Source organism: Scyliorhinus canicula, chromosome 5, assembly GCF_902713615.1.
Source record: "Scyliorhinus canicula chromosome 5, sScyCan1.1, whole genome shotgun sequence".
Taxonomy (NCBI): domain Eukaryota; kingdom Metazoa; phylum Chordata; class Chondrichthyes; order Carcharhiniformes; family Scyliorhinidae; genus Scyliorhinus; species Scyliorhinus canicula.
This window is the reverse complement of record NC_052150.1, coordinates 191,722,122-192,010,479: the sequence shown is the minus strand read 5'-3', so window position 1 is coordinate 192,010,479 and position 288,358 is coordinate 191,722,122. Positions and strand designations below refer to the sequence as shown.

Genomic DNA, 288,358 nt, shown 5'->3' with positions numbered 1-288,358 from the left:
TTGGCATGGAGGTAGTGCCACACAATGTGATGGAGGGTACCCATAATGTGAAGATTGTATTGGATTTGTTTATTGTCACTTATACCTTGTACAGTGAAAAGTATTTTTCTGCGAGTAGCTCAACAGATCATTAAGTACATGAAAAGAAAAGAAAATATATAACAGGGCAACGTAAGTTATACAATGTAACTATATAAACTCCGGCGTCGGGTGAAGCATACAGGGGCGTAGTGTTAATGAGGTCAGTCCGTAAGAGGGTCATTTAGGAGTCTGGTAACAGCGGGGAAGAAGCTGTTTTTGAGTCTGTCCATGCGAGTTCGCAGACTTTTGTATCTCCTGCCCGATGGAAGAAGTTGGAAGAGTGAATAAGCTGGATGGGAGGCGTCTTCGATTATGCTGCCCGCTTTCCCCAAGCAGCAGGAGGTGTAAATGAAATCAATGGATTGGAGGCAGGTTTGTGTGATGGACTGGGCTGTGTTCACTACTCTCTGAAGTTTCTTGCGGTCTTGGGCCGAGCAGTTGCCATACCAGGCTGTGATGCAGCCAGATAGGATGCTTTCTATGGTGCATCTGTAAAATGGGACTTTGCCTGCACATGGACTGGTCAGTGATCATTCCTACCAAAACTACCATGGGCAGATTCATCTGAACAGCTTGATTGCTGACAACGAGGTCAAATAGGTTTAACCCTCATGTTCGTATGTTCGTTCCCTCACCACTTGCAGCTAGCTTGGTCAGTAATGGTGCTATAGAGTGTTTTTGGTGATGGACACTGAAGCATCCCATCCCGAGTACATTCTGTACCCTTTATAAAAATATATTGTTATTAAAGGTTGCATTTTTACACTATAAGAAATGGATGAAACGGTGATAATTTACATGTTGTTTAAGAAGGGAGAGAGGCAGAAGACAGTAAATTATAGGTCGGTTAGCCTGACTTCAGTCATTGGTAAGATTTTAGAGTTTATTACCTCTAAATTTATTAAAGATGAAATCGCGGAGTACTTGCAAGTGCATGATAAAATAGGACTGAGTCAGCACGGCTTTGTCAAACGGAGGTCATGTCTGACAAATCTGTTAGAGTTCTTTGAGGATATAACAAGGAAGTTAGACAAAAGAGAACCAGTGGATGTGATTTATTTCGATTTCCAGAAGGCCTTTGACAAGGTAACGCATAGGAGACTGTTAAATAAGATAAGAGTCCACGGTGTTAAGGGTAAGATTCTGGTATGGATAGAGGATTGGCTGACTGGCAGAAGGCACAGAGTGGGGATAAAGGGGTCTTTTTCAGGATGGCAGCCGGTGACTAGTGGTGTGCCTCAGCAATCTCTGCTGGGACCGCAACTTTTGACAATATACATTAATGATCTGGAAGAAGGAACTGAAGGCACTGTTGCTAAGTTTGCAGATGATACACCGATATGCAGAGGGCAGGTAGTATTGAGGAAGCAGGCGGGCTGCAGAAGGACTTGGACAGGCTAGGAGAGTGGGCACAGAAGTGGCAGATGATGTGTTGCGTATGCTGGGTCCGCGAGGACTACGTTTACCATAGTAGTGAGAGAGACAGGCTTCCAACACTTGGGAGAAATGCAACTCATAGATTATCATAGAATTTACAGTGCAGAAGTGCAGAACCCTATTTTATTGAACTACCAACTGTTAAACATGCTTAGACTGTGGGTTGACACTATGCTGAGTTGACTGGAGACCTGAGGCTAACCTGACCAGACTATCTTACTACCACATGGTGGATGTTCGTGTTGTTGCTCACAGGCTCTGGATGTCTCAGAGGCTGGATCCCGAGAGAACGGGAAAACTAGTGCCCTCTGGCTTTATAGTGGCCGTGTCCTGTCTGGTGATTGGCTGCTGTGTTCTGTGTGTTCATTGGTCATCCTGTGTGTTAATCATTGCCTGTCTGTGCAACATCATATACTTGTGTGTATATTATGACAGCAGATGGAGTACAATGTGGAAAAGTATGAGTTATGCACTTTGGAAGGAGGAATGGAAGCTAGTGTTATGGGCCAAGGCTTAGAAACCTCAAAGTATTATGAAGCTCACCTGACCTATAACTTTTATGTTGAATTTGGCTAGGATGAGCACGAGCCTTCACTTCAGGTGTGATTTATCAGACTTCCTAGGTGCTTTTATCAAAACAAAATTTATTATAAGAATGTAATTAACATATATAAAACTTATTTGTTCTCAATTACAAACATGAAAAAACCACAATTGTGACAGTAATCTATGTATATCATTCTTAATTAATCCACCTTAGCTGTTCCAATTCAATACAAAATCCAATAAAACCAAAACCCCTTTCTAGGCTGTGGCCCAGCACACTGTAATCTCACTTGAATGGGACTGGTCCTTTCTCTGGGATTCTGATCCAGTTTCCAACCAGCAGATTTAAAACTCCTCCAGGAAAGCAACTCTAGCTTTAAGGTTACCAAAGCAATTTGTCAACCCAATGTGCTTTCAGTTCACTGGAACACTTTAAAATAAAACAGAGAAAACAGGGAAACTTCCTGCAGCTTGCACAGTGTTTTCCAACATTGCTTCTTCTTCTGCAGTCCAAATGAACAAACCGAAAATGAAACCAAAAAAACTAAGCCCCCTCTCACCTGACAGCCACAGCCCAACGTCACCCACAAATGACATCACTGAAACCGTGCTACAAGCCATGTGGTAAAACAAAAACTTTCTTTTTTTTTAAATTTAGAGTACCCAAATCATTTTTTCCAATTAAGGGGCAATTTAGCGTGGCCAATCCACCTACCCTGCACATCATTGGGTTGTGGGGGCGAAACCCACGCAGATACGGGAAGAATGTGCAAACTCCACACAGACAGTGACCCAGGGCCGGGATCGAACCTGGGACCTCGGCGCCGTGAGGCAGCAGGGCTAACCCACTGCGCCACCGCGCTGCCCAACAAAAACTTTCTTAAAGGGCCACTCACATGATACCTCCCCCCAAGAAAAATAAATGAACCATCAACTTCAAAGATGGTTTCATTTTTCAAACCTTTTCACTTGCTCATTACTAACACTTTACAATAAACATACATACATTTTATAAAATCAAAACAGGCAAACATTTACAGTAATATAGTCCATTTCAGTTCTTTGTGTTCCACCATCGAACCTTCTTCTCCTTATCACATTCATGAAAAAGCATCGGCCATCACGTTTTCCTGTCCTGCCACATGTATAAATTTTAAATTAAATGGCTGTAATAATAGACTACATGGAAACAGTCTGGCATTTTATTCTTGAATTTCTCCAAAAACATCAACGGATTATGATCAGTATATATAATTGTTTCAGGTGAATTGCTGGTAACATAAATGTTAAAATATTGAAAAGCTAGCACCAAGCTCAAAGTCTCCTTTTCAACTGTTGAATACTTTTTTCGAAAAATACACAATAGACCGCTCTATTCCTTTGTTGTCTTCTTGCAAGAGCACGGCACCTACGCCCACACCACTCACATCGATAGCCACCTTGAATGGCTTTGTGTAATTTGGGATGGCCAACACAGGAGCAGTGGTTAACACAGCCTTCAGGCTGTCAAATGCCTGTTGACACTCTGCCGTCCACTGAAATTTGCTCCGCTTCTTCAGCAAGTCCATCAGTGGAGCAGTCACACTGCTAAAATTTGGCACAAATTTACGGTAAAAACCACTCAGGCCAAAAAATCTCATTATTTCCCTTTGTGTTGCGGGTGTTAAGAACTCCCCAATAACTTTTGTTTTCACATCCCGTGGGACCATTTGTCCATGTCCAATTGTATGGCCAAGGAATGTGACTTGGGCTTTTCCAAACTCACTTTTGGTTTTACCACCAAACCCGTCTCCTGACTAAAAATCACCAGATCATCTATGTAATCACACAACTGAGTAATCGTGAAATGACTTTGTTAGTTAACCATTGAAATGTGGCTGGGGTGTTTTTCATGCCACATGGCATAACTTTGAATTGGTATAAACTATTTGGAGTCACAAAATCTGAAATCTACTTTGCCCTTTCGGATAAAGGTACCTGCCAGTAACCTTTGAGTAAATCCAGTTTGGAGATAAAAGTTGACTGTCCCACCTTCCCAATGCAGTCCTCCAACCGTGGGACAGGATAAGAGTCTGTTTTTGTAACTGCATTAACTTTTCTATAGTCCACACACAATCGTTCAGTCCTATCCGGTTTCGGTACCTTTACAATGGGTGAGCTCCACTCGCTGCTACCCACTTCAATTATGCCAATTTCAAGCATACTTTCAATTTCCTTTTGAACCTGTACCAATTTAAGGGGGTTAAGTCTATATGGATGTTATTTAATTGGAAAGAATTTCCCACATCTACATCATGTATAACCATTTAAAAAAAATAAATTTAGAGTACCCAATTCATTTTTTCCAATTAAGGGGCAATTTAACGTGACCAATCCACCTACCCTGCACTTCTTTGGGTTGTGGGGGCGAAATCTACTCAAACACGGGGAGAATGTGCAAACTGCACACAGACTGTGATCCAGAGCCAGGATCGAACCTGAGAACTCGGCGCCATGAGGCAGCACTGCTAACCACTGCACCACCGTACTGCTTATGCCTAACCATTATCGTATTTCCCAACTTATTTCCACAAGCTTGCCCATGTGAGATTAATAACTCTTTCAGGTCTGTTCATTTTCCCTCTGGAAGGTAACTCAATAATTTATCCCAATTTTTAAGAACATCCTTGTTATCCAATTTAATTTGAGGAATTCAAATTCAGAGTCACCTGGATTTGGTTCTTCACTTTGAGCCATAATCACTAAAACCTCCTCCTTTTGCTGTCCTTCCCTTTCAAAATACTTTTAAAACACATGACACACTCGGTGAGTTTTCCTTCTATCTGCCGTTCTTACCAAATAATTCCTCACTCAATTTCCTTTCAATCTGATCAGGTCCATAAAACCTTGCCTTTAAAGGTTCACCTACCACTGGTAACAATACTAAAACTTTATCTCCACTAGCAAAACTACAATCTTTTGCTTTCTTATCCGCTACCTGTTTCATCACATGCTGTGCAACTTTTAAATGTTGTTCAGCCAATTCACCTGCTCTATTTAATTTAACCATTCCCTAAAATTTGACAGTAATCCAATAATGTAGTTTCAGACTGCTCACTCACTAATTTCTCCTCAATCAATTTAAATGGTCCTCTTACCTCATGACCAAAAACCAGTTCAAAGGGACTGAATTTGGTTGACTCGTTAGGTGCATCCCTAATTGCAAACAGTACGAATGGAATTTCTTTATCCCAATCCTGTGGATAATCTTGACAATAGGCCCTTAACATTGTGTTTGACGTTTTTAATTTTTTAAAAATAAATTTAGAGTACCCAATTTATATATTTTTTCCAATTAAGGGGCAATTTAGCATGGCCAATCACCTAGCCTGCACATCTTTGGGTTGTAGGGGTGAAACTCATCCAAACACAGGGAGAATGTGCAAACTCCACACAGACAGTGACCCAGAGCCGGGATCGAACCTGGGACCTCGGCGCCATGAGGCATCAGGGCTAACCCACTGCGCCACCGTGCTGCCCCGTGTTTAATGTTTGATGCCACCATTCTAATGCTCCCTGCGATTCTGGATGGTAAGCAGTTGATTTAAATTGTTTTACTCCTAAGCTATCTATAACCTCCTTGAATAACTTTGAGGTAAAATTTGTTCCCTGATCCGATTGTATTTCTGTGGGTAGTCCATATCTAGTAAAAAATTTAAGTAACTCCTTCACAATCTTTTTAGCTGTAATATTGCACAATGGAATGGCCTCTGGAAACCTAGTAGACACATCCATTATAGTCAAAAGATATTGATTCCCACTTTTTGTTCCAGGAAGCGATCCTATGCAATCAATTAAGACCCTTGTAAAAGGTTCTTCAAATGCTGTAATGAGTATTAAGGGAATTGTTTTTATCACCATTTGAGGTTTCCCTATCACTTGACATGTGTGACATGATTGACAAAATTTAACTACATCTTTATGTAGTCCAGGCCAATAAAAATGTTTTTGTATTTTAGCTTGAGTTTTACTTACACCCAAATTACCTCCTACTGGCACCTCATGTGCTACTCGCAACACCTCCTTTCTATACACTACCGGAAATACCACTTGATGAACTTCTAACCACTCTTCATCCGCCTGCATATGTAAAGGTCTCCATTTTCTCATTAAGTCGAGATTTTGGAGCTGGCCAAAAGCAGTGCGAGCTTCAACAAGGTGAAGGCGGCCCTCTTTAAGAAGGGGGTGAAGTTTGGTATGCTATACCTGCCGCGCCTATGGGTAACATACAAAGGTCAGGAACTCTACTTAGGGATGCCAGAGGAGGCGATGGAGTTTGTCAGAGACAATGAACTGGCAGGAGAAGGTCATTGAACTCTGGAGGAGATGTTCTTGTTCTGTATTTTTGTGGTTTGTTTGGATCACTTTTGCACTGTGGTTGGAGCCGTTGGTTGTTTTGTTCTGGTTTTTTTTCTTTTTTTAAAATAAATTTAGAGTACCCAATTATTTATTTTTCCAATAAAGAGGCAATTTAGCGTGGCCAATCCACATCTTTGGGTTTGTGGGGGTGAAACACATGCAGACATGGGGTGAATGTACAAACTCCACACGGACAGTGACCCAAGCCGGGAATAGAACCTGGATCCTCCGCGCCGCAGTCCCAGTGCTAACCACTGCACCACCGTGCCGCCCTAGGTTTCTATTCTCGATGGGAGATGGTGGGTTGTACCTTTCTGGATGTTTGGTGGGGGTTGTTATGTTTGCACTGGGAGGATGGTTGTGCGGGGGAGGGGAATGAATGGGGGGTAGGATGCTAGACGTCATGGGCCAGGCTAGCTGGGAGGGCTAGTACACAGACGCACAGTGCGGGGTGAGCAGGTGGTTAGTGTGTTGATGGGGGATGGGGTAGCCATTCTGTGGTGAAGGGAAGGAGGAGAGACTGCTCTCAGGGGAGGGGTTTTTAAAAGGTGTCATGGGGAGGGTCGCTGATAGTGGGCGCCCGAGGGCGGGCCTGAGGAGGTGCAGATACGGCTGAGGCTGGCCCAGAAGGGGTTATGGTTGATCGGCGGGAGGGGGGGGGGGGGCGGGAGGGGGGGTGCCCCCTGACCAGGCTGACCACATGGAGTCTGAGAGGGTTGAAAGGGCCAATAAAGAGGGCCCACATTTTCACGCATTTAAAAAGCTTATAGATGGACACACCTAAGGGTGGCAGATCAGACTAGGCTGAGAAAAAGATGGGGAGGGGGGCAGGTATTCCATTCGGGGCTAGATTCCAAAACAAGGGGTGGGGGGGGGGGGGGGGGGGGGGGGGGTGGCGATTTTGATCAACAAGCGGGTGGCGTTTGAAGTGGGAAATATAGTGGTGGACTCGGGGGAGGTGGGGGGGGGGGGTGTAGGTATGTTATGGTGAGTGTGAAGTTGGAGGGGATGCTGGTAGTTCTGGTGAACATTTATGCACCGAATTGGGATGGTGTAGAGTTCATGAGGAGGGTACTGGGGAGGATCCCTGATCTGGACTCATGTCAACTGGTTAATGGGCGTGGGCGGGGGTGGATTTTAATACAGTTATAGATCCAAGGCTGGATCAGTCGAGCTCAAGGTCGGGATGGGTGTCAATGGCAGCAAAGGTGCTAAAGGGGTTCATGGAACACATGGGGCGGGGGGGGGGGGGATCCATGGAGGTTTCGGCGGCCGAGAGCAAAAGAGTACTCCCATGTGCACAAAATGTACTCCCGAATTGACTTTATTATGGATAGGACATTGCTGGCGAGGGTGGTGGACGTTGAGTACTCGCGATTCTGGTGTCTAATCACGCCCCGCACTTCACGAGCGAATCTGTGAACATCTCACGCAGGTGCGGGGCGAGAGCATGTGCGAATCGTCGGGTTCCAGCGGCTTCCCCGCCTGCATGGAGCGGATGCTCCCAGTTTTATTGGTGTTTCCAGCTCCCCTCACCTATCATCCCCTACAACTGTCCAGTACATCGGGGAACTGTTTCATCCTTGGGTCCTCGTAGGGGTGCTCGGGGGTGTACAGCCCTGGGTAGAAGGCCTCAAATACTTTGTTGACCTTTTTTGGTTCGGCTAACAATCCACCTCTGCACCCTTCATCTGTGCTATTTCTCTCGTGACTGCCTGCTTTCTCCGCTGGTGAGCCAGCAGGTGGCTAGCCTTCTCTCCGTGTTCTTAGAAGGTCCCCCGTGTCTGGCGGAGTTGGTGCACTGCCTTCCAGGTGGATAGCAGGTTAAAGTCCATTTGCAGCTTTTTCCTCTCCCCCAGAAGCTCTGTGGTTGGCACCTCGGAGTATCTCTTGTCAACCTCCAGGATGGAGTTGATCAGTTGCTGTCTCGCCGCCCTCTCCTTCCTGTCTCTACGTGCCTTGTAGGCTATAATCTCTCCCCTAATCATTACCTTCAGTCCTTCCCAGAGCTTGGAAGGTGAGACTTCCCCGTTCCGGTCGTTAGTAATGTATTCGCCTATGGCCTGCGATGTTTTCTGGCAGAAGACCTTATTGGCCCAGAGGGTCATGTCCAACCACCATGTGGGGCATTGGGCATGGCCTTCTCCAACCTCAGATCCATGTAATATGGAGCGTGGTCGGAACTTACGATCGGGCAGTATTCGGCCCCGACTAATTCTGGAAGCACCGATTTCCCCATTGCAAAGAAGTCAAAGACGGTATAGACCTTATGTACTGGTGAGAAGAACAAAAATTCTTTCTCACCTGGGTGCAGGAACCGCCATGGGTCCACAGCCTCCATCTGCTCCATAAGCGTTCCCAGTTCCCTAGCCATGTCTGTCATTTCCCCATTCTGGGGTTTGATCTGTCCATCAGTGTGTCCTATACACAGTTAATGCCCCCCCCCCCCCCCCCCTGCTCCCCCATGATCAGTCAATGCGCATTTATGTTAGGTATTTCCACCATGCTGTTCTTTATGAGTTGGCCGGCATGGTAGCACAGTGATTAGCACTGTTTCTTCACAGCGCCAGGGTCTTGGATTCGATTCCTGGCTTGGGTCACTGTCTGTGTGGAGTCTGCACGTTCTCCCCATGTCTGTGTGGGTTTCTTCTGGGAGCTCCGGTTTCCTCCCACAAGTCCTGAAAGACGTGCAGGTTAGGTGTATTGGACATTCTGAATTCTCCCTCTGTGAACACGAACATGCACCAGAATGTGGCGATTCGGGGATTTTCACAGTAAATTCATTGCAGTGTTAATGTAAGTCTACTTGTGACAGTAATGATTATTATTATTGTCATCCCAGTTGGGAGCGTACACGTTTATTAGGATTCCTGGTGCCCCGTCTAGGACACTGCTGACCATAAAGTACCATCCCATTTAGTCCGTGATCGTCTTTTGTCTCCATGAACACCGTGCTCTTCCTTATCAGTATGGCTACTCCCTAGCTCTTGTCCCATGAGAGGAATGGTAGGTCTGTCCCACCCAGCCCTTCCTTATCCACAGTCTATCCTTCTCCCTACGGTGCATCTCTTGGAGGAAGACTGTCATCTTTCAAACATCTCAGATGGGCGAAAAATTGATCTTTTCATTGGGCCCTTAAATCCCCTAACGTTCCAGGTGACTATCCTGGTAGCGGGTTTCTGTCCCACCCACCCCCCTCCTGTGGGATCAACTAAATTTACCAGGTAAATGTGCCCTTGCACTCTGGAGTTTCCCTTGGGTTAAGGGGCCATCCAAAATGGCCACGGTCACCATTCTCACCATGAGGCCGGGCCCCTGCACGCCAGGGTTTCCCTTTGTTTTGGGACCCCCCCAAAGTTGCTGCTTATGGTGCCATCTTGTTCCATCAACCGGAACTTGGCCTGCTGAAGCCAGTCGAAGACCCTTTCTCTCCTTATCATTATGTTCTCCCCGCTCCCTCCCCGCTGGGAGGTGCGCCACAGCCACCCTCTGTTTCCCACTTCCTAGCGCTAGCTTTCCCCACCTATGAGCTAGTGCGAGGCAGTGCCATCCCGCGAAAAAATTGTCCATGTCTATAACTTTTTTTTTCTCTCCCTCCGTCTTCCTTACCGCTGTTTTATTTGCCTTTTGTCCAGGCCATTCACCCACACAACCTCATCCGCCTCTGCCGGGGTGGGGAAATAGTGGGCGCAATTCTCCGACCCCCACGTCGGGTGGGAGAATCACGGGACTGCCGGGCGATTCACGCCACGCCGCCCTGGCACCCGCACGCGATTCTCCCACCCCCCAAAACGGTGTGTCGCGTTTTGTGACAGGCCGCTCGGAGAAGCAGCGATTCTCCGGCCCGGATGGGCCGAGTGGCCTGCCTAATACGACCGATTCACGCCGGCGCCAACAACATCTGGTCGCTGCCGGAGTGAACAGCGTGCGACCGCTGCGGGTGGGGCCTGTGGGGGGGCGGAGGGAGGATCAAGCACCAGGAGGGTGCTCAGGAGGGGTCTGGCCCATGATCGTTGGGCCGGCGTCTCTGAAAGACGCACTCTTTTCCCTCCGCCGCCCCACAAGACCAATCCTCCATGTCTTGCGGGGCACCGAAGGGGAGGATAGCAACTGCGCATGCGCGAGATTGACGTGCCGCCGCTCCTAGCCCCCTGGGGGTGGGAGAATAGGGGGCGAGGAGCGGCCTCCAACGCCGGAGTGAAACACTCCAGTTTTCACTCCGGCGTCGGCACTTTGTCTCCCTTTGGGAGAATCGCGCCCAGTGTTCTTTATTCTGGAATGTCACCTACAGCCTGGCTGGAATAACATTTCTTTTTAAATTTACTGTACTCAATTCAGGGGCAATTTAGCGTGGCCAATCCACCTACCCTGCACATCTTTGGGTTGTGGGGGTGAAACCCACGCAGACATGGTGATGAGATCTACCATGCAGAATTAGTGAAGTCTTGCGACACTAAAACTCAGTAGAAATTGGAGTTAAACTTCTCGAATGCAAACACGAATCTTTATTGCCTCTATTTGATTACAATTGAGAGAAACTTAAATCTATTCTCAATAAAGTCCGGCGAGCAAAAGGACTTAAAGAGAAGTAACTTATACACAATTTAACTTTCAAAATAATACAGAAATGGTTTCTTGCTTACGGCAAAACAGCTTGAATTTACTTTAAGAGTTAGAGTGGAAAAGTGAAAATATGAAAATAAGGATAGCGAGTAGTTAGATCAAAGTATAGGATGATCCTGGATAATTTGGCCGTACGGACCATCATGTTTAAGGAGAATCTTATCAGACTTTAGGCATTTATCTACACCTCTATGTCATCCTAATTGCTTTGGGTTAGAATCAAATACATTTGATTTGATGGTTAACTGTCAATCCTTAATGTGCAACGTAAGTTCCGAATGTTTCACGTTTGAATATTTGTGTTTGCTATGGAATGCGATTCTGTGTATTTATCAAGCTGGTTTTTACTGGTTTTCTGCTGACTTTGCTTTATCCACATTATGAACAACGGTGCCTTCATGTTGCTATGGTGCTTGCTTCGTCCTTGATCTGATTACTGGTACAGCTCATTTCTTAATGTCAAACAGACTTTGAAAATATGTTCATCAGAACAATAGCTTTTTCATCTTGCTTAGTGAAAATGTTGTTTTTATCTCCAATTAGTTTATGCATGTGTCAGGCTTTGTGTGTCTCTGTTAAAGCTGTGTTTTGTCATGACCTGAGGTTATGAGTGCTGAAATCCTCATTTTAAAATGGGTATTAAAACTGGGTCTTAATATTTACACTAAATAACCTTCTTTTACCTATCAGATTTATCAGGAAATAGTTGATTACTATCACATGGGGAGAATGTGCAAACACTACACAGACAGTCACCCAGGGCCAGGATCGAACCTGGGTCCTCAGCGCAGTAGGCAACAGTGCTAGCCACTGCGTGACCATGCTGCCCTGGCTGGGAATAACATGCCAAATTTTATACCGTTCTTGTACAGGACCGACTTCGCGTGGTTAAACTCTGCCCTGTGCTTTGCCAGGCCTTACTTTTTGTACCCTTGACACTCTCAGCGTTCCCTCCAAGTGTTGCTCAACATAGAAGAGTGCTGATGGGGGAGGGAGGGTAGTTGATGATGGTGTGTTGTGTGTTGGTTCATGGTGTGTGAAAACCAGCAGGGAGGTTCCTTGCCCATGTTTGAACTGACACCATGAGACTTTGTGGGGTCAAGATTCAACGTCAAGGAATCCCAGAGCAACTTCCTCCCAACTGTATACCACTGTGTCGCTACCTCTGTTGGGTCTGCCCTGTCCGTGGAGCAGGACCTATCCAGGAATGGTAATGTTAGTGTAAGGGACATTTGCCTGTAATTACCTCCGATTCTGTGAGTATGACTATGTCAGGCTGTTGCTTGACTCGTCTGTAGGACAGTTCTCCCAATTTTGCCCCATGAACCCAGATGTTAGTGAGGAGGACTTTGCGGGGGTTACAGGGCTGGGTTTACCATTATCATTTCTGCTGCCTAGTCAATGCTGTTAGGTCCATCTGGCTTCACTTTTTAAAATGTCTATTTATTGGGATTTAAAAATTTTTACAGAATATTTGCGTCAAATGACCAAAAGCAGAAAGATAGCTTTAGGTATCAATGTACAGCAGATACAGCACAATACAATAGGCATTACATAACTGGAACAAATAAGACCGGATAATTCAGGGACAGAATCCCAACATGTTCCTTCCACAGACAAATGAACTGCCTGAATCAACATTCTAAACCTACATCTCACCATAGATACAAAACAAAACGACAGAAAAAGAAAACAATATCCCAACAACACCGGTTGCTAAGGGGAAATTGACTCTTACAGCACATTTTAAAAAATATATAAATTTAGAGTACCCAATTCATTTTTTCCAATTAAGGGAAAATTTAGCGTGGCCAATCCACCTAGCCTGCACATCTTTTGGTTGTAGGGGCGAAACCCACGCAAACACAGGAAGAATGTGCAAACTCCACATGGACAGTGACCCGGGATCAAACCTGCGACCTCGGCGCCATAAGGCAGCAGGGCTAACCCACTGCACTACCATGCCTCTTCCAGCACATTTTTAAACACTTCTCCAGATCCAGATTGGAACAAGCAGCCAATTTACACCTTTGTGATGGCAAAATTACAAAAACAAAGAGAGCACTGGGCACAACCAGACCTTAATTCTCAGCCTCGGGTCTTTCAATGAAGAAGTAAAACGAGAGCAAGAACAAGAGTCAAGAGGAAGAATCTAAACTTCCATAATTCCATCTCCCAGCCCTAGATCAAAGGTCAAAACATCACCTAACCACCAGCACCAATAGCGCCCTCAAGAAGACAGCAGGGTATCTCAGGGCCAAGACCCAACAGGAATATAAACAGGTCCCAATTGTAAAACAGGAGGGAAGTCCACTCCAGGATAGGAGGGCCATCAGAGCGACCCCCAGACTGGGGAGCGCCCTGGGAGGGAAGGCCGTTCTTTCCCTCCCAGAACCGCATGACATCCCCTCTCCCCCAGCCAGAACCAGGACCATTCAAAAGAAGAAAGGAAAGGTCATCCAAAAGCCAACGTAGATCTGTATCTGAGTGAACATGACACCAAGGCTCACCATCCAACCCCCCACAACCAGCCCTGACAGGTACCAAAACATACTGAGAGAAGTAGAACCAACAGCCCAAAACCTAACAAAGCCAGAGGAAAATTGAAAATGAAGAAGAACGGGAACTGTCAGAACCAGGTAAGGACGGTAAATTTCCTTCCCTAATGGACAATAGTGAACTAGATGGGTCTTTACAGCAATCGGCAACAATTTTGTTATCACCATTAGACAAACTTTTAATTCCAGTATTAGGCCTTAAAGTCTCAACCAGTAGTGGTGCTAGAACATCACTCGTCGTGATAGACAGTGAAGTCTCCACACCCCCCCCCCCTCCCCCCACCACACACAGAATAAATTTTGTGCCCTTGATATTTGTTGTGTCTCTTTCTAGTGTTCCTCCCTGTTATCAGCTGAAGGAGGGTGAAATCAGCTGGGATTTCCTTGCTCATGATTGACCTAATGCGTTGAGACCTCATGGGGGCTCAATGTTGAGGATTCACAGGACAACTCTATTCCAACTGTACACCACTATGTTGCCACCTCTTGTGGATTTTTCCTCCTGGTGGGACAGCACATACACAGGGATAATGTTTGAAGAATTTGGAAAATTGTCTGTAAGGTATGATTTGGTGACTGTGTAGCTGCTGCTTGACTAGTCTGTGGGACAGGTCTCCCAAATTTGGCTGCTTTACTTAACCCGACTGAAATTTTTAATTTCCCAGATCTCAGTTTGAACCAGTGAGTGAGAGGGAAAAAAAAAAGAAATGCTCACCTACTAATCACTTATCTGTTTTCTTGCAATGTCACATACTATTCTCTTTCCCCTCTGTTTTTCGAACTCTTGATTCAAAAGTTGCTGGTGGTGCCCGTTTTGCATGTAGATGCTAAGCACTCCCACTGTTCCTTGCACTGTTTCTCCTTGTGATCTACATTTAAATGCCCCGCGCTCTCACTGTTATTTACTGCACTGGAAGCAAAGTACTGTACACACCCCTGTCTGCATCAACGGTGGAGATGGTTAACAGCTTCACCAAAACCTGTCCTGGTCTACCCATGTCGATGATACCACCAAGAAAGTACAACAGCGCCTATACTTCCTCGGGAAACTAAGAAAATTCACCATGTCCACACTGACTCTTACCAACTTTTACAGATGCACCATAGAAAACATCTTACCTGGGCAGCATGGTGGCGCAGTGGGTTAGCCCTGTAGCCTCACGACACTGAGGTCCCAGGTTCGATCCCAGCTCTGGGTCACTGTCCGTGTGGAGTTTGCACATTCTCCCCGTGTTTGCGTGGGTTTCGCCCCCACAGCACAAAAATGTGCAGATAGGTGGATTGGCCACGCTAAATTGGCCCTTAATTGGAAAAAAATAATTGGGTACTCTAAATTTATTTAAAAAAAGAAAACATCTTACCTGGCTGCATCACAGCCTGGTACGGCAACTGCTCGGCCAAAGACCGCAAGAAACTTTAGACAGTTGTGAACACAGCCCAGTTCATCACACGAATCTGACTCCCATCCATTGACTCCATCTACACCTACCGCTGCCTGGGAAAGCAGGCAGCATAATCAAAGACCCCTCCCACCCGGCTTACTCACTTTTCCAACTTCTTCCATCGGGCAGGTGATACAAAAATCTGAGAACACGCACGAACAGACTCAAAAACAGCTTCTACCCCGCTGTTACCAGACTCTCTTATGGACTGACCTGATTAATACTACACTCCTGTATGGACCTTGTGTTGGCCTCTTATGTATTTGCTTCTTATTTTCTTTACTTTTCATGTACTATATGATCTGTTTGAGCTGCTCACAGAAAAATGCTATTCACTGTCCCTCGGTACATGTGACAATAAACAAATCCATCCATCCACTGTTCATCAGTTGAGTTTCAGATCAGCCTGATCCAAATGAATGACAGAGCACACTATTGTCGTTGTCAATATTTTTCCCGCTTCTGGACTGTGATAGAAAGATTCAACAACGCTCATTAAGAAAACAAAACAAAGCTTTATTTGCGAATTACAACTGCATGAAGAAATGGCTAAAACTTGGAGTCGGAAAGCAGTCAAATACAAACTGCTGGATCCTTCCCAAGTCTGCACTGTTACAGAGAAATAGGACAATATTTATACATTATATGAATCAAGATTACGTGAATACAGCTTGGTCATGAATTTGATCAGAAGTAAAAACATAAGCAATATGATAAAACTGGCGTCACCTTGCTGACCTCTGAGGACTCGGGGTCTCATATCATTATCTTGTCTTTTGATCGCATGTTTAAGAAACGGAGCAGACTTGTTTAAGTATCGTAAGAGACGAGTTCTGGCCTATCTTGCCATATTTAGACTGCTTTGGGTTCTGACGAGTTAGTTTTATCAAGTTTACAGAGCCAGCCAGTTTTCGGGACAACTTGACCTTTCCTGCTTTCAATGCAGGCTTTAGGTTATGAGAGCTTGGCTTTTCTTACATTGTACCAAAAGTTGACCGGTTTTCCCAGAATGCCATTAGTTACTTCATTCACCATCATATTCCCTCCTTTTGTCATATCATGACAACTAGCTAAATAGGTATATCCATGATTCGATTGAAAATGCATTTACACAAGCAGCCAAGCAATCCTATCCCTAGTAGCATTAGTAGCAGTAGAATGAAGGCCTTAAAGATCCAATCAAATAATCCATGACCCAACCACCCTAGCCAACCCGGCGGGTTATAGTCGTGAAATTCACTGCCAATCTCTTGAATTTGAGCAGCCTGTCTCTTAATATGGTCGGCCAGGTTAGTGATATTTTCAGAGCCATCTGGAATATAAGTACAGCGCTCCTGACCTACGATAGCACACGTTCCTCCCTGCGAGGCTAACAGATAATCCAAATCCAGTCGATTTTGTAATGCCACGGTCCGGACAGCCACTAGTTCAGCTGAGACCTCGGCCAGTGTCTGTCCAGTGTCCCTGGCTTCTGTTGCCGTTACGTTTGCCAGATGTTCCAATGCTGTGGCCACGTTGATCAGTTCGTTGCATGCCTTGCCCGTTCCGTACAAGGGAAAGGCCATCATAAGGAAGTGTTCCGTTTTAAAAATAGTCCTTTTTGCTCGCGAGGGGGAGTGCTTAAGGGTGGGTAGGTGACGCATTTGGGGTACGACATATCCCAAAAAGCAGGATCCTGTCCAATCAATGGGGAGCCATGGATATGCTTTAGTGCCGCATATGAAATAGGTTCCATTATAGGCTGTAAAATCATCAGCTAATATCATCCAGGGGATTGGGGATGTCTGTCCCCATGAACTGTTAGAGGTTATATTCCATACCGTGGACCAATCACAGTTAAACCTGCCCGTGTTGGAAATGCCTGGTACCGGTCTTATCCAGTCAATTGTAAGGTTGCACCTACTTTGCCCCATTAACTTTCCTTTTCCTGATTTATTAAAACATATGGTACCTTGAACATTATACGAGTTGACAGAGAGGGAGGGTGGAGTCAAGGCATGATTATAGGTGGGTTGATACGAAGCTGAAAATGTAGTCATGTCATAGCCAGCAGATCTCCATATTTACATATCCCCCCTATCTCCACTGATCCCTGTTGATTTTGTCGTAAAATCCATTCAACTGTCTCTGCGGTATGAAAGGGGAGGGATTGGAGAGGTATTCCTTCCCTCGAATGGACGGGGATGTGGGTACAAACCCAACACTTGCTTATATTCAATTTTTCGGCATAAAGATATGACATATGTAAATAGGTATTGGAAGGCAGGTCTCGTTTAGTTTGTTTTTTTACTACCAAGTGGCCATTAAGGCTAAATAGTCCAGAGAGTTCAAAAATTATACTGAAGATCTTCATCCTGTGTTCTCGTCTGGGTTGGAGACTATCTTCTTGCAATCGGATAGATGTATCCAACTGGAACGTCCTTCAAACTTGACCGAAGTTGGTATCGTCAGTAGTACGAGGAAGGGTCCGCTCCAACATGGTCCTAGTTTCTTTCTGTCCCAATTTTTCACCAACATGTGGTCTCCAGGTTTGATCACTGGATATCGAGGGACGGCTGTCCCTGTCGTTACTGGGAGATGTGCCTGTTTTACCTGTGAGTGGAGAAACTTCAGAGAAAGTGTTAATTGCTTAAAATAGTTCTGCATTTGTTCCCCCATCACATGGAGGTCTACTCCCTCTAGGTGTTTTTCATGGGCATCCCAGGGAGTCCTCATTGGCCGACCATAGACTATCTCTGCAGCTGACAGTCCAGTCCGCGAATGGGGAGTCACTCGCATGTGAAACAGTGCCAAGGGTAATACTTTTAGCCAATTTAACCCAGTTTCTTCAGTTAATTTAGATAATTTTTCTTTTAAAGTCCCGTTGGCTCTTTCCACAATTCCTGCTGCCTGCGGGTGATACGCACAGTGCAGTTGCTGTTTAATTACGAGTGCTTCGCACAATTCAGCATTGATCCGAGCTACAAAATGTGGTCCATTGTCTGAGCTCACCATTTTGGGTACCCCAAAACGAGGAATGACTTCCGTTAACAACAACTTCACTACCGTATGTGCCGTACAATTAGTAGTGGGGAAGGCTTCAAACCATTTACTAAACACATCGATTATTACTACACAATATTTATAGCACTGTGCTTTTGGCAATTCGATAAAATCAAGCTGTATACAAGCAAAAGGGCCATCTGGCAAGGGAGTGGTTCCTGGAGGGCATTTAATGCCTTTACTCTTATTATGTTTCATGCAAATGACGCATCGATCCAGCCGCGTTTGCACTGCTGTATTCAAATCTGGGTGCCACCAAGTTTTGAGGAATAGCTGTACCATTCCCTCCTTGCCAAGATGGGTACAAGAATGCAAATAATCAACAAGTACCGTCAATAAAGAATTCAGAATACAAACTTGACCAACTGGAGTAAGCCAGAGGTCTCGTGTCAAGGAGTATGAACACCCCATTGACTTCCATAGTGTTCGCTCAGAATCAGAGGCGTCCCTCTGTAAATTTTGAACTTCAGTTACCTCTGGCACGCCCTTTGTCCCTAATGCAGGTACCTGGTTTAGAGCCTGATTAGCCCCACTGGGAACAATTAAAGAGGTTGATGAAGCTGCAGCTTTAGCAGCTGAATCAGCTCGGGCATTTCCTAATTGAACAGGAGTGTCCACCTTCGTGTGCACAACACATTTAATAATTGCCAATTGACGGGGAGGCTGAATAGCATCAAGGAGATTTTTAACCCAAAGAGCATTTTGAATGGGAGTTGCTGCAGTGAGAAAGCCTTGCTGTTGCCAGAGGCGGCCAAAATCGTGGGTCACGCCAAAGGCATACCTAGAATCAGTGTAAACATTAGTACTTTTGTCTGTGGCCAAAATACATGCTCGAGTAAGGGCGAATAGCTCGGCTTTTCGTGCAGAGACAGGGGCCTGGAAGGCTGCTGCTTCCTGCACGTCAGTGTCAGTTACCACAGCATATCCCGACTGTGAGATGCCAGTGAGCGAAATGGAGGAACTGCCATCAACATAAAAAATTAGATCTGGATCATCAATAGGGCGGTCCGTTAAATCCAGGCGAGGCGCGGTAAGGAAGTGATTCCGAAGCAAACAATCGTGTGGCGGGTCCGCAAGGTTATTGGGGGGCTGTTCGAGGAACACAGCAGGATTTAAGGTTGAACAATAATGAAAAGAGAGGTAGGGGTTTTGCAATAGTGAAACCTCATAGTGGCTCAAGCGCGCTTGAGTCAGATGCTGGGTTTGCTGAGACGTTAGAAGAGCCACAATAGAGTGCGAGGTATGCACTTGTACTGGCTGGTGAAGGGTCAGATTAGAGGCTGCCTGTGCTACAAATGGACAGCCGTAAGAATTGGGTGCAGGGAGGTAGACCGCAAGCTACAGGATCTAATTTTGTAGAATAGTAGGTGACCGGGCGACGCCGGTCACTGTGTTCTTGTGTAAGAATACCAGTGGCACATTTATCAAGAACATTAACGTACAGCTGAAAGGTTCTGTCATACATAGGTCGTCCTAGCGCTGGGGCGGTAGCAAGGGCGTTTTTCAGAGTAATGAAAGATTGCTTTGCTGAATCAGGTAGTTCAAACTTAAGAGGAGCATTTTGAGAGGAGTACGGAGTTAATTCTTTAGTATGTACAGTAACATTCGGAATCCATTGTCTGCAAAAGTTCACCAATCCTAAAAAAGCTCGCACCTGCTTGGGCGATGTAGGAAATGGGGTCTGCAGTATAGGAGTAATGCGTTCTTGAGTAAGGGAGCGATCCGTTGCACTTATTAAGACCACTAAAAATTTGACCTGTTGTTGGCCTTGATGAACTTTAGCGGGCGGGATCACATTTCCCCACGAATGGAGACGGATCAGCAGGTAAACGGTGTCACGCTGGTTAGCGATGAAATCAGGGCTGGCAAGGAGTAAGTCATCAACATATTGGATGATGGTGGAGCCACCAGGAGGTGCTAATGTTGCTAACTGGGAGTGCAATGCCTGTGAGAAAAGGGTTGGAGAATGAATGAAGCCCTGTGGGAGCCTAGTCCAAGTGTATTGGTTGCCCTTAAATGTAAAGGCAAACAAATACTGTGATTCAGGGGCGAGGGGTATCGCAAAAAAGGCATGTTGTAAATCAACAAGGGTGAAAATAGTCGCTTCCGGTGGGACATTACTGAGGATTGTCGCCGGGTTTGGGACAATAGGATGTAAGGGTTCCACTATCTGATTAATATGCTGGAGGTCTTGAACCAAACGCCATTCGGATGGTCTTCCTATCTTAGGAACTGGAAGAATTGGGGTGTTACACGGTGATTGGCATGATATCAAAATTCCCTGTTGAAGGAACGATTAAATCATAACCGAGACTCCTTCTTCAGCCTCGGGGCGCAAAGGGTACTGTGAAATCGAGGGCAAGGGCATGTGAGGTTTAACTTTAATAACAACGGGAGGGACATTAGTGAGACCAACTTCGTGTTTGGAGGCCGCCCATAAATCTGCAGGTAGTTCAGGAGTTGTAGATTGGACTGAACAATGGTGGTGCAGTGTGCCAATGAGGACAAATGGGCGTTTAAAATATTCTAAAGTGCCTGCGGGTAGGATTTGACTTCCTTTAAGGAAAGGATCAGCTTGTCCTCGTAGTGCAGCTGCCAGAAATCCCAAGGACTTGGCACTGTAGCCTTCGTTGACAGAAAGGGTCACGTGGGGTGACACAAGTCTCGACTGACGCCATAGGCTGTGGGGTAAATTGACAACAAAGGCAGACTCTTCTTTTCCCTTAGCAAGGCCAACAAAGGAAACGGATTGTAGAGAACTGATGGCATCTTGGTAAATACTCTCCAAATCAGGCGAGCATCCTGTCTGATCGTAGCAAAGAGTGACATGTGGACCGGGAATATCTAAGGAAGGTGAAAAGTGTGAGGGATCAAAATCAATCGACCACCACTGTGGAGTAGTGAATAGGGGGAAGTTCCGGAGCTGGGCTTGTGGGATAGGTGATATAGTAATGCCCTTATCAAGGCAAACTATCTCCACCTGTAAGGGACACAGCAAATCACGTCTGGCCAGGTTGACACCGAGGACGCGAGTAACCGTGAAAGGAATGCAACATTCCCGGCCCTCAAATTGAACTAAGAGTGGCTTCGTAAGTGGGTAAACAGCACCTTCCCCCATGAAACCAGCAAGTTCCACATGCTTATCAGAAAGGGGAAAGCTACGGTTCTGAATTAATGTCCAGTCCAATGTAGAATAAGTAGCACCTGTGTCAATCAAAAAGGAGATGGGCACGCCTTCTATGTAAATCGTTGCTGTGGGCTCGTCAGAGTGGTCTGCTGAAAGGACCGGAAAGTTCGATCGGGCTAGTCAATAGGGGTTGGAGACAGTGAAGGGTGTCTGCCGACGGGGTGGAAATCTACCTTGTCGTCGGGGTGATGGGCAATCCCTAGCGTAGTGGCCTGGCCGTTGGCAGTTGAAGCAAGTGACATTATATTTGGCAGGAGGACGATGCGGAGGAACGCTGTCAAAACCTTCCGTGTGTGGAGTGTAGGTGTAAGGGGCCTGTGAGCGGTAACCAAATTCAGGAGGGTCCGTGGAACGTGGGCGATAGTAACGTGAATCTGTCTGAGAGTTTTGATTCTTAGGAGCTCTTGTTTGAGAGGGACTTTGGATGAATTCGGATTTAATTCTGGGAGAAGTGTCTTTGTAAGAGGTGTCACGGTTGCGGCCATTGCTCCAATAATAAGACACAGCACGTTTCATTTGAGGTTTAGAATTGTCAGACCAGTCCATGTTATTAGTTTTAATACTGGATGCTACGTGGTCAGGTAAAGCCTGCATTAATAGTGCATTAAATTGGGGAGACTGTGTGCCTGCATTGAAAGCAATGTCCCCGGAGTAAAGAGTGTACACGCCACAAAAGCAGTCAAGAAGTTCTGGACCATCTTCCTTAGACGCGGGGGTACATTCAAGAAGTTTGGCGATGTCAACGGGTTTACGGAGAGCCCGTTTTCGTGCAGGGAACATTAAAGTACGCTGATCGTCCTCCGTTTGGTGTGCGGCGCTAAAGGCCGTCCATGTGTCCCCATGAACTCCTAATTCATTTTTCCACCTTTCCCCTAATTCTGGGGGAAGGGATGAATAAATCAGTGAATATTGATCACGTGCGGTAGCCCCGTACATGGTTGCAGTTCTCCTCAAAAACTCAGTGAATCCTTCTGGGTCATTTTTGCAGGAAGGACATTGGGCCATGATCAAACATAGCTCATGGGGTTTAAAAGCCTGCCACACTTCAATGAATGTGTCATCATTATCAGCAGCATGGGAGTTAATAACACTCCTAATGGGATAATTTGCGGGGGGAGGTGGTGGAGGAAAGGTTTCCTCCTCCTTAGGTTGGAGTGATAAATCAAAAAAAGCCTGATTAACAGAGGTAAAGGGTTGTTCCATATTTACGCTTGCGTATGTGACCGAGTGCGTGTCGCTACGGGGGATGCGTCAGCAGGAGTGTCATTGGTAATGGGATCAGAAGGGGGAGTCAGGAGTTGGGACAGTGGAATTGTAGGATCGGGGAGTGCAGGATGAGGGTGGGGTCCAGGGTTCAAATCCTCCTCCTCTTCCGCATCGCCTGAATAGGGAAACATCTGCATGCCAGAGCAACTGGGAGGATACTCCTTTCGTTTAATCTTATGGGCTAGCCCTATTTGCCTGATGAAAGGAGGTTTCTTATTGCCAAATTGTTTTTTATTGTTTTGATATTTCCTATCCCAAAGCTCACATTCCAATTTTAAAGTCTCTCAATTTTTCGCTTTACCATTCACACAATCATCAATATCTCTTTTGCGGGCGTTATCTCTCCAACTCACTAATAGTGATTGTTCTTGCCGATTAGCGGACTGCTTTTTCCATTGTGAAATTAAAAATTTCCATTTGAAACCCGCATTTTTCTGCCAAATTGCTTTTTCTGCAGCAATGCAGTTGTCAAAGTTCCAAGTTCCCCCTAGTGGCCAAATGTCGTTACCCAATTTATTGTTCAGCGCTGCAGACAATCTTCGGAAATTACGTTCTTGAGAAGGGTTTTCGGAACACATGAAAAATAGGGGGAATTGCCCCCGGTTTTGTCTAAACTTTGTCCCATAATGTCAGTAAAATGTGCCCCTGGCTAAAAAACAATGCTCCAAAAAAAATCGCTGGTACCAAATCAAATTGCAGGGTCCGTGACCCAAAACTTACTCACAGGGTCCCTGACCCAAAACTTAAGCCTGTATAAACCTGATCCAGATTAAAAACGATATCAAGAGGTCCCTGACCTAAGGCTAATCACAATCGGGTTCCTGACCCTAAACACTCTACTTACAGCCAAATTTAGATTCGAGCACCATCACCTGTTTAGTTACTTCCATCAGGGATGAGGGGTCAAGCCACCAATCCGAGAGAGAGAGAGAGACCAAGGTTAATCTTACCTTATGCCGCCGTCTGTCTCCTCCCTCCTGCTCGTGGCTCGATCACTTTTTTCAGTCCCCCACGGAAATTCACTCAGGGTATTGGTTTTTTGCTCGCAGCGCCAAATGTCGTTGTCAATATTTTTCCCGCTTCTGGACTGTGATAGAACGATTCAACAATGCTCGTTAAGAAAACAAAACAAAGCTTTATTTGTGAATTACACTGCATGCAGAAATGGATGAAACTTGGAGTCGGAAAGCAGTCAAATACAAACTGCTGGATCCTTCCCAAGTCTGCGCTGTTACAGAGAAATAGGACAATATTTATACATTATATGAATCAAGATTACGTGAATACAGCTTGGTCATGAATTTGATCAGAAGTAAAAACATAAGCAATATCATAAAACTGGCATCACTTTGCTGACCTCTGAGGACTCGGGGTCTCATATCATTATCTTGTCTTTTGATCGCATGTTTAAGAAACGGAGCAGACTTGTTTAAGTATCGTAAGAGACGAGTTCTGGCCTATCTTGTCATATTTAGACTGCTTTGGGTTCTGACGAGTTAGTTTTATCAAGTTTACAGAGCCAGCCAGTTTTCGGGACAACTTGACCTTTCCTGCTTTCAATGCAGGCTTTAGGTTATGAGAGCTTGGCTTTTCTTACATTGTACCAAAAGTTGACCGGTTTTCCCAGAATGCCATTAGTTACTTCATTCACCATCACACTCTTGGTTTACTTATTTCCCTATGGACCAATTGTGTGAGGTGAGGGAAGTTGACATGAAAGCTGTCATAATGGGAGGTCTCAAGAATGGAATGGAAGTGAGAAAATCGGCAAGTAGAGAGAAAAACACAAATAAAAAGGGAAATGCTGCCTACCCATTCAAAGCTTCCACTTGGCCACAAAAGAACTTTGAGTAAATGCAGACAAACGATCAGCTTACAGGCTTTGCAGATTGTCTTAAGATGGCGTTACAATATAATTCCAAGGAAAAAAGCCAACAAAACTTGTACAACTGTCTTCAATGTAAGAACACATATATTTCATTTCAGAATCATCGACCATCTCCACTTTCACTATCACCCCAGGCAATGAGTTTAAGGTCATTACAACTTACTGCATAAAAAAAGTTCTTCCTGGGCGGTATGGTAGCGCAGTGGCTAGCACTGCTGCCTCACGGTGCTGAGGACCCGGGTTCCATCCTGGCCTCGGGACACCATCTGTGTGGAGTTTGCACATTCTCCCTGCATCTGCATGGGTCTCACCCCCACAATCCAAAGAGGTGCAGGGTACATGGTTTGGCCACGCTAAATTGCCTCTTAATTGGAAGATTTTAAAAAGAGAAAGCAAGAATCAAAGCCAATAAATGATTGAAGCAAGAAACTTTTGATTATGAGACAAACTTTGAATACAATTGACCTCCATCAAGGTTCCTTGGGTCAAGTTTGTACAGGTTTGAGTCAACCTGACATGGAACACAGCCAGGTTCAAAACAATGTAGACAGCATTGCCCAGACATCACAGCTGAGGGAGCAGTTGGATGTGGATATGGCATTAGTATAACCAGGTTGTGATATTTCATTGTAACAACACACCTCAGGATTTTGTATTGTAATTTGTGTTGATGAAGCTTGCATTCTGAAGCAAGGATCTGTTGACATGCAGATTGCAGCAACAATGGGCTGGCAGCCCACAGTCAATCCTCGACATGACCTACCTCCTCTCTCTCCCTCATCAGCCACAGCGCCTGTTTCCCAATTTTTAAAACCACAAGTGAAAGTCACCGTCGGAACTTCCCCCAGTGGAGGCAGAACATCGCATAGGCCCCAGAGAATACCAGGCCCGCTAATGATATGCGAATGGCATTTACTATACGTGCGGAGTAAAACACATTGACCCCACCATCGAGGCACCAGAGCATTTTATTCTGCCATGTGCCCAGCGCCCGCAACGATTTTGGCGTCACGACAGATTCGCCACCCAATCAAGTTTTGCAATCTTGGCGTCAGGGGACGGAGAATCCCTCCCACAGTTGTTTTTCCCTTCCAGGAATACACAAGAAAAGGGGTTAAAAGCCAACTGCAACCCTGGTCTCTGTGCTAACATAATGTTCTAGTTATACTCTGCTAGTGTATGCTATGAAGGCCACATTGAAGAACATCCACTAAGCATCCCTGGGTTTACAGATGAAAAAAGTCTCTCTCGCAGATTACTGGAAGCAAATCGGAAGTCAGCAATTCCACAATCAGAAAGGAAACAGGACAATTCCTTTTGGCTACCCTGCCAAGAATCCCCAATCCAACTGCTCAACTGCAAAGTCAGAACTACCGGATTCATCCAACTTAATGACCGCAATCTTTCACCATCTATTCCTCACGGACAAGCCAAAGACTGATTTGTTAATCTTTTAAAAAATTTATTTTTGATCGCCCTTCTCCTTTCTAGTCCATATTGTGTTTTATTACTTTCTTCTCACGTTTTAGGAAGTAAGAAACTCACTCTTTAACTCAAGGAAGCCTGATTAAATTGGCACCTTTTGAAACATAAATACATTTAGACTGCAAAAGGTATCCACGAGGGAAGGGATCCTTTCTAAATTAACCTTGTTTCAAGCAACCGAGGGCAGCCTGTTCATCCCTCCTCACCTGGGAGCATAACAATTTGGTGGTATCTTGCCCAGAACCGTACAAAATTTGGGGACCTTGTCTAAGGACCGGTTGTAATACTATTTTTTAACATTTATTTACCCAATTATTTTTTTCCAATTGTGGGCAATTTACATGTGCCCATCCTCTTGCCCTGCACATCTTTGGATTGTGTGGGTGCGACCCACGCAGACATGAGGAAAATGTGAAAACTCCACAGTGACCGAGGGCTGGGGTCGTACCCGGGTCCTCAGCGCTGTGAAGCAGCGGTGCTAACCACTGCGTCACTGTGCCGCCTAGAGTCGTAACACAATAGGACCATTGAAAAATTACAGCACAGCAGGAAGCCAGCCCGAGGACACCAAGGACTTTTGCTACCTTACTGTAGTGTGTTTGGTGGCACTACTGTATGTAACATGCGTTACTCAATCCAGTTGTGGCAGAGGCTTTCTGCCTCTTGATGAAGAAGGCTCAAAGTTATCCAGAGGTATTGAAAGGTTTATTGAGTAACAGAATTTAACAACTGTGTGAGTTCTTACTTTAAGATCAATACCAGTAGAGGGTTACAACATTTATATACAGTAGCTATGTCTGACCACACTAGTAGCCCTGAGCTAGATCTATGCTCTTGCTCTCGTCACAGTCTAATCACCAAGAGAGGCAGAGAGTCACTTGCATCTGCTTTTATACCCACCAGTGCTGCCCCCTAGTGATCTTTCAATTTCCCATTAACACCTTATGTACATACCCATGTAAAGATCACTACATCCCCCTTTTTTCTTTTTTTGTTTTACATAATTTTAGTGTTATCACTAGAATGGAACAAACATAGTTGGTATTGTGTGCAAATGCATTACAGAAATCAATGATTGCATCAGTCCAATGTTCACAGGTTCAGACAGTTGGGTGTGCGTCTGATTCGAGTTGATCTAAGTGGACATGGAGACACTGAGGTTTTAATGTCCATCTGTTCACCGGCTGATGGTGTCAAGTGTTGTCGAGTGAGTGAGTCCTATAGATTTAACATCGGAAAGACAGGGTCAAGAAGTGGAACCTTTAGCAGGTCTCGTTGATTGCGTCTGAATAGCACACCTTTGTCGGACTTTACAATGTATGATCGTGGCGCTGCTTGTCATAGCACTGTTGCCGCATTGGACCATCCTGCACCTGGGTGTCGCAGTCGAACCATGTTATTGACCACTAATGGTTGCAGCGATTTTGTATGCCAGTCATAGTGCTGTTTTTGTTTGTGACGTTGGTGTCGTATCTTGTCAAGCACTTGTGAGTGATCCGGATTGCTGAAGTGTAATAACGCTGGCAGCGTTGTTCTCACATCTCGATTGAAGAGCATTTGAGCCGGTGATAGCCTTGAGCTCAACGGTGATGATCTGTATGATAGAGCCAAGTGTATGTCGCAATTCGAGTCAGTGGCCTTGCTTATGAGTTGTTTGATAATGTGTACCCCTTTCTCTACTTTGCCGTTGGATTGGGGAAAGTGTGGATTCGATGTCACGTGTTCAAAGTTGTATTTCTTTTGGAGAATTCCGTCGACTCCCAGCTCGCAAAGCAAGGATCATTATCGGACATGACTGTTTGTGGAATACCATGCCTCGAGAATGTTTCCTTGCAGGCTTTGATAACTGATGCGGACGTGAGATCTGTAAGTTTCATTACTTCTGGAAAGTTGGAGTAATCGTCAATGATAAGAGCATAGTTTCGACCCATGGAGTGAAACAAATCTATGCCAACTTTGTTCCACGGTGACGTAGCCATCTCATGCTGCTGGAGTTTCTCCTTGCATTGTGCCGGTTGATGTTTTTGACACATCTCACATGTGAGTATCATGTTTGTAATGTCTTCATTTATCCCAGGCCAGTACACGGATTGCATTGCTCTTCTTTTGCATTTGTCGATTCCGAGATGTCCCTCGTGAATCCTACGGAGCATGTCTGATCTGGGCGTTAGTGGAATGACGATTCTGTCAGCATTAATCCATCCACTACTGACAGTTCAGTTTTGATGTTTTGGAACTGCGGACACCGTCCTTTTGGCCAGCCATGCTGAAGGTTATGCATGACCTGGAGCAAGGTCGCGCATCGTCTCGTGTCGCCAGACAAATTTGTTGCAGCTTCTCGTCAGATGCCGGGAGAGTCTCTCTGCACAACTGTGCTTGAGCCTCTACATCGTCAATGGACACAGGAGGTGAGCTGTCAGTGTCAATGGCTCGGGACAGTGTGTCAGCTATGATGAGGTCCTTCCCAGGAGTGTAGACCAGTGTGAAGGCATCCCTCCTCAGCTTCATCATCATGCGGTGTAGGCGCGGCATCATATCATTGAGGTTTTTTTGCAATTATGTTGACCAGTGGTCTATGATCAATCTCAACTAGGAACGTGGGAAGGCCGTACACATAGTGGTGAAATTTTGTTAAACCTGTGATCAGCCCCAGGCACTACGTCTCTATCTGTGCGTACCTGCACTCGGTAACGGTCATCGCTCTTGACGCGTATGCAACTGGGACCCAGTCCGATTGGTCTTCCTGTTGGAGGAGTACCACACCAATTCCATGTTAATTGGTGTCGGTGGAGATCTGTGTGGGTTTCGTTGACATGAAGAATGTCAGAGTTGGAGCTGCCATCAATTGGTGCTTTAGATCCACCCACTCTCCTTGGTGGCGTGGAGTTCAGTCAAACTCTCCTTCCTTATCACGTTTCATAATGCTGACGTTCTTGTTGATAAGCTCGGTATGAACTTGCTGAGGAAGTTGATGAATTCAAGAAACCTGAGCACAGCTTTCTTGCCTCTTGGCTGCTGCATGTTCTGGATTGCCGCAATCTTTTCATGATCCGGCCTCAACCCTTGCGCTGATATAGTGTCACCCAGTAAGGTCAGAGATGAGCGTGTGAAGATGCACTTGGATTGGTTGAGTTTTAACCCAAATTGGTGAATTCATTTGAAGACTTATCTTAATCGAGCAATGTGGTCTTTTTCTGTCATTGCCCATATGATGAAGTCATCGATGTATACTCTGACACCTTCAATGGCCTTCGTCATCTGCTCCATGACCCAGTGAAAGATTTTGGATGCGGAGATGATCCCAAAAGGCATGCGATTGTAGCAGTATCGTCCAAAAGATATGTTGAGCGTGCACAACAGTGGCTGGAATCGTCGAGTTGCATCTGCCAGAAGCCTTGGGAAGCATCAAGTTTGGTGAAGAAACGATCGTTTGCCATTTCACATGTTATCTCCCCTCACTTGGGGATGGGGTAGTGTTCCCTGCGAATGTTTTTGTTCAGATCTTTGGGATCACAACAGATTCTGAGGTCACCTGATGGCTTCTTGACACACACCAGCAAGCTGACCCAGTCAGTCGGCTGTGTGACCTTTGATATTATGCCTTGAAATTGTAGGCATAGGAGCTCTGATTTTAGCCTGTCCCGCAAGGGAACTGACACCCTCCTAGGTGGATGAATGACAAGTTTTGCATCTTCCTTGAGCAGGATTTTGTATTTGTAAGGTAGCGTACCCATTCCACGAAAGACGTCAGGATACTTGCTGAGCAGCAGCTGGATGTCATCGTCTAGTCGTGATGAGTCATTTGTGTGCATGAATATTCTCTGGACCAGCCGCAAGTCCTTGCAGGCTTGAGCACCTAACAGTGATGTCTTTTTGTCGTTCACAATCTCGAAGCGTAGTCCTTTCATGACCCTCTTATTGATTAGGTGGCATGATCCTCTTGAGGTGATCTGGTTGCCATTTTAGCCTTTTAACTTGCATGTAGCAGGGATCATCTCATGTGTCCTGGGATGGATGCAAGATCTTTGCTTGTCATCAAGTTTGCCGACTCCTGTGTCAAGCTTAATGGGGAAGTTGTTCATTTGCACCGTGACGTTCCATTCACTTTTGGAGTCAATGGCATTAACATTTTGAAGATTCGTGGTTGGCGCTTGAAGTGCCTTTGCCGAATCTATTATTCCGACAAAGTATGTCTTCTCCCTGGAGTGGAAATCTTTGTGGTAGGAAAAGTTTTCTTTGGGTGTTTGGTTTTCCATTGTATCCACTGTGCGAACCTTGAAGTTTGCATGTTTCTGTGTTGGAGAGTGATATTTTGCTCTTGACTTACACTGGGAGGCGAAATGATTCAGTTTGGAGCACTTTAAACATCTGTTCCCTTGTGCAGGACATTTCCCTTTTAAGTGGGCGTTGTCACAGCGATAGCACGTCATGATGTTCGTGACGTCATAGGTTGGAAGCGATTCCGCTTTCGCGAATCACTCCTCTGGCTGAGTTTGGTATTATGCGTAGTGCGCATGCGCAGAACGAGATCTCGCCAAGTCGCGTCTCTCTTGACTGTGTGCATGCGCACACATATTTGAATTGGAGCCGGCGGCCAGAAGAAGATGCCTGTGAGGAGAGGACACCATTTTAACTTCTTCCACCTCGTGGAGGAATTTTACCCCTTTCTTTTCTTTAGGAACTCAAAAGGTACTGCTGTTTCTTTTGTTCTTGCTCTGTGCACTTTGCTATGATGGTTTTTAGAGTTAGATTATTTTGTTGCATTAGTGATTCCCTTAAGTGTTCATCGGAGAGTCCATAGATCTCTGATGATGAAATCTGTTAAATCAGCATAGTTACAGCCTTGTGCTATTAATCTGAGATCTGTGACAAAATTAGAGATTGTCTCGCCGTCTTTTTGGAACCTGTTGCATAGGTTAAATCTTTCCAGTGTTCTTCAAATTTTGAGAGTATCACTTGAAATTTAGTTTTGTCTTCATTTTCAATGTAAGTGAAAGAGTTATAAATGCCTATAGCTTGCTGGCCTGCCCTTGCTAGTAGCAGCAAAATCTTTCTCTCGTTGGAGGCTGTGTTTAAGTCAGTAGCTGCCATGTATATTTGGAAATGTTGTTTTTTCAAAAATAATTTTTATTCAAACTTTTTCACATATTTTGAACAACAAAGAAAACGCCCCCCTTACAAAAATAAGAGAAACAACAAAAAATGCATAAATAAACAGATTATAGCTATACCACACATTCCCCAGACTACATGCCCCCCATTAAACGATAAACAATAATAAATACAATGGTAAACACAAAGTACCCCCCCCCCCCGGGTTGCTGCTGCTGCTGACCATCTCCTAACGCTCCGCTAGAAAGTCTAAGAACGTTTGCCACCGCCTGAAGAACCCTTGCACGGATCCTCTGAAGGCAAATTTTTCCTTCTCTAATTTAATAAACCCTGCCATGTCGCTGATCCAGTCTTCCACCCTTGGGGGCCTCACATCCTTCCACTGCAACAGAATCCTCCGCCGGACTACCAGGGATGCAGAGGCCAGAATACCGACCTCTTTCGCCTCCTGCACTCCCGGCTCATCCGATACCCCAAATATTGTGAGCCCCCAGCTCGGCTTAACCCGGGTGTTCACCACCTTCGACACCGTCCTCGCAACGCCCCTCGAGAACTCATCCAGCGCTGGGCACGCCCAGAACATGTGGGCGTGGTTTGCCAGGCTCCCCGAACACCTCACACACCTGTCCTCAACCCCAAAAAACCGACTCAGCTTTGCCCCAGTCATGTGCGCCCTGTGCAGAAACTTAAATTGTATCAGGCTAAGCCTGGCGCAAGAGGAGGAAGAATTTACCCTACCCAGGGCGTCCGCCCACGTACCCTCGTCTATCTCCTCCCCAAGCTCCTCCTCCCATTTACGTTTTAGCTCCTCCACAGAGGCCTCCTCCTCCTCCTGCATCTCCTGGTAGATCGCCGAGACCTTGCCCTCTCCAACCCACGCCCCCGAGAGCACCCTATCCTGGATCCTGCGTGCTGGCAACAGCGGGAATGCCCTCACCTGCCGTCTTACGAACGCCCTTACCTGCATGTACCTGAAGGCATTTGCAGGGGGGAGCCCAAATTTTTCCTCCACCACCCCAAGGCTCGCGAACGTCCCGTCTATAAACAGGTCCCCCATCCTTCTAATACCTGCCCTGTGCCAACTCAGGAACCCCCCATCCATTCTCCCTGGGACAAACCGATGGTTCTCTCGGATCGGGGACCACACCGAAGCCTCTACCTCCCCACTGTGGTGTCTCCATTGCCCCAAAATTCTGAGGGACGCCGCAGCCACTGGACTTGTGATGTACCTTGTCGGCGGGAGCGGCAGCGGTGCCGTCACCAGCGCCCCCAGGCTCGTGCCCACACAGGACGCCATCTCCATCCTCTTCCAAGCCGCCCCCTCCCCCTACATTACCCACTTGCGTATCAGCGCCACGTTAGCAGCCCAGTAGTACCCACATAGATTAGGCAACGCTAGCCCTCCTATGTCCCTGCTCCGCTCCAGAAACACCCTTCCTACCCTCGGGGTCTTCTTCGCCCCCACGAACCCCATAATGCTCCAGCTGACCCACTTAAAGAAGGCCTTAGGGATCAGGATGGGGAGGCACTGGAATATAAAAGGAACCTCGGGAGCACCGTCAACTTCACCGACTGCACCCTACCCGCCAGTGAGAGCAGCAGCATATCCCACCTTTTAAACTTCTCCTCCATTTGCTCCACCAGCCTCGTCAAGTTGAGCTTGTGTAGGGCCCCCCAGCTCCTGGCCATCTGGATCCCCAGGTACCTAAAACTCCTTTCCGCCCTTTTCAGTGGAAGCTCATCTACCCCCCTTCCCTGGCCCCCTGGGTATACCACGAACAGCTCGCTCTTCCCCATGTTGAGCTTATACCCGGAGAAGTCCCCAAACTCCCTGAGGATCCACATCACCTCCGGCATCCCCCCCACCGGGTCCGCCACATACAATAACAGATCGTCGGCATACAGCGATACCCGGTGTTCCTCCCCCCGCACCACCCCCCTCCAGTTCCTGGACTCCCTCAAAACCATCGCCAAAGGCTTAATTGCCAACGCAAATAGCAGGGGGGATAGGGAGCACCCCTGCCTCGTCCCCCGGTACATCCGAAAGTATTCCGACCTCCTCCGATTCGTGGTCACACTCGCCACCGGGGCTTCGTATAGTAACCTAACCCAACTGACGAACCCCTCCCCGAACCCGAACCACCTCAATACCTCCCAGAGGTACCCCCACTCCACCCTATCAAAGGCCTTCTCCGCATCCATAGCTTCCACTATCTCTGCCTCCCCCTCCACTGTCAGCATCATGATTACATTTAGGAGCCTCCGTACGTTGGTGTTTGGTTGCCTTCCTTTCACGAAACCCGTCTGGACCTCGTGGATGACCCCCGGGACACAGTCCACAATTCTAGTAGCCAACACCTTCGTTAACAGTTTCGCATCCATATTGGCCTATACGACCCACACTGTAAGGGGTCCTTGTCCCGCTTCAAGATCAGTGAGATCAGCGCCCTCATTGGGGGTAGGACCCCCCCCCGCCTAATTGAAAGTCCTCACTAGTAGTGGGCCCAGCAGGTCCATATACCTCCTGGAAAATTCCACCGGGAACCCTTCTGGCCTCGGTGCCTTCCCCGCGTGCATACTCCCCAGCCCCTTAGCCAGTTCCTCCAGCCCTACGGGTACCCCAAGCCCCGCCATCTGTCCCCCCTCTACCCTCGGGAACCTCAGCCGGTCCAGAAACCGGCGCATCCCCCCCCTCCTCCATCAGGGGCTCCAACCTATACAGCCCCTCATAAAAGTTTCTAAATACCCCGTTTATTCCCACCACACTCTGCACCGTGTTCCCCCCTTTAACTCTAACTCCCCCAATCTCCCTCGTTGCCTCCCCCTTCCGAAGCTGGTATGCCAGCATCCGGCTAGCCTACTCCCCGTATTCATACACCGCCTCTCGCGCCTTCCTCCACTGTACCTCCGCCTTCTTGTAGTCAACAGGTCGAACTCGAGGCTTTGTCGCTCCTTAAGTCGTCCCTCCTCGGGGACCTATGCGTACCTCCTATCTACCCTTACCATCTCCCCCACCAGCCTCTCCCTCTCTCTCCTCTCCTTACCCTTCTTGTGGGCCCTAATGGAGATTAGCTCTTCCCTGATCACCGCCTTCATCACCTCCCAGACTACCCCTACCTGCACCTCCCCATTATCGTTGACCTCTAGATATCTTTCTATGCACCCCCAGATCCACCCGCTCGCCTCTTCATCCGCCAACAACCCCACCTCCAGGCACCACAGCGGGCGCTGGTCCCTCTCCTCCCCAAGCTCAAGGTTCACCCAGTGCGGGCATGGTCAGAGATGGCTATGGCAGAATACTCCGTGTCCTCCGCCCTCGGAAACAGCACCCTGCTCATCACGAAAAAGTCAATCCGGGAGTAGGCTCTATGGACGTGGGAAAAGAATGAGAATTCCCTGGCCCCCGGCCTACCAAACCTCCATGGGTCCACTCCTCCCAACTGGTCCATAAACGCCCTCAGCACCTTGGCCGCCGCCGGCCTCCTACCCGTCCTGGACCTAGAGCGGTCCAATGCTGGATCCAATACTGTATTGAAGCCCCCCACATTTTCAAGCTCCCTGCCTCCAGGTCCGGGATCCGGCCCAACATGAGCCGCATAAATCCGGCATCGTCCCAGTTTGGGGCATACACATTCACCAAGACCACCCTGCAGCTTACCACTCACCATCACATACCTACCTCCATTGTCTGCCACAATGCTCAGCGCCTCAAACGACACCCGCTTCCCCACCAAAACCGTGGCCCCTCGATTCTTTGCGTCCAACCCCGAATGGAAGACCTGCCCTACCCACCCCTTTCTCAGCCTAACCTGGTCTGCCACCCTCAGGTGCGTCTCCTGGAGCATGACCACGTCTGCCTTCAGTCCCTTCAGGTGCGCGAACACACGGGCCCTCTTGACCGGCCCGTTCAGGTTCTCACATTCCAAGTTATCAGCCGGATCAGGGGGCTGCCCCCCCCTCCCCCGCCCCCCCCCCCCCCCCCCCGATTAGCCATCACCCTTTCTAGACCAGCCACATGCCCACGCCTCCCGCTCTCTCCGTTCCCCCCAGCGGCAGACCCCCGCCCCGACTCTCTCTACAGACTCCAGCTCCCCCTTGGCCATTGCAGCGGCAACCCAGTCCCCCCCCCCCCCCCCCCCCCCCCCCCCCCGCCCCAGCCAGGTCCCCGCCTACCTGCATTGCTCCCCCCATAGCACTCCCGTAAGTCAGCTGACTCCTCCTGACCCCGGCCGCTCCTGCCACTCCATCGACCCCCCCAGTGGGAGAATCTGCCCTCCCCCCTCCTGTCCATGAGCGGGCGCTCCTCTCCGGCACCACTCCTCCCCCCCCCCGACCCCACCCCCTTCCTCCCCTAGCGCAGGAAAAAGCCCGCGCTTTCCACCAAGCCGGCCCCTCCCCCTCTGGCGCAGCCCCCTTTCACTGCCTGATCCCAGCTCCCCCACCTCGTTCTTCCCCTCTCCCTTCCCCCACAACGGGGACCCCTCTTCCAACCACCGACGCCCACACTCTCACCAAACCGGCACTACAAACCAAAAAAAAAGAGAAAAAGCAGTACCAAACAGAATAGAACATCCCCTCTCGACATCCTCTCGCCACCGACCCTCAATCCGAGTCCAACTTTTCGGCCTGGATAAAAGTCCACACCTCCTCTGGCATCTCGGAGTAGTGGTGGCGGTCCTTGACGGTGACCCACAGTCGCGCCAGCTGCAACATTCCAAATTTCACCCCTTCCAATGCAGCGCCGCCTTAGCCCGATTGTACCCGGCCCTCTTCTTGGCCACCTCCGCGCTCCACACCTGGTATATCCGGACCTCTGCATTCTCCCACCTGCTGCTCCGCTCTTTCTTTGCCCACCTTAGGATACACTCCCTGTCCACGGAGCGGTGGAACCGCACCAGCACCGCCTGCGGCGGCTCGTTGGGCTTGGGCCTCCTCGCCAGGACTCGATGGGCCCCCTCCAGCTCCAGGGGCCCCAGGAAGGCCCCCGCGCCAATCAGCGTGTTCAGCATCGTGACCACGTATGCTCCGACATCCGACCCCTCCACCCCTTCCGGGAGACCCAGGATCCGCAAGTTCTTCCTCATCGACCGATTCTCCATGTCCTCGAACTTCGCCTGCCATTTCTTATGCAGCGCCTCATGCGCCTCTACCTTCACCGCCAGGCCCAAGATCCCGTCCTCGTCCTCCGAGGCCTTTTGCCGCACCTCCCGGATCGCCGCCCCTTGGGCCTTCTGGGTCTCGAGCAGCTTGTCAATCGAAGCCTTCATCGGCTCCAACAGCTCTGCCTTCAGCTCCGTGAAGCAGCGCCGGAGAAACTCCTGCCGCTCCTGCGACCACTTCGCCCACGCTGCCTGGTCTCCACCCGCCGCCATCTTGGTTTTCCTCCCTCGCACTTTTCGCCGTTCCAAATCTACTTTCTTCACTGCTCCACTCCTGGTCCAATCCATACAGTGCCGGGGAAATATTGCTGTCATCTTCCTACTCTGGGAATCGCCGAACAAATGCCGTTGGGGGCCCTAAAAAGAGCCCAAAAGTCCGTTTCTGGCGGGAGCTGTCGAATGTGCGACTTAGCTCCGCATAGCCGCAACCGGAGGTGTTGTGGTTTTTTTAACAAACAATTTTATTGAGGTATTTTAGGCATATAAACAAAGTGACATTGTACAGTACAAAAAAAAGACGTCAAGACACAAATTACAAAATAAACATAGTGCAAACCACGGCTCTGTTCACACTCAATATCCCCCTACTCCACTCTGGAACTGTTGTTTAAACATTTTCCAGTTACTATTTAAGTTACCGGTAGTTTTCAGCTGCCGTGGAGCTTGCACGTGTTCCATCGCATCGGGTGGTTGTCTAGGATCCAAATGCTGTGAAGTCTTCCACAGTCGAGCGGTCGGTACTTTAATTTCTGTTCTTTTAATTTATTTTCTTGAACCTAATCTAGCTAGAATTTGGCGAGAATTCAGCTGTCGGAGTGGGCGGAGCTACAGAGTCGAGCAGTGAGTATTTAAACTAGCTGCTTCGAGGATTCGAGTCTTTTCGGCGGGAATTCAGCTGTTGGAGTGGACAGAGTCGAGCGGTGAGTATTTAAACTAGCTGCTTCGCGGATTCGAGTCTTTTCGGCGGGAATTCAGCTGTTGGAGTGGACAGAGTCGAGCGGCGAGTATTTAAAGTAGCTGCTTCGCGGATTCGAGTCTTTTCGGCAGGAATTCAGCTGTTGGAGTTGGCGGAGCTACAGAGTAGAGCGGCGAGTATTTAAACTAGCTGCTTCGCGGATTTGAGTCTTTTCGGCAGGAATTCAGCTGTTGAAGTTGGCGGAGCTACAGAGTTGAGTGGCGAGTATTTAAACTAGCTGCTTCGCTGCTTAAACAGCGGCCACAGGGTCTTTGGGGATAAATTTGAAGAGTGACATCACAGCAAAGCAGTGACCTGATTGGCTGGTAAGGAAAGTGCTCCAATTCGCAGTAGTTGGGAGAAATTTAACTCTTTGTGTGTTGGTAAGTATTGTGATTGGTAAGTAAAAGCTTTATTCCTTTCACTTATTCATCATTTGATATGATATTTGTAATCAGTTAAGGTAAAGTGTAAAAATGGCAGGATATCCCAGACCCGTGTTATGCTCCTCATGCGCAATGTGGGAGTTCAGGGACGCGGCCGATGCCCCTGACTCCTTCATGTGCGGGAAGTGTGTCCAGCTGCAGCTCCTGTTAGACCGCATGACGGCTCTGGAGCTGCAGCTGGACTCACTTTGGAGCATCCACGATGCTGAGGAGGTCGTGGATAGCACGTTCAGTGAGTTGATCACACCGCTGATTAGGATTGGTGAGGGAGACAGGGAATGGGTGACCAAAAGGCAGAGAAAGAGCAGGAAGGCAGTTCAGGTGTCCCCTGCGGTCATCTCCCTCCAAAACAGGTATATCGTTTTGGATACTGTTGGGGGAGATGACTCACCAGGGGAAGGCTCTGGCACCATGGCTGGCTCTGCTGCACAGAAGGGCGGGAAAAAGACTGGCAGGGCTATAGTCATAGGGGATTCAATCGTAAGGTGAGTAGACAGGTATTTCTGTAGTCGAAAACGAGACTCCCGAATGGCATGTTGCCTCCCGGGTGCACGGGTCAGGGATGTCTCAGATTGGCTGCAGGACATACTGAAGGGGGAGGGTGAACAGCCAGTTGTCGTGGTGCATATAGGCACCAACGATATAGGTAAAAAACGCAATGCGGTCCTACAATCAGAATTTAGGGAGTTAGGAGATGAGTTAAAAAGTAGGACCTCAAAGGTAGTAATCTCAGGATTGCTACCAGTGCCACGAGACAGTCAGAGTAGAAATTCGAGAATAGTCAGAATGAATACATGGCTTGAGAGATGGTGCAGGAGGGAGGGGTTCCGATTTTTGGGACATTGGGACTATTCTGCGGGCAGTGGGACCATTACAAATCGGATTGTCTACACCTGGGCAGGACTGGAACCAATGTTCTAGGGGGTGCTTTTGCTAACACTGTTGGGGGGTTTTAAACTAATGTGGCAGGGGGATGGGAACCAGATTAGGAAGTTAGAGGTCAGTAAAGAGGCAGCAACTAAAGCCAGTCAGGTACTAGATAATAAACTCATTGTGACTAAGGGGAAGAGTAGACAGGGAAGAGATGATGAACGCAATGGGACAGGAGGTCTGAGGTGCATTTGTTTTAATGCTAGAAGTGTAACAGGTAAGGCAGATGAATTTAGGGCTTGGATTAGTACCTGGGAATATGATGTTATTGGTATTACTGAGACTTGGTTGAGGGAAGGGCAAGATTGGCAACTAAATATTCCAGGATATAGATGCTTCAGGAGGGATAGAGAGGGAGGTAAAAGGGGTGGAGGAGTTGCATTACTGGTCAGAGATGATATTACAGCTGTGATTAAGGAGGGCACGATGGAGGATTCGAGCACTGAGGCAATATGGGTAGAGCTAAGAAATAGGAAGGGTGCAGTAACATTGTTGGGACTTCACTACGGGCCTCCCAAAAGTGAGCGTGAAGTAGAGGTACAATATGTAGACAGATTATAGAAAAATGTTGGAGCAAAAGGGTGGTTGTGATGGGAGATTTTAACTTCCCCAACATTGAATGGGACTCATGTAGCGTTGGAGGCATAGATGGAGCAGAATTTGTAAAGAGCATCCAGGAGAGTTTTTTAGAGCAGTATGTAAATAGTCCAACTCGGGAAGGGGCCATACTGGACCTGGTATTGGGGAATGATCCCGGCCAGGTGGTTGAAGTTTCAGTCGGTGATTACTTTGGGAATAGCGATCACAATTCCATAAGTTTTAGAATACTCATGAACAAAGACGAGAGTGGTCCTAAAGGAAGAGTGCTAAATTGGGGAAAGGCCAAGTATAACAAAATTCGGCAGGAGCTAGGGAATGTGGATTGGGAGCAGCTGTTTACGGGTAAATCCACATTTGAAATGTGGGAGTCTTTTAAGGAAAGGTTGATTAGAGTGCAGGACAGATATGTCCCTATGAAAATGAGGGATAGATATGGCAATATTAGGGAACCATGGATGATGGGTGGAATTGTGAGACTAGCTAAGATGAAAAAGGAAGCATACATAAGATCTAGGCGACTTAAAACTGATGAAGCTTTGGAGGAATATTGGGAAAGTAGGACAAATCTCAAACGCACAATAAAGAGGGCTAAAAGGGGTCATGAAATATCTTTCGCAAACAGAGTTAAGGAAAATCCTAAAGCCTTTTATTCATATATAAGGAGCAAGAGGGTAACTAGAGAAAGAATTGGCCCACTCAAAGACAAAAGAGGGAATTTATACTTGGAATCAGAGGAAATGAGTGAGATTCTTAATGAGTACTTTGCATCGGTATTCACCAAGGAGAGGGACATGACGGATGTTGAGGTTAGGGATGGATGTTTAAATACTCTAGGTCACGTTGGCATAAGGAAGAGGGAAGTTTTGGATATTCTAAAAGGAATTAAGGTGGACAAGTCCCCAGGTCTGGATGGGATCTATCCCAGGTTACTGAGGGAAGTGAGGGATGAAATAGCTGGGGCCTTAACAGATATCTTTGCAGCATCCTTGAGCACGAGTGAGGTCCCGGAGGACTGGAGAATTGCTAATGTTGTCCCTTTGTTTAAGAAGGGTAGCAGGGATAATTCAGGGAATTATAGACCTGTGAGCTTGACGTCAGTGGTAGACAAACTGTTGGGGAAGATACTGACGGATAGGATCTATTCATATTTGGAAGAAAATAGACTTATCAGTCTTAGGCAGCATGGTCTTGTGCAAGGAAGGTCATGTCTTAGAAACCTAATAGAATTCTTTGAGGAAGTGACAAAGTTAATTGATGAGGGCTGTAGCTGTCATATACATGGACTTCAGTAAGGCATTTGATAAAGTTTCCCATGGCAGGTTGATGGAAAAAGTGAGGTTGCATGGGGTTCAGGGTGTACTAGCTAGATGGATAAAGAACTGACTGGGCAAAGGAGACAGAGAGCAGTAGTGGAAGGGAGTGTCTCAAAATGGAGAAAGGTGACTAGTGGTGTTCCACAGGGATCCGTGCTCAGACCACTGTTGTTTGTGATATACATAAATGATCTGGACGAAGGTATAGGTGGTCTGATTAGCAAGTTTGCAGATGATACTAAGATTGATGGAGTTGCAGATAGCGAGGGGGACTGTCAGAGAATACAGCAAAATATAGATAGATTGGAGAGTTGGGCAGAGAAATGGCAGATGGAGTTCAATCCAGGCAAATGCAAGGTGGTGCATTTTGGAAGATCCAATTCAAGAGCGGACTATATGGTCAATGGAAGGGTCTTGGGGAAAATTGATGTACAGAAAGATCAGGGAGTTCAAGTCCATTGTACCCTAAAGGTGGCAACGCAGGTCAATAGAGTGGTCAAGAAGGCATACAGCATGCTTGCCTTCATCGGACGGGGTATTGAGTACAAGAGTTGGCAGGTCATGTTACAATTGTATAGGACTTTGGTTAGGTCACATTTGGAATACTGCGTGCAGTTCTGGTCGCCACATTACCAGAAGGATGTAGATGCTTTAGAGAGGGTGCAGAGGAGGTTCACCAGGAAGTTTCCTGGTATGGAGGGTGCTAGCTATGAAGAAAGGTTGAGTAGATTAGGATTGTTTTCGTTGGAAAGACAATGGTTGGGGGGGACCTGATTGAGGTCCACAAAATTATGAGCGGTATGGATAGGGTGGATAGCAACAAGCTTTTCCCAAGAGAATGGGTGTCAATTACAAGGGGTCAAGATTTCAAGGTGAGAGGGGGAACGTTTAAGGGAGATGTGCGTGGAAAGTTTTTTATGCAGAGGGTGGTGGGTGCCTGGAATGCTTTGCTAGCGGAGGTGGTAGAGGCGGGCACGATAGCATCATTTAAGATGCATCTAGACAGATATATGAACGGGCGGGGAACAGAGAGAAGTAGATCCTTGGAAAATAGGCGACAGGTTTAGATAAAGGATCTGGATCGGCGCAGGCTGGGAGGGCCGAAGGGCCTGTTCCTGTGCTGTAATTTTCTTTGTTCTTTTCTCTTTGTTCTAGTATTGTTTGTTTAAAGTCAGCCTGGTACCATCTGTTGTTACCTTACTGTAGTGTGTTTGGTGGCACTACTGTATGTAACATGCGTTACTCAATCCAGTTGTGGCAGAGGCTCTCTGCACCTTGATGAAGAAGGCTCAAAGTTATCCAGAGGTATTGAAAGGTTTATTGAGTAACAGAATTTAACAACTGGGTGAGTTCTTACTTTAAGATCAATACCAGTAGAAAGGTTACAACGTTTATATACAGGAGCTATGTCTGACCACACTAATAGCCCTGAGCTAGATCTATGCTCCTGCTTTCATCACAGTCTAATCACCAAGAGAGGCAAAGAGTCACTTGCGTCTGCTTTTATACCCGCCAGTGCTGCCCCTAGTGACCTTTCAATTTCCCATTAACCCCTTATGCACATACCCATGTAAAGATCATTATACAAGGTGCCCTTTCTAATCCCACCTTCCTGCACCCTGTCCATAGCCCTGGAGCTTACAGCACTTCAGGTGCAGATCCAGGCACTTTAAAAAAGAGTTTAGGGTCTCTGCCTCCACCACCAACTCGGGCACTGAAATCCAGACTCCCAATTCCTTCTGCGTAAATAATATTCTTCCTCATGTCCCCTATACACCTTCTGCCACTTAACTTGAATCTATATCCCCTGGTTCTAGAATTCTCTACCAAGGGAAATAATTTTATCCTGTCCACTCTATCACTTCCCTTCTACACATCAATTAAGTCACTCCTCAACCTTCTTTGTTCCAAAGAAAATAATCCCAACCTATCCAATCTCTCCTCATAGCTACACTTTTCTAGTGCTGGCAACGGTCTTGTAAACCTCTTCTGCACTCTCTCCAGAGCAGTTACGTCCTTCCTGTAACGTGATCAGAACTGCACACAATACTCCACTTGTGGCATCACCAGTGTTTTATACAATTCTAACATTATATCCGTACTTTTATATTCTAGAGCTCTGCCAATGAAGGAGAGCATTCTCTATGCTTTCTTTACGACTTTGTCTACTTGAACTGCTGCCTTTAGGGACCTGTGTACTTGTACACCAAGGTATCTTACTTCATCTACCCGACTTAGTATATTCCCATTTATTGTGGGCGGGATTCTCCGATAATGGGGCTATGTCCCCAAGCCAACGTCAAAACGCGCCCGTTTCACTCTGGAATTTCCTTAAGAAAGATTTTAATTATTCATGAATGTGGTGTTAGTAATAAAAAGCTTTGTTTATAAAACAAACTCTCATGTTCATTGTTCGCATTAGCCCAATCAAAGAACACTACATGGTATATTTGGAGTCAATGTCGAAAGAGAACAGTTAGGGAAAGTTAGATAAGTAAAGAAGACACAAGAGAACTAACGGCTGTTAAACAAAATACCACCAGGATCGTCGAAGCGAGATGGAAGCATTGAAGACTTCTAGCCAACTGCTCACGACTGGGAATGTAGATGCGAACTGGCGTGCTTTCAAGCATCAGTTCACTTTTTACATGCAAGCTCTTGGTCTCCAAGAAGCTTCAGACGGGAGAAAAATATCACTCAAATGACAGTAGCCAGTCCCCAAGCAATTGATCTGTATAATACTTTTCAGTTTGCTTTGGAGGAAGGCAAGAAGAGCTACTCAAAAGTAATCCCTAATCATATTATTCCTATCTAGATGATTATAAATCGTATCTCTTATAATCCTCTCCAAGACTTTACCCACAACAGACGTGAGGCTCACCGGCCTATAGTTACCGGGGTTATCTCTACTCCCCTTCTTGAACAAAGGGACCACATTTGCTATCCTCCAGTCCTCTGGCACCATTCTTGTAGCCAATGATGACCTAAAAATCAAAGCCAAAGGCTCAGCAATCTCTTCCCTGGCTTCCCAGAGAATCCTAGGATAAATCCCATCAGGCCCCGGGGACTTATCTATTTTCACCTTGTCCAGAATTGCCAACACTTCTTCCCAATGCACCTCAATGCCATCTATTCTAATAGCCTGGGTCTCAGCATTCTCCTCCACAACATTATCTTTTTCCTGAGTGAATACTGACAAAAAGTATTCATTTAGTATCTCGCTTATCTCCTCAGCCTCGACACACAACTTCCCACCACTGTCCTTGACTGGCCCTACTCTTACCCTAGTCATTCTTTTATTCCTGACATAGAACATAGAACATAGAACAGTACAGCACAGAACAGGCCCTTCGGCCCTCGATGTTGTGCCGAGCAATGATCACCCTACTTAAACCCACGTAACCCGTATACCCGTAACCCAACAATCCCCCCATTAACCTTACACTACGGGCAATTTAGTATGGCCAATCCACCTAACCCGCACATCTTTGGACTGTACAAAGATATACCTATAGAAAGCTTTTGGGTTTTCCTTGATCCTACCTGCCAAAGACTTCTCATGTCCCCTCCTTGCTCATCTTAGCTCTCTCTTTAGACCCTTCCTCGCTTCCTTGTAACTGTCAAGTGCCCCAACTGAAACTTCACGCCTCATCTTCACATAGGCCTCCTTCTTCCTCTTAACAAGAGATTCCACTTCTTTGGTAAACCACGGTTCCCTCGCTCGGCCCCTCCCTCCCTGCCTGACTGGTACGTACTTATCAAGAACATGCAATAGCTATTCCTTGAACAAGCTCCACATATCCAGTGTGCCCAACCCTTGCAGCCTACTTCTCCAACCTACACATCCTAAGTCATGTCTAATGGCATCATAATTGCCTTTCCCCCAGCTATAACTCTTGCCCTGCGGGGTATACTTGTCCCTTTCCATTACTAACGTAAAGGTCACCGAATTGTGGTCACTGTTTCCAAAGTGCTCACCTACCTCCAGATCTAACACCTGGCCTGGTTCATTACCCAAAACCAAATCCAATGTGGCCTCGCCTCTTGTTGGCCTGTCAACATATTGTGTCAGGAAACCCTCCTGCACACATTGTACAAAGAACGACCCATTTAATGTACTCGAACTATATCTTTTCCAGTCAATATTTGGAAAGTTAAAGTCTCCCATAACAACTACCCTGTTACTTTCGCTCTTTTCCAGAATCATCTTCGCTATCGTTTCCTCTACATCCCTAGAACTATTAGGTGGCCTATAGAAAACTCCCAACAGGGTGACCTCTCCTTTCCTGTTTCTAACCTCAGCCCATACTACCTCGGAAGAAGAGTCCCCCATCTAGCATCCTTTCCGCCACCGTAATACTGTCCTTGACTAGCAGCGCCACACCTCCCCCTCTTTTGCCCCCTTCTCTGAGCTTACTAAACCCCGGAACCTGCAACAACCATTCCTGTCCCTGCTCTATCCATGTCTCTGAAATGGCCACAACATCGAAGTCCCAGGTACCAACCCATGCTGCCAGTTCCCCTACCTTATTTCGTATACTCCTGGCATTGAAGTAGACACACTTCAAACCACCTACCTGAACACTGGCCCCCTCCTGCAAAGTCAAATCTGTGCTCCTGACCTCTATACTCTCAATCTCCCGTACCCCAAAACTACAATCCAGGTTTCCATGCCCCTACTGAATTAGTTTCAACCCCCACAAAGAGCACTAACAAATCTCCCCCCCAGGATATTGGTGCCCCTCAGGTTCAGATGTAGACCATCCTGTCTATAGAGGTCCCACCTTCCCCAGAAAGAGCCCCAGTTATCCAGAAATCTGAATCCCTCCCGCCTGCACCATCCCTGTAGCCACGTGTTTAATTGCTCTCTCTCCCTATTCCTCATCTCACTATCACGTGGCACGGGCAACAACCCAGAGATAACAACTCTGTTTGTTCTCGCTCTGAGCTTCCATCCTAGCTCCCTAAAGGCCTGCCTGACATCCTTGTCCCCTTTCCTACCTATGTCGTTAGTGCCAATGTGGACTACGACTTGGGGCTGCTCCCCCTCCCCCTTAAGGACCCGGAAAAAACGATCCGAGACATCACATACCCTTGCACCTGGGAGGCAACATACCAAACGTGAATCTCTCTCGCTCCCACAAAATCTCCTATCTGTGCCCCTGACTATTGAGTCCCCAATTACTAATGTTCTACTCCTTTCCCCCCTTCCCTTCTGAGCAACAGTGACAGACTCCGTGCCAGAGGCCCGTACCCCATGGCTTACCCCTGGTAAGTCCCCCCCCACACAAGTATCCAAAACGGTATACTTGTTACTCAGGGGAACGACCGCAGGGGGTCCCTGCACTGACTGCTTCTTCCCAGTCCCTCTTACAGTTACCCATCTATCTCCAGTCTTTGGTGTAACTACTTCCCTGAAGCTCCTATCTATGACCCCCTCTGCCTCCCGAATGATCCGAAGTTCATCCAGCTCAAGCTCCAGGTCCCTAACACGGTTTTTGAGGAGCTGGAGTTGGGTGCACTTCCCACAGATGAAATCAGCAGGGACACTGATGGTGTCCCTCACCTCAAACATTCTGCAGGTGGAGCATTGTACTGCCTTCCCTGACATCACCTCTAGATTAAAAAAAAACAAGAAAAATAAAAATAAAGGAAGAGCTTACCTGATATTCCGTCAAACCCTGCTCCCGCTGAAGGTAAGCAAATTTAAAGGCACTCACTCACCTTCACGACAGGCCCCTGCTCCCGCTTCCCAACGACCGTTGGGTGGGGGGGTTTGGTTAGAGGAGGAGGTAGGGTGGGAAACACTGACGAAGTGTTTTGGGTTTAACTGTCACTTGACAACAGCCCCTCCACAAACCACCTTCAAATTAGGCTGACCGCACTGCACGTATGCAAATTTCCCCAGAACAGCTGATCAGTAGCTCTGCTCTGCTGCCCTCTGCTGTATAAATGTGATAAATTACACGAGCGATTGCTGAGGGAAAATGATTTAAAACTAGCAGAGTTAGATGCGATAAAAATATGCAAGGCCAGTGAGATTGCACAAAAGCAAATCACTGAGATCCAAGAAAATGGTGGGAAAAAAGAGGGCGCGACCGACTCCATCTTTGCTGTGTCGCAGCAGGATCAGAAACGTGGTCCAGGCGGTGGCCGTTTTGAGAAATCTTCAGAGAATGCCATTTTCTGCCGGATGTGCGCAGAACACATGGTCCGAGAAAACGCCATGCATTCGGCAAAACCCTGGCAGATGTGCCAGAAAAAGCATTTTGCCCAGCAATGCCTGTCGATTGCAAGAACACAGCAACCGAAGAGCATTAATGTGAAAACCGTGTCATAATATCCACTCATGTATATAATGAGATGCAGACAGGCAGTGATTGACACACAGGATGACCAATGAACACACAACACAGAACAACCAATCACCAGACAGGACACCACCACTATAAAGCCCCCAGGCCATTAAGACTCCCACTCTTTTCGGGACCCAGATACTGAGACAGTCAGAGTGCACAAGTTAGTGGGCACTTTTGCCATGTGGTAGCTCGTAAGTCTGATCGAGCCAGTAAGAGGTCATCAGTAGGATTAGTATAGTGTCAACCCACAGCTGAACACGTACAGCAGTTCATAGTTAAATAAAATAGTGTTCGATCATCTCCGGTGTCAGACGGTTGTTTCTAGCTTCCCTGCATCCAGTTGCAGTCAACCTCGAACCAACCTGCCTAACACATCAAACCGTGGCGAAGAAAATGAGTGATTCGTCGATTATGCAAAGTGCAGCCCTGAACAGGCAAACTGAGTTAATGATGCACCATTTTTTGTGGACATGATCAATGAAGGCGTTGAACAACGAAATATAGAAATAGAAGAAGAAATAGCACTCCAGAAACAGCTTATGGAGGTGAATCGGCAAATGATAAACATGCTCAACACAAAAAACACAGAAGGGTCTGGATCACAGAACATATCCAAAACCTCAGAGGTACTTCTGCTGGAGAAGAACCACTCATTGCAATCTGAAAATGCAACTCTGCGGATCGCCAACAGTGATGTCAGTGATCCATTCCAGCATTAGATCTCGGACAGTAGCTCCATCTCATAGTCCAGGGTATGCAAAATATAGAAACCGAGAATCATAAACTGCGGGACACACTTGAGGAATACAACAAGGAATTTGCAGAAGTCAAGAATCAGGAAGCAACAATAAAAGCACTTAAAGAAACAATAAACAAGTATGAGCAGACTTTGAACAGCAAAGAAGAAAGCCTTGCTCTTGGGAAAGAGCAGACATTATGGAATGAATTCACGAAAAAGGACAGGAAGTTGCAGAAGACTCAAATACTTTTGGCCTCCAAATTTGAGAAGGCTGATCACAATGTCCAATTATTACAGACAGACCTGGAATCAACTCAGAACGAGCCATGTGATTCAAAAGCGAAGTATGAAGCAGAGTCAACTGCCAAAGTGGATGAAGTTGAAGTTGTCAGGACAGATCCGGAAAGGGCCAATCAGAGGGCAGAGGTTCAAAGAGAGACAGAGACCTGACTTGAGCAACTTTTCTTAGCTAACAAATCCCTGCAGCTGACTACCCAGATCCAGAAAGCTCCTGGTGGGGAACAAGCTATTGAAATGTTAACACGATCAAGTCAGAAAGTTGAACTGGCAGCAAAAGACCATCAGATAACACAATTAGTTGAGGATGTACAGAGGTTTCAGGCAAACCTACCCAAATTCCGCTAAACCTCAGCAAGTCGGGTCTCACAATGGGACCAGCTCATGCTCGAGAAAAATATAGATCAAGGTGCGTACAGATACCAAGTCTGTCTTGAGAGAGAAAACAGAAAGGAACAAAGTTCTTTATGCTTCAGCAACAGATCTTTCAAGAAGCAAGATGACGATGGTTCTTCAAAAATAGACCAAAGAAAACAAGAAGTCAACACATATTTCAATACCACAAGCACAGGAAAAGATCACATCAGGCAGCAAAGGCGGTTCAGCAGCAGAATCAGTGAGAAGCCTGATCGATTGAACTGATGAACAGTCACGTTTACATGCATGCATTTTTACATGACCAAAATCAATGTATATGTGTACAGTTTGAATGTACATGCCCATGATTCAAAATCATTTCTAAAGGATGGAGGATGGGATGATAGGTAGATTATTATATGTATATAATATGAGTAGTTCATCATCACTGTAAATTCTAGGATCTATGATCTGCATCTGTATTACAGTATAAGTTATACGTTTTACTTTTGTAGTTCTACTATCCAACCAGCAGGCGGGGCGAGTACGGAGTCCCAGGACCCGGGATGTGCCATGTGTTCATTCAGAAAGTGTTTGTTTGGAGTTGATAGCAGTCACAGATTAGAGCAGCTCCGTTGTATCTTGTAAGTTAGTGTTAGGCATTTATTTCCAACTGTATTCATCTTTGACATTTTAGTTATTCGTTAATGTAGTGTTAGTAATAAATAGCTTTGTTTATAAAACAAAGTCTAAAGTTCTTTGGTCACATCAGCTCAATCAAAGAATATTACAATGCTCACATTTAAGTCATTAATATATAACGCAAACAGTAAGGGCCTCAACACCGAGCCCTGTGGAACACCACTTGAAACAACTTTCGATTTGCAAGGGCAGTCATCGACCATCAGACTTTGTTTCTTGTTACTAAGCCAACGTTTTATCCAGTTTGCCACATTGCTCTGCATACCATGGGCTTTCATTTTCTTGATCAATCTGCCATGTGGGACTTTGTCAAACGCTTTGCTAAAATCTATGTACACCACATCCACTGCACCATCTTCATCAACCCTTCTTGTCACTTCCTCAAAGAATTCAATCGAATTTGTGAGGCAAGACCTTCCTTTAACAAATCCATGCTGACTATCCCTGATTAGTCCATGCCTTTCTATGTGACAATTAATCCTATATCAGGATTGATTTTGCCAACTTGTCCACCACCAACATAAAACTAACTGGCCTATAATTGTTTGGCATTTCCTTCAATCCCTTTTTAGGTCCTCCGGTACCTCCCCTGAGAATTGGAAAATCATCCTCAGAGCATCTGCTATCTCCTGCCTGACCTCCGTCAGTAGCCTCAGAAACAATCCATCTGGTCCTGGCGACTTATCAACTTTCAAGGATTCCAACCCTTCAAGTGCTTCATCTCTCTTTATGATTATCCCATCAAGAATCTCACAGTGTTGCTCCTGGACCTCTGCATCTGCATCATCCATTTCCTTTGTAAACACAGATACAAAATATTCATGTAAAACCCTGCCTACAGCCTCTGCATCTACACAGAACTTCCCTATTTCATCTCTGCTACGTCCCATTTTTTCCTTAACTAACCTTTTATCATGAATATATTGGTAAAACATCTTTGGGTTTTCTTTAACTTTTTCATGGCCTCTGTTTGATTTCTTTATCTTTTTACTTCGTCCCTGCACTTTCCATCCTCGTTGAGGCTATCTGCAGTGCCTATCGTACACTTTCTTTTTCCGTTTGATGTTCTCCAGTATTCCTCGCGACAACCAGGGAGGTCTAGATTTGGCAGTACCAATCTTATTCTTGAAGGGGACATGTCTGGTTGGGCAGCACGGTAGCACAAGTAGCTAGCACTGTGGCTTCACAGCACCAGGGTCCCAGGTTCAAATCCCCGCTGGGTCGCTGTCTGTGCGGAGTCTGCACATTCTCCCCGTGTCCGCGTGGGTTTCCTCCAGGTGACCCCGGCTTCCTCCCACAGTCCAAAGACGTGCAGGTTAGGTGGATTGGCCATGATAAATTGCCCTTAGTGACCAAAAAGGTTAGATGGGGTTATTGGGTTACGGAGATAGGATGGAAGTGAGGGCTTAAATGGGTCGGTGCAGTCTCGATGGGCCGAATGGCCTCCTTCTGCACTGTATGTTCTATGTATACTTTGTACATTTGGAATTTCGCTTTTTAGTGCTTCTCACTGATTTTCCATGGATTTATCCTCTAGCCGGGCTGGCCATTCCACCTCAGCCAAACCCCCTTCTCATTTCTGCAAAAGTTGCCATCTCCCAGTTCAAATTTTTTACCCCAGCTTTATCTCTGTCGTTTCCCATGGTAATACTGTATCTAACTCAATTGTGATCCATATCCCCAATATGGTCGGCAACTCTCACTTCACCCACTTGCCCTTCTTCGTTCCCCAAGTCTAGTCTAGAATTGAATCTCCTCTCATTAGGCTTGTTACTGTTCGGTTGAAATAAATTTCCTGGACACACTGCATGAATTTTTCTCCCTCAGTTCCCCGTATACTGTTTGAATCCCAGTTGATATTGGGATAGTTAAAAAAGTCTCCTACTATTATTGCCCTCTTGTTCTTACAGGCAGAAATGTGCCTACATATTTAATCTTCTATCTCCCTTTCAATATTTGGGAGCAGTAGTGTGACTGAACCTTTTTTATTTCTAAGCTCGACCCATAAAGCCTTGTTTTGTTGAACTGTTTAGTATATTATCCTTTCTCACAACTAGAATTGATTATTTAACCATTAGTGCTACTCCCCTCCTTTTTTTCATCTCCCACTCTACCACGTCTAAAGACTCTATAACCAGGAATGTTGAGTTGCCAATTTTGCCCCTCCTTTAGCCAGGTTTCCGTTATGGTAATGACATTCTGCTGCCATGCGTCTACCTTGTTTTGTTATGCTCTTGATGTAGCATAAGCTGCTTCCTTGATGTGCACTCTGACAAATGAAGGTTCAGACTTGGAGATAGCTTCAACACATTTATTAAACTGTGAGAAGCTTTATTTTCTCTGCATCCGCCACGTCATCTGGGTCTGACGCTACCAGGTAGATCACGAATCTCTGCCCGAACCGACGCCAGTTTTCAATGAGATTGCCTTGGTACCTGAGCTGCTGTGGAACTGGAATCTTGAACATCATCTTGCCTGGCTGCTGTTACTGGTTGTCACTGCTTGCTGAGTTGTAACTATATGGATTTAAACTGGCCACTCCTGGGTACCATGTTTTGTTATGCTCTTGACGTACCATAAGCTGCTTCCTTGATGTGAACTCTGACAAAGGAAGGTTCAGACTTGGAGATAGCTTTAACACATTTATTAAACTGTTAACGATTCTCCTACTTGGATTCGACTCTCCTGTCAATCCTGCTATAGCTACTCAGACTATCTAACCAGTCTGCTACAATCCACGTGGTGAGTGTGATGTGTTTCAAATCAACCCTGTGTACTCACAAAGTGTCTCCACTGGAAAGAGGAAGATCATGTGTGCTGTGTCCTTTATATGGGTTGGTGTAATGCCCTCCTGTGGTGGTGTCACCTCTGTGTGTGCCGTGAATGCTCATTGGTCGTGTCCTATCTTACTGCCCTATTGGTTGAATGTCTGTGTGTTATGATGTCTCTGGTGCTCCCTCTAGTGTCTATCTAGTCCACATGTATTTACATTATCCCCTTGTGTATTTACAGTGATGCATATCACCACATACCTGTGCCCTTAACTCTTGTTAATACTCCCTACATTGAAGTATGAACAGCTTAACCACAATTTTCCATTGCTGGGCACTTTTTAAACTTTGCTTCTCCTGTACTTCCAAGCCTATCACTGCACCTTCTACATCACTGGCTCATGTTTTACCTCCATTTTCCTGATCTGATCCTACTCCTGGGATCCCATCCCCCGCCACACTAGTTTAAATACTCTCCAACAGAATTAGCAAAAGCCCATCAAGGACATTAGTCTCAGCTCTGCCTGGCTGCAACCCGCCCGGTTTGTACAGGTCCCACCTTCCCACGACAACCAGTCGCAATGTATCAAGAATCTATCCCCTTATTCCTGCTCTCTCTTTCTTTTTTATAAATATTTTTATTGAAATTTTACAAAATACAAATATAAACATCTTAACTTTGTTAACATACAACCGCGGTAACCCCCCATGAACAGTACCCCCCCAGCTTCAAGAGCAACTTCAAACAAAAAGAAAGAACAAAAACAAAGAAAAAGAAAGAAGAGAAAACAAAAGAGAAAAAAAAAGAGAGCGATAGCACCCTCCACAAACCCATGTACACAGTTCTCCCTCCCCCCAATCCTTACCCCCCCCCACCCCGGGTTGCTGCTGCTGTCGGCCTATTTCCCTACCGTTCCGCCAAGAAGTCCAGAAAAGGCTGCCACCGCCTGAAAAACCCTTGTACTGATCCCCTCAGGGCAAATTTCACCCTCTCCAATTTAATGAACCCCGCCATATCCGAGATCCAGGCCTCCACGCTTGGGGGCCTCGCATCCTTCCATTGGAGCAAGATCCTCCGCCGGGCTACTAGGGACTCAAAGGCCAGGACCCCGGCCTCTATCGCCTCCTGCACTCCCGACTCCACTGCAACCTCAAAAATTGCGAGTCCCCAGCCTGGCTCGACCCTGGATCCCACCACCCTCGACACCTTCTTTGCTACCCCCTCCCAAAACTCCCCCAACACTGGGCACGCCCAAAACATATGAGCGTGGTTCGCTGGGCTCCCCGAGCACCTAGCACACAGGTCCCTCAACCTCCTAACGCCTGCCCTGTGCCAGCTCAGAAATCCGCCATCAATGCTCCCTGGGACGAACCGATGGTTCCCCCGTATCGGGGCCTCCATCGAGCCCCCCATTTCTCCCCTGTGCGGTCTCCATTGCCCCCAAATTTTGAGGGTAGCCGCCACCACCGGGCTCGTGGTATACCTCGTTGGAGGGAGCGGCAACGGCGCCGTTACTAGCGCTTCCAGGCTCATTCCCACACAAGACGCCACCTCCATCCTCTTCCACGCTGCCCCCTCCTCGTCCGTTACCCACTTACGTACCATCGCTGCGTTGGCCGCCCAGTAGTACCCACAGAGGTTGGGCAACGCCAGCCCCCCCCTATCCCTGCCTCGCTCCAGGAACACTCTTCGAACCCTCGGAGTCCCATGCGCCCACACAAATCCCGTGATACTGCTGTTGACCCTCCTGAAAAAGGCCTTCGGGATAAGGATGGGGAGGCACTGGAACAGGAACAAAAACCTCGGGAGCACCGTCATCTTGACGAACTGCACCCTCCCCGCCAGTGACAGCGGTAACATATCCCATCTCTTAAACTCCTCCTCCATCTGCTCCACCAATCTTGTGAGGTTGAGCCTGTGCAGGGCCCCCCAGCTCCCTGCCACCTGGACTCCTAGGTACCTGAAACTCTTCCCTGCCTGCTTCAATGGGAGCCTACCAATCCCCTCCTCTTGCTCCCCTGGATGCACCACAAACACCTCACTTTTGCCCAGGTTCAGCTTATACCCCGAGAAACCCCCGAATTCCCTAAGAATCCTCATCACCTCCGGCATCCCCCCCACCGGGTCCGCCACATACAGCAACAAGTCGTCCGCGTACAACGACACCCGATGCTCCTCCCCACCCCGCACCAGGCCTCTCCAGTTCCCTGACTCCCTCAGTGACATGGCCAGGGGCTCAATCGCCAACGCGAAGAGCAAGGGGGACAGGGGGCACCCCTGTCTCGTCCCCCGATGCAGCCGGAGGTACTCCGACCTCCTCCTATTCGTGGCTACACTTGCCATCGGGGCCTCGTAGAGCAGCCTCACCCACCGGATAAACCCCTCCCCAAACCCAAACCTCTGCAGCACCTCCCACAAGTACTCCCACTCAACCCTATCGAAGGCCTTCTCCGCGTCTAACGCCACCACTATCTCCGCCTCCCCTTCCACAGCCGGCATCATAATGACATTGAGGAGCCTTCGCACGTTTGTGTTCAGCTGCCTTCCCTTCACAAACCCCGTCTGGTCCTCGTGCATGACCCTAGGCACACAATCCTCTATTCTAGTGGCCAGGATCTTTGCCAGCAGCTTAGCATCGGCGTTCAGCAGCGAAATCGGCCTATATGATCCACACTACAGAGGGTCCTTGTCCCGCTTCAGGATCAAGGAAATCAGCACCCGTGACATAGTTGGGGGCAGAGCCCCCCCCCCCTCCCTTGCCTCGTTAAAGGTCCGGACCAACAGGGGGCCCAACAGGTCCAAATACTTTTTATAGAATTCAGCCGGAAACCCATCCGGCCCCGGCGCCTTCCCCGACTGCATGCTCCCTATCCCTTTGACCACCTCCTCCAGCTCGATCGGCGCCCCTAGTCCCTCCACCTTCTCCTCTTCCACCCTCGGGAATCGCAACTTGTCCAAGAAGCGCCCCATTCCACCCTCCTCCACCGGGGGTTCAGACCGGTACAGTTCCCCATAGAAGTCCCTGAAGACCCCATTGACATCTACCCCCCTCCGCACCACCTTCCCAGCTCTATTCATCACTCCCCCAATCTCCCTGGCCGCGTCTCGCTTCCGGAGCTGGTGCGCCAGCATCCTGCTCGCCTTCTCCCCGTGTTCATACACCGCCCCCTGTGCTTTCCTCCACTGGGCTTCCGCCTTTCTGGTCGTCAGTAGGTCAAATCTGGCCTGAAGGCTACGCCTCTCCCCCAGCAATCCCTCCTCTGGGGCCTCCGCATATCTCCTATCCACCTGCACCATCTCCCCTATCAGTCTTTCCCTTTCCCTCTGCTCCCCCCTCTCCCTATGGGTTCGGATGGAGATCAATTCCCCCCTCATCACCGCCTTCAATGCCTCCCAGACCGTCCCCACCCGAACCTCCCCGTTATCATTGGCCTCGAGGTATCTCTCAATACACCCCCGGACCCTCCCGGCCACCTCATCTGCCAGCAGCCCCACCTCCATGCGCCAGAGCGGACGTTGGTCCCTCTCTTCTCCCAGCCCGAGGTCCATCCAGTGTGGGGCATGATCCGAAATGGCAATGGCGGAGTATTCCACTTCCTCCACCCTCGCCACCAGCCCCCTCAGGACAAAAAAAATCAATCCTCGAGTAGGCCTTGTGTACATGGGAGAAAAACGAGTATTCCCTGGCCCTTGGCCTCGCAAACCTCCAAGGGTCCATCCCCCCCATCTGGTCCATAAATCCCCTCAACACCTTAGCCGCCGCCGACCTCCTACCCGTCCGGGACTTGGATCAATCCAATGGGGGATCCAGTACTGTGTTAAAGTCTCCCCCCATGATCAGGCCTCCAGGTCCGGAATGCGGCCCAACATACGCCGCATGAACCCCGCATCGTCCCAATTTGGGGCATAAACATTCACCCACACTACCCGCTCCCCCTGCAGCTTGCCACTCACCATCACGTACCTCCCGCCACTGTCAGCCACCACCTTCAACGCCTCAAACGACACCTTCTTCCCCACCAGGATCGCCACCCCCTTACTCTTCTCATCCAGCCCTGAGTGGAATACTTGGCCCACCCACCCCTTCCTCAACTGGACCTGGTCCACCACTCTCAGGTGTGTCTCCTGGAGCATGGCCACATCCGCCTTCAGTCCCTTCAGGTGCGCAACTACTCGGGCCCTTTTGACCGGCCCATTCAGCCCCCTCACATTCCAGGTTATCAGCCGGATCCGAGGGCTCCCTGCGCCCTTCCCCTGCCGATTAGCCATACCCCATCCCTTGCCCACCCCCGGCCAGCGTCCCACGCTCTGCCAATTTCCCACGGCGGCAACTCCCCCCCTCCAGCACCCCCTGCGTCTTCCAGCTCCTTCCTGACCGTTTCAGCAGCAACCCGGTACCCCCGCCCCCCTCCCCTCCCCCCCCCAGGCTAGGACCCCTCCTAACCGCGCCCCCCCCCTCTACAGCACTCCCGTGAGCCAGCTATCTTCTGCTGACCCCGGCGGCTCCCGCCCTACTTTCGGCTCCTCCCAACGTGGGATTGCCCCTCCTCCATTGTGCCCGTCAACGAGTCCGCCTTACCCCGCTCCTGCTCCTCGGTAAGGAAATGACAGCTTACCCACAAACCGTGAGAAGCATAATGCTGGATGAGTTACTGGACTCGACAGTCTGGGGAAGGGAAACTGTGGGAACCTGTACGAATGATTCTTAGAAAGGGCGTACTCCCCACTAGAGTCACAGGAAAAATGAGGAAGAGCTAGGGACGGTAATAGGGTTGGCACTCTGGAACGAAGTACTGAGCAGGGCCAACTCCACGTCCTCATGCACAAGGCTAAGCCTCATGAGGCTGAAAGTGTAGCTGACAAGAACCCGAATGCATAGGTTCTTCCCGAAGATGGAGGACAAATGTGAACAATGCCAGGGAGGCGCAGCCAACCACGCTCACGTGTTCTGGGCATGCAACTTCCCTACTACCGACGTTAAGACTACAGCTCCCCGTCTTCTCTCTACCTCCTTTTTTGAATAGCGGGGTTATATTTACTACCCTCTAATCTGTAGGAACCATTCCAGAGTCCAACGAATTTTGGAAAATGACCACCAATGAATCTACTACTTCTTGGGCCACTTCCTTAAGTACTCTGGGATGAAGATTATCAGGCCCTGGAGATTTGTCCACCTTCTATCCCATTCATTTCCCCAAAAGCATTTCTTTACTTTTTTTCTTTTTATAAATTTAGAGTACCCAATTATTTTTTCCAATTAAGGGGCAATTTAGAGTGGCCAATCTACCTATTCTGCACATCTTTGGGTTGTGGGGGTGAAACCCACGCAGACACGGGGAGAATGTGGAAACTCCACACGGACAGTGACCCAGGGCCGGGATTCGAACCCTGGTCCTCAGCGCCGTAGGCAGCAATGCTAACCACTGTGCCACCGTGCTGCCCGCATTTCTTTACTAATACTAATTTCCTTCAGCTCCTCACTAAAACTTTTGTTTCTCAAAACTTCCGGTACATTATTCATGTCTTTCTTTGTGAAGCCAGAAGCAAAGTACGAATTTAGTTCCTCAGCCATTTCTTTGTCCCTGTTATGAATTCCCCTGTCCATTGGTGTTGAGGTTTTGCTTTCATCAGCCAACACAGCCACTTTAAGCCAGCGGTGCGGAGTTGCTTCAGCCAAGGGAACAGTTTTCTGTGGAAAATAAAACACATGGCTGATGACCTGGAGCAATGTTTTCTCCAAGCTACGTATTGTATGGCTCCATAGCAGACCAGAATTTACTGCACAGGGTAATTAATTCGGGCAACAGTAGTCCATTTAAGAAGTGCAACCATGCAAGCAACAATTTTAAAGGGATTACACAGTGCAACAAACAGTAAAGGAATATTGGGAAGAACATTGATCTGGAGCCCAATTTACTTTTAATGAGTGTGCACATGTGCCACCGTAGCCTCATGTCAGAAACATGCAGCTGTATTCTCCATCGGCGTGATGCTCCGTTTCATAGAATCATAGAATTTACAGTTCAGAAGGAGGCAATTCGGCCCATCGAGTCTGCACTGGCACTTGGAAAGAGCACCCTACTTAAGCCCACCCCTTCACCCTAACCCCATAACACAGTAACCCCACCTAACATTTTTTAAGCACTAAGGGCAATATATCATGGCCAATCCACCTAACCTGCACATCTTTGGACTGTGGGAGGAAACCGGAACACCTGGAGGAAACTCACGCAGACACAGGGGGTGAGATTCTCCGCAAATGCGGAGAATCGTAAAGGCCGTGACCCACAGCATCCTTCACGCCCACTTCCGGGGCCGATTCTCCCCCCCCGGGCGGGGCTAGGAGGGCAGCCCCGTGCGTCACGTCAAGCATCACGCCGGCTGACGCGGCCGATGACGTCAGCCGCGCATGCGCAGGTTGGACAACGCCAACCCGCTCATGCGCAGTTGGCGTCTTTTCCCTCAGCCGCCCCGCAAGACGTGGCGGCTTGATCTTGCGGGGCGGCGGAGGGAAAAGAGTGCGTCCGTTACGACCCGCGATCGGTGGGCACCGTGGTACTACCATGCCAATCGGGCCCCCAGATGCCCCAGACGAGCATCTGCCGCCGTTTCACGCCGGCAGCGAGCAGGTGTGTTTGCTGCCGTGTTGAAACGGGCGTGAAGGCCCGGCCGCTTGGCCTCGGAGAATCGCCACTCGCCGTAAGAAACGGCGAGCAGCGATTCGTGGCGTGGGTCGGGTGTGGGAGAATAGCGGGAGGGCGTGAAAACTGTCAGGAGGCCCTCCCGCTATTCTCTCACCTGGCGTGGGGGGCGGAGAATCGCGCCCAGGGAGAAGGTGCAGACTCCACACAGACCCCCAAGCCAGGAATCGAACCTGGAGCTGTGAAGCAACTGTGCTAACCACTATGCTACCGTGCTGCCCTGGCAGCACACGCACACCAGCGGATTTCCCGATGCCATGGGGGTTCTCACAATGGGAAACCTCATTGACTGGATGGCGGGATGGAGGATCCTGCTGCCGGCCGAGGCGCACCAGAAAATAGGTGCGGGGGCAGAGAATCCCGCCCAGGGTCTCATAGTTCATGACTAGTAGTAATTAATATATTCAGTTCAGTTTGTTGTCCTTCTTCCCTTTCATAGGATACCAAGGTTTGTGTTGCAGAGGAAATGTAGTTGCTTGGCATTAGCTAAAACTTTGTTTATCCAGTCAGTCAATGAAAACCATTTTGTTTCAGACACCAGGTTGCACCTTTGTAACTAAAACAAGAGAAATTTATATGAAGGCCTCATAAGTTGACACTTTATCCCTGGGTTTTCAAGCATTTGCAGAATTAACTTTTAGTTCTGTATCCTAAAAAAAGTGGACACTTAGCCAAGTGCTCATAAATTGTATATTCCCTCTCTGGGATAGAAGAGGACAATACTAGACTGAACCCAGAGGGTGAATTTTCAATCTGGGCTGGGGATCCTGACACGTGTTTCTGGGTCCTTACCCCATGCTGACTCTGCATCACAGAATTGTTACAGAGCAGACCATTTGGCTCATTATGTCTGCACCAGCTCTCCAAATGAGCATTTCAGCTAGTGCCAATTTTCTAGCCTTCGCCCCATAAGCCTGCAAATATTTTGACTAGAAATAATCATCTAATGCCCTCTTGAATGCCATGATCGAACCTGACACCACCACACTCTCAAGCAGTGCATTCCAGACCTAACCATTCACTGTGAATTTCTTCTCTCTCACATCACTTTGCTTTTTTGCCAATTGCTGTAAATCTGTGCCCTCTTGTTCTCTATCATTTTAAGAGTGGGAAGTTTCTCCCTCTCTACATTGTCCAGGCCCCTCATGATTTTGGATGCCTCCATAAAATCTCCTCTCGGACTTCTTTTCTCTGAGCTAAAGAGTCCCAACTACTCCAACCTTACTTCATAACAGAAGCTCATCATTCCTAGAAACATTTTCATAACCTCCTTCTGCTCTCTCTCCAAAGTGTCCACATCCTTTTTTAAATAAGGCACCCAGAACTGTACGGTAGCACAGTAGTTAGCACTGTTCCTTCACAGTGCCAGGGACCCTAGTTTGATTCCTAGCTTGGGTCACTGTCTGTGTGGAGTCTGCACGTTCTCCATGTCTGCGTGAGTTTCCTCTGGGTGCTCTGGTTTCCTCCCACAAGTCCCGAAAGACATGCTTGTTAGGTGAATTGGACATTCTGAATTCTCCCTCTGTGTACCCGAACAGACGCTGGAGTGTGATTAGGGGATTTTCACAGTAACTTCATTGCAGTGTTAATGTGACATTATGACACGAATAAAGATTATTATTACTACTCCAGCTGAGGTGTAACTTGTGTCTTATACAAATTCAACATTATGGGTGCAATCGAATGGAAAAGTTTTTTAGTGCCATTTGTGGCAGGTTTTGTTGTGAGTTTCCCGCCAACTCTGTCGGTGAGTTCCACACTGCTAACTAACCACACCATGGGTGTGATTTCACTAAATGAGAACAAAGTCCCATCGCGAACACATTTACCTGCATTTTTCTCAGCGCCGAAACGCAACGCAATTAAATGGAACTCAGGTTAGATAGGGGGCCTCAGCAGGGAATGCGAGACTGGGGCTGCACATAGCCCCGTTTCCTGCACTGAGGAGTTCCGTTCGCCGGAATTCCTCGGTGTAGCGAGAGATCAGGATGCCATTTTTAAATGCCGCCCTGATCTCTGGAGCCCCCTACGCAACACCAGAACCGCCCCCCCCCCCCAACGCCACCTCACTATGTGGGTCCCCGACCCTCTCCACACACCCCAACACCGCGCAGGGCAACCTGGCCCAACCGCCGCCACGTGAAAAATGCCAGCTTGGCACTGTCAGCCTGGCAACCCCTGCCAGTGCGACCTGGGCATCTTGGCACTTCCAATGTGCCAGGGACAGGTGTCCAGGTGGCATAACAGGGCCAGAGTGCCACCCAGCACAGGCGGCAGGCAGCTGTTGAGACGCCCACGAGTACCGTTCCATCTGGTCCCCTATTTGTGGAGATCAATACGTAACAGCGCTTGCTCAAAGCGAAGGGGGATAGATCCCAACACCTTAGGAAACTGCATATTAACGTGAGACCAGCTGGCCCGCTCCAAAGTGCAGATTTGTCAAAAGGTGATCTCGTCCACAATGGGCAGGATACATATCACAATTTCTCACGAGATCGCATTTGATCCCGCGAGGCTTTGCGAGCTGTGTAGATCCCAGAAACAGGGTCTCCCGGTTTCTATCGGCCACGTTGTGCCGGTACGCTGCCTTTCAGACACAACATAGCAGTTCGATTGTGCTCTTAGTCACTTCTTTGGGCCCTGGAGAGTTTCTACACAGTCAAGCCTAGGTGTAGAATTATTTTCATTACTGGGGAGCTCAACTCTTTAGCCAGACTGGCTCGTCAGAGATTGGGCCATCATTTTGAAAGGGTGCCCGATTTCTAATAGGGCTTGCCCATGGGAATGACATCTCCCCCCCCCCCCCGCCACACATGGACACAGCACCACCCCAATATTGGGTCACTGAAGACCCCCTTTTTCAGGACTTCCCCCGCCCCCTTCCAGGAACCCCAACCTTCACCTCCCCAACCTTCCAGAGGCCTCTTCATACTCGCCAAGCTGGCGACTCCCTGGAGAGACTCATAGATGCAGGGAGCCCGATAGATCCCAGGTGAGCACGACTAAGTGGGTTTAAAACCTACTTAGGTGTGTGAGACTTGGTCACGCCCACTGTGGGTGGGATCCTGATCGTGACGCCTCTCGAGATCTGGGTAAATCTCGCGGGACATACTGGCTGCTGGGAAGCCCGTGGGAGGCTTCTCCCCACATCTACTGGCAGTGTCACGTTCCCATTCACCTGTACATAGCCAGTTGATTGCACCCTATTTGCTTTTGTACACTTTGCACTCTTAAAAAAATCTAGGATATGGGTTTTATAAGCTACTCTCTCTACCTTTTAATGACTAATGCACATATAAACCCAGGTCCCCCTGCTCCTGCACCCCATTTATTTTATATTATCTGTCCTATGGGAGTAGGATTGGCAGATCAGGTGCCTTTCATGCAGCGGTGCAGACTCGATGGGCCAAAGGGCCTTTTCTGTACAGTATTTTTCTGTGATTCTATGTTCTTCCTGCCAAAGTGCATCACCTCACATTTTTCTGCAATGGACGTCGTCTGCCACCTATCTGCCCAATCCACCAATTTGTCTATGTCCCTTTGAAGTTCTACACTGGTCTCCTCACAACTTACGATGCTTCCAAATTTGGTATTGTCTGCAAATTTTGAAATTGTTTCATCTGTAAGTCTTGGTCATTAATAAGTTATTAGGAAAGGCAAGGGTCCTGTTGCGAAAAATTGGGAAGATTCTGGGCAGGAGTGTTCGCGGTCTTAGCCAGGATAGTGGAGGAGGAGGTGGACCCGGATCCTTTGGTGGCGATATTTCGGGTTTCAGAGAAGCCAGAGCTCATGGAGAGGAGGAAGGCCGATGTCTTGGCCTTTGCCTCTCTGATTGCATGGCGGCGAATTTTGCTGCAGTGGCGGTCAGCATTGCCACCGGGGGTAGCGGCTTGGTTGGGTGCCCTGTACAACTTCCTGCGATTAGAAAAGATAAAGTATGAGTTAAGAGGCTCTTCAGGGGGGTTTGAGGAAAGATGAGGGATGTTTGTGACCTTGTTTGAGGGGTTGTTCATCGTGGGGAAGGGGGGTGAAAAATCTGTACAGACTGTATTGTTGATTGTTGGGCAGTATGTTTCCCGGGGTGTTTATTGGCTATAACCTGTAATGATACATGGTTGTCATAAAATACATTTTTTTTTAAAGGAAAGGCAAGGATCCTCACACCAACCCCTGGGGAACACCACTACAAGCCTTCCTCCAAACCAAAAAAACATTATGAACCATTACTCTCTGTTTCCTGACACTTAGCCAATTTTGTGCCCAAGGTGCTACTGTCCCATTTATTCCATGAGCTACAACTTCAACATTGCTCTCATCGATCCTCTCCTGCAATACCAGTGACGCACAACATTATTAATTCACCATTATCTTTACACCGAAAGCGCTATCGGAGCCAGAGGCGAGCTCAGCACCAGCGCACTGCCTAGAGGTGGGAACTGGCTCTAGAGGGTGAAATTCAAAGGCAGAAAGCAACCATTACTGAACTTGCTATTGCTTTCCAGATTAGAGCAAGCAGGAAGACAGAGGACTAGCACTATCAGGAATCAAAGAACATGTTCAGTGTGTCATCTTCTTGATCTATTCTGCTCAAGTGATGGTACCTCGGTTAAATTTTACTTTCTTTTCAAACATTAGATCTCAGCAACAATATACACTGTTGTGTGTCTAAAAGCGCAAATGTGACCCATACCTTTCTCTCTCCCCATTCTCGGTTTTTGAGAATTTTCTGTTGTCCCTCTCCAATCCCATTAACAAGCTTGAAAAGGAGCTTAACAAGCAATTAAATCCAGTCCCATACCAAATCTGAAAGTCAGGACACTTTTTAATTTTTTTTTTATTCGTTGATGGGCCGTTACCAGCTGGATCGCATTTGCTACCCATAGCTAACTGAATGGCTTGCTAGGCCATCAGAGGGCATTAAGAGTCAACCATATTGCCGTGGGTCTGAAGTCAAATATAGGCCAGACCAGGGTTCAGATGGCAAAGTTCCTTCCCTAAAGAACATTAGTGAACCAGATAGGTTTTTACAACAACCCACAATGGTGGGGATTCTCTCAGATATAATCAAAGGCCAATATTGGACAGGAAACATGACGTTTCATTGGTGGCTTTCTTCATCATATGGACTGAATGGAAAACATCAAGTGATGGGTGTCACGATGTATCGCTGGCAGGGCGGTCTCTGATTTGCCCGCCAGCAACTTGGAACCAAAAGGACCCGGAGCACCATTTTTAAAGGCTGCCACAGCGCAGAGGGAGCAAACCAGTTCACCTCCCCTATACTAACTGGGCAACACTAGGTACTGCTAGCGTAGTCCCCTGGCATGCGCCTCCGCTCTACAAGAGCTGCACTCACCTGACGTCCCCTGGAGGTCTGCTTGCCAGGTGCATGCCTTTGAAGACCTTTTGGACTTCCTGCAGTTCTGCCATCATGGCCTGACGATAGATGGGGAGGAATGGTTCAGTGCACTGGCCTCATAATGACATGTAAGTGTATTAAATGAGGTTCAAACATGGGGAAATCATGTCATGCATTCACACTGTTCTGCACCTGTCATTGAACCCACCCACCACAAACAGGAGTGGAAAATCCCCAGTCAAAGGCCAGCATTAGATTATTAATTCCAGATTTTTCTTGAATTCAAATTTCACTACTGTGATTGAATTCAAAACTGGGATTCCCAAAGCATACCCTGGGTCTGGATTACGAGTCCAATAACAATACCACTATACCGTCGCCGCCCCCATAAAGTAAATTGGCACTCTCTTCCAGATACATAGTTGACAGGAGTGTAGCAATTAACTAAATAGAAGATACCAGGTAAGACTAATGAATGTTTGATATTGGAATCGCTATTCCCAAATTAAGGTTTAAATCGTAGCAAATATCTTAGGGAAAAAAACAAAAGCATCAAAAGCAATGACTGTTAAGTGCAAATTGATTATTGCCAGAGTTTAAAACTTCAAGAATTTGACATACTATCCAAATTTAAGAAACAGTAGGGTGGCAAGAGCAATTTTAAAAAGCCACTGAAAATAAACAATAATTTCCCTAATGTGTGATACCTATTGAAAGAGAGAAGGAAAATAATGAAGCCTGTGCTTCAGATTGAAGACATGAATGAGAAGAATGGGAGTTGATCTTACTGACACATGTAAGATTCTGATAGAGCTTGAAAGGGTAGATGCTGAGAGTATGTTTCCTCTAGTGGAGGAATCTAAAACTAGGGGTGCGCACAGCTAAAAATATGGGGTGTTCCATTGAAATGAGGAGGAATAGTTTCTCTCAGAAGGTTGTTAATGTTTGGTTGTTAATGGTTACTTCCCCAGCAAGTAATCGAGGCTGGGTAATTGAATATAGTCAAGGCTGAGTTAGGCATTGATTGGTAAGGGAGTAAATTAACGGTTATAGGAAACAGGCAGGAAAGTGGAGTTAAGGATACAATAAGAACTGCCACAGTCTTATTATAGATGGAGCAATGCTCGAGGGGCTGAATGGTTTACTCCTGCTCTGAATTCTTATATTACAAATGTAATCTGATTTTTCAACTGAGAGAATTTCAAGAGACAGTTGAACTTCCTGTAAGTTCATGGAGAGGCGGTGACGTGGTGGTATTGTCACTGGACTGGTAATCCAGAGACCCAGCATACTGCACTGGGGTCCAAGGATCAAATCCCACAGGTGGTAAAATTTGAATTAATTAAAAACAATATGGTGGGGTGGCACCGTGGTTAGCACTGCTGCCTCATGCCGCCGAGGACCCAGGTTCAATCCCGCCCTGGGACACTATCCGTGTGGAGTTTGCACATTCTCCCCATGTCTACGTGGGTCTCACCCCCATTATACAAAGATGTGCAGAATAGGTAGAATGGCCATGCTAAATTGCCCCTTAATTGAAAAAAAAGAATTGGGTAATCTAAATTTAAAAAAAAATAAAATAAAATCTGTTGATGACCATGAAACCATGCCGACTGACGTAAAAACCTATCTGGTTCACTAATGTCCTTCAGGGAAGGAAATCGGCCATCCTTACCTGGTCTGGCCTATATGTGACTCCAGATCCACAGCAATGTGGTTGACTCTTAACTGTCCCTCAAGGGCAATTAGGGATGGGCAATACATTTTGGCACAGCCTGCGATGCCCATGTCCCATGAACAAATAAAAAAAAGTTATTTTGCACATCAAGCATTCTATTATTTTGAAGTTGAATAAAGGATTTTAAATTTTCTATATGTAGGACCATTCTTAAAAAAATGAACTTGGTTTTCTTGATCAAGTATGAAATTTATATTTAGAATCTCTGAACGGTTTTGGATTGTTAAACTTGTACCAAAACAATACTTAAGACTATAAAAGCATACTGAGAAAACACCTGTATTGTGGAAAAAAAAAGAGACATACTGTTGAAGAGTTTTGACTTACACTCAGGACAGTTCGCAAGCATATCAATAGTAAAGGGAACAACAATTTATATTGCATGAGAAGAGTGTGTTTCTTTGGTTGTCAAGTGAACTCTTGTAAAAACATTTGCCATGGAGAATGCAGCAGGTAACAGTTAACATTCATGCTTTTGTTCAAATTCAAACTGGTCAAGCAATGGGGATTTAACCAGGGTGTGGCTGTCCCCCAAGCTTTTGGTTAGTTGAAAAAGGCATAATGTGTACACATGTTCCTTCTGTCTGAAAAGGAAAAGGCCTTGTAAACTAGACTGATAATCTTAAATTGATTTCAGTGTAATTCTTAGCACATTCAGGATCGTTTAGTAAGCAAAAACGAAATACCAAGGATGCTGGAAATGTGAAATAAAAACAAAAAATACTGGATAAACTCAGCAGGTCTGCAGCATCTGTGGAGAAACAGTTCATGTTTCAAGGCCATATGACGCTTCTACAGACCTGAAAGGGATAGAAATATGATTAATTAGATCCTTGGCAAGGGGGTGGGGTAGAATGGAAAGTCAGTGATAGATCGAGTTAAGTGCCATTAGGGACTGAAGAGTGTTAATTTGTGGCAAAGATAGGATAGCAAAACATGTTAATAGGAGAATAGAGGCACGTTTAGTGGGAGCAAATGGAACAACTAGGGACTGTGGCCATGTGGAAGAGGGGTGGGCTGTCCTGGGATAAGGCAGGGAAACTATAATAGAAAACAAAAGGGGGGAGTCAAGATTGAGGGGAAAATTCAGTCTGAAGTTGTTGAATTCAATGTTGAGTCCACAAGGCTGTAACGTGCTTAATCTGAAGATCTTTCAGCTCGTGTTGAGCTTCACTTGAACACTGCAGGGGGCCGAGGCCGGCATGCAGACAGAAGAGCAAGATGCTGAGTTGAAACTGCAAGTGACCGGAAGATTGGGTCATGCTTGTGGATCCCAAAAGTCCCCATTTCATCGACCCCGTTCATCATATTTCTACCGCTTTTCAGTTCTCTAGAAGGGTCATATGGACTTGAAATGTTAACTGTGTTTCACACTCCACAGATGCTGCCAGATCGGAGTTTATCCAGTATTTTCTGTTCTTATTATTTAGCAAATGTTGTCCAACCACCAAATTACATCTAATGTTGCACACTATACTTCGGGTTTTGCAAGCGTGGATTGGTTGAGAATGATCTTTACTTTGCCTGTTGCGAACATCCGCAGAGACGAGCTAATTAATACAATTTTCTAGTTGAAAAAAAATTGTAATATATTCCACAGATTTTGAAATTGCTGTCAATGCATCCAAAAGAAACAGGAAAAAGCAGAAATAAAAGGAAAGTGCAATACATTCAATTTCATTCTTGGCAAGTTACCATTATAACCAACAGTTGCTTCAGAAGGTAATAATTGACGAATCAAGGCAACCATATTTGTACATAATGCGTGTGTTTTCTAAACTCAAGCAACAAACCAGAGGTGTTTTGTAACCAATGTGGTTCTATTAAAATCTATTTGCGATCCTTGAACTACATAAGCATAGACTGAGAGCAGTACAGAGCTATATTTCACAAAATAACATGTAGAAGTGAAAGTCAGAAATTAAGTATAAATTCCAATTGTTTTGCAAGCTATTGAATATAACACTCTCTTTACATAGAATTAACCAATAACATACATTTTAATTTTCTAAATTCCCCCCTTTTAAAGGTAGTTGCATTTTTTAAATAGGGAAATTTTCTTCCAAATTATTTTATTCAATTGCCTTGCATATTTTCTATTTATATATAATAGGGCACTATAATTGGGCACTAAAAGAACAATAAACACCTATAAAAATAATATTACATTGTATTCTTCAGGACAGCATATATTGCGGAACACATAAAAATCTTAAATGCATATACTTAACAAATAGAACAACTTCAGCAAGTACTGCATTACATTGTAACAAGGTACATTATATGTATATACACATTTAACTAATTGTTTTTACAAAAGTTTTTTTGTTCATTTTTTTCACAATTTTAGTTATACAACAAACACTTAACAAAATATATTACTGTGAATAACTTCTGAGAAATGTTACAAGTTAAAGGTTCTGATGTTGTCTACATAGTTTTGCAAAGCAAAATATAAAAAGCAGTCTGAAGCTGCAGAGGCTTCATCTTCAAAGAAAGATGCTGTAGACATCAAACTGGTCAGAACTCATTACAAATACTACTCTGATTTATCACAATAAAGTTCCTTCAAAGTTTTGAGTTCCTCGATTAGCTGCTTGTTTTGGGTTTCCAGCACTGCAACACGACTCTCCAGACACTTTACATATTCCTTTTTTCGACGTCGACATTCTTTGGCAGCCTCCCTGCAAACAGCAGAAGCAAAAAAGGAACGAGAAATACTTGATATGCTATGCAACATCAGGGCTTCTGGAACAATTCCAGTATTATAGGTCAACATGATTCTGCACCCTGCTCACCCCCATTCCCAAACTTGCAACTGAATTCATAGGCTAGATTAAAATACAAAGCAAAATGGAGTACATCATGCTCAAAAGTGTCCCTGTCCCAACTCCACCTGGTAGTCCATGGAACTGCAACATCTCATGCCTGGGTCAGAGTTCAAAAAGTATGAAAGTGGCAGTTTGAAGCTGTTAATCTGTTTTATGGCAGTACAAGTCTTTTAGGGCCTTGAGCTCCTCGATAAGAGTCTTGTTTTGATTTTCAAGCACAGCGACTCGATTTTCAAGACACTTGACATACTCCTTCTTCTTTTTTCGACATTCACGAGCAGCCTCCCTGGAATTAACAGAAGGCACATCATAGCGACAGCCGAAAAAGGGAAGAAACCGACTATTCTGTACACTTTGTCTTTGTTATGCCATCCTTAGAGTGCCACTTGAGGATCCCCAGTCCTTGAGCTACGACCTGCACCAACCGAATCAGAAGCCGCTGGCTTTGCCGAATCCCTCGCAACACTCCAACAATCTAAATCATATTTATAGGATTATTTGCAGCCAACCAGTTATGAATGCCAGGAATGGGATGCAGTTGACTCATCCCCATCGAACGACTTTTGGCAGGTGACATACCACATCAAATTGAAGTATTATATTCAGATGCGAGTTTCTGTCTGGATTGAAGTATATAGTCACAGCAGTGAAACAAGTAATTTGACCACTGTTCCAGGAAGCATTATTAATGTTTTGATTTGTAACACAAAATGTGCATAATTATTTAACAGAATGAAAATAGGCTATTAAAATTTATACGAGTCTAAACATGTTAACTAAGAATTTTTAAAAAGCAACAAGAAATGCTAATTCTTCAAGTTATGAGATAACACAATCAAAAAGTGTCAAAATTTCTATCAACCAATTGAAGAAATTGTTGACTCATTGTTCATTACTGTTCACATGTTCCTCAGTAATGCTTTTATAAATAGATGAAAAAATATGACAAAAATACTAAATACTAAAATGTACTGGGAAAGTGAAAACAAAATATGAAATATTTGAATTTCAATACAATTAAGCTTTTCATATTTTCACCTGTTTTCCAATTATAAGCATAATTAAATGTCCCTATCCCAACCCCATATGACTGCAATGTTTTATGCCTGGGTCAGAGTTTAAAAAGGTAAGAAAATGATTGTTTGAAGCTAATTCTATACTTTTTGAACTTTGACAGAGGTTTAAAGTGATAATACTCATGTACACATTTTCCCAAAGTTAACAAGAGAAAATATAGTGCTTGGTTGGCCACTGAAATCTGAGACAAGATGTTTACAAAATGTAAAGTATCATTGCAATCACATTACAATGCCAGCTGCAATTATAATGCGATCCTTAAGGGAAGTATTTTACATGTTATCTTGGGCTGCATAGGATCACTTTAAACACTTGTGACAAATAAATGCAACATATAAAGTTAAAAACTTAAGTCTATCATCTATATAACCTATATTATGTCAGGCACCCTACTACTTGTTAACAGCAAACAAAATTTTAAGAAAAAAATGTTGAAACATTTTTGAATGTTTCAAAATTTCCTTCAATTTTTCAACTGTAATTTCTCCTTACTGCTGAAAAAAGGAAACAAATACTACAGTAGATATATGATTATCTTTGAATGCTAATATTTCAGGCTATATTTTGTTAACTTAATATTAGTGTAAATATTCTTGTTGCTGAAAAGGGAGATATATTCCTGAAGCTTTTAGTCTTCCACTTTTCAGGACAAATGCTGAATTTCAAACCATCACAATAATTTTGCTTGCTGATTGTTTGGCAAGGTGATTGATTTCTCCATGGGAATGCCTTGGCCAAGTAATGGGAATAGGCTCCCCAAGCTCCCAGGTATCACAATAAAGGGGCACAATACCGTGGGGCAGCACGGTAGCATGGTGGTTAGCATCAATGCTTCACAGCTCCAGGGTCCCAGGTTCGATTCCCGGCTGGGTCACTGTCTGTGCGGAGTCTGCACGTCCTCCCCGTGTGTGCGTGGGTTTCCTCCGGGTGCTCCGGTTTCCTCCCACAGTCCAAAGATGTGCGGGTTAGGTGGATTGGCCAGGCTAAATTGCCCTTAGTGTCCTAAAAAATAAGGTTAATGGGGGTTGTTGGGTTACTGGTATAGGGTGGATACGTGGGCTAGAGTAGGGTGATCATTTCTCGGCACAACATCGAGGGCCGAAGGGCCTGTTCTATGCTGTACTGTTCTAAATTCTAAATATGCAATGCTTGAACATATTGCTTTTCTTTGCAGCAAAGGTGTCCCGCCATTCTTGTGTTTATCCTGACGAATGCAAGGTGAAAAGCTTCGGCAACATATATTTTTTTTAGAAATAAAACTGGAGCATTTCATACTGTGATTACTTATTTATTACAAATCTATCCACTATGGAGAAAATTGGAACTTCATCAAATAGCCTCTTTCAACCACGATTTTGATTTTTTATTAAGTCAAGTTAATTCTGGTTTATATGCAGCAATGGCAAGCTTGACCTTCTCAGCCTCCCTTTCCATTTGTTTTGCGTGTCCAAGCTGTATTTCTTGCATGATGAAGCATCAGTGAAGAGTGTTCAAGCAACAAAATTAAAGTCAGTCCTGAATACAGCTGCATGCAGTTTCCGTGGAAGGCAAGCTCAAGATTTTTTTTCTTGCAAACTGAATGAAGAGCAATGATTTAAGGGATTCAAAATGCCTCTGTCATAATAGAACAGATTGATATAATTACATAATGAAAAATTCATGCGGGAGGAAATAATAGGAGGAAGAACCAGTGACAGGCAGTAAGATAACTTACTGACGCATGAGGATAAAGCAAAACCAGGGACATACCAGGAAGAGGGCATGCTACTGACCCACAACTAGTTAGATTGCACATAGCTAGTGTATGACATGACTAGGACGAGCAGAAATTACTACATTACAATTAGAAACCATTGATCTGTGCATGTAAAACTTCTATTGATGTAACTACTTGCATAATTAATTTTATAAAATACACTGCATGAAAAAATGCGAGTGCTTATAGCAAAATATTTTCATAATAATAACAAATTGCCAAAAGAAAGCAAAGATGCAAAATATCTTTATTTCATGAAACTGAGCACATATTCTGAATTTTATCAAAGCAATAAAATTATACACTACAAAGACAATCTTTAGTTTATTGATGCCTAAAAGGAAAATTAATACACAAACACTTGCCTATGTATATTCATAACATACATGATACACAGTAGTTACCACCCAAAAACATTTTTTTAAATGGAAATTATTCGCAAAATTCAGTCAGAATTTTCAGTAATGATCATGATTACTGTAAACCAGATTAGATTACACAGTGAGAAAGACATATTTCTAAATAGGCATATAAGAATGCTGCTGCAAATGGTGACTAAAGAACTGTAGCTTCAGGTCATTTTGGCAGTCTGTGAATATTTTGGCATAAATCATCAACAGCTTATTTGAAGATACAGCACTTAGATTTGTTCCTTGAATTAGAATGTTAGATGATATAGCAGTTCCCGAGGCTCCTACGTTGTCAAATATCACCTATGCTGCTATCTGAAGTACCAAATGAAGGATATGTATTTTTCTTTAGGAGGCAGTGAAAAATCTCGGGCAGTATCATGTTACAAGCAGAAAGTTCAGAGCTGGAAACTGAAGGAACCTCGTTTGGCCTGGTTTCTTAGACTATGACAGTTAACACTGAAAGAAGGAACTCCAGATTATATAGAGTTACAGTATAAAGTTTAAAAAATCCTTTATTTTGCAGTAACATGGCTTTGGATCTTTCCGACACTTCCTTGCATCAATGGACCTGTATGGATAAACCTGTAGTTACACTGTCATCGACTATAATGCTAATGTATTTTTGCCACAAAACGTTGCAACGGACAGTCGCAAACCGTAGTAAGAGGTGGCAGTTTTCTTGAGAGCAAGTGGCTGAAGCCACTGTTGAAGACATAGGTTATTGAGGACGATTTAAAATAGAGTCAAGTGTAACAAGATAAAGAAACTTGGGAAGCTCCTGAGCATGAGAACCAGTTGGCTGATGGCTCTTCCTCCAATAGTAGAGATATGCTGGGAATCGGAGAGGGCTAAGATATGCAACACGGCTGCAGAAAACTAGTAATACAAGAGTATAGAATTTGAGAGGGGATGTAAAGTTCAGGGAAGTTGCAAGGGAGCAAGGCCATGCTGAAACTTGAAAATGAAGGGCTGGATTCTCCGTTTGGGAGACTATGTTCTCCCGCTGGAGCTGAATTGCACCAGCTTTATGATCTCCTTGGGGTGGTAAAGCAGGATGCAATTCAGTGTTCCATGCCATGCAAATCTATGCATGCCGTGGAATACTAGGGATTCCCAGGAATCCCATTATTGGGCCGTCACCTTGAGCTAGCGGCCCGGTAGCGAGGTTCCGCGACCAGCCATCTCTCTCTCTCTCTCCCCCCCCCCCCCCCCCCCCACCTACAGCGCAGATCAGCCCTGATTCCAAGCATTCCAATCACTCAAGCATGTGATTTTACTGCACTTACCTCTCTTTGATGTAGTCAATGCTTATAAACATTGGGTTTCATCGCTTAGGCCACTGGACCTCACTTGCGCCTCCAGCAGCCGATCGGACTATCGTGTTTGGATCAGCACCCAGTGCTGATCCTGATTTCCCCACCCCTGATTCGCCTTCCCATTAGTGAAAGCATTCCAGGCGTTCCGGAACAGAGAATCCCGCCAGAAGACAAAGGCCAAAATGTGCACCTGCCCCGCTGAGGTCAATATCCTCATTTTAAGTGGGGGGAAAAAATCAGATTTCCTCCCACACACCATTTTCATCTGGTGGTGCAGGGTATTGGAAGCCCATTGAAAGTACGTCATGTTTAAGAAATTATGAAGAAAATGGAAAGCCTGCTGAAGTGTGCAGAACATTCTGAAAGGTAAGTTTTACACTTTTAAAATTCACCTTACAGATTTACAGAATGGTTACACAGCACAGGAGGCCATTCAGCCATCGTGTCTGCACTGGCTCTCCAAAGGAACAATTTACCTAGAAAGAATCACAGAATCATTAAAGAAGGTGATGTATTGTATTGTAAATGTGTTTTTTCGTGCAGTAAGTCATCATAGGGATCTATCTTTTCAAGATATGTTGACCTTTACATTGATCAGCCATGTGTATTTGTTCACATGCATTCTCAGTGTTTGTCCAATGGCGTACGCACCATAATGCAGTGAAAAATATTACAAAACGTCCTGTCAATCTGTACAATCATCTTTTCTAGTGATTTAACTGGCTCTGGCACAGAAAAAACTGATTTTGACGCTTTTGAAAAAATAAAACTTGACAAAAGCCGACCTACCATACACTGTTTAAAGGCACGCTGATTTGAAATTGAAGTTTATCCTTTGGACAGCTGTGGTCATTATTAATACTTGGCTGAGTTTCAAGTGTTAATCATTTTCAGCACAGTAGGTGTCCCATTCATCTGAGAATGAACAACTTTCAAGAAATTGTAAAAAGATAGCCTCTTTAATGTAGTTTCTGATTTGTTGACACAAGCTAATATAATTATGAGTATAAAAAGGTGTTTTACACATGGCAGCATGCATTTGTTTTCTCAAAATCAATGATTTTGGTGGTTTTCAATTTGATGGCAAGAGGTTTCTCCTACCCCAAGGAATGTAAAATAATTTCCATTGATATTGCATGGAGTCTGAGGACTGCATCTAGTGCTTACTGGATTTATGACTATGGAGGATACATGGGGGGGCATAGAGGTGGTATGTGTGATCTGAGAGAACATGGAAAACACATGGTGACATGGGGTTATATCAGGGGGCAGAGAATATATATGAGAGACATAGAGGTGACATAGGCTGGCATGGAGGATGGGTGCGGGCGAGGGTGAGAGAGGGAATTTTGAAGGGAGCTGCAATAATATGTTGGGCAACAGAGGCACACTTTCTGACCAGCCTCCCTCCGCACCACACGCATTCAAGTGCTCTTGCAAGTTGCGCTGCAAACCCGTCCCATATGTGAAAAGGCTAAAACAGTGTGTGAAGTCATTCATAGGTCAAATGTGCAGTTTACGAGTTGCGAAAGTCCGCAGGTCGGGTTTCCCCAAGCCCTGAGGAAGATTCAGCCCCAGGATTTTATATTTGATGCACAGGGGAACACAATGCAGTTTTCACATATTCACTGACAATACCCAATTCTACTTCATCTCCACCGATCTTGATCCCTCTACTGTCTCTAAGTTGTCATCAACTGCCTATCTGACATCCAGTTCTGGGTGAGCAAGAAATTTCTTCCAACTAAATATTGAAAGTGAAGAGTCATTATCTTCCATCCCCATCAAAAGCTCTGTTCCCTTGGCACTGATTCCATCTCCCTTCTTGGCAGTTGTCTGGTGGTACAATGGCACAATGGTTAGCATTGCTGCCTCACAGCACCAGAGACCCAGGTTCAATTCTGGCCTTGGCTAACTGTCTGTGTGGAGTTTCCACCCTTTCCCAATGTCTGTGTGGGTTTTCTTCGGGTTCTTCAGTTTCCTTTCATAGTCCAAAGATGTGCAGGTTAGGTGGATTAGCGCTAAAATTGCTGTTTAGTGCTAAAGATGTGAGGGTGAGGTGGGGCTACGGGGATAGGACAGGGCTTGGGCCTATGTAGGGTGCCCTTTCAAAGGGTTGGTGCAGACGTAGTGGGCCAAATGGCCTCCTTCTGCACTGGAGGGATTCTATGGAACTGGATGTTTGCAACTTTGGTGTTACACTTGACTGAGATGAACTTCCTACCACACATCTGCACCATCAAAGATTATTTCTTCCAATTCCTTCCTTCATCACATCACATGATTTCACCTTTGCCTCAGTTTATCTGCTGCTGAAATCCTCACCCATGCTTTGTTACCTTCAGATTGACGATTCCAATGCACTCTCAGTCAGCCTCCACAAACCTCAAGCCATTCAAAACTCTGCTGTTCATATCCTAACTCGCATCAAGTCCCATTCATGCATCAGCTCTCACATTTTTACACTGGCTCCAAGTTAAACAGTGCCTCAATTCTAATTCTCTTTCTTATTTACAAATTCTTTCATCCAACCAGAAGGCATAGGAGTAGCATTAGGCCACTCACCCCTTCGAGTCTGCTCCGCCATTCAATCATGGCTGATATTTTTCTCATCCCCATTCTCCTGCCTTCTCCATAACCCCTGATCCCCTTATTAATCAATAACCTATCTATCTTTGTCTTAAAGACACTCAGTGAATTGGCCTCCGCAGCCTTCTGCGGCAAAGAGTTCCACAGATTCACCACCCTCTGGCTGAAGAAATTCCTCCTCATCTGTTTTAAAGGATCATCCCTTTAGTCTGAGATTGTGTCCTCTGGTTCTAGTTTTTCCTACAAGTGGAAACATCCTCTCCACGTCCACTCTATCCAGGCCTCGCAGTATCCTGTAAGTTTCAATAGGATCCCCCTCACCCTTCTAAACTCCAATGAGTACAGACCCAGAGTCCTCAACCATTCATCGTATGACAAGCTCTTTATTCCAGGGATCATTCTTGTGAACCTCCTCTGGACCCTATCCAAGGACAGCACATCCTTCCTTAAATACGGGGCCCAAAACTGCTCACAATACTCCAAACAGGATCTGACCAGAGCCTTATATAGTCTCAGAAGTACATCCCTGGTCTTGTATTCTAGCCCTCTCAACATGAATGCTAACATTGCATTTGCCTTCCTAACTACCAACTGAACCTGCAAGTTAACCTGAATCTTCTAATGCCTCATCTCTTCCTATCACCAATTTTCTTAAAGAGCACAACCCCACAATCTCTGTGTCCTGACAATTCTGGCCTCTTAGCATTCCTAATGTTATTCATTCCACCACTGGCAGCTATAAGGTCGTCATGTGGCGCAATGCATAGCATTCCTGCCTCTGAGCAAGGAGCTCTGGGTTTTAGTCCCACCACAGGACTTGATGGCCAAGGGAGGTACATTCATAAAACGGTGAACAGGTTGAGTATCAACCGGCAAAATTCTTTCCACACACCAATAATGGGTGGTAAGAGTGGGAGAGACTCGGGGTCAACCAGACTTGATGTAGAGTGACGCCCCATAAGCTATAAGACTCAGGCTAGCCACCTGTTCAGGAGAAATCCTCACTATAGGAACAGATTAAAGTCTGCCTCGTGAACCACTAGGCGCAGGAAGTGAAACAACAACAATTGGCAGCTATACCTTTAGCTGCCTCGATTCTAAGTAAGGGAATTTCCTCACATATTCTCTGTTTCTCTACCTCCCTTTCCTCGTTCAAGATGTCCTTAAAACTCACCTCTTTGACCAAGCTTTTGGTCATCTCATAACTCCTAATGTGGTTCAGTGTCATTTGGTTTAGAACAGTCCTTTGAAGAACTTTAGATCATTTTCATACATTAAAAGGGCTATATAAATTCAACTTGTCGTTGGAACAGGATGCCAATGGGGTTCTGCAGGAACTGGAATGTCAGCTAAGCAATTGGTTTCACAGGTCGGCGCAACATCGAGGGCCGCAGGGCCTGTACTGCGCTGTAATGTTCTATGTTCTATGTAAGCAGGATTTTCTACAGCTGGGATGGTGATAGTTAAGTTCTAGATGAATCTGTACGAGCTGGAATAAATGGGTACAGCAATAGTATCAATCAATAGCTTGGTTACACAGCTAACAACAACCTGCACTGGATTTACTTGAGATTTCAACGGTGGGGACTTGGGAACCAATATGCAAACATGTAACATTTTTATTTTTAAAAATAAATTTAGAGTACCCAATTCATTTTTTTCCAATTAAGGGGCAATTTAGCATGGCCAATCCACCTAGCCTGCACATCTTTGGGTTGTGGGGGCGAAACCCATGCAGACACGGGAGAATGTGCGAACTCCACACGGACAGTAACCCAGAGCCGGGATCAAACCCGGGACCTCGGTGCCGTGAGGCAGCAGGGATAACCGTCTGCGCCACCGTGCAGCCCGCGAACCTGTAACATAAGAATTAGGAGCAGGAGTAGGCTCTCGGACCTGCTCCGTTATTAAATAGGATAATGACTGATCTGATTGTAACCTCAACTGCATATTCCTCCCTCTCCCCGTTAACCTTTCATCCCCTCATTAATCAAGAATCTAACTAGTGCGGGCAGATTCCTTATGGTAAGGGGCAAACTGGAGGGGAGAAGAGTGGTGCTGGTGAAAATATATACTCCGAACTTGGACAATGTGGACTTTATCAAAAGAGTGCTGGGGAAGATCCCGGACCTAGACTCACGTAGGTTGATAATGGGGGAAGACTTTAATACGGTCCTTGACCCGGGGCTGGACCAGTCGTGTCCCAGAACGGGTAGACTCCCAGCAATGGCAAGGGAGCTCAAAGGGTTCATGGAGCAAATGGGGGCAGTGGACCCATGGAGAGCCAGGCAGCCGACGGGAAGGGGCTACTCATTTTACTCACATGTTCATGAAGTATACTCTAGGATTGATTTCTTTATCTTGTGTAGGGGAGGTAAAGAATACGGAATATTCGGCAATCACTATCTCGGACCATGCCCCGCGCTGGGTGGACCTGCAGGTCGGGGGGGGGGGGGGGGGGGGGGGGGGGGGGGAATACCAACGCCCGCAATGGAGGTTAGATGTAGGATTGTTGTCGGAGGAGGGGATATGTGAGAGACTTCGGAAGTGTATGCAAAACTACTTGCAGGTGAACGATACGGGGGAAGTTTCAGCAGCGACCCTGTGGGAGACGTTGAAGGCAGTAGTGAGGGGGGAGCTGATCTCAATTCGGGCTCACAGGGTCAGGGCAGACAGAGCAGAAATTGACAGATTGTTTAGGGAAATTTATCGGATAGACGAGGAGCATGCAGGGTCCCCGGGGGAGGACCTACTCAGGGAGAGACGGGATTACAGGCGAAACTGGGGTGCTATCCACGAGTAGGGCCGTGGAACAACTCAGGAAGGTAAGGGGAGTGGTGTATGAGCATGGGGAGAAGGCCAGCAGATTGCTAGCGCAACAACTCAGGAATAGGGAGGCGGCCAGGGAAATAGGTAGTGATTGATGGGGAGGGGAGCAGAGTGGAGGACCCGGCAGGACTGAATAAGGTATTCCGGGGCTTCTATTTTTTTTTTAATAAACAATTTTATTGAGGTAGTTTTTGGCTTTATAAACAGTTACAGACATCAACAGAAAGAAAGCAAAAAAGGCAAAAATGTGCAAACATCCACGTACTTTCAATACTTCAATCGTAACATACTGCACAAGCCCGCTCCTCTCCCACCGGTACTACCCGCCATATTTTCCCTCCTACTCCACTCTACCCCCCCCCCCCCCCCCGCTGACGCTCACTCTCCAGCAAATAAGTCAATAAATGGTTGCCACCTCCGGGCGAACCCCTGCACAGATCTCCTCAAGGCGAACTTAATTTTTTCCATACCCGGGAAACTCGACATGTCCGCAAGCCACCACTCAGTCTTCGGAAACTTTGAGTCCCTCCACGCCAATAGTATTCGTCGCCGGGCGATCAGGGAAGCAAAGGCCAAAACACCGGCCTCTTTCTCCCCCTGGACTCCCGGCTCTTCCGAAACCCCAAAAATTGCCACCCCTGGACTCATCACCACCCTTGTTTTTAGCACCCGGGACATGACCCCCGCAAATCCCTCCCAGTACCCCCTCAGCTTAGGGCATGCCGAAAACATGTGAAAGTGGTTCGCTGGTCCTCCCGCGCACCTAGCGCATTTGTCCTCTATCCCAAAGAATTTGCTCAGCCGAGCCACCGTCATATGGGCCCGGTGAACGACCTTAAATTGAATCAGCTCGAGCCTAGCACATGTCGCGGTCGAATTTACCCTACTCAGGGCCTCTGCCCACAGCCCATCCTCCATTTCCCCGCCTAGCTCCTCCTCCCATTTAGGTTTCAGTTCCTCTGTCTGGGACCCTTCCTCCCTCATGAGCACCTTATAAATACCCGAGACTCTACCCTCCCCTTCTTCCCTCCTAGAGACTATTCTGTCTAGGATCCCCATTGGCGGGAGGCGTGGGAAAGATGGGACCTATCTACGAACAAAGTCCCGCAACTGTAGGTACCTAAAATCATTTTCCCCTTACCAACCCAAATTTCTCCTCCAAGCTCCTCAAACTCGCAAAGCTCCCTTCCAGGAACATATCACCCACCCTTCCCGCCCCCGCCCGCCGCCATGCTCGGAACCCCCCATCCATACTCCCGGGGGCAAACCGATGGTTGTCGCAGATTGGCGCCCAGACAGACGCCCCCATCTCCCCTACATGCCTCCTCCACTGGCCCCATATCCGCAGGGTCGCCACCACGACCGGGCTGGTGGTGTACTTGGCCGGCGGTAGCGGTAGAGGAGCTGTGACCAGGGCTGCCAAGCTGGAGCCCCTGCACGAAGCCGCCTCCACCCGCCCCCAAATAGTCCGGGGCTTCTATAGTAAGCTGTAAACTTCAGAACCCCCGGAAGAGCCGGAGGAGATGAAAAGGTTCCTGGACGGGCTAACATTCCCAAAAGTAAGCGGGGGACTAGTGGACGGATTGGGGGCCCCGATTAGAGCGGAGGTTGTATTGGGGGGCCTAAAGGCCATAGAGTCGGGGAAAGCCCCGGGGCCGGATGGATACCCAGTAGAGTTTTACAAGAATTTCTCAGAGATAGTGGGACCGGTCTTGACTAGGGTTTTTAATGAGGCAAGGGACAGAGGGACCCTGCCGCCGACGATGTCGTAAGCCACCATCTCGCTGATATTGAAGCGGGACAAGGACCCGGAATCCTGCGGGTCATACAGGCCAATCTCCCTGATCAATGTGGATGCCAAGCTCCTGGCAAAGGTCCTGGCGACTAGAATTGTGGACTGCATACCAGAGGTGATTGGGGATGATCAGACAGGGTTTGTGAAAGGCAGGCAGCTGACAGCTAACTTGAGAAGATTGCTGAATGTGATCATGATGCCCCCGACGGGCAAGGAGGTGGAGATATTTGTGGCAATGGACGCTGAGAAGGCCTTCGACCGGGTGGAGTGGGGCTATTTGTGGGAGGTGCTCGGACGGTTTGGGTTCGGGGAGGGACTGGTTAATTGTGTCAAACTATTGTACCAGGCCCCAAAAGCTAGGACGAGCAGGGGAATGTCAGATTATTTCAGACTACATCGCGGGACCAGACAGGGATGCCCACTCTCCCTGTTGCTGTTTGCGCTGGCCATAGAGCCGTTGGCGATTGCGTTGAGAGCTGCGAAGGGGTGGAAGGGAATGGCCAGGGGGAGGTGGAACATAGGGTCTCTCTCTATGCGGACGACCTGCTCCTGTACGTGTCGGACCCACTGGCCGGGGTGGAAAATATACTGGAAACATTGAGGAAGTTTGGCTGGTTGTCAGGGTACAAATTAAATATGGCCAAGAGTGAGATGTTTGTGTTGTAGGCAAGGGGCCAGGAGAATAGACTGAAGGAGCTGCCATTTAGGCTGGTTGAGGAAAGTTTCCGGTACTTGGGGATACAGGTGGCATGAGACTGGGGCAGGTTGCACAAGTTAAATTTGACCAGAGTGGTGCAACAAATGAAGACGGAGTTTCGGAGATCGGATGAACTCCCGCTGTCATTGGCGGGGAGGGTGCAGACTGTAAAGATGACAATCCTCCCTAGATTCCTGTTCATCTTCCAGTGCCTCCCGATCTTCATCCCACGGTCCTTCTTCAAAAGGACTGGCAAAATCATCATGAGCTTTGTCTTGGCGGGAAAATCCCCGCGGGTGAAGAAGGTGATGCTTGAAAGGAGCCGCAGCGAGGGAGGGCTGACATTGCCGAGTCTGATCAATTACTACTGGGCGGCTAACATAGCCATGATAAGGAAGTGGATGGTGGGTACGGGCTCTATCAGGGAGCGGTGGAGGCGGCTTTGTGCAGGGGCACCAGTTTTGGCAGCCCTGGTCATGGCTCCCCTACCGCTGTCGCCGGCCAGGTACTCCCCCAGCCCGGTAGTGGGGGCGGCTCTGCGGATATGGGGCCAGTGGAGGAGGCATGTAGGGGAGGTGGTTGCGTCTGTCTGGGCTCCAATATATGATAATCATCGATTTGCCCCCGGGAACATGGATGGAGGGTTTTGAACATGGCGGTGGGCGGGGGTGAGGAGGGTGGGCGATATGTTCCTGGAGGGGAGCTTTGCGTGTTTGAGGGGCTTGGAGGAGAAATTTGGGCTAGTAAGGGGAAAGGACTTTAGGTACTTACAGATGCGGGACTTTGTCCGCAGACAGGTCCCGTCCTTCCCACGCCTCCCGCCAATAGGAATCCAGGACAGAATAGTCTCTAGAGGAGAAGGAGGAGAGGGTAGAGTCTTGGATATTTACAAGGTGCTCATGAAGGGAGAAGAGTCCCAGACGGAGGAACTGAAACGCAAATGGGAGGAGGAGCTTGGCGGGGAGATGGAGGACGGGCTGTGGGCAGAAGCCCTCAGTAGGGGAAACTCAACCGCAACATGTGCCAGGCTCAGCCTGATTCAATTTAAGGTCGTTCACCGGGCCCACATAACGGTAGCTCGGATAAGCAAATTCTTTGGGGTGGAGGATAAGTGCGCTAGATGCGCGGGAGGACCAGCGAACCACGTTCACATGTTTTGGGCATGTCCTAAGCTTAGGGGGTACTGGGAGGGATTTGTGGGATCATGTCCCGGGTGCTAAAAACAAGGGTGGTGATGAGTCCAGGGGTGGCAATTTTCGGGGTTTCAGAAGACCCGGGAGTCCAGGGGGAGAAAGAGGCCGATGTTTTGGCCTTTGCTTCCCTAATAGCCCGGCGGCGAATACTGCTGTCATGGAGGGACTCAAAACCCACGAAGACCGAACTATGGCTTTCGGACATGTCAAGTTTTCTGGGTATGGAAAAAATTAAGTTTGCCTTGAGGGGATCTGTACTGGGGTTCGCCCGAAGGTGGCAACCATTCATCGACTTCTTCGCAGGAGAGTGAACGTCAGTGGGGGGGGGGGAGATCAGAGTAGAGTAGGAGGGATAAATAGGCGGTTAGTGTCCATGGGAGAGGAGCGGGCATGTGCAGTATGGTTTGATTGAAGTATTGATTTTACGTTGATGTTTGCACATTTTTGCTTTTTTTTTTGCTATCTGTAACTGTTTACAATGCCGAAACATACCTCAATAAATTGTTTGTTGAAAAAAGGAATCTAACTGGTGCTGCCGTAAAAATACTGAAAGATTCTGCTCCCTCTGCCCTTTGTGAAACCCAGTTCCAGAGAGTCACGACCCTCAGAGACAAGGGACGGGATTCTCCAAAATCCCTGCCAAGTATTGATGCCGGCGTAAACACCGGAGTGGTATACGCCAGCGCAATGGGTCTCTTGGCCCAGCAATTCACTGGTCTTCAGGGGGCTAGCACGGCGCCAGGGTGCAGCGCACTACTCCGGCGCCGAAAGGTCCGCGCATGCATACAATGGCCATCTCCGCGCCAGGACATGGTTGCCGTCTCCGCGCCGGTACATGCGCGTGGTTGCCGTCTCCGCGCTGGGGCGGCGCAACATGCAAGGGATCTAACAGCGGACTGCGTGGAGGCCCTCTCCAGAACATGGCCACCCGCCAATTGGAAGCCCCCGATCGCGGGCCTGGAGCCCGCGGAGGCCTCCCCCAGAGTCAGATCCACCCGCCCTCCACCAGGACCGCGGGTCCGACTTCCCGTCGGGTGGTAACAGGTTGGAACCACACCAGCGGAACTTGGCGGGGGTTCGGCCTGTTGCCAGCGGAGAATCACCGCGGGGGTTTCCAAGGGCCGGTACAGACTCGATGGGCCGAATGGCACTGTAAATTCTATAATTCTGTGATTGTAATCAATGGCGGAGCGGGCATGAAAGGTTGAATGGCCTACTCCGGTTCTTTTTTCGTATAATCTTTATTTTTAAATTTTAGTGTACCCAATTCTTTTTTTCCCAATTAAGGGTCAATTTAGTGTGGCCAATCCATCTACCCTGCATATCTTTGTGTGGGGGGTTAGACCCACGCAGACACGGGGAGAATATGCAAATCCACACAGACAGTAACCCGGAGCCGGGATTGAAGCCGGGTCTTCAGCGCCATGAGGCAACAGTGCTAACCACTGCACCACCCTGCTGCCCTTTTTTCTTATAATCTTATGATCTAATTTACTGTACCTATAGAACAGCTTTTTATGGTTTATGCACTAGGACACCCAGATCCCTCTGCATCTTAGAGCTCTGCAATCTCTAACCATTTAGAAATAAGATTAATTGGATTGGCCGTACTGAATTACACCCTTAGTGTCCAAAAAGATGTGGAGGTTAGGTGGGCTTACGGGGATGGGATGGGGCAGTGGATTGAGGTAGGGAGCTTTCAGAAGAAGTTAGGTGGCGACTCGATTGGCCGAATGGCCTACTTCTGCACTGTAAAGATTCTATGGATTCTTAGATTATTTTTTATTCTTCCTGTCAAAGTGGATAATTTCACATTTGTCCACATTATGCTCTATTTGCCAGATTTATACCCAATAACTTAACCTACCTATGTCCCTTGTAGCCTCTTTACATACTTTTTACAATTTACTTTCCTACCTACCCTTGCATCGCCAGCAAATACCTTCAATCCCTTCATCCAAGTCATTTATATAAATTGTAAAATGTTGAGGCCCAGTACTGATCACTATGGCACACCGTTCATCACAACCAGCCAACCAGAAAAAGAACCATTTATGCCAACTCTCTGTTTCCTGTAAACTAGCCAATCTTTAATCCATGCCAATAAGTTACCTCCTACATGAAGAGCTTTTATTTTACACAATAACTTTGATGTGGCACCTTATCAAATGTCATGTGGAAATCAAAGTACAATAGTACATCCACCAGTTCCCGTTTACCCCACAGCACGCAAGTCCTTCAAGGACACTAATAATTTGGTTAAACATAATTTCCCTTTCACAAAACCATGCTGACTCTACTGGAGTGCCTTGAATTTTTAAAGTGTCCCATTATAACATTTTTAATAATGGCTTCTAACATTTTCCCTCTGATAGCTGTTAGAATAACTGGCCTGTAGTTTCCCGCGCACTATCTCCCTCCCTTTTGAATAAAGGAGTTGCATTTTCTATCTTTCAATGTAATCAGTTCCTTCTTCCAGATCGTTAATGTATATTGTGAAAAGTTGTGGTCCCAACACTGACCCCTGAGGCACACCACTAGTCACCGGCTGCCATCCTGAAAAAGGCCCCTTCATCCCCACTCTCTGCCTTCTGCCAGTCAGCCAATCCTTTATCCATGCCAATATCTTAACACCATGGGCTCTTAGCTTATTTAACAGCCTTCTCTATGGCACCTCGTCAAAAATTCCTCCATCCCATTTCATGATTTACAGCTATTTCTGGGATGTTACTTGTGTGCTCAACAGTGAAGCCAGATGCAAAATACTTGCCTAATTCATCTGCCATAACCCTGTTTTCCATTATCAATTCCCAGATACACTTTCTATGGGATCAACATTCACCTTGTTAACTCCTTGCTTATATAATTATCTATAGAAACTCTTACTATGCGTTTTTATATTACTAACTACCATACTCTCATACTCTAGTTTTCCCACCTTATCAATCTTTTTATCATTCTTTGATGTTATTTATAATTGCCGCTCGCCGTTTTTTTACAGCGAGCGGGGATTCTCCGCGGCCGATGGGCCGAGCAGCCGGGCCTTTACGCCCGTTTTTTTCACGGCAGCAAACGCACCTGCTTGCTGCCATCGTAAAAAACGGGTGTCCAGAGGCCCGTTTGGGGCGGGGGCACCACCGTTGTGCTCGGGAGGGACAGGCCCGCGATCGGTGCCCACCGATCGTTGGGCCTGCGTCCAAAAGGGACGCACTATTTCCCCTCCGCCGCCCGACAAGATCAAGCCGCCACATCTTGTCGGGCGGCGGTGGAGAAATGCGGAACCGTGCATGCGTGGGTTCCGTCAATGGCGCGATGACGTCACCCGCGCATGTGCGGGTTGGAGCCGGCTTGGCGCGTGGCCTTAACGACGGTCGTTAAGGCCGCGACGTCGTGATTCCCGGGGTCCCGTTCCTAGCCCCGATGGATGGGGGAAGAATCGGGTCCCGGGAACGGGCGTGAAGGCTGCCGTGAAACACGGCCAGTTTCACGGCAGCCTTTACGACTCTCCGCATTTGCGGAGAATCTCGCCCAAATATTGTGTCTTAAAATTTTTTAGTTAACCGCGAAAGACAGGTCATTCCCTTGGGTTCTTTTTCTCATTAGTGTGTATTCTGAAATATCCCTTTAAATATCTGCCACTGAACCTCTATTCAACTATTCCTTCAGCACATTTGCGAGTTTACTCTAGCTAGCACCGCTTTCATGCCCTCATAATTGCCCTTATTAAAGTTTAAAATACTAAATTTGGGTTTTCACGGTCGGAGAACTTGAGATATCTGCAGGTGAGGGACTTTGCAAGGAAAGTCTTCCTGTTGTTTACCATAGTGACGCCAGTCTCATTGTTGGAGAGGGTTCTGTCGCTCGTAGGAATGGAGGAGGGGAGCACCGTGGGAATTTACGGGAGGATAATGGCAGAGGATATTGCATCTCTGGTGGGGACTAAGGCCAAGTGGGCTGGAGGGGGGTGTGGTGGGGTGAACGCTTCTTTGTTGTGCGCGTGACTGGGGCTAAAACAGGTGAAGGTTGTGCACTGGGCACATTTAACTCAGGCTAGGATGAGTCGGCTGTTTGAGGGGGTGGAAGATAAATGTTAGCATTGTGGGAGGAGCTTGGCAAATCATGTGCAAATGTTTTGGGCATGTCCTGAGCTGGAGAGATTTTGGATTTCCTTCTTCAATACCATGTCGATGATTCTACAGATGGAATTGCAGCCCAGTCCAGTGGTGGCAATATTTGGAGTGACAGAACTGCAGATGGGTGTGGGGGTGGATGTCTTAGCCTTCGCCTCGCTGAACCCTTGCAGGTGAGTGCTGTTGGAGTGGAGGTCAGCATCTCTGCCTCGGTACAGATGAGGGATCTTATGGAGTCTTTTCACCTTGAGAAAATTAATTATTCATTGAGGAGCGCAATTGAGGGGTTTTATAAAAGATGGCATCCTTTCATTCTGTTTTATAAAGAGCTAGTCACCATCAGCTGTTGGTGGGGAGTGTGGGTGAGGGAGGGAGGCTGTGGTTTGTCTGAGCGTGTGTTTTGTGTTATTTTATTGTTTTGTTTTCATTAAATTTAAAAAAAAAATTATTTTTAAAAGAGTACCCAAATCTTTTTTTCCAATTAAGGGGTCATTTTAACATGGCCAATTCACCTATCCTGTATGTCTTTGGGTTGTGGGGGTGAGACCCACGCAGACATGGGGAGAATGTGCAAACTCCACACAGGCAGTGACCCGGGGCCGGGATCAAACCCGGGTCCGTGATTGAACCCGGGTCTTGGATGCCTTGAGGCAGCAGTGCTAACCACTACTCCGCCATTCTACTCTGCTGCTACCTAGATTTGCATTCACTTTGAGGGTATCAATTAATCCCATCTCATTTGCGCAATACTGTACTAGGTCTAGTATCGCCTGCCCTCTGGTAGGCTTCAGAACATGCTCTTCTAAGAAACTATCCCGAAAACATTCTATGAACCCCTCATCTACGCAACCTCTGCCCATCTGATTTTTCCAATCTATATGTTGATTAAAATGCCCCATAGCTATTGCCGTACAGTTTTAATAACCCATTATCTCTTTTATACTCTGGGTTGAGATGAGAAACGATAAAAGTAGGAGGTCACTTGTGGGTGTGATATACAGGGCCCCTAATTGTAACTATACGGTAGGACAAACTGTTTTCACATCCTACATATCAACTACTGACTCATTTCTCCTCAGCACTACAAGCATCACTCACAAAATTAAAGAGATTGCTTGGCCAAAGTTTTTCAAATAAAGCCAACTAATGCACAATCATCTCTTTTTCTGATTCAGGGATTGAAACAGGTAATACCAAACTGGATTCAAAGGTTTTGCTCTTTCACGGCAACTGAGATTGGATATGCATCTTGCCTAAACAATGTCAGCACGGATCTAACCAATAGTAAAACACAATGGGAAGTCTAAGAGAATAATGGCAAGGTGATGTTTTGGCAATATAATGAGGAAAGGCATCCATACCAATCCATACCGATTTTGACAGTCGCTAAATTATAGAGGGCAGGTTTGAGCAGGTGTGATTTTCAGAATCAACAATGAATGAAAAAACATGAAACAAAATCTATTGCGGTGGTTATCTATACACAAATGTAAAATCAGTGAATCAAGAATAAAGCTCCAAAATCAAGAATCATTAAAACTGGTTTAATTATTGTTATGAATAAAATACCCCATTTCTCAGTTCAGTACAGTACAGAATGGTTTTTTATATGTGCAAAGCAGCTGGTATTACATATTTTCTGAAATCTTACCTGTTTTTCATTAGCCTGAGCTCCCGTTTCCGTGTAGCCTCTTCTGCAAGCTGTTGCGGACTATGCAATGTTCCTGGTGAGGTCGCCATCACTACTCCCTGAGGTAAAGTGGTAGTTGGGGTTCGAATTTGGTAAGTTGGCATATCTCCTGTGGCAGCTGCAGGACAGAAGTTTAACCTTAATTAGAGAGAGGCCAGGGAGGTAACCAAATTAAATCTTCATTTTATACACATTTATTTACATTATTTTCAAAGATAAATCACCAAACTATTTCTTACCCCTATCTTTCCTCCCCACATGCTCTCATCAGCTAACCAGTTCTCAGAAGGAACCTGCATTTCTACCATGATTCTTTACCATGATTAAAATAGGAAGTTTCACCAGAAGAAAGCTAGGAAAGATGAAAGCTCAGTTAACAAGAGGGGGCCTTTCAAAGGCAGAGAAAGAAGTAACCATGCCCAGAAGATTTAGAGAAGTTCCAAGGAGCATTGGGAAGTAGCTGAAGGTGCTGTGGAGCATTGGTGAGGTTGCTGAAGGTGTTATCACTGAAATGCACAAGACGCCAAAGTCAATGAGCTGAAGGGCACAACCTGCAACCTAGCAAAGGCTAAAAATATCAAATAAAGAGAGGACAGAAAGGTTTTGTATATGGAAACATGGATTTTGAATTAAGTGTATTGGAATATAGAAAACCTGACAATCACCAAAAAAAATGATGGGCAAGCAGGATTTGGTGTGGGTCGCAAAGTTCTGAAACAGGGGCTGGATTCTCCGACCCCCCACTGGGTCGGAGAATCGCCGGGGGTCGGCGTGAATCCCCCCCCCCCCCCCGACGATTCTCCGGCCCGCAATGGGCCGAAGTCCCGCTGCTGTAATGCCGGTCACGTCGGCGTGAATCAAACCACCTCTCTTACCGGCGGGACTGGCGGCGCGGGGCGATCTGGCCCCGGGGGTGCCCCCACGGTGGCCTGGCCCACGATCGGGGCCCACCGATCCGCGGGCGGGCCTGTGCCGTGGGGGCACTCTTTTCCTTCCGCGTTGGCCATAGCCTTCGCGATGGCCGACGCGGAAGTGAACCCCCTCCCCTGCGCATGCGCGGGGATGACGTCAGCAGTCGCTGACGCTCCGGCGCATGCGTGGACTTCCGCCGGCCGGCGTAGCACCAAAGGCCGTTCCCGCCGGCCGGCTGGACGGGAACCACTCTGGCACGGGCCTAGCTCCTCAAGGTGAGGGTTTGGCCCCTAAAGGTGCGGAGAAATCCGCACCTTTGGGGCGGCCCGACGCCAGAGTGGGCTAAATTGCTTGTTGTTGGCGGGTGCGCTTCAGGCTCTCTTAAGTGTCCACCGACTGAAACATTGCACAACTGCGAGATGATGTCAGGACTGGCGCCCGATGTCTTGTTGCATAATTCATTGCGCTTCCGGGTCAGGTACAAGCCCATCTGTGCAACGTAAAATTCTGGCCTTGGGATACTCAATACTGCTGCTACGTCACTAAGGTGCACGGCAACTGATGTTACAGGGCCTTCACCTCCATTTCTTTTATAAATTCTGAAATGAATTTGTTCTATACAATGAGGTCAGGCAATAGTCTACTTAAAATTAAAGTACAATAGATGCGATGTTGGAGGTAGATAGGAGTCATGCAGAAGGTGGGGATCCAGCAAAGTTGGAAAAGATGAAGGAACTAGAGGCAAGCTTTGACAGACTATCTACCAGGAAGGCTGTGCGGTAATTGAGGCGAGCAAGGGGTGCAATTTATGAGCATGGAGAGAAGGGGTGTATGTTAGCGGGTCAGCTTTGGAGAGAGGCGGCGGCATGGGAAATTGTTCAGGTGCGGGACAGGGCAGGGAAGTTGGCGGTGGCTCCGGATCAGATTAATAACGTCTTTATGAGAGGTTGTATGGGTCGGAGCCACCTGGGGAAGACCGGGAGATGCAGGAATTTCTAGATGGGCTGGAGTACCTGAGGATAGGGGAGGGGGGCAGGGCTACATTGGAAGGTGTGATGGTGGAGCAGGAGATAAAAGATGCGATTGGGAGGATGCAGTCGGAGAAGGTGGCAGGACCGGATGAGTTTCTGGTGGAATATTATTAAAAATTCACGGATAAGCTGGCATCGCTGATGCACAAGGACACTCCCCTCTCCCAATTTACAACCATTTAGGTAGTAATCTGCCTTCCTGCTTTTGCTTCCAAAGTTAATAACCTCACACTTATCCAAATTATACTGCATCTTCCATTGATTTGCCCACTCTCCCAACCTTTCCAGATCATGCTGTAGGATCCCTGCAACCTTGTCACAGTGCACCCTCCTGCCCAACTTGGTATCATCTGAAAACTTTGAGATGTTACATTTTGTTCCCTCATCCAAATCATTAATATATATTGTGAATAGCTGGGGTCCCAGCACCTATCCCTGCGGTACCCCACTAGTTACTGCCTGCCAATTTGAAAAGGACCCATTAATCCTGACTCTTTCATTTCCTCTCTGTCAACCAGTTTTCTATCCACCTCAATACAGTCCTCCAATTCCCATGCACTTTAATTTTGCACAACAATCTCTTATGCGGGACTTTGTCAAACACCTTCTGAAAGTCCAAATATTTCCACATTGACTGGCTGCCCCTTGTCAACTGTATGGTTACATCTTTAAAGAATTCCAACAGATTTGTCAAGCATAATTTTCCCTTTCATTAATCCATGCTGACTCTGACTGATCCTAGGGTGGCACGGTGGTCCAGTGGTTAGCACAGCTGAGGACCCGGGTTCGATCCCGGCCCCGGGGTCACTGTGTCGGGTTTGCACATTCTCCCCATGTCTGCGTGGGTTTCACCCCTCTTTGTTCTTTGAACCCAAAGATGTGCAGAGTAGGTGGATTGGCCACACTAAATTGCCCCTTAATTGGAATAAAAAATAATTGGGTACTCTACTCTGACTGATCCTGCCACTGCTTTCCAAATGTTCCGCTATAAAGTCCTTGATAATGTATTCAAGAATTTTCCCCCGCTACCGATGTTAGGCTTACTTGTCTATAATTCCCTGCTTTGTCTCTACCTCCCTTTTTGAATATTGGAGTGATGTGAGCTACCCTCCAATCTGCAGAGACTGTTCCAGAGTCTATAGAATCCCGGAAGATGACCACCAATGCATCCACTATTCCAGAGCCATTTCCTCAAGCACTCTGAGATGCAGATTCTCAGGTCCTGGGGATTTATCTGCCTTCAATCCCATCAATTTTCCCAGCACCATTTCTCTATTAATGTTGATCTCCATCAGTTCTTCCCTCTCACTAAACCTTTCATTTTCCAACATTTCCGGGATCTGATTTATGTCCTCTTTTGTGAAGACAGAACCAAAGTATGTATTAAATTGCTCAGCCATTTCTTTGTCCCTTATATGCATTCCTCTGTTTCTGTCTGTAGGGGACCTAAGTTTCTCTTTACCAATCCTCTTTCTCTTCACATATCTACAGAAACTCTCAGTGTCAGTCTTATGTTTCCTGCAACTTACTTTATCTTGTACTTTCCCCTGTACTGTACTTTCACCTTCTTAATCATAGAATTATTGAATTTACAGTACAGAAGAAGGCATTCGGCCATCGAGTCTGCACCGGCTCTTGGAAAGAGCACCCTACCAGGCTCACATCTCCACCCTATCCCCATAACCCAGTAACCCCACCCAACACTCAGGGTTGGGTAATCAATGCCTTCGTCCATCTTTGCTGAATTCTAATCCTCAGACCTATTATTTTTCTTCGCCAATCTGTATGCTTTTTCCTTGGATCAGATGCTATTACTAATTTCCTTTGTAAGCCATGGATTGGCCCTCTTACCCATTTTGCTTTTGTGCCAGACAGGAATGAACAGTTGCTGTAGTTCCCCCATGCGTTCCTTTAATGTTTGCCATTGTCTATCAACTGTCATCCTTTAAGTAACTCTCCCCAATCTATCAAGGCCAACTCATGTCTCATATCTTCATAGTTCCCTTTATTAAGATTCAGAACCCTAGTCTCCAAATCAACCACTTCACTCTCCATCTTGATAAAAAATTTGATCATGTTATGGTCGCTCATCCCCAAGAGGTCTCGCACAGCCAGATTGGCAATGATTCCCTTCTCATCACACAGTAAGGATGTTAATGAATTTCTCTGGAAAACCGGCTTTTGAGAGTCTTCCATAGCACTCCCGACTGACCGAGTCAAAAGCCTTGTTCAGATCAATGAAGGCCATCTCGAGTGGTTGATGTTGCTCCTGATGTTTCTCTACAAGTTGTCGAGCAGTGAAAATCATGCCCATTGCTCCGCGGTTTGATCGGAAGCCACACAAGGATTTCTTCAGAGACTGGGAGAAGATTCGAATGATGATCTTCTTGGTGGTGGAGAATAGGGAGATTCCTCGGTACTTCCCACTATCTGCTTTGACCCTTTCTTGAAGAATGTGACAATGACAGCATCCCTGAGGTCAGCAGGGATTTCTTTCCTGTCCCAGATTTTCAGGGGCAGATGATGGAGATGACAGGTGATCTCTTCTCCTCCAAGTTTGAAAATATTGCTGGAATCCCACCCACTCCAGCGGCTTTTCCATTATTCATGTGTTTAATAACGGCTTTGCTTTCATCCACATTTGGTGGGAGTTCAATGACTTTAATGAGGAATGGGGCATTGTGGGGAGGGGAGTGGGGGTTGGATTCCTTGAACACATCCTCATCTACGATTGTATCACGGTTTAGGAGTTCTTTGGAGTGTTCTCTCCATCGAAGGCTGATGTTTCTCTGTCTCACAAAGCATTCCATCCGTATTCCACACCGGTTTGGTGCAAACTACTCATTGTGTGTAAATGCTTTTTCTCACATCGCATTTGCTACTTTTGTAGATCAATTTAAATCTGTGTCCTCTTGTTCTTGATCCTTTTACAAGCAGGAACAGTTTCTCCCTATATACTCTATTCCGCAGATCATGGTTTGAAACCTCAATCAAATATCCTCTTAACCTGCCTCGAACAGTCCCAACTTCTCTAATTTATCTTCATACCTGAATTTTCTCATCCCTGGAACTATACTTGTAAACCTCTACTGCACTCTTTTCACATCCTTCCTATAGTGTGGCACCCAGACCTGTGTAATACTACATCTGAGGTCTAACTAGTGCCTGTATAAATTCAGGATAACCTCCTTGCTCTGTACTCTATGCCCTATTAATAAAGCCCAGCATGCTGTATGCTTTATTAACTGCTCTCTCCACCTTTCCTGCCACATTTTTCCATGTGACTACTAATTCAATCCCAAGTAATTGTTTCAAGAAGCTCCCCATCACTGAAGTTAAACTGACTGGTCTGTAATTGCTGGGCTTATCCTTAACAACACTTTATGAAAAAGGGCATATATAGGACGCGATTCTCCAGAAAGATTTCTAAGTGTGGTAGCGAGCAGTAACTACTACGAGCTTCCCGGCGCTCAGCCCGGCGAGGCTGGGAAGCTATTGAACGTTCATTGGTCCACTTAACAAGGCCCCGCGGGCTTCTTGCCGCAAATGAAGGCTCGCCGATGGATTCGCCAGCCCCCCGCTAATAAGGTCGAGCAGCACTTAAACAGCATTCGCACAACCAACCCCATTCAGCTTGCAGCCATGGCGCTGAGAAGACCAGCCCAAGATTTGGAGACGGGAACCTGGGGAGGCTCCTAGATGCAGTGGCGCCCAGGAGGGATGTCCTGTTTTCCCGAGGGCCCTGGAGAGTGAGTCACAGGACAGCCAGTATTGCCTGGGACGAGGTGGCAGCGGCTGTGAGCTCGAAGGCCACCACTGTCGCAAGAAGGTCAATGACCTACATTAGTCAGCATGGGTGAGTTGACACCAATGATCCCCGCCGCCCGGCTCCCGAGACCTTTCTGCACCTATGCGAGCATGCATGTGGCCCCCAACCCTCCCTTCATCTCCCTCCAAAACCCCTCCCCAACCCTTACTTCACACCTCCCCCCACCACTGTGAATCACGTGTGCGGCTAACAATATGCCTCCACAGGAGAAGCTCTCCCACGGCCAGCGAGAGAGGGCCCAGACTGCCTGTTGGTGTCAGACATATGAATCCTTACCACCTTCGAGGAACGGGCCCTGGAAGCTACTGGGGTGGCCGAGGACAGAGCGGTCAACAATGTGGAGTTTGGCAAACGGCGCAGAGGTGAGGATCCACCAGGCCCCACCAGGAGGACCCGTCACACGCGAGTTGTTATTGCCATACTGACTGACCCATCCCTCCCATTAGTGGACAGGCTTCTGAGGCACAATCTGGTGAGCACCAAAGAGCTGCTGATGTACATCATGAGGAGGCAGCAATGCCCGGCGAGACAGCAGTCAGAGGGCTGCTGGATCCCAGGTCCCAGCTGAGTTTCAGCCTGATGCTGAGCCTCTGGAACAAGGTTACCCGGAGCTGATGCAGACGTTAGGGAGCAGCCGGGACATTCAGAGATAGATGTCAGCGACACTCCAGCAGGTCCATAGCCAATTGGAGGAGTCCCAAAGGCTACGGGTGCAGCCGTTACCAACAGAACACCACTCATTCACAGGCCCATAGTAAGGAGTCACAAACCCTGGGCTGTCTTCTTTGATCGTCTGGCTTCTTGCAAGCCTACTTTGTCTCGATTCTGCTCCTTTCAGCTTTTCCCCGTTAATTTGGACCCTTTTCCTATGCTCTTTACTTTAACTTCAAGGCCTTGTTCAGATTTCTGTTCTTATTCCTTGACTTTCTGTTCTTGTTCCTTGACTTAAGTGTATTCCTGTGCCTTTATTTGTTTCCCACTCCCTGGTTTCTGGGACCATCTCCTGTTCTTTTGAGAAATCTGCTTTCTGCAATTCCCTTCCCAATCCAGTTCCTCCTGGCACATTCTTCCAATTGAATAAAAACAACTTTTCTGTTTCTCACTGTTACAGAATCACCAAATTACACAGTGCAGAAGAGGCCCTTTGGCCATCGAGTCTGCACCGACGCATGAAAGACATCCGTCTCCATAGGCCTGCTAATGCTAGGCAATAGCAGTTTTTTCTACTTTGTTTTAACTTCCTTAAGTCACTGGCCCCATTCATAACAGCTCTCTCCACTTCAAGGGTCATAAAACCGAGGTAAAATGCAGGTATAGAAACAAACCCACAGACATACAGGCACTGCTCTAAAGTAAAACCAAAACCTAGGTTTCCCCTTTCTTAACATACAAATACAAAAGATGAATTAAACTGAAAGCTATAGCTTATTCTTAACACCCACAATGCAAATATAACTTTATTAAAAATATCTTAAATAATTCTGCAAATTAACAGCACAAATATATGCTGGGAACTTGAGGCTCCTGCTGTTACTGATCAGATTATGCAATGCTTACTCCATTAAATATCAACTTAATTCTCCATTGAACGCTTCCACATCATCTGCCTTCATTTCCTTCTTGTGTAGTCCAATGCGCATTTTACACAATCTCTTCTTTGAAGTAGTTATATTTAAATTGTATATGTATCCTCCCCATAGTTAAGGTAGCCTTTTCTGTGACAATATTATCAAATAAAATTTTAAAAATAAATTTAGGGTCCCCAATTCATTTTTTACAATTCAGGGGCAATTTAACGTGGCCAATCCATCTATCCTGTTCATCTTTTGGATTGCGGGGGAGGAACCCACGCAAACACGGGGAGAATGTGCAAACTTCACACACATGGACAGTGACCCAGAGATGGGATCAAACCTGGGACCGTGGCGCCGTGAGGCAGCAGTGCTAACTACTGCACCACCTTGCTGCCCATATCAAATATTATTGAGGTTCAATTCACATCTTCCATTAAAAATATTAAATAAATATATCAAATAAATAAGATAACCGTCTTTAAAAATGTGTTTATAATAGAGAAACATAAAATAATTTGGGAAGGAACAACATTTTCTTACGACGGAAGAAAACTACTGCGGATTTTGAAATTCTGAAATAAATACAGCACAAAAGGAAAGGGCAGAAAACAGGAGATTAAATGACACAAGGATGCCTTTCTTTGACATTTTTATGGAGCTTGTTCTAAAATTATACGGGCAAGAGCATGCCAAGAATTGTTTTATTCGATCATAAGAAATAGAAACAACAGTGGGCCATTTGGCCTATCAAGCCTGTTGTGTCATTCTCCTCTTATGTCCTTGTGTGTGCATCTTTTAGGTTCTTCAGCATTGTGACACAGCATAGGGCTGGTTTAGCACAGTGGGCTAAATAGCTGGCTTGTAAATTAGAACAAGGCCAGCAGCGCGGGTTCAATTCCTGTACCAGCCTCCACAAATAGGCGCCGGAATGTGGCGACTAGGGGATTTTCACAGTAACTTCATTTGAAGCCTACTTCTGACAATAAGCGATTTTCATTTCATGTTTGAAGGCAAGAGCTGCCTTCTTGAAAGTGAATCCGCGGAAAGTGATGGGCCTCAACGGAGTCCCTGCGCAGACCAGCTGGTGAGTGTATTCGCAGATATCTTCAACACCTCACTCCTCCGTTCTGAAGTCCCCACCTCTTTCAAGAAGACCAGTACTAAAGAAGAACAAGGTGGCCTGCCTCAACGACTACCGACTGGTGGCCCTGACATCTGTTATCATGAAATGCTTTGAGCGGCTAGTCATGAGACGGTTCAATGCCAGCCTCCCAGATGGTCTCGATCCACTGCAGTTTGCCTATCACCACAACCGGTCCACAGCAGATGCTATCTCCTTGCTCTACAATTGAACACTTCGACATCAAGGACACCTATGTAAGACTGCTGTTCACAGACTACTGCCTTCAACACCATTATTCCGACAAGACTAATAACCAAACTCTGCAATCTTGGACTTGAACCCTCCCTGTGCAGCTGGATCCTTGACTTCCTTGCCAACAGACCACAATCTGTCAGGTTATGCAACAGCACCTCCTCCACAATCGTCCTCAACACCGGAGCCCCGCAAGGATGTGTGCTCAGTCCTCTACTGTACTCCCTATACACACATGACTGTGTGGCAAGATGTAACTCCAACTCAATCTACAAGTTTGCGGATGATACGACTGTGGTGGGCATAAGACAACTACTTCATCACAAGAATCAGGCTAGTGAACTACTTCTGATGAAAGTATCTCTTTCCTTAAAGAGACCAAAATTGTGTGCAGTACTTCAGGTGAGTTTTCACCATTATTCTGTACTGTTGGAGCATGACATTTAGATTTCAAACCCCACCCCTTTGAAGTAAAGGTCAAAATTCCATTTGCCTTCGTAATTACCTGCTGGACTTGCGTGTTAACTTTTGTTAATTTTTTTGTGATTTATGTATAAGAACGCCCAGGTGCTGTGTAAAGCAGCATTCTGCAGTTTCCCTCAATTTAAATAATATTCTGCTTTATTCTTCTTGCTGAAATGGATAATATCATGTTTTCTCACATTAAACTCCATCTGCCAAATCTTTGCCCACTCACTTAACCTATCCATATCTCTTCAAAGACTCTTTGGGTGTAATTCTCTGTTTTTGAGATTAAGTGCAGCGGCGTGGGGCTCCAGCAGCACCTTTCCCATTGGCCAACGGAATGGCGGTATCCCACACCAGATTATACATTTGAAACTTCGCTAATTATGCACACGCAATTTCCTCTCTGAATCTCCTGGCAGGCAGGCAGCTGATTCATCCATCCATTGTCAGCTGGAGTTGAACGATCCCGGAGCCATATTTATTAAGCACCAGTCCAGCGGAATTGAACACTATACTCCAAGTGTGGCCTAACTAAGGTTCCATACAGCTGCAACATGACTTGCCAATTTTTATATTCAATGCCCCAGCCAAGGAAGGCAAGCATGCCATATGCCTTCTTGACTACCTTCTCCACCTGTGTTGCCCCTTTCAGTGACCTGTGGACTCAGAGGTGGAAACCGTACATCAATTTCTTCAAGGAGGATTGAGGGAGGTGTGCTTTTGGGGTGGTAAGGGGGTTAAAAAGGGGAATGCGGGATATGGTTGAGGGTCAGGGTCAGGGGGGTTGGAGGGTTGGGGCTATTTGTTGGGTTGATGTGATGTTCATCTGATGCTCTTTTGTTGTTCTTTTGATATTTTGTCCATTTATATTTTGTTGAAAATTCCTGAATAAAAGTATTTTTTAAAAAGATTAAAAAGACAGCAATAAAAAAGTCAACAACATGACCAACAGGGAGTAACGGTCAGGATTATCAAAAAAAACACAGGATAAATTACAGGTTAAAAACGCCTTCCATGTTGCATGAGAAGGCAGAGGATCAACGTGCACTCTCCAGTATTCCAACGATCGAAGCACGAGACACATGGTCGGGATTCTCCAGTCCACCCGCCTTGTTTTCAGGCGCGGCGCACCCCCATCGGCAGCGGGATTCTCCATTCCCGTAGCCAATGGGGTTCTCCATTGTGGCCACCCACGCTGTTGGGAAACCCATGAGTGCGCTGCCGGCGCAAAGGAGGAGCCAGCCGATGGAGAATTCCACTGCATAGTTTTGCCATGCCATCTCTCCGATGCTCAGGAGGTCCACAGCTTAGGTCCCCGACCTGCTTGGCCACCACCAACCCCGCATGACGAACATTAAGTACCGGACACAATAGGACCAGTGGGCTTTACCGACCCCTGGCTTTGCAGACAGGATACTTTGTGCTCCATTGAATCTGCTGCACCCAGTCTCCAAATCAAGACTACCAAAGTATGGCAGTCAATTTTCTAACTCAATCAGGAATTTATCTTGCAATCTCTCGCCAGTGACTAGTCTCAGGGGGCCTTCACACCCAGCCCCCATCTCCCCAACCCGTCAAGATAAATGGCATACCATGCCTCCACCGCTCTTCTAAAAGTACTCTGCAATGCATGAAGTGAGCTCTAAAGACCCGCACCACAGTGCCTAAATGCGCAGTCAAGGCAACATCTTTGACGGCAGCTATCATCCAATGCACACAGCGTCACCAAAGCAAGAACCCACTCAGCAGCAACTGAGCCACTACCAGTTGGGCCCTACCCCAGCTCATTCCGACCACCACAAACAAACAAGGATTTTAATTTCATCTAGGTTCTTTCTCATAGAAAGACCAATCAGGAACTTCCAGGGACATGATGCAAGCCATTTAGCCCATGAAAAAACAACTATGAAATGTGCATTAGGATGAAACAATGGATTAAAAGACAAGCAGAACCAGAGCTCAGGAAAACGCAACCGCTCCCACTCTCACATCACATGGCACTGTCCCTTCCACCAAAATTTAATTACATGCGGTTTTATCTATATGACATATATATATTCCTGTTCTTGACCAGTGGGATGGTGATCAAGTAAAAGTGCTTAAATATCCTATGGTTCGGATAATCCTTGATTTATCGGGTTTATGAGGAATTAATTACTCAGATGCCTTAAAATGTTTATTTTAATTTTTTGAGAGTAAATTTAATGTACTTCATGTGCTGGATAAATTTTGTTTGTTCAGAATAATTTTTATATCTGTAATTGTAAAATCATGACCTTTCGAGGAATCAAACAAATCCACCGATTTTGACAAGAAGCATCTGGTAAAAAAACGGAACTGTGGAATTCCGGTTTCAAAATGTTATACATCCTATTAGGCATCAGAGGGACAAATAGTGTACACCTTCAGGCGCATGGAAAGAATTGCGACGAGCTGGACTACAATGGCACAGAGGAATTTTGGCTCAGTTTCCTTCATAAGCACTTCTGTTTCATCGCCTGAAAAAAGATCCTGGAAGAAGATCTTGGCAGTCACAATACTGTATGTTCCTCACAATTCCACTAGAGTGCTGGACGGAAAGAGCAGGATATAAGATTGTGTATCAACTTGCAGATTGTGAAAGTTATTCTGTTGGAGGTGAAAAAATTAACATACAGCACCTCTCAGAAATTTAGAAAACACTTCACATCAAACTAATAACATTGAAGTGCAGCCACTGTTATTATGGGTTCTACATGTCCCAAGGCCCACAAACAGCAATGAGATGAATAGATCAGTTTATTTTTAGTATTACCGATTGAGGTAACAATGTTGGCCTGAAACCAAGAAAATTTCTGTCCATCCTTGAATATTGTCATGTGATCTCTAACATCCTTCTAAGCAGACAGACACGTCCATTCATGGTTTAAAACCTCATCTGAATGCTAGCAGCTCTGACAATGTAACACTCCCTCATTGCTACATCCGCCCACATTATGCATTGATGTTCTAAAGGAGCTGAATGCCAGAGGAAAACAATTGCCCTAAAAATCAAGGCAGCAGTTAATTGATATGAAACTAAGGAAACCTAGCAAAATTGAATGCATTCTGTGCCTGGAATCATACCAAACCCCAGGTGGTGCTGGTGCCTGAAATTATACCTGACTCCAGAAGAAGGCGGTCACAGTAGAAAGTCTCATATCTGCCAGAAATGCAGCCCATGACCTGTCTACAGAAAACTTCAACAATATCCAGGTTTGGGCTACAAAATGGTCGGTAACGTCTATGCCATATAACTTCCAAATAATGGGTGCAATTCAGTGGAAATAAATTAAAGTCTGCTTTCGGATGTGTTTGGCGAGGTGTTCCTCAAAGGTTGCAGCGCTGCTATTCACTGGCACTTTGCTGGTTTTTTGGGCCTCGGGTAGGTTCTCCCTGATGAGGCCACACTTCAGCTATTTTTTTGCACTGGCAAGCTGAACTTGCCAGCATGCCCAGCTCTTCGCAGATCGGGGCGCCTTTTTAACCGGCTGACTCAATTTCTACACCCCTCCCTTTCAGCAACTCCCCCTCACCCTCTGTGAGAAAAAGATATGTATGTGAGAGAGAGAGAGACATGGGTGTGCGTGTGTGAGAGAGGGACGTGGGTGTGTGAGAGGGAGACGTGGGTGTGTGAGAGGGAGACGTGGGTGTGTGAGAGGGAGACATGGGTGCATGTGAGAGAGGGAGATGTGCGTGTGTGTAAGATGCCAGTGTGTGTGAAACAGGGAGATGGGGGTGTGTGTGCGAAAGTGTGTGAGAGTGTGAAAGGGAGACGGGGATGTGTGTGTGAATGAGAGGGAGGTATAGGTGTGTGTGTGTAATAAGAGAACTTTTTAGCGTACCCACTCCTACTTCCAGCGCTTAATGTTAAGGGGCTTTGGCTTAGCCAGGAGTTAATGTAAGAGGCCATGTAACTGCCGAATGTATTTGTGGCTGCGTGCCTCTTCCTAATTCCTAATATATGCATAGATATAACTAGAAAGGACTTGTTTACATTTGATTTCTGTGCTCGCAGCTATTCTGAGGCAAAAAAGTGGTGTTGACATTATGGGAATGGTTGGGGTTCCCCGAAGCACTTGGAAGGTCACTTGGGCGGCTCAAAGTTTGGGAAACCCTGATAGAAGGTATTCTAACACCACTAACTTTGGAGTAACTAAGGATGGGCAAAATAGTGATCTTGATAATGTTCCCCACCTCCCACTACAATGGAGTGGGAAAGCCTGATACAGTATGGAGATTGACAGATGATCCAATAATCCTAAACTAAAATAAGATCAAGCCATAATGTCATGCGAATGTCCCTTTAAGAAATGTGCGTTTATCAAATCGCTTGCGTGATGTCATTGTTTAGTTGGAGCTGGGCTGTGGTTCTGTCTTTTACTTTCGTTTTGAGCTGGGAGTTGTTTTACTTTTCTGTGCTTTACTTTTGGTTTAGACAGTTGGGAGCTGCATTCAGACAAAGAAGATTTATTTTGGTCACTCTCTATATATATGTTAAAAGGTGTCCAAACCACTTGATAATTTAAAAGTGATACCTGTTTTCTGTAAAGAATTGTTTTGTGAAAAAGGGATTGTCTAATTTATGGATGATGTTACTTGAGTAAATTAGAAAAAGGGAAGTTATTAAGGGTTAAATATAGAGTACTGTAATGTATACTTATTGTGTGTGTTTATAAAATGTTTTATTGAATTTGTAGAATAAACTTTCTTTTTGATTTAAAGTGCTTAAGGCCTCTGTTGCATAACACCTGAAGAGTAGGCCCTTGTGCTCCTCATAACGAAAATCTACAAACAGTTGTAGGTCAGGTGAACTCCATGATATACTTTGGTGTTCTCTAAACCCTGGCCCATAATATAATGAATCCAGGAAGGAAGATGGATTAGAAGCAGGACGAGCTGTGGTCACTGATTCCATAGCTTAGTGATGAGCAAAAAGGGAGGCACACTGCCATATGCTTGGTGTAGCCTAGAAAATCCTAATTGCTGTATCTGCATAAAAAGTTAAAATATGTTGGCAGGCCTAGATTTTCATCCTCAAAGCAGGTAAGAGAGTCAGGACAATTCCTGCATTGCCCTGCCCGCCTTGGGGGAAAATGCCCACAAAGGCAGCGGGCTGGAGACGGACTAGGTGACCTGGAAAGAAGTGCAGAGGCAGCCACAGAAGCTGGCAGGTTTGGAGGCAGCATGTTTAAAGGTGCTGTGGGATATATCTCAGTGAAATAAAAACAAAGGCCATACAGCCCTCACACACCTTCACCCTCCAAACACTCCCTGGGCGCGATTCTCCCAACGGGAGACTGAGTGCCGACGCCGGAGTGAAACACTCCGGCGTCGGAGGTCGCTCCTCGCCCCCTATTCTCTCTCTCCCCCCCCCCCCCCCCCCCCGGGGGGCTAGGAGCGGCGTTGCACGAATCTCAGGTGCCGGGCCTTGACTATTGCGTCAAAGCGGCGGGCCGAGCATGCGCGGTTGCCGTCTTCCCCTCCGCTGCCCCGCAAGACATGGCGGCTTGATCTTGCGGGGCGGCGGAGGGGAAAGAGTGCATCACTTAGAGACGCCGGCCCGATGATTGGTGGGCACCGATCGCGGGCCAGTCACCTCACGAGCACGCCCGTGGTGCTCGATCCTCTCTCCGCCCCCCACAGGCCCCACACTTACCCGTCGCGCGATGTTCACGCCGGCAGCGACCAGGTGTGTTTGCCGCCGGCGTGAACCGGTCGGGGTCGTCAGGCCGCTCAGCCCATCCGGGCCAGAGAATCGCCGGTCGCCGTGAAAAACTGCGAGCGCCGATTCTCCGAGCGGCGTGTTGTAAAACGCGACATGCCATTTTGGGGGGGGGGGGGGGGGGGGGGGGGGGGGGGGGGGGGGGTGGGAGAATCGCGGGAGGTGCCAGGGCGGAGTGGCGTGATTCGCCTGGCCCTCCCGCGATTCTCCCCCCCGGCGTGAGGAACGGAGAATCGCGGCCCCTATGTCTCGCCATGCTCTTCCGTCCACTCACTATGTCTCCTGACACCCCCTTAACTAATCTCTGCCCTTCAACCCACACCCATGAAACCTCATTCTCCCTATACCAAGCTCTGGCACTTCCACGCCCATTGGCCCACTGTATATTTTCTAGAAATAACAAATAACATAGGTCTGAATTTTCATGATAACAGGGGTCGAGCCTCTGCCATCTGAAGAGTTAGTGGAGACGCGTTCCTGCTGAATCTAGCAGGTCTGATGCCATTTCACATAAACAACTGTAGATTGACAGAAGGCAGGAATTCCACCCGGCATTTTAGGCAGTTGCACTTTGGAGGATTGTCAGCCAATCAAGTTGCTCGGCAGCAGCTCTCCAGTCATTCCAAAAGAGGGGCTGCAACGAGCTGTTTGGAACTAAGTGCCAGGAACTGGGGTAAAGCCAAATGGCAGTGGTCAAGGGCAAGGTAGGGATGGATTTAGATTCCTGAGGCATTGGGTCCAATTCTGGGGAAGTTTGGACCTGAACAAACTAGACAGGTTGCACCCCAACAAGACCAAGACCAGGACCAATATCCTCGCAGGGGTATTTGCTAGTACTGCGAGATGGGTTTAAACTACAGTGGCAGGGGATTGGGAACCTGAGCAGGGAGACATGAGAGGGAAACAAAGATAGAAATGAAAGACAGAAAAGTAGAAAGCAAAAAGTGAAAGGCAGAGGAGCAAATAGGGCCTCAGTACAAAGGTGTGCAAAAATATTAAAATACCAATCTAAAAGCACTGTACTCAAATGCACAGAGCATTTGCAAGAATATAGATGAATTAACAGCGCAAATAGACATAAATTGGTACGAAATGATTGCGTTTATAGTGACAAGGCTACAGGGTAACAAAGTCTGGGAACTGAATATCCAAGGATACTCAATATTTAGGAGAGACAGGAAAAACGAAAAGGGCATGGTGTGGCATTGTTAGATCAGTACAACAGTGAGAGGGTATTGGATCAGAAAACCTTGACATATAATCAGACTGGGTGATGCCAAGAAGCAACAGGGGGTGGAAATCATTCGTTGGAGTTGTCTATAGGCCGCCAAGTAGACATGGGCCTGGATTCTCCATTCTGGAGATGAAATGCTCCCACTGGAGTAGAATCACGCCCGGTCTCCACTGCTGCTAGGAGCGGCACCCAGGAGCGATTCTCTCTTCTTTTCAATGGAAATGTATGCATGGAGTGGAACTTGCAGGATTCTACCTGAATCCGGTATCGGGCCACCATTCTGAGTGGGTGGCCAATACAGAGGTCTGACCACTCCCGCCCCCCCCCCCCCCCCCCCCCCAACCCCCCCACACACACAATGCAAAACCTGCGCCACCAGCCGCCGAGGGTGACCCAATTCCCAGCCACCACCAACAGTCCCACTACACCCCCAGCCACCCCAACAGAGAACCCCAATAGAAAGCCTCATCATCCCAACCCCCCCCCCCCCCCCCCCAAATCAGGGACCCCTGCCTGAAAACTGAAGAGCCGTCCTGGCTGAGTAAGATGAAAACTCACTGCATTTTCACTTACGGTTTCCAAACACGTGCTGCTTCAGACAGAAGTGCTTAAAGCAGCAGCTGTTACATGTGTCTGAGGCTTCCTCAAAAGCTTAAGACACTTCAAAGGGCTTGAAATCCCTTGACAGCCTTTGAAATGCAGAGCTTCCATTCAGCAGCATATTGCATTAGCCAGTGATTGACAGTTTTATTACGCGAGACATTGCTTGATAGTAGGTCAACAGCACAGAAGTGGCCCTTCGGCCCTTTGCGTCTGTCAAAAACAACAACCTAAGTATTCTACTCCCATTTTCCAGCACTTGGCCCATTGCCTTGTATGGTTTAGCATCACAAATATTTCTTAAATCTTATGAGGATCTCTGCCTCCACCACCCTTTCAGGCAGTGAGTTCCAGACTCTCCCACCACCCTCTGGGTGAAAAGGTTTTTCCTTATATCCCCTCTAAACCTCCTGCCCCTTCCCTTAAGTCTATGCCCCTGGTCATTGATTCCTCCATCAAGTGGAAAAGTTTCTTCCTGTTTGCTCTACCAATGCCTTTCATAATGTTATACATCTCAATCATATCCCTGCAAGTCTCCTCTGCTCCAAGGAAAACAACCCCAGTCTATCCAATCTCTCTTCATAGATAAAACTCTCCAGCCCAGGCTACATTCCGGTAAATCACCTCTGCACCCTTTCCAGTGCCATCACATCCTCCTATAATGTGGATTCTAGAACTCCACACAATACTCTAGCTGTGGCCTAACCAGCGTTTTATATGGTCAGCCCTGGAAATTTGTCTACATTTAAGCCTGACAGACCATTCAGTACCACCTTTGTGTTAATTTCTTCAATTTTATTACAGCAATTTCTATACCCACACTGTTTCTCTCACGAGTGAACACCGACAAAGATGATTAATTTAGAACGCTACCTATGTCCTCCGCCTCCGCACACAAATGATCACTGTGGTCCTTAATAAGTCCAATTATTTACTTAGTCATTCTTTTACCCTTAATGTACTTGGAAAACAACTTAGGATTTTCTTTTATTTTACCTACCAGTATCCTTTCATGTCTTCTTTTTTGCTCTCCTAATTTCCTTTTTTAAGTTCTCTCTTGCACATTCTATACGCCTCTAGCACTTCTGCTGTTTTTAGCCCTCGACCTCTGCCACAAGCCTCCCTTTTTCTTTTTATCCAATGCTGTATATCCGTTGATATCCAGGGTTCACTGGATTTGTTGATCCCACCCATTTTCTTGATTGGAACATGTTGGCCCTGTACTCTCCCTATTTCCTTCTTGAATGTGCCCCACTGTTCTGTCACAGATTTACCTAAAAGTGTCCACTCCCAGTGCACTCTGGTCAAATCATATCTGATCTAATTAAAATCGGCCTTTCCCCATTTTTAGAACTTTGATTTCAGGCCCATACTGGTCATTTTCCACAACAATCTTGAATCTAATGGAGTTATAATCGCTGTCTGCAAAATTCTCCCCCATGGATACTTCAACCACTTGCACAGCTTTCCCCCCGAAAATTAAGTGCAGGAGCCCCCCCCCCCCCCCCACTCTCTTGTTGGGCCTTCTATATACTGACTTAAAACAGTTCCCCTGGACGTATTTTAAGAATTCCGCTCCCTCTGAACCTTTCACATTATGACTACCCAGTTAATGTTGGGGAAGTTGAAATCTTCTACTATCACTCCCCTATTATTTTTGTATTGCTTATTAATCTTTCCTATCACACTTGAATGCATCTCCAGTACCCTGCTTTTGATGCTAACCACAATGTTAATAAACACTCTTGCTATGACTGACAGTCCCATACCACATCAAAATCAGCTAAGTGCTTTGATTCAGTGAAAATCCAGGCTCTTGTCTCAGCAGCTTTTAAGGACCATTTTGGGTTGCAACAAAATTCTGTAGCCTGGTCATGAAAACTTTACTCTCACCTGCTTCCAGGACAGGTACGGTAAAGTCGCCATAGTCCCAGATGACCAGAGGCTGCTTTCCCCTTTGAGGGGAAGAGCCGACTGGTAGTGATTTAACCTGAGGATCACCTCACCTCAGGCAATGGGAAAGGTTGGGAAGGCGAGGCCTTCATGAATAACCTGCAGAACAAGGCATGTGTTCAATGCTTTGAATAAAAATCCCAGCTCCAAATATTATTTTTTTATAAATTCCAATGAAGGGGCAATTTAACGTGGCCAATCTACCTACCCTGCACATATTTGGGTTGTGGCAGTTGTCTTGTTATGCTCTTGGCATAGCATAAGCTGCTTCCTTGATGTTCACTCTGACAAAGGAAGGTTCAGACGTGGAGATAACTTCAACACGTTTATTAAACTGTAAACAATTCTCCTACTCGCCACTACTGTTAATCCTTCTATAGCTACTCAGACTGACGAACCAGTCTGCTACAATCCACGTGGTGGGTGTGATGTTGAATCAACCCTGTGTCTGTACTCACTGAGTGTCTCCACTGGAAAGAGGAAAATCATGTGCGCTGTGTCCTTTATATATGGGTTGGTGTAATGCCTCCCTGTGGTAGTGTCACCTCTGTGTGTATCGTGAATGCCCATTGGTCGTGTCCTATCTTACTGACCTATTGGTTGATTGTCTGTGTGTCATGTCTCTGGTGCTCCCTCTAGTGTCTAGCTAGTCTACGTGTACTTACATTAACCACTTGTGTATCTACAGTGATGCATATCACCACAGCGGTGAGACCCATCAGACACGGGGAGAATGTGCAAACTCCACACAGACGGTGACCCGAGGCCGGGATCAACCAGGGTCCTCGGTGCCGTGAGGCAGCAGTGCTAACCACTGCTCCACACTGTGTGGAGTTTGCACATTCTGCTCCAGATATTATGCAAGAACAGGTGATCTGCTGGTAGACAATAAAAATATCAGGCATTCAGTGTGACGCTTCTCACTGAAAAAAACAATGTGGCCAGACACATTCCATTTTGAAGCAGCCATACCGGCATACTTGAGGTAGGACCTGCAATAGTACTGAGTGCAAGACAAATGACAGAAGAGTGTTGCAGATACAAAATCATACCTTATTTTGAATTCCCATCAGAAAATTAATTAAGCGCCAGTTTATTGTTTAGGTGATGGAAGCTTGTGTTGTCAAGCAACTTAATTTCAAACAAAATGCAAATTTCAAAGGAAACTCTGGAATCATGTAGTAATTTTACAATTGCAGACCCCAATTTAAACTATTAAAAGAAAAAAAATACTTTCACACCAATTCTGCATACATGAAATTATAGCAAGATCCATGTTGCCTTAGAAGCTGCAAGGTGAAGTCAAGTATTGAGAGTTCAGAACAACAGCCATAAACGTTCAGGTTTGCAGAATTAGAAAGATAATTTATTTTCCTCAACTAGTGCATAAGTTGTTCGTATAATTCTTAATGCACTTTTAGTTGGCCCCTGGAAAATCAAAGCGCCTTTAAAGAAACAGAAGAACTTCCATGCAACTTACAAAAACCTGTGCTCACAGACAAGAATGGCTGAGGTATTGTTCTGAGAATTGTTCTCTCTCACTCATGGGATCAGCTGTCAAGAGACTGTTGTGTTATATTGACTCCTTCAGGTATAATTTAAAAACAAAACCAAAACTATCAAAGTTCTAGAACCAGGCACACTCAACAATTACAACAGCCTGTATTTTCAAACTTCTTGCAATTCCAAACTGGGATGATTAAGAATTATTTTCAATTGCATGCCTGGCACATTGGCTCGATATTTACAGGGAAGTGCCGAAGAAATGGGCATGTTCATTTGCGACTAGGAAAGCAAAAGTTAGTAGATGCAGCGCCTGCCTGTTGAGCAGGAAAGCTAGTAGTAGAAAACCTCAAGACAGAATGGCTGGGGACGGTCGACAGCAATCTGAAAATATTGGGGCTTAACAGGTTGGGTGCCAATCAAGTTTTGTCCTGGATGGTACAAGACTGCACTCAACCTGGCAAGTGGATCAGGCAGTGATTGGAATCAGTAGATTGTGCAGAGGAGAGGGAGGCCAATCGGAAGAGGGTTAATAGGTCAATAGAGCTTTGGGGCAGGATTTACCGATCACCCCGCTACATGTTATTTCAGCTGAGGTCCCCATCATCACAGATGCCAGACATCAGCCAATTCAAATCACTCCAAGTGATATGAAGAAATGGCTGATGGCACAGAATGTGGCCCTGACAGCATCCTAGCGCACTTCTGAAGACTTGTGGTTCAGACTAGCATCAGAACTAGCCATGATACCCCAAGCAAAGTATAGCTGCAATACTAGCATCTATTGTCCAGGTATGTCTTGCCCACTAAAAGCAGGACAAATCCAATCCAGTCAAATACAACCCTATCAGTTTACTTTTGATCATCAGCAAAGTGATGGAAGGTGTCTTGAACAATGCTATCAACAGGACTTGCACAACAATAATCTACTCACTGATGCTTGGTTCTGACAGGGTCACTTGGCTTCAGGTCTCATTACTGCTGGTGCCTCAAGAGAGTACAGTCAGAGCCAGGCTTGTGGCTCCACAAGTGACCTGACTGTACAGGAGGGGAGGAAGGAAGGAAGGAAGAGCAATAGTACGAGGGTATTCATTAGTTAGGGGAACAGACAGGCGTTTCTGCGGCCACAAATGTGACTCCAAGATGATGTGTTGCCTTCCTGGGGCCAGGGTCAGGGATGTCACTGAACGGCTGTAGAGCATCCAAAAGGGGGATGGTGATAAGTCAGAGGTCGTGGTACATATTGGGACTTATGATATAGGTAAAATGAAGGATGAGGTCTTGTATCAAGAATTCAGGGAGCTTGGCAGCAGATTAAAAAGGACTTCAAAGGTTGCAATCGCTGGATTACACCTGGTGCCACACGGTAGTGAGTACAGAGATAGGGGAATAGCACAGAGGAATGCATTGCTCAAGAGTTGGTGCAGGAAGGTGGCGCAGTGGTTCGCACTGCTGCGTCATGGCACCGAGGTCCCAGGTTCGATCCTGGCTCTGGATCACTGTCGTGTGGAGTTTGGGCATTCTTCCCGTGTTTGTGTGGGTTTCTCCTCCATAACCCAAAAGGTGTGCAGGATAGGTGGATTGGCCATGCTAAATTATCCCTTAATTGGAACAAATGAATTGGGCATTCTTAATTAAGGTAAAAAAGAGTTGGTGCAGAAGGGAGGGTTTTTTTGGGGGGGTGAAAGATGGACATAGAGCGTTAGTACAATAGGGACACTGTATACTATAGTGAAGGAACCAAAACATGGGGTGAGTTCCAAGGGAGTAAGGCAAGTGAGTCAAGGGTATGGATTGTCACGTGGAATTGTGATATTGTTGCCATCACAGAGATGTGATTGAGGAAGGGACAAGACTGACGACTCAACATTCCAGGGAATAGGATGGAATCAATTACTGCAGTAAGGAGGCATGATATCTTGGAAGGCTCTTCAAATGGTGCTTTGTAGGTGGAAATTGGGAATAAAAGGGGGGCAACTCACATTGCTGGGAGTGCATTATAGGCCCCCAAACAGTCAGCGGGCAATAGAGGAGCAGATATGCAGACAGTTCACTGAGGTGAACTGTTGCCACAGTGGTTAGCTACTGTTGCCTCACAACGCCAGGGATCCAGGTTCAATTGCGGCCTTGTGTGGAGTTTGCACTTTCTTCCCGTGTCTACGTGGGTTTCCTCCGGGTGCTCCAGTTTCCTCTCATAATCCAAAGATGTGCAGGTTAGATGGATAGGCCATGCTAAGTTGACCCATAGCGATTCCAGTGATGTGCAGGTTAGGTGGGGTTACGAAGATAGGGCGAGGGAGTGAGCTTAGGTAGAATGCTGTTTCAGAGAGTCAGTGCAGACTCAATGCTGAATGGCCTCCTTCTGCACTATAGGAATTCTATGGTCTAGATGTGTAAAAATAATGATAATAGGATAATTATATTAGAGGATTTCAACCTCCCCAACCTTAAATGCGATAGTCATAGTGCAAAGGATTTAGAGGTGACGGATTCCTTGAAATATATTCATGAGAGCTCTTAATGTCAATATAGGTATGTTGAAAGTCAAACAAGGGATAGCACAGTGCTGGATTTAATTCTGGAGAACGAAGCCAGACAGGATTTTGAGCTGGCAGTGGGGGAGCATTTTAGTAATAGTGACCACAACATAGTACGGTTTAAATTTTATTATGGAAAAAGAAAAAGATGTTCTGAAAAAATTGGTTTTGAATTGGGGTAGGCAGATTTTATTAGCAAAAAGCAGGATCTGGCCAAAGTAGACGAGGAACAGCTTCTTGTGGGAAAATCAATAGCTGAGTAGTGGGCCGGGGCTATCAAAAAGGAAACGTGAAAACGACAGGCCTAACATGTTCCCTTTGGGGTGAAATGTAGGAACAACAAGGCCAGAGAGCCCCGATTGTCCGGAAATATTCAGGGTTGGATAAAAAAGAAAAGAGACTTTTAACAGGTACAAAAGGGAGCAAATCAGCGGAGGCCTCCAAAGTGCAGGGGGGAACTTAAGAAAGCAATTAGGAGAGCAAAGAAGGGCATGAAAAAGCACTTGTGGGTAGAATTAAAAGGAATCCTAAGATATTCTATGAGTATATTAAAGGGAAGAGGATAACCAATGAAATAGTAGGGCCCATTAGGAACAAAGAGGGCAATCTCTATGTGTAGCCGGAAGACATTGGTAGGGTGTTAAACTTCAGATCTGTCTTCATTCGGGAGAAGGAGGATGTAGGTACAGAATTCAGGGAGAGGGACTGTGAGATTCTTGTTTAGTTTGACATAGGGAGTGAGGAAGTATTGTAGATTTTGACAGACTTAAAAGTGGACAAATCCTCAGGTCTGGATGAGTTGTATTCCAGGCTGCTGTGGAAGGCAAGGAGGGAAATTATAGGGGCCCTGATCCAATTTTTTAATTCCTCTCTGGCCACAGGGGAGGTGCTAGAAGATTGGAGGACAGCTAATGTGGTTCCACTTTTTAAGAAGGGTGGTAGAGATAAAGGAGGGAAGCGAGTCTCACATCAGTGGTAAGGAAACTATTGGAGAAAATGAATATCCACTTGGAGAAGCAAGGTTTGATCAGGGATAGCCAGCATGGTTTCGTCAGAGGGAGGTCATGCCTCACAAATTTGGCTCAATTTTTCGAGGAGGTGATTGGGTGTGTAGATGAGGGTATTGCAGTTGATGTAGTTGATGTGGATTTCAAAGCATTGACAAGGTCCCACATTGGAGCCAGATAAAGGTAAAAGTACATGGATACAGAGTAACTTGGCAAGTTGGATCCAAAACAGCCTTAGTTGTACCACAAGGATCAGTGCTATGCTAGGTCCCTTATTGTTTGTGATATATATATATAAACGAGATAGATGTGAATGTGTGTGTGTGGGTGGGGGGGGGGGGGGGGGGGGGGGGAATGATAAGTACGTTTGTGGATGACACAAAGATTGGCAGGGTTGTTGACAGTGAGGAAGATGGTCTGAGGTTGCAGGAGGATCAAATAGCTAGATCAGTGGCAGATAGAATTCAACCCCAAAAAGTGCGCGTTGGAAGGAGTAACAAGACAAGGGAGTACTCAATGAATGGCAGGACACCCAGAAGCTCAGAGGAACAGTAGGATTTTGGAGTGTTGTCCTCAGTTCTTTAAAGGCGGCAGGACGGGTTAATGGAGTAGTTAAGAAGGGATGCAGGACACTTGCCGTTATCAGTCATGTCATAGATTAGAAGAGCAGGGAGTTATATTGTAACTGCAAAACTTTGGTTCGGCCACAGGTGGAGTATTGTGTGTAGATCTGTTGCCTCACTATAGAAAGGACGTGGAGAAGGTGCAGAGGAGATTCACCAGGATATTGCCTCGTATGGAGCATTTGAGCTATGAAGAGAGGCTGGATAGGTTTGTTTTTTTAGAGAGAAGAGAAGGCTGAGGAGATCTAATTGATGTGTATAAGATTATGAGCGTTATGCACAGCGTGGATGGGAAGCAGCTGCTCCCCTTAGTTGAAGGGTCAATAATGAGGGGGCGGGCAGCACGGTGGCACAGTGGTTAGCATTGCTATCTACGGAGCTGAGGACCCGGATTCGAATCCTGACCCTGGGTCACTGTCCGTGTGGAGTTTGCACATTCTCCCCGTGTCTGTGTGGGTTTCACCCCCACAACCCAAAGATGTGCAGGTTAGGTGGATTGGCTGCACTAAATTGCCCCTTAACTGGAAAAAGATAATGGGGTACTCTAAATTTTAAAAAAATAATGAGGGGGCATAATTTTAAGGTATGGGGCAGGAGGTTTAGAGGGGATTTGAGGAAAAAGATTTTTACCCATAGGGTGGTGGGAGTCTTGAATACACTGCCTGAGAGGGTAGTAGAGGCGGCAAACCTCACGACCATTAAAAAGTCCATGGATGAGCACTTGAAATGTCATAACATTCAAGGCTATGGGCCAAGTGCTGGAAAATGGGATTATTGCAGATTTTGTGTAGTTTTATCGGTACACACCAAGTGGGCCAAAGGGCCTCTTCTGTACCGTATGACTCTACCACCACCAGCTAGTTCCCCTCCATTCCACACTCTATCCTGACTTGGAACTACATTACTGTTCCTTCACTGTTAGTGAGTCAAAATCTGGAACACCCTTCCAAACTGCACTAAGGCTTTACCTACACCATGGACTGCAGCTGTCAAGAAGACAGCTCACCATCACCTTTTTGAGGGAAATTAAGAATGAGCAACAAATGCTGCTTTCCCAGTGACAATCTCACCCCAGGAATGCATATTTTAAAAAAGCACCACTAAATTTACCTGCAACTTACAGACCATCTTGACTTGGGCATATTTCCATTGAAATTCATTTCCTAGCACCATTTGGGAACACCACCATCACAAAAATTGAAGCAGTTCCTTCTCAGCGGACAACTAAGGCTAGGTAATGAGTACAGTCCTGCTACTGTAGCCCACACGTTAAGGACAAATAACCTAAAAATTATGGAAGTTTTCAAAAGGGTAAAAAATTAAAAGGTTGTTTCCAATGGTCAGCATATCAGTCGTGAGGGCCACAAACTGAGGATTATTCTTGGAACAAAAAGTGCAGTAATAATTCATTTCCAGTTTAATAAGCAGTGGAACAAGCACTATGAGACAAACGATTTCTTTTTCTTCAATAGTTTTAATGTTTTTAAAATTCACTGCCATAAACAAAATTTGTCACTAACACTACAGTAACATAATATAGCTGTGATTCTATTCAGACGTCGATAAGATTCTCCTTTTCTACTGAATATTTACATTTCCCTGCTGACAACAAATTCCAGGAAATGTAATGACGTCAGCAAGCTGAAGTCAATAGGCTATAGAATCAACAATCTTAAAATACACAGAAAGCAGGGAAAGTACATCAGCAAATTCTTCATTAAAGCAACTGCCAGAAAATTACTGCATATCCAACATTTAACTACCTCACAAGACAGACAAATCATGCTTCCTTGAATGAATTTATACCAAACATTTATAGATGGTTCAATAAGTCTTCTAGAATGTATCGTTCGTTCAGCAGTAGAAAATTGAAATTGGTATAGCAGAAAGCCTCTACAGCAAAATATGAAATTATAAGCTATGAGCTTACTTTGAGAGAACAAACAGCAAATGGACTTTGATACAAAACCAGGCACATTATCTTATGTACTTGCGTCTACTGAAAATACTTTTTGCAACATTAGGAAAATATCAGTAACGCTGCAAAATAGCAAGAACTCCATTTATTACTTTCTCTTATTGCTAATAATCTGCTTTGCAACAAAAAACAATTTTTCAGCAGTTAGAATAAAAAAACTATTTCAACTATGTATTTTGAGAATATTAATATATTAGCAGATATGCAGTGCCAGAACTGGAAACTCAGTATGTAAATGTATCTATTTGCAGATGTATTCATTGACTCCCATCCATTGACTCTATCTATAATTCCCGCTGCCTCAGAAAGGCAGCCAGCCTAATTAAGGACCCCACGCACCTCAGACATACTCTCTCCCACCTTCTTCTGTCAGGAAAAAGATACGAAAGTTTGAGGTCACGTACCAACCAACTCAAGAACAGTTTCTTCCCTACTGCCATCAGAATTTTGAATGGACCTACCTCGTATTAAGTTGATTTTTTCTCTACACATTGCTATAACTGTAACATTATATTCTGTAGTCTCTCCTTCCTTCCCTACAGCATGCAAGAAACAATATTTTTCACTGTATACTAATACATGTGACAATAATAAATCAAACATCAAACAACTATCATTCAAAAGTTAGATGATCCTCCCCTTTATATACAAAAATGGTTTAGTATCTTGCTGTTACTTTACCTGTTTCTGTATCATCTTGTGTCACAGCCATGCCTAACCCTTATTTTGCAGACTGCTTCTCATCTCTGTCTATTCTATGTGAAAGATCCTGAGGCAACATGCTTTTATAGGATTACAATAAGAGACAATGACATCAGAGTGACATCATTGCCTTTCAACAACAGGTTCCTAACTGGATCTTTTTTAAACTGCAAAGGTCAGAAATAACAAGTTGCCATTGTACGTTGTACAATAACTTTCCTTACAACGTTTTCATTATTTACAGTTTATTTGTTTTTTTAAGAAGGTAAACCGCTGAACAAGTTAGTTTTGCAAGATAAATATTGAAGTGATTTTTACTCTCAGACAGAATTGTAACTTTCAATGCAAAGAAAATGCTTTGAAGAAATCTTAACCATAATTAAGCGATGCATTTGTTGGATAATACTGCTTATTTTAAAAAGGTTTCAGCTCAAACTTTAACATTTAAACCTTTCTACATGTTTTCCACAGATATAAGGCAAATGCTCGCCCTACAGCTTGAGTACCAACAGAAAAAATATATTTGTTTTAACTTTGAAGAAACATGATGATTCAGCAACTGTGTTGCGCCTGACGCAGATCCGGGAGCAACGGGTGAATTGGTGAGCCCCAAATCGGCCCATGCGCCGGGCAGGTCGCGAGTCACCCTACATGCTCTGCCCGGCATGACCGGAATCTCTTCTTCGCTGGACAAGATCCAGATTTGCATATTTAAATGCGCCGAATACTCGGAAGCCGGATTCACCAGGCGCCCGGGAATCAACGGTTGCACCTGCAAGACCTCGCCAGTGCGCTGTTTCGTATTGGTCTACACAAACGTGGACCAAGCGTAATGGCAACTCAGCAGGTGGTGTAGGCCATGGGTGGTCGGTGACAGGGCAGGAAATCTCTCGGAGTGTGGCCTCGACGGGGAGAAACTCCCGAAAGCCAAAGAAAACCGGCAAAGTGCCATTGAATAGCGCGGTGATTCTCGGCGCTGCAGCCATTGAGAAACACCCCACCAAATGTGCCCAAAAGTGGATTTAAACTTTTGTCCACTGAATGGCACCTGATATTTCTACCCAGCATAAAATATGTCCCTTTTATTCTCCATCCAATCAGAACAGCTCCATTGATGCTGCTTAATTTCTTTCATTTTGATTTGGTGTAACTTAGTTTGGAAGTCAATCAAGAGCCACCTGGCTTGCGGAAAATACACAACCAGTTGAATATGCAGTAGAGTTTAATATAGTTGTGGCACTCGTCTAGTAGTCCAGAGGTTGAGTTCAAATTTCATCAAGATAAATTAGAACAAAGAAAGGTACAGCACAGGAACAGGCCCTTCGGCACTCCAATTCTGTGCCAACCATGCTGCCCGTCTAACCCAAAACCGTCGACACTTTCAGAGCCGTATCCCGCTATTCCCATCCTATTCATGTAGTTGTCTAGACACCCTTAAAAGTTACTATTGTACGCTTCGACCACCTCCTCCGGCAGCGGGTTCCAAGCACCCGCAACCCTCTATGTAAAAAAAACTTACTTTGCACATCTCTTTTAAACTTTGTCCCTTGCATCTTAAACTTATGTCCCCTAGTAATTGACTCTTGGGAAAAAGCTTCTGACTATCCACTCTGTCCATATCCCTCATAATTTTGTAGGCTTCTATCAGGTCGCCCCTCAACGTCCGTCGCTCCAGTGAGAACAAACCGAGTTTATCAAAACTCTTCTCACAGCTAATGCCCTCCATACCAGGCAACATCCTGATAAACCTCTTCTATACCCTCTCCAAAGCCTCCACAACTTTCTGGTAGTGTGGCAACCAGAATTGAACACTATATTCCAAGTATGGCCTAACTAAGGTAATATACAGCTGCAGCATGACTTGCCAATCTCCCAGCCAATGAAGGTAAGCAAGCCGTAAGCCTTCTTGACAACCTTCTCCACCTGCGTTGCCACTTTCAGTGACCTGTGGATCTGTACACCCAGATCCCTCTGCCTGTCAATACTCCAAAGGGGTCTGCCATTTGCTGTATATTTCCCACCTTCCAAAATGGGTCCTATGTTTTTTTCATGTATGGAACGATCTGTCTGGACTGTACACAGAACTATATTTTTCACTGTACCTCGGTGACAAATCCAATCGAACCTCACATTTGTCTGGATTGAACTTCACCTTCGCCCAAGTCTCTAACCAATCTATGTCCTGCTGTATCCTCTGACAGTCCACATCCCTATCCACAATTCCACCAACCTTTGTGTCGTCTGCAAACTTGCTAATCAGACCAGTTAATTGTGAAATAGAATGGTAATTTGCAGACTAGCAGATGACAAATAATGAAAACTACCAGATTGTGGTAAAATCCCAATTGATTCACGTACGAGCTCCAAAGAGGGAACATGCCACAATCAATCTGGATTTTTACATGACTCCAGTCCACACAGCATGATAGACCCTGTGTTCACAAAATTATCCTGCAGTATTGGACTGCAAAGGCTCTGGGCCCTGAAAATATTCCAGCAATATAATTGGAGGCTTGCCCTCCAGAACTTGCCGCCATTGAGCCAAGCTGTTCCAGTACAGCTACAATATTGACATATACCTCGGCAATGTGTAAATTTTCCCAGTACTGTACACGAAGGTAGGATGGGGAGGCAGTGGCATAGTGGTATTGTCGCTGGATCAGTAATCCAGAGACCCAGGGTAATTCAAATTCAATGTGGTCGAACTTGAATTCTATAAAATATTCAGCATTAAAAGTCTAATGATCAAACATGAAACCATAGATGTAAAAACCCATCTGGTTCACGACTGTTTCATTCTGGGACTAATGTTCTTTATGGAAGGAAATCTGCCGGATTTACCAGGACTGGCCTATATGTGACTCCAGACCCCTAGAAATGAGGTTGACACTTAATTACTCTCTGAAATGTCTAGCAAGCCACTCAGTTGTATCAGACCACTAAAAGGTCTCAAAGAATGAACCAGACAGACGACCTGGCATCGAGCTAAGCACCAGAAATGACAATGGCAAAATCAGCCCTGTTGTCCCTGCAAAGTCCTCCTTACTAACATCTGGGGATTGTGCCAAAATTGGGAGAGTTGTCTCAAGACGAGTCAAGCAACAGCCTAACACAGTCATACTGATGAAATCATACCTTACAGACAAGGTCCCAGACACCACCATCACCATGCGTTGGTATGTCCTGTTCCACTGGCAGGACAACCCCAGCAGAAGTAGTGGCACAGTGGTATATGTTATATTACTCTTTGTCCGACTCCCTTCACAAAAGCATCAGCCGGAGTGGTTCACGCCATGCCGTCCCGCCGGAGTTGCCCGCCCTGCCGATTATGGCAGAATCCCGCCCGAGATATCTTTGGAGACAACCTTCCGTTGTTTTTGAATTCTACTGCCAAAATGCCTGTAAGCATCTAGATCATCAGCGAAGGGACCTGAGTCACGGTAGCTGCCTCTGTCATTTTTTTGACAGACGGGCCTCGAGAGGCTCCTGTGTCGAACAGCGATTATTTAGATGCTGACTTCTTGGAGATAGATCTGCTGGACATTTTTCTCGTGTGGGACCCTTGTCCCACCAAATTCTTCAAGTTTTACCCCAAATATCCCCCAGAAACTGGGCGAAAGGGTTGAAAACAAAATACCCAGGCAGGAGCCACTTCATGTGCGACTATTCCCTGCATGCATCCACCGGACATCATCCACTTGGCACCTCTTGTTGACGATTGTAACAAATAGCTCAGCCTTACCTTTTGCACTGATGTGTTGGGCTCCCCCATCGTTGAGAGTGGGGACTTCCGGTGGCGGCCATGGAGTGAGTGGCCACACACAGGGTGGCTCTTGCTTGAAAGCGTCGGTTTTGGCCCAAAAAGCCTGCGGACATTCCATGTCACACTTCTCAGCGGGAGCCTCTGCCCCCCCCCCCCCCCCCCCCACAACCCCGAGCCCTGCATCATCGGTGGAAAGGTTGTGCGGAGCCTTGGTTCCAATTGTGTGGAGTGTAGAGGGGGATTACCTCTCCCCGGATGGGCATGTCTGTGGGTTACCAAACTCGGAAGACAGTGAGAGCCCTGGTTAAAAAGTTGGAGGAAACTCATGGCGCAACATCAATTGCAAAAATGGCAGAGGAGAGGGGTTTGTCGTCGACCGGAAAGCTGCCAATGGAGCAGTTGACAAGCTTCATTGAGGACGAATTTCGGCAGTAGCGTAAATAAATGAAGAGTGACAGGTTAAAGACAATTGTGGGGCAGTGGCATCTCTTTGAGGGACTTTGGAACGGGTGGAGAAGAGCCTGGAGGTACAGGGACTGACGATCCAAGAGGTGGAGACGATGGTGTCTGACCAGAGTGACCGGATTGTGACTTTGGAAGCAGAGGTGGCGATGCTGGGGGGGGGGGGGGGGGGCATATTTAAGACGCTGCAGGCAAAGGTGGAGGACCAGGAAAACAGGACCAGGCTGAAAAATCTGAGGATCGTGGGCCTACTAGAGGGAGTGGAGGGAACGAGTGCAACGGGCTATGTCTCGAGGATGCTGGCCAGTTGGTGAACAAGAAGATGCTGGACAAGGCCCCAGAGGTGGACCGGACCCATACATCCCTGAGGCAGAAGCCAAGACCAGGGGAGTCGCTGTGGGTGGTGATTGTGCACATGTATAAGTTCTAGGACAAGGTAAAGATTCTGAGGTGGGCCAGGGTGAAGCGGGATTGCGATTGGGAAGGAAATCGAAAGAGGGTAAATTCTTCCTCCTCGTGTGCGCGGCTTAGCCTCATCCAATTCAAGGTGCTGCATAGGGCCCACATGACTGGGACGAGGATGAATAGGTTTTTGGGGGTGAAGATAGGTGTGCCAGGTGCTCGGGGAGTCCAGCGAACCATGCCCATATGTTCTGGGCATGCCCGGCATTGGAGGAGTTCTGGAAGGGGGTGGCGAGGACGGTGTCAAGGGTGGTGGGATCCAGGGTCAAGCCAGGATGGGGACTCGCGATCTTTGGGGTTGGGGTAGAGCCGGGAGTGCAGGAGGCGAAAGAGGCCGGTGTGCTGGCCTTTGCGTCCCTAGTAGCCCGGCGAAGGATTTTGCTACAGTGGAAGGACGCGAGGCCCCCAAGCGTGGAGACCTGGATCAATGACATGGCGGGCTTTATTAAGCTTGAGAAGGTTAAATTCGCCCTGAGAGGATCGGTGCAAGGGTTCTTTAAACGGTGGCAACCTTTCCTCGACTTTCTGGCTCAACGATAGGGTACTGGGACAGTAGCAGCAGCAACCCGGGGGGGGGGGGCGTTGATTATGTTAGCTTATTTATTTAAATTTGATTTATCTAATTTTAATTTATGGTTAAGTTCTCTTGTTTGGGGGGGGGGGGGTGGGGGAATGTGATACATGTGATGTTACGGTATGGGGGGAATTGTGGGTGTTATGGGGCGGTTAGTTGCATATTACTGCTTTTTGCTATACTTTTTGTTATATTTTCTGCAAAAAATTCCAATAAAAAAATTTAAAAAAAAAAAAAAAGGGAAGGAAATCGAATCCGGATTGATCAGGACATTGGTGTGGTGCTGGCCAAGGGACAGATGGGGTTCAATAAGGCCAAGGCAGTGTTGTACCAGCACTAGATTCGGTTTAGGGTACTGTACCCTGCCAGACTTTGAGTCGCTTTCAAGGCACAGGAATATTACGCAGGGACACCTGCGGAAGCAAATGACCTTATTAAGGAACATAAGCTGGGGGAAGGGTGAAGGGGGAATATTACGCAGGGACACCTGCGGAAGCAAATGACCTTATTAAGGAACATAAGCTGGGGGAAGGGTGAAGGGGGACTGTGGGTGAAAATTCTGTCTTTGTTGAATTTTGTTACCTTTTTCTGTTTGCTAGATGGGAAAGGTTGTTATGAGGGTGGTTGCACCCTTCTTTTTTTGAGGGAGGAGGCGACTTGTTGTTATGCAGGTTGTGTTTGATCATGTACGCCCCGTGGGGCGTATCTTGGGTGGGCCCCATTCAGAGTGGGAATAGGGGGGCAGAGCCTACGGATGCTGGATTCGGGGGGGGGGGGGGAGGAGGAGGTGGGTAGCAGAGGGGGGGGGGGAGGAGGTGGGTAGCAGAGGCTTCTGGTGAGAATTGTGACATGGAATGTCCGCGGGCTATATGGGCTGGTTAAGCAGTTCCGGGTGTTTGCGCACTTGCAAAATTTGAGAGCAGAGGTTATTTTCCAGCCTGAGACGCACCTCTAGGTGAAAGATCAGGTGAGGTTGAGGAAGGGATGGGTGGGGCAAGCGTTTGACTCGAAGTCGAAGGTGGTTGCAATACTGTTAAACAAGAAAATGGAGTTTACGGGGGCTAGGGACGGAGGTTTATGATAGTGAATGGGGTGCTAGTGGGGGCTTCAGTGGGTGTTGGTGAATGTGTATGCGCCTAATTGGGATGATGCTGGATCCATGAAGATGCTATTAGTGGCGATCCCAGATTTGGACTCTCACCAGCAGATTATGGGGGCGGATTTTAAATATGTATAGGAGCCGAGAGTGGATAGATCAAGCACTAAGTCGATGGGGAGGTTGAGAATGGTACGAGAGCTGGGAGGGTTTATGGAGAGGATGGGGATGGCGGATCCATGGAAGTTTGGGCACCCTGGAAAAAGGAGTACTCCTTCTCGTATGTGTATCGGTTATATTCCCGGATTGACTTTTTTGTGGTGAGCCGGGTGGTGCTGATGGGGTGGAAGGTGCGGAGTATGTGGGAATAATGATTTCTGACCACGCCCCATTCTATCCAGATGTGAGACTTTGTTCGGGTCAGGCACAGAGGCCAGGTTGGCTTTTGGCCATCAAAGGGTTCTATGGGTAAGTGGCAGTGGCGATTCAGAATTATGTTGAGCTTAATCAGAAGGGGGGGGGGGGGGGGGTATCAGCAGCCACAATTTGGGAAGCCTTGAAGGCGGTGGTCTGGGGGGAAATTATTTTGTTCAAGGCCCATAAAGATAGGATGGGGAGGGAGGGGACAGCACAGTCGTTAGCACTGCTGCCTCACGGCGCCGAGAACCTTGGTTTGATCCCGGCCCTGGGTCACTATCCATGTGGAGTTTGCACATTCTTCCTGCATCTGCATGGGTCTCACCCCCCATAACGCAAAGATGTGCAGGGTAGGTGGGATGGCCATGCTAAATTGCGAGTGCCAGAGGTGATTGTGGCAATCACCTCTGGCAGAGAAGGCCTTTGACCAGGTAGCGTGGGGGTATTTGTTTAAAATCCTGGGGAGATTTGTGTTCGGGCAGAGGTTTGTGGCGTGGTTTTGGTTGCTGTATACATCCCCCATGGCAAGTGTGTGAAGGAATTAGACGAACTTCGGGTATTTTGGGCTGCACAGGGTATGAGGCAGGGGTGTCCACTGTATCGCTATTGTTCACGTTGGCGATTGAGCCCTTGGCGAAAGCACTTCGGCGTTGGCTGAGTGGCGGGGGATTGAGATGGGCGGCAGTTAGCACTGGGTGTCATTGTATGCCAATTAACGGTTGCTATTCGTTATAGACCTGTTAGAAAGCATGGGCAGAGCAGCACGGTGGCGCAGCGGGTTAGCCCTGATGCCTCACGGCACCTAGGCCCCAGGTTCGATCCTGGCTCTGGGTCACTGTCCATGTGAAGTTTGCACATTCTCCCTGTGTTTGTGTGGGTTTCGTCCCCACAATCCAAAAATGTGCAGGCTAGGTGGATTGGACTTGCTAAGTTGCCCCTTAATTGGGGAAAAAAATGAAATGGGTACAGTAAATTTTTTTTTTTTTTAAAAAGAAAGCACGGGCAGAATCATGGAGAGGTTTATGGCCTTTCTGGGCGATAAATTGAATGTAGGGAAAAGAGAGATGCTCCCGGTGAATGCAGTGGGGCTAGGGCCGAACCTGGGGGCACTGCCATTTAAGGTGGCAAGGGAGCGAATCCTGACTCACATCGGGGGATTCAGGTAACGCATGAGTGGACCACAATACATAGGTGGAATTTGATGGGGTTGATGGAGAAGGTTAACCTTTTAAGGTCCCAGGGGACCTTAAAAGGTCGGGTGCGCTGCACCGTACATGGCTATATTTGAGAGGCTGCTTGTCGTGGGGGAGTGGAGAGTAAATGGGGGAAAAATGTACAAACTACTCTGTTGGATTGTATTATTATATTGAATGTGTTTGGAATAAAATATAATTGGAAAAAAAAATCATTGAGGATGGGGATATTTGTGGTGCCTCCTCCTAGTGTGTTGTTTATTTCTCCACTATCATTCAAGGTTGATGTGACAGGACTGCCAAGCTCAGATTTGATCCTTTGGTTGGGGAATTGCTTAGTTCTGTCTGTCACTTGCTGCTTATGTTGTTTGGCACGCAAGTAGTCCTGTGCTGTAGGCTTCACCAGTTTAACTAATTTTTAGGTATGCCTGGTGCTGCTTCTGTCATGCCCCTCTTGCACTCTTAATTGAATCAAGGTTGATCAAGGTTGATCCCCTGGCTTGGTGGTAATGGTACAGCAGGGGATATGCCGGACCATGAAGTTCCAGATTGTGGTTGTATACAATTATGCTGCGGCTGATGGCACATAGTGCTTTAGGGTTAACCAGTCTTGAGTTGCTCGATCTTTTCGTAATCTTTCCAATTGAGCACAGAAACAGGCCCTTCAGCCCAGCTAGTCCATGCCACCCAGTTTCTATCACTAAGATAGTCCCATTTGCCCGCCTTTGGCCCACACCCCTCTATACCCACCCTGCCCTTAATTGTACCCGCCTCTATCACTGCCTCTGGCAGCTCGTTCCAGATGCTCACCACCCTCTGTGAACACATTTCCCCTCTGGTCTCTTTTGTTCATAGAATTTACAGTGCAGAAGGTGGCATTCGGCCCATCGAGTCTGCACCAGCTCTTGGAAAGAGCACCCTACCCAAGCCCACACCCTCACCCTATCCCCATAACCCAGTAACCCCACCCAACAGTAAGGGCAATTTAGCATGGCCAATCCACCTAACCTGCACATCTTTGGACTGTGGGAGTAAACTGGAGCACCCGGAGGAAACCCACGCACACACGGGGAGAACGTGCCGACTCCGCACAGACAGTGACCCAAGCCGGGAATCGAACCTGGGACCCTGGAGATGTGAAGCAAATGTGCTAACCACTATGCTACCGTGCTGCCCTATTTCTCCCCTCTCACCTTAAACCTATGCCCTCTAGTTCTAGACTCCTCTACCATGGGAAAACATGTTGACTATCTAACTTATCTATGCTCCTCATTATTTTATAGACCTCTATAAGATCACCCCTAAGCCTCCATTCCAGGGAAAAAAGTCCCAGCCTATCCTTATAACTCAGACCATCAAGTCTTGGTTCATCTTTATTCTGGGTAGGGACTGCCCTGCTAGCTGAAAAAGTTAGTTCACATGAGCATAGTGGTGGGGGTGCCTGCAGTTCATTATTTCACGGTAGGGTTTAGATGAGCTGAGGGTTTTTGTTTTATTTGGGGTTGGGGGCTTTTGGGGTAGGAGGGGGTTGAGGTTTGTGCTCACCTTTTGGCTGTTAGTTTGTTTTTTTTGGGTGTGGTGATGTTGGGAGGTGGGGGGAGGGCAGGGAAGGCTTTCTAACGGTGACTACAGCTTGTTCTTTGGTTTTTTTTGATGACGGGTTTGGTGGCCATCTTGAGTCGGCTCAATGCCTACGGTTTATAAGGTGCTATTGGAATATCTCTTTTGGTGGAAATGGCCGACCTGAGTAGAGGAGGTAGTGGAAGGCCTCCAATTCGGCTGGTCACTTGGAATGTAAGAGGGTAAAACAGGCCAGTGAAAAGGTCGAAGATATTTGCTCACTTGAAGAGCTTGAAAGCTGATGCGGTGTTTCTGCAGGAGACCCATTTGCGGATCGGGGACCAGACACGGTTACGGAAGGGATGGGTGGGGCAGGAGTCCCACTTGGGGTTTGATGGTAGGACCCAGGAGGTTGCAGCCGTGGTTAATAAAAGAGATTCTTTTACGGCTACTTAAATTATGGCGGTCCCAAACGGGGAACATGTGATTGTCAGTGGGCAGGCACCTCGGTGGTCCAATGAGCGTGTATGCTCCAAATTGGGATGGTACGGCTTTTATTAACAAGCTACTGGCTTCTTTTCTGGATTTAGACTCACACCAGCTAATTTTGGGGGGCAGGGGAAGGACTTTAATTGTATTTTAGTTCCACAAATGGACTGATCTAGGCCTAAGTCTTTGGTTCCATCAGGGGTGGCAAAAGCATTGGAGGCTTTTATGGGGCAGATGTGAGGGAGGCACAAAGATGTGCAGGTTAGGTGGATTGGCCATGCTAAATTGCCCTTACTGTTGGGTGGGGTTACTGGGTTATGGGGATAGGGTGAGGGGACAGACTCATGGCAGTTTTTATATCCAAGGGATAAGGACTTTTCGTTCTTCTCCCATGTGCATCAGGTCTATTCTCACATTTACTTTTTTGTGTTTTTGTCGTCTTCCTGGGGCAGAGTATTCAGCAATTGTTATTTCAAATCATGTTCCACATTTTGTGGATTTAGTGTTTGAGCCGGGTCCTTCTCGACACCTAGTGGAGATTGGACACGGGGCTGTTAGCAGATAAGGGTTTCTGTGAGCGCATGACCTCCACCATTGAGGAGTCCATTACATTCAATAAGGGTGACTCTGTCTCCCCTTCTACGTTTTGGGAGGCCCTCAAGGTGGTCATTAGGGGAGAGATCATTTCTTATAAGTTACACAGGAATAGAACAAGGTGGAGCGGCAGAGGCTCGTGACATCCACCCTAGAGGTGGACCACCACTACTCAATTACTTTTACACTAGAGTTCTTGGCTAGTAAGGAGTAGTTGCGGATAGAATTTGACCTATTCTCATTGGGTAAGACGGTGGGCCAGCTATGACGCTCGAGGTGGACTTTTTATGAGCATGGGGAGAAAGCTATCAAACGGGACTCTTTTGTTTGTCCTCAGTGAGGAATGCCTGGCTGAGTTCGCATTTATCTAATTTCCTGCACTGACAAGCTCAGCTCGCCAGTGCAGGAAGAGATCGGGGCGTCATTTTTAAATGACGTCCTAGTCCCTCGATCCCCACCGCGACCTCTGGACCTGCCAATGCCCCAACTTACCTGTTAGGGGTCTTTGAGCCCCCCCCACCCCCACCCCACATCATAAGGATTCATCCCTGGGCCCGATCCCTGGCAAGAGCAACCGGCATCAGTGCACTGTGCCAGCCTGGCACCTTGGCAGTGCCACTGCCAGCCTGACAGTGCCACCTGGGCACTCTGCTAGTGCCAGAGTGATGCAACAAGGGTGCCTGGGTGGCAGTGCCAGCGGTAGCACCAGGGTACCACCCTGCCCAGGGCCCAACCACCTGGGGGACCTCCGATGCCCTGGGAGACCCTCTTAGGTGCTGTTACGCCTGGTTCACATTTGTGTGGACCAGAGCTAAATGGCACCATAGAGAGATCTTCCAGGCACGGCCATTCGATCGGGCCCTACAGTTTTATGGTGGCATTAAAAGAAAAGTACTAAGGGGCTGCACATATGTGTGAAGGAAAGTTGTACGCCACAGCTGAGCTTGGCGAGGGGGTGGTGTAGTGGTATTGTCACTGGGCTAGTAATCCAGAGACCCCGGGTAATGCTCTGTGAAACCGGGTTCGAATCCTGCCAGGGCAGGTGGCAAAATTTGAATTCAATACAAATCTGGAATTAAAAGTCGAATGATGACCATGAAACCATTGTCATGAGAGGGCATGAGAGAGGAACTGGCGAAAATCGACTGGAAGCAGACCCTAGTGGGAAAGACAGTAGAGCAAAAATGGCAGGAGTTTGTATGCATAATTGAGGACACTGTACAGAGGTTCATCCCCAAGAAAAGAAAGATTATCCGGGGAGGGATTAGACAGCCATGGCTGACAAAGGAGGTCAGGAAATGTATCAAAAAAAAAGAGAGATCCTATAAAGTGGCCAAAAGCACTGGGAAATCAGAAGATTGGGAAGGCTACAAAAACAAACAGAGGTTAACAAAGAGACAAATAAGGAAGGAGAGGATCAAATATGAAGGCAGGCTAGCCAGTAATATAAGAAATGATAGTAAAAGTTTCTTTCAATACATAAGAAACAAACGACAGGCCAAAGTAGACATTGGGCCAATTCAAACTGATTCCGGAAGGCTAGTGATGGGAGACGAGGAAATGGCTGGAGAACTTAATAAGTACTTTGCGTCTGTCTTCACAGTGGAAGACATGAGTAATATCCCAAAAATTACAGAGGGTCAGGGGGCTGAGTTGAGTATGGTTGCCATTACAAAAGAGATGGTGCTAAAAAAGCTAAAAGGTCTTAAAATTGACAAATCTCCTGGCCCCGATGGGCTACACCCTAGAGTTCTAAGCGAGGTGGCTGAAGAAATAGCGGAAGCGTTGGTTGAGATCTTTCAAAAATCACTGGAGTCAGGGAAAGTCCCGGACGATTGGAAGATCGCTGTTGTAACCCCCTTGTTCAAGAAAGGATCAAGACAAAAGATGGAAAATTATAGGCCAATTAGCCTAACCTCAGTTGTTGGTAAAATTCTAGAATCGATCGTTAAGGATGAGATTTCTAAATTCTTGGAAGAGCAGGGTCGGATTAGAATAAGTCAACATGGATTTAGTAAGGGGAGGTCGTGCCTGACGAACCTGTTAGAATTCTTTGAGGAGGTGACAAGTAGGTTAGACCAGGGAAACCCAGTGGATGTGGTCTATCTGGATTTCCAAAAGGCCTTTGATAAGGTGCCACACAGGAGGCTGCTGAGTAAGGTGAGGGCCCATGGTGTTCGAGGTGAGTTACTGGCATGGGTTGAGGATTGGCTGTCTGACAGAAGGCAGAGAGTTGGGATAAAAGGTTCTTTTTCGGAATGGCAGCCGGTGACCAGCGGTGTCCCACAGGGTTCAGTGTTGGGGCCGCAGCTGTTCACCATATATATTAATGATCTGGATGAAGGAACTGGGGGCATTCTAGCGAAGTTTGCCGATGATACGAAGTTAGGTGGTCAGGCAGGTAGTGCTGAGGAAGTGGGGAGGCTGCAGAAGGATCTAGACAGTTTGGGAGAGTGGTGCAGGAAATGGCTGATGCAATTCAACGTGAGAAAATGTGAGGTCTTGCACTTTGGAAAAAAGAATCCAAGCATAGACTACTTTCTAAACGGTGAGAAAATTCATAATGCCAAAGTACAAAGGGATCTGGGAGTGCTAGTCGAGGATTCCCTAAAGGTAAACATGCAGGTTGAATCTGTGATTAAGAAAGCGAATGCAATGTTGTCATTTATCTCAAGAGGGTTGGAATATAAAAGCAGCGATGTGCTACTGAGCCTTTATAAGGCTCTGGTTAGGCCCCATTTGGAGTACTGTGTCCAGTTTTGGGCCCCACATCTCAGGAAGGAGATACTGGCACTGGAGCGTGTCCAGCGGAGATTCACACGGATGATCCCAGGAATGGCGGGTCTAACATATGATGAACGGCTGAGGATCCTGGGATTGTATTCATTGGAGTTTAGAAGGTTAAGGGGAGATCTAATAGAAACTTACAAGATAATACATGGCTTAGAAAGGGTGGACGCAAAGAAACTGTTTCCGTTAGGTGAGGAGACGAGGACCCGTGGGCACAGCCTTAGAATTAGAGGGGGTAAATTCAGAACAGAAATGCGGAGACATTTCTTCAGCCAGAGAGTGGTGGGCCTGTGGAATTCATTGCCGCGGAGTGCAGTGGAGGCCGGGACGCTAAATGGCTTCACGGCAGAGATAGATAAATTCTTGATGTCGCGAGGAATTAAGGGCTACGGGGAGAATGCTGGTAGGTGGAGTTGAAATGCCCATCAGCCATGATTGAATGGCGGAGTGGACTCGATGGGCCGAATGGCCTTACTCCAACTCCTATGTCTTATGGTCTTATGGTCTTAATTGTTGTAAAAACCCACATGATTCACTATTGTCTTTTAGGGAAGGAACTCTATCATCCTTACCTGTGACTCCAAATCCACAGCAATGCCACCTGAAATTAATGTTCAAGGGCAATTGAGGATAAGTAACATGGGAGCAGCTTGGCAAAACCGCCAAGGCTGTGAGGGAGCAAGGCATTGAAGGGCCTTGTCAAATCACGAGGACGAGTTGGGCTCTTTGGAGGCTGAAATGCTACTTATGGCAGACAGAAACAAGGGCCTAAAAGCCAAAGTGGACTATATGGAGGTCAGGTCAAGGTGTATGAACCTCGGCTTGCTGGAGGAAGTAAATTTCTTGCAAATGATCTCTCGGCTGGTAGGTGGAGAGGAAGTGTTCGCTCCACCAGAGTTGAAAAGGGTGCATCAGGCCTTGCAATAGCGGCCAAAGACAAACGAGCCACTGCGCGAGGTGATCATAAGGTTTCACAATTACCAAAAGGGCCAAGAAATGTCAAGAGTATCGGCTGGGATGAAAATATGGTGCGCGTAAACCAGGACATTGGGACTGAATTGGCGAAGTGGAGGGCAGCCTTTAACGGCTTGAAAGCGATGTTGTATAACAATGGTTTTGCGGTTCAGAGTGGTGTATCCAGCGAAGCTGAGAGTTGTTTGGGTTCGGAGGACAATTGTTCCGACTGGCTGGAGCAGGCCAAGGCCTTTGTCGACGAACAAAGACTGGGAGTGGTTTGAGGAGGATTAGTGTGCGGCTTTTTTCTTTCTGTGTAAGTTGAGCTGGGTTCTACTTACACAGAATTACAATATTGCAAAATTGTGGGTTATGATTCTTGCCTTTTTCTAGTTTTTCCAATTAAGGGGCAATTTAGCATGGCCAATTCACCTAACCTGCACATCTTTTTGGGTTGGAAGAGGGAAACCCACGCGGACACAAGGAGAATATGCAAACTCCACACGTATAGTGACCCGGGGCCGGGATCGAACCCTGGTCCTCAGCGCCTAAAGGCAGCAGTGCTAACCACTGCGCCACCGTGCCGCCCTTGTTGTTCGTCTTTGATGACAGTTGGGAGTTTTGGTTTATTTTTTTCTCTTCAGATTAGATCCACTGGGGGGTGGTAGAACAAGGGGCTTTTGGATATGGTAACTGGAGGGAAAGAGAAACAGGTGTTAGGTTAGGGGCTGGAATATGGGAGTAGGTGACATGGGCATAAATTTTTTAAAATATATTTTTATTCTCCTTTTTCACATTTTCATCATATTTACAACAAATAATTAACAATAACAACAAATACAATGGCAATCCCAGCGCCAACAATCCCCTCATCCCACGCACCCTCAGACAGCTCCCAACATTTTGAATACAATCACCAATGAAAAAGAATAATCATTAATTTAAAATTTTCAACCCCCCCCAACGTTCCCCCAATTCATGAAAATGCATGATGAACAAGGCCCGCGAGTTGTAGAACCCTTCCATCCTCCCCCTCAAGTTGTAGATGTCACTCGACTGTTTCAGGGGGATCTTAGTGCATTGGGAATTGGGCTTGTTATTGGCAAATAACATTTAATTTGGAAAAGTGCAGTGTCACGCACATTCATCCAGAAGCGAAAAGCATTAAAGCAAGTTCAAACAAATTCTAATACGTGTATTGTTAAAGATTCATGAGCAATGTTGTGAACCATTAGTTAAAGAGAATAAATGAAGTGTATTTATTAGACAAAAGCGTCTGGTATTTTTCGATCATACTGTGGCATTTTCAACATGTTGAGTAGGATAGACTAAGGATAGATCTAGAAGCCCAAGATCAGGACATCAATAGCCAATGTTAAGTGGTCATAGACCAATAAATCAGAGAAAAGCTCTCCAGTTCAACCACATCCAGTTAAGAATGATAATAGACCAATCAGGCAACTAAATGGAAGGAGCATGCGATGTGAACTTTCCCAACTATAGCAGAGCCCAGCACAAAGAATCTTTTTAGCTCATTGTGCCTGTTGAATGATCCTATTTCCAGCCCTTTTCTCACAAGCCTGGAATTTATTCCCCTTCAAATTTTCATCTAATTTCCTTTTGGGAGTTATTATTGAATCTGATTTCATCATACATTCCATACCATAACACACTGCATAAATAAAAATATTCTCTGACTTTGCCTTTTCTGCCAACTACTTTAAATCTGCTTCCTCTGGTTGCTAGAAACAATTTTACCTTTTCAACTATCAAAACCCTTCATGATTTTGAACATCTCTATTAAATCTTCACTAAATTTTCTCTGTACTAAGGAAAATAATTCATGTTATGTAGCCTCTTCAGATAAGATGCCACATCCCTGGAAACATTCTAGTCAGGCCATTAAAAAAAAACAAGTATGAGATTTTATTTCTATAAGGATAGAGTTGAAAAGTAGGAAAGTTATGCCACACTGCCAAATTTTAAGAATCCTGTGTGGAGTTCTGGTTGCTATAGGATAGAAAGCATATAGAGGCACTGGAGAGGATGCAGAAAGAAATTACAAGAATTATATCAGAAAAACGAGGGTGCATACATATGGAAAGAACAGACAGCCTGGCTCTCTTCTCACTTGAAAAAAACTGGGAAGTGACCTAATACAGGGGCATCACGGTAGCACAGTGGTTAGCATAGTTGCTTCATAGCGCCACGGTCCCAGGTTCGATTCCCGGCTTGGGTCACTGTCTGTGCGGATTCTGCACATTCTCCCCGTGTGTGCGTGGGTTTCCTCCGGGTGCTCCGGTTTCCTCCACAGTCCAAAGTTGTACGGGTTAGGTGGATTGGCCATGCTAAATTGCCCTTAGTGTCCAAAAGGTTAAGTGGGGTTATGGGGATAGGGTGGAATCGTGGGCTTGAGTAGGGTGCTCTTTCCAAGGGCCGGTGCAGACTCGATAGCACGAAAAGCCTCCTTCTGCACTGTTGATTCTGTAATTCTATCAGTCTTTCTCTTTATGTCCATTCTATCAAAATCTTTTATAATTTGGATGTTGCCTCTTGTGGGGAATAGCAAACCCGGAAGCCATCAATATAAGAATGTCACCAAGAAATCCAACAAGGAGTTCAGAAGAAACAGCTTCCTCCAAAGTGGGCTAACGTGGAACTCACTACCACAGGGGTTGTAGAGGTTTGATAGTATAGGCACATTTAAAGGGAAACTAGACAAGCATATAAGGGAGAAGCGAATAAAGGTAATGATAGTAGATTGAGATGATGCAAGGTGGGAGGAGGTACGAATGGGACAAACATCGGTAGGACTGAATGGGCCGAATGGCCAGTTTCTGTGCCATATGTACTATGCAATCTTCTCTGCACTCTCTCTCCAAGATACTTGTGCTTTCATGCCAAACAGTTGGAATTACTTGGCCTTCAACAGAGTTCCCTACCAGCATAAATGCCAGAGATCAGTCAATTCAAATCCCTCCATCTGTCATTAGAAGCAGTGGAAATGCTCCTTCCGCTCTCAGGCAATTTAATATTCCTCTCTGCTAACTTCATATACCTCTCTCCTTCTCTGCTGACTTCATACGTATTGCTCTCGCCATAAATGAGGCACTTATTGCCAGTGCATGCTTAAAAATTGTAGACAGTTACCTCCTATTGACTTCAGAAGAGCAGCAAAGAAAATATTATGAGCATTTGACTGTGAGACAGCGATGTTATCTTTTTGAAAGTTATGGTTAAAACGTGGTACTGTTTACATGATACTAAGCTAAATTTTGATTCTATTCCCAAATACTGACCAATACTAATTTATATTAACGGTGAAATCGTTGAACGAAAAAATGCTTCGCTATTTTTTTCCAAGCAGTCACACAAAGCTTGCTTGCTTGGCGTATGATAGAATTTCTTTGGACCAGCGTTTCCTCCATCCTATTGATACTAACTTGCCCGACTCAATGGGCCGAATGACCTCCATCTGCACTTTAGGGGTTCTATGGATTTTTATGTCATCTGCTATTTTTCTAAATTACAGCAATGAAGAATACTTGTAGTTTTTCTGATAAAGCTAGCCTTTCCTTTTATGTCAGACCGTCAGCTCTCAACACAACCCTTTAGGTTTTCAATACTTTTCTTCTAAACACTACTGCAATATCACCTTGCCAAATAAATCTACTTCGCATACCTTGAACAACGACTTGGCTGCCTGGAACAAAGAACTGTTGTGTCCCATCACTTGACTGTGTAGCATATTGCACAATGGTTGCCCCAGGCTGAGGCGTTCCAGCATTTGTCATTGTAAGTGTCTGTAGTCCCTGTACACCATCAGCTCCTGGATTTGCAATCTGGATAGTTCCACCTTGAGCAATGGCAACTGAAAAGAAAAGATGAAAGTAGGTTAAAATGCCAGACAAGGTATAGAATTTCTTTTTCCAAAAAATATAATCTTGATGACATGGCAGAGAAATTGTGAAGAGAAACTACCTTGACAAACTGGAATACTGAACTACATAGATTTTATGATCATTTTGAAGTTAATCAAATGTTTAAAAAGCATTCATATTGGTTTCCCACTGTTGAATCTGCTGCGGTGCCAATTTTTCATTTTGGCAATGCAAAGTTAATTGCCACAACTTTGCAATTTAGAAATGAAACTAAAAGTTTACAAGGTAAAGATTTAACACTGAAATGGATGTAAAGGTTCAAAGATGCATGGTTACACATGTTAAAAAGTCACCAACGACACCAGGATTATACATATCGTTTTTAAAAATTAGCTGGACTTCCGGTGGCAGCCATGGAGTGAGTGGTCGCATATTCGGCAGCTACTGCTCATGGTGGTCTTTTTGTGGCCTTTACGCCAGTTTGTTGCAGGAATTTTGTAAGAAAAAGGTGCAGAAGAGAGTGCCCCTAGTTTATGGAGCTGCGGTACAGAAGTGCCTGGAAAAAAATGAACTTGTTGGTTGAGGGGAGCGAGAAGCAGACAGCACAAGCGGAGATGGCAGATGTGCAGGGTCTGGCCCCATCGGCTCGGTGGCCAATTGACCAGTTGGTGAGCTTCCTGAATGGGAAGTTCACCCAACTGTGGAAAGAAAGTGAGGAGGACCTGGCCCGGGCGGTGGACTCGATCAACGCAGTGGTTGACCATGTGGAGACGAGACTGGAGGCCCAGGGACAGGCGATCAAGAGGCTGGAAGAGCAGGCGTGGAGCAGGAGGACCAGTCCACCTCGATGGCAGCAGAGATTGGGCTGATGCTTGACCAGCAGAAGCGACTGATGGAGAACGTGGAGCACCTGGAGAATCATTCATGGAGGCAGAACATTCGGATCGTGGGTCTGCCGGAGGGAATTGAAGGATTAGATGCGGGACATACGTCGGGAAGATGCTAGAGAAGCTGCTTGGGGAAGGTGTGTTCGACCGACCTTTGGGAGGTGGATTGGGCCCACAGGGCACTGATGCGCAAATCTCAGGGGTGTGAAGCGCCGAGGGCGATGGTGGTGCAACTGCATCGGTTCCTGGATAAGGAACGTGTAGTGAGGTGGGCTGGGCAGACGAGGCGCTGCACTTGGGAAGATGTTGAGATTTGGGTGTACCAGGACCTGGGGGCAGGGTTGGCGAAGAGGAAGGCGAGCTTTAATAAGGTCAAGTCGGCCCTGTACAAGAAAGGCGTAAAGTTTGCACCCGGCCCGCCTATGGGCGACCTATTTGGGTCGGGAGTTGTACTTTGGTTCGGCGGAGGAGGCAGCGGACTTTATGAAGGAGAATGGACTGGCAAGAGAAGGAGGACCTTGAACTTTGATTGAGATCTGAATTATATTGTGAAAACTTTGGGTTTTGTTATATTACCTTGTGTAATATAGTATATTTGAACTAGCCGAGTTGATGAAATGAACAATAGTCTTCTCGTAAAGATAAACTAATTTATTGAATAATATAAATAATATTTGTGAGTTCTTTTTACTTAATACTCAACTAGTAAATAAATAAAATATAGTAAAGATAACTAACAAACTATACAATGTAATAATGAAATAACTTCTAACTTCTCTCTCTCTCTAGCTATGCTATGTCTTGTCTGTTCACTCTCCTGAAGCACACTCTCCCAGAAAGAGCGGGGAAGTCCTTTTTATGTCACCTGATAGTGAAACATCTAGAGTTGAATTGACTGTACTAGTTTACATACATTGATTATGCATATTGATATACAGAGATCACTACAGGTTTGTGTTGTTTGGAATTTTTTTTCCCATTTTTTTCTCTGTTTTCCGGTTCTGGTTGGAGTTAGGCTGGTATACGGTGCTTTGTTAAGTGATGAGGGGTGGGCCTTTGTGTTCGGACCTTGGGAGGGATTGTTTGTTTGTTTTTACTTCTTGCTTTTGTTTTGACTTTTTCACTAAGAGCGGGGTAGGGGAATCTGTGGGGCGTAGGATGCTAGATGCCATGGGCGGGGGCTGCCATGCTAGCTGGGGGGCGGGGGGGGGGGGCTAGTTCATGGAAGCAAAGTGGGGGGTGAGTTGTAGATCGATGTTGGGGGGGAGGGGGAGTGGAGGGGTTGGACGGGGGAGGGGGGTGGGGACTTTCAAAATGGAGGAGGAGGGGTTGATGACGAGGGCGGGCCAGGGAAGGTGCAGGACATGGGCCGCAGGCTGGCCTAGGAGAGGTTATGGGACGGTGGCGGGCAGCCCCCCCCGACCAGGCTGGTCACGTGGAATGTTCGGGGACTGAATGGGCCAGTCAAAAGGGCCCCTGTGTTCGCGCACTTGAGGGAACTGAAGGCGGACGTGACTATGTTGCAGGAGACACATCTGAAGGTGGGGGACCAGGTTAGGTTAAAGAAGGGATGGGTTGGACAGGTGTTCTATTCGGGGTTAAACTTTAAAACGAGGGGGGTGGCAGGCTTGATTAATAAGCGGGTGGCTTTCGAGGTGGGGAATATAGAAGCGGATCCGGGGGGGTAGATATGTTATGGTTAGTGGGAAGCTGGAGGAAATGGCTGTGGTGTTGGTAAATATATATGCCCCGAACTGGGTTGAGTTTGTTAAGACGGATACTGGGGAAGGTCTCAGACTGAGATTCACATTGACTGATTATGGGGGGAGATTTCAATACGGTCCTGGATGCAAGGTTGGACCGGTCGAGTTCTAGGTGTGGGAAGGTATCAGCTATAGCAAAGGAGCTTTGGGGGTTCGTGGAACCATGGGAGTGTCGATCCATGGCGATCTGGGAGGCCGAGGAGTAAGGAGTTTTCATTCTACTCCCATGTGCTTAAGGTGATTCCCGGATCGACTTCTTTGTGATGGACAAAACGCTGCTGGCTGAGGTGGTAGAAGCTGAATATTCAGCAATAGTGGTGTCAGATCACGCCCCGCATTGGGTGGACTTGCAAGTCAGCAAGGGAAAGGACCAGTGCCCGCAATGGAGGTTGGATGTGGGGCTGCAAGCAGAGGAGGAGATATATGAGCGGGTGAGGGAGGCCATTCGGGGATATGTAGGGATCAATGAAATGGGTGAGGCTTCAATGGAGGTGGTTTGGGAGGCACTGAAGGCAGTTATTAGGGGAGAATTCATCTCAATTTTGGCCCATAAGAAGAAGGCTGAGCGGGCGGAGTTGGACAGGCTGGTAGGCAAAATTTTACAGGTAGACAGGAGATACGCGGGCTTTTGAAGGAACGTCAGAGACTGCAGCTGGAATTGGGCTCCTGTCCACAGATAAGGTGGAGGGATAGCTGAAGAGGGTAAAGGGGTTGGTGTATGAATATGGGGAAAAAGTCAGCAGGATGCTGACGCATCAGCTGAGGAAACAGGAGGCGGCGAAAGAGATTGGGAAAGTGTGAGATACAGGGGGAAGGTGGTTTTTGGATTCGGCGGGGTAAACGATGTGTTTCACAAGTTTTATAGCAAATTGTATAAATCGGAAACCCCAGCCGCGGAGGAGGGAATGAAGTGATTTCTGGGAGGGCTGGAGTTTCCGAGGATAGATGAAGAGTTGGTAGAGGGTTTGGGAACCCCAATTGGGCTTGGGGTGGTTATCGACAGATTGGGGACGATGCAATCGGATTGGGGTGGTGCAATCAGATATAGCCCCAGGACCAGACGGATACCCGGTGGAGTTTTATAAAAAGTTTTCTGGGATCATGGGGCTGCTCTTGGTAAAGGCTTTTAACGAGTCAAAGGAGCTGGGAGTTTCCCCCAACTTTATCGCAGGCATCGATTTCCCTTATTTTGATACGGGATAAGGATCCGTAAAGCTATGGCTCCTATCGGCCAATCTCCCTGCTAAATGTGGATGCGAAATTGCTGGCAAAGATCTTTGCCACACACATAGAAGATTGTGTCCCAGGGGTAATAGGGGAGGACCCGACGGGATTTGTGAAGGGACGACACCTGACATCCAACATTAGGCGGCTCCTAAATGTGATAATGATGCCTGCGGAGCGGTACGAGGTTGAGTTGGTGGTGGCCATGGATGCAGAAAAGGCCTTTGATCGGGTGGAGTGGAGGTACTTGTGGGATGCTTTGAGAAGGTTTGGGTTTGGGCGGGGATTTGTGGAGTGGGTTCAGTTGCTATATCAGGCACCGGTGGCGAATGTAAGGACAAACCGGGATCGATCAGAGTATTTTAGTCTGTGTCGGGGGACAGGACAGGGGGTCCACTCTCCCCACTACTATTTGCCCTGGCCATAGAGCCTTTGGCAATGGCGCCAAATGCTCGGTTCTCAGGTTACAAACTGAATATGGGCAAGAGTGAGGTTTTTGCGATCCAGGCAAGGGGGCAGGAGAGGAGACTGAGGGAGATGCCGTGTAAAGTGGTGGGAGGGAGTTTTAGGTACCTGGGGATTCAAGTGGCAAGGGACTGGGGTCAGCTATGTAAACTAAATTTGGGCAGGGTGATTGAGCAAATGAAAGGGGATTTCCGTAGGTGGGACGTGGTCCCGCTGTCACTGGCGGGGAGGGTACAGACTATGAAAATGACAATGCTCCCGAGATTGCTGTTCGTGCTTCAGTGTCTTCCAATCTTCATCCCCAAGGCATTTTTTAGGAAGATGAATGCGGCGATCTCGGGTTTCATATGGGCCGAGAGAGCCCCAAGGGCAAAGAAGGTCCTTTTTTAATGGGGGCGCGGGGAGCGGGGCTTGACCCTTCTGAACTTTATTAATTACAACTGGGCGGCTAATGTATCGATGGTTAGTAAATGGGTAGTGGGGGAGGGGTCGGTGTGGGAGCGAGTGGAGGCGGCATCTTGCAAGGGCATATGTCTGAAGGCTTTGTTAACGGCACCTATGCCGTTCTCGCTGGCGCGGTACTCCACAAGCCCAGTGGTAGTGGCAGACCTGAGAGTGTGGGAGCAATGGAGGCAGCGCATGAGACTGGAGGGGGCGTCGGCGTGGTCACGGATCTGTGAAAATCACCTGTTTGGGGATCACTTCATTGAGGAGAGTTTCCCAAACTTGGAGGAGCTAGAGGAGGAGTTTGTGTTGCAGGTACGGGATTTTGTTCGGAGGCAGATCCCGAGCTTCCCTCACCTCCCACTAAGGGGACTACAGGATAAGGTGTTGTTTAAAACAGGAGTTGGGATGGGGATATTTGTGCCCGCGATCAAGGAAGCCTCCAAACCGCAGGCAAGAAATTATATTAAGTAACTATTAAGTCACTGATGCGACTTCCGGTTGCGGCTATGACTAGCTAAGCCGCACATTTGGAAGCTCCTGCAACAAAGGTGTTTTTGGGCCAATTGGAGGGCCCCAACGGCGCTGAAAAAACGAATCCCGGTGGGGGAAGGTCCCCTGAGGAGAACTAGACCGATTTTATGGTCGGTACCCGGAGTGGAGCGGCAAGAAAAACGGCAGCAGCTCCCCAAAAAAAGCGGGGGAAGAAAATCAAAATGGCGGCCGGCGGTGCACCGGAGGAGTGGAAGAAATGGGCGGAGGAGCAGCAGGCCGCTCTCCTCCGTTTTTTCACGGAGATGAAAGTGGAACTCTTAGAGTCCATGAACGCGACGGCCACCAGGTTGGTGGGAGCCCAGGCGATCCAAGAGGCGTCGATTAAAGATCTGCAGCAGGAGATGGCCGCGAGGGAGGAGGAGGCCACAGTCATCGGGGCAAAGGTGGAGGCGCACGAGGCACTCCACACGAAGTGGCAGAGCCGCTTCGAGGAGCTGGACACTCGGATGAGGAGGAAAAATTTGAGGATCCTGGGCCTGGAAGAAGGCCTGGAGGGGTCGGATCTCCCGGGATATGTGGCGGAGATGTTGAGCTCCCTGATGGGGGAAGGGGCCGGTCCGGCGCCCCTGGAATTGGAAGAGGCATACCGGGTCATGGCCAGGAGGCCTAGGGCAAACGAGCCCCCGAGGGCGGTGCTGGTGCGGTTCCAGCGGCTAAGTGATCGAGAGAAAGTCCTGAGGTGGGCTAAAAGGGAGAAAAGCAGCAAGTGGCAGAACTCGACGGTAAGGGTGTACCAGGACTGGAGTGCGGAGGTGGCAAAGCGGCGGGCCCGGTACAACCGGACAAAGGCGGTGCTACACGCGAAAAAGATCAAATTTGGAATGTTGCAACCGGCGCGCTTGTGGGTCACCTACAAGGACCAACATCATTATTTCGAGTCCCCAGAGGAGGCCTGGACCTTTGTACAAGAGGAAAAGTTGGACACGAACTAAAACCTGGGAGCACCGGCGGTCGTAGCCGCCGGGGGACTCTTGATTGTGCAAGTGGCCCTTTTCTTTTTCAGGCCAGGTCGGAACTGGGTAACAGTTTCGTGGAGTGTTTGGGGTGTTTTTTCTCGAACGGTTGACTTTTCTGAATATTTTGAAGGTTTCGAGTTGGTGGGTGTTTCTGTATATTTGTACTGTTGAAATCTCTATTGTGGGTCGTTAGCTTCTTATGGGGTGTTTTTTCCCGTTTCCAATTTCCCTTAGTTATTTACCCCTCCTACCCTTTTTCTTTGGGTGCTTGGGGGGGTTTTTTGGTTCCTTTTTTTTCTTTTCGGGTTATGGTTATCTGCGGTTATTTATACTGTTTGATGGAGGGTGATGGTTGGGCACGCGGTTAGTTGATAGTTAGTTAATTATTTTGTTATTTAAGTATGTAGTTAAGTATTTATGTATTTAGTTGCCATTGGGTATTTGTATTTATATCGTTAAGTTGGGGAGACGGGACGGGGGGGAGCGGGTTGATTATGCGGGTCTTTCTCGGGGGTTTTAAGGGGATCTTTCACGGGCGCAGATGGGGTGAACCGGGAGGAGTCGGAATGTGGCAGGAGCAGCCGGGTCAGCGGAGACCAGCTGACTCTCGGGAGTACGATGTGGGGTACATCGCGGCTAGGAGGGGTCCTAGCCAGGGGGGGGGGGGGGGGGGGAAGGGGGGGGGACTGGGGGGGGACACCGGGTTGCTGCTAGAAAGACCAGGGACGAGAAGGGGAGAGCCGGGGGGGGGTGGGGGGGGGGGGGGCCATCGCTATGGGAAGCGGGTCAGAAAAGAAGGGATGACCCGGGGCGAGCAAGGGACAAGACATGGCTAATCGACAGGGAGTAGGGACGGGTCGCTCTGCGACCCGATTGATCACGTGGAACGTAAGGGGGCTGAATGGGCCGGTCAAAAGATCAAGGGTCTTCTCACACCTGAAGGGACTGAAGGCTGATGTAGCAATGCTGCAGGAGACTCATTTGAGGGTAGCAGATCAGGTCCGCCTGAGAAGGGGGTGGGTGGGACAGGTGTTCCACTCAGGCTTGGATATCAAGAACCGGGGGGTGGCGATTTTGGTGGGAAAGAGAGTGTCGTTTGTGGCGGCAGAGGTGGTGGCAGACAAGGAGGGCAGGTACGTGATGGTGAGGGGTAGGCTGCAGGGAGAGAGTGTGGTACTGGTAAATGTGTATGCCCCGAACTGGGACGACGCGGGTTTTATGAGGCGCCTGCTGGGCCTCATCCCGGGACTGGAGGCAGGGGGCCTGATCATGGGAGGGGACTTTAATACGGTGTTAGACCCTGGGCTGGATAGATCGAGTTCCAGGACGAATAGGAGGCCGGCAGCGGCAGAGGTGTTAAGGGGGTTCATGGAGCAGATGGGAGGGGTAGACCCATGGAGATTTGGTAGGCCTAGGGCGAGGGAGTATTCTTTTTTCTCCCACGTCCACAGAGTGTACTCTAGGATCGATTTTTTCGTATTGAACAGGGGGCTGATACCGAGAGTGCAGGACACGGAGTACTCGGCCATTGCGATATCGGACCATGCACCACATTGGGTGGACGTGGACATGGGGGAGGCGCGGGACCAACGCCCGTTGTGGCGCCTGGATGTAGGGCTGTTGGCGGACGAAGAGGTGTGCAGAAGGGTGAGAACGGGCATTGAGAACTATCTGGGTACGAATGACACAGGTGAGGTGCAGGTGGGGACGGTCTGGGAGGCCTTGAAAGCAGTGATTAGAGGAGAGCTGATCTCCATAAGGGCACACAGAGAGAGGAAGGAGAGGCAGGAAAGGGAGAGGCTGGTGGGGGAGCTCCTAGAAGTAGATAGGAAATATGCGGCGGCGCCAGAGGAGGGGCTATTAAGGGAACGGCGTAGCTTGCAGGCCAGGTTCGACCTACTGACCACTAGGAAGGCGGAAATGCAGTGGAGAAGGGCGCAGGGTGCGGCGTATGAGTACGGGGAAAAGGCGAGCAGGATGCTGGCACACCAGCTTCGTAAGCGAGATGCAGCCAGAGAGATTGGGGGAGTGAGAGAGAGGGGTGGGGATGTAGTGCAGAAGGGGCAAGAGGTGAATAGGGTCTTTAGGGACTTCTATAGGGAATTGTATAGGTCTGAACCGCCGAAGAGGAGAGGGGGAATGAAGAACTTTCTCGACAAATTGGGGTTCCCAAAGGTACAGGAGGAGCTGGTGGAAGGGTTGGGGGCGCCGATAGAGCTGCAGGAGCTAATTAAAGGGATAGGCCAGATGCAGGCGGGGAAGGCGCCGGGGCCGGATGGGTTCCCGGTGGAGTTTTACAGGAAATTTGTGGACTTGGTGGGTCCAGTGCTGGTGCGAGCCTTCAATGAGGCGCGCGAGGGGGGGGTTCTGCCTCCAACAATGTCGCAGGCCCTGATCTCCTTGATTTTGAAGCGGGACAAGGACCCGGTCCAGTGCGGGTCCTACAGGCCTATCTCCCTCTTAAATGTAGATGCCAAGCTGTTAGCAAAGGTCCTGGCAACCAGGATAGAGGACTGTGTGCCAGGGGTAGTCCATGAAGACCAGACGGGGTTCGTGAAGGGACGCCAACTTAACACAAATGTTCGGAGATTGTTAAATGTGATTATGATGCCAGCAGTGGAAGGGGAGGCGGAGATAGTGGTAGCGCTGGACGCGGAGAAGGCATTTGACAGGGTGGAGTGGGAATACTTGTGGGAGACGTTGGAAAGGTTTGGGTTTGGGGAGGGATTTATCAAGTGGGTAAAACTGCTCTATTCAGCTCCGATGGCAAGTGTGGTAACAAACGGGAGGAGGTCAGAATATTTTGGGCTCCATCGAGGTACTAGGCAGGGATGTCCCCTATCTCCCTTACTCTTTGCATTAGCGATTGAGCCGTTGGCGATGGCACTGAGGGGTTCAGGGGGGTGGAGAGGACTGACAAGGGGAGGGGAGGAACATCGGGTCTCGCTCTATGCGGATGATTTGTTGTTGTATGTGGCAGACCCGGAGGGGGGAATGCCGGAGGTAATGGGGATACTAGCGGAGTTCGGGGACTTTTCGGGATATAAATTAAATCTGGGGAAAAGTGAGGTCTTTGTAATACACCCGGGAGACCAAGGGGAGGGAATTGGGAGGCTCCCCTTCAAAAGAGCAGTTAAAAGTTTTAGGTATTTGGGGGTGCAGGTGGCAAAGAACTGGGGGACCCTACACAAGTTGAACTTTTCCAGACTGGTGGAGCAGATGGAGGAGGAGTTTAAGAGGTGGGACATGGTGCCGCTGTCGCTAGCAGGGAGGGTGCAGTCAGTTAAAATGACGGTCCTCCCGAGGTTCTTGTTTTTGTTCCAGTGTCTGCCCATCTTCCTCCCCAGGGCCTTTTTCAAGAAGGTAACGAGTAGTATCATGGGGTATGTGTGGGCACATGGCACCCCGAGAGTTAGAAGGGTCTTTTTGGAGCGGAGTAGGGATAGTGGAGGGCTGGCGTTACCCAACCTTTCCGGATATTACTGGGCGGCAAATACATCGATGGTACGAAAGTGGATGATGGAAGGGGAGGGGGCAGCCTGGAAGCGCATGGAGAGGGCGTCCTGCGGCAACATAAGCTTAGGGGCACTGGTAACGGCACCATGGCCGCTCCCTCCCACGAGGTATACCACGAGCCCGGTGGTGGCGGCCACCCTCAAGATCTGGGGGCAGTGGAGGCGACACAGGGGGGAAGTGGGAGGTCTGATAGGGGCACCACTAAGAGGGAACCACAGATTTGCGCCGGGAAACACAGGAGGGGGATTCCAGAGCTGGCAGAGGGCGGGTATTAGACAACTGAGGGACTTGTTTATAGAGGGGAGGTTTGCGAGCCTGGGAGAGCTGGAGGAGAAATTTGGGCTCCCCCCGGGGAACACGTTCAGGTACCTCCAAGTGAAGGCATTTGCCAGACGACAGGTAGCGGGGTTCCCCGCGCTCCCCGACAGGGGGGTGAGTGAGAGGGTGCTATCAGGGGTCTGGGTCGGGGAGGGGAAGATCTCGGACATCTATAAGATTATGCAGGAGGTGGAGGAGGTACCAGTAGAGGAGCTGAAAGATAAGTGGGAGTTAGAGCTGGGGGAACAGATAGAGGACGGGACATGGGCAGACGCCCTGGAGAGGGTTAACTCGTCGTCGTCATGTGCGCGACTAAGTCTCATTCAATTTAAGGTACTGCATAGGGCCCACATGACGGGGACAAGGATGAGTCGGTTTTTCGGGGGTGAAGACAGGTGTATTAGATGTTCGGGAAGCCCTGCGAATCATGCACATATGTTTTGGGCATGTCCGGCACTGGAGGAGTTCTGGAAGGGGGTGGCAGGGACGGTGTCGAGAGTGGTGGGGTCCAGGGTCAAGCCAGGATGGGGACTTGCGATCTTCGGGGTTGGGGTGGAACCGGGGGTACAGGAGGCGAGGGAGGCTGGAATATTAGCCTTTGCGTCCTTGGTGGCTCGGAGGAGGATCCTGATTCAGTGGAGGGACGAAAGGCCTCCGAGTGTTAACACCTGGCTAAACGACATGGCAAACTTTATCCAATTGGAAAGGATCAAATTCGCCCTGAGAGGGTCGGTGCAGGGGTTTTCCAGGCGATGGCAACCCTTCCTAGACCTCTTGGATCAGAGATAGAAACTGAGGCCATGACAGCAGCAACCCGGGAGGGGAGGGGAGGGCGGGAGGGGGGGGAGGGGGGGGGGGGGGGGGGGGAAACGACGAAGGAAGTACGGTAGCGGCGGTGGCATGGGCAAGGCCTGCCCGAGGACGCTGCTAGAAATGATAAGTTGGTCTGACTGTCGGTTCGCCGGCGGGGGGGGGGGGGGGGGGGGGATGCGCGGGTTGGGGGGGGGGGGGGATTCTTTTTCTATTTCTTGTTAAGTAGGGGGGTTTGACTTTGTTTTGTTATAATTTAAATGTAAATGTAGGGGGGGTTAAAATGTTTGTACTTTGAAAAATTCAATAAAAATTATTTTAAAAAAAAAAAAGTCACTGATGCAAACATCAATACATCAATCAAGTTAAAATGATAGTACATACTGTATTGGCCAGTACTCGTCTGGTAGATGGATGTTGGTACTGCCATTGTAGTGATAGCAGCTGTTGCTCCCTCTTCCTCGGATTTTTCTTCATCAATCTTTGGAACACCAGGTGCATCAGAAGATAATTCATTTAGGATTTTTCTGAAATAACATTATCTCAGTTCAGCTAATTGCAATATAAAGAAGAGACAGTTGCAAATGCAATTTTACTACTTTTTATAATCTTAAACCTTGGTTCTTCAACAACATCTTCTAAATGCAATTCCACAGAATGAGAAGCTGTAATTATTCACAAATGCACAATGCCACCAAGTGACTATGGTAAACTCAAGGATTATCAATACTTCATTGGAGGGAACAACTAGGGGTCACACTGAAAAATTAATCATAAAATGTCTTCTTATCCTCTAACTGTTCAGAGGTGAAGAGAATTTTAGTCACAAAATAGAAGTCCTTTCAGCAAACAAGTGCAAGTATAAGTTTCCAGAAACACAACTGTTTTCGCAACTATGCTTGTGACCAGCAACTATGAAATATTTACATAATTAAGTTAACAAGTGCATCGAGCTCGAACCAAATCAGTTAGACTCCGGCATCTATGTGGCTGAAAATCTCAGAAGAGGGCTGTATGAGATTGTCAACGAGCACATTTAGTGATAACATTTCAGCCTCACTGTTGGAATGCAAGTTCTGGCTTCCACCATAATTAAGAATGAGAATGTTCATGGAGTTTCATGATCTCTTCATTGCCCAATTGTCCGCCAGAATCTTAAGTGGCTGTGACATGATTGCAGAGCTTTATTGGGCAAGACTGCTAAAAAAAAAATACATGGCCATGACAACCAGCCCAATTTAATTCGAACAGAAAAATACATAAAATCATGAATTTGATTTCTACGATTGGGGCATACTGCATTTGTTTTTTATAGATAATATTTTAAACAACTTTACACAAACAGAGAAACTATTTTCAACAGATTTTGAATACAAATTACAGATCTAACGCAAAATTCTCACAGACATTATCAATGAAATTCCCTCAATTATTGGATCACAATGCGATGTTCACTGATGATTACATCATGATCATCACCATTTGTGATGCGTTGAATAATCAAGCAGTCCATGCCCGCATGGAGAAAGACCAGGACAACATCCAGGCTTGGACTGATAACAATAAATTCCATTTATATAGGGTCTTTAACATAGTAGAGTATCCCAAAGGCACTTCATAGGACAAACAAAATTTGACACTGGGCCACATTAGAACATAGAACATAGAACAGTACAGCACAGAACAGGCCCTTCAGCCCTCGATGTTGTGCCGAGCCATGATCACCCTACTGAAACCCACGTATCCACCCTATACCAGTAACCCAACAACCCCCCCCCCCCCCCCTTTAACCTTACATTTTTAGGACACTACGGGCAATTTAGCATAGCCAATCCACCTAACCCGCACATCTTTGGACTGTGGGAGGAAACCGGAGCACCCGGAGGAAACCCACGCACACGGGGAGGACGTGCAGACTCCACACAGACAGTGACCCAGCCGGGAATCGAACCTGGGACCCTGGAGCTGTGAAGCATTTATGCTAACCACCATGCTACCGTGCTGCCCATAAGGAAATACCTGAGCAGGTGAAGAAGAGGTTGGTCATACAATGAAGTTTTAAGGAGCTAATTAAAGGTGAACAGGGGGGCAGCATGATGGCGCAGTGGTTAAAACTGCTGCCTCACGGTGCTGAGGACTCGGATTCGAATCCCAGCCCTGGGTCACTGTCCGTGTGGAGTTTGCACATTCTCCCCGTGTCTGCGTGGGTTTCACCCCCACAACACAAAGATGTGTAGGATATGTGGATTGACCACATTAAATTGCCCCTTAATTGGGAAAAAAAAATAATTGGGTACTCTAAATTTATTTTAAAAAGGTGAACAAAGTAGGAACGTTAATGGAGGGAATTCCACATTAGGTTGTTGAAGGCACGGCTGACAATGGTGGAGCTTTGAAAGTCAAAAGGGACACAAGAAAGGCCAGAATTGGAGGAGCGCAAAGGTGCTGGAAGATCTTGCAAGACAGGGAAGGGCGTGGAAGATTTATTAATAAGAATTAAAAAAATTAATTTATGTGTTGCTTAACAAAAGCCATGAGGCTAGAAAGCACAGGGATGATGGGTTAAAGGAACTGTGTGAGTTAGGATAAGGGAAGCAGTGAGGGGTTCAGAAATCTAGATGAGCTTAAGGTTACAGAGGGTGAAAGGTGGGAGGCAGGATGGCAGAACTTCGGTATAGTTTTCACTTGTTCAGCAGCTCATCCACAAATCTAAACTAGTCCATCACCAGTGTACCATAGCTGCAGTATGTAGAATACAGGAGACAAAGCACAACTTGTAAATACTTCTTCGATAGTATTCCCTATTATCTAGATAGACATATATCAGGTGCAATAGGGATAACAATTTCAAACAAAGTACTGTAAAACAAAGGCTGCACTTATACCCTTAATGCTAAAGTACAACTATAAGGTAATCTTTTAAAATTTGTTCTCTCCGGGCTATTCTTGCAGATTAATTATAATTTAAAATATCCATGCAACCTTTCAGTATTACTCAAATACTTGCAAGTGAAGTCCAGCAGGCATCATTTTACAATGACCAGTCATAATTTCTAGATTTGCACATTCATTATCTCCCTATTCTAGAATCCATTCAGAAAACATCACATCAACTGTAGCTTTACACCTCATGTAATGCAGACAAATTTCCTCTGGTCTCGTCTAGTCCTGAAGCATTGCAGACTGACTGTTAAGAATCTCGACTGGGATTCAAATCATCAATTGTTCAGCATCACCACTGTGCACTGAAAGTTATTGTGAGGTCATCGGAGATATTCTTAAATCACAGGTACCACCCACCACATTACTCCCTTTTAGCGTAATTAATGACCCAATGTTCTCTTCCTTGCTGACAGATATTTTTCAATGAGCATGAAGGATAGATTTAAAGATAAAATTAAATATAATCTATTGTGTTCTTCCACATTGTTCATTTATTAAGCTAGAGTTAATAATGGGCTACGGTGGGGTTTTTTCTCAAGGGATATGAGCAATGCTAGCAAGGCATTTATTGCCCTTCCCGAATTGCCCTCGAAAACGTAGGGCATGATTTAATGGGAAAATTCAAATCCCAGCCCTGGGTCACTGTCCATGTGGAGTTTGCACATTCTCGCTGTGTCTGCGTGGGTTTCACCCCCACAACACAAAGATGTGAAGGTTAAGTGGACTGGCCACACTAAATTGCCCCTTAATTGGAAAAAAAAATAATTGGGTACTCTAAATATATTTTTGAAAGGTGAACAAAGTAGGAACGTTAATGGAGGGAATTCCACATTAGGTTGTTGAAGGCACGGCTTTTTGTGCACGATTGGCGGACGTTTCTCAGCAGCCACGTTGGTGAGATCATGGCCCGTATTTAACAGCACTTAATGCCGGAAATGAGCCCCAACGATCTTATGACCATTACTAGCTATCTCGCTGCCTGATTTGCCAGACTGGCATCACAGCATCTTACTGCTAACAAGAGGGAGCTGCTTTTAAACACTCGTTCACTACTCACTCCCGGTCAACACACAAGCATGAAAGTCCGCAGTCCTGCTCCTCGCTTTGAGGATGCCGACTTGATCAGGCTTCGCAACACTGTAGAAGTGAGACGGAACATCCTTGGCTGGATTTTCCGTTTCTCCGGCTAAGAGCCGGCTCGAACAGAGAATCTGCAGGAGGCTCACATTTTAAAAAATCGGCGCTGACCCCTCACCAATTCCGGTACCGGTGAGGGGCTAGCACCAGCGCCGACTGAAACCCCCGCCGCACACACCAAAAACTGCTGAAAATGGCCGGGTCCTTGGCCACACATGCGGACGGCTGATGACCTGCACCAGTCGCGCTGTTCAACATGGCACCGGCCATGCATGGACCCAACCGACCATCCATGAGCCCATAGCCCATCCCTTGGATACCCCCCACCAGTCCCCCCAGCCCTCTCAGAAGCCACCCCGGCCAGCGGCATGGATCCCAGCCGAGAGTGGCGGCCGCTGGACACCGATCGCAGCCGGCACGCTGGGTTCACAATTTGTGAGACCACACGTGGGTGGGCCAGCCAATGCGGTGCCAATGACATTGCGACTGTGCATGTCACAATGACGGCGGTTTGGAGGGGGCCAAGTATCGCAAACCAGTGCCGGCCCCGATTCTGGCGTCGGAATCAATTCTCCATCCGTTCGTCGATTACGATTTTGGCGCGGGCAGCAGAGAATCCTGCGCCCTATTCAGAGGACCAGCAGCAGGGTCACCAATACAACCTGGGAGCCAGTGGCTGAGGCTGTCAGTGCGGGCTGCATGACAAGGAGGACCACCGTACATTGTCGGAAGATGACCAATGACATCCACCGAGCTGCAAGGATAAATTACCACCACTCTTCTAGCATCAGCCTGCCACCGCTCAAACTTCTATACACCCCCATACCTACAAATCATTGGTTGACACCTCGCACCCTCCCCACATCCGACCCACGTGCTTGCTCCTCAGAACTCTGCAACGCACCAACACAACCCCTTCATGTCTAGGTGAGGCTCACAATGTCCACTCTGAACGAACACAGGACATCCTGAAGGAGGAGGGAGAGGTCGTAGTGCACATAGGTACTAATGACTAGACAGGAAGAGTGATCAGGTCCTGCAGAAGGAGTTCAGGGAGTTAGGCAGTAAGCTAAAAAGCAGGACCTCAAGGGTTGTAATCTCAGGATTACTCCCTGTGTCACGTGCCAGTGAGGCTAGAAAAAAAAGGATAGCACAGCTAAAAACATGGCTAAACTGGAGGTGTAGGAGGGAGGGTTTCAGATTTTTGGACCATTTACATCAAACCCAGTGGCGATGGCCTCTCTGAGGACATGGAGACAGTTCATGTCAAGGTTAGCCTCAATCTGCAGAAATCATCTCTTTGTTCTGGCTGTTTTAGACTCATCGTTCGGGTCAAGGGGAGGGAGGTTTGGGGACCTGTTTATAGAGGAGAGATTCGGAAGTTTTGAAGATTGGTTGGGCAAATTCCAACTTCTGAAGACTAATCGGTTTAGATTTTTTCCAAGTGGGTGACTTTTAGCACAAGAAGATTCCTTCCTTCCCCTTGGCACCCTCACCCTCTCTGTTGGATAAGGTCCTTTCGCTTACTGAGGTGTGGGAGGGGAAGATCTCGGATATTTAATAATAATAATAATCTTTATTGTCACAAGTAGGCTTACATTAACACTGCAATGAAGTTACTATGAAAAGCCCCTAGTCGCCACATTCCAGCGCCTGTTCGGGTACAGAGAGGGGGAATTTAGAATGTCCAAATTACCTAACAGCACGTCTTTCGGGATTTGTGGGAGAAAACCGGAGCACCCGGAGGAAACCCACGCAGACACGGGAGAATGTGCAGACTCCGCACAGACAGTGGCCCAAGCTGGGAATCGAACCTGGAACCCTGGTGCTGTGAAGCAATTGTGCTAACCATTGTGCTACCGTGCCAGTGGAGCAAGCTCTGTTGGATGAAAAAAAGGAAGCGAGAGAGGGAGTTGAGTCCAGTTTTTGATGGGGGAAGTGCGAAGTGAAGCTCTTCACAGGGTCAACTCCACCTCCTTATGTGCTAGGCTCAGCTCGATTCAGTTCAAGGTGGTGCACAGGGCACATCTGACCAAGGCACGGATGAGTGGGTTTTTTTGTGAGTGGAGGATCGATGCGAGCGTTGTTCTCTGGGGGCCGGCGTATCATACTCACATGTTTTGGTCATGTCCTAAACTTGTAAGCTGTTGAGTCTCCTTCTTCAACACCATGTCAGGGATTCTTGGGATTGAGCTGGAGCTTATCTGCTGGTAGCTATTCTTGAGGTCTAAGACCCATCAGAGCTGCAGATGGGAGTGAAAGCAGATGCTCTCGCCTTTGCCTCGTTAATAGCCTGGAGAGGAGCTCTGCTTGGGTGGAGAACTCTTGTTCCGCTAAGTGGTCCTGGTTGAGTGGAGTTTTTGCACTTCGAGAAGCTCAAGTACTTCATGAGAGGGTCAGCAGAAGGGTTCTACTTGAGTTGAAAACCTTTAATTTCCCTATTCAGGAAGTTGGTCACTGTCAGATGTTAGTGATGGGGGGAGGGGTCCTGCGAATCATGTACATACATATGTTTTGGTCCTGTCCAAAGCTGGAGAGGTTTTGGGGGATGTTGTTCAGCATAATTTATGGGGTTTTGCATGTGATCATGGAGCCTGGAAGCTTCCCCCAGAAGCCATGTTCGGTGTGTCGGATCGGCCGGAGCTGCAACCGGGGGGTTGATATTTTAGCTTTCGCCTCCCTGATTGCTCGGAGGTGGGTCTTGTTGGGGTGGAGGACGGCTTCTCCACACTATGTCTCGGCTTGGCTGGGGACCTGATGCCGTTTCTGAACTTGGAAACGGTGAAGTTTGCTCTGAGGGGAGCAAGTAATGGGTTCTACAATTGTTGGGATTTGTTCATCGTGCATTTTTGGGAGTTGGTTGCCATTGACTGTTGTGGGGGGTGTGGTTTGGATGGACTGTGGGGTTTTTTGAGGCTGTTTTGTATTGTAAACCTGTTGAAAATTTGTTGAATAAAAACACTGTCAAAAAGAAAAAAAATCAGGTAAGCTCAAAAGGCTAGAACTGGAGAGTGTAGATATCTCAGAGGTTTGCGGAGCTGGAGGAGGCTACTAAGATATCGAGGGTTGAGCCCAAGACAGAAAACTGAAAGAATGAAAAAAAAAACAATACGTTGCTTAAAATCGGTTAGCTGGTACACGGGTGTTGGGTGATGGGAGAGAGTTAGGACTTGGCAGCAGAATTCTGGACAAACTCAAGTTTACAGAGGATAGAATATGGGAGGCAGGCCAGGAATGCACTGGAATAGCCAAGTCAAGACATCACAAATGAATGGTTGAGGGTTTCAGCAGCAGATGAATTGAAGCAGGGGCGAAATTGGGCCATGTTATAATGGTAGAAAGAGGTGTCCTTGGTGACGGCATGGATATTTGGTTGGAACACATCTCATGGTCAGATATGAGACCGGGGCTTGTGAGCAGACAGTTACCAAGTAATGGGGCAGATTCAATGGAGCAGAAACGGAGTTTGTAGTGGGGAACCAAGACAATGGATTTAGTCTTTCAAATATTTAGTTGAAGGAAATTCCTGCTCATCGAGTACCTGGATGTTGGACAGGTGGGCTAACAATTAAATTCAGTGGAGGTTTCGAGAGAGAAGTGGTGATACGGTGAAGTTTGGTGTCATTAGCATGCATGTCCGAACTGATGGTGCTTTTTATGATATTGCAAGTGACAATATGGACATAACAAAATTAGGCATTCACCCAGCAACAGTGAACGAATGGTGATGTATTTCCAAGTTAGGATAGTCGGTGATTTGAAGGGGAATTTCCAGCCAGTGGTATTCTGTGTCTGCTGCCCTTGTCCTTCTAGATGGTTGCAATCATGGGTTAGGTAAGTACTGTTTAAGGAGCTTTGGTTAGTTTGGTGAGATTCTCCGGCCCGCGATGGGCAGAAGCGCACCTTATAGATGGTAGACACAATTGCTTGTTTGCCTTTTGGCTAAGATCGAGAGTGAGATCAGCTGTAATGCCTGGATCTGGGGCGAAATTCTCCGACCCCCCCGCAGGGTCGGAGAATCACCCGGGGCCGCCGAAAATCCCGCCCCCGTCGTGGCAGAAATTCTCCGCCACCCGGGAATTGGCAGGTGCGGGAATCGCGCCATGTCGAGCAGACATTCTCCGGCCCACGATGGGCCGAAGTCCCGCCGCTGGGACGCCTCTCCCGCCGCTGAGGTTTGAACCACCTCTGGTGGTTGCGGGATCGGCGGCGCGAGCGGACCCCCGGGGTCCTGGGAGGGGGCGATCGGGCCCCGGGGGTGCCCCCAGGGTGGCCAGGCCCGCGATCGGGGCCCACCGATCGGCGGGCGGGCCAGTGTCGTGGGGGCACTCTTTCTCTTCCGCCGCCGCCACGCCTACACCATGGCAGAGGCGGAAGAGAATACTCCAGCGTGCATGCGCCGGTGGTGACGTCATCATCATAGATCATCATAGAATTTACAGTGCAGAAGGAGGCCATTCAGCCCATCGAGTCTGCACCGGCTCTTGGAAAGAGCACCCTAACCAAGGTCAACACCTCCACCCTATCCCCATATCCCAGTAACCCCACCCAACACTAAGGGCAATTTTGGACACTAAGGGCAATTTATCATGGCCAATCCACCTAACCTGCACATCTTTGGACTGTGGGAGGAAACCGAAGCACCCGGAGGAAACCCACGCACACACGGGGAGGATGTGCAGACTCCGCACAGACAGTGACTCAAGCCGGAATCGAACCTGGGACCCTGGAGCTGTGAAGCGATTGTGCGATCCACAATGCTACCGTGCTGCCGCTGACGTCACCACCGGTGAATGCGCGAACCGGCGAAGGCCTTTCGGCCAGCCCCGGGCCGCAAAGGCCGCTGGTGTCGGTTTTTGCGCCAGTCGGCGTGGTGCCAACCGCTCCGGCGCGGGCCTAGCCCCCAAAGGTGCGGAGAATTCCGCACCTTTGGCGAGGCCCGACGCCGGAGTGGTTGGTGCCACTCCCCGACGCCGGGACCCCCCGCCCCGCCGGGTAGGGGGGAATTCCGCCCCTGGTATGTCTCTCTTGTGGGGAGCATGAATTGGATCCAGTTTGAATTTGAATTGTTTTTTGGAGCAGGCAAGGAGATGGATTAGAGGTTTGCCCCTGTCAACACTGCGCTTTGGCTTTGTAACTCTGAGAAAGGAATAAAAAAAACAGGCGGGAGTGAATGCTTGTGGATGGGATGCCAGTCAAGCCGGTTGCTTTGGCTGGATGGGTAATCCAGTGACATAGGGTGATGATCTGTGGATTTGGGTTTGAATCCCACCACGACAGATGGTGAAATTTGAATTCAATTTTAAAAACTTGGAATTAAAAGTCATTGAAACATTGTCGAGTGTCACCCGGTTCACTAATGCCCTTCAGGGAAGGAAATGTTTCATCCTTATCTGGTCTGGTCTACATGTGACTCCAGATCCACAGCAATTTGGTTGACACTGCCCTCTGAAATGGCCTTGAAAGCTATTCAATTCAAGGACAATTAGGGATGGGCAATAAATGCTGGTCAAGCCAGTGACACCTATTTTTGAAAAATCATCCAAGCAAGTGGAGAGTATTCGATCACACCCCTGACTTGTGTCCTGACAGGCTTTGCGGAGTCACAAGGCGAGTTACTCGCTGCAGGAGTCCTAGCCTTTGACCTGCTGTTGAAGTCACAATATTTGTATGACTGGTCCAGTTCAGTTTCTGATCAATGTTAACCTTCACGATGTTGACAGTGAGGGATTAGTGAAAATTAACAGAACAGCCATCTTTTGTGATTTTGAACTATATGAAAAAGTACAGTAAGAAGTCTTACACACCAGGTGAAAGTCCAACATGTTTGTTTCAAACACTAGCTTTCGGAGCACTGCTCCTTCCTCAGGTGAATGAAGAAGTGTGTTCCAGAAACATATATATAGACAAATTCAAAGATGCCAGACAATGCTTAGAATGCGAGCATTTGCAGGTAATTGAATCTTTACAGATCCAGGGATAGGGGTAACCCCAGGTTAAAGTGGTGTGAATTGTCTCAAGCCAGGACAGTTGGTAGGATTTTGCAAGCCCAGGCCAGACGATGGGGAAGGAATGTAATGTGACATGAATCCCAGGTCCCGGTTGAGGCCGTACTCGTTATCGTAACTTGGCTATACGTTTCTGTTCGGCGATTCTGCGTTGTCGCGCGTCCTGAAGGCCGCCTTGGAGAACGCTTACCCGGAGATCAGAGGCTGAATGCCCTTGACTGCTGAAGTGTTCCCCAACTGGAAGGGAACATTCCTGCCTGGTGATTGTCGCGCGATGTCCGTTCATGCGTTGTCGCAGCGTCTTCATGGTCTCGCCAATGGACTACGCTTCGGGACATCCTTTCCTGCAGCGTATGAGATAGACAACGTTGGCCGAGTCGCACGAGTATCTACCGCGTACCTGGTGGGTGGTGTTCTCAGGTGTAATGGTAGTACCCATGTCGATGATCTGGCACGTCTTGCAGAGATTGTCATGGCAGGGTTGTGTGGTGTCGTGGTCGCTGTTCTGAAGGCTGGGTAGTTTGCTGCAAACAATGGTTTGTTTGAGGTTGCGCGGTTGTCTGAAGGCAAGTAGTGGGGGTGTGGGGATGACCTTGGCAAGATGTTCATCTTCATCATGACGTGGTGGAGGCTGCAAAGATGTCGTAGTTTCTCCGCTCCGGTAAAGTATTGGATGACGAAGGGTACTCTGTCGGTTGTGTCCTGTGTTTGCCTTCTGAGGAGGTCAGAGCGGGTTTTTGCTGTGGCGCGTTGGAACTGTCGATCGATGAGTTGAGCGCCATATCCCGTTCGTACGAGGACCATCTTTCACCGTCTGTCGATGTCTGTTATGCTCCTCCTCGTTTGAGCAGATCCTGGGTATACGGAGGTGAACTGAATATATGAAAATATGAAAGTATATGAAGTATATGAAAATGTATATGAATATGAAGTGTATGATCTGCAAGAGGCCATTTTTTGTGGCAGTGGGAGAGACTAAATCAGCACACAGATCAGCTAAACCAAACATGGGCCATATGTGAGAGCTGGGGTTCTGTGCCATCAGGAGTTACAAAGTAAAGCATCCAGAAAGTCATCCCTGGTCTGCTGCAAAGAAAGCAGGCAATCTTCAACTGTTGGTACCTGCAGTTTCCAGTAGGGAAAGGAGCCGAGACACTCTTCCAAAATTTGCCATACCTGGTGAGTCCACCCTCAGAGCAAAATTTCAATTATTCGATATGAGAGGCCATCGCAGCTGCAAACCAAACTTCAAGTTTCAACCACCTCACTTTGGAAAGAAAGAATTCAAGCAACAATGGGTTTCCAAGCCTTCCTGGGCGTGAAACACTTTGGGGGCAATTCTCCAATATGGAGCCCAAGTGTTCGCGCCGTCGTGAACGCTGTCGCGTTTCAGGACGGTGCGAAACGGGCACAGGGACGACCTATTCTGGCCCACAGGGGTTCACGTCATGCCAGCCTCCCATCCGCGCGACAAATGGGCGCCGCGCCAACCCGCACATGCGCAGTTGAGCCGTGCCAACCTGTGCATGCGCTGTGGACTTCTTAAGCGCGCCGGCCCCGACCAATGTGTTCAGGGTCCGGCCGTGCCTGAAAGTAAGCCCCGGGGAGGGGGGGAGCCGCCAATTGGTGGGCCCCGATCGCGGGCCAGACTCCATCAGAGCACCCCCCCCCCCCCCCCCCCCACAGGCCGCCTTTGACCAGGGGTGAACGGCACCGGCGGGACTCTGTCGTATCCGCGCGGCCGCTCGGCCCATCCGGGCGTAGAACCGGCGTCCCTGATGTTTCCAGCGGCCCACGGCCGGCGCCGCGCCAAAGCAAATGGAGCTGAACAGGAGCACTAAGTTTCCATATTTTTGTTTTAAACTTCCCTTGCAGTTTCAGTGCGTGGGAGGAGCTGAACGGGAGCGGCACGTTTCCCTATTTAAAAAAAAAATTATCTTGCAGTTTCAGTGCGTGGGAGGAGCTGAACAGGAGCGGTTGAATTGCGCTCTGGGAAGGTGAGGAGACTTCATAAAAGAGTGGAGAGACGGGGTGAGCCTTCATTTCAGGAGCGCGGAGTGTGCTTTCTTTTTTTCAGTGAGAGCAGTAACCAGGGGGCTGTTTGCAGTTGCAGTGCGTGGGAGGAGCTGAACGGGGGCGGTAAGTTTCCCTAGTTTTTAAAAACTTACCTGGCAGGAGCAGTGTGTGGGAGGAGCTGAACGGGAGCGGTAAGTTTCCCTACTTTTTAGAAACGTACCTTGCAGTTTGCAGTGCGTGGGAGGAGCTGAACGGGAGCGGCCGAATTGCGCTCTGGGAAGGTGAGTGAACTGATATATTTGGGCAGCGGCTAAACCCGAGACACTACATGTGTAGTGTCTCCCACCCGCCCTCCTCCTCTAACCAAAAAAAAGACCGTTGATAAGGAGCAGCGGACTTCAGATTCTTGGCGGGAGCAGTGACGAGGGGTCGTTGGGAAGGTAAGTTTACCTGTTTAAAACTTTAAAAACGTACCTGGAAGGGTGACATCACAGCAAAGCAGTGACCTGATTGGCTGGTAAAGAAAGTGCTCCAATTAGCAGCAGCTGGGATAAATTTAACTCTTCGTGTGTTGGTAAGTATTGTGATTGGTAAGTAAAGTCTTTTTTTTCCTGTCACTTATTAATTATTTGATAGTATAGTTTGTAGTCAGTTAAGGTAAAGGCTAAAAATGGCAGGAGATCCCAGACCCGTGTTATGCTCCTCGTGCTCAATGTGGGAGTTCAGGGACACGGCCGATGCCCCTGACTTCTTCATGTGCGCGAAGTGTGTCCAGCTGCAGCACCTGTTCGACCGCATGACGGCTCTGGAGCTGCGGGTGGACTCACTTTGGAGCATCCGCGATGCTGAGGAGGTCGTGGATAGCACGTTCAGTGAGTTGGTCACACCACAGATTAGGATTGGTGAGGGAGACATGGAATGGGTGACCAAAAGGCAGAGAAAGAGCAGGAAGGCAGTGCAGGTGTCCCCTGCGGTCATCTCCCTCCAAAACAGGTATACCATTTTCGATACTGTTGGGGGAGATGACTCACCAGGGGAAGGCAGTAGTAGCCAGGCTCTTGGCACCTTGGCTGGCTCTGCTGCACAGAAGGGCGGTAAAAGACTGGCAGGGCTATAGTCATATGGGACTCAATTGTAAGGGGAGTAGACAGGCGTTTCTGTGGTCGAAAACGAGACTCCCGAATGGTATGTTGCCTCCCGGGTGCACGGGTCAGGGATGTCTCAGATCGGCTGCAGGACACACTGAAGGGGGAGGGTGAACAGCCAGTTGTGGTGGTGCATACAGGCACCAACGATATAGGTAAAAAAAGAGATGAGGTCCTACAATCAGAATTTAGGGAGTTAGGAGATAAGTTAAAAAGTAGGACCTCAAAGGTAGTAATCTCAGGATTGCTACCAGTGCCATGGGACAGTCAGAGTAGAAACTCAAGAATAGTCAGAATGAATACGTGGCCTGAGAGATGGTGCAGGAGGGAGGGGTTCCGATTTTTGGGACATTGGAACAGGTTCTGGGGGCAGTGGGACCATTACAAACCGGATGGTCTACACCTGGGCAGGACTGGAACCAATGTCCTAGGGGGTGCTTTTGCTAACACTGTTGGGGAGGTTTTAAACTAATGTGGCAGGGGGATGGGAACCAGATTAGGAAGCCAGTAAGGTACGAGAAAATGAACTCAATGTGACTAAGGAGAAGAGTAGACAGGGAAGAGATGATGAACGCAAAGGGACAGGTGGTCTGAGGTGCATTTGTTTTAATGCGAGAAGTGTAGCAGGTAAGGCAGATGAACTTAGGGCTTGGATCAGTACCTGGGAATATGATGTTATTGGTATTACTGAGACTTGGTTCAGGGAAGGGCAGGACTGGCAACTGAATATCCCAGGGTATAGATGCTTCAGGAGGGATAGAGAGGGAGGTAGAAGGGGGGGGGAGGAGTTGCATTACTCGTCAGAGATGATATCACAGCTGTGATTAAGGAGGGCACGATGGAGGATTCGAGCACTGAGGCAATATGGGTGGAGCTAAGAAATAGGACGGGTGCAGTAACATTGTTGGGACTTTACTACAGGCCTCCCAAAAGCAAGCATGAAGTAGAGGTACAAATATGCAGACAGATTATAGAAAAATGTCGGAGCAATAGGGTGGTTGTGATGGGAGATTTTAACTTCCCCAACATTGAATGGGATTCGTGTAGTGTTGGAGGTGTAGATGGAGCAGTGTTTGTAAGGAGCATCCAGGAGTTTTTTAGAGCAGTATGTAAATAGTCCAACTCGGGAAGGGGCCATACTGGACCTGGTATTGGGGAATGATCCCGGCTAGGTGGTTGATGTTTCAGTCGGTGATTACTTTGGGAATTCCGTAAGTTTTAGAATACTCATGGACAAGAGTGGTCCGAAAGGAAGAGTGCTAAATTGGGGAAAGGCAGAGTATAACAAAATTCGGTAGGAGCTAGGGAATATGGATTGGGAGCAGCAGTTTAAGGGTAAATCTACATTTGAAATGTGGGAGTCCTTTAAGGAAAGGTTGATTAGAGTGCAGGACAGACATGTTCCTGTGAAAATGAGAGATAGAAATGGCAAGATTAGGGAACCATGGATGACGGGTGAAATTGTGAGACTAGCTAAGATGAAAAAGGAAGCATTCATAAGATCGAGGCAACTTAAAACTGATGAAGCTTTGGAGGAATATTGGGAAAATAGGACGAATCTCAAATGCGCAATAAAGAGGGCTAAAAGGGGTCATGAAATATCTTTGGCTAACAGGGTTACGGAAAATCCCAAAGCCTTTTATTCGTATGTAAGGAGCAAGAGGGTAACTAGAGAAAGGATTGGCCCACTCAAAGACAAAAGAGGGAATTTATGCATGGACTCAGAGGAAATGGGTGAGATTCTTTCTGAGTACTTTGCATCGGTATTCACAAAGGAGAGGAACAAGACGGATGTTGAGGCAAGGGATGGATGTTTAAATACTCTAGGTCAAGTTGTCATACGGAAGGGGGAAATTTTGGGTATTCTAAAAGACATTAAGGTGGGCAAGTCCCCAGGACCGGATGGGATCTATCCCAGGTTACTGAGGGAAGCGAGGGTCGAAATAGCTGGGGCCTTAACAGATATCTTTGCAGCATCCTTGAGCATGGGTGAGGTCCCGGAGGACTGGAGAATTGCTAATGTTGTCCCTTTGTTTTAGAAGGGTAGCAGAGAAAATCCAGGAAATTATAGACCTGTGAGCTTGACGTCAGTGGTAGTCAAACTGTTGGAGAAGGTACTGAGGGATAGGATCTATTTACATATGGAAGAAAATAGACTTATCAGTGATAGGCAGCATGGTTTTGTGCAGGGAAGGTCATGTCTTACAAACCTAATAGAATTCTTTGAGGAAGTGACAAAGTTAATTGATGAGGGAAGGGCTGTAGATGTCATATACATGGACTTTAGTAAGGCGTTTGATAAGGTTTCCCATGGCAGGTTGATGGAAAAAGTGAAGTTGTATGGGGTTCAGGGTGTACTAGCTAGATGGATAAAGAACTGGCTGGGCAACAGGAGACAGAGTAGTGGTGGAAGGGAGTGTCTCAAAATGGGGAAGGGTGACTAGTGGTGTTCCACAGGGATCCGTGCTCGGACCACTGTTTGTGATCTACATAAATGACCTGGAGGAAGGTATAGGTGGTCTGATTAGCAAGATACTAAGATTGGTGGAGTTGCAGATAGCGAGGAGGACTGTCAGAGAATACAGAAAAATATAGATAGATTGGAGAGTTGGGCAGAGAAATGGCAGATGGAGTTCAATCCAGGCAAATGCGAGGTGATGCATTTTGGAAGATCAAATTCAATGGAAAATTCAAATTCAAATTCAATCAAATTATATGGTCAATGGAAGAGTACTGGGGAAAATTGATGTACAGAGAGATCTGGGAGTTCAGGTCCATTGTACCCTGAAGGTGGCAACGCAGGTTGATAGAGTGGTCAAGAAGGCATACAGCATGCTTGTCTTCATCAGACGGGGTATTGAGTACAAGAGTCGGCAGGTCATGTTACAGTTGTATAGGACTTTGGTTCGGCCACATTTGGAATACTGCGTGCAGTTCTGGTCGCCACATTACCAGAAGGTTGTGGATGCTTTGGAGAGGGTGCAGAGGAGGTTCACCAGGATGTTGCCTGGTATGGAGGGTGCTAGCTATGAAGAAAGGTTGAGTAGATTAGGATTGTTTTCATTGGAAAGACGGAGGTTGAGGGGGGACCTGATTGAGGTCTACAAAATTATGAGAGGTATGGACAGGGTGGATAGCAACAAGCTTTTTCTAAGAGTGGGGGTGTCTGTTACAAGGGGTCACGATTTCAAGGTGAGTGGGGGAAAGTTTAAGGGAGATGTGCGTGGAAAGTTTTTTACGCAGAGGGTGGTGGGTGCCTGGAACGCTTTACCAGCGGAGGTAGTAGAGGGGGGCACGATAGCATCATTTAAGAGGCATCTAGACAGGTATATGAACGGGCGGGAACAGAGGGAAGTAGACTTTGGAAAATAGGAGACAGGTTTAGATAAAGGATCTGGATCGGCGCAGGCTGGGTGGGCCAAAGTGCCTGTTCCTGTGCTGTAATTTTCTTTGTTCTTTGATTGTCCGCACCTCGGACGATCGCACGCCGGCGTCGGGGCATCATGGTGCAGTTGCGGCGATTCTCCGGCCCGGTGCGGGGCTCGGGGAATCACCCCCATTATATCACTAGCGGAGACAATCGCATCACAAGATCTCACCGGCGAGATTCTAGTTTTTGGCCTCTTGCTAGATTTTGTGCCCACGTCATCATCTGCACCTGCGATTCTGGCCAATATCTCAGAGACGGATTTGAAATTATCTTTAATTATCTTTTCTTCATGTACATCTGAAGTTTTGTATTTGAATTATGGTTCTTAACTGTTATATTTTTACTTAGTTAATTTTCTGCAATAATTTTGTGATAAACCAACTCTTATCCTCTTTAAGGCTGAAGCGTTACCATTATTATCAGGTACAAGAGTCAGGGAACAAAGTTGGGTAGTCAGCAACTAAATGGGGAGAGGATTGAGAGGCCACATGGTGGATCTAATGCACAAGATGGGGTTGGAGTGGAAATGGAGGGAGGAAAATGTAACTTATGGAGTTAAGACAGGGATGGATCGGAGAGGAAGTTTAATCTAGGCGGAGAGCCAAAGGTTACAGTTTGGATTTTGAAAGGGCAGTTCTAAACAAATTCGGAAAATATTTTTTCCAAGGGTGGGCACAGAAGGAATAGGATTGGGAGGTGGAGGGGGGATACTGGTGGAGAACAATACCAAGAGGGGATCAGAGATCGTCTTACCTGTGACTGACAAAATGTGAATAGTGAGGCCACATGAGATGCCACGATCAAGGAAGAGGTTATGAAAATCGATAATGATGTTTGTACAGAGGACAAGGTTAAGGGAAAATAGAAGCACAGTGAACTCAGGAGGGTGAGAGTATGCTTGATGAATTGTGATGGAGTTTAGATTCACCAAGTACGAGAGGCGCTTGGGGCAAAGGCTCAGGGAGGAATGCAGTGCAAATATCCCAGTGAGAAAAGTTTTGTGGTAGTTAGGTGAGAAGTAGCAAACTAGAGTTTTAAATTAGAAGTGAGGGGGGTGAAATAAGAGGAGGTCCTCAAAGAATAGAGGGACAGACCAGGCTGTGACAAGAGCCACACTACCAACATGACGGTCTAAGCAGGGCAAGTGGTAGAGGGTATCGCAGGCTGAGAGCTTCACTTAGGACAAAGGTGCTATCACCCTCCGCCAGCTTGCTGTTAAGGACATAATTTTGATGACATTGTAATCTCATTGTGGACAATCGCAAAGGACTTGTACATAAGCAAGTCAATTACAAGGGTTCACGATTTCAACGTGAGAGGGAGAAAGTTTAAGGGAGATGTGCGTGGAAAGTTTTTTAGGCAGAGGGTGGTGGGTGCCTGGAACGCTTTACCAGCGGAGGTGGTAGAGGCGGGCACGATAGCATCATTTAAGATGCATCTGGACAGATATATGAACGGGTGGAGAACAGAGAGAAGTAGACCTTGGAAAATAGGCAACAGGTTTAGATAAAGGATCTGGATCGGCGCAGGCTGGGAGGGCCTAAGGGCCTGTTCCTGTGCTGTAATTTTCTATGTTGTTTGTTCTAAGCAATGGAAATTTTGGAGGGATTTGTAGAGAAAGGCAGAACTCTGATCTGCCAGTCGGGTCCACAAGGTGAATGCTGGGGGAGACAGCTTTGACCCCGAGGAAGATATGGGGCGCGATTCAACGGCCGCATTGCTCCTGGCATGGATCTGTGCATGCTGGTTAAATTGGTGGAGAGGCCGAAATCAGGATACCTGCCGGGCGCGAAACGGTTCGCGATCTAACTAGCCCACTCCTGTTGGCGGGTTCCAGATCCCAACCAGATGTGGCGAGACAGCAATTGAGACCAATTAAGGGCAATCTCCATCTCATGAACGAGGCGGAAGTCCAATCTAACTGTCTCCTGGGAACTAACCGGCTCCCCAGTGTGAGGGCAAGTGGGTGCCGTTTCGCATTCCTATTTAAAAACGGGAATATCTCGTCTGGTTCGGTCTCAAATCTTGTTTGATAATGCTCCTGTAAAACACCTGAGAACGCTTTATGTTCAAGGAACTGTATAAATACAAGCCATTGTCATTCAAGTCAGCAATCTAGTATTCGGTACAAATCTATAACTGCCTCTCAATAAATAAGTATGAGCTGACTATATAGTACTGCAAAGCTTGCATTTTTATAATTGCTCAGTTTTTCCAAAAATTAGGAGATGAAAAAATTGGGCAGTAACAAATCCATAATGTTCTCAACTTTTCTTTGAAGTAGAAATGATTGCGACCCAGTGGTAAATCAATGCTATGCAATGTCTGTGCCAGTGTTAGATTGCTGGGAGATGAATGGGGTGCTCTCTCTCCCTGGCTGTTCACTGTTGCTATTTTGGCAATGGTTAACACCAGGCCTGGCAGTGCTGTGCATCTGTTGAGAGTGGGCCACCAGTGGCTTTGGTGGTCCTAGATTGGTTGCATGCATGTTTTTAAAATTGTTCTTGCGTTGTTAAAATAAATGCTTTGAGTTATTAGGAAATAAGTGGGAGAGCACGCTCCTGCTGTAGTGAATCGCCTGGTGAAATTTTCATCTACAAACACTACTTGCAGTTTATGCAGTCAGACCTGCCTGTCATATCTGGAAGACAGTTGGTTTGTCTGATATTGTAGGTTAACTACATCATGGTGTGTAATGCAAGTGATTTGTCAGATGTCCTTATCCAGCGTCCTAGAATCGATCTGTGTGGTTTGCCTGTCATATGAAGTTGCTGTTTGGATTTGTTCTGCATGGCCTTCTCTGAAGATTTTAATGTTCAGGGCAATTCGAGGACTCAGTTAATGACTGGTTTTCATGAGATCCAGACATTAGCAATTTCTTCATAGTTCCCTGTGTTAAGCGCAAAAAAAATGGAAATCATTGCATGGTATAGAAATATGGGGCGGGATTCTCCGGTCTCCGACGCCGAAATCGCATTCGGTGATTGGCTGGAGAATCCGCGTTGGTGGCGAAATCTGGGGCTGCGCAGCTTTTGCAATGCCCCCCCCCCCCCCCCCCCCCCAAATCACATGCCGTATGGACGGCTTCTGGACGTTACCTGAGGCTCTCCTCCAGATGCTCCGCCCCTGACGGGCCGAATTCCCGACGGCATGGGTCACTCATGCTATTTTGTTTTCGGAAACTCGGCGTGGCGGCTGCGGACTGAGTCCAGCGCTGCCTCAGTCGGAGGAGAGCCGATCCGCAGGCAGGGGCTGGGGGCACTGGTGGGGGAGTGGTCCAGGGGTGGTGAGCCTGCCCAAAGGAGGCACTATTTGGCAGGATGGATCCGTGTGCAGCCGGACCATGTTGCACGGCGTGACCGCTGCAGGCCGCCGCCGTGCGCATGCGCGACCACGGACCCAGCCATTCTCCAACCCTATCCGCAGCTAGAGCCGGGTGCTCTATGCTGCGTGCCTGCTAGCCCCCCACCAGACGGGGGAATCGGTGGCCGTTTTTTCGGTTGTAATAGGCCACCGTTCCCACGCTGGTGTCAGCACTTAGTGTCAGAATTTGAGAATCCAGGCCACGATTTCTCAAAATGAAGAGAAATTTTAGGCTAGTTAGAGAAGAAATTTAACTAATTGTTTGTTTTGATTCAACATACGGGGCAGGATTCTCCGACCCCCCACCGGGTTGGAGAATCGCCCGGGGCTGGCGTCAATCCCGCCGTGTCCCGAATTCTCCGCCACCAGAGATTCGGCAGGGGCGCGAATCGCGCTGCGCCGGTCGGCAGGCCCTCCACGGCAATTCTCCAGCCCACAATGGGCCGAAGTCCCGCCGCTGTCAACCCTCTCCCGCCGGCGTGGATTAAACCACCTACCTTACTGGCGGGAGCAGGCGGCGCGGGCGGGTGCGGTGCGATCTGACCCCGGGGGGGTGCCCCCACGGTGGCCTGGCCCGCGATTGGGGCCCACCAATCGGCAGGCGGGCCTGTGCCGTGGGGGCACTCTTTTTCTTCCGCCTTCGCCATGGTCTTCACCATGGAGGAGGCAGAAGAGACCCCCTCCCCTGCGCATGCGCCGGGATGACGTCAGTAGCCGCTGACGCTCCGGCGCATGCGCGGACTTACGTCGGCCGGCGAAGTCCTTTCGGCCCCGGCTGGCGTGGCTTGGCCCCTAAGGGTGCAGAGATTTCCGTACCTTTGGGGCGGCCCGACGCCGGAGTGGTTCACGCCACTCCAACACGCCGTGACCCCCCGCCCCGCCGGGTAGGGGAGACTCCTGGCCATGCTGTTTTATATTCTACAATTTATAGTTCTTAGAAAACCTGATACAGCCAAAGGACATCATTCACTTTGTGAAACAGTAGGTATGCAGTATGTGGCAGAAACCTACAAATAAAGAAGCAATGAGATTTTAAATAATTTATAGTTCAGGATTTTTCTCGTTTTTAAAAAAATAATACCTGTAGGACGGTCGTCTAGATAGGATTTCTCTCCGTTTTTGAGAGTCAGTCACAACCTCAGCTGAATCGCCAGACTCATCCGTTTCTGCTATAGTAGCTACCTATAAATTCAATTTCAAACAAGACATTAAAAAGTAATTGGTAAAAATACATTTTTGAATGGTTGTTAAAAACATAGTAGAACTTCATCATTTAAATCCCAGTTAATTGAAAATAGATTTTCGGTACACCCAATGCTGGGCAGTAAATTCTGCTCAGCAGAGAAGGCCAAACTTGAATCAAATGATTTTCTAAAATAACCTGTTCATCTTGAAAGCTTCATATTTGTAATTAGAATCTTAAACTACATATTAAATTGACAGGGAATTATGGTAACATATACATAAAGAATATATTTTTGCAAGGTGAGGGATTTACCAGCCTCATCGCACCCAACTTGGTGATGTTACAAGGCGTTGAACCTGGCAAGAGGCCTCACACAAGATTCAACCGAACCTCTTGAAATGTTGCGATCTTGATCTTGCCCTCACTGGGCGTGATCTAGATCCGCATATTTAAATGAATTATTAGGCTTATTTAAATATGTCTGTGCCGTATTCTACGGGGGCCCAGGAACTAACTGTCTACCAATGAGGCCTCGACCAGGGGCCGTATAGTACTAGTCCACGTAAACGTGGACCAGTCGTATCTGCACATCGGGGGGTCTCCAAGGCCATTGGAGACACCCGAGTGGTCAAGCTCTGGGCAGAGTGGTACCCTGGCACTCCCGCTGACAATTAGGCACCTTGGCCACAAACCACAAATGGTTGAAGGCCCTCAAGATAAAGGCGACAATGGCCCAAGGCACCAAAGAGAAACTCTGGCACATTTTCAGCATGCATGGCACACCCGAGGTGCTGGTATCAGACAATGGTAGGTGTTTGTGAGTGCGGAATTTGCAGGCATTCGTGTCCATCAACGGAATCCTTCACATAAGGATCGCCCATACCACCCAGCTTCAAATGGGTTTTCCAAGCGGGTGGTACAAACGTTTAAGCTTGGAATGAAAACAGCAGACAACAGTTTCCTGTGAGACCCGCTTCGTCAGGTTCTTACTCTGCTACTGGACAACCCTGCATGCCATAATGAGTATCACGCCAGTCGAGATGTTGATGGGCTGTCAGAGGGGAGGAACCAAAGAGAATGTAACCCAAAGCAAGTCCTCAAATCAGATCAGGTGATAGATATTCGTATGGTATCAATGGCTGCAATGGCAGATGAAGGCTGGAGCAGTAGGGAGACCTCTAGTCGTCTAGGTTCCCTTGCAACTGAAACTGCACCTAACCTCTGTCAATGACTAGGGGCAGGATTCTCCGACCCCCCCGCCGGGTCAGAGAATCGCCCGGGGGGGGGGGCACCAGAGATTTGGCGGGGGCGGGAATCGTGCCGCGCCGGATGACGGCCACTCGCAGCAGCCCCCCCCCCCGGCGATTCTCCGGCCCGCGATGGGCCGAAGTCCCGCTGGTTCTTTGCCAGTCCCGCCGGCGTAGATTAGACTAGGTCCCTTACCGGCGGGACATGGCAGCGTGAGCGGCCTCCGGGGTCCTTTGGGGGGGGATCTGGCCCCGGAGAGTGTCCCCACGGTGGCATGGCCCGCGATCGGGGCCCACCGATCCGCGGGCGGGCCTGTGCCGTGAGGGCACTCTTTTCCTACGCGTCAGCCGTGTCAGCCTCCGTGATGGCCGACGCGTAGGTGAACCCTCCCCCCCTGCGCATGCACGGGGATGACGTCAGCAGCCGCTGACGCTCCCGTGCATGTGCGGACTCACGCCGGCCGGCGGGGCGCAAACCACTCCAGCGCCAGTCTAGCCCCTGGAGCTGCGGAAGATTCCACACCTTTGGGGTGGGCCGACGCCGGACTGGTTCACGCCACTACGTCCTGCCGGGACCCCCCCCCGCCCCGCCGGGTACGGGAGAATCCCGCTCCATGTGTCTGCTGATGTGCAATGGCATATCCATGTTAAAAGATGTCCCACACAGGGCAGCACGGTGGCACAGTGGTTAGCATTGCTGCCTACGGCGCTGAGGACCCGGGTTCGAATCCCGGCCCTGGATCATTGTCCATGTGGAGTTTGCACATTCTCCCCATGTCTGCATGGGTTTCGCCCCCATAACCCAAAGATGTGCAGGTTAGGTGGATTGGCCACGCTAAATTGCCCCTTAATTGGAAAAAATAATTGGGTACTCTAAATTAATATTTTTTAAAAAGATGTCCCACACCAGGCATCTACCTTGAGGAAACAAGCACACTCCTCTCCTCCCCCCGCCCCCCCCCCGCTCTCCCCCCAACTCGTTTACCAACCCGCCACAGGCCAAGATCCGGTCTCTCTCCCTAACGTGGAACATTTCCCATATCTGGGGAACCACCTCTCCTCTAAGGCTGACATTGATGTGGAGATCCAACATAGTGGCCAATCCGCCAGCGCCTCCTTCGAATGCTTAAGAACAAGAGTCTTTGACGACCACAACATCCGTGCTGACACCAAGATCCTCGTGTACAAGGTGGTCATCCTCACAACTCTTCTATACGACTCAGAAACTTGGACTACGTTCAGGCGCCACCTCAAGGCCATGAAGAGGTACCATCAATGCTGTCTGAGATAGATTCTCCAGGTCAGCTGGGAGGACAGGTGTACTAACATTATTGTTCTTGAAGGAGCCAAGACCACCAGCATCGAGGCCATGCTCATACAAAACCAACTCCGCTGGACTGGCCATGTTCTGAGGATGTCAGAATACCAACTGCCAAAGCAAATTTTCTTTGCCCAGCTTAAGGAAGGAAACAAGGAAGCACTTCCAAGACACACTGAATACTTACCATAAGAAATGCTAAATAGATGTCAACGGCTGGGAGGCCCTTGCTCAGAAGAGACCTATTTGGAGGATACTCCTGATTGAAGGGACACAATTCTTCGAGGACAACTGAGGGCAAGAGGAGGCCGATAAAAGGAGTCTGAGAAAGGAATACTAGCGATCTAGGACCAATCCAACGTCCCGGAAACATCTACCAAGTGTGCGGTCGAAGATGCGTCTCTAGGATCGGGCTCATCAGCCATGCAAGAACCCATGACCAGTAACACACAGCTTCTTAGGTGGACAATCATACTCGTTAGCAAGTGATCATCGAAGAAGAAGAAAAAGGAGAAGGATGTGATGAGCCAGAAAGTTTAAGGAGGGAATTCCTGAAAATAGTGCCAGGGAAACTAAAGGCAAAGATATTAATGGTGAGATGAAGGAAGTAACTTGCAGAAGAGGCCATTAAACATGAAGGGTTGGGACAAAAACAGAAAATACCGGAAAATCACAGCAGGTCTGACTGCCTCTGTGGAGAGAGAAGGGTCACCGAAAGATATAAATTTAAAATGAAATGAAAATCGCTTATTGTCACGAGTAGGCTTCAATGAAATTACTGTGAAAAGCCCCTAGTCACCACATTCCGGCACCTGTTCGAGGAGGCTGTTACGGGACTCGAACCGTGCTGCTGGCCTGCCTTGGTCTGCTTTCAAAGCCAGCGATTTAGCCCACTGTGCTAAACAGCCCCGGATGAGAATGATAAAGTTTAGGGAACAGAGAATGGGGTACCAGTGTAAATCAGGGAGGACAGGCCTCTCAGTAAGCTAAACTTCACAGACCATGGAGGCTGGGAAACTGATTCAGAGAGCAAAATGTCAGAAATTGAAAATATAAATTATTCAAAATTTCCCTGTTCAAAAAGGTAGATGTGATCAAACTTAGCATAGCAAATTATACCAGTAACAAAGTGTTACTCCCAAGTTAAAGAAAAAAAGGCATTTTTACACAGTGGTTCGCACTGCCGCCTCACAGCACCAGAGACCCGGGTTAAATTCAGCCTCGCGTGCCTGTCTGTGTGGAGTTTGCATGATCGTCCCGTGTCTGCCTGCGTTTCCTCTGGGTGCTCCGGTTTCCTCCCACAGTCCAAAGATGCGTAGGTGTTCCTATCGGCCACATTGTGCCACTGCACGCTGCTTTTCAGATGCAATGTGGCCGGTCGATCGCACCCAAAACGTGATGAAGACCAGATTATCTGTTTTTTCTTAAATGTGGCGACTGAGGAATAAATATTGGCCAAAACAACAGAACAACTTCATAGAGTATCATAGCTTTGTTTTTTTTATCCACGTGAGAGTAGATGATGCTTGTTATGATGTTTACAAGTCATTAAAAAAATGTTTGCTCCCTATGTGCTCTTCAGTGATTGTGAAGCTATTGTGGATGCTGAGAGCTGCTTAGTGCCTGATACACATCTCATGATAAGGTGGGCTGTAGCTTTGAACAATTGATAGCTTGTGCAAGTCTTATGTCATTCAAACCCCAGGAACTCTGCAAATCAAAGCTCACCTGATAAAATGACTCGAGTGCAAAAAGAATATTCAGCATTTCCCTATGTGAACACAGCTCCAGTAACATTGAAGCTCAACAAACTCCAAAACAAAAGTGGCTCATTTGACTCACACCTCACCTTAACCCTTTCCAGCACCAGCGGCTCATGGCTGCAGTGAGTACCATCTAAAAGATGCACTGCAGCAACTCGGTAAGGCTCCTTCAACAGCACCTCCCAAACCCACAAACTCCACCTCCACCTCATTCACCTGAGGAAGGAGCAGTGCTCTGAAAGCTCCTGTTTGAAACAAACCTGTTGAACTTTAACCTGGTGTTGTAAGACTTCTTACCGTGCTCACCTCCTAAAAGGACAGCAGATGAATGGGAGCACCATCTACAAGTTTCCCTCCAAGCTACACACAATCCTGACTTGGAACAATATCACCATTGCTCTATCATCACTGGATCAAAATCGGGCAGCATGTGGCGCAGTGGGTTAGCCCTGCTGCCTCACGGCGCTGAGGTCCCAGGTTCGATCCTGGCTCTGGGTCACTGTCAGAGTGGAGTTTCCACATTCTCCCCGTGTTTGTGTGGGTTTCGCCCCCACAACCCAAAGATGTGCAGGGTAGGTGGATTGGCCACGCTAAATTGCCCCTTAATTGGAAAAAATGAATTGGGTACTCTAAATGTATTTATTTTTAAATCACTGGACCGAAATTCTGGAACTTCTGACCCAACAGCACAGTGGAGTGACCACACAAATGCAGTGGTTCAAAGGAGCAGCTCACCACCACCTGTTCAAGGGCAATTGGGATGCCAATAAATGCACGTCTTGCCAGTGACACCCACATCCCATGAACAAATAAGACAAAAATGCTTCTTAAAATTTAATCTTCTTAGCTATTTCATACAGTAATGGTGGCTTTGCATAGCATCCAAGTTTCTGGAAAAAAGGTATAGTAGTCCAAAACTATAGCTAACCTGTACCGTCTGTATCTGTGGTGATTGTATTACAGAGGGTTGTGCGGTTTGGATTACTCCCTGGACCTGCACAGTCTGGCCAGAAGGCAACTGTACAACAGTTACAGCTGGAGACCCTGAAGCAACTTGAGTACCAGCTACAGATACCTGCAAAGAAACAATGGAAAAGTTGGCCGGTTAACATTTATTTCTCACAAAAACCATATAAACCATATACAAATTCTCTTTCATCTTCACAATTATTTTATGATTAATAGTCACTGCCTTTAGATTATGAAAAAAAGTTGTTTTACTTTCTCACAAGTCTCATTTAACCCATCATCCCTGAGCTGACTGACTTACATTGGCGCCTCTATTTTTAAATTTGCATCCTTGTTTCCAATACTGGACTGGGCGACACGGTGGCACAGTGGTTAGCACTGCTGCCTCACAGCGCCAGGGACCCAGGATTTAATTCCTGCCTTGGGCAACAGTGTAGAGTTTGCACGTTCTCCCCATGTCTTCTTGGGTTTGCTCCAGGTGTTCCTGTTTCCTCCCACAGTCCAAAGATGTGCAGGTTAGGTGGATTGGCCATGTTAAATTGCTCTTCGTGTCCACAGATATGTAGGTTAGGTGAGATTATTGCAATAGGGCGGAGGGCCTTGGTAGAGTGCTCTTTCGGATGGTTGGTGCAGACTGGGCTGAATGGCCTTCTTCTGCACTGTAGGGATTCTATAGATTCTAACTCCAGACTTCCGGTGGCAGCAATGAGGAGCTAAGCCGCACATTCGGCAGCTCCCGCTGAGAACGGACTTTGGGGCTCTTTTCAGGGCCCCCAACGGAGCTGTGGCGGCAAATCCCGACGTGGGAAGAGGTCAGGAGTCGACCCCAATGGTCCTATGGTCCGGACCAGGAGTGGGGTAAGGAGAAAACCGGAGAAAGCACCCCTGAAAAAGCGGGGGAAGGAAGACAAAATGGCGGCCGGCGGAGGCCTTGAGGAGCTCCGAAAGCGGGACGCGGCCAGGGAGATTGGGGGAGTGACGGATAAGGCTGGGAAGGTGGTGCGGAGGGGAGTAGATGTTAATGGGGTCTTCAGAGACTTCTATGGGGAACTGTACCGGTCGGAGCCCCCGGTGGAGGGGGGTGGAATGGGGCGCTTCTTGGACAAGCTGCGATTCCCGAGGGTGGAGGAGGAGCAGGTGGAGGGACTGGGGGCGCCGATCGAGCTGGAGGAGGTGTTCAAAGGGATAGGGAGCATGCAGTCGGGGAAGGCGCCGGGGCCGGACGGGTTTCCGGCGGAATTTTATAAAAGATATTTGGACCTGTTGGGGCCCCTGTTGGTCCGGACCTTTAACGAGGCAAGGGAGGGGGGGGCTTTGCCCCCAACTATGTCACGGGCGCTGATTTCCTTGATCCTGAAGCGGGACAAGGACCCTCTGCAGTGCGGGTCATATAGGCCGATTTCGCTGCTGAACGCCGACGCTAAGCTGCTGGCAAAGATCCTGGCCACTAGAATAGAGGATTGCATGCCCAGGGTCATTCATGAGGACCAGATGGGGTTTGTGAAGGGAAGGCAGTTGAATACGAACGTGCGAAGGCTCCTCAATGTCATTATGATGCCGGCCATGGAAGGGGAGGCGGAGATAGTGGTGGCATTGGATGCGGAGAAGGCCTTTGATAGGGTTGAGTGGGAGTATTTGTGGGAGGTGTTGGAGAGGTTTGGGTTTGGGGAGGGGTTTATCCGGTGGGTGAGGCTGCTCTACGAGGCCCCGATGGCGAGTGTAGCCACAAACAGGAGGAGGTCGGAGTACTTTCGGCTGTACCGGGGGACGAGACAGGGGTGCACCCTGTCCCCCTTGCTCTTCGCGTTGGCGATTGAGCCCCTGGCCATGGCATTGAGGGAGTCAGGGAACTGGAGGGGCCTGGTGCAGGGTGGGGAGGAGCATCGAGTGTCGCTGTATGCGGACGACCTGTTGCTGTATGTGGCGGACCCGGTGGGGGGGATGCCGGAGGTGATGAGGATTCTTAGTGAATTCGGGGTTTCTCGGGGTATAAGTTGAACCTGGGCAAGAGTGAGTTGTTTGTAGTGCATCCGGGGGATCAAGAGGAGGGGATTGGTAGGATCCCATTGAAGCAGGCAGGGAAGAGCTTCACGTACCTAGGGGTCCAGGTGGCTGGGAGCTGGGGGGCCCTGCACAAGCTCAACCTCACAAGGTTGGTGCAGCAGATGGAGGAGGAGTTTAAGAGGTGGGATATGCTACCGCTGTCACTGGCGGGGAGGGTGCAGTCCGTTAAGATGACGGTGTTCCCGAGGTTTTTGTTCCTGTTCCAGTGCCTCCCCATCCTTATCCCAAAGGCCTTTTTTAGGAGGGTCAACAGGAGTATCACGGGATTTGTGTGGGCGCATGGGACTCCGAGGGTGAGAAGAGTGTTCCTGGAACGAGGCAGGGATAGGGGGGGCTGGCGTTGCCCAACCTCTGTGGGTACTATTGGGCTGCCAACGCAGCGATGGTGCGTAAGTGGGTAATGGACGGGGAAGGGGCAGCATGGAAGAGCATGGAGGCGGCGTCATGTGTGGGCGCGAGCCTGGAGGCGCTGGTAACGGCGCCGTTGCCGCTCCCTACAACGAGGTATACCACGAGCCCGGTGGTGGCGGCTACTCTCAAGTTTGGGGGCAATGGAGACGGCACAGGGGAGAAGTGGGGGGCTCGATGGAGGCCCCGATACAGGGGAACCATCGGTTTGTCCCAGAGAGCATTGATGGCGGATTCCTGGGCTGGCACAGGGCAGGGGTTAGGAGGTTGAGGGACCTGTTTGTGGAGGGGAGGTTCGCGAGCTTGGGGGAGTTAGAGGGGAAGTTTGGGCTCCCCCCGGGGAACATGTTTAGGTACATGCAGGTGAGGGCGTTTGCCAGGCAGCAGGTGGAGGGATTCCCCTTGCTGCCCCCACGAGGGGTGCGGGATCGGTTGCTCTCGGGGGTGTGGGTTGGAGGTGGGAGGGTTTCGGACATATACCGGGTGATGCAGGAGGTAGACGAGGCCTCGGCGGAGGAACTGAAGGGTAAATGGGAAGAGGAGCTGGGTGAGGAGATTGAGGAGGGGACGTGGGCGGATGCCCTGGAGAGAGTGAATTCCTCCTCTTCCTGTGCGAGGCTTAGCCTCATGTAATTCAAGGTGCTGCATAGGGCCCACATGACTGGGACGAGGATGAGTAGGTTTTTCATGGGTGAGGACAGGTGTGCTAGGTGCTCAGGGAGCCCAGCGAACCACGCCCATATGTTTTGGGCGTGCCCAGCGCTGGGGGAGTTTTGGAAGGGGGTAGCAAGGATGGTGTCGAGGGTGGTGGGATCCAGGGTCAAGCCAGGCTGGGGACTCGCAATTTTTGGGGTTGCAGTGGAGCCGGGAGTGCAGGAGGCGAAAGAGGCCGATGTTCTGGCCTTTGCGTCCCTAGTAGCCCGGCGGAGGATTCTTCTTCAGTGGAAGGATGCGAGGCCCCCAAGCGTGGAGGCCTGGATCAATGATATGGCAGGGTTCATCAAATTGGAAAAGGTGAAAATTGCCCTGAGGGGATCAGTACAAGGGGTTTTTAGGTGGTGGCAGCCTTTCCTGGACTTCCTGGCAGAACGGTAGGGGAATAGGCCGGCAGCAGCAGCAACCCGGGGGGGGGGGGGGTCTTTTGTTTTGTTTTTTTCTTCTTTTGTTTGTAGTTGCTTTTGAAATTGGGTGGGAATTGTTCTTGGGGTGTTACCGCGGTTGTTTTCTTAATAGAGTTGAGTTGTTTATATTTTGTAAAAATTTCAATAAAAATTATTTTTTAAAAAAAGATTCTAACTCCAATGCCCCACAGGCTCTAAACCTCTACTCCTCCAATTCTTACTTCTTAACCATCCTCCAGGGAAAATGTGCACTATCGTTTTACAAAAATCAACTGATGAATAATTAAACAATGCAGCAGCCATAAGTATTTGTCACCATAGTTAAGTAAACATTTTGGCAGTAATAGTTCAGGACAAATTCTCTTTTTCGAGGAGACAATAAAACAAAAAAAATACAAATGCCATATTTAAATCAAAATCACAGCCAGTACAGATCTCTGACCTCAAAAGATCAGTCAGCTGGAGTCTCCAAGTATCCAGTTCCAGACATAATAATAATCTTTATTGTCACAAGTAGGCTTACATTAATACTGCAATGAAGTTACAGTGAAAGGCCCCTACTCTCCACATTCCGTCGTCTGTTCGGGTACATGGAGGGAGAATTCAGAATGTCCAAATTACCTAATAGCACATCTTTCAGGATTTGTGGGAGGAAACCGGAGCACCCGGAGGAAACTCACGCTGACACGGGGCGAACGTACAGACTCCGCACAGACGGTGACCCAAGCTGGGGATCGAACCTGGGACCCTGGTGCTGTGAAGCCATATTGATAACCACTATGCTACCGTGTTGCCCACTTGATGACAGGCTGGAGAACTGTCAGTTATCTTTGACCTCGGGGCAGCATGGTGCACAGTGGTTAGCATTGGGACTGTGGCACTGAGGACCCGGGTTCGAATACCGTACAGACCGTGACCATTACTGACCGTGTGGAGTTTGCACATTCTCCCCGTGTCTGCGTGGGTTTCACCCCCACAACCCAAAAGATATGCAGGTTAGGTGGATTGGCCACGCCAAATTGCCTCTTAATTGGAAAAAAAATAATTAGGTACCCTAAATTTTTTTTTTTTAATCTTCTACCTCTACGATGTGAGTCACATTTGCTCTTACCTGCCCTTGGTGCATTGATTTCTGTTACTAAATGGTATTATGTTTCGGGAATCTTTCAGGATCAGATTTCCTCCAATCACTGATGAATATTTTGAACCTTAATTTACGTTGGATTCAGTTGAAGAGTGTTCATCTAGTTAGTGATAGATATGCTTTTTACCAAAATGGTGTGCACTGCATCTGGTACTGAGAGTGTTCAGCTGTTATGAATCTGTTAGCAACAAAGCTGATCAATTGTTGAAGCAAATTTGAATAGGGAATCTAGACGTCTGCAGCACTTAAAAGCTAGTTTCTGCACCAACCTGTACCAAATTCTGTGACATGAAAATACAGGGTCGGGGACAAGTCTGTCCCAAACTATAGGTATTACACGCTCAATAAGCATCAGCCTTCAATTGCAACATTCTCAGCTCATAGTTAGGTCATGTTTCAAGCCCTGCTCCAGAACTTGAGTATATAATGCAGCTTTGTACTTAAGTGCAGTGCCGAGGAGGTTCTACATTGTTTTGGGTACCATCTTCCAGCAGAGACTTTAAACTAAGCTTCTGTCTGCCTGCTCGTGTGGACATTAAAGATCCCATGGCACCACTGAGAGAAATGTTTACCCAAGTTCTGGATAGTTTTAATTCCTCAACCTAAGATCATATATAATCACAGTTATTTATTTAATATATTTGAAATACAGTGACAATTTCTGAGAACAATTGTGTCTTTAAATTATTTAAGAGCAGTTCATGTGCCAAGCTTAAGTACCAAAACGTGGTCATTGGCTATAAAGCAGTCTCAACTGACTTTTCACTGACACAGCTCAGGTAGTAGCTATACCTACTATCCTCATCTCTCTGGGATTACAAATTATGAATCTACATGTATTAATTTCTCACAAACTTGATCCATTAAACTCGATTTCCGTAAAATCAACTGCTGAAGGGGCGCAGATCAATTGTGATTGTAATCCTATTTGTATACCCCTCGGCAAGTGAATTGAGCAAGTGCAATCCATGAAAATTCAACAGGGATTCGAAGAATCTGAACAACGAGCATTCGTTCCAATACACTTTGTCATTCCATACGCTTGGAAGAACAGTTCCCATGATACTTTAAAGCACAAATTAAAACATTAACACAGAATTCGCCAGTTCTGCTCAATATTCATATTTGCTTCAAAGGCTACAAATAGTAATGCACATTTTATATATTTTTGTTAAAACCAATTGGAATTATTTTGAAAATCTTTCCAGTTAAGTACATTGTGAAGCAAACCAGTTGGGATTTCTAGGTTCAGACTTTAAAAAAACACACACAATAATTGTTCCTTTGTCACTCAGCTGCTCAGAACATAACGGACCCCATACAGTCAAAGAATCAACCAATCCTTGAGCAGTGCTGAGTTAATTGAATTTAGCCACAGCAGCAGTAGAGATGACACAATTAATACCTGAACTAAAGGGGAAATCTGTATGGGTGTCATGTCCTGATCACTATACAGTGACCACTGATGCATGTGCATAATGCTGGGCAAGGACAGGACTCTGAACTTCATTCTGATGCTTCCTGAGGTTGAAGCCTCCATTTTGAGGTCACAATTGAAAGGTTAGGTACTGGAGCGCAACCAAGCCCCATTTTAGGTAGTGAGGAAGAACTGACAGAAAATGAGAATGGAAGGAAATATTTCTATTAAGCTGGTAAATCTCCTTCTCGAGACGGTTTATGCTCTTTTTTTCAGATATGTGCATGGCCAATCAGATGCGAACCATGGTTCAGTGGTTACACTCTCACCTCTGTGTTGGTCGATCACAGGTTCAAGTCCCATTCCAGAGACTCAAACACAAGGGTGATACTCCAGTGCATTGCAAAGAGAATTCATTATAGTTAGGTCCCACCTTCCATCAGAGGTGGGTATCATATGTCTCATGACACTATTTTGAAGAGAAACAGCAGAGATCTCCCTACTGTCCTGACCAATATTTCTCTTAACCGCATCACAAAAACAGATTATCTGGATATTAATACATTGCTTTTTATGCGACTTTGGTGCATGCAAATTGATTGCTGTGTTTCCCTACATTGCAGAAGTGACTACATTTCAAAAAATAACTTATTCGCTGTAAAGTGCTTTGGATGTCTTGAGGTTGGGAAAGACAATGTATAAAGTTCCTTCTTTTCTTCCTTTGATTTCAAGTACCACTCCAGACTTGAGCATAAAATCAAAGCTGGCATTCCAAAGCAATACTGAGGGGATACTGCACTGTTGGAGATGCTGTTTTCACATGAGACGTTAAACCGAGGCCCCATCTACCTGCTCGGATTGATGTAAAAGATTCCCTAGTACTATTTTGAAGAAGGGCAGGAGAATTATCTTCTGTGTCCCTCAAACATTATGATTACATGTTATTTTGGGTTTTTGCTGCATTTTTCTTACTTCTTAACCGTGAGCCCATGGGCTGTCATTCTGATCCTTCACAACTTATAGCATTTTTGATTGCCCTTTATATGATTTGGGGGGGACTGGTTTAGCACAGTGGGCTAAACAGCTGGCTTGTAATGCAGAACAATGCCAGAAGCGCGGGTTCAATTCCCGAACCGGCCTCCTCAAACAATCGCTGGAATGTGGTGACCAGGGACTTTTCACAGTAACTTCATTGAAGCATACTTGTGACAAGACGTGATTATTTTATAATTATCTTTGTGGTTCTATCATGGAAAGACAGTGGCTCGGATTCTCTGCCTCTTGCAGCAGGGTCCCCTACGCAGTGGAGAATCTAAAAATTGTGATTGTCATTGGTGGATCCGAATGCAATACTCCAACCCCCACTGGCAGTGGGATCGAGGTTTGCATCCACACACCAGCAGAATTGGATTGGATTTGTTTATTGTCACTTTTGTGAGGGCCACGAAGAATCCAGCACGAGTTTTCAGGAGTTTTACTGGTTGGCCAATTGGAGAATGAGCTCCCTCAATGATAGCTCATTGAGGGGGCCCATATAATCAACTGTGTAGGCTTTGTGAGCAGTCTTAAGTTGACTGGACTGCTAGCAGCACTGTTTGTAGCTGCTCCTGTAATATTGTTATTGTAAATAAATATTGGTGTGGTGACGGAACTCCTGCCTCCCGTGGATTACTACAGTGGCGACGAGGTAAACTACGAATTTTGCGGAGACCAGCTGCCGCACTCGGAGGGTAAGTCTTGCCGTTTTAAAAATGCCGTTTTTTGGGAGGTTAGAGGCATTCGACCCGGCTATTGAGGACTGGTCCCAGTATGTGGAGAGAATGCGTTACTTCTTCGGGGCAAATGATATACTGACGGACGAAAGGAGACGGCTTATCCTGCTGTCGGCGTGCGGACCCTCCGCTTTCGCCGTTATACGTAGTCTGACTTATCCCGATGCGCCGGACACGAAAACTTTCCAAGAAGTAACGGAATTGCTGAAAGAGCACTACGACCCAAAACCACCCCTCATTTTGCGTAGGTACAGATTCTACACAGCGAAGCGGGAAGACAGGGAGTCAGTCGCGCATTTCTTGACCCGCCTGGGAAGGCTGGCGGAAAAATGTGAGTTCGGCCCGACACTAAATGAAATGCTTCGGGACCGGTTAGTGTGTGGTATAAACGACCTCACAATAAACGCCTGTTGGCGGAAACGGAGCTAGACTGCAGGCAGGCATTACAGCTCGCACTGTCCCTAGAAAAGGCAGCAAGTGGGGTGCAGGAACTACATGGCACGCCAATGGAGGTAGATACCTGTGAGAGGGACTACCACAACGGGTCCTACTACCAGATAGCCACTCTCAGGAAAAACCTGAGGAATAGAGGGAAAAAGGAAAACCCCAGAACTGCCCCCAAGTCTGCCAGGACTAACTGGAGACAGAGGGAAGTACCGGCTGAGGCTCCCCCAACAGAGAAGGACCGTTTCTGGCACCAGACAGAGTGGGGTAACAACGACAGAAACCCGAGAAGGAGGTGGCAAAAGAGAAATAGCAGGTGGGGACGCAGGGAAGTACACAACCTAGACGCCACATCCTCCTCCGAAGGGGAACAATTATATAATATTACAACGAAGAAAGCAGAACCCATTAGGATTACCCCACGGGTGAACGGGCGGCCGACAATAATGGAAATAGACATGGGTGCGGCCGTATCAGTAATGGGAGTGACAGCATTTAGAAAAATCAAAGATGGACTCCAGCCACTAACCCTAACAAAAACATCGACAAAACTTAAAACCTACACGGGGGAACCCCTGAAAGTTCTAGGCACAACTCAGTACCTGTGGAATATGAGAAATAATTGCTCAGATTACCGTTGACGATAGCAGAGGGCTCCGGACCGAGCTTAATTGGACGGAACTGGCTGAAAGACCTAAAATTAGATTGGATGAAGATTTTCCAGAGTGGAAGCGGGCAGTTGAGTGGAGTACTCCAAAAATACCCGGAGGTCTTCCAGGAAGGTTTGGGGGAAATCATAGGCGCCAAAGCAACTTTGCACGTGGACCCAGAAGCCCTTCCGAAATTTTGTAAGGCCAGGCCGGTACCTTTTGCATTAAGGAAGAAAGTAGATGACGAAATAGAAAGGTTACGGCGCGACGGCATTATCAGACCAGTACAGTTCTCGGAATGGGCAGCGCCGGCGGTACCAATTTTGAAGCCAGATGGCTCGATACGTCTCTGTGGAGATTTCAAACAGACAGTAAACAAATACGCACTGCTGGACAAATACCCAATCCCGAAAATAGACAACCTATATGCCAAATTGGCAGGTGGGCTTTTGTTCACGAAACTAGACATGAGCCACGCCTATCTGCAGTTAAAACTGGACAAGGGCTCCCAGACGTTCGCTACGATCAACACCCTGAAGGGCCTTTTTCGTTATACACGGCTATCTTTTGGAGTGTCATCAGCCTGCGCTATATTCCAGCGTACGATGGAAAATATTCTGCAGGGACTACCGCTGGTGGCGATTTATTTGGACGATGTCTTAATCACGGGTAGGACAAACAGGGAACACTTAAGGAACCTGGAGGAAGTGCTCAGGCGTTTCGCAAAGGCAGGCGGACGGCTAAAAAGGGAAAAATGTGTTTTTCTGGCCCCACAAGTGACGTACCTGGGATATAAAGTAGACGAGTCAGGCTTACATCCATTAGAAGACAGAGTAAGGGCAATAGAAGAAGCCCCAGCTCCCACAATGGTCCAGGAGTTACGATCATGTCGAGGGTTGGTAACCTATTATGGAAAATTTATTGAAAATAGGGCGTCCATCCTAGAACCCCTCCACCAGCTACTAAAAAAGGGGCAAGAATGGAAATGGTCCACCCGCCAAAACCAAGCATTTAGGGACATTAAGGAACAGCTGTCATCTGAAAATGTCCTAGAGCATTATGACCCAAGGAAGGAGTTGGTGGTCACTTGTGATGCATCCCCCTACGGGGTAGGAGCCGTCTTAGCCCATAGAGGAAGGAATGGGGAAGAACGGCCAATAGCCTATGCTTCGAGGACCTTGGCGATGGCTGAGAGGAGGTACGCCCAAATCGAGAAGGAAGGACTGGCGGTGATATTCGCAGTAAAGAAATCTCACCAGTATCTGTACGGGCGGAAATTCACCATAGTGACGGACCATAAGCCGTTATTAGGGTTATTAAAAGAAGACAAGTCAATACCCCTGATTGCATCAGCTAGAATCCAACGCTGGGCGTTGCTACTGGCAGCATATAGATACGTTCTGGAGCACAGACCGGGAATGCGAGTAGCACATGCAGATGCTTTGAGCAGACTTTCCCTCCTGGACACTCCACCGCAAATACCAAAAGTAGAGGAGACAGTAATGACTCTAAATCTTTTGGACACCCTACCAGTAGACGCACAACATATTCGGTTGTGGACGCAAAAAGACCCAGTTTTAGCCAAGATGAAGCATTTACTGCTAACAGGGGAACTGGAAAGACCAGTGGAGCCCCAGATGCACCCATACTGGAGCAGAAGGGACCAAATAACCGTAGAAGACGGTATCCTGTTATGGGGAGCCCGGGTAATCGTCCCAGCTCAGGGCCGTCAGGCAATCTTAACTGAGTTACATCACAGACACCCAGGGGTGTCTAAAATGAAGATTCTAGCTCGAAGCTACGTTTGGTGGCCAGGTTTGGACACAGACATAGCAGCCTTGGTATGTCGGTGCCAGGAGTGCCAACAGGGACAAAGAGTGCCACCAACTGCGCCATTGCACCCGTGGGCATGGCCAGGCAGACCGTAGACCTGCCTGCATATTGACCACGCTGGCCCTTTCATGGGCTCAATGTTTTTGGTGATAGTGGACGCCCACTCCAAATGGTTGGACGTCCACTGGGTAAACACGGCAAGCACAGCATCGACAATTGAAAAGCTCAGTGCCTTGTTTGCAACACATGGACTTCCGGAGCCTCGTTTGCAACACATGGACTTCCGGAGGTATTGGTGTCTGACAATGGAACGGCATTCACAAGTGGGGAATTTGGAAAATTCCTGAAGGAAAACGGAGTCCGTCACATCAAAACGGCCCCTTACCATCCAGCGACCAACGGCCTGGCAGAGAGAGCAGTCCAGACACTTAAAGCGGGACTCAAGAAGCAGCCGGCAGCGTCAATAGACACAAAGCTCTCCCGCTGGCTGTTTGATTCCAGGACCACACCGTATTCCACAACGGGCATACCGCCAGCTGAACTCTTAATGGGAAGGCGGCTGCGTTCGAGGCTGAGTCTCCTTTTCCCAAATTTAACGGGGAAAGTAGAGAAACAACAGGAGGCCCAACGCAGGGGGCATGATAATAGTCGGCAGCAGAGACATTTCCAGGTGGGGGCACCGGTTTGGGTCAAGAATTATGGGAATGGACTAACGTGGAGCACGGTAGAGTCCCAAACAGGGCCCATATCCTATGAGGTTTCAATAGGAGGTAAGGTGCTGAAGAAACACCTAGACCAAATAAGGGCAGCGGAACCACACCTGGAGGCAGGCGAAGCAGGACCGCCTCAAGCTGGGATAGCCCAGACGGAAAGGATACCCACATCCCAGCCCCGAGCAATTTTTCCAGACCCCGTCATCCAGTCATCAGAGTCGGAGATGGACACACTCGACGAGGCCGCCGCGACACCTCTCCCCGAGGAGGAGGAAGAACAACTTCCAAGGCGGTCGTCAAGGAAAAGACAGGCACCTATAAGGTACACCCCGCCCACTTCAGAGAACTACCCGGCGGACGACACAGAGGTGACAGACCCAGACATGAGGAGCAGGAAGAAGCTCAGAGGAATGCCAGCTGGCAGGAATTCCTCAGACCTTGGGGGGGAGGGGTGTAATGAACTCCAATTGGCTTAATTGGTTGGCCAATTGGAGTATGAGCTCCCTCAATGATAGCTCATTGAGGGGGCCCATATAATCACCTGTGTAGGCTTTGTGAGCAGTCTTAAGTTGACTGGACTGCTAGCAGCACTGTTTGTAGCTGCTCCTGTAATATCGTTATTGTAAATAAATATTGGTGTGGTGATGGAACTCCTGCCTCCCGTGGATTACTACACAAAGAAATAACATTTATTTACAATAACATATATATACAACAGCAGCAGCAACTTCCCTTGCTGCTCACTCTCTCTCTCTGCTGGTTCCAAACTGGCCAGCTCTATTTATGCAGGGAGTCTGCTAATGATTTCTCCGCCCCCCTCATTGGGGAAGCTCATACTCCCATTGGATTGTGGGATTGTCATTAGTCCCCAGCCAGTGGTACGCAGGCAGGTTATAACATCCCTCCCCCCCCCCCCCCCCCCCCCAAAGTCCAAGGAATCCACCAAAGATACTGGAGAAGGAGGGCATCGGACTCGTTTTGCCGCAGGCCGGACACCATTTGCACGAGGCGCTGGATCGGGCGGCGTGTAACGAGACGGAGAACGGCGCTTCCGTGACGAACGGCGTAACGGTTGTACATCCATGGCCCGTGGGCCCGAAGATTCCCCCTCTGAGGAGTCTTGTGTCTCCATCTCGGAGTCAGAGTCTGCTGCCTCTGTCATCTCGGCGACTCTATCTCCACGTGGTTCTGTCACGACCTGCGCAGGCCTTGAGTGAGGCACCAGAGGCAGGTTGTGAGGAATACTTTCCGTTGTGTCTGGTCTCTGTGACTGTAGAAATGAGCTCCTGGGCGGGGAATCTTTGGAAGGAATAGTCTCCTGGACTGAACATGGTCTACATGTTTGCGCTGGAGACGACCCTGGGCTTGCACCTGGTAAGAGATAGGCCCGTTTGGTGAAAGATTACGCCAGGGACCCACTGGGCACCACCAGCAAAATTCCGAACAAACACTGGGTCACCGGGTGCAAACTGCCGAATCGGCCGATGCCGAGAAAAACCATGTTCCTGCCGTTCTTGTTTGTGACGTACTTTTGCGCTAATGTCCGGGAGGCCATGCTAAAGTGGGTGCAAAGTCTCCGGCCCATTAGGAGTTCTGCAGGAGCTACCCGAGTCACCGCATGGGGGGGGTAGTCCTATATGAAAACAAAAAACGAGCCAGTCTCGTGTCCATCGACCCAGAAGACTGCTTCTTTAGGCCTTGTTTGAATGTCTGCACTGCGCGCTCCGCCAACCCATTTGAAGCCGGGTGATAAGGGGCAGTGCGGATATGGCGTATGCCGTTCATCTTCATGAACATCGCAAACTCCTCACTTGTGAACGGAGTGCCGTTGTCCGTGACCAGTACCTCGGGGAGACCATGCGTACTGAAAGACATACGCATCTTCTTGATTGTTGCGCAGGACGTTGTGCCTACCATCTTATGCACCTCTAGCCATTTAGACTGGGCGTTGATTAATAGAAGGAACATGGATCCTTGAAAAGGGCCGGCGAAATCCGCATGCAAACGCGCCCAAGGCCGCCCTGGCCATTCCCAGTGATGTAGGGGCACAGCTGGCGGAAGCTTCTGATGCTCCTGGCAAATGGAGCAGTTTTGGGCCACCTTCTCAATGTCGGTGTCGAGGCCTGGCCATCAGACATAACTCCGGGCCAACATTTTCATTTTGTTCACACCTGGATGCCCATTGTGCAAGTCTCTCAACCACCTCACCAGTCGTGGGGGTCGGCATGGGGCCGGTCGATAAAGGCAATCGGCTCAGTGCGTCGGCATTCCCTATCTGGGATCCTGGTTTGTACTCCAGAGAATACTCGTATGCATCGGGTGAAGCATACAGGGGTGTAGTGTTAATCAGGTCAGTCAATAAGAGGGTCATTTAGGAGTCTGGTGTAAATGAATGCAAATAGTTCTTAATGACTCTTCGCATCCATTTAGAGGACCCGGGATACTATTCTCTGGCCCGCCTTGATTCTCCGGTCCCCTGGATCGGGAATCACGTGGGCGGGGATTACTACAGGTCTCGCGAAATGTGAGCCTGATGTGGTGGACCTCGCTGTGGTTAAATAAAGAGGGTAAGTCCTTAAGATAGTTGCCCCCAAAGTTCATCCGAGGGCCACCCTCCACCCCCCCCCCACAATGCACTGCCTGCCCACCCCTCTCACTCCCACCCCGAGACCCCAAAATGGGAGAACACCACAGGAAACCCCCTTAATAGGGAGACCCTCCTCCCCCCCGGATCTCCGAATCAAAGAACTCCCATAGAAACCTCCTAGCTAAAGGACCCGCCCACAGAGACCCCCTAATTGAAGGGGCACCCCAGGACCTCCTAACTAAAGGGGCGTCCCACAGGGACCCCCGGACTAAAGGGACCCCGCTGAAAGCTGGAGAGCAGTTCAGACAGGGGTAGTTGCCCCCAAAGTTCATCCGAGGGCCACCCCCCACCCCCACCCCCCACAATGCACTGCCTGCCCACCCCTCTCACTCCCACCCCAAGACCCCAAAATGGGAGAACACCCCAGGAAACCCTCTTAATAGGGAGACCCTCCTCCCCCCGGATCTCCGAATCAAAGAACTCCCATAGAAACCTCCTAGCTAAAGGACCCGCCCACAGAGACCCCCTAATTGAAGGGGCACCCCAGGACCTCCTAACTAAAGGGGCGTCCCACAGGGACCCCCGGACTAAAGGGACCCCGCTGAAAGCTGGAGAGCAGTTCAGACAGGGGTAGTTGCCCCCAAAGTTCATCCGAGGGCCACCCCCCACCCCCCCCCCACAATGCACTGCCTGCCCACCCCTCTCACTCCCACCCCGAGACCCCAAAATGGGAGAACACCCCAGGAAACCCTCTTAATAGGGAGACCCTCCTTCCCCCGGATCTCCGAATCAAAGAACTCCCATAGAAACCTCCTAGCTAAAGGACCCGCCCACAGAGACCCCCTAATTGAAGGGGCACCCCAGGACCTCCTAACTAAAGGGACGTTCCACAGGGACCCCCGGACTAAAGGGACCCCGCTGAAAGCTGGAGAGCAGTTCAGACAGGGGTAGTGAACAAAATTCCAGGTAACACATACCTCGAAGCTCCACCTGTCCATTCCTGGAACATTCCTTCAGATCCATTAGCTGAAAGCCATTCATTCATTTCTAGTAGTGGGCTGTGATTGATAGGTTCACAAAAAAAGTGCAGCCTTGATTCATTCTTCTCCCTTCATGGATGAATGACTAAGTGCTGAAACCTCAATGTTTACAAACAGCTGTAGGGGCATTTTCAGGGACTGAGTATTGAGCTGGCTATATTATTGCTGACCACATTATTAATTAGGCTCCCTCTCAGTTAGGCACCTCTTAATTAGGCTCAGCTAAACACAAAGACCTGCGGTAACATCAACGAGGGAGAGTGATTTGGATAAATGCCAAAACCACTCTACTTTACAGTGTTTCAGATGCAACAGTGATACAATTTCCAAAATTCAGCAGCCCATCCCAGTTGGACTCGATCCAATCCTTCTAGCTGTTGATTTTACCTTGACCAATGAATTTTACTTCAGGCAGCATGGTGACTGTGTGATCAGCTCATGATTTAACCCCATCCTGTTCCCTGGCCACCTGTTGCTTTCCAGTTTGCTTGTATCGCTACCTCTTGTTCTCGCCTACTCCCATTTTCCCTTATCTCAGTGGTTCCAGCCTGTATCATTGTTTGTCTGGGCGCAGGATGTTGAAGCTGGTTCTGGTTTATCTGAGCACAGGATGTTGGGGCTACTGATAAGAACTGCTTATTGAGCTGGCTATATTATTGCTGCCCACATTATTTCTGTCTGATTCTGTCTGTCTTAAGAACATGTGCAAGATAGCTGGCTTAAATCCCATCACACATTGCGGCTACTGCTTTTAGAAGAGTTTAAATGCTTGTCACTGCTATGTTCTAAGAATACATGTTTAATGGTTAATAATGATTATTGGGTGTACTTTCTCTGATTAGTTTCAATCCTCTATCCTAGCTATCCGGTTTTAAGGGGTCTCATCTCAGAAAATCCCCCTCCAACATCAACCACATGAAAGAGTGATTGGAATGCACTTAGTGATTGGAATGCACCCAGGCAATTTGGGCGTGGGGTGCTGCTCCATGGTGCGGGGTGACAAGCCACGGACTTTGCTATCAGGCCATCCACTCAAAACAGCGGCCCAAAAGCGGGATTCCCTCATATTCTTCACCATGCATAAAATTGCATGGCGAGGAATAGTGAATTGCTTCCCGATTTGCACTCCCAGGGGAAACGCATAATGGTAACAATTCTCCTCCAGTGAGAGAATGATCGTCTCCCAAACGTAGAATCTCGTCCAATGTTTCAAATCTTTCTGCAAGTTTGATTTTTTTTCATACCAGGCAGTACCTAAAATAATCTGTGTTGGATCATCTTTAACCCTCAATATCTTTCATACAATGTGAACTCCAATACTTCATACAGTATTCCTTCTTTAGAATTTATATACTCATCATCAACATTTCCTCACACTATTTTGAATTGCGCAGGTAATGTATTTAACCGCACAATACCATTTTTGTTTGCAAAGTCATGCACACGCAGTAAGCTAAAAGGGGCCAGCTTGTTTACAAACTTCTGTGTTAGTACAAAGAACAAAGAACAGTACAGCACATTAACAGGCCCTTCCTGTGCCCGTCCACATGCTGCCCGCCTAACGTAAAACCTTCTACACTTCTGGCGCACATATCCCTCTATTCCCATCCTATTCATGTATTGAATACGGTAGCACAAGTGGCTAGCTTCACAGCGCCAGGGTCCCAGGTTCAATTCCCCGCTGGGTCACTGTCTGTGCAGAACATAGAACATTACAGCGTAGTACAAGCCCTTCGGCCCTCGATGTTGTGCCGACCTGTGAAACCTCTCTAAAGCCCATCTACACTATTCCCTTATCATCCATATGTCTATCCAATGACCATTTGAATGCCCTTAGTGTTGGCGAGTCAACTACTGTTGCAGGCAGGGCATTCCACGCCCTTACTACTCTCTGAGTAAATAACCTACCTCTGACATCTGTCCTATATCTATCTCCCCTCAATTTAAAGCTATGTCCCCTCGTGCTAGACATCACCATCCGAGGAAAAAGGCTCTCACTGTCCACCCTATCTAATCCTCTGATCATCTTGTATGCCTCAATTAAGTCACTTCTTAACCTTCTTCTCTCTAACGAAAACAGCCTCAAGTCCCTCAGCCTTTCCTCATAAGATCTTCCCTCCATACCAGGCAACATTCTGGTAAATCTCCTCTGCACCCTTTCCAATGCTTTGACATCCTTCCTATAATGCGGCGACCAGAATTGCACGCAATACTCCAAATGCGGCCACATCAGAGTTTGTACAGCTGCAACATGACCTCATGGCTCCGAAACTCAATCCCTCTACCAATAAAAGCTAACACACCGTACGCCTTCTTAACAACCCTCTCAACCTAGGTGGCAACTTTCAGGGATCTATGTACATGGACACCGAGATCTCTCTGCTCATCCACACTACCAAGAATCTTACCATTAGCCCAGTACTCTGTCTTCCTGTTATTCCTTCCAAAATGAATCACCTCACACTTTTCTGCATTAAACTCAATTTGCCACCTCTCAGCCCAGCTCTGCAGCTTATCTATGTCCGTCTGTAACTTGTAACATCCTTCCGCACTGTCCACAACTCCACCGACTTTAGTGTCATCTGCAAATTTACTCACCCATCCTTCTACGCCCTCCTCCAGGTCATTTATAAAAATGACAAACAGCAGTGGCCCCAAAACAGATCCTTGTGGTACACCACTAGTAACTGGACTCCAGTCAGAACATTTCCCAGCTGCTCCTGTGTCTCCCTGTGTCTGCGTGGGTTTCCTCCGAGAACTCCGGTTTCCTCCCACAGTCGAAAGATGTGCAGGTTAGGTGGATTGGCCATGCTAAATTGCCCCTTAGTGTCCAAAAGGTCAGATGGGGTTATTGGATTACGGGGATAGGGTGGAAGTGAGGGCTTAAGTGGGTCGGTGCAGACTCAATGGGCCGAATGGCCTCCTTCTGCACTGTATGTTCTATGTTCTATTTGTCAAGATACCCCTTAAACGTCACTATCATACCTGCTTCCACCACCTCCTCCGGCAGTGAGTTCCAGGCACCGACCTCTCCTCATAGCTAATGCCCACCATACAAGGCAACGTCCTGGTAAATCTCTTCTGTACCCTCTCCAAAGCCTCCATATCCTTCTGGTAGTGTGGCGACTAGAATTGAACACTGTATGCCAAGTGTGGCCGAACTAAGGTTCTATACAGCTGCAGCATGACTTTCCAATTTTTATACTCAGTGCCCCAGCCAATGAAGGCAAGCATGCCGTATGCCTTCTTGACTACCTTCTCCACCTGTGTTGCCACTTTCAGTGATGTGGACCTGTACACCCAGATGCCTCTGCCTGTCAATAAGCTTAAGGGTTCTGCCATTTACTGTATATTCACCATCTGTATTAGACCTTCCAAAATGCATTATCACACATTTGTCCAGATTAAACTTCATTTGCTATCTCTCCATCAAATTCTCTAACTAATCTGTATCCTGCTGTATCCCTATGACAGTCTACATTGCTATCCACACTTCCACCAGCCTTTGTGTCATCTGCAAACTAACTAATCAGACCTGACATTTTCCTCCAAATCATTTATATATATATATATATATATATTACAAACAGCAACTGTCCCGGCACTGATCCCTATGGAAAACCACTAGTCACAGCCCTCCATTCAGAAAAGCCCCCCATCCACTGCTACCCTCTGTCTTCTATTACAGTTCTGTATCCACCTAGCCAGCTCTGATCCCATGTGACTTCACCTTCTGTACCAGTCTGCCATTAGAGATATTGTCAAAGCCCTTACTGAAGTCCATAGAGACAACATCCACTGGACTACCTTCATTAATCATCTTCGTCACTTCCTCGAAAAACTCGATCAAGTTAGTAGCTTACACAAAACAATACTCGTCATCATCTCATGGTTTTTATATTCTTGACCACTTCTGTTTAAAATAAAATCCCTTTCATTTTTATTGTAGCCTGATCAACTAGAGATAATGTTTTTGTCAACCTATACCCACGTTCATTCAGAGTAGAATGTGTTTTCTTGTGAAACAAATTACATGAACATATTGGCATAGAATTGCAAGTTCCTACTTATTAGCCAATTCCCTACATTGATTTCCAGACCAGCAACACCTCAAATTTTTTTTAAAGAAAATACTTTATTGAAGCATTTGTAATTTTCACAGTTTAACACATTAACATTTTTCAACAACCGCGCGGGCCGACACACGCAAAACACCCAAAAAACAGTAAACAATGTCCCCTACTATCTCCGCCCTATCCCCTAATTACCCATATACTAAGTTCCCTGTCCTTATCTAACATCGCCATGCCTCCTGTTCCCCCCCCCCCCCCCCCCCCCCCCCCCCCGACTGCTGCCGTTCAATTTTCCTCAAAGAAATCGATGAATGGCTGCCATCTCTGGGCGAACCCCTGAATTGATCCTCTCAAAGCGAAGCGAACTTGATTTTTTTTCCAGACTGAGACCCTGCCATATTGCTCACCCACACTCCTGACTTCAGGGGCTCCAGTCCCTCCATCCCAGCAAAATCCCTCTCCGGGTCAAGAAGGAGGAGAAGGCCAGGACATCAGCCTCCCTCCCCACTTGGAACCCGGATTTTCCGATCTTTCTTTAAAAAAAAGTTTGAGGTGTTGCTGGTCTGGAAATCAATATTGCCAGTTCTGGACTCGGAGTTACCATGCCTTCCAGGACTTCTGACATAACGCCCACAAATCCCTGCCAGAATCCCCTCAATTTCGGACATGCCCAAAACATATGTACATGGTTCGCCAGGCTACCCCCACACCGCCCACATCTGTCCTCCACTTCCTCATCCGGGCTACCGTCATATGGGCCCTGTGGACCACCTTGAAATGGATCAAGCTATCTGGCACATAACGAGGATGAATTGACTCTCTTCAAGGTTTTTCCCACAGTTCAATTTCCAGCTCTCCTCCCAGCTCCTCTTCCCACTTCCTCTTCACCTCCCTGATCGGCGCCCCTTACAAACTTCAAATTTAATATTACAACCTTCTGTTAAAATCCTTCTATCACCTTGTCCCCCCTAGTTCTGCAACCTTTCCGGTCTTTCAACCCTTCTTGGTCTCTGCACTGTTCCAATTCTACTATTTATTTTGCCCATGCACTTTTTCCATGCACTTGCCTGTCTGACCTCAGAGCTACTAAGAACATCCACCCATTCAGTACAAATGCTTTTCAGCACTCCCAAAGTAGATCCGAGTGTGGCAGCGTGTTTCTCCATCCATCTATCCAGAGTGCTTACCACAATAACTGCTCATCTCATTAGCCAGGGTACTTCCTAGACATTCAAGACAGAGTCAAAAACATTAGAGTGAGAAGTGAAATAAAGCGAGAACTGGAGTAATGGAACAAAATAGGGTCTTCAGAGGTTTGGTGTGGGAGAAGAAAAGTGACAAAAGTCAAATAGGAGATAGAGTCAATCCATTCTCTGAAATTCTAATATATTGGCTCTTGTTCATTACATTGTCTTTCTCATTACCTGGATAAATTCCATATTTGCCATCAAAACAGGATTACTTTCGATATGTACAACGTCACATCCAAAAAGTTATAGAATTCAACCTTCTTTTTTGGTGCAGCAAATATTACAGAATTACCTGCGCCATGGTGGGAATTTGAGTCTGAGAATTCTGAGCTTGTAACTGCATAGATTCATTATCTGTCGCAGAATCTGTTACACTGCCATCTTGATGAGATTCAACTACTGATTCCATGGTCATTTGTCTAAAAAAAAACAAGTCACAAATATTACTCAATTAAAAAGTACAGCACACTGTGTACATAGAACACAAAGAAGGTTATCAGTATGCATCAATTGTTTTTGCCGAAGAGATGTTGGGCATGTTCTATTTTGGGGGCAGGCTGGAAGAAGCTGTCGGGGAATGGGGGCTTGTATTGTGTTTGTATTCTCTTCCTATGCATTACCAATCCACAATAGTGCATAGAAATTATAACACAAAAATGTGTTCAGTTTAACCATTCCATGTTGCTGTTTATCCTCCTTATAAGCAAAAGCCTGAACCCCATATCATAGAATCATAGAATTTACAGTGCAGGAGGCCATTCGGCCCATAGGAGCAGCCTACCCAAGCCCACACCTTCACCCTATCCCCATAACCCAGTAACCTCACCCAACACTAAGGGCAATTTAGCATGGCCAATCTACCTAACCTGCACATCTTTGGACTGCCCATCTATGCCGCTCTTGCTCTCATATCTCCATTTCCTTTAATCTTTTGACGAATAATCCATTCATTTTAGATGCTGACAGCCCAAAAACACTCTGTGTAAAAGACAAATCTTGCTCTCTGTCCCAAACCTTCACTTTTGTATTTATGCCCTCTTATTCTAGGTCACAATCTCTGGAAATGGGCTATTTCAATCTATTTTCCCTTAATTGTACCCATGCAAATAAAAACAACTACAATTTCTTTAGCCTTTCTTTGTATTTTTCCCATCAGGCAGTGTTCTAATGAATGTGCACTGTCCACATTCTGTCTCAATATGTTTTCTATGATGTGAAGTACTGAAGTTTTATGTAAATTTGCTGGTACATAAGACCATAAGACATAGGAGCAGAATTAGGCCACTTGGCCCATCGCATCTGCTCCACTTTTCAATCATGGCTGATGTTTTTCTCATCCCCATTCTCCTGCCTTCTCCCCATAACCCCTGGTCCCCTTATTAATCAAAAAACGATCTATCTCTGTCTTAAAGACACTCAGTGAATTGGCCTCCACAGCCTTCTGCAGCAAAGAGTTCCACAGATTCACCACCCTCTGACTGAAGAAATTCCTCCTCATCTCTGTTTTAAAGAATCGTCCCTTTAGTCTGAGATTGTGTCCTCTGGTCTAGGTTTTCCTACAAGTAGAAACATTCTCTCCACGTCCACTCTATCCAGGCCTCGCAGTATCCTGTAAATTCCAATAAGATCCCCCCTCATCCTTCTAAACTCCAATGAGTACAAACCCAGAGTCCTCAAACATTCCTCATACGACAAGTTCTTCATTCCAGGGATTATTCTTGTGAAACTCCTCCGGACCCTTTCCAAGGCCAGCACATCCTTCCTTCGATACAGGGCCCAAAACTGCTCACAATACTCCAAATGGGGTCTGACCAGAGCCTTATACAGCATCAGAAGTACATCCCTGGTCTTGTATTCTAGCCCTCTTGACATGAATGCTAACATTGCATTTGCCTTCTTAACTGCCGACTGAACCTGCACATTAACCGTAAGAGAATCGTGAACAAGGATTCCCAAGTCCCTCTGCTTTCCGAAGCATTTCCCCATTTAGAAAATAGTCTATGCCTAAATTCCTTCTTCCAAAGTGCATAACTTCACCCTTTTCCACATTGTATTTCATCTGCCACTTTATTGCCCACTCTCCTAGTTTGTCCAAGTCCTTCTTGGGTTTCAAGGGCTGCCCCCTTGCTTCCTCAACACTACCTGTCCCTCTGCAGATCTTTGTATCAGCTGCAAACTTAGCAACAGTACCTTCAGTTCCTTCTTCCAGATCATTATTGTATATCGTAAAAAGTTGTGGTCCCAGCACAGACCCCTGAGGCACACCACTCGTCACCGGCTGCCATCTTGAAAAAGATCCCTTTATCCCCACTCTCTGCCTTCTGCCAGTCGGCCAATACTCTGTCCATGCCAGGATCTTACCTTGAACATCATGAGCTCTTAACTTATTTAAGTCTCCTATACGGCACCTTGTCAAAGGCCTTCTGGAAATCTATATAATCACGTCCACTGGTTCTCCTTTGCCTAACTTGCTTGTTACCTCCTCAAAGAACTCTAACAGATTTGTCAGACACGACCTCCCTTTGACAAAGCCGTGCTGACTCAGTCCTATTTTACCATGCACTTCCAAGTGCTTTGCGATCTCATCTTTAATAACAGACTCTAAAATCTTACCAATGACCGAAGTCAGGCTAACTGGCCTATAATTTCATGTCTTCTGCCTCCCTCCCTTCTTAAACAGTGGTGTTACATTTGCCACCTTCCAGTCCTCTGGGACCCTTTCTGCCTCCAGTGATTCCTGAAGGAGCATCACTAATGCCTCCACAATTTCCTCAGCTATCTCTTTTAGGACCCTGGGGTGTAGTCCATCCGGTCCAGATGACTTATCCACCTTCAGAACTTCCTGAGAACCTTCTCCTTAGTAATGGTCACTGTATTTCTGTATCTCTCAGTGTAAATTTACATAAAACTTCAGTACTTCACATCATAGAAAACATATTGAGACAGAATGTGGACAGTGCACATTCATTAGAACACTGCCTGATGGGAGAAATACCAAGAAAGACTAAAAAATTGTGGTTGTTTTTATTTGCGCGGGTACAATTAAGGGAAAATAGATTGAAATAGCCCATTTCCAGAGGTTGAGTGACCTAGAATAAGAGGGCATAAATACAAAAGTGAAGGTTTGGGACAGAGAGCAAGATTTGTCTTTTACACAGAGTGTTTTGGGGCTGTCAGCATCTAAAATGAATGGATTATTCATCAAAAGATTAAAGGAAATGGGAGATATGAGAGCAAGAGGGGCATAGATGAGCAAGAGGGGCAGTCCAAAGATGTGCAGGTTAGGTAAATTGGCCATGCTAAATTGCCCTTAGTGTCCAAAATTGCCCTTAGTGTTGGGTGAGGTTACTGGGTTATGGGGATAGGGTGAAGGTGTAGGCTTGGGTAGGCTGCTCCTACCAAGAGCCGGTGCAGACTTAATGGACCGAATGGCCTCCTGCACTGTAAATTCTATGATTCTATGATATGGGGTTCGGGCTTTTGCTTATAAGGAGGATAAACAGCAACATGATGTGCAAGTTAGGTGGGATGGCCATGCTAAATTGGGGCTGGTTTAGCTCACTAAATCGCTGGCTTTTAAAGCAGACCAAGCAGGCCAGCAGCACGGTTCGATTCCCGTACCAGCCTCCCCGGAACAGGCGCCAGAATGTGGCGACTAGGGGCTTTTCACAGTAACTTCATTGAAGCCTACTCGTGACAATAAGCGATTTTCATTTCATTTTCAAATCCCAATATCCACGAGTTTTCCAATGGCATTATCCACTCCAGGTGCTGATTTAATGTGTTGTGAAGCTAAACCCTCAAATCCCTCCGCTTTCACGCGATCCAACATTATGTCCTTAACTAACTAGCTGTTTATAACTCGCTTTTCTCCAAGACAATTGACAGCTGACCTTTCAAACTTAGTCTGTCTAGCTTCTGAACAAATAGATTTCACCAGCCAGTCATCAGATGAACTCTGGAAAGGTTTTCTTTGAAATAATGACACCACAATACTGAAAAAAAACATTCATTTTTCTATTGATCATATTGCACACTATCTGAACAAACAAAATCATTTGCTATAATCCTGAATCACAGTCACAGAATTGTACCGGAGCAAAAGGAGGCAATTTTGCCCATCGTGTCAGCACCAGCTCTCCAAATGAGCATTGTGGCTCAGTACCTTTGCCCTGTACCCTTGCACATGATTTCTATTCAAGTAATCATCTAATGTCCTCTTGAATTCCTCGATTGAACATGCCTCCACCACACTTGCAGTGTGGACATATATTAAGAATTTTCTGATGCATCAGTGGGCAAATATAGTGTCACGGTGAGGCACACAGGCCAGAAAGATACCAGGCAGGTTACTCCGCCCAGCGATGCCAGGCTCACGAATCGTGATGGGGCAGAGAATCGGGCTTCAGCCAAAAATCGAGATTGGCGCCGAGCATCCAACGGAGTGCACTACTGGTTTAGCTCACTGGACTAATTCACTGGCTTTGAAAGTAGACCAAGGCAGGCCAGCAGCACGGTTCAATTCCCACACCAGCCTCCCCGAACAGGCGCCGGAATGTGGCGACTAGGGGCTTTTCACAGTAACTTCACTGAAGCCTACTCGTGACAATAAGCGATTTTCATTTCATTTCACTGCTCCCAACCATCCTGCTCCCTGACAGGTCGGCACAACCTGTGCATCACACACGGGACCAACGGCAAACTACAGCTAGGGTCCCAACAGGTGTCCAACCCCCTTGCCCAGCCCTTCAGTGGGCCCTGTCCGCACGCCACTGCGCATGACACTGGTTGGTGGCACATGGTGCCCCCACCACCCCCACCCTATAACCCTGTCGGTGGCATAGCACATGGCCCACCCAAAAAGGACACCCACGGTAGACCCCCTAGGAGGTCACAGGACAGGGCCGCAGAGCATATCGCTGGGATGGATATCAGCAGCCACTGGTACCCCTACCGGCAGGAATAACTGGTGGGGTTAGAGGCCTCCCACACCCCCAGTTCCAGCCACCGATTGGTCCAGGCTAGGTCAAGCATGTAGCCGTTGGACTGGGTGGACACGGGAGTACTCACCATGCTAACATGTCTACCCTTTAGCCCCTGCAGATAACGGATTTCGGAGTCCAGCCAGGAATTGTTGCATCTGCCTGGCTGTGGCAGTCCTTGCGGACGCACTGCAGCTGCACGAGCAGGCGGTGCTCGAGGACCGTGCAGAACAGGGTAAGGATGGAGAGCCGGTCGTCCAACGGGCTGAGGAAAGTGGGAAGGAGGCGGCATCAGGCCTCGTGTATACTGGCAGCACCTGTCATCAGGCCGAGCATGCCGCCACGGACTGCGACTGGGCACGGAGACGATGCAACCTCTGCCGGATGATGGTGCACCTGGAACTGAAGGGTTATTGGGGGGGAAACACCCACTATCGGTGGCCATGAAGGTGATAGTCGGCCTGAACGTTTACGCCAGAAGGTCCTTCCGGGCATCGATATCGCAGACATCCGCGCTATCGCGGATGTCCTATAAGCCCAGGCGGCACACTACATCAACTTCAATATGGACAACGGGCATGCCCCAGGTCCAGAAGGTGATCGATTGGACAAATAACTCCATACGAGCACGAGCGCATATGGGGATTGTAATTGAAAATATGGAAAAATATGAAATTTGAAACATGGAAGTCCGGCCATTACCTGATCTATGAGTGCATGAGAGAATGTAGGGAAAATCCCACGAAGGGTTAATAGCAGCTCACGAGAGGGCTGTGAAATGCAGATAGCCTTTGTCAAGCAGGCTAAGCAAACAAAACAAGCAGGTCTTTCAAGACACAATCAGTGAATTTTAGTATACAGCTAAAAGTAATGTTTCGCACCTCCTTTTGAAGTTAGGTAAACAGATGGAAAAAAATGGATACGGTTTTCAGCTGAATTCGGTGACAAATGTTTAAATGTGAGCAAGTCTTTTAATTCACCACCAATTGAATTTTTAGTATTAAGCTAAAAGTAATATTTCACACCTTCATTGAAGTTAAGTAAGCAGATGGAAAAGAATGGATGAGGTTCCATTGAATTAGGTGACAAATGTATAGATGTGAAGTTCTGCTGACACCAGGTGAATATGGGAAGCTGGAGACAACGTGTTCACGAGAACACAAATTAGACCCAAATCAGAGTCAAAATTATGAGCTGGGGACACAATTTGATAATAACAAAACTATAGAAATGACAGGAGTCAAAAGTCACACCGCTTTGAAATCAAAGCATTTTTAAACATCACAAAGGATACAATGTAATCTGAGATCTATGAGATGAGGTCATGTTCAAAATGAATACTTAGTCATGTTAGAAAGATTTAGATTAAAGGTACCTTTTACAATCCAAGGAAAATAAAGTTACTTTACAATAAAATCATAAAAACTTGTTAGAAAGATATATAAACCCTAAGAAAGGGGACAACCAGGGCAGAGTCAGCTCAGAGTCGGCTCAGAATCTGCTCAGAGTCAGCACGGTCATGGGAAAGGGACAGAGCAAAGCAGCCGAGCTAAAACAGCTAATCCATCTGAGAAAGACCAAAAGCTAAAGAAGAGAGAGCCAGCTCTCACAGTTCGGTACATGGGAAAGATAGAGCATAGCAACCAAGCAGAACAGCTAATACATCTGAGGAAGACCAAAAGCTAAAGAAGAGTGATTGTCAAGGTGGACCTGAAGGTCTCTTCAACCAACCAGGAGAATCCAGAAGCAAGATCTTTTTACTTTTCTGTAAAGACAGCGATTGCACTTTTTAAAAGAAAAAATAGAAGAATAAAATAACTTAAAAGTTTTAACATGAAACAGTGGTTATTACAAAGCCTACTTACTTAGCAGTGCAGGACCCAGGATATTGATGCTACTAAGTGGCAAGTAGGTAAAATTCTTCTGTGAACGTATGGGTTATACCAGGGGATAACTTGAAAACATAGTTTGAACTGAACAGCACCCACCTAAGCCTGCACAGGAGTCAGGGAATGAGAATCCCTGTTCACCATTTAGAATGTCGGCCCTTTTTGGTAGAGGGAGAATTCTAAGAATAGTGGTAAGTTTTTAACTTCAGGATGTCATTCATCAACTGGTAGGGCTTCCACTCGATGAATGTGCAGTTAGAGTGCGATGACCGGCTACACATCATGCATGCCTACACCCGGTATCCAGACAGCGAGCTTGCCGCATTCAACCTGGCGCACTCGATGGTGCCTGACACCGTCAGGTGGGGGGTTGTCTCTTGGCGACAGAGTTATCCTCTGCGATCGTGGCTAATGACACCTATCTGGAGACCTCACACCAACACCAAGAACCGATATAATGACATTCATGCAGCAGCCAGAGGTGTCATCGAGCAATGCCTCGGCATCTTGAAGGTACTGTTTAAGTGCAGGGCCCACTTTGGTGGAGCCCACCAGTATAGCCCGAGTAGGATATCCCACATTGTAGTGGTCTGCTGCACCCTCCACAACATCACACAGTAGAGGGGCGACATTCTGAAGGAGGAGGAGGACCAGGCCTCAACTGACGAAGAGAATGCAGAGGAGGGCCAGGATGGGCAAGGCATGGGGCCCGGGCTTGCAAAAGTGGTGGCATGACGTGTGCACCTGGGACGTGACGCATGGGACAACCGAATTGCCTCCATATGGCAATTAATATGCAAAATTACTATTATACTGAAATAAGTCTTTTTAAAATACAGTTAATCTTAAACCAATTCATGTGTTGAAATTATGTCAATCTTATTAACCAGCTGAAACAAAAAGTCCACATAATCTTTAAATATACTGTATCCTTCATAAAAGGTTGCATTTTTATAAAAATCAAACATTCAAAGGATACTCACCCTTTGTTTCCAAGATTCTTGAGTTTGAGTGTGGTCCCTAGCTATTTAGGAAATAGGATTTCACTTTTGACTTGCTTCAGAAATATTTTTGAATCAATTATCGAGACATCAGTGACATTCTGCCATCTTAGAGTTTCAAGTTCATTCAGCTGATTCCTTTATGAAAGAAAAATGAAGGCATAAACTGGGAGAAACAGCTGCAGATAAGCAATGCCGGATTGAAAACCGAGATTAACATCTAATAAACCTATTTTGCAAACAAGTCTGGGGTATTTACAAAACTGTTCTTAACCAATTCTTATTTTTTTGTTTTGAAGAATCTATTCTTGTTCAAAAGAAAAATATTTCGGGTATTGAGCATTTTAACTTTTGAGCATTTTCAATGTACCAGTAAAATCAATTCAACAATCATGTCATCTAACTAAACTTCTTGATTTTGCTCAACAATCTGTAACATGTTTTGATAAGTTTCCATTCTAGTGCATATACACAAGATTTCTGGGTTAAATATTAGTAAATTGTAATTCTCGAACACCATAGTTTCTGATTAAAATTTGTGCTGCTCATCAAACGTCAAATTTTACAAAAAGCTCCAGCTTCAGGAGGCCTTTTTTAGTTCCAGCTAAGAAACTTAAGTTTTTCTGCTTCTAAATAATGTTACTGGCACTTCTTCCAGCGGTCAAATTTCATCACTCTCGAATAGATCAAATAAAGAGGGGAAATATGCTCAAAATGTCTTTCTTGCATCAATTAAAAAGTCTCCTATCCTACCCTGTCTTATCCACATGAACTGTCAAATATCATAGAATCATGGAACGCCTACAGTGCAGGAGGCGGCCTTTTGGCCTATCGAGTCTGCACCGACCCTTCGAATGAGCACTCTACCCATGACCACCCCGCCGTATCCCAATATCCCCGGAACCTGCACATCCCTGGACACGAAGGGGAAAATTATCATGGCCAGTCCACCTAACCTGCACATCTTTGGACTGTGGGAGGAAACGGGAGCACCCGGAGGAAACCCATACAGACACGGGGAGAACGTACAAACTGCACACAGACAGTGACCCAAGGCTGGAACCGAACCCGGGTCCCTGACATTGTGAGGCAGTGGTGCTAACCACTGAGCCACAGTGCCACCACGAGGAAGCAGCAAGCAAAATGGATGAAGGGGAATCTATAGATGTGATATATTTGGTTTTCCAGAAGGCATTTGATTAAGTGCCATATCAAAGGTGCCATACAAAAGGGGACTTCATAATAATAATCTTTATTAATGTCACAAGTAGGCTTACATACACTGTAATGAAGTTACTGTGAAAATCCCTAGTCGCCACACTCCAGCACCTGTTCGGGTACACAATGACTGTCACCTCAAATTTTATATCTCAGGTTTCTTCCGGGGTGCTGGAGGAGATCTTTGTGGTGTGTCACAATCCACAGCACACAGCTGCATAAAGCTTTTTATAAGAATAATAATCTTTATTGTCACAAGTAGGCTTACATTAACACTGCAATGAGTTACTGTGAAAATCCCCGAATCGCCATTCCAGCGCCTGTTCGGGTACACTGAGGGAGAATTCAGAATGTCCAATTCACCTAACAAGCATGTCTGTCAGGACTTGTGGCAGGAAACCGGAGCACCCGGAGGAAACCCACGTAGTCACGGGGAGAGCGTGCAGACTCCGCACAGACAGTGACCCAAGTCGGGAATCAAACCCACGTGTAGGGAGAACATATTGGCATTGATAGAGGATTGGTTAGCTAACAGGCAACAAAGGTAAGGGATAAATGGGTCTTTTTTGGTTGGTAAACTGTAACTAGTGGAGTGCCAAAAGGATCAGTGCTGAGGCCTCAACTATTTATAATCTATATCAAAGACTTGGGTGAAAGGACAGAATGTATGCAAGCTATATTCACCAATGATACCAAGATTTCTTTTTCTTATTTGCAGTACAGAAGGAGGCCATTCAGCCCATTGTGTCCACACTAGCAAAAGGGCTACCCAGCTAGTACCATTCTCCAGCTCTATCTCCATTGCTCTCTAAATTAATCATTTTCAGATATGTATCCAGCTCTCTCTTGAAACCTGCTATTGAATCCACCTCCACCCCTCCCCCAGGCAGCGCATTCCAAATCCCACCAACTCTCTGAGTAAAGAAGTTTCTCCTCATCTCACTCCCAGCTCTCTTATTAACCATGTTGAAATTGTAACCCCTAGTCACTGACATACCAATACTGGAAACAGAATATCTTTCTTTACTCTGTCAAAATTGTTCAGAATTTTGAACACCTCAATAAGGTCACCTCTGAATCTTCTCTGCTCCAAGCAGAACAAGCCTAATTTCTCCAATCTTTCATTGTATCTAAAATTCCTCATACCTGGTACCATTCTGGTAAATCTCCTCTGCAATCTCTCCAGGGCTTTAACATCCTTCCATAAATAAGGTGCCCAGAACTGTACACATTACTCCAAATGTGGTCTGACCAATGCTTTTATACTCTATGTCTCTATTTATAAACCCAAGGATCCTATGAGCCTTCTTAACAACTGTTTCAACTTGCCTGGCCACCTTCAGAGAATTAGGCACTTTAATCCCAGGTTCGTTTGCTCCTGTACTCCCCTCAAAGTTGTACCATTGAGCCTATACTGTCTCCCCATGTTTCTTCTACAGAATGCATTACCTCACATTCACTGCATTGAAGTTCATCTATCAGGTGTCTTCCCATTTGGCCAATTTGTCAATGTCCCTGTAAAGTTAATCAGCCTCATCCTCACAATTCTCTATTCTCCCTAACTTGGTATCATCTGCAAATTTAGAGATTTTGCCTTCAACACCCACTTCTAAAACATTTACATAAATCCGAAAAAGCAAGGGTCCTAACATTGAGCCCTGGGCAACATCACTTTCAACTCTTCTCCAGTCTGAGAAATGCCCATCCATACCTACCCTCTGTTCCCTATCTCTAAACCAATTTCTAATCCATGCTGCCAAGGACCATTAATCCCAAACATTTTTAGTTTGCTAACCAACCTGAAATGTGGCACCGTTTCAAATGCTTTCTGAAAGTCCAAATATACATCCACGACACTACCCTCATACATTGTCTGTGTCACCTCATCAAAGAACTCAATTAAATTTGTCAGACATGACCTTCCCTTGACAAAACCATGTTGACCATCTAGTATTAACTTCTTTTCTCTCAGTGATGTCAAGCTGACAGGTCTGTAGTTTCCTGGTCACCCTTTGCCCCTTAAACAACAGCATTATATTTGCAATCCTCCCGTCCCCCGGGACTAATCCTGTGTTCAGAGAGGCCTGGGAAATTTCTGTCAACAGCTCCGCAATATGCTTCCTTACGTCTCCCAGCAATCTAGGATGCATCCCATCCGGGCCTGAAGACTTCTCTGCCTGGAGTGCTGCCAGCCTTCTTAGCACCTTTTCTTTATCTATCATTTTATGCTCAGTTGCTCAACACACACATTTTCAACTGGGACATTTTGTAACCATCTTCAAATTTGGTAAAGACTGAAACAAAATACTAATTTAGTACTACTGCTATACTGTACTACTGCTGTACTGCTTTAGTGAGCACTTGACCCCACTTGGCCATTTTGGGCCCCATTCTATCTTTCACTAATCTTTTAACATTAATACATTTGAAAAACAGTAAGAAGTCTTACAACACCAGGTTAAAGTCCAACAGGTTTGTTTCGAATCACTAGCTTTCGGAGCACTGCTCCTTCCTCAGGTGAATGAAAAGGTGGGTTCCAGAAACATTTATACAGACAAAGTCAAAGATGCAATCATGTTTGAAAACCATTTTGCTATTTGTTTTAGCACAGCCTACCATCCTTTCCTCATGCTTCCTCATAACATAGAGCATAGAACATACAATGCAGAAGGAGACCATTCAGCCCATCGAGTCTGCACCGACCCACTTAAGCTTTCACTTCCACCCTATCCCCGTAACCCAAAAACCCCTCCTAACCTTTTTAGACATAAAGGGCAATTTAGCATGGCCAATCCACCTAACCAGCACATCTTTGGACTGTGGGAGGAAACCGGAGCACCTGGAGGAAACCCACGCAGAAACGGGGAGAACGTGCAGACTGCACACAGTCAGTGACCCAGCGGGGAATCGAACCTGGGAGCCTGGCACTGTGAAGCCACAGTGCTAGCCACTTGTGCTACTGTGCTGCCCAAATAGCCTTCCTTATTCCAGCCTCAGCCTCTCTTCTGCATTTGAGATGCTCTTCCTGATTTATGTTGCTATTATTATTCCAGCATGCATCACATAGCCCATTTTTTCTTCCTTATTTTATCATCAATATCCTTAATCATACTGGATACTCCATCTTCGGATACCCCGTATATATTTCTCATGGGTACGCATCTAGCTTGCACCCGATCCATCTCTCCTCTGAAAGTCTCCCATTTATCATCCATTGTTTTATGCACCAAAGTGCGTTTATAATCAACCTGCTCCAGTTCAGCTTTTAGGCCCCTAAAATTTGCTGTGGGATCTTAATCCGTGACTGGCTTTTATCCTTTTCCAACTTAATATTGAATCATATTACATTTATGATTGCTACTTCCCAACAGCTCCCCCACTCTGGTGTTCTCCACCTGCCCTGCTTCATTTCCTAGGACTAGATCCAGTACAGCTTGCTCCCTGAGGACAGGAAGTGTATTGTTCCAGAAAGTTGGAAAGCAAGAAGTCAAGAGGAGGTAAAGAGTCCACAATGGATATTGATAGATTAAGTGTGATTCAGCAAAAAATTGGCAGATGGAATCTAATGAAAATCAGCATGCTATTTAAATGGAAAGATTGTAGAACTCAGTGGCACAGAGGGATCTGGCTGGGCAGCACGGTAGCATAGTGGTTAGCACAATTGCTTCACAGCTCCAGGGTCCCAGGTTTGATTCCCAGCTTGGGTCACTGTCTGTGCGGAGTCTGCACATTCTCCCCGTGTGTGCGTGGATTTCCTCCGGGTGTTCTGGTTTCCTCCCACAGTCCAAAGATGTGCAAGGTAGGTGGATTAGCCATGCTAAATTGCCCTTAGTGTCCAAAATTGCCCTCAGTGTTGGGTGGGGTTACTGGGCTATGGGGATAGGGTGGAGGTTTGGTCTTGGGTAGGGTGCTCTTTCCAAGAGCCGGTGCAGACTCAATGGGCCGAATGGCCTCCTTCTGTACTCTAACTTCTATGATTCTATGGGTGTCTTGGTACATGAATCACAAAAGATTAGTGTACAGGTACAGCAAGTGATTAGGAAAGCAAATGGCTGTCCGTGTGGAGTTTGCACATTCTCCCCGTGCCTGCGTGGGTTTCGCCCCCACAACCCAAAAATGTGCAGAGTAGGTGGATTGGCCACGGTAAATTGCCACTTAATTGGAAAAAATAATTGGGTAATCTAAATTTTAAAAAAAAGGAAAGCAAATGGAATGTTGGCATTTATCGCAACGGGAATGGAATATAGAAATAGGGACGTTTTATTGCAGCTGTACAGGGCCTTGGTGAGATTACATGTGAATTACTATGTACAGTTTAGGTCTCCTTATTTTAAAAAGGACACAATTGCATTAGAAGCATTTCAGAAAAGATTCACATGACTCATTCCTGGGATGAAGGAAAGATATCACAAAGAGAGTTGAATATGTTGCCCTTGTGTTGCCCTATTATGTATTTTCTTTTATTTCCTTTTCTTTTCATGTACTTAATGATCTGTTGAGCTGCTCGCAGAAAAATACTTTTCACTGTACCTTGGTACACGTGAGAATAAACAAAATCCAATAAACAAAATCCGAATATGGTGGACTATTCCCATTGGAGTTTAGTCTAATCATAAGGGTGGACATCAGGAGGATGTTTCTTTTTGCAGTGGAGTCTAGAATAAGGGAGACAGTTTAAGAATAAGAGGTCTCCCTATAAGATAGAGATGAGGAGAATTTCTTTCTCTCAACAGGTCACTAGAATTCTCTTCCCTAGAAAGCAGTGGAGGTTCGGTCACAATTTATTCAAGACTGAGTTACAAAGATTTTTGATAAATAAGGGAATCAAGGATTATTGAAGGGAGCACAGGAAAGTGTCAGATCACAATCAAACAGAGGAACATAAGAATTCGGAGCAGGAGTAGGCAATTCAGCCCCTCAAGCCTTCTACATCATTCAATACGATCATGGCTGATCTCATCTCCACCTTCCTGCCTGCTCCCCATAACCCTTCATCCCACTACTAATTAAAAACATATCTATCTCCTCCTCAAATCTGTTTATAGTGTTTCAGCAGTCCCCTGTTCTCTGGGTACAGAAACCACAGATTTATGATCCTTTGAGTAAAGTAATTACTCCAGATGTGGGGCTGGATTCTCCATTTTTGGAACTAGCGTGAAAGGGCCACATATTCATAGCCCTATAGTGGGCTAGCAGTGAACCATCGGGAAGCTCGCAGCTTTTGCTGTAGAAACAGGCCCCCCGCACTTCCGGGTCAGAGGCCGCGCATTGCAAATTTGTCATCTGCAAATCTGGCCATTGTACATTCTATCCCGGCCTCCAGCGGCTGCGCCATGCTTCATGGCAGACTCAGACCACGGAGCTGGACGCTCCAAATAATGCCCCCGATCATCCGCGCGCCCGACCCGTACCGCCCTTCCAAAATTAGCGCGGTGCTGTATAAGGCCCCCGCCCCGCCCTCCGATCGCCCCCCCACCCCGAACATGCGGCTGCGGACTGAGTCCGCAGCCACCACGCTAGTATCCCGACCAGCAGGACAATGTTAGATCCACACTGTCGGGTCTTCAGCCAGTCAGGAGTGGAGAATGGCGGGGCGCGCCTCAAGCAATGGCTGCAGGTAGGTGACAAGCGGTGCGGCGTACTCTGAGTACGCTGTTTTTCGGGGCCCAGAGAATTAGTCCCAATTCCATGTGGGAGACTGGATTCTCAGCACTGGCACTGGCCGTGATTTTGGCATCGGGGTGCGGAGAATCCAGCCCACGGTCTCACCGATTGCAATTGCAATGGCTCTATCCTGCTTTTATACTTGCAATTAATGTCAACATCCCATTTGCCTTGCTTATTACCTGCTGCACCTGCATACTAACTGTCTGCAATTCATGCACGAGGACACCCAGATCCCTCTTTTGAAGTTTCCCTCCATTCAGACAATAAGTTGCCTTTTTATTCTTTTGACCAAAATGGATAACTTCACAGTTATCGATGATAAATTCCATCTGCCTAACTCACCGATCCTCAGGGACTCAAACCCGTAGCTTTTAGAGGAATTGATCCTCAGGGACTCAAACCCGTAGCTTTTAGAGGAATTGATCCTCAGGGACTCAAACCCGTAGCTTTTAGAGGAATTGATCCTCAGGGACTCAAACCCGTAGCTTTTTTAAGTTTCTGGGGTTCGCCAGACTGACCTGAATCTCGTGGGGACGTCTCCAGCAGCAGGCAGTAGGACAGGCTCGCGACCGGGACAGTGAAGGGGAAAAAGCAAAGTGAAAAAATACTCACAATTGGGGGCCCTATTTTCCCCTATGCATCCGGAGGCGATCTGCTGCTTACACCGTCTGCTTCTGTCGACGCACTAGAGATGCCCGCATTCTCCACCAAATGATAATACTAAATCTTTGCAGTCCAGAGGTAATCAGCAGTCAAACACCAGATAACTTAAAAGAGCCGTTTATTTACCGTGGGGCTGTAGCACAAGTGTAACTGAGTTACAGCAAGTGAAAAAGCAAATTTTTCTAAGTTACAGTTGACTATATATTCTTACAAAATCCATCAAGCCTTCAATCATTAGTCATACAATTAGCCCATTACGCCCCTCCTTTATGTAATTATTTTCTTCCCATCATTAGTAATACAGTTAGTTTCATAGCATAGCAATTCTTTATCAAAAGTCCTGAGGAGTGACTCTTCCCCCGGCTGTGTTTCGTTCCCACCACAGATTCTCACAGACAGTCAAGGTCGTGATAACGCCTTCTCACAAGAACAATTCATTTCACAAAGCTGGCATACAAACTTGACATTCCATTTCCCATCAAGCTCTGATTTTTAACTTGACCAAACTCTCATTCCATTTCCCATTAAGCTCTGATTCTAACTTGAGCCAAACTCTCAAGGACACCCAGATCCCTCTTTTGAAGTTTCCCTCCATTCAGACAATAAGTTGCCTTTTTATTCTTTTGACCAAAATGGATAACCTCACAGTTATCAATGATAAATTCCATCTGCCTAACTCACCTAACCTATCCATATCCATTTGTAAATTTTTCATTTCCTCATTACATCTTACTTTCCCACCTATTTTAACATCATCTGCAAATTTAGCTATTGTACATTCTATCCCTGCATCCAAGTCATTAATATAGATTATAAATAGTTAATAATAATAATCACTTATTATCACAATGCTTCAATGAAGTTACTGTGAAAAGCCCCTAGTTGCCACATTCCGCCGCCTGTTCGGGGAGGCCAGTACGGGAATTGAACCCGCGCTGCTGCCTTGTTCTGCATCACAAGCCAGATATTTAGCCCACTGTGCTAAACCAGCCCCAGAAAGTTAGGACCCGAGGACCTAATCCTGTAGCACACCAACTATTAATTACAGTTTGCCAACCAGGAAAACACCCATTTCATAAAATCCCGAGTACGAAAGGAGGCCATGCGGCCCATTGGATCTGCACCGACCTTCTGAAAGAGCACTCCACCCATGCCCATTCCGCCGCCCTATCCCAATAACCCCTTAACTTAACCATCTTTAAGACATTAAGAGGCAATTTAGCGTGGCCAATCCACCTAACATGCACATCTTTGGTCTGTGGGAGGAAACCAGAGCTCTGCGAGGAAACCCACACAGACACAGGGATATTGTGCTAACTCCACAAAGACAATCACCCAAGGCCAGAATTGAACGCGGGTCCGCTGGCCCTGTGCCACCCTGCCTTCATCTCTCTATTTAGCGCCACGCTCTACTTTCTGTAAGTTAGGTACCATGAGTGCGGCCTCAACCGGGACCTGGGATTCATGTCGCATTACATTCATCCCCCACCATTTGGCCTGGGCTTGCAAAATCCTACCAACTGTCCTGGCTTGAGACAATTCACACCTCTTTAACCTTGGGTTTACTCCTATCTCTGGATCTGTAAAGACTTGATTACCAGCAAATGCTCGCATTGTAAGCATTGTCTGGCATCTTTGAATTTGTCTATATATATGTTTCTGGAACATACCTCTTCATTCACCTGAGGAAGGAGCAGTGCTCCGAAAGCTTGTGTTTGTAACAAACCTATTGGACTTTAACCTGGCGTTGTAAGACTTCTTACTGTGCTCACCCCAGTCCAACGCCGGCATCTCCACATCGTGGCTACCATCGACACCGCAAACTGCCGGCTTAATGTGGCGAGGATCTCCAGGAAGATAGCACATATAGACACTGACATTAAGTTTCTACAAAGATGCAAGAAAGCAGACAAGATCCCGAAAGAGCTACAGATCACAAACCCCCTCAAGTCGACCTACAACACAGACTACGCTGAGAGACTCTGCTGTCGCACCTCTCTCACACTCCTCAAACACCTCATACGCCAGCTCTACAGCAGACGACGCAATCTGGAAACCAAGGTAGAGGCCATATTCTCAACTTGCGCAAAGGATGCAGCAGACTAGCTGCAGAACACCGCCAAACAGATAAGACAACGATACTATGCCACCTATCTGCACACCAAGAACACGAAGCTTGAGAAACTCGGCATCACCACCAAAAGCAACCAAGCCTCCTCCGGTACCACAGTAGAAAACAATACAGGGAAATCTATTGTCAACTTGTTGGACTACACCCTTCAACCAGACAAAATCGAAGTCCTCAGCAGAGGGCTCAATTTCTGCACCACCACCAAAATGGATCCCATCAGTCTCACGGCAGACACGGAGGAATTCATCAGGCGAATGAGGCTCCAGGAATTCTTCCACAGACCCCTAGAGGTGGACAGCGAACCCAAGACTACCAATGAACCGGAACAGCAGACCGAGAGATCTGTGGTGCGGCAACCAAAGAGGAAAGAGTCGAATTGGACCCTTCCGGAAGGCCATGCCCTAGACTCGACATGTATGCTCAAGCCGTCAGGCGTCGTGTCAATGCCAGATTCATCAGTCGCATTCACAAGACAGCCCCAAATGTCACCCAAGCACAACGCAACGCCATCCGCACTCTCAAGACCAACCGCAACATCGTCATCAAACCAGCAGACAAAGGAGGGGCCACCGTCATACTGACGGACTACTGCAAAGAAGTATACCGACAACTCAACAACCAGGAACACTACAGACAGTTACCCGCAGATCCGCCCAAAGAACACATCCGCCAACTCAACAGACTGATCAAGTCCTTGGGTCCAGACCTTCAGAGCACCCTACGTGCTCTCATCCCATGTACTCCCCGCATTGGAGATCTCTACTGCCTCCTGAAAATACACAAGGCCAACACACCAGGCCATCCTATCATTTAAGGCAATGGGACCCTGTGTGAGAACCTCTCTGGCTACATCGAGGGCATCTTGAAACCCATCGTACAAGGTACGCCCAGCTTCTGTCGCGACACGACAGACTTCCTACAGAAACTCAGCACTCATGGACCAGTTGAACCAGGAACAATCCTCGTCACAATGGACGTCTCGGCACTCTACACCAGTATCCCCCATGACGACGGCATTGCTGCAACAACCTCAGTGCTCAACACCGACAACTGGCAATCTCCAGACGTAATTCTGCAACACATCCGCTTCATTCTGGATCACAACGTCTTCACCTTCGACAACAAGTTCTTCATCCAGACGCACGGAACAGCCATGGGGACCAAATTCGCACCTCAATATGCCGACATCTTCATGCACAAGAACAAGACCTCCTCACCGCACAGGACCTTCAACCGACGTTATACACCAGATACATCGATGACATTTTTTTCCTTTGGACCCACGGCGAAGAATCACAGAAACGACTACACTATGACATCAATAAGTTCCGTCCCACCATCAGACTCACCATGGACTACTCTCCAAAATCAGTTGCATTCTTGGACACATTCATCTCCATCAAGGACGGTCACCTCAGCACTTTGCTTTACCGCAAGCCCACGGATAGCCTCACGATGCTCCACTTCTCCACTTCCACCCTAAACACATTAAAGAAGCCATCCCCTATGGACAAGCCCTCCGTATACACAGGATCTGCTCAGACGAGGAGGAGCGTAACAGACATCTACAGACGCTGAAAGATGCCCTTGTACAAACGGGATATGGCACTGGACTCATCGATCGACAGTTCCAACGCGCCACAGCAAAAACCGGCACCGACCTCCTCGGAAGACAAACACGGGACACGAGCGACTGAGTACCCTTCGTTGTCCAGTACTTTCCCGGAACGGAGAAACTACGACATCTTCTTCGCAGCCTTCAACACATCATCGATGAAGATGAACATCTAGCCAAGGTCATCCCCACACCCCCACTATTTGCCTTCAAACAACCGTGCAACCTCAAACAAACCATTGTTTGCAGCAAACTACCCAGCCTTCAGAACAGCGACCACAACACCACACAACCCTACCATGGCAATCTCTGCAAGACATGCCAGATCATCGACACGGGCACCACCATTACACGTGAGAACAACACCCTCCAGGTACGTGTTACATACTCGTGCGACTCAGCCAACGTTGTCTACCTCATACGCTGCAGGAAAGGATGTCCTGAAGCGTGGTACATTGGCGAGATCATACAGACGCTGTGACAACGAATGAACGGACATTGCTCGACAATCACCAGGCAGGAATGTTCCCTTCCAGTCGGGGAACACTTCAGCAGCCAAGGGCATTCAGCCTCTGATCTCTGGGTAAGCGTTCTCCAAGGCGGCCTTCAGGATGCGCGACAACGCAGAATCACTGAGCAGAAACGTATAGCCAAGTTCCGCACACATGAATGCGGCCTCAAACGGGACCTGGGATTCATGTTGCATTACATTCATCCCCCACCATCTGGCCTGGGCTTGCGAAATCCTACCAACTGTCCTGGCTTGAGACAATTCACACCTCTTTAACCTGGGGTTACCCCTATCTCTGGATCTGTAAAGATTCAATTATCTGCAAATGCTTGCATTCAAAGCATTGTCTGGCATCTTTGACTTTGTCTATATATAAATGTTTCTGGAACATACCTCTTCATTCACCTGAGGAAGGAGCAGTGCTCCGAAAGCTAGTGTTTGTAACAAACCTGTTGGACTTTAACCTGGTGTTGTAAGACTTCTTACTGTGCTCACCCCAGTCCAACGCCGGCATCTCCACATTCTGTAAGTTAGCCATTCCTCTATCCAAGCTAATATATTACCCCCAACCCCATGGGATCTTAATTTGTGTGCAGCACTTTATCAAATGCCTTCTGGAAGTCGAGATACACTAGATTTTCTGGAACCCAATTTTCTGGAACCCAATTCACTGGAACCTTTTCAGAATCCATAGAATTTTGGAATATTGTTTCGTTTATAAATTTAGACCCAATTAATTTTTTCCAATTAAGGAGCAATTTAGTGTGGCCAATCCACCTACCCGGCACACCTTTGGGTTGTGGGGATGAAACCCACGCAGACACGGGGAGAATGTGCAAACTCCACACGGACAGTGACTCAGGGCCGGGATTCGAACCCGAGTCCTCAGCACCATAAGGCTGCAGTGCTAACCACTGAGCCACCGTGCCGCCCAAATTTTGGAATATTATAACCAATGCCTCTACCATCTCTGCAGCCACTTCCTTTAAGACTCAAGGATGTAGGCCATCAAGCACTGGGGACCAGTCTGTCTTTAATCCCAATAGTTTGCTCAATGTTTTTTCCCTAGTGACGGCGATTGTTTGAAGTTCCTCCTTTTCAACAACCTCTGCATTACATGCTACTATTGGGATGGTTCAGGGCAGCACGGTGGCGCAATGGATAGCACTGCTACCTCATGGCGCCGAGGTCCCAGGTTTGATCCCGGCTCTGGGTCACTGTCCGTGTGGAGTTTGGAGAATCCGGCCCTATGTTTAAACTTAGGTAAGCAGGTGATGGGATCGGCGTGGGATAGCAGTGACGTAATTAATGGGAGGAGCCAGGTCTGAAGCAAGCGGTTTCGGCTGTAAGATTTTTTTTTGTCTGACAAGGACAGCAGAACTTCCAGGATGTATCTCAAAGAGTCCCTCTCTACTTTTCTGAAAGGAAGTTGCTACACAGTAATACAAGTATCCCTGTGTTTGACCTGTAAAGGGCTTTGTTTAATTGGAGATAGAGACGGTATAAGTGAAAACTGTTTCCTTTTATTTTAAGAATTGTTTAACTGTTCATTGTAGAGCTATTTTTCTGTGATGTTAATATGGTTGATGCTGTGTTAATAATAAAATTTGTTTTAATATAAAAGATTCATATTTGTCAGTGGAATCACTCCTGGGAGAAGTATCCTTTTCTTACAGTTTTACAAATTGAAACTTTTTGGGGGGTCTCGTCTGGTTTCCTAATATAAATTGGGATCTGGTCCCTGACCATAATAGACAGAGGCTCCTCCATTTGGATCTGTCCAGGTTTGTCCCAATTTACAGGCTCTGAGATTACCTTTAACAATGCTCTTATATCGAAGTTTGGGCCACCTTATGGTGTGGTTCTGGTGCTCAGCTGACATGCATACAGGAATCGTCCATGTGAACCACGTGGCTACTCAGTGACATTGAGCTCTGTTGAGCAGGCTTTCCACACCTGGTATGCAGCACCATACAAGAACTTGTCTGTGATTTTGACTTGCCACTTGGGTCTGCAGCAGAAGGCAAGGTAATCAAGAAGTCAGAAAAAGCTACTTTACTTAATCCTCACCAATCTACCTGTCAAAGATGCATCTGTCCATGACAACATTGATAGGAGTACCCACCGCAAAGTGTAGACGAAGCTCCACCTTCACAATTAGATATTCTCTATCATGTTGTGTGGCACTACCATTGTGTTAGGTGCAATAGATTTCAAACTGATCCAATAGCTCAAAACAGGACATTCAGGAGGTGCTGTTGGCCACCAGAAGCAGATGAGTTCTATTCGACCACAATCTGCAAACTCATGGTGCAACATTTTCTTTACCCTGTGATTACTAGCAAGCCAGTAAATCAATCCTGGTTCAATTAAAAGTGCAGAATGGCATGCCAGGAGCAGCACCAGGCATACCTAAAAGTCAGGGGTCAACTTGATAAAGTTACACCATAGGACTACTTGCATAACAAACAGGAGAGACCGCATGCCATAGACAGAGTCTTTTTTTGACAAGGTGAAATGTTTGGAAAGTGTAAAATATGGAACGCTTCACAAATTTGCGTGTCATCCTTGTGCAGGGGCCATGCTAATCTTCTCTGTATCGTTCCAATTTTAGTATATGTGCGCCGAAGCGAGCACCCTATAGTCAGAGTTAAGCGATCCCATACTCATGGACCAAATCGAAGCTCTGTATTCCTTCCACATCCAGCTGTGAATGGTGGTGGACAGCTAAAACAACTCACTGGAGGAGGCAGCTCCACAAATATCCCCTCCTCAATGATGGGGGAGTGCAATATATCACTACAAAATAAACGGTTTAAGCATTGGAAATGATTACTCGCCTCACTTCCCCTCAGCAGCCATTGCGCCAGCTTCATGTTTGTAAAAAGGAGTATTAAACAATGTCTGCGTGATCTCGCTGGCAAATCGGGGAATTTCCGGGAGTCCGCTGCATTCAACTTAAATCTCACTAATGAGATTCAAATGAATGCCAATGGGAGTTAATGATATGCTCGCCATTTTGGAGTGAGATCCAGAACTCGTCATCGGGACTGGGCAGGTTGAACTGCAAACTGGTTCATGCCCAGTGTGAATCTCGATTTTGGCCTTTCCCGCTATTGGCCTTGTGCAATAAGGTCCACGCCGGGATCAACGCATTTATTGAATTGCATCTCAAGTTTCATTTGAAATAGGGGCGGCATGTGATGCAGTGGTTAGCACTGGGATTGCAGCGCTGAGGACCCAGGTTCAAATCTCAGCTCTGGGTCACTGTCCGAGTGGAGTTTGCACATTCACCCCGTGTCTGCGTGGGTTTCACCCCCACAACCCAAAGATGCGCAGGTTAGATGGATTGGCCACGCTAATATTGCCCCTTAATTGGGAAAAAGAATTAATTGGGTACCCTTAAATTAATTTTTTTAAAGTTTCATTTGAAATTTGTTTTTGTTTAAGGCAGTATCCCTTTATGGGGCTTCCCCTTTTCATTTGTCCCTCAGTTTATTTAATTTTGTTCATTTGGTTTACTCAAAAATGGTTGGATGCAGGGAAGCTGTTTCCACTGATTGGAGGGTCTAGAATAAGGGGACACAGTCTCCGGAAACAGGACAGGCCATTTAGGACCGAGATGAGGAGAAATGTCTTTACTCAAAGGCTGATGAACCTTTGGATTCTTTGCCACAGAAGACTGCGGAGCCAATTTACTGAACATATTTAAGAGGAAATAGATAGATTTCTAGACACTAAAAGGGTCACAGGGTATGGGCAGAGCGCTGGAGTATGGTGTTGAGAAAGAGGATCAGCCATGATCATGTTGAACAGCGGAGCAGGCTCGGAGGGAGATTGGCCTACTCCTGCTCCACTGTTCTATGTTTCTATGCCATCTGGCCACTTCAATAACCGCAGAGAGGGGGAAGGCAGTCAGGCCAGAGTGTTTCCTCTGAATTGTATTTTGATTTAAAACAAATTAACAAGTAACGGGTGCAAAGTAACAAAAGATCAAATCAACAAATTAAAGGGCCAGCCCTTTTTTTTGGAACTTTTTTCATAAAATCTTTTTATTCTCCTCATTTTCAAGATTTACATCATTAAACAACCAAAGAAAAAAGAAACAAAAACAAATACAATAACAATTCCCCACACACAAACCGCACCCCGCTCAATATACTGACCCAAACATCCACCCATACATTCCAGGTCAAAAACAAATTAATAATCAATCAGTAAACAGTGTAACAAAACACAACAATATCGCCGACCACCCCCCTTCCCCCGAACCCGCTAATGATCAATGTCAACCAGTTCTCAGAAGTGCATAATAAACAGTCCCCGTGAATTGTGAAACCCTTCCTTCATCCCCTTCAGCTGAGATCTCACCTTCCCGAGAGTCAAAGAAAAATAATTAGGTCCCCCCCGCCAAGCCAAGGCACAGGGTAGAGAAGCTGACCTCCAGCCCAAGAGGACCCACCTCCGGACAAAACATCTGCCCCCTCACCCGCCTGCCGCCCGAGCCGGTCCGATCCCCTGAAAATGGCTTCATGGGGCCCTGGTTCCAAGTTCATGAGCACTACCCCCGAGATGACACCGAAACCCTCCCTCCAACAAACCCCTCACATTCCACGTAACTGTATTAACCGGGGGTCCTTCACACACACACACACACACACACACACACACACACCGCCCCTCCTATCCACCATCATCATAACTCTTTGGCCTGTCCACTGAGCTTAGCCCGTCCCATCCAATTGTTACCATCGAACCCCTCCCACCCCCTCCCAGAATCCCCCATCCACTTCCTCTCGAAAACACTTCACCCAGTATGTGTCCCCTTCCCCCACTTTTCACACTTCCTATGCCCATCGAAACCTGTTTTACCAGGCTCCGAAGACCGCAGCCCTACCACATTCCCGTTCACTGGCCAGCTTGAGCTACCCAGTGTGGAGGCCCCTGCCCAGGCCCCACTCCCCTCCAACCCACTTCTCCCGCCTGGTCCCAGGAAAACAAATAAATCCCCTTCAACACACAACCCCAGTGTAATCACAAAAACCCCAAAGAGCTATAATTGCAAAAGAAAATCTCACTCCTTCCTTGCCCACATAGGCAACTTCAACTCATTTAGCACATACACTGACATGAGATTTTTTTAAAATGGAGCTACATACAATCTTCCACTCCCCCTACTTTCAGTCCAAGATCAATCCTCAGTCCCATTTCTCACTTCTGCCTCAGTCCTTCTGCCTTCATAAGCGCTTCTGCTGCTTCCACCATCTCGAAATAAGTCTCTGGAGTTGTAGGTCACCCTCAACTTAGCTGGGTACAACTTAGCTGGGTACACTACGCCGAACCGCACACTGCTGTTATACAGTGCCGTCTTCACTCAGCCGAAGGCCACCCGCCTCCTCGCCAACTCCACAGTAAAGTCCTGGTATATACGTAAGCATGCTCCAGCCTACTGCACCACCTGCTTCTGCTTTGGCCAACCATGGACCTTCTCCTTCACACGGCACCTACGGAAACAAATAATCACAGCTCTCGGCAGCTTATTCGCCTTTGGTTTAGGCCTCCATGCCCTATGAGCCCGATCCAGTCCGTGCCGGGAGGGATCTTCCGTCTCCCCCAACAGCTCCATCAGGCCCCATCAGGAAGGCCCACGATCCTCAGATTTTGCCGTTTAGCTCCGTTTTCCAGGTCTTCCACTTTAGCTTGCAAAACCTTGTTGGCCTCCACCACCCTCTGAAGCTCCTCCCCCACCAAGGTAAGCTGATCACTGTGTTGCGACAAGGTCTCCTCCATCCCGTTCAGTTTCTCATCCTGCTCCCGCACCTAGGCCGATGACCTCAACACCGCCGCCTTCATCGGGGCAATTGCCTCCTCCCCCGGCACCTTCAATGCCACCATCATCTCCTTCCTCATCACCTCCATGCGCGTTGTGAACTGTTTTTCAATCTCCAAAGCCATCACCTCGGTCATCTTTTCTGCCGCGAACAGTGGGGTCCCACCCAGCGACCCAGTCCGTCCAGTTGCCGAGCTGACCCTTCTACTCGACGGCGAACCTTTACTCGCCCCCTTCTTCACAGCGATGTTCTTTGGGTTTTGAACATCTTCCTTTTGTCTGCCAAAATTGCCCTTAGTGTTGGGTAGGGTTACTGGGTTATGGGGATAGGGTGACGGTGTGGGCTTGGGTAGGGTGCTCTTTCAAAGAGCCGGTGCAGACTCGATAGGCCTAATGGCCTCCTTCTGCCCTGTAATATTAGACATTGCCTATCCACTGTCATGCCTTTTAATAAAATTCCCCAATCTGTCTTGGCCAATTCATGCCTCATTCATTAATAATTTCCTTTTGTTTAGATTTAGAACTCTTGTTTCAGATCAAACTTCTTCACTTCCGATCCCAATGAAGAATATGTAATGGTCATTATTCCACAAAGAACCCCACACAAGATTATGAATTAACCCCTTCTTACTACATAATACCAAATCCAATACAGCGTGTTCTCTAGTTGGTTTATCCACATACTCGTCTAAAAATATTTTGTACACACTGTCGGGATCCCTCTTCCGGGATCGACCCGGAAAACCACGCCTCGCGAGATCTAATGCGATCTCGCAAGACGTCGTGATCTGAATCTGGCCCATTGTGGGCGTGATCACTATTTCGCAAACCTACATATCAGAGAGAGACAGCTAGTCTCACTCCAATATGCTCTCCCATGATCTACCTGAGCTATGAGATCTAACCTCCTCACCTCGGAGATCTTGGACAAGCACCGGTCAGTGTTGGTCCCCACAAATGGGGACTAGATGCAACAGCACTTATTGGGGTCTCCTAGGGGATAGGAGGCCCCCATGTGCTTGCCCTCTGGATAAGGTGGCAGCCTGGCACTGCTATTGCCACTTGGCCACACTGACAATGCCATCATGGCATCCTGGAATTGCTACCTAGGTACCAGCAAGGTGCCCACTGCCAGGGTGCCAGGCTGGCATTTTTCCCATGCCAGAGATTGAGCTCACGGTTAGCCAGCACAGGGGCGAGGTGTTATGGACCATCTTGTTGGGGCTTCTGGAGGGGGTGGGTCGAGAGATCTCCTGCATGGAGGAGTTCTGACGAGCAGAGCTCCTCAGTACAGGAGACGGGACTAAGTGCAGCCTTGACGGGGAGTTCCCCGCTGAGGCGTTGAATATAACCAGAATCCCAGTAGATAGCATGGTGTTTCTCGGCATGGTGAGTGCCGGCAAACACCCAGCTAAACGTGTTCATTACAGGACTCTGTTCCCATTCGCTTAGATCGTGCGCCGAGAATGACGCGACAGGAACTTCCGGTTGCGGTGATGCGGAGCTAAGCCGCACGTTCGGCAGCTCCCACTATCAAAGGACTTTCGGGCCTGTTTTCGGGCCCCAAACGGCGCTGTTTCGACGATTCCCGGTGGGGGAAGGTGTTTGGAGGAACATTCCCCGAAATTTATGGTGCGCACCCAGAGTGGGGCAAAGAAAAAGGCTGCAGCAGCTCCCCAGAAAAAGCGGGGGAAGGAGGACAAAATGGCAGCCGGTGGAGCACCCAAGGATTAGTGGAAGTGGGCGCAGGAGCAGCAAGCTGCTCTTCTGCGCTGTTTTGCAGAGATGAAGGCTGAGTTGCTGGACTCCCTGAATGCGACTACCAGCAAGCTGCTTGAGACCCAGACAGCCCACGGGGCGGCCATTCAGGAGTTGCAGCAACAGGCCGCTGATCGGGAGGAGGAGGCCGTGGTCCTCGTGGGGAAGGTGGAGATGCACGAGGCACTTCACAAAAAGTGGTAAGACCGCTTGGAGGAGCACGAGGCGAAAGAATCTGAGGATCCTGGGCCTGGCGGAGGGGCTGCAGGGGTCGGATCTTCCGTCCTATGTGGCCACGATGCTGAATTCGTTGATGGGGGCGGGGTCCTTCCATTTGCCCCTGGAGCTTGAGGGAGCCCACAGAGTGCTGGCCAGGAGGCCCAAGACGAATGAACCCCCGTGGGCAGTGCTGGTGCGGTTCCATCAGTTCAGTGACCGGGAGTGTGTGCTGCGCTGGGCCAAGAAGGAGAGGAGCAGCAAGTGGGAGAACTCGGTAGTGCGAATCTACCAGGACTGGAGTGCGGAGGTGGCTAAGTGGCGGGCCGGGTTTAACCGGACGAAGGCGGTGCTGCATAACAAGCAGGTTAAATTTGGATTGCTGCAGCCTGCGCGTCTGTGGGTAACATGTAAGGACCGGCATTACTACTTTGAGTCCCCGGAGGAGGCGTGGGCCTTTGTGCAGGCGGAGAAGCTGGACTCGAACTAGGGTCTGGGGGCTGCGGGGTCTTGTGTACTACGGTTGTTGCTGTTTTTGCTGTTGCTGTTTTTGTAATTTTGACATGTGTTTTTTATGCTGGTTCTTGCTCTGTTTCCGGGGGGTTCTGTTGGGTATGGTTTTGTGTTATGTGGGGAATATTGGGGGTTTGTTTTTTCTTCTGTACGGGGCTGGGGGATGGGGTGGAGCTGGAATTTGGGAGCTGCGTCAGAAAGGTGGGGTGGGGCAGTGCGAAAGCGCGGGCTTTCCTCTGGTTTCCCGCGCTGAGGGGCAGGAGGGGTGGAGCTGGCAGTGGGGGCGTGGCCTCTACTGGTTTTTTCCCGCGCTGAAGCGGTACCAAGGAGGAGTGGCAGGAGGGGGGTTGACCCCATGTCGGGAGGGGCCGGGTTTTGGCGGGAGTTGCAGGGGTCAGCAGAAGTCAGCTGACTCACAGAAGTACCATGGAGGGTGCGTCGCAGCTGGGGGGGAGGGAATATCGGGTTGCTGCTGGAATGGCCAGGAAGGAGCTGGTGTGGGCCGGGGGGTAGAGGAGAGGCGGTATCGTCATGGGGAACGGGTCGGGCGGGGAGTGCTGGCCTGGGGCGAGCAGTCGATGAGCTATGGCTAGTCGGCGGGGAGGGGGGCGGGGTGCCCTCTGATCCGGCTGATCACCTGGAAGGTGAGGGGGCTGAATGGGCCGGTTAAGCGGGCTCGGGTATTTTCTCATTTGAAGGGGCTGAAGGCGGACATGGCTATGCACCAGGAGACCCACTTGAAGGTGGCGGACCAGGTTCGTCTGAGGAAGGGGTGGGTGGGGCAGGTTTTCCACTCAGGATTAGATGCGAAGAACCGGGGGGTGGCGATTCTGGTGGGGAAGAGGATGGCATTTGAGGCGTCTGAGGTGGTGGCGGACAAGGAGGGCAGATTTGTTATGGTGAAGGGTAGGCTGCAGGGAGAGAAGGTGGTGCTGGTAAACGTGTATACCCCGAATTGGGATGATGCTGGCTTTATGAGGCGTATGTTGGGCCGCATTCCGGACCTGGAGGCAGGGGGCCTGATCATGGGAGGAGACTTTAACACGGTGCTGGATCCCCCACTAGACCGGTCCAGTTCAAGGACGGGTAGGAGGCCGGCGTCGGCCAAGGTGGTGAGGGGGTTTATGGCCCAGATGGGAGGGGTGGATCCCTGGAGGTTTGGGAGGCCGAGGGCGCAGGAGTACTCCTTTTTCTCCCATGTGCATAGGGTTTACTCCCGAATAGATTTTTTCGTCCTGAGCAGGGGATTGATCCCGAGGGTGGAGGATGCCAAGTATTCGGCCATAGCAATTTCAGACCATGCTCCGCACTGGGTCGATCTGGAGATGGGGGAGGTGCGGGACCAGCGCCCGCTGTGGCGTCTGGACGTGGGGTTGCTGGCTGATGAGGTGTGTAGGAGGGTCCGGGGAAGTATTGAGGGGTATCTTGAGACCAACGATACGGGGGAGGTCCGGGTGGGGATGGTTTGGGAGGCTCTGAAGACAATGATCCGGGGGGGAGCTGATTTCCATCCGGGCCCATAGGGAGAGGAGGGAGAGGGAGAGACTGGTGGGGGAGCTCCTAGATGTGGATAGGAGGTACGCGGAAGCCCCGGAGGAGGGATTGTTGGGGGAACGGCGTAGCTTGCAGGCCAAGTTCGACTTGTTGACCACCAGAAAGGCGGAGACACAGTGGAGGAAGGCGCAGGGCGCAGTTTATGAGTATGGGGAGAAGGCGAGCAGGATGCTGGCGCATCAGCTCCGCAGGCGAGATGCGGCTAGGGAAATTGGTGGAGTGATGGATAAGGGTGGGAATGGGGTGCGGAAGGGGGCAGAGGTGAACGGGGTCTTTAGGGACTTTTACGAGGAACTGTACCGGTCGGAGCCACCAGTGGGAGGGGGGATGGAGAGCTTCATGAACAGGCTACGTTTCCCAAAGGTGCAGGAGGAGCTGGTGGAGGGGCTGGGGGCGCCGATAGAGTTGGAGGAGCTAGTCAGGGGGATTGGTCAAATGCAGTCAGGAAAGGCGCCGGGGCCAGATGGGTTCCCGGTGGAATTCTACAAAAAGTATGCGGACCTGGTGGGCCCCTTGTTGGTGTGAGCCTTCAATGAGGCATGGGAGGGGGGGGGGGGGGGGGGGGGGGGGGGGGCTTTGCCCCCGACGATGTCACGGGCGCTGATTTCTTTGATCCTGAAGCGGGATAAGGACCTCCTGCACTGTGGATCATACAGGCCAATCTCGCTCCTCAATGTGGATGCTAAGTTGCTGGCGAAGATCCTGGCCACCAGGGTAGGGGACTGTATGCCAGGGGTGATACACGAGGATCAGACAGGATTTGTCAAGGGAAGACAGCTCAACACGAATGTGCGGAGGTTGTTAAATGTTATTATGATGCTGGCGGTGGAGGGGGAGGCGGAGATAGTGGTGGCGTTAGATGCAGAGAAGGCGTTTGATAGAGTTGAGTGTGGGTACCTGTGGGAGGTGCTGGAGCGGTTTGGATTTGGGGAGGGGTTCATCAAATGGGTGAGGTTGCTTTATGAGGCCCCGATGGCGAGTGTAGTTACTAATGGAAGGAGATCAGAGTACTTCAGGCTCTACCGTCGGACCAGGCAGGGGTGCCCCCTGTCCCCCTTGCTTTTTGCCCTGGCAATTGAACCTCTGGCTATGGCGTTGAGGGAGTCGGGGAGGTGGAGGTGTCTGGTGCGGGGTGGGGAGGAACATCGGGTATCGCTGTATGCGGACGACCTGCTGCTGTATGTGGCGGACCCAGAGGGGGGAATGCCGGGGGTAATGGAGCTGTTGGCTGAGTCTGGGGGCTTCTCGGGCTATAAGCTGAATCTGGGCAAGAGCGAAGTATTTGTAGTGCACCCGGGTGATCAGGAGGAGGGAATTGGGAGGCTCCCGTTTAAGAGGGCAGTGAAGAGTTTTAGGTACCTGGGGGTGCAGGTGGCCAGGAGTTGGGGGACTCTCCACAAGCTTAATTTTACCAGGCTTGTGGAGCAGATGGAGGAGGAATTTAAAAGGTGGGACATGGTGCCGCTATCGCTGGCGGGTAGAGTGCAGTCTGTCAAAATGATGGTGCTCCCGAGGTTCTTGTTCCTTTTTCAGTGTTTGCCCATCTTTATCCCTAGGGCCTTTTTCAGGAGGGTGACTAGCAGCATCATGAGCTTTGTTTGGGCGTATGGGACCCCGAGGGTGAAGAGGGTCTTCTTGGAGCGGGGTAGAGATGGGGGGGCTGGCGTTACCCAATCTCTCGGGGTATTATTGGGCGGCCGATGTGTCGATGGTGCACAAGTGGGTGATGGAGGGGGAGGGGGCAGCATGGAAAAGTTTGGAGATGGCGTCCTGTGAAGGCACAAGCCTGGGGGCCCTGGTAACGGCGCCGTTGCCGCTCCCTCCTACGAGGTATACCACGGGTCCGGTGGTGGCGGCTACCCTCAAGATTTAGGGGCAGTGGAGGCGACATAGGGGGGAAGTGGGGGGCTCGATGGAGGCTCCGCTAAGGGGGAACCATCGGGTCGTCCCGAGGAACATTGATGGGGAGTTCCAGGGTTGGCACAGAGCGGGCATCAGAAAGCTGAGGGACCTGTTCATTGACGGGAGGTTTGCGAGCCTGGGAGAGTTGGAGGAGAAATTTGAGCTCCCCTCGGGGAACATGTTCAGGTACCTGAAGGTAAAGGCGTTTGCTAGGCGGCAGGTGGAGGGATTCACTTTGCTTCCCGCGAGGGGGGTGAGTGACAGGGTGCTTTCGGGGGTCTGGGTCGGGGATGGGAAGATATCTGATATCTACATGGTAATGCAGGAGATGGAGGAGGCGTCAGTAGAGGAGCTAAAGGCTAAGTGGGAGGGGGAACTGGGGGAACAGATCGAGGATGGGACATGGGCGGATGCCCTGGAGAGGGTTAACTCTTACTCCTCATGTGCGCGGCTTAGCCTCATCCAATTCAAGGTGCTGCACCGGGCCCACATGTCCGGGTCTAGGATGAGTAGGTTCTTTGGGGGCGAAGACAGGTGTGTCAGGTGTTCGGGGAGTCCAGCGAACCATGCCCATATGTTCTGGGCATGCCCGGCACTGGAGGAGTTCTGGAAGGGGGTGGCGAGGACGGTGTCGAGGGTGGTAGGATCCAGGGTCAAGCCAGGCTGGGGACTCGCGATTTTTGGGGTTGCGGTGGAGCCGGGAGTGCAGGAGGCGAGAGAGGCCGGTGTTTTGGCCTTTGCGTCCCTAGTAGCCCGGCGGAGGATCTTGCGACAGTGCAAGGATGCGAGACCCCCAAGCGCGGAGACCTGGATCAATGACATGGCGGGTTTTATTAAGCTGGAGAAGGTCAAATTCGCCCCGAGAGGATCGGTACAGGGTTTTTTTAGGCGGTGGCAGCCTTTCCTTGACTTTCTGGCTCGCTTCTGAGCGGGGGGTGGGAGAATCGCAGGGGGCGCCAGGGGGCATGTCGTTAGTCACCCGGCAATCCCGCGATTCTCCCACCCAGCGTGGGGAGCGGAGAATCACGCCCAGAGTACACAGGGTTGATTGAAACACATCACACCCACCACGTGGATTGTAGCAGACTGGTCCGTCAGTCTGAGTAATTATAGCAGGATTAACAGGAGAGTCGAATCCAAGTAGGAGAATTGTTAACAGTTTAATAAATGTGTTAAAGCTATCTTCAAGTCTGAACCTGCCTTTGTCAGAGTGCACATCAAGGAAGCAGCTTATGCTATGTCAAGAGCATACCAAAACAGCGAGTAACTCACCTCCGACTCCTCAAAGCTTGCCCCCATCTACCACTGCAACTGAGATGGTCAAGAACAGCAGAGGCATGGGAACATCACCACTTGAAATACTTGCCGTTCACTGCTGCTAAGTCAAAATTCTGGAACTCCCCACCTAATAGCAGTGTGGTGTTCCGACAACATAGGCGGTGGCAGCCTTTCCTTGACTTTCTGGCTCGCTTCTGAGCGGGGGGTGGGAGAATCGCAGGGGGCGCCAGGGGGCATGTCGTTAGTCACCCGGCAATCCCGCGATTCTCCCACCCAGCGTGGGGAGCGGAGAATCACGCCCAGAGTACACAGGGTTGATTGAAACACATCACACCCACCACGTGGATTGTAGCAGACTGGTCCGTCAGTCTGAGTAATTATAGCAGGATTAACAGGAGAGTCGAATCCAAGTAGGAGAATTGTTAACAGTTTAATAAATGTGTTAAAGCTATCTTCAAGTCTGAACCTGCCTTTGTCAGAGTGCACATCAAGGAAGCAGCTTATGCTATGTCAAGAGCATACCAAAACAGCGAGTAACTCACCTCCGACTCCTCAAAGCTTGCCCCCATCTACCACTGCAACTGAGATGGTCAAGAACAGCAGAGGCATGGGAACATCACCACTTGAAATACTTGCCGTTCACTGCTGCTAAGTCAAAATTCTGGAACTCCCCACCTAATAGCAGTGTGGTGTTCCGACAACATATTTACTAACCACCCTGCCGCAGGCGTAGGCGGCCCGTGAGCAGGATCTACCGGTTCCGCCATTGTAAACGGAATTTCTCTTGACAGCACCCCTCGTTGCCGGGAAACCCTTGCGCCGGTGTGGGACCGGAATTTCCCACCAGAGTGAACACTTAATAAACACTGCCCTCTGACTGCAGCGGTTCATGGAGGCAGTTAGGGATGGGTATTAAATACTGGTCTAGCCAGTGATGCCCACACCCCATGAACAATTAATAAAAAGTGGTGTTCTTGGAGAGGATACTTACAAGATAGCAGAACTTCTGAACTGATTTGGGGGTGCTGGATTGTTGATTGTGGCAACAGGGTCTTGGGAGTTTAGTGGCCAACTCAGATACAGAATCTCTACCCTTTTCACACTTGTTCTCAGGCCAACACGTTCCAAGGCTTGGGCAGAGAAGTCAACAAGCATCCAGGTGTGCTCCAAAGTTTGTGATGTGACAACACAGTTGTCAGCATGAGTTCACTTAATAGCTATTCTGTGATCTTTGTGCAAGCCTTGAGCCTTTGGAGGTTGTCCTGAAATGCATGTGCACTCCTAATTTGGGATCTTTAAGTGCCTAACAGAGCATGGCTGAAAAGTAGAGACCAAACAGAACTGAAGCCATGACACAGCCTTGATTGGTGCCATTGGTGACCAGAAAGGAACCATTCTGAATTAGTTTGGCCATCATGCTGTCACGAAATGAGCTGATCATCTTTTCAGTGCAGATATGTTTGTGCAGCACTTTCATTAGACAATCACGGCTTACTTACTGTGTCCACGGTCTTGGTCATATCAACAAACATCACATAGGAGGTCCTTGCTCTCCTCGCAGGACTTGCTTGAACTTCATGTACAAAAAAGGTCATGTTGACCTCATCCTGCAAAGAAATCACATTGTGATTCCAGGTGGCACGATAGCACAGTGGTTGGCACTGTTGCTTCACAGCACCAGGGTCCCAGGTTCAATTCCCGGCTTGGGTCACTGTGTGGAGTCTGCACGCTCTCCAAGTGTCTGCGTGGGTTTCCTCCGGGTGCTCCGGTTTCCCGCCACAAATCCCGAAAGACGTGCTGTTAGGTGCATTGGACATTCTGAATTCTCCCTCTCTGTACCCAAATAGGCACCGGAATGTGGTGACTTGGGGCTTTTCACAGTAACTCCATTGCAGTGTTAATGTAAGCCGACTTGTGACACTAATAAAGATTTTTTTTTTTTTAAAGTACACCAAGTCTGTGAGATGAGTGTCAATCCCATTGAGAATAATCCATGCAAGAAATGTTTCCACTGTGTAACTAAAACACCACAATGATTTGTCACAGATGGACTTGCTTCCTTCCAGATTGTACAGGTGAGTTATGGAAGCATCTTTGCAATCTTGGACACAATGCCCCGATTCCAAATTAAGCAGAACAGGCTAATGAAATTCCTAAGCATGTCAGCACCTCCATACTTGAATACGGCCATCAGCTCCTGGAGTATTATTCACATGCATTTGGTTTTTAATCTTGGTAGCTTTAGCTTGATATGGATCACGGGCAGTCTTGTTTAGAATGTAATGGTGCGGGAGTGATTTAATGGCTTAGATAGTGCATGCTTAATTAATTGCACGCTCCACCTGCCCTGCTGACTTTGATGACTTATGCACATATACACCCAGGTCCCTTTGCTCCTGTTCACCCTTTAGATTTCTACAGTGGGGCAGCACGGTGGCGCAGTGGGATAGCACTGCGGCCTCACGGCGCCGAGGTCCCAGGTTCGATTCCGGCTCTGGGTCACTGTCATAAGAATATAAGAACTAGGAGCAGGAGTAGGCCATCTGGCCCCTCGAGCCTGCTCCGCCATTCAATTAGATCATGGCTGATCTTTTGTGGACTCAGCTCCACTTTCCGACCCGAACACCATAACCCCAAATCCCTTTATTCTTCAAAAAACTATCTATCTTTACCTTAAAAACATTTAATGAAGGAGCCTCAACTGCTTCACTGGGCAAGGAATTCAATAGATTCACAACCCTTTGGGTGAAGAAGTTCCTCCTAAACTCAGTCCTAAATCTACTTCCCCTTATTTTGAGGCTATGTCCCCTAGTTCTGCTTTCACCCGCCAGTGGAAACAACCTGCCCTCATCTATCCTATCTATTCCCTTCATAATTTTATATGTTTCTATAAGATCCCCCCTCATCCTTCTAAATTCCAACGAGTACAGTCCCAGTCTACTCAACCTCTCCTCATAATCCAACCCCTTCAGCTCTGGGATTAACCTAGTGAATCTCCTCTGCACACCCTCCAGTGCCAGTACATCCTTTCTCAAATAAGGAGACCAAAACTGAACACAATACTCCAGGTGTGGCCTCACTAACACCTTATACAATTGCAGCATAACCTCCCTAGTCTTAAACTCCATCCCTCTAGCAATGAAGGACAAAATTCCATTTGCCTTCTTAATCACCTGTTGCACCTGTAAACCAACTTTCTGTGACTCATGCACTAGCACACCCAGGTCTCTCTGCACAGCAGCATGCTTTAATATTTTATCATTTAAGTAATAATCCCGTTTGCTGTTATTCCTACCAAAATGGATAACATCACATTTGTCAACATTGTATTCCATCTGCCAGACCCTAGCCCATTCACTTAACCTATCCAAATCCCGCTGCAGACTTCCAGTATCCTCTGCACTTTTCGCTTTACCACTCATCTTAGTGTCATCTGCAGACTTGGACACATTGCCCTTGGTCCCCAACTCCAAATCATCTTAAATTGTGAACAATTGTGGGCCCAACACGGATCCCTGAAGGACACCACTAGCTACTGATTGCCAACCAGAGAAACACCCATTAATCCCCACTCTTTGCTTTCTATTAATTAACCAATCCTCTATCCATGCTACTACTTTACCCTTAATGCCATGCATCTTTATCTTATGCAGCAACCTTTTGTGTGGCACCTTGTCAAAGGCTTTCTGGAAATCCAGATATACCACATCCATTGGCTCCCCGTTATCTACCGCACTGGTAATGTCCTTTAAAAAATTCCACTAAATTAGTTAGGCATGACCTGCCATTTATGAACCCATGCTGCATCTGCCCTATGGGACAATTTCCATCCAGATGCCTCGCTATTTCTTCCTTGATGATAGATTCCAGTATCTTCCCTACTACCGAAGTTAAGCTCACTGGCCTATAATTACCCGCTCTCTGCCTACCTCCTTTTTTAAACAGTGGTGTCACGTTTGCTAATTTCCAATCCACCAGGACCACCCCAGAGTCTAGCGAATTTTGGTAAATTATCACTAGTGCATTTGCAATTTCCCTAGCCATCTCTTTCAGCACTCTGGGATGCATTCCATCAGGGCCAGGAGACTTGTCTACCTTTAGCCCCATTAGTTTGCCCATCACTTCCTCCTTAGTGATAACAATCCTCTCAAGGTCCTCACCTGTCATAGCCTCATTTCTATCAGTCACTGGCATGTTATTTGTGTTTTCCACTGTGAAGACCGTCCCAGAAAACCTGTTCAGTTCCTCAGCCATTTCCTCATCTCCCATTATTAAAACTCCCTTCTCATCCTCTAAAGGACCAATATTTACCTTAGCCACTCATTTTTTGTTTGATATATTTGTAGAAACTTTTACTGTCTGTTTTTATATTCTGAGCAAGTTTACTCTCATAATCTATCTTACTCTTCTTTATAGCTTTTTTAGTAGATTTCTGTTGTCCCCTGAAGATTTCCCAGTCCTCTAGTCTCCCACTAATCTTTGCCACTTTGTATGCTTTTTCCTTCAATTTGATACTCTCCCTTATTTCCTTAGATATCCACGGTCGATTTTCCCTCTTTCTACCGTCCTTACTTTTTGTTGGTATAAACCTTTGCTGAGCACTGAAAAATCGCTTGGAAGGTTCTCCACGGTTCCTCAACTGTTCCACCATAAAGTCTTTGCTCCCAGTCTACCTTAGCTAGTTCTTCTCTCATCCCATTGTAATCTCCTTTGTTTAAGCACAAAACACTAGTATTTGATTTCACCTTCTCCCCCTCCATCTATATTTTAAATTCCACCATATTGTGATCGGTCCTTCCGAGAGGATCCCTAACTATGAAATCATGAATCAATCCTGTCTCATTACACAGGACCAGATCTAGGACCGCTTGTTCCCTCGTAGGTTCCATTACGTACTGTTCTAGGAAACTATCACGGATACATTCTATAAACTCCTCCTCAAGGTTGCCTTGACCAGGCCGGACGGGTTCCCGGTGGGCCGGACGGGTTCCCGGTGGACTTTTATAAAAAGTATGCGGATCTGGTGGGTCCCCTATTGGTGCGAGCCTTCAATGAGGCATGGGAGGGGGGGGGCTTTGCCCCCGACGATGTCGCGGGCACTGATCTCTCTGATCCTGAAGCGGGATAAGGATCCCTTGCAGTGTGGATCATACAGGCCTATCTCGCTCCTCAATGTTGACGCTAAGTTGCTGGCGAAGATCCTGGCCACCAGGATAGAGGACTGTGTGCCAGGGGTGATACACGAGGATCAGACAGGATTTGTCAAGGGACGGCAGCTCAACACGAATGTGCGGAGACTGCTAAATGTTATTATGATGCCGGCAGTGGAGGGGGAGGCGGAGATAGTGGTGGCGCTGGATGCGGAGAAAGCGTTTGATAGAGTTGAGTGGGGGTACCTGTGGGAGGTGCTGGAGCGGTTCGGATTCGGGGAGGGATTCATCAAATGGGTGAGGCTGCTCTACGCGGCTCCGATGGCAAGTGTAGTTACCAATGGAAGGAGATCGGAGTACTTTAGGCTCTACCGTGGGACCAGGCAGGGGTGCCCCCTGTCCCCCTTGCTCTTTGCACTGGCGATTGAACCTTTGGCTATGGCGTTGAGGGAGTCAGGGAGATGGAGGGGTCTGGTGCGGGGTGGGGAGGAACATCGTGTATCGCTGTATGCGGACGACCTGCTGTTGTATGTGGCGGATCCAGAAGGGGGAATGCCGGGGGTGATGGAGCTGTTAGCGGAATTTGGGGGCTTCTCGGGCTATAAGTTAAATTTAGGCAAGAGTGAGGTATTTGTAGTACACCCGGGTGATCAGGAGGAGGGAATGGGAGACTCCCATTTAAGAGGGCAGTGAAGAGTTTCAGATACCTGGGGGTGCAGGTGGCCAGGAGTTGGGGGGCTCTCCATAAGCTTAATTTTACCAGGCTGGTGGAACAGATGGAGGAGGATTTTAAAAGGTGGGACATGGTGCCGCTATCGTTGACGGGTAGAGTGCAGTCCGTCAAAATGACAGTTCTCCCGATGTTCTTGTTCCTTTTTCAGTGTTTGCCCATCTTTATCTCTAGGGCCTTTTTTAGAAGGGTGACTAGCAGCATCATGAGCTTTGTTTGGGCGCATGGGACCCCGAGGGTGAAGAGGGTCTTTTTGGAGCGGGGTAGAGATGGGGGGGGGGGGGGGGGGGGGGGGGGGGGCTGGCGTTACCCAATCTCTCGGGGTATTATGGGCGGCCAATGTGTTGATGGTGCGCAAGTGGGTAATGGAGGGGGAGGGGGCAGCATGGAAACGGATGGAGAGGGCGTCCTGTGGAGATACAAGCCTGGGGGCCCTGGTAACGGCGCCGTGGCCGCTCCCTCCTACGAGGTATACCACGAGTCCGGTGGTGGCGGCTACCCTCAAGATTTGGGGGCAGTGGAGGCGACATAGGGGAGAAGTGGGGGGCTCGATGGAGGCTCCGTTAAGGGGGAACCATAGGTTCGTCCCGGGGAACATTGATGGGGGATTTCAGGGTTGGCACAGAGCGGGCATCAGACAGCTGAGGGACCTGTTTATTGATGGGAGGTTTGCGAGCCTGGGGGAGTTGGAGGAGAAATTTGGGCTCCCCCGGGGAACATGTTCAGGTATCTGCAGGTAAAGGCATTTGCTAGGCGGCAGGTGGAGGGATTCCCTTCGCTTCCCGCGAGGGGGGTGAGCGACAGGGTGCTTTCGGGGGTCTGGGTCGGAGAGGGGAAGATATCTGCTATCTACAAGGTTATGCAGGAGGCGGAGGAGGCGTCAGTAGAGGAGCTGAAAGCTAAGTGGGAGGGGGAACTGGGGGAACAGATCGAAGACGGGACATGGGCTGATGCCCTGGAGAGGGTTAATTCTTCCTCCTCGTGTGCGCGGCTTAGCCTCATCCAATTCAAGGTGCTGCACCGGGCCCACATGACTGGGACAAGGATGAGTAGGTTCTTTGGGGGTGAAGACAGGTGTGTCAGGTGCTCGGGGAGTCCAGCGAACCATGCCCATATGTTCTGGGCATGCCCGGCACAGGAGGAGTTCTGGAAGGGGGTGGCGAGGACGGTGTCTAGGGTGGTGGGATCCAGGGTCAAGCCAGGATGGGGACTCGCGATTTTTGGGGTTGGGGTGGAGCCGGGAGTGCAGGAGGCGAAACAGGCCAGTGTGCTGGCCTTTGCGTCCCTAGTAGCCCGGCGAAGGATCTTGCTACAATGGAAGGATGCGAGGCCCCCAAGCGTGGAGACCTGGATCAATGACATGGTGGGTTTCATTAAGCTAGAGAAGATCAAATTCGCCCTGAGAGGGTCGGTACAAGGGTTCTTTAGGCGGTGGCAACCTTTTCCCGACTATGTTTGTTTATTTAATTTAAATTTATGGGGGATGGGATACATGCGTCGATACGGTCTGGGGGTGATACAGTTATTATGGGTTATTTTGTTGCATTTCATTGTTTGTCGTTACGTTTTATATTTTCTGTAAAAAATTCCAATAAAAATTATATTAAAAAAAAAGGTTGCCTTGACCGACCTGGTTAAACCAATCGACATGTAGATTAAAATCCCCCATGATAACTGCTGTACCATTTCTACATGCATCAGTTATTTCTTTGTTTATTGCCTACCCCACCATAACGTTACTATTTGGTGGCCAATAGACTACTCCTATCAGTGACTTTTATGCCTTACTATTCCTGATTTCCACCCAAATGGATTCAACCTTATCCTCCATAGCACCGATGTCATCTCTTACTATTGCCCTAATGTCATCCTTAAATAACAGAGCTACACCACCTCCCTTACCATCCACTCTGTCCTTCCGAATAGTTTGATACCCTCGGATATTTAACTCCCAGTCGTGACCATCCTTTAACCATGTTTCAGTAATGGCCACTAAATCATAGTTATTCACGATGATTTGCGCCATCAACTCATTTACTTTATTCTTAACATCTCCAGTTTTATTCCTTTTAGTATTACTGGGCCTATTCACTGAGCTCCCTTCAGTCACTGTACCTTGTACTGTCGCCCTTTTTGATTTTTGACTATGGCTTCTCTGCCTTACACTTTCCCCCTTACTTCCTTTTGCTCTGTCCCTGTTTTACTACCTTCCAACTTCCTGCATCGGTTCCCACCCCCCTGCCACATTAGTTTAAACCCTCCCCAACAGCTCTAGAAAACACCCCCCCCAGGACATCGGTTCCAGTCCTGCCCAGGTGCAGACCGTCCGGTTTGTACTGGTCCCACCTCCCCCAGAACCAGTCCCAATACCCCAGGAATTTGAATCCCTCCCTCTTGCGCCATCGCTCAAGCCACGCATTCATCCCATCTATCCTGACATTCCTACTCTGACTAGCTCGTGGCACTGGTAGCAATCCTGAGATTACTACCTTTTAGGTCCTACTTTTTAGTTCTCCTAACTCCCTGAATTCAGCTTGTCGGACCTCATCCCGTTTTTTACCTATATCGTTGGTGCCTATGTGCACCACGACAGCTGGCTGTCCCCCACCCCGCCAGAATGTCCTGCAGCCGCTCCGAGACATCCTTGACCCTTGCACCAGGGTGGCAACATACCATCCTGGAGTCTTGATTGCATCCACAGAACCGCCTGTCTATTCCCCTTAGGATTGAGTCCCCGATCACTATAGCCCTGCCATTTTTCTTCCTGCCCTGCTGCGCAGCAGAGCTAGCCATGGTGCCATGAACCTTGCTGCTGCTGCCTTCCCCTGGTGAGCCATCTCCCCCAACAGTATCCAAAGCGATATATCTGTTTTGCAGGGAGATGACCGCAGGGGACACCTGCACTGCCTTCCTACTCTTGCTGTCTTTTGGTCACCTATTTTCTATCTCCCTCAGTAACTTTCACCTGCGGTGTGACCAACTCATTAAACGTGCTGTCCGTGTGGAGTTTGCACATTCTCCCCGTGTTTGCATGGGTTTCGCCCCCACAACCCAAAAATGTGCAAGCTAGGTGGATTGGCCTCGATAAATTGCCCCTTATTTGGAAAATAAATGAATTGGGTATTCTAAATGTATTTTTAAAAAGATTTCTATAGTGGAATTATTAAAATGTTCCTCTTTGGAACAGATAGTGTCTTGTGCCCATTAATCCCTAGCTTTGTATTACATGACTGTATGTCAAAGACACTTTCATATTCATGGCATTTTACAGCTGTAACTTTCAAAGCATGTATGTGAGTTCAGGTGGTGAAAAGTCCACCAGGATTTATACCTCGTTGATATCTCGTGATCCTGCTGGAGGAAATGTAAATGTAACACCGCTATTCTTTCTAGGTGTCTTTCACTATTGCAATGGAGAGGGATAGGGCCATACGGCAGGGCAAGGTTTATAATTGGGGGAGTGGTAATTATGATGCGATTAGGCAAGAATTAGGCAGCATAAGATGGGAACAGAAACTGTCAGGGAAAGGCACAAATGAAAAGTGGAGCTTGTTCAAGGAACAAATACTGCGCGTCCTTGATAGGTATGTCCCTGTCAGGCAGGGAGGAAATGGCCGTGTGAGGGAACCATGGTTCACAAAAGAGGTTGAATGTCTTGTCAAGAGGAAAAAGGAAGCGTATGTAAGGATGATAAAACAAGGTTCACTTGGGTCGCTTGAGGGTTACAAGGTAGCAAGGAATGAGCAAAAAAAGGGCTTAGGAGAGCTAGGAGGGGACATGAGAAGTCCTTGACGGGTCAGATCAAGGAATAGCCAAAGGCATTTTACTCTTATGTGAGAAATAAAAGAATGACAAGCGTGAGGTTAGGGCCGGTCAAGGACATTAGTGGGAACTTGTGCATGGAATCAGAATAGGAGAGGCGTTGAATGAATACTTTTCTTCAGTGTTCACCAAGGAGAGGGGCCATGTTTTTGAGGATGAGAGTGTGATACAGGCGGGTAGGCTGGAGGAGGTAGATGTTCTGAGGAAGGAAATATTAGCAATTTTGAAAAACCTTAGGGTCGACAAGTCCCCTGGGCCAGATGGGATATATCCACGGATTCTTTGGGAGGCAAGGGATGAGATTGCAGAGCCTTTGGCTTTGATCTTTGGGTCCTCACTGTCCACGGGGATAGTGCTAGAGGACTGGAGAGTGGCGAATGTTGTTCCTCTGTTCAAGAAAGGGAACAGGAATGACCCTGGTAATTATAGGCCGGTTAGTCTTACTTCGGTGGTCGATAAGTTAATGCAAAAGGTCGTGAAGGATAGGATTTATGACCATTTGGAAAGATGCAGCTTAATCCGAGATAGTCAACACAGATTCGTGAAGGGCAAGTCTTGCCTCACGAATTTGATTGTATTCTTTGAGGAGGTAACTAAGTGTGTAGATGAAGGTAGAGCAGTTGATGTTGTATACATGGATTTTAGTACGCCGTTTGATAAGGTTCCCCATGGTCGGCTCATGAAGAAAGTAAGGAGGTGTGGGATAGAGGGAAATTTGGCCAATTGGATAAGTAACTGGCTATCACATAGAAGACAGAGGGTGGTGGTGGATAGAAATTTTTCAGACTGGAGACCAGTTACCAGCGGTGTACCACAGGGATCAGTGCTGGGTCCTCTGCTATTTGTGATTTTTATCAATGACTTGGAGGTGGGGGGCTGAAGGGTGGGTCAGTAAATTTGATGATGACACCAAGATTGGTGGAGTAGTGGATGAGGTGGAGGGCTGTTGTAGGCTGCAAAGAGACATTGATAGGATGCAGAGCTGGGTCGAAAAATGGCAGATGGAGTTTAACACTGATAAGTGCGAGGTGATTCATTTTGGTAGGAAAAATTTGAATGTGGATTACAGGGTCAACGGCAGGGTTCTGAGGAATGTGGAGGAACAGAGAGATCTTGGGGTTCATGTCCACAGACCTCTGAAAGTTGCCACTCAAGTTGATAGAGCCGTGAAGAAGGCCTATAGTGTGTTAGTGTTTATTAACAGGGGGCTTGAGTTTAAGTGCCGCGGGGTTATGCTGCAACTGTACATGACCCTGGTGAGACCACATTTGGAGTATTGTGTGCTGTTATGGTCATCTCACTACAGGAAGGATGTGGAAACATTGGAAAGGGTGCAAAGGAGAATTACCAGGATGCTGCCTGGTTTGCAGGTTAGGTCTTATGAGAAAAGGTTGAGGGAGCTAGGGTTTTTCGCTTTGGAGCGGAGGAGGACGAGAGGCGACTTAATAGAGGTTTATAAGATGATGAGGGGGCTAGATAGAGTGGACGTTCAGAGACTATTTCCTCGGGTGGATGTAGCTGTTACAAGGGGGCATAACTATAAGGTTCAGGGTGGGAGACACAGGAGGGATATCCGAGGTAGGTTCTTTACTCAGGGAGTGTTTAGGGTGTAGAATGGATTGCCTGCTGTGATAGTGGAGTCGGACACTTTAGGAACTTTCAAGCAGTTATTGGATAGGCACATGGAGCACACCAGAATGACAGGGGGTGGGATAGCTTGATCTTGGTTTCGGACAATGCTCTGCACAACATCGAGGGCCAAAAGGCCTGTTCTGTGCTGTACTGTTCTATTCAAGAAAGGAGAGACAGAAACCATAGCTCAGTTAATCTAACAACCACCATTGAGAAAATGCTGGAATCCATTATTAAGGAGATAGTAGCAGGACATTCAGAAAATATAAAACAATCAGGCAGAGTCAATATTGTCTTGTGAAAGGGAAATTGTGTTTGACAAATTTATTTCAGCTCTGTGAAGATGTAACAAGCAGAGTGGGTAAAGGGCAAAACGTTGATGTAGGACGCAATGTCCGGAAAAATTTCTATGTGTGGTAGGGAGCGGGAGTTGACACGAGCTTCCCGGCGCTCAGCCGAGGCCGGCAATGTAATTCAACGTTAATTGGTCCACTTAACGAGGCTTCACGGGCTTCTCACCGCAAATGATGGCTTACCAGCTGATTCACCGGGACCACACACGCCAGCTCCCCGCTAACAAGGTCAAGCAGCACTTAAGCTGCACTTGCTCAACCAAGCCCAGCCAGCTCGCAACAATGGCGCCGAGGATTCGGGGATGCTGACCTGGTATCGCCTTGACTTTGCACCATAAACAAACTAATGCTGGGAAAGAGAAAATTCACAGAGAAGATTATGGGATGGATTCTCTGCCCCACCATTTTTCTGCCCCGATCCACCGGCGGTATTCTCCGTTACACCGGCCTGTCAATGGAGTTTCCCATTGTGAGGCAGCCCCTCACTATCGGAAATCCCTGGGCGTCGGCAAAACAGAGAATCGCACCTCACATCTTTGTAGACAGCTTTCATTAAGGTCAGCAATGAATGCTGGTTCTTTGCCTCGGACTGCAAAATCCAGGCCATTCACTCCCAGTCGATCAACAATTTTTAAATTCTCATCCTGGTTGAGAAAACGATTTAAAGGGTTTACAAAATCTTGGGCTTTATAAATAAAAGCACAGAGTATAAAACATCCAACGAGGTTCTGATGAATCTTTATATGATATGATTTGGCCTCAACTGGTGCACTGTGATGAATTCTGGGCACACATTAGAAAGCATGTGGGAGGGAGGGGGCACAAGGGAGGGTGCTTCTCCACTCCCAGCTTCTTGCATAACCAATTTTTTTTAATCGCTCCATCACTAACACCAATGCCATTAGCTTCATAGACCATTAGCTCTGGAATTCCCTCCCTGAAACTGTCCACCCTCCTTAAAATCTACCTCTTTTATCTGCCCTTATATCTTGTGTGGCTCAATGTCAAATTTTGTTCAATACTCACTCCTATAAAGCATCTTTGGCCATTTTAATACATTAAAGGTCCTATAAAATTGCAAATATATTGATAGGAAATTTAGAAAAATGAGTCTCCTAAAGAAACCATCTTTCATTCAGTGACATCAATCATTCTGAAAGGAGCACCATACTTATATGAGAGTTGACTCACGCTGTTCTGCATCTACTTGTACAATAGTATAATCCATAGACCTAACAATAACTGCCTCATGTACATATCTTTCATGTCTACTACTTTAACCTCCAGGACAGATGACTATGTTACCTATGGGTGAGTTGTTTTAACTGTATATTGATTGGTTATTAAATTGTATTCAGGTGCTGGGCATTAACTGGAGATTTACCTGCAGTCATTATATAGGAACAGGCTGAAACTGTGATTGTTGAAGTGGAGATGCATGATATGTAACGTATATCTCAGTAGATAAAAAAAGCTTTTAAATGCCTAAGACCAGGTTCCCGTTATATCCTTTGCCACCCAGCAATAAATTGTAGCAAGGTGAGACTTGAATATACAGATGTTATGGTTAGTTGCACTTATGTCCATTGGTACACCTAGCCTTCACTCAATATAAAAATAATTTCATATAATTTGTAACAGCCCTTTGACTTATTTCCCAACGTCATGTTCCATCTTCATCACATTCCTTCACTGTCTATTTTTCAAATGTTGATGCCAACACTAGCCTTTAGTCAAAATTGACGATCCTGCAACAGAGCACCAACCTAACTTGGTAAGAGCCAGGCCAAGTTTAAACAAATAAGGTTATTTTGGGAGAAGAGTACAAACAATTGTGGGGCTGGTTTAGCACAGTGGGCTACATCGCTGGCTTGTAATGCAGAACACAGCCAGCAGCGGGGGTTCAATTCCCGTACCGGCCTCCCTGAACAGACGCCAGACTGTGGCAACTAGGGGCTTTTCACAGTAATTTAATTGGAGCCTACTTGTGACAATAAGTGATTATTATTAATTGCTAGAATGACAAATTATTTGCAATTTCTCCAGGACTCTACTTCCAACAACCATATGAAATTTAACTTAGCCCCACCAGCTTTGTGAATTTAACTTTTCTGAGAGCCAGGTTTAGCTCAATGTAGTACAGTGGTTTTTCTTTGGCATATACTGCATCAAGGTCCACGTCCTCAGGAAATCCTGAAACATCACATAGCCCACATAAACTTTTGCTCCCTTAAGTGTTCCACCATGCTGTTGATTGATCAGTACCAACAAATCTCTCTCCTGTTATTTTGCTTGTATTATCACTGTCCATTTTTCTTAATAATTATAATAATAATAATCTTTATTATTGTCACAAGTAGGCTTACATTAACACTACATTGAAATTACTGTGAAAATCCTCTAGTCGCCACACTCCGGCACTGTTTGAATACACTGAGGGAGAATTCAGAATGTCTAATTCACCTGACAGCACGTCTTTCAGGACTTGTGGGAGCACCCGGAGGAAACTCATGCAGATACAGGGAGAATGTGCAGACTCGCAACAGTGGCCCAAGCCGGGAATCAAACCCGGGACCCTGGTGCTGTGAAACAACAGTGCTAACCACTGTACTGGCCTGTCTCCCAATAAGCAAACTCATGACTTTGTATTTGCCCATCTTAAATCCTATCATTGGTTTGCTTCCAAATTATGCACGTCCTTATTTATTTGATCAGAATTACATCTAGCTGTTTGCAGCCCCTTCCATGGGAACAATAGCATAGTGATGGGGGCCGGTTCAGCTCGGTTGGCTGGACAGCTAGTTCATGGTGCAGAGTAAGACTAACAGCACTGGCTGAGGTTATTCATGAAGGCTCTGCCTTCTCAACCCTGGCCTCTGTGGTTATACTCAGGTTAAATCACCACCAGTTAGTTCTCCCCCTCAAAGGGAAAAGCAGCTTATGGTCATCTGGGACTATGGTGACTTTACTGGATGAGTCGGGACTAATGCTCTGAAAATAGAAGTTCAAATTACACCTGGTAGCTGAACTAAATAATAAATAATAAATCTTGAATAAAAGGTAGTTTCCGTGATGCAGATCATGAAACTCTGGGATTGTTGAAGAAATCCACCAACATCCTTCAGCGGAGAAAATCTGATGGCTGTCCTGGTCTGGCCTACATGTGACTCCAGACCCACAGCAATATGGATGTAGCCTCTGAAGTGGACTAGCAAGTCACTTTGTTGTCCATTCACTACCACTTCTAAAGGGCAATTATGGATTGGAATTAAATGCTGGCCTTGCCATTGGTACTCATATACCAGGAACAAATAAAAAATGACCCTCTGCTCTTCGTATAACCATTTTTAAATCATTAAAAATGATAAAACAGCAGCAGATCATTAGAGATCAGAATCAGATTTGTCAACAGTGCAATGAATTTGGCATAATCGTTTTAATGTAAACAATAATGTGACAAAACTTTAATTGCAGAAACAACTGGATTATTCATACATTTACATTACATTTTGCATGAAGTTAAAATAGTGCCTGCCCGTGGAAAATTTATTCTGAAGTTTTGTGGTTGCATTGCTTGCAGTCTTTTCATCAGAATTCCTTCTATCATTTGGGAAATTATATATTACAGAACCTTTTTTATCATCGGTGCAAAACTGGATGGCAAAACATTAACATTTTTCATAAAGTCATCAGAAATTATTTCAACCATAAAATACACTGTACTCGTATAATGATTTACTGTTTGAGACTGTAAAATCTGATTTTCTTACTCAAATTTGGTACAAAAACAAGTCTATCAGAATTCCTACGTACTAGATTCAAGTTATAGATATTGGAAATTTATTTCAAAACACAAATAACGCTAACAATATATGGCAATTCTGACAAAAGATTACAAGCAAATCTTTACTTTCTCTTTTCACAAATACAGAAAGTGACATTAAGTAGTACATGGAAACAGGCTCATCAGCCCAACCAGTCCATATCAACATTCATCTACAAACAAGCAAATAGCTCTCATCACTTTTGTTCACCCTGGCCCATTACCCTTCAAATGTTGTCATCTGCTTGTGTATTTCCAGTACTTTCCAGTTTTCTTTCAGATTTCCAGAATTTGCTGTGTTTTCCCCTTTTATTTTCAGTCAATTCAGAATATTATATACAAGGGGGAGCAACTGCAGCAATTGGTTCTCAATTGCAAGGAATTGCCCTTCTCCAGAGCAGTTAACAATTTATTTTTCACCATATTTTTTGTCTCAAGGTGCTTTCCAGCCAATTAAGTACTTGTGAATTATAGTCATTGTCATGGTTTATTTTATTTGCTCTGGAGCTGTGAGTTTCACTGACTAGGCCAGCACTTAACCCCCACCCCTCAAGAAGGTGGTGAGTTACCTTCTTGAACTGACACAATTCTTGTGGTGTCAGCACACCCACAGTGCTGTTCAGGAAGGGAGTTACTGAGGAAGGGAGTTAGTGAAAGGAAGGACAGTGGAAAGGCAACGGTAGGCATTAAAGGAACAAATAGGTGAACTCCAAAAGTTGTTCATTCCTATTTGGCTCAAGAGTTGAAAGGGAACTGTAGCCAAACCATGGCTTACGATGGAAATTCGAGATAGTATTACATTCAAAGAAGCATACAAATTAGCAAGAAAAAACAATAGACCCGAGGATTGGGAACAGTTTAAAATTCAGCAAAGGCGACCAAGGGATTGATTAAGATGAAGAAAATACAACATGAAATAAGCTAGCAGGGAACATAAAATCTGACTGTTAAAGTTTCTACAGATATGTCGAGTAAAAGGATTGACAAAAACAAATGTAGGCCCCTTGCAGTCAGAAATGGTGGAATTCATAATGGGGTAACAAAGAAATGGTTGAGGAACTAAATTTGTACTTTGCTTCTGTCTTCACAAAGGAAGACATGAATAATGTAGTGGAAGTTCTCAGTAACACAAGTTTTAGTGAGGAGCTGAAAGAAATCAGTATTAGTGGAGAAATGGTTTGGGGGAAATTAATGGGATTGAAGGTGGATAAATCTCCAGGGCGTGATAACCAGAGTACATAAGGAATCATAAAACGTACGGTGCAGAAGGAGGCCATTAGGCCGATCGAGTCTGTACCGGCCCTTGGAAAGAGCACCCTATTTAAGCCCACACCTTCACCCTATCCCCGTAACCCCACCTAAACTTTTTGGACACTAAGGGCAATTTAGCATTGTCAATCTACCTAACCTGCACATCTTTGGACTGTGGGAGGAAACCGGAGCACCCGAAGAAAACCCACGCAGACACAAGGGAGAAAGGTTTCCAGTTGGTACTCCGATCTCCTCCCACAAGTCCTGAAAGATGTGCTGTTAGGTAATTTGGACATTCTGAATTCTCCTCAATGTACCCGAACAGGTGCCGGAATGTGGCGACTAGGGGCTTTTCACTGTATTTTCATTGCAGTGTTAATGTAAGCCTACTTGTGACAATAAAGATTATTAACAAAATTAAAAGTGCAAACTCCACACAGACAGCCACCCAGATCCCAGAAGCAACCCTAGAAACAGTAAATCCATTGGTGGTCATTTTCCAAAGTTATTTGGACTCTGGAATGGTTCCTACAGATTTGAGGGCAGTTAATTATAAGCCCGCTATTCAAAAAGAGAGGTCGGGCGCAGTGACGCAGCCCACGGTGACGCAGTGGTTCGCACTGCTGCCTCACGGGGCAGCACGGTGGCGCAGTGGGTTAGCCCTGCTGCCTCACGGCACCAAGGTCCCAGGTTCGATCCTGGCTCTGGGTCACTGTCCATGTGGAATTTGTACATTCTCCCCGTGTTTGCGTGGGTTTCACCCCCACAACCCAAAGATATGCAGGTTGGTGGATTAGCCACACTAAATTGCCCCTTAATTTGAAAAAATGAATTGGGTACTCTAAATTTATTTTTTAAAAAGGAGGTAAAATGAAAACAAGGAACTATAAAGCATTGAGCCTAACGTCGCTAGTAGGGAAGTTGCTAGACCTTACTATCAAGGATTTCCTAGCATAGCATTTGGAAACCAAAATCAATATGGATTTACAAAAGGGAAATCTACTAGAATTCTTTGAAGATGTAACAAGTAGAGTTGACCAGGGAGAACCGGTGGATGTGGTTTATTTCAACTTTCAGAAGGCTTTCAACAAGGTCTCAAATAGCAGATTACTACGTAAAGTTAAAGTGCATGGTATTGCAGGTAGTGTATGGAGATGGATAAAGCTGGTTAGCAGACAGGAAGCAAAGAGTTGAAATAAATGGGTCTTTTTCCAATTGGCAAGCAGTGCCTGCAGGGATCTATGCTAGGACCCCAACTGTTCACATTATATATTAATGATTTGGTTGAGGGAACTAAACGTATTATCTCCAAATTTGCAGATGATACAAAGTTGGGTGGGAGGGTCAGCTGTGAGGAGGATGCAGAGATGCTTCAGTGTGATTTGCACAGGCTGAGTAAGTGGGCATATGCATGGCAGATGCAGTATGATTTGGATGAATGTGAGGTTATCCACTTTGGTAGCAAAAATAAGACGGCTGGTTATTATGAAAATCGCTTATTGTCACGAGTAGGCTTCAATGAAGTTACTGTGAAAAGCCCCTAGTCGCCACATTCCGGCGCCTGTCCGGGGAGGCTGGTACGGGAATCGAACCGTGCTGCTGGCCTGCTTTAAAAGCCAGCGATTTAGCTGAGCGAGCTAAACCAGCCCCTCTTATTTGAATAGGTTTAAAATGAGAGCAATGGATACTCAGCAAGACCTTGTTGTCCTCGTGCATCAGTCGCTGAAAGTGCACAGATACAGCAGGCAATAGAGAAGACAAATGGTATGCTGACCTTCATAGCAAGAGGATTTGAGTACAGGAATAGGGATGTTATACTGCAATTGTATAGGGCGTTGGTGAGGCCACAACTGGAGTAGAGTATTGTGTCAACTTTTGGTGTCATTATCTGAGGGAGGATGTACTTGCTATGAAGGGAGTGCAGCAAAGGTTTACCAGAGTGATTCCTGGGGTGGCAGGGCTGTCGGATGAGTAGAGACTAAGTCAGTTAGGATTATATTCATTGGAGTTTAGAAGAGAGGGGATCTCATAGAAAATTATAAAAGGTTAGGCAGGGTAGATTCAGAAAGAATTTTCCCGATGGTGGGGGAATCGTGCTAGAGTTTGAGGATAAGGGGTAAATCTTTTAGGACTGAGGTGAGGAGAAATTTCTTCACCCAGAGGGTGAATCTGTGGAATTCACTACCACAGAAAGTAGTTGAGGCCAAAACGTGGTGTGATTTCAAGAAGGAATTAGATATAGCTCTTATGGCTAAAGGGGTCAAGGGATATGGGGGGAGGTGGGATCAGGGTATCTGAAGATCAGTCATGGTCACAATGAATGGCAGAGCAGGCTATTTTCTATGTTTCTATGTACAGGACTTTGATCCATCCAATTCAGGATTGTGTGGAGCTTGGAAGGAATTTGCACATGATTGAATTCCATGCATCTGCTGATCTCATCCTTCTAGATGGTAGAGGTAGCGGGTTTGTAAAGTGCTGTCACGGGAGCCGTGGCAAGTTCCTGAGTGCATCTTGTGGATGAGACAGGCTGCTGCCACTGTGTGCTGCTGGTCGACGGAGTGAACTTTGAAGGTGGTGGCTAGGGCCCAGATCAAGGAGGTCATTTTGTCCTGGATGGTGTTGAACCTCTGCGGTGTTGTTGGAGCTGTACTCATCGAGGCAAGTGGAGAGTATTCCATTACACTGCATGTTGTGCTTTGTAGTGGACAGACCCCGAGGAGGCAAGTGTTAGTCACTGTAGAATACCCAGTGTATGATCTGCCCTTCTGGCTTTAGTAAGAACAGGAGTAGGTCATTCAGCCGTTCAAGCCTGCTCCACTGTTCTCTGGGTAAGTGAATTTCAGACTTTCTAATCATAGTTTTAAAAGAGCTGTTATTCTTAAACTCTGTATCCTGGTTTTAGCCTGCCCCACAAGTTAAAACATCCTTACAGTATCTACCATGTCAAACCCCACAGGACAGTATGTTTCGGTAGCACTGTTGCTTCACAGCACCAGGGTTCAATTCCCGCTTGGGTCACTGTCTGTGCGGACTCTGCATGTTCTGCCTGGGTTCCCTCCGGGTGCTTCGGTCTCCTCCCACAAGTCCCAAAAACCGTGCATGTTAGGTGAATTGGACATTCTGAATTCTCCCTCTGTGTACCCGAACAGGCGCCGGAGTGTGGCGACGAGGGGCTTTTCACAGTAACTTCATTGCAGTGTTAATGTAAGCCTACTTGTGACAATAATAAAGATTATTATGATTATTCAGTGAGATCACTTCTTATTCTTCAAAATGGGTATACGCCCAACCTGTCCTAAGTCCATTGTCTCAGATATGAGTCGAGTGAACCTTCTCTGTACTGCTTCCAATGGAACTATATCGTTTTTCAAATAAGGCCAATATTCCAGATGCAGTTTCACCAAAGCCCTATAGAGTTCGTAGAATCATTGAATTTACAGTGCAGGAGGCCTTTCGGCCCATTGAATCTGCACCGGCCCATTGTAAGGAAACCCTACTTAAGCCCACGCCCCCAACCTATCCCTGTAACCCCACCTCACCTTTTGAATACTAAGGGGCAATCTAGTGTGGCCATCCACCTAACCTACACGTCTTTGAGCTGTGGGAAGAAACTGGAGCACCCGGAGGCAACCTATGCAGACACGGGAAGTGCAAACTCCCCAGAGTCACCCGAGGCTGGATTTGAACCAGGATCCCTGGAGCTGTGAGGCAGAGGTGCAAACCACTGTACCACCATGCCACCCTTTGCAGTTAAAAATTCCCTACTTTTAGATTAATTTTCCTTTTCAATAAACACCAACCTTCCTTATGTCTTCCAACTGCTGCACACTAACTTCTGGTGATTCATGTCACAGGACACCCCGGTGATTCTGAATGATCAAATTCTGCAACTCTCTCCTTTTAAATAGTATACTCCTTTCCATTGTTCCTGCCAATGTGGACAGGTTCACATTATACTCCGTCCAGCCATCACAGCACCGAGAACCCAGGTTCAATCTCAGCCTCAAATCACTGTCCGAGTAGAGTTTGCACATTCTCCCCCGTGTCTTTGTGGGTCTCACCCCCACAACCCAAAGATGTGCAGGGCAGATGGATCGGCCACCCTAAATTGCCCCTTGATTGGAAAAAAAAAGGCACTTTAAATTTAAAAAAATACTCCATCAGCCAAATTGTTGCCCACTCACTTGTCTATATTCCTTTGCAGACTCCATCTCCTCGACAACTTACTTTTCTACCTACCTTCGTCATCCGAAAATTTAGCTACTATACATTCAGTCTCTTCATCCAAATAATTGATATAAATTGTAGTATTAATATGACTAGTCCATGTCAGTTTCTGATCAGTGGTATCCCCAGAACATTGATGTTGGTGGATTCAGCAGTGGCAGTGCTATTGAATGTTAATGAGAGATGGGTAGATGTTCTCCTATGAAAAGTGGCCATTGCCTGGCATGAATGTTACATGCCACTTCTCAGTCCAAGCCTGAATGTTGTCCAGATCTTGCTGCATATTTGAGGAGTCACAAATGTAACTGAACACGAAGTAAACATCCCTACTTTAAAAAAAAACATTATTCTTTCATGGGTTGTGGACATCATTTGAGGCCCGCATTTGTTGTTTTTCCCTAAATATCCCTCTGTGAATTGAGAGACTTGCTGGGCTATTTCAGTGGGCAGTTAAAAATCAATCACATTACTGTGGATCTGGACTCACATGTAGGTCAGACCAGGTATGGATGCCAAAACATTAATGAACCAGATGGATCGCTTCTCGGCCTTTTGGCTAAGATAAGCGTGAGGTCAGGTGTCTCTCTTGTTGGGACCATGAATTGGATTTAAGTTGAATTGTTTTTTGGAGCAGGCAAGGAGTTTGGTTAGGGATTTGCCCGTCCACACTGAGCTCTCGCTGTGTAACTCTGATAACGGAATATTTCTTTAAAAAATGAACCAGATGGAACTTCAGGACAATCAATGAGAATTTCATGGTCACCATTATTGAGACCAGATTGATATTCCTGATTTATTAATTGAATTTAAATTCCACCAGCTGCCATGATGGAATCTGAACCCGTGGCCCCAGATTATTAGCCAGGGCCTCTGGATACAGTGTTTAGTAATATTATCAGTACATTGTTTTAGCACAATCGGCATTTTTAGTAAATATTGTCCAAACACATCTAATGATGAGCACTATGCATTTTGCAAGCACTGGCTGGTTGAGTAAGGTCAGTACCTTGCCTGCTGCAAACAGCTGAAGGAGTATGCTGTTTGATACGATCCACCAATCACTGGGATGTATAGCATCACAGCGTCACTGAAATTCATATACATTGCTCATCTGTGTGGTAAGCAGAACGCCTTCTTGGCTCGATGGCATCACCCTGTTAGTGGAGAGCACCACTCGTTTTGTCACTGCTTAGTAGCAGCATGAAACAGCTAGTTTCACCTGCCTCTCAATTTTTTCAGATGCTGCAGCCTTAAGCAGACTAGGCATTTTTCAGGACCGAAAATGTTGGGTCTTCAGCCCATTCATGAGTTTGCACAATATAAATCAAGCAATGATTTGGTTAAAGGATGGGAGGGAGGGGAACACGTGATGTAGTAGTCATTATCCCCAGGATAGCTTTGACACTTTTTTTTAAAATATTTTTTTATTCTCCTCCTTTTTCACATTTTCTCCCACATTTACACCCAACAATAAACAATAATCAGTAACAAATGTAATGTCAATCCCATATCAATAACAACGATCCCATCCTCCCACCAAACCCCAGGCATTAGGCCACATGTTAACATAAACAAATGACAAAAAGGAATCAGGAATCACCCATAGTCACCATAAACACATACAGTCCCCAACCCCCCTAATGTTCAACGTGATCCAATTCTTGAAAGTGCATAATGAATAACGCCCATGAATTGTGGAACCCCTCCATCCTTCCCCTCAATTCAAATTTGACCTTTTCAAGCGTTAAGAATTCCAGCAGGTCCCCCCCACCACGCCAGGTCACAGGGTGGAGAGGTTGATCTCCACCCCAACAGTATCCGCCTTCGGGCAATCAACAAGGCGAAGGCTACAACATCTGCCTCCGCGCCCGTTTCCAACCCCAGCTGGTCCGGCACCCCGAATATGGCCTTCCGAGGGCCCAAGTCCAGTTTCACGTGCACCACTTTAGAGATTATCCTAAGTACCTCCTTCCAGTAATCCTCCAGCTTTGGACAGCACCAAAACATATGAACGTTGTTTGCAAGACCTCCCCCACAACGTTCACACACATCTTCTACCCCCTCAAAGAGCTGCCTCATCGTCGCCCTTGTAAGGTGCGCTCTGCACACCACCTTCCGCTGTTTCAGCCCCAACCTCGCACACGAGGTGGAGGCGGTCACCCTCTGGAGCACCTCACACCAGAACCCCTCCTCCATACCCTCCCCCAGCTCTTCCTCCCACTTTGCCTTGATCCCTTCTAGTGGCGCCTTCTCCTCCTCCAAAATAGCCCCCTAAACTGCAAAAATTACCTGCTTCCCCAATCCCCCTGTCGTCAGTACCTCCTCCAGCAATGTGGAAGCTGGTTCTACTGGGAAGCGCTGTATCTCCTTTCTGGCAAAGTCTCGAACGTACATGTATCTAAATATTTCCCCCTGCTCGAGCCCATACTTCGCTCCCAGCTCCTTCAATCCCGCATAACGAGCCCCAAGAAATAAGTCTTTTAGTGTTCCAATTCCTTTCTCCTCCCATCTCCAAAAATTTCCATCCCACTTGCCTGGCTCAAATCTATGGATCCCCTGAATCGGCATTTCCCTTGACCCTGCCCCCAACCCAAAGTGTTGTTGAAACTGCCTCCAAATTCTCAAGGAAGCTATTACTACCGGACTCCCTGAGTATTTTTCTGGGGCTGTCGGGAGCAGCCAACAATCCCGACCCCCTACACAAACTCCCCTCTATTTTGACCCACTGGGAGTCAACCCCTCTGACCCAGCTCAGTACCTTCTCCACATTCGCCGCCTAGTAATAATAAATTAGGACCGGAAGACCCAAACCCCCTGCCTGCACTGTAGTGGCACCTTTTTAATTCTGGCCACCTTCCCTCCCCATATGAATGAGGTAATCATCCCTTCAATCTCTCTAAAAATGACGTTGGCAGGAAAATCGGCAGGCATTGGAAAATAAACAGGAATCGTGGCAACGCGTTCATTTCAACCGCCTGTCCCCGACCTGCCAGTAACCGAGGGAGACCATCCCACCTTGCCAGATCAGCTTTCACTCTCCCCACCAAACTAGAAATGTTGTACCTACGGAGCCCCCCACAATCTCGGGCAACCTGCACCCCCGGGTATCTAAAGTGAGTCCCTGCCTTACGGAATGGCAGCCCCCCCCACCCCTGGCCGAGACACCACAAAATATTCACTCTAGATTTAATTTGTACCCCGAGAAAGAAGCTTCGACGCACTTATTATGTCATAAGCTTGCATGGTGAACAAATGGCTTATGCATTTAAAAAAAAAATAGATTTAGAGTACCCAATTATTTTTTTCCAATTAAGGGGCAATTTAGCATGGCCAATCCACCTACCCTGTACATCTTTGGGTTGAGGGGGTGAGACCCAAGCAGACACGAGGGAAATGTCCACATGGACAGTGACCCGGGGCCGGGATCGAACCTGGGAGCTCGGTGCCGTGAGGCAGCAGTGCTAACCACGGTGCCACCATGCTGCCCCTTATTTACGAGGTTGTCAATAAGGCCAATCTAATAGCATGTGGGACAGTAGGAATCCCAAATTGTATATTGACAAGTGATTATGGGTTTGTGGTACACTGTAATACGGAACTCATTGGCAGATTTTTCAATTAGCACGGCAAGGAAAGGGAGCTCATTTGATTGCTCCATTTAAACGGTGAATGAGTGCAGGATGTAATCCATTAAGGTGTGCAAACAGAAATGTGATTATGACCAGATAAATTATTTTTATTATACTAATTGAGAGATAAATATTGCTCAGGATCATGGCGATAACTTCAGTAGTGCGTGTGTTTTTTACATCCACTAGAGCAGGGAGATGGGGCATCAGTGTAATGTCTCATTCAAAAGACTACCTCAAATCGTGCAGCACACCCTCAGTACTGCATTGTGTCAGCCCCGTTTCTTGTGATCAAGTTTTGTGACTTATAGACAAGTCCACAACGAATTGATTTGAATTTTACTGGGGAACAAGACCACTAATTTAATAAAAATTTTAAGATCCCATTAATGTGTACCTTTCAAGTAAAGTTGGCTAAAGAGGAAAAAGCAGTCAATTTTTTTGACTGATACATAGGAATGATTCAGCACAGAAAGAAGGCAGTTGGATCAATACATCTTGCCTGTTCTTGGGTGGACCAATGCAACTCATTCCAATCACTCTGCTCTTTCCCGCAGTATGTCATTTTTCCCTTCAATTCCCTATCAAAAAAGACTATTGTATCTTTCAGGTAGTGGGATTTCACAAAACAACTGAACATAAAAAATGTTTTTTCATGTCACCTCCACCCTGCACCCCCCCCCCCCCCCCCCCCCAATCAACAGTCTCTGCTTATTTACTCAACCTCACTCAATTTTTAACACCAATATCAAATCCCTTCTTAATTTTCTCTGCTGTTGTGAATGACCCCAGCTTCTCCAGTCTCTATTCACAGAAGACACTCATCTTTACTAAAGTGTGTCGACAATTCAACACAATATTCCAGCTAAAATATTTCTAATATTCTGTGACGGCTTTGCATAACATCCTTGCTTTTGTACTCTATGCCTCTGTTAACAAAGTCGAGGATGTAATGTACTTTTAATTCTTAAAAGTTCAATTTTGTTCAGTTAAAAATTGTGAAACCTTGTTACAAATGAAAGCCGAAGAACCAGATGATGTACTCCTCAGCACAAACACTGCATACATTACGTAGGAATATAGCTTCATTATATTATAGACTATAGTGAACCTGGCAACTAAATACCAATTTACTGTCATTGATGGTAAAGCCACCTTTGTCAAGGGACATAAGTTTCAATTGGAGAAGTATGAATTAATAACAGTTAGCACCGATTTGTTAAAGGTACATTGTGTCCATCTAACCTGAGTTATTTGATGTAGCAGTGCGTTGGGTGCAGTGGATGTTGTATATTGTTCTGGACCTCCAAACAGCATTTGATAAAATACTACATAACAGATTTATTCAGAGAATAGAAACACAATGAATTAATGGGATGGTGGTAAGTCTGACACATAACTGGCTAAAGATGGCTGCAGATATTTACAGTGAATGGATGTTTTTTTACTGATTGGAGTTCCCCAAGAGGTTTTTCTTGTTATATGCAAAGGACATGAACGTGATAACAAGAGTATATTTTTAAATTTTATAGTTCCGTGGTAAATATTGAGGATAGTACCAGACTTCAGCAGACTAACAAAATAAGATATATGGCAGATGCAATTTAAAAACAGCAAATATGAAGTGAGGCATTTTGGGAGGAACACCATGAAGAGACAGTATACACTAATTAGCACTATTGTAAAAGGGATGCAAAAAGCAGAGGGACCTGGTGGTGCATATTCGCATATTTTTGAAAGTGGGGCGCAAGTAGCTAAGTCAGTTATGAAAGCAGGAGATACTTGACTTTGTAAATAGGGGCACTGAGCAAAAACAAGTCATGCTAAGTATTTACAAAGCACTCATTAGACCTCAGCTGTGGTGCTGTATTCAATTCTGTGCACATTTTATGCAGGACGCCAAAGTCAGGAGCATAAAGCAGATTTACCAGAAGACCAGGAATAAGGGATTAATTGTCTGGAAAATTAGAGACACTGAAAGTATCCTTAAGAGTACAAAAGATTAAGGATACCAAATAGGAGGTATTCAAAATTGAAAGGTTTTCATGAAGTAGGAAGAAACTTGCAGTAAGCAGAAGTTATACTGTATATTTAAAATTGTCAAAAAACTTGGAAAAAGATGTGTCGCCCCACCCCACCTCCAAAAGAATCTGAATCACTAACCAAAAGGGTGGTGTAACCAATAACTATTTGTTGATGTATCATTTGTCAATGTACTCTGTAGATTATTATTTTGTCTACTTTGTACGTACTGTCTACGTTCCCTTGGCCGCAGAAAAATACTTTTCACTATACTTCGGTACGTGTGACAATAAATATCAATCAATCAATCAAAAGGCAATTTAGAATGGTTATAGCACAGGCCATTCAACCTGCCACATCAGTGCAAGAGGAATTCAACTATCTCAGTCTCCTGCCCTCTCCATGTAGTCCTGCAACTTTTCTCTGCAGGTGCTCATCCAATAGTTTTTCTGGAAGTCACAAGAGTCTGCCTCTACCACTCAGGCAGCACATTCCAGATTCTATCCGCTCCCTGTGCAGTTTGTCCTAATATCGCCATTTTGTCAATGACCTCAAATCGCTATCCTCTGCTTTTTGATCCTTCTGATAATAATAATCTTTCTTATTGTCACAAGTAGGCTTACATTAACACTGCAATGAAGTTACTGTGAAAATTCCCTAGTCGCCACATTCCAGCACCTGCTCGGGGACACCAAGGAAGAATTCAGGATGTCAAAATTACCTAACAGCACATCTTTCAGGACTTGTGGGAGGAAACTGGAGCACCCGGAGGAAACCCACGCAGACACAGAGAATATGCAGACTCTGCACATTTCTGCAATGGAACATCTTTTCTCTGGTTTGTCTAAAGCCCTCATAATTTTGAATACCTCTAACATATGCCCTCTCAACCTTCCTTTGACCAAGGTGAGAAACCACATCTTCATCTTCTCCAATGTATCCATGTAACTGACGCTCCTCATCCTGGAACCATTTCTCATACTTTGATTTGCAGGGTATGGGAAAAAGGTGAGATGTGGGACGAAATTGGACAACTCTTTTGAAAACTGGCAGAGATAACATACTCAATGACTGCCTCTTTTTAAAAATAAATTTAGAGCAACCAATTAATTTTTCCCAATTTAAGGGACAATTTAGCATGGCCAATCCACCTAACCTGCACATCTTCTGGGCTGTGGAGGCGAAACCCATGCAAACATGGGGAGAATGTGCAAACTCCACACGGACAGTAACCCAGAGCAGGTCAGCTGGTCCAGATTTATCTATTAGCACAACATGTGAATTTATCAAGAAAAGAGGATCCACAGGGATAGCATCTATCCATACAGAAGGTCATCCTCCTGACATCTGAAAGAGCTTACACCCCGAGCAAGGTTAGGAAGCAATTCAGCTATAGCATCTCAAGATCTTGCAAATCCTAGTTACAGTCAACTACAAGCATTAAAACTTTTATCTATTTAATAAACTGGTTACCTATTGCTGCAAGGGCGAAAAGATACTCATGTTATTGATCAGTTGGATTAAATAATCCATTTATGTGCTGTAAATTTGTCATTCTAATGTTGTGACTTTAGGTGCAAAGATCCAAATTTGAGTACTATTCACTCCTTGGTATAAATTGGATAGCAACACCCTGATGGTTCCTTGACAAAGAGTTAAGATGAAGGATTAAGAAATCATCTGGTGGTAGCATGGAGGGACTCGAAGCCCCCGAAATCAGGGGTATGGGTTAGCGACATGGCGGGGTTTCGCAGACTTGAGAAAATTATGTTCGCCCTGAGAGGATCAACGTTAGGGTTCATTCGGAGACGGCAGCCGTCTATCGACTTCTTCGGAGAAAACTAAACTGTCAGCAGATTCTTTTTTTAAAAAATTTAGATTACACAATTATTTTTTCCAATTAAGGGGCAATTTAGTGTGGCCAATCCACCTACTCAGCACATTTTTGAGTTGTGGGGGCGAAACCCACGCAGACACGGGGATAATGTGCAAACTCCACACAGACAGTGACCCAGAGCCGGGATCGAACCTGGGACCTCAGCGCCGTGAGGCAGCTGTGCTAACCACTAGGCCACTGCTGCCCAAACTGTCAGCAGATTCAATATGGGGAAAGGGGGAGATACGCTATTTTTTGTCTAGATTAGGCAGGAACAGTGGGCGATGGAGGGATGTATTACGCACTGACCTATGTTTACATAAATGCCTTAAAAAACTGTTTGTAAAAAAGAAATCATCTGGTGCTCTTTATAATATTCTAAAAAGCACCTGCCTGTATCGAAAGCTTGAGAATGGTTTCTAACCCGAATTACTAGAGGTTATTAGTGAATACCTTGGGCTGAATGCATTAAAATGCCCACTGGGTTGACATGATTCGGACTGTTGAGATGCCTATGTGTTTTTGGTGGCATTAGTTCAGGAACAAATGGCTGAAACTCTAGAAAATCTTGCCTGCTCTTCTTCAAATAACAAGCTGGTTCCTTTACATCCACCCGAGCAATAAATTGAGCTTTGGTTTAACATTTCTGAAAGACGGAGCCTCCAATAATACAGTATTTTCTCTAGACAGCCCCCTAGACAAAGTTTAAGCCTGGATTATGAGTTCAAATCCATTCTGTGGTGAGAAGATTTCATGGCCATATTGGTCATTTAGGCATCACAAGATTGAGTATTAAATTATTTTAAAAGCTTGAATCAAAACCTCAACGCAGGAAGAAATAAATGGTTTGAATGCGCAATGGTGGGCGGGGGAAGGCGATTTTGAAAATAATTTAACTAGAGATATAAATAATTTATATTTCAGGCAACATAGAAATTATACCTGCATAAGTGAATCATAAATTAAGATTTGCACACTCGTTTGCATAAGATGCTGAAAATTATCATCTGGAGTCATTTTGATTTATTCCATCAAATTTCTCCCAGAATCCACAAATAATTTTAACATTCATTATAAAAGTACACAATTTAAAAATATTTTAATTAATCAACTGCCATAATATTTTTCTTCTCGTTTTAATAAGCAGCAAATGTTGATTAGGTCAGGGAGTTCTGGTTGGCATTAAGCATTTTCATTTGCTTAACATTCAATTGTTCCTGTTTCCTTCTGATAAAATCATGAACACGCCCTTGTTAAAAACAAAATACCATACATGCAGATGAGATCAGATAAACATTGGGAGTGTGTCTTTCATTTAGTAATTAAGTACTGCCAAAGATACAGCTAACACTTAAGAGTACAGAAAGTGTATTTGTGCCCCAGAAATACTGTGCAAGAATCTTATTTTTAAAAATCAAGTAATGCCAGCTTCAGGACATCCTCAGCAACAAAACAGGTACAATGTATTGAATTTGTAGAATCATACATCACAGGAGGTCATTCATCCCCGACCAGCTCTCTGAAAGTACTGTCCGATTAGTTCCACTCCTCTGTTCCCAACCCATTATCCTAACAATTATTCCCCCGTCAAGTATTTGAACTATTGAAACTGCTTCATCGCCCTTTCGGGTAGCGCATTCCAGATCACAACGAACAGCATTTTTAAAAAATCATCTCCCCTCTGCCAACTACCGTAAATCTGTATCTTTTATTACCTAATTTCCCTGCTTACCCATCAATACCCGATAATTTTCCACCACCTCTTTTAAATCTCTCCGTCGCCTTTTCTGCTCTAATGAAAACTATCTTGAGTACTGATTTTACTGTTTAAAGTCACAAGTGCAGACAAGTGGTATGTTAGCGATTATCCCAGTACAAACATTTTAAAAGGCTTTGGAAAACAGGTCTTGGCGACGGGTTTGTCTCCCAACTCCAAAGATGTAAATGTCCCGGGGGTGGCAAATGTGTGCACATGAATGCCACCGTCGCGCGTTTTGTATGTTACAGTACTCTTTCCCCACAACACAAACACAATAACTGGCAATCGGATGGGCTAATTTACTTTTGGGTGATAGCAGGAATTGGGGGGGGGGGGGGGGGGGGGACGAAAATGCAGCTCCTGCAAAACTGCAGTTCTGCCGTAAGGTTACATCGGAGCCAACCTCAATACATTTCCACGCTTCTGCTGAGCTAAAGGACAATGCGGGCGAACCAGCTTGAGGAGTCGGTACGCCATTTCTAGAACCTTCCAAGCAAATCAAACCGCCGCCATTTTGTGTCCGTCTCCAGCACGAACTAGCTTTTCTTTAACATGCACAAATAAACTACACTATTTTTTTAAAACGACAGTCGCACGCATTTAAATGCTTAATATGTCCGAAAACGTCGAGTTATTTTTGAGCATTTGAAAATAAAAACCAAGATAGCGGCCTATGGATCGGAGCTGCTCAGGTATTCGAAAATTTGAAAAAAGCTCATTGCAAACCGCAGCCGCGTATTGATTATTGTTGAGGAGACGATCGAATTAACGCCAACGTTTTAACCGATTCGCACATAAATAACCCTCAGCTCACGGGTCGTTTTCTTTTAAACAAATACTTCAAGGAGTTAAGACATTTTGTTTGAACGAATTTGAAATGGGGGAGGGGAGGAGGAGAAAATGGTTCTAACAGCCCGTAGAGAGCTCCACGATCCAGCTGTTTGTTTTAAAAAAAGAGAAAACCTATCGCCATGTCAGGCGCTCGTCCCCTCCCCGATCTGCTCAGCAGACGTCGGAAGCTTTATCAAAAGACAAAATACGATTTCTGGCTCGATGTTGGCCGTTATATTCCAGGGCTCGTTTGGAAACTGAGGGAGAAACCCGCACACATTCGGCGCGAAATTATAAATGTCGATTCAACAAGCGCGATGTTTTTATCATTGGAAAAAAAAGGGGGGCTGGGGTAAACGGAATCTCAGCCACAAAAAAAAACAGCAATCGGTCGAAATAATCTGCATCCAGGTGTCGAGTAATTTGTCCCGTTTTCCCTCTCTCCGACATGTTGCGCTTCGCCGCGATGTGTCCCAACCCGCCCGGGTCTCCTCGGTGCCAAAGCGAGAACTGGCGGCGGCGATGAGGCTTTTTTCCCCCCTCTCGCCTCTTAAGTAAATTTCCTCGCCTGTGTGTGTGCGTATCTCTCTCTCTCCTCACTCACTCAACACACATCGACAGCTTCGGTCGTATTTTCTGTGACAAAGTCTAACCGAGGATAACGTCATGTTGTTACACTGTAGCTGATCATGTTGTCGCAAGTGGACAAACGTCAGGAGCTTACATATACAAAAATGGGCGGCTAAAGTAACAGGAGACACGGTGAGCACCGCTCCTGTCAACTCAGTCGGAGGAGGGCGAGAGGGGTGCAATACAACGCGCACACATATATAAATATATAGATATACCATACGATAGAAATGCGGTGGGGGTCAATTCAACCCTCTCGTCTGAAAAGAGCAATTCCGCTCTTTCAAATCCAACGAGGGGAGGAATGCCCCCCACTCCCTCCTCCCCAGGGCAAATGTGTGAATGTTCCCTCAATTACAGTAATAAGTGAATTAGAACTTATCAAAATATAAAAACCCAGAGAATCCGCGGGGCACCTCGTTTGCAAAAAGTATATATATATATATATACATCGATCGATGGCGCCTCTGCGCGACCCCTTGTCGTTCTCTCCGTTTGAGGTTTTTTTTAATATAAACGCCAGAATGCAACTTGCAATGTTTCGCCCGCAATCTGCGGTTCAAAATCGATTTGTGAATAAAACGAACGCAATGAACCCGGTCGTCTGAAACCCCTACTGTAAACTTCACAACAAAAAGCCTGCTTCCTGCGACTGGAGGCTTTATTATTAATAATAATTTATGTGTGAACGGGTGGTGGCGGGCTGGATAAGAAAGGATCGCCTTAGAAATTGGGAGGTGGGTGGATGAAGCAGACGATCGCACTTCACAGGCACCGCAGTCTCGGACAAAAACCGATTGGGGGGGGGGGGTACAGTATATATATATTTTACATTATTAAACGTTTCCTGTCAGCTGTATCTACCCAGTCCCCTACGATTTAAGAGACATTTGAAACATTTCAGAGCCTGAAAGATCAAGGGACGGGACAGATAATTTAGTACACAGGAACACCCAAACACGAACGCCTCCAGAAAGACCCTGGATCGAAGTCACCCATCCCACTTGCACTGGGCTGCAAGCTCTGATCTTGCCGGTCGGTGGCCAGTGTCTCCCTCCCAAGTAAGAAATTAAGAGGAATGGTTGGGGGAGATGGGGTGAATGAATCGGGGGAGAGAGAGAAAAGAGGAAGGAGAGAGAGCCGAGCAGCTGCCACATTATTCTTCTGCTTCACTCTCAACGTCTCCAGCCCGGGGTTTTGTTTTTAATTTTTTTTCTCCCCTCCTTTGCATTAATGCTACGTGCATGCTGTGCGTCTAAGTGTTGGTGCCACCGTCTCTCAATTGACTTCTTTCCCTCCGTGTCTCTTACTTACCCCTTACGTAGTTTTACTCGTCACTGATTACGGTGCGCCAGGAGTGGATGGCTCTGCTGATACGTAGCCGCCACGTCAAAAAAATACACTGAGAGCGTCACCTCCAGTCCCCTCAAACCAGGCGAGGCCGCAGCACCCGCACCGCGCGCAACCCCCCGATCGCTGCGCCGCCGCCGCCCCAACTCGACGCCCGATTGGTCCGCACTCCCAACGGACCGGCCTTCCAAACCTCGCGAGAGGCCCGAGCCGCGCCGCCATTGGCCCGCCCGGCCTTCTTCACGCTCTCGGCCGCCTTCTCCGCCTTCCTCTGCGCCGAGCCCGGATCTCATTTTCTCGCTGCCTTGGCTTTCTTTCCCTTATTGTTGTAGTAGTGGAGGAGGCGGTTAATGTGGGTGGGAGGAGGAAGCAAAGAAAGAGAGCGATATATGGAACATTTCTGCTTTATCCCCCTCCTCCCCCCCCTTAAATATTTGATAGCTGGCTAGCCAGCTGTATTTTATTAAATGTTCCTGTCAGTCGGACGTGAGATTCGAGGGTATGCATTGACGGTTATCATGAAACGTCCATCGAGGGCCGCTTTTTGTAAATTAAAAAGTAACCCCTCCTGCCAAAGAGAAACTGTGAGAACAAATGTGCCCAGAATCACCGGTTTTCACGGTTCTTGGTGGAACTCTTTGGGAGCGCGCGTACCACAGTTCGGTTGGCTTCGAGCCCGACCCGCCAGGATTCTCTTCAACCGATTTCCAGGGGGTTTTTTTGGAGTTTCTCCGTTAATTGAATCCATTTTAAAATATTTTTTGAAACTGAGAGCAGTTGACGCATTGCGGAGTGTGGTCGCCTCCGTGTGGTGATCGGCTGTTACTGTGGTACTGCAATTCCAGGACTTGTACTTGCTTCGCCCACACTACTTGTTCTTTAACAGAAGGAACTGAGGCTCCCAGGCATATCGACTGTTTTTAAAAAGTGACGATCTCCTGTACCTCTCATGTGACTTTTTAAAACCAGCCCATCCAAGACCCCATTAAAAACGTGGATGAGCATTGAGTGATTCCAGTTAAGTCTATGAAAGAACTCACTCCATCCACATCGTCTGGTTTCTGACTGATTTTTAAAATTTACAGTCAAAATCAAATCAAATAGAGAAATTGCTGGGAATGTTCAGCATGTCGGGCAGCAGTTGCGGATAGAGAGGCAGTCAATGCTTCAGATTAATGATGACCCTTCATCAAAGCTTATGCAATATATTGCTTTTGTGGATATTTTTAAATTCCTTTCATCAAAGCCAGCAGTCTTCTGAGTGTCCGTTGCCCCTTGTGTGAAGCCACAAACCTGAACAGTGTATGATTGAAAATCATCTTAGTGAAGCCATCCAGCATCCAATTATACATATTTTTAATAGAAAATAGGAGCAGAGGGTCACGAGATGTGAGTGTGGGACAAGCTGTGTTTCCATGAGCACTGGCACTACTCAGCCTATAATCCTTCCATTTATCGCGCTCACACAGCTCGTGCTTAACTAACCTGGGAGCAAAAACTCCATATTATGTGCCTGGAAGATTTCTGGCTAAAAGTTAGTGACAAAATGCCAAGAAATATTAAGAAAATCTCAATATATAAAGAAGTGCTGGAAAATGGGATTCGAATAATCAGTGATTATTTTGGACCAGCACAGACACGATAGGGCAAAGGGCCTTTTCTGTGCTGTAAACCTCTGACTCTAACAGTCAGAAGTGACTGTAGTGGAGCCGATCCAACATGGCGATATAGTGAGCGATCAGGCTCTCAATTCACCACACTCAAATGCATTACAACTGGTGACTGCTAATACTATGAAGGTCATTGATGAGAAACTCTATTAGCACAAAATATCAGAGCTCAGAGTATAGGCTTGACGAAGCGAGGAGAGAATTAGTACTATTGAAATGCAACTTCCTCGGCTGAGGGTCACTTACATTCCTTGGAAAAGCAACTTCATGGTAGATCAGAATTCCTCGATGACCTGGAAAACCGAGGCTGGAGAAAGGATGTCTGGATTGCCAGTTTGTCAGAAAGAGCTGAGGGTAAACTCCCAGTTAAATTCTTTGAAAGCTGCTCACCACATCTTCCTAATTTAGAAACAAAATATGGACCCGTCGTATCCTGTCCCTAAGGCCGAGGGACAACCAATGGATAATTCATTATCCGTTTCCATAACTTCAAGGATCGCCAGAATATTGGAGGTGGTTAGTTGTGATTTTACTTGATCTTTGTGGGAGCAAAGGTCTTTTTTTTTCATGATTTTATGACGAGGATACACCAGAGATGCATGGAGTTTGATGAAGTTAGAAGACGCCTGAAGGCCATTGGCGTCCACTATGCCTACCATATCCTCCTGCGCTGAGGGTGACATCCAACAACTCTATAAATATGTTCGACAATCCAGCTATTGCCTTGGCTGTTGTGAACTCCATGGAAGACAATAATTTGGAGCAACAGACTGCAGTTCACTTTATAGTCTGGACTCTATCCCTTGTTATTATAATTCCTTCCTGATTTTGTGTTTGTATGTTTCATTCTAACAGGAATCATTTAACAATTGAACACTACAGTGAGTTTTTATCATTAAGAATGGTAGATACTTCCATCTGCCTTTAATGAAAATTACTCCTCAGCGTGCTCCTTCTAGTCAGGACTACACTGTGCTGGTTGTATGACACTAGGGCTATGTGAAGAATATCCTTCCATTCTTTTCATCTGTACATTTATAATGGAGGTATATTGTCTCCTTTGCTCTGATCATGATGAATATGAATAATGCTGCTGCTAGGAGGTGTGTGTGGATTAAGTCACAATAGAAAGGGTTAGAATGCAGATAGGGCTTTCTGTGCTCTTTTGAGGAGAAAAACTTGGTGTAATTATGGAAGGTTTGTAGGTGTAGACCTGCAGGACCTCACATTTGGTGAGGATCACCCCCTTAGAGCTATAATAATCTTTATCATTGTCACAAGTAGGCTTACATTCACTCTGTAATGAAGTTACTGTGAAAATTCTATGGGTGTTTTATTTTAGTATTTTGGGGTTAAAGAATCGTTAACTGCCTCTCGTAAGGGTACAGAAAAGGCGTGTGCCTTACAAAAATACTTTATAATGTATCACTTGCACTTCTGGTATAGTTGGAGATGGGGGAAGTATATTTTAATGCACGCCCGAGTGGGACGGAAAAATCCTTGGCAGATAAGCCATTTTTTTTTATTGTCAATGATATGCTCTGGCTGAATAAGAAATGGCCATACCTACTTCAAAACAGCTCCTGGAATACACAGGGGATACATCATCATATTAAAAGAAAGAAGATTCTGTCTTTCTTTAAAAAGGAGAAAATTGACATAGCTTTGTTGCAGGAAACTCATTTAAACGACAAGGAGCACTAGAAATTGAAGCAGGGCTGAGTGGGGCAGGTGATTTTTACCCCATTCTCAACTAAAAGCTGGGGGGGGGGGTGCAATTTGAGTTAATAAGAATTTGCCTTTAAGACTGGAGAACTGTGTGAAAGACAAGGGGGAAGGTATGTAATTGTTAAGGGGATGCTGTTTGGGGAAAGTTTTTTGACATTGAATGTCTATAGCCCTTTGAACTGTTTTCCTGATTTTGTTACTAAAGTTGTTTACCAAGCTTAAGACACAGGATAGATCTTGCCAAATCCTCACTGTGCCAAAAATGCAAACTAGGGAGAGGAGACTATACACATTGTGTCTGGTCCTGTATCAAAATTAAATATTGCTGGTGGGGCATACGTAAAGAGCTTGAAAGGTATTTGATATGGCCTGAGAGTTTGATCCTTTGTTTTTGGTTCTGGGGTTCCAGACAAAATGATAATTGAAGCCAATGATAAAATAACCTAACATTTGCAGCGCAGAAGAATATCCTTTTTTCCCCCTTCTGTTGATCATTGGCATAAAATTATTATGGATTGTATCCCAATGGAATTGCTAACTTGTCATTGAGGGAGTGCAGCTAAGGTTCACTAGACTGATTGCAGGATTGTCTTATCACCCTCTAAGTGAAAAATGTTTCCTCATCTCAGTCCCAAATGGCCTACTCCGTATTCTGAGACTGTGACTCCTTGTTCTAGGTTCCCCCAGTCAGAGGAAACAACATCCCTGCATTCAGTCTGTCCAGCCCTGTCACAATTTTACACCTTTCAATGAGAACCCCTCTCAGTCTTTGAAATTCCAGTCAATGCAGGCCCTGTCGACTGAATCTCTCCTCATAAGACAATCCTGCAATTCCAGGAATCAGTCTGGTGAATGTTAGCTGCATTCCCTCTATGGCAAGTGTATCATTTCTTGGATAAGGAAGCCAAAAATGCACACAATACTCCAGGTGTGGTCTTACCATGCCAAGTACAGCTGCAGTAAGACAATGCTCATGGAGATGTCTTACTGCAGATTCTAATGAGGATTATGGAATGATGAGCAGGCACTGTAACTGGTACAAAAGCAAAATATTGGAAATTTGAAACAAACATGGAAAATCTGGAAACATTGAACAAATCAGGCAGCATTTGTGGACAGATAAACTGTTAATGTTTAAAGTTGATGACCTTTCATCGTCTGATTGATACATGTTCCCCTGTTTTGTCATCCAAGGATGCATTGCTAAGCTGCTCCAGTGTCTGATCAACATAGGACCAGGAATTGACCATTCAGTCTGTCTAGCCTGCTATGTCATTCACTTCAATCATGGCTAATTTCTGTCTTGAACATACTCAATGACTGAGCATTTGCAGCCTTCGCAGTAGAGAATTCCAAAGATTCACCACCTTTTGAGTGAATAAATTCCTTCCCATCTCAGTCTAAAGTGGCTTTGCACTTATCCTGAGATGTGGCTCCTGGTTTTAAACATCTACACCCAGACTGTCATGCCCTTTAAGAATTCTGTAAATTTAATTGAGGTCACCGCTCATTCTTCAAAACCCTAGCGAATACAGACCTAGTCTCCTCAATCTGTCCTCATAAAACAATCCCATCACTTCAGGGATTAATCTGGTGAACCACTGTTGCATTCCCTCTATGGTAAGTGTATCCTTCCTTAGATAAGGGGATCAAAACTGCGCAATACTCCAGGCGAAGTCTCACCAAAGCTCTATATAAATACAGCAAGATATCCTTAATCCTGTACTCAAATCCTCTCTCGATGAGGCCGACATACCATTTGCCTTCCTAATTGCTTGCTAGGTTTTAGTGACTCATGAACGAGTATACCCAGGTCCAAGGTGGCTTTTTCAGAACGAGTCATATCCTAAAAAAGGTAAATTTGTTTCTCTCCACAGAGGCTGCCAGACCGTCTGAGCTTTTACAGAACTTTCTGTTTTTGTTTCAGATCTCCAGAATATGCAGTATTTTACTTTTATCCACCTCAAGACAAAGTATCTCAAAAATGTAGGTTATGGAAGGGGTTTCACGATGTTCCTTTGCCGTAGCTATTCAAATGGTATTTCCACTAACAGGATGTTGCTGTCAGTCCAAATAGATGTTCTCAGTATAACACAATTGAGCAACATCTTGTATGAATTTCACTGCCAGTGTAATGTCAGGAACGTGAGCCGTACATCCCTGATTGAATCAAATAGCATGAAGTACAGTTTAATACTCCACCAGCCAGCACGTGCAAAATCCAAAACAAAACATCCACCATTAGTTGTGATTCCATGGTGGGCAGCACATGTTGAACAATCTTGAATGTTTTAATGGCTACACGACGCATCAGTTTCAGCTCATCAGTCGAGCTCTTAAAGTGGATCATTTACGCTTGCTAAAAACAACACATGGATAGTTGTGGGTAGTTGTTATCTGTGGTCTCCCTCACTCTAGTCTCAGCCTCTTGTGCTCTGCAGCAACAGATTCCTTTCTCCCGCTTACTGGATTCCCACGCTCTAATTCCTCAACACCCACATTATCGTGCGATCAACCCGGAGCTTTCTGATTACTTGAAAACGCTGAACCGGCATTTTCGATTAATCGGTATCACCCATTCTGCACGCATACTTTAAAACAATAAAAACAACTTTTAGATTAGCATTTTTAAAAAAACCATAATACATGGCTTAAAAACTAGAAATTTGGACTTTGGGCGAGCGATGTACTAAGCGACCGTGAGATTTACAGTCTTCATGATTCATGTGGGGCGTTCAGATATCAATTGTCAACAATCTTTATCATGACCGAGCAAGGAAAATATTTTTGAGCTTATGTCATTAATCAAAGTATGGTCGTTCTAAACCAGTGTTTTGCGACAGCTTGAATTGCTCATGCGACGATTTCTCACGCATAATCTTCTTTTCCTTTACAATGCTTCGTGTTGCTAAATGCAACGATCCCCTGAGGTGTCCCAATCATTGTAAGGCTATTACATCCACAATACCTGAAACTACCCTGATAGGTTCACTTGTAATTATTCTTTCCCGCAGTAGAACATTATCTGGCCATGTGTTGCTCTTTCAAAATTTTCGTAACCCTAACAATTGAATTTTTTTTGACTACGATCAACTCCGAATTGTAATTCGAAGCTATTGATTTTGCGGTTTCAAACACAAAAGATTCTGTTTCCCATACTCCTAGTTAAGAATCCAGTCTAGTTTCTCGTTTTCATATTTACATCTTATTCGCACCAATACGACATTGTGCCAACATTCCCAAACCTTTGCAATCATATAACTATAACTAAACTGGAAATCGGCAATCATTCTAGCACAAGTAATAGGTTTTTCTTTTTTTTTAAAAACGAAATAATAATTCAATTCCAAAGTACACCTGCCTGACTAGATTGTTGATGCATAAATTGTGACATCACAAAATCTTGATGGTAGAATATACAGAAAAAGTAAAATGTTATACTGCATCATCGTCCAACAAGTGAATATATACTTGCAACTATACACGCCACACAATTCAATATAGTGGTTAAGCTAGATCACGGCGCAGAGGTCTTATTACCATTTAATAAGAGATCTCAGCACGTTATATCAGACTTGCCAAGTTCCATCAGTGCTCCATTAAGACAATAGTCACTCGAAATTGAAAGTTATCTTGGATTTTATAATTTTTAAAATATTGCTGTTCAGTTGCTAGACTTTGATTTCTTGTCAAAAACTTAATTTAAAAACATTTGCATTTAATTTCTATATGATGCATAGGCATTTTTCTCAGTTATGTTAATTTGTCCCAACTCCCCCCCCCCCCCCCCCCCCCCCCCCCCCCCCTTCATCCCATACTACATCTTGGATATAAAACACAAACGTTCGATTGAATTTAACAACAGATACACTTAAAAAGCCTTTCATGATGGTTTAAGTCTTTATTTATTAAAATATTGTATGTGATCTTACAATAACTGTTTTTCAATAAAGCATTGACTGTAGCTAAAAGATAGCACAACTTGAATTTAATCAGAGGATGGTGGATACACAAGTACATTGTGGACGGCTGGGTAGCCTGGCTGGGGCCACATCTCAATTTAAAAGGCTATTAATACAGTGATCAAGATAAAATCTTACCATTATTTCTAAAAGGAAAACACAGCTGGAGTTATGAACACACAACGCCTTCCATCCTTTCAATATGATAAGCTAGTCTGCTGGATAGAGAGCACAAATTTACAATTTGCTCATCAATATAAATCTGACCAGCTTTCGTTTCTTTAAAAAACAGCAGTTTTTTGCTGCTCCCCCTAAAAAAGTGCCACCTTCGGCAACCGGCTGGTTCACCTGGTGGACGCACCAGCCTTGACCTCGGGGTTGGGGCATATTCACTGATGATTCCATAGTGTCCAATGTCTGATGATGAGCACATTTCCAGAGTCCAACAACGTAAAGCGTTTCCCTTCCTCCATTCTAAATCTATGTACCTCACTCTCGGCCCATGAACTACTGGAAGGAGACTTCTTCTATCTGCCTCATCCTTTCATAATTTTAGATGTGGTTTCTACCATACTGTAACATTGAATGACAGATGTAAGTGGGGAAAACTCTTGTATGCATTAATAATAAATAACCAGTTTGTGGTAAGTTTTTTAAAAAATTGAATCATTTTCAATGTGTTTGTGCTCCAAATGTTATTTCTATTGTAAATTAATATGTTGAATAAGAAAGGCCCTGTGAAGAAATTGGGCAAATTGTCGCTCTTCTTTGTGGTACTGACTGATTTGTAAATGCAACTCTGAAAAGATGGATAATATATTTTCTCAGTTTTCTGCTGGTAACAGGTTCCTCATACTTTGCCAACCAGGTATTCAATTTGAGTCTATTACAATTCTTTTTTTGCCCTGTGCATTTGACAAATGTGATGCAAATAAATTCACTTTGCAGGTTTGAAAGGTGAAACGCAATCTCAATGCAAGAGCTAGGCTGTTAATTAATTAAAGCGGCTGTAGGATAGGAAAAGATAGCATCAGTAAAATATGGAACATGAAGACTCTTGCTTAATTTCCCGTTTGCTGTACAGTCCTGAATTCCAGTGATGTGGTTCTATTGTAATCAATATGGAGCCATAAGTGCTGTAGAATAGCAATCCATGCTAAGGCATGATAAATTTCAACAGACTAATTTTGCGTTTCTGAATAGTACTTTCCCAACACTGAATAGTAACACTGAATTATTATAGTACTTCTCCACTGAATCTTCTCAGCACTATTGGTTGAACTTGGGTGACGAAAACTGGGATATGAGAGATTTTCTTTCCAGGGTTGCCAACCCTCCATGATTGATCTGGAGCCTCTGGGAATTGAAGATCATTCTCTAGGACACTACTGTTCACAACCCTGGAGGAAAATCATGTGGATATTTTAAAAATAGTTTCTTTAAATTTTCTTTGAACATTTCTCTTTATCAGATATAAAAATATTTAAATTTGGGGAGAAAAAAGGGTCTTTGGCTGACAGTCAAGCATCACTCAATTGGCGAATGAATCTTTTTGCTTTTCAACTGATGTAGGAAGGCAGTACATCACAAGGATGGATGTGTTGGCCAATGGCGGGAGCATTGGGGCAACCCGTGATGCAACCTCCAGGAATACATTTGATCACAATTGACAACCCTAATTTATTCACAGTTGCTCACCCTATTCCTTTCCAAAGGCTGCTGATTCTAGAAACTGACTCACCAATGGCCTAATGGTCCCTTCCTTTTTAAGATATCTTTCTCCCCCTAATTCTTCAATACCTCCCTCAGGGGATCACACAGATAGCTACCTAACATCAGAATCATAGAATCACTACAGTGCAGAAGGAGCCATCGAGTCTGCACTGACCCTCTGAAAGGGGACAGTTTAGCATTGCCAATCCACCTAACCTGCACATCTTTGGACTGGGAGGAAACCGGAGCACCCAGAGGAAACCCACCCAGACATGGGGAGAACACACACACACTCCACACAGTTAGTGACCCAAGGCTGGAATTGAACCCAGGTCCCTGGCTTGGTGAGACAGCAGTGCTAACTGTGCCATCATGCAGGCAGCTCTGATTAAAAAGCAAAGTATTGCAGATGCTAAAAATCTGAAATAAAAGGTTAGACACGCTAGACTTGTATTTGCTGGAGTTTAGAAGAGTAGGAGGTGACTTGATTAAAGCACATATGATCCTGAGGGGTATTGACAGAGCGGATGTGGAGAGGATGTTTCCTCTTGTAGGAGAACCTAGAACTAAGGGTCAGTGTTTAAAAATAAGGGGTCACCCATTTAAGATGGAGATGAGAAATGTTTTCACTCAGAGTCATGAGTCTTCAGAACTCTCTTCCTGAAAAAGAGGTGGAAGCAGACTCTTTGAGTATTTTTAAGACAGTGTTGGATAGTTTGTTGGTAAGCAAAGGGTGATAGGTTATTGGGGGTAGAGTGCAAAATTGAGGTTCCTGTCAGATCAGTCCCGATCTCATTAACTGACGGAACAGACTCAAGAGGCCGAATGGCCTTCTCCTGCTCCTTGTCCCTATGTTCGTAAAAACAGAAAGTCTCTGAATTGATCCCACACATAAATGTTTCACGTCTTAATCTTCGACCCAGTTCATCCTGCAGATGGTGCAAATGGTGGGGGGAGGTGTAAGCCTTTTAACAAATTCTTATCTTCACCCCGTCTTTTTTTGCAAAATAAAAATTAAATCTTATATATAAAAAATGGGCACGTGTTATTTTAATTTCATTGTTTTGTTACATAATAGAATTAAAATTTCATTTCGAAGAAAAAACATTACTGGCCCGTACGGGGATCGAACCCGCGACCTTGGCGTTATTAGCACCACGCTCTAACCAACTGAGCTAACCGGCCGTATATGCAACCAGTATCATTCTGATCCTAGTTATAGGCATGTAAGAACTATATTTATCATGTTAAATGCATCTTTGAGGTGCAAAACTGACCATTCAAGATATTAAAACAGAAGTTGACTTTTTTTTCTACAAGTTTGCAGACTTATTCCATCTGTTGGCAATTGTGTCCATTCTGCTTTTAACACGTATTTTAAATTTAAATGTGCGGTTCTGCATGTTTCGTTGATCTCCAGTTTGTACGTATATTGGTGGCAGGTTTTGTGTAAAGTTGCTCATTCTATTGGATTATTACTCCGGATTGGTTAGTCTGTTAAGGTTCATTTATTTCCCCTTTCCCGCTCTTCGCGATTTAAACACGATCGATGGAATCAGTTTTTCTTTCCCATGTGGAGTACTTGCCTGCATTAAAGTGTTTTGAACACAGGCCCAGAGATTGGTCAAGTGGAAAGGACTGTCTGTCCACGACAATGGCTCAAGGATCATGGAATATGGCAGCTTGTGGGGTAACACAAGGATCTGGCATGATTTATAGGGAGGGGTGAAAGAAAATGACTGGGACTCTCCATGAAACCTCCTTCAGAAATTCTGAAAAAGTGGCGAAAAGAGAAATGATTTTAGAAACGCTCTACTAGTTAATGAAAGTGCTAACTGCACTTACCAACTATCTTTGTAAAATTTGTGGTACTATATTTGCAAAAGTGCTGCAAGGTCTTCAGTGAACCTAAACAGACGCCAAACAAACCTAGCCACACATAAACCAACATCTAAAAACCAAGGGATTCGGTATCACTATTATGTGTTTTCTATTTCTTCAAAGATACAGAAATATTGATCAACAGTCGTTTTATAAACCTCATTAAATCAATGATTTATATTTATATTGCGTCTTTGAGGGAGGAGCAGAGGTAGGCCATTGGGGCCATCCAGTCTGCTTTCCTTCATGCTTGAGTGACTTTGAAGTAGTCAGCTGTGAAACTAATAGAAAGAACTATACTCTGATGTAGTCCAGGAGCTGCTAATCATAAGTTGATGTTTGTAAAAATTGGTTAGTTTCACAGGTGACTACTGCCTCTGTCTACCACTGCTTTCTAGCTTACAGACAGGGATCTCTGTCCAGGGGGCTTCCAGACAGGGATCTCTATCCAGAGGTCTTTCTTCAGGGAGTCTCTGGTGAGGGTGTCTTTAATTAGGGGGTTTCTGGGCAGCACAATGGTGAAGTGGTGAATCACAATCCTAGTAATTCACACTGTGTTATACTGTATTGTATGTGTTGTGTCTTTGTAAGCTCGGTATACGAGCAGTTGCACGGCTCTGCCCAAAGGGGGAGATGAGGAGTTTGTACTGGGCTCCACCCTTGGCTCCGCCCATGGTTCCGCCCATGGCTCCTCCCACTAACTGGAAGTATAAAGATCTACAGTTGTGAGCCTGCTGCCAGTTCATCTCGTCGCAGGCAGGCTCAGTTGTAAGACTATTAAAACCACTGTTCACTTCCAACCACGTGTCTTGTGAATTGATGGTCACATCAGCGCAGAAGACCCAGGTTTGATCCCGGCCCGGGTCACCGTCTGTGTGGAGTTTGCACATTCTCCCCGTGTCTCTGTGGGTCTCACCCCCATAACCCACAGATTTGCAGGATAGGTGAATTGGCAACACTAAATTGCCCCTCTATTGGAAAAAAATAATTGGGTACTCTAAATGTATTTTTTAAAAGTTAGGGGTCTCTGGTAGGCCTCTCTTTAATTATGCGGTCTATAGTGGGGGTCCCTTTAATTAGGAGGTCTCTGGTGGGGATCTCTTTAATTAGGGGTCTCTGGAAGGCCTCTCTTTAATTAGGAGGCCTATAGTGGGGGTCTCTTTAATTAGGAGGTCACCGGGAGGCCTCTCTTTAATTAGGGGATCAATGGTTGGTGTCTCTTCAATTAGGGGGTCCATAGTGGGGGTCCCTTTAATTAGGAGGTCCTGGTCGGCCTCTCTTAATTACGGGATCCATGTTGGGGGTCTCTTTAATTAGAGGGTCTATGGTAGGGGTCTCTAATTAGGGGATCTATGGTGGGGTCTCTTTAATTAGGAGGTCTCTGGTGGGAGTCTCTTTAATTAGGGGTCTCTAGTGGTCTCTTTAATTAGGGGTCCCTGATGGGGGTGTGGTGGGGTGGTCTGGTCAAGAGTGGGGTGGGCAAGTCTTGCATTATGGGATGGGGTGGGGAGGGTAACTTTCCGATGGACTTTGGGGGCAACTCCCTTAAAGAGTTACCCCCTTGGCCCACCGTGAGATCCATCACATCAGGTACTCGCTTGTCAGGACCAGCACCAATTGTTGCCTACTTGATTCCCACAGAGGACCAGAGAATTACACGGGACTGGAGACATGGTGCCCGGCCCGTTAGCAAGTTGCAAATGGCTTAATGACATCAGCGGAGGACAGGAGCATTGAAACGGGATCAGTGCCACTCGATTCTCTGCCAGTCGCCTCTGGTATTGGAGTTTCCGATGTGGCGGAAAATCCAGCCCATGGTTACACTTTTAAGCCATATTTGCTATTTAGAATAAATTAATAAAGTACCAAATTGTTGTACCGATTGAAATACCGCTCTCTTGCTGTTTTAAAAGAAATTTACAAACAATTAATTCAATAAATATAAGGTGGAGATCTTAGCAATCATCTGGATTGCAACAAAACCTCACACCTCAAATACACAATATTATCAATTTGAGTGAGATTTAAAGTGATGAACTATTGTGAAATTTAGAGGAATTATTTGTCATAATCACATTTTTTAGCCTTACCAGACGTACTTTGAGTTGTTCAGACAAAAATGAATGCACTTCATTTGGCTCGATAATGCCACCTAGTGGGCATTGGTATCCCACTAAAATGATTTTACATTTGTGGTCCTCACTGTACGGAACTTTGAATCAGAAGTGGGCTGTGTCAGAATCAACCCTGCTCAACCCATAGGGTGCAATTTTAAGGAAAAGTTTCAAAATGTGGTAGCAAGTGGGAACTGCTGCAGGCTTCCCGATGCTCGGCTGGGCGTGGCCATCACCGGTATCAAACATTAATTGATCCACTTAACAAGACTTCACAGGCTTCGCGCCACAAATGATGGCCCCACCGGCTGATTCGTCAGGGCTGCTCTTTCCAGCCCCCTGCTAACAAGGGAAAGCCGCACTTAAATTGCTCCTGCACAACCAACCCCACACAGCTCGCAGTCACGGCACCAAGGAGAGCAGCCCCAATGATTCGGGAATGCCAAACTGGCCAGACTGTTGGACACGGTCAAGATCAGACAGAATGCCCGGTTCTCCCGAGGGTCTCAGAAGACCAGCCACAGGGCAGTCAGTGCCATCTGGGAGGAAGTTGGAGTGCCGTCTGCTCGGGCAGCGTCAACAGGAGGACCGGCACCCAGTGCCGTAAGAAGATCAATGACCTCCATCGGGCCGCCCGGGTGGGTTGGCATTTGGCCCCTGGCATCGTTGCCCCATACTCCCCACCCCCTGCACACATCCCATTCCTCCCCCCCCCCCCCCCCATCGCAACCTCACTCCCAACCCCACGATGAACGATGCGGGCGGCTCACAGTGCTGCCTCTGTGTGTCCCCAGGGAGAAGTTGGCCCAAAACAAAAGGGAGACGGCCCAGATGGGCGGCGGGGCACCGGACATCAAAGTCCTTACACCCTACGAGGAATGGACACTGGGGTGGCCAAGGACAGACCTGTCACTGACGTAGAAGTTGGCTCTTGGCACAGAGGTAATGAAGTTGGCCGCTGCGTCTGTGGTGTTGCGTCCCGCAGTGTTCAGGCGCAGTGACCAGGCATCATGTTCTGATTGGGATGCTAGACAATAACACCCACATCTACATGGCCCGCCTACCCACGGGGGATCCACTTGGGAGCTGTGAAATGCTCACTTAACTATGATTGCCAATTCCCAATTAGCAATAGTCTTCAGCCGCGCGGCCAGAGGTCTCCGCGGTCAGTGGGAGTTATGGGTGGTCAGTGGGGCAGGTGGGCTGGAGCTGGGTTTGCCCCCAGAGGGGGAACATGGTTCAGGGGTTGGCATGACGAACCCGCAGGTGCTGAGACACCCACCTCCCCGCCCTCCATCCCCAGCCGAGCCTGGATGGCTGCCCCCCCCCCCCCCCCCCCCCCCGCCACCCCTCCGCAACCACCCCCCCAACAATGGCGGCCCACCCTGGGGCTCTCCCAAACCCTTCCAAGCACCAGGGCAGCAACCCCAGTGTCCCGGGCTCATTGCCCAGGAGTGAAGCTGGCTACTCACCTACTCGGGTCCCCGCAACAGCCCTTCTGCCAACTTCACGTTTTTAAAACGAATACTTTTTTTTTCTCTTTTTATCCATTTTGAGTACCCAATTCTTTTTTTAAGGGGCAATTTATTGTGGCAAACTCCACATGGGGGCTTTTAAATCACACCCATAATTTGTGAAATTTGGGAGCCAGGAACTTTCAAACAGAAACTCACCATGGGCCCAAAACTCCTGCATGAGGAGAGAATGGAAAACAGTAATTGCAGACATGAGGGAAGGGGAAAATTTTGGGAAGGCCCTCTATCTTCTGGATTGCTACCTGATTTACATTTCATTGCACCCCCTTTTCCTCCCCCCCCCCCCTTCCTATCCATCCCCATTCCTCCCACCTTCCTATCTGCCCCCTCCCGCTCCACCTCCCCATGTCATGGAATCTCTCCTTGGACACTGATCGAGAATCTTAGATGGGATTCTCCGACCCGGCGCTTGATCGGAGAATCGCCGGCGGGCTACGCGAATCGCGCCACGCCACCCCGACACCGGGACGCAATTCTCCACAGACAGCGCCATTGGGGCCGGCGTGGTTGGCGCGGCGCCGGAGCGGCCCCCCCGCGATTCTCCAGCCCGGATGGGCCGAGCAGCTGTAAAATAAAAAACGAGTCCCGCCCGCGCCGTTCTAACATGCTCTGAGCTGGCGGGCCCTCGGCGTTGAAGGGTCCGGGTGCAGCCTGTGGGGGGGGGGGGGGGGGGGGGGGGTGAGGGGGAGTCCGACCCTGGGGTGGCCCTCCGATGTGGCCTAGCCCGCAATCGGGACCCACCGATCGGCAGGGCGGCATCTCTGTCTCCCGGCCTACTTTCTCCCGCGCCGGTGCCTGTACTCCTGCGCCATGTTAGGTCGGTGCCGGCGCAGATAAGGGAGACATGCGCATGCACGGAAATCGCGCCGGTGGGACTGCGCATGCGTGGGTTCACACCGGACCCACTGCGCATGCGCGCATCCCCCAGCGCCCATTCCACGGCCAGATCAACAGCTGGAGTGGCGTGAACCACTCCAGCGCCCTGCTGGCCCCCTGTAGGGGCCAGAATTGCTGATCCTGGGGCCATGTTGGCGCCGTCGGAAAAAGCGACGGCGTTTCCAACAGCGTCACCACTTAAAATCAGGATCAGAGAATCCTGGCCCTTATCTTCTCTAGTCTCAGAAGCTTGGCCAGGTCTGAGTGCCACTCCGATGCCCTGGGTGGCACTGGAAGGCCAGGTGTCCGCCCCCCCCCCACCCCACCCATTTCAGTGGTAAGCTAATGCACTTTTGATCCAACTGACAGTTTTGACCAAATGTTTATATTTCCTGTATTGAATTCAGAATGTTTTTATTGATTCCTCGATCTGAATTCGTCACAATAATTTTATTTCCGCATGCAGAAGTTTATCAACTCCACATTCGGCTACAAATACATGGAGTTCTCATCTGTTTTTGATTTATATGTTGGAGCATGAGTAACTGGTGTAACTGGAGGCTGTATGGAAAGTCAGACTTATCAGACAATACCAGAGGACAAAGAAACCATCCCAGTTGTGTTCTGGCCGGAGGATATGAGCAGCCGCTCATTCCTAAATCTCTTTCAGGAGTCTGCCATGAAGCTTTAGGAGATCTGCCTTTATTGCGGTATGAAGATCTTCAGACGAGATCAGCAGCTAGGACTGATCTCACAGCAGCAGCAGAAGATGGCAACAGCACTGACCAATAATGCTACCTGCTCATTCCAGGGAGTGACTGATCAAGATCAACTCATTGTGTCTACTTGCATCGGACAAGTTACAAAAGTCCCAGCGGTACAGTTTATACAGTTTAACAATGGTCCCAAGCAGAATGAAATTTGTAGGATTTCCCAGGATTAAGGGGCCATCAAATTCCCTTCTGTGGAAATGGGTATCCAAATATTAACTCGCAGAATTACACTAATTGAAAGGTTTTATTTCCCGAATGCACAAATGTACAATCATAAACACAAATTCTTGCAAGTTAGTGACAGTTTTGCTGGGAGCTGTCACAATATTTTACCCTTTGGCAATCTGCGGTATTTCAAAATCAAGGCAAATTACATGACTATGCTAAGTGACAAAGTCCAGCCAATCCTCATATGCATTTGTGATGCCACTTCAGAGGTTTTGGCACTGCAGCAGAGAAGCACTGCAACAAACACACATTAGGAGCAGAATTTGCCCTGGATCAAACTTGGGACATTGAAAGGAAAGTTCAGCTGCTGGGTTTGATTAGAAGATGCCTTGCAAAAAGATTCAAGTATCGTCTTGAATTGTGGCAGCCTTGCCTTATCCTCCATAAATTCACTCACCCAAAAAAAGGCATCTTTATCTGCAGGGATAGCAGCTCAGAGATAAGGGGTACCTACTGAAACTCTGACTGATGACACCAGTGTGTTGCCCTCAGAGTCGTTCCAAGAAGAGGTACAACTCTGGTCACAGCTCCACACTCTCCCTTATAGAGCAGTCCATATGGCACTGAAGATGCACTTCAGATGCTTGGGCCACTCAGGTAGCTCACTACAACACACTCCCAATCGGCTTTCACACATCGACACAGTGTGTTGTGCCCGTCACAATCTGACAATGCAAAGAGGGTGAACTTGAGGAGGATAATAGCTCAAAGGAGGATGAAGACCTCTGAATCTTCAGGATGCTCAGGAAGTTTCTGAGGGTCCGTATGAGCGTGATGACCTGATGGAGGAAGGAAGGCGTGGGAGATGTGCCGTGATACTTTAATTGATAACAGGTTCCAGGAAGAGTAAAGTTAAGTGAGGGCATATAGTATTCCGATCCCAGACCAGACCCCAAAAGTGGCTAGGACACTGGCCGAAACCCCAATATTTTATTTCATTTGTAAGACTGTGCGGAAAGAAGTGATTGCATGAAGAAACAGGTCTTGGTTATTTTTTTTAAACCAAACTTTATTATGGATACAATATTTCACATTTTAATTTCAGACCTGAAAAGAACAGCTTACAATTACCCCTTTGTTTTAAAAAAATAACCAAGACCTTAAACACTACTACTCAATTTCCCATTAAACCATAAGAAACATACAGCTCTCAATTTATCTTACTGTGAGAGCAGTGTGGACTCAGCATAAGGCGGACCAGAATTAACTCCTCTCTCCAAAGATTTCTCCCAAAGCTGCCTCTCTACAGCTTTTCAAAATTGTCTCTGCCTTCCTTGGCTCTACCCAGCAATGACTTCTGAATGCCCCAGGGATTGACTTAGTCAAACCACAGTCCTTCAGCCAAGACTAAAACATATATTCCTTTGTCAATTTCACCTTCTGCCCAAGCCCTGCAAAACAGAATTATTCAAAAAAGCATGACCACTGCAGTCAGACACACTCTAATCCTAGGCTTTTAACACTTAAATTGCCCATTACTTTGAATCCAATCTTCCAGTCGTTACAATAGCCACACCTCTCCTCGCCCTCAATATCATTCCCTTTCATCTCAGGGGACGTCCAGCTATCCACACTTGCCCATTTCAACCTCATGAATCACCAGGCCATGATGTCTGCTTTGGTCCATGGTGCCCTGTGAATGCATCCACTCTGGGAACTGAGGGTCCACAGAGGAATGAGAGTAATGCAAGAGGAGACTTGAAATTTTCACCACTAGGTAATGATGAAAACATTGTTGCCACTGAGATGAGGACATGGCTAGGGATTTCCTCCTCCCAGGTAGGTCTTGTCCTTTGCCACTACCATTGAGGACAGAAATGCTGGTAGAAACTCAAGGCTAATGAGTTTCCATTATACAATGATCTTGCATGAAGAAGATGGGTCAGAAGTGGAGCCGGGGAGGTTAGAGTGCGAAAGTGTGAAATTGACAGTAGACCCAGCGAGGCAAATGAGAAAGAGTGAGACTGAGAGCAGGGTCAGAGAGATAAAAGAGCCCGAGAAAGAGTTAGAGCCAAGCCGGGAAATAAAAGTGCAAGAAAGAGTGAGACGACGAGCGGAGCCAGGGAGATAAAAGAGAGTGAGACAGAATTGAGGAGATAAAAAAGCATGAGTAAGAGCGAGACTGAGAATGGAGTTGGGGAGCTAAAAGAGAATGAGGAAAAGCGAGACTGAGACGGAGATGGGGAGCTGAAAGTTCATGAGAAAGCGAGATTGAGAATTTAGCTGCGAAGATAAATAAGTATGAGAAAGAGAAAGACTAAGAACAGATTTGGGAAGTAAAAGAGCATGAGAAAGCATGAGACTGAGAACAAAGTTTGTGGCGTGGGTGAGACTTTTGTATGTGGCCCCAGTGGCGAGTGGACGGCCAAATGAGATGAGTTCACGGAGTTTGTTGTTGCACAGGGGAACGAGGCAGGGGTGTCCGCTGTCGTCGCTGTTGTTCGCGCTGGCGATAGAGCCCTTGGCGCTGACCCTCAGGGGGTCAGTAGAGTGCAGGGGGCCATGAGGGGGAGTAGGGAACACCGGATGTTGCTGTGCGCAGGTGACCTGTTGCTGTTCGAGTCGGACTGCTGGAGAGTATAGGGAGAATTATGGACATACTGGAGAGGTTTGGGGCCTTCTCAGGTTAAAAGTTGAATGTCGGAAAGAATGAGGTGTTTCCGGTGAATGGGGCGGGTCGGGGAACTAATCTTGGGGCGTTCATATTTAAGGTTGTAAGGGATAGGTTCAGGTATCTGGAGGTCCAGTGTGGTAATCACCATTGTTGTGTATATTAGGAGATGTGTGGTAAGACCCTGTACTACAGGTACGGGGGTAGTCCCTGCCTGCTGGCTCCGCACAGTAGGCGGAGTATAAATATGTGTGCTCCCTGTACAGCGGCCATTTCCCCAGCTGCTGTAGCAGGCCACACATCTTAGAGTAATAAAGCCTCAGTTGTATTCAACTCTCGTCTCTGTGCAATTGATCGTGCATCAATTTATTACTCTAAGTTTTTCAGAGGTTGGACCTCCGCATCAAACCGGATCGCCTGAAGATGGATCCGCAATCAAGCGACGCCAAAAAGGACTTTCAACATTGGCTAGCTTGTTTCGAGGCTGACATCAAGTCTGCACCAGACCCAATTACGGAAGCTCAGAAGATCCAGATACTCTACTCGCGGCTGAGCTCCAACGTATTTCCTCTTATCCAGGACAGGCCGACCTACGATGAAGCCATGGCGCTACTGAAACAGAATTACGGCCAGCGGACGAACACGCTCTTCACCAGACACATACTCACTACTCGCAGTCAACTCCCCGGTGAGTCCGTAGAAGATTTCTGGCGTGCTTTAATTCCCCTGGTCAGAGACTGTGACTGTCAGGCCGTCACGGCCACAGAACATTCGAACCTCCTCATGCGGGACGCTTTCGTTATGGGGATAGGGTCAGACCTCATACGCCAGCGACTTTTAGAGGGGGCCACGTTCGACCTCGCAGAAACCAAAAAGCTGGCGCTATCGATGACGGTCACCTCGCGCAATCTTCAGGCCTACACCCCTAGCCGTGCGGCCCACCCCTCCTACGCATCGTGGACTTCCAGTCGGCTGCCCAGCGGGGACCTCACTCAGCCAACCCTACGCCTGTACCACGCGCCAGCCAGCCAACCCTGGGGCCCCCCGATGTTACTTCTGCGGGCAACAGAAACACCCCCGCCAATGCTGCCCGGCCCGCAGCACCCTTTGCAAGGCCTGCGGCAAAAAGGGGCACTTCGCTGCGGTGTGCCAGGCCCGCGCAGTTGCCGCTATCGCCCCAATCCCCGTCGCGTATGGACAGTGGGCGCCGCCATCTTCACCTCCTCGGACCATGTGTCGCCCATGGGCCCCACCATCTTTGTCAACCCCCAACACGTGCGGCCCGTGGGCGCCGCCATCTTGTCCACCCCAAGATCATCAGGCGCCGCCATCTTGTCTCCCCCACGGCACATGGCGCCACCATCGTTCCAGGACCCGTGCACCCTGGGCACTCCAGCGTTCGACACCAGCGACGACCAGCCGCGACTTGCCTTGGTCATGATTGACCAGTCTCGCCCGCACAATCTAGCCACCGTCTCGACAAGCGTGAAGATTGATGGGCACGGGACCTCTTGTCTGCTGGACCTTGGGAGCACCGAAAGCTTCATCCATCCAGATACGGTAAGGCGCTGCTCCCTCGCGGTACAAATTCAGAGAATTTCCCTGGCCTCTGGGTCCCACTCCCTGGCGATCCGGGGGTACTGTATAGCCACGCTCACGGTCCAGGGCGTAGAATTCAGCAGCTTCCGCCTCTACGTCCTCTCCAACCTCTGCACTGCCCTGCTACTTGGCCTGGACTTCCAGTGTAACCTTCGGAGCCTAACCCTGCAATTCGGCGGGCCCCTACCACCCCTTACTGTGTGCGGCCTTGCTACCCTAAAGGTCGACCCACCTTCCCTATTCGCAAACCTAACCCCAGATTGCAAACCAGTCGCCACTAGGAGCAGACGGTACAGCACCCAGGACAAGACCTTCATCAGGTCCGAGGACCAGCAGCTGCTTCGGGAAGGCATCATCGAGGCCAGCAACAGCCCCTGGAGAGCCCAAGTGGTAGTGGTGAAAACTGTGGAGAAACACCGAATGGTCGTTTACTTCAGCCAGACCATTAATCAGTACACGCAGCTCGACGCGTACTCCCTCCCACGCATATCTGATATGGTCAATCAGATTGCACAGTACCGGGTCTTCTCAACTGTAGACCTAAAATCTGCCTACCACCAGCTCCCCATCCATAAGGCGGACTGCCCATACACTGCGTTCGAGGCAGATGGCCGCCTCTACCACTTTCTCAGGGTTCCCTTCGTTTCACCAAGGGAGATGGACCGAATGGTCAACCAGTATGGGCTGCGAACCATTTTCCTATACCTAGATAATGTAATCACCTGCAGCCACGATCAGCAGGACCACGATGCCAACCTTGCCAAATGTCTCCACACCACCTCTCTCCTAAACCTCACCTATAACAAGGAGAAGTGCGTATTTAGCATGAACTGCTTAGCCATCCTCGGCTAAGTGGTCCAGAACGGAGTTCTGGGGCCTGATCCCAACCGCATGCATGCCCTCATGGAGCTCCCCCTTACCCACTGCCCCAAGACCCTCAAGCGTTGCCTGGGGTTCTTTTCGTACTAGGCCCAGTGGGTCCTAAACTATGCGGACAAGGTCCGCCCACTCATCCAATCCACCCTTTTTCCCATGACGGCCGAGGCTCAATAGACCTTCAACCATATTAGAGACGACATCGCCAAGGCCGCGATGCACGCAGTCGATGAGACGTTGCCCTTTCAAGTGGAGAGCGACACATCTGACGTTGCTCTAGCCGCCACGCTCAATCAGGCAGGCAGGCCCATGGCATTCTTTTCCCGCACCCTTCATGCCTCCGAAATTCGGCACTCCTCTGTCGAAAAAGAGGCCCAAGCCATCGTTGAAGCTGTGCAGCATTGGAGGCATTACCTGGCCGGCAGGAGATTCACTCTCCTCACTGACCAACGGCCGGTAGCCTTTATGTTTAACAACACACAGCGGGGCAAGATCAAGAACGATAAAATCTTGAGGTGGAGGATCGAGCTCTCCACCTACAATTACGAGATTTTGTATCGCCCCGGTAAGCTCAACGAGCCCCCAGATGCTCTGCCAGCGCACAAGTGGGCCGACTCTGGGCTCTCTATAATGACCTCTGCCACCTGGGGGTCATCCTGTTCTTCCATTTTGTCAAGGCCCGCAACCTGCCCTACTCCATTGAGGAGGTCAGGACCGTAACCAGAGACTGCCAGGTCTGCGCAGAGTGCAAGCCGCACTTCTACCGGCCAGATAGAGCGCACGTGATGAAGGCCTCCTGCCCCTTTGAGCGCCTCAGCATCGACTTCAAAGGGCCCCTCCCCTCCACCGACCGCAATGTGTACTTCCTCAACGTAATTGATGAGTACTCCCGGTTCCCTTTCGCCATTCCATGCCCCGACATGACTTCTGCCACGGTCATCAAGGCCCTGCACAGCATCTTCACCCTGTTCGGTTTCCCCACCTACATCCACAGCGATCGGGGATCCTCCTTCATGAGTGATGAGCTGCGTCAGTTCCAGCTCGGCAAGGGCATCGCCTCGAGCAGGATGACCAGCTACAACCCCCGGGGAAATGGGCAGGTGGAGAGGGATAACGGGGCGGTCTGGAAGGCTGTCCTGCTGGCCCTTTGGTCCAGAAATCTCCTGGTCTCCCACTGGCAGGAGGGCCTCCCCAATGCGCTCCACTCCATCTGGTCGCTCCTGTGCACCGGTTCTAATGAGACCTCCGGGGTCTCACTCCCAACATGGCTGACAATTCCTGGGCCATAAATCGGATTCCTTGGTTGAAAAAGTCCACCTCCTCCATGCAAACCCACAGTACTCCTACACGACACGCCCCGACGAGCGACAGGATACTGTCTCCCTCCGGTACCTGGCACCCGCTGGGTCCCCACCCACAACCCCCAACCCAATACCCACACCCCCCCCCCGGTTGCCTCGTTCACCCCTGCGCCACCCACCTTCACCGCAGCCCTCCCCCCAGCAGGATCCGCCCCCCCACTGGATCCACTAAGGGGTGATGAAGGAGAGGACAACATGCTCCCGGAGTCGCAGATGATCACATCGGCGCCCACACCACCACCAGGACCGAGGCAATCGCAGTGGAGGGTCAGAGCCCCCGACAGACTCAATCTGTATTGTTTTGTTCATCCTCGCCGGAATTATTTTAAACAGGGGGTGAATGTGGTAAACACCACTGGTAACACATTGTATGTATTACGGTACTGCCACTGTATTACAGGTACCACAGTAAATCCCAGCCTGCTGGCTCCTCCCAGCAGGCAGCGTATAAAAGTGTGTGCTCTCCTGCGCTGCTCCCATTCTGGTTCCAGCTGCAGGAGGCAAAACATCTTGTGCAATAAAGCCTCGATTGTTTCACCATTCTCATCTTGTGGTAATTGATGGTACATCAGGTGGAAAGGAGAGGGGTTAGAGTGGTTTAGGATGGAGGAGGGGTCCTGTAGAGGGTCCAGCCTGAGGGCCACGGTGATGGCATCGCTTCCACTGACGCCGGGAAGGTATACGGAGAGCCCAGTGGTAAAGTCCATGATCAGGGTGTGGAACTAGTTGAGGAGAAACTTTAGGATGGAGGGGATGTCAGTGCTGACACCGCTGTTTGGGAACCAGTGGGTTTAAGCCGGGGCAGACGGATGGTATGTATAGGAAGGGGAGGGAGGTGGGGCTGGTGTGTGTGCAGAATTTGTACCTGGAGGAGAGGTTTTCAGAACTGGAAGAGCTGCAGGAGAGAGTGAACCTGCCGAAGGGAAGAGAGTTCAGGCATCTGCAAGTGAGGGACTTTGCGCGTGAGAAATGGAAAGGGTTTCCCAAGCTGCTGGAGAATACCCTGTTGGAGCGGCTGCTGCTCCCGGATGTGGGAGGGCAGGATTGGTGATATATATGGGTGACAGGTGTGAGCAAGGGGGAGGGCAGGTGGTGAGGACGAAGAATAAATGGGAGGAGGAGCTGGGGGAAGATAGGATGGGGAGTAGTGTGGAGTGGAGTGAGGCGATGTGTATTATAAATGTGACCTCCTCATGCATGAGGATGAGTTTGATGCAGTTTAAGGTGGTGCACAGGGTGCATATGACTTGGGTGAGGATGAGTGGGTTCTTCCAGGGGGGTGACAGACAAGGGTTAGAAATGTGGGCGAGGACCAGCAAATCATGTGCACATGTTCTGGGGCTGCGAGAAGTTGGAGAGATACTGGGAGGCGGTATTCGGGATGCTATCGAAGATTGTGTGGTACGGGTTGGGCCAGACCCTATGGTGGTGAATTTTTGGGGTATCAGAAATGCTGGAGCTGATGGACGGGAGGAAGGTCGACGTTGTGGCCTTCGCCTCTCTAATTGCTCGGCGAAGGATATTGTTGGATTGGCAATGCCGCTGGGGGTTGCGGCCTGGCTGGGGGATCTGTATGACTTCCTTCGGCTGGAAAAGATCAAGTTCAAGTTGAGGGGATCAGTGGAGGGCTTTGAGACATGGTGGGGACTAATCATGACCATGTTTGAGGAATTGTTTGTCGTGGGGGGAGGGGATAAAAAGGGGGGGAAATTGCACAAACTGTGAACTGTGGGGGTGTTGATAATGTTTCTGATCCATGTTTTTGTACTTTTAAAAATGTTTGGAATAAAATAATTTTTTTTAAAAAGTGCAATATGTTCACAGCAGACCTGTGACCCAAAAGTGATTTTGGAATTTCTTAACTTTTCGAACCCTGCAGCTATGTTTGGGTGCAGCTCCGACATTTGCCCCAGAGTTGAGGCAGCCTGCTGCTATGTCCCGGTCTCACAATGACCTTGGCGGATGCACTGTCAGCCAAAGGCCTGGAACATCCCGGCCAGATAAAGGGTCTTCTGCTCAGATGCAGCCCCATTGGTCTGAGTAGCTGGAGTGGATATGGGTCACAGCCAGAGGGACATTTGAGCAGCTGCACACACTTGGGAGTGTCCTGAGAGCAGAACCCGGCAGTGTCAAGCTGATGCACATCCTTCCTGTGGATCCTCAAAGGCGCCACCCAGACTCCTTGAGGAGATACTGCACCTGGGGGAGGTCAAGGTGCCTCGTTGCCTACATCTTGATAGTGCCCACCAGGGTGTGTGGTCATGGGGTCCAGGACCATGCACCAACCAGCAATACCTGCTGGACCAAGGTATCCATGGTGTCACCAATCTTCCAATGGTGACCTTGAGGTATGTCCGAACCACGACATCAGATGCGGACCAACTCCTCCACCATTCGCCTAGTCTGCTGAGGGACCATTGAATTTCTGCCTGATGATCTGCTGCCTGTTGTTATATCTCCAGCATTGAGTGGGCGGCTACTCGTAGACATCTTCTGACTCGAATTGAGTGGGTTGCTGATCTCCAGTAGTCCTCCAAGTGCAGGAGGCCTCGGCTGTCCCAGGCTCCAACTGCTGCAGGAATGTTCACTGAGGTGGGAATGATGGTGGGCTAACTTGTGGGCCTTGATCTGTTGCAGCCTATAAGATGATAGAGAATACAGTATCAGTTGATGAGCAATAGCGATATCAACTGCATATCACTCATTGTGATTGTCAGGGTGTGATGAACTGATGGAGATTTGATCAGTACTAGGTTGGTTGGATAATACAATCTCCCCTTCTCCACAAGAGTATTCCCTGTTCTCCTGAGCGATCTTGGCTGCATCATCCTTGAATTGCATGGGGGCAATGATGTTGGCCTTCCCTCTGCACTCTAACCGTCCTGTTGGGTGAGAAGGGATGGAGCAGAGGTTTTTAAATGCGCAAAAATGCGTGTGTGGTGATCCCTCCTGAGAAGGTCCTGACGATGGAATGTGAGCACCATGATAGATGGGATGGTGGTGATGTGAAGGTTTCTGTGAGACAATCAATGTTGATCTGTGTCCCCCGCTAATTATTGTATGAGCTCCCCAAAGACAATAGCCTTTAGTGTATGTGGTGCCATGATGAGTGTTTGATATAGGAGGGAGTTAAAGGATGACTTACCCTGGTAGAGCGGATGAGACAATTTATCCTTTTCCTTCACTGGATGGCGTTTAGGACACAGCTTTCAGCCATGTTCAATTCCTCAGCAATGGCTTTCCAGGCTGGAGAGGTGAGGCTGGTGTTCTTCCTGGGCCCATCCCTAGGATACAAGACATGCCTGTGCACCTGCAATCCTCTGGTCAAGGCCTTTTTAAAAAATCAATTTTTCCGGGATATGGGCCTCGCTGGCTCAGCCAGCATTTGTTGACCATTCTAAATTGTCCTTGAGAAGGTGGTGGTGAGCTTCCTTCTTAAACCGCTGCATTCCATGTGGTGTAGGTACACCTACAGTGCTACTGGGGAGGGAGTTCCAAGATTTTGACCCGGCGATAGTGAAGGATATTTCCAAGTCTGGATGGTGAGTGACTTGCAGGGGAACGTCCATGTGTGGTGTTCCCATGTATCTACTACCCTTGTCTTTCTAGATGGTAGTGATTGTGGGTTTGGAAGGTGGCGCCTCAGGAGCCTTGGTGAGTTTCTGCAGTGCATCTTGCAGATGGTACATACTGCTGCTACTGTGCGTCGGTGGTGGAGGGAGTGAATGATTGTGGAAAGGGTGCTAGTCAAGCGGGTTGCTTTGTTCTGGATGTGTTGAGCTTCTTGAGTGTTGTTAGAACTCCACTCATCCAGGCAAATTAATCCATCACACCCCTGACTTGTGCCATTTAGGTGATTTGACAGGTTTTGGGGAGTCAGGAGGTGAGCCCACAGCATTCCTAGCCTCCGACGTTCTCTTGTTGCCACAGTATTTGCATGGCTAGTCCAGTTACGTTTCTGGTCAAAGCTAACCTCCAGGATGTTGATAGTGGGGGACTCAGTGATGGTAATACCATTGAATGTCAAGGGACAATGGTTTGGTTTTCTCTCATTGGAGATGGTCATTGCCTGGCACTTCTGTATTGCGAATGTTACTTGCTACTTGTCAGCCCAAGTACAGATCTTGCTACATTTGCATGTGCACTGCTCAGTGTCTGAGGAGTCGCAAATGGTGGTGAACATTGCGCAATCATCAGTGAACATTTCCACATCTGACCTTATAGTGGAAAGGTCATTGGTGAAGCAGGTGAAGATTGTTGGGCCTATGACACTATTCTGTGCAACTGCTGGTGGGTGAAGCGAGGTGCTGCCTCCTTTTGAGGCTTGCAGCCTTCTTCTTCTGAGTGGAAAACATTTCTGTGCGTGTCCTGGAGACAGGTGGGCTGGAGAGAGTGAGACTCAAACTCCATAGGCAGGAAGGGAATTCGTGACCATTAGGCAGAGCAAGAGAATGAGGAAGGCAGTACAGGAATCTCCTGTGGCCATTCCCCTGCAAAACAGATATACTGTTTTGGATACTATTGAGGGGAATGGCCTCTCAGGGGAAAGCAGCAACAGCCACATTCGTTGCACCATGGTTAGTTCTGCTGCAGAGGGGAGGAGTAAAAAGTGTTACAGTGCAATAGTTACAGGGGATTCAATTGTAAGGGAAATATATGGCATTTCTGTGGCCGCAAACAAGACTTCAGGATGGTATGTTCCCTCCCTGGTGCTCGGGTCTCTCGGAACAGTTACAGAACATTCTGGAGGGGGAGGGTGAACAGCCAGTGGTCGTGGTACACATCGGTACCAATGACATGTGTAAAAATGGGATGAGGTCCTGAAAGCAGAATATAGGGAGATAGGAAGAAAGTTGAGAAGTTGGACCTCAAAGGTAGTGATCTCAGTTTACTATCAGTGCCACGTGTCAGTCAGAGTAGAAATAATAGGATGTATCGGATTAATATGTGGCTGAAGAGGTGGTGTGAGGGGGAGGGTTTCAGATTCCTGGGGTATTAGGACCGGCCCTGGGGGAGTTGTGACCTGTACAAACTGGACGGGTTACACCTGGCAGGGCCGGGACTGATGCCCTTTGGGGGATACTTGCTGTAGTGGTTGGGGAGGATTTCTACTAATATGGCAGGGCGATGGGAACCTATGTAAGGATTCAGAGCAGGAAGAATCAACACCAGAGAAAAAGACAGAAAGAAGAATAAGAAAAGTGATAGGCAGAGGAATCAAGGGCTTGTATCAGATAACATTCTAAAAGATAGTAGGGACGGGACAAGGTACGTTAAAAGGACTCGCCTTAAGGTTTTGTACCTGAATGCCGTACATTAACACTGCAATGAAGTTACTGTGAAAATCCCCTAGTTGCCACACTACGTCGTCTGTTCAAATATGGAGACATGGCTCCAAAGTGAACAAGGATGGGAACTAAACATTGAGGGCTATTCAGTTTTTAGGAACGACAGACAGAAAGGAAAAGGTGGTGGAGTTGCATTGTTTTTTTTTTTTTTTTAAATAATTTTTATTGAAAGAGTTTTTCCATACAGACATTTACCCCTACTAATTTTTAAATTATTTACAACACAATCCCTCTAGGCAAATGTCCCTCCCTCGCCCGCCCTCTCGCGCGCACCAGGCCTCCCCCCCCCCCCCCCCCCCCCAGGCAACCTTAACAAACAAGGCAGCCTACAGTTTCAGACATGAGCAGCGAGCAGACTTGCCCGCGTTACAGTCGTGCATGTCCCCCCACGACCCTTGCTGCCCCCCCTCCCCTCCCCCCCCCCCTACCCCCCCCCCCCCCTCCCCCCCCCCCCCCCCCCCCCCGGGTTGCTGCTGCCACGACCCCGAACGTCTATCTCTGATCTAAAAAGTCAAGGAAAGGTTGCCACCGCCTGGCGAATCCCTGTACCGACCCTCTCAGGGCAAATTTGATCCTTTCTAGCTGAATATAGCTAGCCATATCGTTAATCCAAGTTTCAACGCTTGGAGGCCTCGCGTCCTTCCATTGAATTAATATCCTTCGTCGAGCCACTAGGGACGCAAAGGCCAGTATTCCGGCCTCCCTAGCCTCCTGTACCCCCGGTTCTACCCCGACCCCAAAGATCGCAAGCCCCCATCCTGGTTTGACCCTGGACCCCACCACCTTCGACACCGTCCTTGCCACCCCCTTCCAGAACCCTTCCAGCACCGGACATGCCCAGAACATATGCACATGGTTCGCTGGGCTTCCCAGACATCTGACACACCTGTCCTCACCCCCAAAGAACCGGCTCATCCTTGTCCCCGTCATGTGAGCTCTATGCAGCACCTTAAATTGAATGAGGCTCAGTCTCGCACACGAGGAGGAAGAGTTGACCTTCTCCAGTGCATCCGCCCACGTCCCGTCTTCTATCTGCTCTCCCAGCTCCCCTTCCCACTTGGCTTTCAGCTCCTCCCCTGATGCTGCTTCCGCCTCCTGCATTATCTTGTAGATGTCTGATATCTTCCCCCCTCCGACCCAGACCCCCGAGAGCACCCTATCACTCGCCCCCTTACTGGGGAGCAGGGGAAACCCCTCCACCTGCCGCCTAGCAAATGCCTTCACTTGTAAATATCTGAACATGTTTCCCGGGGGGAGCTCAAACTTCTCCTCCAGCCCTCCCAGGCTTGCAAACCTCCCCTCTATAAACAGGTCCTTCAGCTGCCGTATGCCCACCCTGTACCAGCTCTGAAATCCCCCGTCGATGTTCCCCGGGATGAATCTATGGTTCCCTCTTATTGGCGCCGCCAACAGACCTCCCATTTCCCCCCTATGTCGCCTCCACTGCCCCCATATCTTGAGGGTGGCCGCCACCACCGGGCTCGTGGTGTACCTCGTGGGGGGGAGCGGCCATGGTGCCGTTACTAGGGCCCCCAGGCTTGTGTTGCCACAGGACGCCCTCTCCATTCGTTTCCAAGCTGCCCCCTCCCCTTCCATCATCCACTTGCGCACCATTGACACATTTGCCGCCCAGTAGTACCCCGAGAGATTGGGCAGTGCCAGCCCTCCACTGTCCCTACTCCGCTCCAAAAAGACCCTCCTCACCCTTGGGGTGCCATGCGCCCACACGTAGCTCATGATGCTACTCGTCACCTTTTTGAAGAAGGCCCTAGGGAGGAAGATGGGCAAGCACTGAAATAAAAACAAGAACCTTGGGAGGACCGTCATTTTGATTGACTGCACCCTCCCCGCCAGCGACAACGGTACCATGTCCCACCTCTTAAATTCCTCCTCCATCTGTTCCACCAGCCTGGAAAAGTTCAACTTATGGAGGGTCCCCCAGTTCCTTGCCACCTGCACCCCTAAGTACCTAAAGCTCTTTCCTGCTCGCTTGAAGGGGAGTCTCCCAATACCCTCTCCCTGGTCCCCCGGGTGTATCACAAAAACCTCGCTTTTGCCCAAATTTTGTTTGTACCCCAAAAAGTCCCCAAACTCTGCTAATAGTTCCATTATCTCCGGCATTCCCCCTTCTGGGTCTGCCACGTACAGCAGTAGATCATCCGCATACAGCGATACTCGATGTTCCTCCCCTACCCTAGTCAGTCCTCTCCACCCCCCTGAACCCCTCAGTGCCATCGCCAACGGTTCAATCGCCAGTGCGAAAAGTAAGGGGGATAGGGGACATCCCTGCCTGGTCCCTCGGTGGAGCCCGAAATACTCCGACCTCCTCCCGTTTGTCACTACACTCGCCGTCGGGGCCGAGTAGAGCAACTTCACCCACTTAATAAACCCTTCCCCAAACCCAAACCGTTCCAACGTCTCCCACAGGTACTCCCACTCCACCCTATCGAATGCCTTCTCCGCGTCCAGCGCTACCACTATCTCAGCCTCCCCCTCCACTGCCGGCATCATAATTACATTCAGCAATCTCCGCACGTTCGTGTTGAGCTGCCGCCCCTTCACGAACCCCGTCTGGTCCTCATGGATTACCCCTGGCACACAATCCTCTATTCTAGCTGCCAGGATCTTTGCCAGAAACTTGGCATCCACGTTCAGAAGCGAGATAGGCCTGTAGGACCCGCACTGCACGGGGTCTTTATCCCGCTTCAATATCAGGGAGATCAGAGCCTGCGACATTGTCGGGGGCAGAACCCCCCCCTCTCGCGCCTCATTAAAGGCTCGTACCAGTACCGGTCCCACCAAGTCCACATTTTTCTTATAGAATTCCACCGGGAACCCATCTGGCCCCGGCGCCTTCCCCGCTTGCATCTGACCTATTCCCTTGACTAGCTCCTCTAGCCCTATTGGCGCCCCCAGCCCTTCTACCAGCCCCTCCTGGACCCTTGGGAACCTCAATTTGTTTAGGAAGTCCTCCATTCCCCCTCTCCTCGTCGGCGGCTCAGACCGATACAACTCCTTGTAAAAATCCCTGAAGACCCCGTTCACTTCTTGCCCCTTCTGCACTACCTTCCCGCCCCTCTCCTTCACTCCCCCAATCTCCCTAGCCGCATCTCGTTTGCGAAGCTGGTGTGCCAGCATCCTGCTCGCCTTTTCCCCATACTCATAGACCGCGCCCT

General features: G+C 47.2%; 1 protein-coding gene and 2 non-coding genes across 6 annotated transcripts; all 3 read right to left on the bottom strand.

The window, feature by feature from the left end:
* Window positions 1–65,755: 65,755 nt before the first annotated feature.
* On the bottom strand, window positions 65,756–257,020 carry LOC119966503 (cAMP-responsive element modulator-like). Of its 4 annotated transcripts, none has more exons than XM_038798300.1 (9): window positions 256,872–257,020; window positions 198,946–199,101; window positions 191,384–191,510; window positions 170,535–170,681; window positions 165,174–165,274; window positions 144,435–144,577; window positions 132,914–133,102; window positions 87,770–87,926; window positions 65,756–68,609 (listed from the first exon to the last, which is right to left on the bottom strand). In XM_038798300.1, exons 3-9 carry the CDS (start codon window positions 191,504–191,506, stop codon window positions 68,465–68,467), a joined length of 1,005 nt encoding a protein of 334 aa, XP_038654228.1. In that variant the 5' UTR covers window positions 191,507–191,510; window positions 198,946–199,101; window positions 256,872–257,020; the 3' UTR covers window positions 65,756–68,464. The 4 variants fall into 4 exon arrangements, with proteins under 4 accessions (XP_038654228.1, XP_038654229.1, XP_038654231.1 ...); XM_038798301.1 differs by having other exon boundaries at window positions 65,756–68,176; XM_038798302.1 differs by lacking the exon at window positions 256,872–257,020 and adding an exon at window positions 212,584–212,747 and having other exon boundaries at window positions 68,395–68,609.
* On the bottom strand, window positions 213,300–213,405 carry LOC119966732. Its single transcript, XR_005460826.1, has one exon. It is a non-coding gene; the product is annotated as a U6 spliceosomal RNA (small nuclear RNA).
* Window positions 257,021–267,091: 10,071 nt separating the features above from the next.
* Window positions 267,092–267,165, bottom strand: trnai-aau. Its single transcript has one exon. It is a non-coding gene; the product is annotated as a tRNA-Ile (tRNA).
* Between the last annotated feature and the right edge of the window lie 21,193 nt (window positions 267,166–288,358).

Excerpts from the sequence above, each read along its gene's own strand:
- LOC119966503 (XM_038798300.1), bottom strand. The coding sequence starts at position 191,506 with ATGACCATGGAATCAGTAGTTGAATCTCATCAAGATGGCAGTGTAACA. Across the intron at positions 144,578-165,173 it reads TCTAGACGACCGTCCTACAG|AAAAATCCTAAATGAATTAT; the intron begins GTATTATTTTTT and ends ATGTTATTTCAG. Across the intron at positions 87,927-132,913 it reads CAGCCAAGTCGTTGTTCAAG|CTGCCACAGGAGATATGCCA; the intron begins GTATGCGAAGTA and ends TCTGTCCTGCAG.